The sequence below is a fragment of the Bidens hawaiensis genome, unplaced genomic scaffold, assembly GCF_021521415.1.
Source record: "Bidens hawaiensis isolate Kalapana, Puna unplaced genomic scaffold, B.hawaiensis_p1.1 tig00026914_1, whole genome shotgun sequence".
Classification (NCBI taxonomy): Eukaryota; Viridiplantae; Streptophyta; class Magnoliopsida; order Asterales; family Asteraceae; genus Bidens; species Bidens hawaiensis.
In genome coordinates, this window is record NW_027494348.1 from 1,910 (window position 1) to 290,267 (window position 288,358).

General features: G+C 37.4%; 2 protein-coding genes across 2 annotated transcripts; one reads left to right on the forward strand and one right to left on the reverse strand.

Annotated features, from left to right (window-relative positions):
* Positions 1–111,916: 111,916 nt before the first annotated feature.
* On the reverse strand, positions 111,917–224,939 carry LOC143574441 (putative protein phosphatase 2C 44). Its single transcript, XM_077059059.1, has 6 exons — positions 224,869–224,939; positions 223,087–223,338; positions 221,656–221,932; positions 221,008–221,162; positions 220,764–220,918; positions 111,917–111,940 (listed from the first exon to the last, which is right to left on the reverse strand). Exons 1-5 carry the CDS (start codon positions 224,908–224,910, stop codon positions 220,781–220,783), a joined length of 864 nt encoding a protein of 287 aa, XP_076915174.1. The 5' UTR covers positions 224,911–224,939; the 3' UTR covers positions 111,917–111,940; positions 220,764–220,780.
* LOC143574440 (uncharacterized) lies at positions 217,793–219,953 on the forward strand. The gene has a single exon (XM_077059058.1). The coding sequence runs from the start codon at positions 217,820–217,822 to the stop codon at positions 219,929–219,931; it is 2,112 nt and encodes a 703-aa protein (XP_076915173.1). The 5' UTR covers positions 217,793–217,819; the 3' UTR covers positions 219,932–219,953.
* Positions 224,940–288,358: the final 63,419 nt, after the last annotated feature.

The following is a 288,358-nucleotide window of genomic DNA, read 5'->3' on the forward strand; positions in this document are numbered from 1 at the left end:
TGTCCAAACTTCAATCTTCAATACAAGCAACCTGCATATGCGTAGAAAATGGAGTTTGTCAACATAAAGTTGAGTGAGAATATCACCAGTTTTGACACCACAATATAAATAATGTTAATATAATAAATAATAAGAGAAATAAGCAAAATGTAATAAATGCGGTAATGAAATCAAACCATGAGCAAATAAGTTGTCGATTAAACCATTGCCAAGCGAATCGGTGCGCCCGTAAATCAACCATGAGCAAATAATAATAAAACCGTTGCCAAGCGAATCGGGCGTTGGTAAATGAGAACCCTCCACAAGGGGATATGCCAAACAAATGCACATAAACAAGTAAGTACATAACAAGTATATTTGATTAATCACACACAATTACACGTTTGCCTATTTTTGATATATGTATATATAGTATGATATACGCATATGTCCCCAAAACGTTTTAGAAAACTGAGTAGAATAGGGGAATGATAAAACTCACCTTAGATTAAAGGCAAGTGATTTATAACTAAGGATAAACGAACTAAAGATTAAGCGAGTCGTCCACTATGCGTTAAACGAGATAAATGATCATAACCTGAAACTTGGATATATGCTAATATAAGTAAAAATGAACTTAATGCCGTTGGAATTAATCCAAACGGACATCTAAAACTCCGGTTATGTTAAATTTAAAATTTAAGCGAGCTGGTACTGACCAGAATCCGACCAGTGAGTCGGAAGTCAGGTTTTGGTCACTAGTCTTAAAATTTTGTTATAAGAATAAAAGTCTTCGGGACCGAACGTTTAATCCGACTAGAAGTATGAGAAAACATTAAGTCAAACTAGTTGACTATTTTGTCCTTTAACGCGTTTTAAACAATTTGACCAATCAACACCCTTCAACCACCGAAATTGATTGAAATTTATTGACTAGGGAATATATATGAATGATTTCTATGTTTACAACTTACCCGAAAAGTGAAAGAATCAGGAGATATGACTCGTCAAAGGTCCATACGCATGCAAAGTCTAACGAGCAAGCATTGTGTCTTCAACGTATAAGCAAAAACGAAGGATTTGATGAGGATCGGAGGTAGGATGGCTGAGAAGGCTCCTCTAGGGTTTGTTTAAAGTGTTATGGCAGGAGATTAGGGGTTTTTTATATAGGAATAGCAATAACGAACCATATTTGGAAGATTTACTCGTTTAAGAAACAAAATACGATTTTAATGAGAATATCTATGAAATAAACTAGAGATTTCGTGCTTGATGATCGGTCGTCGTCGGACCGGTCAAAGATAAAGAAGAATGTGTTCCTATCACCTTAAACTAGTTAGGGTAAGAAGGGTGTCAAACCACGAAGAGTTTGTGGTCGGTGATCTAAATTTAATCAATTAATAATTATGAAGCTTTTTAAGTAGTCGTATAGACCAATATGATTTGGATTTGAAATATTTATTTTTAAATTTTAAAGAAAACAAAATAACAATTTTCAGAAATATAATGAAGTTTTAAACAATGATCATGAAACGAAATCAAACCCAGGTTTCAAGTTCTATAAACAATTCGGGCAAGACACACTATAAAATGAGTTCATGTAATCAAAATAGTTATTTAGGTTCAATACATAATTTCCCAACGAAAAGCATCAATACTCGTCTATCCTAGGTAAATGGTGCAAGAAAACCTTCACGCAAAGAATCTTGGACAAGTATATACAATATAGATTAAGAACATGAATTAACCCTAACACGTATCATGGACACTAGCAACTATCATCTTATGAGGTCAATGGTGCAAGAATTCCTTAACAACATAAGTTCATAATAATAAAAGTCACACAATTCGTGTTCACACCAAACGATTACATAAAATATTATCTCAATTCATAGATGTGAAAAAACCCTAAACTTACAAAACCCTACACCCGGGAATGATACGGGTGGATTAGCCGCTCATGGTTGTGGAGACGATCTTTAATTTCCTTTTGCCTCTTCAAGAATGGATGTCCAGTGATCTTGAACCTCTAAAACTTCCTTCCAAAATTGGTTGTTTTGTTAACTCGTAACTGGCTTTTCCCCCTGTTGTGCGTCTGCTTTCTCGTTCCAGTCTTTCCTCTTATACACTCATTATGATGGGCTTTCTAGTTTTTCTTGTGGACCCGTAAGATATCCTCCAATTTATTTTTCATGACCCAACTAACTTTAATTCTTTTAATCTTTCTTTTTCTTTGTTATTACTCCTCGTGAATCATCATTTGTTTCAAACTCTCCATAAAGTTTGGAGAGCGTTTCCCTTTCTTACACAACTTCAAAGAAAATAGATTAATTAAGTTCCATATTCCTTGCAATAGTAATAATTCAATTATTTCTTTTCACATAACTCCTAAAACAATCAAAATCATTTATGGACATTAACAATTAAGAATTGTTAATATGATTTTCAAAGTGCTAGGAATCGAGATGTATCTTTTTATTATTATTTATTATTATTATTATTTATTATTATTATTATTATTATTATTATTATTTAAACTCCGAGTCATGCGCGCATCGAATAAGATTTTCCCAAGACTCCAAAGCATGCTTGTAAATGTCTCCAATTAGTATCTTTATGCTCAATGACCTGAAATAAAAAAAAAAAGGCACGCTTGAAGCATCCTAGTTCAAACAATACATTAAATAAAAACTGTAAAATAAACTAAATACATGAAATTAAACCGACCATCACTTGATCAATAAGTTAAGAGTATGGACTTGTATTTTGGTTAGTATCCTTTTCTTGGACCTTAATTTACTCGATTTACGCCTAAAATAAGCAATTTATATGCTAAAAACGAACTAGGAAACGAATAACTTAAATGATCTGATCAGAGCCTCCATAGCGTCGCGTGGTTGGGGAGAGGCTTCCCACCACGTGGTGCTCCGGCCTCCTAAGGTGGAGTTTCATATTTTGATAGTTTTGGTCCTTGTGGTTTGAGAATTGGATAAATAATGAATCTTTTATGCATAAATTAAGAATTGAACATCTTTGAAAGTATCAAGGGCCTAAATTGAACATATGGAAACTTAATTACTCATAAACATTTGATTTTTATTAATAACAAAGATCCGAAATGTTTCCGGTCAGGTTAAACGTAAACGAATACGGATTTGGAAAATCCGAAATTTTACGATCAACACTCTTCGTCACCATCATCGCCGTCGACAACGAACTCATCAGAAAAACGCAAAACTCGTCACGGTTTTGTTTAGTTGAATTGAAATTGAAATTGAAGTCAATTGATCGGTTAATCTTTGAAATCGATTCAATTAATCATCAATTTGAAGCTTTAATCGATCAATTTTGAGTTTTGAATGATGGGTTTTGACATTGAACGTTTAAGAATTGGCTTGAACGTTTAAGATTTGGCTTAAACGTATAAAGTTTTTTTGCCTGAACGTTTTAGATTTTGGCTTGAATGTATGTCGTGTACGTAATGTACGTTAAGCGATTATTGTACGTTAACCTTCCCCTATATATATATATATATATGTATATATATAGGAGGGATATTTTGAGAACCATGTTGAGTTTTAAGAACTTAAGAACTCAATTCTTAGCCACACACTTTATTAAATGGATTGGATTGTGTGGTTGAGATTAAATCTGACTAAAAAGTCAAAGTAGGAGAGAGAATAAAGTTGTAAGTGATTACACTAATTTTTACGTCCGTTACACATGTGTAATAAGTCGACTCGGCGCGTAAAAAATTATGTAATTTTTTTACGTATATGTAACCTACATATATTACGTATGTGTAAAAAATTTCAAAAAAAAAAGTTGTTACACTGAGTTCTTTCGAGTTCTTAAAACTCAAATGGATTCTCATTTGAAATCTCCCCTATGTATATATGGGATGGATCTTGCGATAAGTGATATTATAGCGAGAAGTGCGAGAAATAATTCTGAGCCATTGATATGTTTGATCTATGGTTCATAATCATAATGGCATTCTTGTAATAAATATGGAATTCATTTATAGAATCATTTAATGATTAATACTAACATAATATTCCTATCCGAATTTAACACCAATGTTTGACTTCATTTTTTTTCTTTTGTTTCAAATAGACAAACATTGAATATACATCACGATATAATTTCAATTTGTTGTTGTTTTTTATTCATTTGTTTCAAATCATAAATAATGTGATTCATGAAATTATTTTACAAACTATTTTACACAAATAATATTATGTAAGTTCATATATGTCCTGTGTAGGTGATATTACGAACGTGTATACGAAAATTTTACAAGTGTAGGTTATTAGCATGATCTATTATTTATTATATGTAATTTAATGTAAGAAATAAAACAAAATTATTTTGTAGTGTGTAGGTTCATATTTGTACTGTGTAGGTGGTATTTCGAATTGTGTATTATAAATTATATCTTGTGTAGGTTCATATATGTACTGTGTATGTGGTATTTCGATTTGTATATACGTATATCGTGTATAGGTTCATATATATATGTACCATGTACCTAGTATTACAAATTGTGTATTTGTAAATTTTATCGTATGTAGTTATGTCATATATGTATGTGGTATTTTTAATTGTATATGTGTAAATTTTATCGTGTGTAGGTTCATATATATACACTGTGAAAGTGGCATTTCGAATTGTATGCGTAAATGTTATCGTTTGTATGATCATTTATGTACTGTGTATGTGATTTTACGAATTCAGTATAAAGTTGAAAATCTTCCTAAATTTGGTTAAGTTTGAAAAATTAAAATGAACGAACTTAATGATAAACTAAAAATAAAAATGTGACATTTGAGCCAAAACCAGGTACACCTCAGTACATATTTACCGATTAAGCAAATAAACGCGTATTACGTAACGAACGAACGATTAACCGAACGGGTCTGGTTATGACCCAGATATCCCGTGGGGCCATCTATAAGTGATATACGATTAATAGAAACTAATATATTAGAAATATGACCTTAGTTCGATAGCAAAAAAGTTATACGAAAACATGCTCGTTTAACTACCCGCTATAGATTTAAACGCGAAAGATAGTTACAAACCATGCATTGAATCATCCGTTAAGCCGAAAAAGACTTACCAGACACTTATTTGAAATGTTTTAAGTGATCCGTGAAAATATTTTCAAATTTTACAAATGTATAATATGTTTTTATAAATTTATACAAAAATGACCAAAAAAATGATTGTTTTCGCACTAATTGTCGTATCCGGTAAATTTTTCGCGCCAAAAACCGAAGTCAAAATAAACTTGGACTTGACATCTCACGTTTTGGCACGCAAATCAAGACAAGTAAAATAAAATTGAAGCCCAAGGGGGGGCCCAAGCTTGCGACCGCCAAGGGGTTTACTCCCCCCCCCCCCCCCCCCCTTAAGCTACGTTTTCTTTTTTTAAGGCCACAAGATATTTTGAAGTTATCTTAGCTAAAATTCTGGACATGCACACCTCTTTACTCGTCAGCCTTCATAAAAACCCAAGGTGATTTTCTTTTTTTTCCATTTAATTCATAGATTAATCATGTTTAATATTATATAAACATAGTTTAATTGCTAAAAATCATTACTAACCATGTAAAAATCCTAAAAATGGTTCAAAAATATGTTTTGATCATACACTTGGTAAGAAACCTGGTTTGATAGTTTTTTTTGCCATAAACACGGATTAGAGGGTTGAAACGGCATTTTTATGGTTCAAAAGTTCGTTTTAACACCCTAGCCGAAACCCTAAGTCAAGGGCTGTTATGTTGATGAAAATTTACTTGGTTTGTGATATAGGACTTATATATAGCCTGCATAGAAGCACAAGAGCTTGAAACCTTGATTAGAAAGGCGAAAACGAGCCAAACCCGCTAAGTTAATAACGAAACACTTGTTTACGGGCTGTTTAGGTTAAGGTTGTGATGTGCATATTTTTAGGACTTTAAATTTTCAGGGACATCAGGGACCATATCATTGAGTCCCTGTTCAAATTTGGTAATTTTTCGACCATCCGAGAATATTTGGCGAATTTATTACCGAATTGGGACGTTAAATTGGAAAACATAGTTAAAATACTTCAAAAATTATGAAATTTTGTGGGGAACTCAGATTTGGTGTATTTTAATCACATATGAATTTTGGAATCATTTGGAAAAGCCTAAGTGTGTTTTGTGTAATTGCGTTCGTATGAGTTTTTATAGCCGAATTTGGCCCGAAAAGAATATTGAACAAGGTTGTTACATTCTAGAATTGACACAGATAGTTTTGGGATATAATTTGAGTATCCAGGAATTTTTGGAAATCGTTTGGGATAAACGGACGATTTTCAGGCTAAATATAGCTGATAAAATGAATGTTTATAAATTAATAAATCAGTAATTAATTCCATAAATATTTTTATAAAAATCTACATATTTTACTTGATAAATGACTAAATTTTCATAATTTAATGATTAACGGTTAATTAATTATGCTAATTTGAAGATTAAACAAACTCAATTCTGATAAAAACCAGCAAGTTCGTGATTAACGAATCTGTAGGAATATCAGAACACCAGGAGTGATCAAAAAACATATTTTTGGATTAACTAAGTAAAACGAACCTTTTTGTGAGAAACCTAGATAATCTGGATAGATTGTGCGCGTTTATCCTCAAATCAAACTGAATAAACGGAAACGGGCCCCATAGCGTATCCGGAACCCCAATATGTGATCTTTCTTTATGACTTAATTATTTTATCGACCAACACATTTACCCAAGCTTATTTCCCCATAACTGTTTTCTGAACGCGTAAACAAACAACTTGGCCCGGCTGGGAAAACGGGGAAACTGAGCCAAGTTCGTTTTTAAGTACTAGACATTGAACAACAAAACAACCTAAGCCTATTGACACTTTCTGGGCGTTCCAGCTATACACAAATTAGATATACAGCCCAGTTTAGTATTGAGATTATAATAATATTAAAATATTAATATTATTATAATATTGATTATAGGAACTAGTGATAGCGAATCGAACAAACCGCGAGCTGACACGGTGCTGATTATCTACTAAACATTGAGTTTCATGACCCCACTTTTTGAACTGTTTTATGAACTTTCGGGGTGAAAAGCATGTTTGCTTATATCTATATACTTATCTGAAATGTATAATGATGTGAATTATCTAAGTGCTAATACAGGAAAGTCCCCACTAACACAGTGATTAACTTCGAGTCGGTGGCTTGTGAATAGTACTATTGGTTTGACAAACCCAGGCGGGGCCAGCACGGTTTGCTTAGACATTATCCCGTTTGTATATGTCCATATTTATGCAAACCAGCTATATAGTGTTAGACATAGCTACTTGGTGCATAATGTGGGCGGAAGGGGAGCCACAGTGGTTGATTGAGCGTGGGAAATGGAGGCACGCAGCACAAACAATCCAGGCTTCACTGTAGCTTAGCATAATTACATCACATATATAAATACATATACATATACTTACATGCGTATATACAAATTATGACTTGTGATTACGCATACCTATTTTCTTGAAACTCGTGAAACTCACCAACTTGTGTAGTTGACCCATTTTAAACATGCTTTTCAGGTGTGATACCGAAGTTGGAAAATCCGTGATTTTGTGCTATCTGTTACCAATTATGGTCGAGGCGGTGTGAATAGACGCAAGGTTATTAGTACAAGTAGAATAGCTTACGAGCATATTTTGTGGTGACACCTAGTTTGTAATCAAAGATAGATCAATGTAATATAATGTAAATTAGTTTGTAATGTTTCTTTATAAACAATGTTGTGGATACTAGAGGTGTCTGTTACATTCCCGTTTTATGCTTCCGCATTGTGCTAGTCGGGGTGTGACAGAAGTTCGTATCATAGCCATTGGTTATAAAGGATTAGGTTATCCTTTAGGGTACCTAAAATATAACCGTAGGCTCGATTAACTCTGGGAAAATAATTAAATAATAAATTAATATTATATATTGATGGATGCCAGGATAAACTTGTAGGGCAAGTGAGTTATTGTGGTCCGGAACATAATAACAGACTTGCTTATACGAGGGAATTCAGGGAAAAGTCACGGGACGTGCAGATAGGTAAAAATGGCAACATATGTGTATAAAAAGTAATACTGAGTATGTATATATATATATGTGTGTGTGTGTGTGTGTGTAAAACACATACGTGCTTATCTGAAACAACGTGTACGAATACGTGTACGTATGATGTTACCGATAACAGTAAATCTTATTATGAATATTATATTCATTTATATTCAATATTAATTCTATTATAATCAAAATTAAAATTTTAATGAAACTAATAATATAATTTAAGATAATTAATAGTAAATTTGGCTTAATCAATTAACTTTCCTTACAATAATTAACCCTAGCAATAAATATTATTCTTATAACTAACCATTGTGCAGAGGTATGGCAAGGAATAATGACTACGTACCGGAAGAAGAACCGGTAATAACTGTTAAGGAGGAGGATCCAGAGGAGGACCCAGAAGAGGATCCGGAGGAGGATGAGGAAGAGGTTGAAGAAGAAATAATTTGTAGAGAGCTACCCAGTAATGTGCCAGACCTGTCCGGCTACAGATGCGATCGTTACCCACCCAGGTCACAACGCAGAGGCCAAGACGAAGTTACCAGTCAGTACCATTCACCCGCTAGAGTAGCCAGATCACCTGTCCCCGACGACTTCAGCTACTTCCCGAGTCCGACAGACTGCTCGTATTAAGGTAACCCCGATTGACCCTACCTCAATTCCATTTAGATCTACCCACTATCGGGGAGGACCTTCACGTCCTAGGACAGATCTTTCATCTTCCCGTTCATTGAGTATACCTACCTCTCGCCCTGACCTCCCAAACGTAGGAAACAACTCTTGGATGGTTGTCCTGACCGACCGTGTGATAGATCGCTCGATAGCCATAGCTAACATTAACCAGGGAAGGAGAGACGTGACCCAGTGCTTATTGAAATTGCAACAGATAGTACTGAACTTGCAGCAGTCAGATGCCTACCACCGTTGGTGTTTGGATTTGGTGACAGTCCGACTGTGGAGCTGTTACTGGGTGATTACAGTGTTGATATTTTTGTGTTTGTGGCTAGTCCATCGTTTGTATGGATAGATATAGGATGTTACAGATCTATGTATGTGGTCTTTTGACACTCCATGTATGTATATAGTAGTATGTTATGTTGACATGGAGTATGATTTTGTATATTATTACAAGCACTAACCCATAATGGGTTAAGTCTAGCAGTCACTTAGTGATAGATTTTGATATATACAGGCAAGCACTGGCCTTTATCAGGCTAAGTCTATGTATCTTTTGTTATCAACGTACAGAGCAGTTTATAAAATATAGTGTGTCGTTTGATTTATTTATATCTTTATTGTAATTATTGTTACAATGTGTTGTATGATGGAATTAGTATTAATTGGCTTATATTTGATTATCATTATAGAAAATGGCCCCAAAGAAAGCAATCCCTATGACTGAAGCAGAAATAGCCGAGATGATTGCTCGGCAAATGCAGGCAGCGATTCCACTTATTGTAACACAGGTAACTGGCGGTGTAAATGCAAATATACAAACAAATCAACCACCAAACAATAATGTTCCCCCAAACAACACTGGAACTGTCACAAATAACATTCCCTCACCTAATAAAAACGCCCCTCCCAATGCAAATAATCCCCCACCTGATGTAAATAATGTCAACAACAATAATCCTCCACCGAACCCAAACAATAACAATAACAACCCTAATCCTCTCGGAAAGAATATTCAATTAAGAACTTCATGGCCTGTAAACCGATTGACTTCAAAGGTACCGAAGGGCCAAACGGGTTGATCAAATGGATCGAGAAGACTGAATCTGTTCTCAATATCAACAATTGTCCACCCGAAACCATTGTCAAGTATGTCACCTCTACGTTTATGGATCATGCATTGATGTGGTGGAACACCACGGTGCAAATAAAAGGTCAAGATACAGTTAATCACATGACATGGGCTGAATATAAAACATTGATGCTAGAATATTTTTGCCCAAAGAATGAAATGCAGAGGTTAGAACATGAACTCTGGAGTCTAGAGATAAAAGGAGCGGATCATCTGGGGTATACGAACCGCTTCAATGAACTGGCTCGCTTAGTACCATGGTTAGTAACTCCTGAAGACAAACGAATTGAACCTTTATACTACACAAAAATGTCATATAAAAAAATGACAGATAGTTCATATAGTAAACCCTTATGCATATATATTATAATTATAATATTCAACTTTAACGAATTTAATGCTAAACACCAAGATATTAAGAAAGTATCTATACAAAATGTTTGCAATATTAAGAAAATAGGTTTTCTTAATGTTTGCAATATTTATACAAAATGTTTGAAGAACATTAAGAAAATACCCATTTTCTTAAGTTCAAATATATATGAGAAAATTTTAAATCCAAATTTGAAACCAAACTTATATAAAAAAATTATGCAATGCTGCTTGAATCCCAATTTAAAAACAATTTGTAGTTTACTATAAAATCCAAATTCTTCGAAAATGATGCATCGTTATTTTCTTTAACTTGAAATTACCTGTGAGTTTAAAATTTTATTCTAACAGGCTTGAAATTTAAATTTTGATATTTTCTTATTACACCGTTAATGTTAATGAATGATGCATCGTAATGTACGTTAAGCGATTATTGTACGTTAACCTTCCCCTATATATATATATATAATTAGGTTCATTTTAGAAGTATTTCTTATTGCTATAAGTGCGAGAAGAGATTCTAACCAATCATATGATTTCTTTTTTATATTCTGATTATTTATATACAAGGGTATATTAGTGAAATATAAAGTGTTTTGTTTTGTAACTCATGTTCATTAATGGTTTAATGATTAATGATAAGTTACTAGTAAATGTTATGTTACCAACTATTATTATTTTATATTTCATCTAAAATTTAAACCATTAGAATCTATTTAATCTAAAATCTTTTTATTCTTAAACATGGCTAATAATAATAATAATAATAATTATTATTATTTTTTTTTGATCTCAAATGTAAAGTGTTTTTTCCTTTGATTTTAATTAACTAATGTAGTTATGTAATGTGGATATAGCTATATAATGTGGTGTAAGCACACGTTAAAACATTGTGTAGTCATAATTAATTAATTGTAGACATATTTAATGTGGTGTAGGCAAATATTTAGTGTAGTATAGACATACTTTCACATGTCGTGTAGGCATACTTTCAAAGGTTGTGTAGTCATAATTAATGTAGTGTAGTGTGGGCAAACATCAAATTGGGGATGGGCAAATTCGGTACCGGTACCGATTTGGTACTATCGGTACCAAATAGTGCCAAAGTTTTGAGTTTCAGTATCGGAACCGGTACCGGTATTTCCTGAATTTTTTACCTTTGGTACTGGTATCGAACCGAAGATTTCGTTACCGGCACCAAAAAATTGTGATTTTCGGGACTGGGACCAGTCGATACTGGTACATTACCGATCTTATCCCTACTTCAAATGTTGTGTAGTCATAACTAATATAATGTAGGAACACTTTCAAATGTTATGTAGTCATAACTAATAGTGTAGACATGTCTAATGTAGTATATACAAAACTAATGTAATGTAGACACACTTTCAAATGTTGTGTTGTCATAACTAATGTAATGTAGACACACTTTCAAATGTTGTGTGGGCAAAACTATTGTTGTGTAGTCACCTAAGAATTGGTATGTTTTTTTAAGTACCATGCGTACGTATTAAACCAATATATGAACAAATTAATTATTTTATTATTAAATATAATAGAAACAAAATTTGCCTCGAATATCATTAATTTAGCGTACAAACAAAATAGTGTGGTAAAACTTTTCCCATATTAGAAATTAAACTAAAATTAAATAGTCCTCAAATGATGAAGATCGTGGAAGTGAAAAATTAGTGATTGGAAGTTTCTAGTTAAAGAAATATTAATATAAAATTTGAAGTAAAATAGGACATGGTTATAAATAAACGTTTCATATTAAATACCTTATATTACCCATTTTATTAAAATTCTTCGAATTTATCTTTCATATTTATTACAAGCTTGTCGCTTTTATTATAAACCATTGATTAACATACTGAACAATCAAGATCTATTTCTCGCACTTATCGCTATAATATCACTTTTCGAATGAACCATCCCATATATATAGTAAGGATCATAAGAGAACTTTTTGAAATTGAGACCATTGAGAACCATTTTATGCAACAAAAAGCCCCTTAAAAATATTTAAAAAATTATAAAACAAAAAACAAAAAACAAAAATTTTAAAAAAGTAAAAAAACCCAAAATTTTTTATTTTTCATCCCGCTTTCATTAAAAAAAGGTAATTATACACATATGTATATTTTATTTAATCTCTATTAACATATTGTACACATATATACATTATCATTTATCTTAATTGTGCATGTGTATAAAAAATAACATGTATAAAATTAAAAAATAAGTATTATACATATATGTATAATTTTGCTAAACCAATATTTTTTTAAAGTTTTTTTATTAACCGGGATGGAATATAAAAATTTTTGGTTTTTTTACTTTTTTATTTTCATGTTTTTTTTTGTTTTTTATTTTTCTTAAAAAAGTTTTCTTTGGAAAAATTGGAAATAATAATTAACCAAAAACGCTAGACGAATATACGGGTATTATGGATCTAACAAAACCCAGATAGCCATTAAACGGTTTATAACATCTCATTAAAATAAAAATTTAATCTCACCAAAGATTTGATATACAAATAATATAAAATAGGGATATACTAAAAACTAATATATACTTTTTTTTAATATTATTTATAATTAAAAAACAATTTTATAGTAAAAAAAATAAGCGGGTCATGGGTCTCAAAACCGGTGTTGGTTGAAACCGGTTCGATTTGGTCAACAAAAGTCAAAAACCGGTTTATGAAAATAAGGATATACTAAAAATTATTATCCAATTATTTTTAAAAAGAGATATTATTTATTATTAAGAAACAATTTTGTAGCAAAAAAAAAATTATCCACCGTATTACGAGTGTTTTATATTTTTCGCTTATAATATTATGAACATATTTTTTTGGATTTTAATTTTATTTATTGTAACAAAGTTAATAATATACTTAGGCTTTGATGATAAAAGGATTTCACAAATAAATGAGATATTATAACTCGTTTAAAAGCTATCTGGGTTTGGTGAGACCCATGACCCGCTTATTTATTTTACTATAAAATTGTTTCTTAATTATAAATAATATTTTATTGAAATCGTATATTAAATTTTAGTATCTAACTATTTTATAAGATTTTCATATCAAATATTTGGTGAGATTAATTAATTTAATGAGATTTATAACATGTTTACGGGCTATCTCGTTTGGTAAAACCATACCCGTAAATTTGGGTCAAATGACTGAGAAACCTCCATTTACAAATGAATCAATCTGGTGGCTTGAGAGATTGTAGAGAGGAACCAGAGAATTTTTAAAATGTTACGTTTATATATATTTAAGATAGTTATTATATAAATTTATTAAATAAAAAGTTGTATAAATATAAAGCTCGTGTACACTCGTGAGCCCACTCGAGCTCGATACGTGAAGCTCAACATTAACTCGGTTCGAGTTTTTGCGAGTCAGTCTTGAATATAGTTTAGTAGCGACCCGACTCATTTACGCCCCTACCAAACACTAATTTTTAGAGTAAATGTGAGCATTATCTTTGTTGCGCCTAAAAATTCATAAAACCAAGTAAATTGCAATGCGGGATATTAACGAACAAATTAAATTAAAAACTAACAAAAATGAGTGAATGAGCCTAAACAAATTTAAAATATAATCGAATATTCACAAACATAAATGAACGAATAAAACATTTGTTCACAAAAAGTTTTATTCATAACGCTCATTTAATAAATAAACAAATTTCCCACCAAACACTTCACTTGAAGTTTCGTTCATTTATAGGCATAATGCATAAATGATATAGATATTTGTCCTGTCTTTTAAGGTGACGTTCCTCGAGTAAATGGTCAACTTGTGGTTGCTCGCGCGTTTGGAGACCAAAGCCTTAAAGCACACCTAAGTTCAGAACCCGACATACGACATGTACCTATCGATGCCACCATCGAGCTTGTAATATTAGCCAGCGACGGCCTATGGAATGTTCGTTATTTCTTGGCACGTTTTACATTAAAAAGCACGATATAAATAATAAAGAATGTGTTAGTTAAGATAATACATGATAATTGAATATGGAGTAAACATTATTTATAGCTGGTATCTAACACATCGTGGGTGTTAATAGAGTTTGGTGAGCTTAATAACGTCCACAAAAGATATTCTAGTAACAAGGTGCCTCCTCTCTATAAATGAGATGGAGTCCTTAAATCGTACAAGATGCAGATCTAATTGGTTAATAGGAGTACATTACGACTACGATCGTTCTAAAAAGCTTGCACTATAAGCAATAGTTGTAATACTATTGTATTTACTCTCAATCTTCATCTTTATTTTTAAAGATCAACAAATAAATCCCGACTATCCATGGTAACCCAGTAGCAAAAGGTGATCTCATGCGTCCATGATCGCAGACAGCACGGGGTAGCCCAAGCCCACTATCTCCCATTTTGGGGAAATATTCGTTGCTCGAAGGCCTACCATAGTAAAACCCGATTGGAATCATATTCAAAGTTGATACTGAAGAAATGTGGATCTCCTCACTGGTAGCAGATCTACTTTCCTCGGGTGTGGTTACGATTCTTCACCGATGGTTTTTCTGGATCTGGGTTCTTCCACCTACAAAATGAACAGCGCCGTTAACTTACCCCTCAGAAAGGGACAGAGGGGTCCTCTTTGGGGTAACCCTCCGGCGTGAGAATAAGTATATGTAGGAGAAGATAATAATGTGAGAGTAAGGGAATCTGGAGAGTATTGCTTAATAGCTGAATACTGTATGATTGTGTGACTGTGTTTTTGTATATCTTTCCTTGTGGAGTTGATGCTGTATTTATAGTGCTAGGGTTTCCACTGATTGAGCTGGGACCAAATTAGGGTTTTGTTGGCCTCCTCCAATCGATTTGCGCCACGTGTCCTTGGAGACACCTGGTGCTTTTTCATTGGTTATAATCACGTGGTAACCCATGAGTCATGCTGAGCTGTCCACCTTTCATTTAGCAGCTGTCAACATCAGCATATCCTTATTCCTTAAAAAGATGCATTCTGGAAGGTTGTCTGACGTGCACAATCAAGGTTGCCCTAATCCCGATTTGGATAAGGACGAGGTTGATTATGTACATGTGTGATATGCGCCCATCCTGAGGATGCGCGAGGTCTTCTCTTTATTCTCACGCGCAGATATTTCATGCGCAGATGTGATACGCACAAGCATGTAATACACGTCACGCGCGGATGCCCCACGCGCAGCTGCGCCATGCGCAACTGTGATATGGGTGGGCATGTAAGATGCGCGAGTATGTGATATGCGCCGCGCGCGGATGCGCCACGCACGATGTGATATGCATAAGCATATATGATGCGTGAGCATGTGATACGCGCGAGCATATGTGATGCATGAGCATATGTGATGCGTGAGCATATGTGATGCTTGAGCATATGTGATATGTGCAAGCATGTGATGCTTGAGCATATGCGATATGCGCTGTGCGCATAAGTTTTGGCTTTGTGCCTTGATAATATCTTTGATTTCTAATGTCTTGTATATATCTTGTGGGTTGACCCGCCCCGCTCGATGTTGAGGCGGGTACATACCTCTTCAAGCCCCCCCCAGTCTAATGTGTGTCTTATCTCGCGCTAGCGCGGTAAGATAGATATTAGACTTACTGATTTGGTCTTTGTAATGGGGTTTTGTCGTTTTCTTGGTTGTTTCCATCGTTGCGCGAAGTTCTATCCATTTGGTTGAAACGAAGGGTCCAAACACGTGGTTGGTTGGTGGTGACGTGCGCCGGAAACGTGTCAGACGTTTCGTGTGCTCGAGGTGCTACAGTTGCCTTTCATGTCCCCTCGCACAGCTGTCTGTAACACGTGTCACGCTCGCATTGGTTTGCACCTGCGAGTGGGGGCGCGTCTCTGCTCCGTGGCAGTTCCGTTACGTTTTTATGTCCCCTCAACAGTGTTAGGGACACGTGCCGCGCCCGCGTTGGCTTACACTTGCGAGTGGGGGCGCGTGAAATCCGATCAGTTGCCAATTTTCTCTCTCCTGGGCCTATAAAAGCAGGCCCTTAGGAAAATTTTTTATCTTCATCTTCATTGTTGTGTACTCCAAAGCTTCTATCTTTCCGATTTTCTGGTTATTGCTTCCAGATACCCTGTTATCTGTTGCTGTTGTTATTGTATGTCTGATAGCTCAGACTCCTCTAACCCCTCAATCACCTCTATTGCCTCTCGAAGACGCCGTGTGAAATCTGTGGTGATGTCGACATTGAAGCAAAAGGGCAAGGGGAAGAGGGTTATTGAGACCACATCGGAGGAAGTAGGGAGGACCAAGGCCACGAAAAGGTGGAATGAAATCCCCTGCAAACTGAGGCAGGCCGATCTCGACAGCCTCATCTCGTCACAGGGTTTTCTCCCTGTGTTTGGCTGCATGTTGCCTGTGGCCGGGCAAACGGCGGCGGACCCGCCTCCCGGCTATATTTCACTGTACACCCATTTTTTCACCCACTGCAACCTTCGTCTTCCGATGACAAGGTTTGTAGGCGCGGTGTTACGGTTTTTCGGGATTCATATATCCCAAGTCCATCCGTTTGGACTTGTGCGCATGACTCATTTCGAGTTCATGTGCAAATCACAGCGCGAGGAGCCCACCCCTCGGCGCTTTCAATTTTTTTACAAGCCCAAGATCCAAGATTCTTGGATCTCCTTTATTCCTCGCAGTCAGAAGGTTAAGTGCAGCACCGTGTCATTCAAGAGCCTTCATGACTGGTCTGAGAGGTTCTTCTACATCAGGGCTGGTGTAATCCCCATCCGCATGACGATGCGCGCGATCGATTCTGCGCCCGCGGATGCGGATGTTATTAAGAACCCAACCGGCGCCTGGGTTAAGAAACTGACCGCCGAACCATCCCCCGCCAAGAAAATTCGCGAGGAGGCGCTGGTGGGGGTCGGCATGAGTAAGCTGTGGGCCGACAGCGCGGCGGAGCCTGTCATCCAAGTGGACGGCTTGCGTAAGTTATCGCATTGCTTTATTTCCGCGCTAATAAAATTTGCCTTTCCTGATATTATTTGTCTTGTTTTTGCGCAGTAACCAAGGAGTTTTTCCACGCCGCATACGACGATCAAGTGGAGGGTGGCTCCGTCCCGCTGGGCGCTGGGGAGGTGGGCTTCCCAGATCGCTTCGATGACATGTTCATCCCTGTGGATCTGGAATTTGACTTTGATAGCGACGCGCCTGGTAAGCGAGCGCCTGGTAAGCCTTCGCACTTATGCTTATTCCTTTAGAATACCAAAGTTTATTAACAGTTCTGTTGCTTGTACTTGCAGATGCGCTCGAAAACTACGAGCTGGAGCTCGCGGAAGAGGAGGAGGAGGAAGAGGAGGCGCCCCTACTAAAGCGCAAAGCTAAGGGGAAATCTGGCGCAGGGGGCAGTAAGAAACAGAAGAAAGATGACACCCCTGTCGCTCATCCCCATGCTCAAACGAAGGGACCTGAGGAAACCCAGGTGTTTACCACCAAGGTTTCTTTAGCTTCCCTGCCTGTGAAAGTGGGCAGACCTCCTGTCCACTTGAGGTATGGTGGCGTGACCTCCTCCCTTCGCGCGGCTGAAGAGAGAAGCAGTGCCGCGACTGCGAAAGGTATACTTTGCTTACCCATAATGGTTCAATGAGGGCGATTCTGATTGAATTATTATTAAATCTTTTCGCATTTGAATGTTTGCAGGACCGGCGACGGTAGCAGATCAGCCGCAGGCGCAACAAGGTGCTGAGGCTGCGCCGGGGGCTGCTTCGAAGTCCCCTGTTCTACCCTCAGAAAAGGGTAGAATGAACTTTATGGCGATGTTCGCTGCGCGAACAGAATTGCGCCAAGGTATGTTTTGCGCCATTGTCTTCTGAATTTTTTGTTTTGATCAAATCATAAACCATTTTTTGTTGTTGATTTGTTCATAGGAGTTGTAGCTGGCGTACAAGCTGCTGGTGACACTCGCAACGGCGCCGCTGGTTCTGCTCCTGCTCCTGCTAGTGCTGAGTCTCCCCTTATTGGGATTACAAAGGAGCAGGAAGCCGTATTGCGCGCCGAACTGGCGGCGTCGAGACCTCCCTCGCCTCCTCCTACGCGCAGCCCTCTCCGCGAGACTGGTTTGGAGCCCTCCAGGTCGCAGGAGAAGAGGCCGATTGAAGAAGATGAGGAGGATGAGGGAGCTCAAGCTGAAGACTCCTTTGGAGTCCGTGCCAGCCCTGCGATGCCACAAGACTTCGCAGCGCAGACTTCTGGTGAGGCTGGCGCTGACTTTTCTGCTTCATCCCCGCAGGTATTTTTTAATTTGTTGCTCCGCTGCGCGTACTTCCATATAAGTATGTTTTTATGACTTAGAACATTTCTTGTGTTTTGCAGGAAGGTGACCACGTTTACCGCCCGAGATGGAATATTAACGAAGACAGTTCCTTCCAATCCATGGGTGTATGCGAGGACTTCTGGGCTCATGCCGTGCCTCCTACTGAAAGGAGGTATCAGGAGGGGCGCACCCGCGCTGACTTGCTCAACGATCACATTTTCGCTGGGTCGGCTTTCTTTGCTGCCTCCCAAGAGCTTCATCGTGATTATATTAAAGTACGCGATGCTCTTGTGGAAGCCCAGCAAGAGGCTAAGGTGGCTGCCTGGAACCTTTCTGATGCTCGCGCACGAGCTGAGAAACTCCAGGCGGAGCTCAGCGAAAACCGAGCAAGTGCCAACACCGCCTTTATTAAGCGCGGGCATGAGCTCCAAGCTGCGCGGGAGAAGCAGCAGGTGGCGGAGGCCGAAGTTGCCAAGTACGCGTGGAGAGTGCGTGACTTGGAACTGGAGGCGGAGGCGCGTGACCAAGCTATCGTCCAGAGTATCTCTGAGAAATCATCACTGGAGAGTGAGGTTGCGCGCCTGAAGAAGGAGTTGGCGGCCGCGCAGGCCGATAGAGATGAGGCCTTGGCGACGGCAGCGTCTAGCCAGGAAGCACTTGATGCTGCGCAGGCGGAGAAAGAAAAAATTTTGGCGGCAGTAGCGTCTGATAAAGAGGAGCTAAAAAAGACCAAGGAAACTGTTGAGTTATTAAACTCCCAGGTTCCTGCCCTCGAGACGTCTGTTGCTGGCCTCGCGCAGGATCGCCAATGGCTGGTGTCACAGGGCATGACTCGTTGCGCTTTGGCGATGAAATATTCTGCCGAGTTTCAGGCCCTTGTGATGGACTGCAATGCTGCCGCGCGCTTGGTGGGTCGAGCTGAAGGGTTTACGGATGGCTATGAATATGGCATGTTGAAGAAGAACCCATCCGAGTACCCTTACAAGAGCGACGCGGCCTGCGCGGACATGGCCGCGGTGGGGGAGAAGTATATGAATACTCCCATCCCCATCCTTGTGCAGGTACCTTGACCTTAATGAGTTTTTCTTGATTAATTTTCCAAGTGTTTTGTACTCAATACTTTTCTAATGATTTGCAGATAGCTGCGCTTGCTGACCAGCCCGACCTCGGCGCGCTAAAGAAGTTGCTCGATGAATGCGAGGGGGCTGGTGGCGATGATGGTGGCGCGGGGGATGTTGCCCCTGCCAGCGGCTCTGGCGCGGCGAAAGAATCTGCTCCTGACACCGTCGTGATAGAAGACTCCATTGAGGAGGAAGAACTTGACTATGGTCAGTTTGGAGATGAGGAGCGGGCCGCGCCAGATGCTGCGGGAGATGATGAGGGTGATGAAGTGGCTGACGTCGACGTGGAGACTTGAGAAGCCCTTCATCTTTCTAATTTTTTTTTTGTTTTTTGTTATACTTGTAATTTGTAACTCATCACACTTGTAAATTTCAATGCTATGGAATGAAATTTGTTTTCCCTTTTTCACATCTTGCGCATTTCCATTCATCTCTTCATGTTTGCTTGTATAGATATAAGATATGCTTGCACGTTAAAATAAGAACAAGGTAGTAAGGAAATTATTTACTTAACCATTGTCCTATTTTGTAAGTGGTTTCGCAGTATCTTGTTTACGCTGACACGCGCGATGACTTTTCACTATTCCTTTTTTGCGCGTCGTTGTCGCGCGTTTTTTGTATGGAATTATGAGTTTTAGCCATTACATGTCAGCATGTGTTACTCAGATATCCACTATGATTCCGCGCGCGACCTCGACCTGAGACCTTAACAACTATGATTTGGCATGTACTTTGCCTTAGTTGTGTTTAGGGATTTTTATGATCAGGCTGCGCGGGATGTAAGATGGATGTTTGTGAGTGTTTTGAGCTAAGGCTCTTTGTTTTGGGCTAAGGCCCTGACGTTTTTAGAGTTAAGACTCGTTAACGTGTTTGAGCTAAGGCTCGTAGGTTTGGGCTAAGGCCCTGACGTTTTAGAGTTAAGACTTGTTAACGCGTTTGAGCTAAGGCTCGCGCATGTATGTTTTACTTCGTTTTATTTTGTTTTGAAGTCAATATAGTGTTGTCATATTGCTCCAAATTAATAAAGGAAGTGTGAAACATGTATGCAAGGTAATAGAACAAATATTGAAAGATAGCGCGAATCATCATTCATGATGGCTTAAAAGCCTTGATTACATATTTGAATTTTTACATGAAGCATTTTCTAAGCTGTGCTGCGTTCCACACGCGCGGTATCTTTTTTCCATTCAAATCTTTTAAAGTGTACGCGCCTTTCCCCAATTCTTCTGAGATTTGATAAGGTCCTTCCCAATTGGGGGACATTTTTCCTGGGGGTATTGCGCGGCTAGCTTCATTGTTTCGAAGGACAAAATCATTTTTCTTGAAGTGGCATTCTTTAACGTGCTGATTATAATATTTTTCCAGCTTTTTCTTGTATTTGGCTTCATTGATGATAGCCGCTTCTCTGCGCCCTTCAATCAAGTTGAGGTCCAATCTTCTTTCGCGCTCGTTATCAGTCTTGCTCATCATGAGTACCCTATGGGATGGGCATCCAATTTCTGCTGGGATCATAGCCTCTGTCCCATAGGTTAGGCTGAACGGGGATTCGCCATTGCTAGTTTTGCTTAATGTCCTGTGCGCCCACAGGACATTAGGTAACTCTTCGACCCAAGAATGGGATTCTCCCTCCAACCTTTTCTTCAGCCCATTTAACAAACTTTGATTCGCGCGCTCCACTTGGCCATTCCCCTGAGGGTGGTAGACCGAAGTGAAGATTTGGTTGATGTGCAATTCTTTGAGCCAGCTGGATATCTTCCTGTCAGTGAATTGTTTGCCATTGTCGCTCACAATTTCCATAGGAAGGCCAAAACGGCAAATGATGTGGCTCCAGATAAATTGCTTCATCGCCTCAGCTGTGATTTTTGCTAGTGGCTTGGCCTCAACCCATTTTGTGAAATAGTCTACCGCCACTACCAAAAATTTCACTCGCCCTTGCGCTTGCGGCAGGGGCCCCACAATATCAATGGCCCATTTGTGGAAAGGCCATGCGGAGGTCACTGGAATCAAGTTGTTCTTTGGCCGCATGGTGTTTGGCGCGTAGCTCTGACATGCCTTGCATTTTTGGATTTCTTTTAGCGCATCCAAGTACATGCCTGGCCAATAGTAGCCTGAGCTCATTGCCTTGGCAACCACCATGCGCGGGCCAGCGTGTATTCCGCAGATTCCTTCGTGAATCTCCCTAATCACATAGCTTGCTTCTTCAGCATCCAGGCATTTCATGAGTGGTCCAAGATAAGAGCGTCGATATAACGTACCATCAAGTAGTTCATAGTTCTGCGCCTTGTGTCTTATCTTTCTCGCCTGTGCGCGATCGTCCGGTAACTTCCCCTCCTTCAGGAATTCCATTATTGGAGTTATCCAGGATGAAGGGGTTGTATGAATTACAAGGACAGATTGCGTTTGCACTGACGGGTTGCTCATCACTTCCACCCTGACATCTTTGCCAAAGTGATCAAAATTAGTTGATGCCATCTTACTCAACGCGTCAGCAGACTTATTTTCGCTGCGCGAGATGTGTATGATTCTGAAGAAGTCAAACTGCTCAACGAGCTTTTTTGCCTGCTCTAGATATAGAGGCATTGTGTTCTCCTTGGCGTCATAAAGGCCGTTGACCTGAGCAACTACCAAGTAAGAATCAACATGGGCCTCTAGCCTTTTAACTCCAAACTTGCGCGCAATGCGCAGACCAGCCAGCAGGGCTTCATACTCAGCCTCATTGTTGGTACTCTTGAAGTCCAACCTAATAGCATAAGTATATTCATGATTATCAGGGTCCACCAGTTTGAGGCCTGCGCCGGACCCTTCGCTGTTGGAGGCTCCATCAGTGAATAGCCTCCAAACATCTTCTTCATCATTTGCTCGCGGAGGGTCTACCTCGCGCTGAGCTTCTTCAATCTTTCCCTCTGGGATTTCCGTGATGAAATCCGCTAAAACTTGACCCTTTATTGCTGGACGGGGCTTATAGGTGATCGTGTGTTCACCTAATTCCAGCGCCCACTTTGTCAGCCTTCCGGAGAGCGCGGGGCGTCGCAAGACTTGCTGGATGTTGTAACCAGTCAGAACTTCAATAGGATGACCATTGAAGTATCTATGAAGCTTGCGCGACGCGTGTGTTAGTGACAAAACTAACTTTTCCATGATGGAATAGCGCGTCTCAGGGTCTGTCAGCACCCGACTCACATAGTATATTGGCGTTTGGATCCCCTTGCGATCCACCAATAATACTGCGCCGATGGCGCGGTCTCCAGCTGACAAGTACAATGTAAGGGTTTCGCCAGGAAGTGGAGCTGTGAGCGCGGGCAGCTTTATGAGACATTCTTTTATCTCACTGAAAGCTTGCTCAGCCTCAGGCGTCCACTTGAATTGGCTCTTCTTCAAGCAGTTCCTCAAAGTGTTAACGAATGGAGTAGATTTGCTGGCGTGGTTCGCTAGGAACCTGTTGATTGACACCAATCTACCATTCAGCTTCTGAACCTCTTTCATGGTGGATGGTGAAGGCATGTCAAGGATGGCTTCCACCTTTTCAGGGTTCACCTTGAAACCATCCTTAGTGACCATTACACCAAGAAATTTCCACTCTTCCGCGCCGAAAGTACATTTGCTCGGGTTGAGCTTCATGTTGACTTCCGTTAAGCGCTGAAGAGTTTCCTCGATGTCTTTGAGCATTTGTCTCTCCTCCCTGCTCTTGATCACCAAATCATCAACGTAGACTTCTAGATTTCTTCCGATTTGTTCACTGAAAACCGAATCCATAAGTCTCTGATAAGTGGCGCCCGCATTCTTTAAACCAAAGGGCATTTTTGTGTAACAAAAAACACCCTTGTCGGTTCTGAAGGCAGTCTTGTCTTCGTCTTGTGGTGCCATTTGAATTTGGTGATAGCCTTTGTAGGCATCCAGGAAACATTTGAGCTTGAATGGCGCCACGGAGTCCACCTTTGCGTCGATGTTTGGGAGGGGGTAACAGTCTTTCGGACATGCTTTGTTGAGGTCCTTGAAGTCAATACACATCCTCCATGACCCGTTGCTTTTCTTTACCATCACAGGATTGGCTACCCACGTCTGGTATCGGATCGGGCGGATGATGTTTGCGCGCAACAGGTGCTCAACTTGCTCATTCATGGCCTTCGCCTTTTCATCCCCCATGATTCTCTTTTTCTGAGCAATTGGCTCCACCGACTTGAACGTGTTAAGAGAATGTTGCGCCAAGTCTCGCGGGACCCCAGTCATATCGGAGTGTTGCCACGCGAAGACCGACGTGTATTTTGTGAGCAACCTTTTCATTCTCAATCTCGTTTCGTCTTAAATGGTAGCGCCAATTGTGACCGTTTGCTCTGGGAATTTTGGGTTTAAAATCCACTTCTCTGGCGCATTGTCCGCCATTGGAAGTTTCATTCTCCCTTCCCGCGGCGTACTTGTCACTGCGCACAAATGATCGCGGTAAACAAATGTTACGCCTGTTGGTGTAGGGAACCCCAATGCGCCGTGCGCTGGCGACGGTATAGCATTAAATTGGGCAATCGTTCCCCTACCCAGGATCATATTGTGGCATGACGTGGTGGGCAAGACCAAGAAGTTGACAACTTCGGCTCGCTTGTGCTCATCATCCCCCATAGTTAGTTCAAACTGAATTTGACATAGGGGATGGATGATTTCATTTGAAACACCACAGATTGGTGCGTTCACCATCTCGAGCCGCGCTTGGTCTGCCGGGTCTAACTTTCTGAAACATTGCTCATACATAATGTCAGATTCGCTTCCAGTGTCCACCAGGACCTTTGACACTTCGTAATGAGCAATGTGTGTGGTGATGACGAGAGGGCTGCTGATTGAAGGGTCTCCCCTGATTCTTGGGAAGATAACTTGATGCTCGCGCCAATCTCCGTGGATTTGCGCGCTTCTCTTTTTTGACGTCTGCCCTTGTCGTCCCCCCTCAGCCACACAGATTCTTTTGTATTTCTTGCTAGCAGAGGCTCCTTCCGGTTGCTCATCTTCTATTCTTGGGTTTTTCACCAAGTGAGCCAGCCTGCCTGATTTTACATCCTTCTCGATCGCATCCTTTAAATGATGGTATGCGTCGGTGTTGTGGCCCGGGGACCTGTGAAATTCACAATATTTGCCACTGTTTTGCGGTCCCTTGTAGTGTAGTTGCTTGGGGGGCTTGAATTGGACATTCTCAGTACTTAACACCTGTGAAGGTGTTTTAGTGAGGGGAGTCCATATTCTTGGCAGAGGTCTGCTAGGATCTCTGCCGCCCTCCCTCTTGTCACCCTCCCCGCGATTACGAACATCTTTTTGGGGCTGGGGTGAGCTTGGTTGCGTTTGCTTTTCTGCGGAAGAAAAACTTGTTGGTTGCAACCTGGACCATACAGAGTTCTGTTTGGCCCTCTTCTCTTTGCTGCGCGGTGATTCAGCCTGATGCGCTCTTTCTCTTGCCCTATCTTGGGCAATCTGTTTTTCATTTCTCGCGAAGACTCGCGATGCTTCCATTAGTTTTGCCCAAGTGGTGGGCATACCATCTCTGCTTACGAGAGCTCGGCGGAGTTGATCACTGCGCGCGCCTTGTATAAAAGCCACGCGCAGGAGTTGCTCAGTTATACCCCCGATTGCCAGAGACTCCTGATTGAAACGAGTGATGTAGTCCTCAATCGTTTCATCATTCCTGCGCACGCAGTGCATGATGTCATCAGGATCGCGCGTGTGTCTGCGCTGCTGTACGAAGTGGGCTTGGAACTTTTCCAATAGTTCCTCGAACCCATCAATTTGCCCAGTCGGCAAGCTCTCGAACCAGACACGCGCCGCGCCCGTAAGGCAGCGGGCAAACATGTGACACCATGTTGGCATCGTCCAGCTCTCTAGGTTTCCCGTGTTATAGAAACCTTGCAAAAAGTCATCTGGATCTGTTGTGCCATCATATTTGCCCAGACCACTTGGCATCTTGGTCTTGTGCTGGATGGGGGCCTTAGCGATGCGCTCAGTAAATTTTGAGTGCTTCACTAAGATGGCCGGCCTGTACGGCGTGGTTACGTCCACTTGCCCCCTCACTTGCGGGCTGTACGGCATGTGCAGATCCAGATCTGCTCTGGCTCCAGGCGCCATGTTCACAGGCGCGCGGAGTTGTGAGCCTCCTGCATGAGTATCTCGCGTCTTCCTCATGCTATGCACTTCTTCATCACTGAACTCAGTGTGTGCAGTGTGAACAGAATGTCCGTCTTCCGGCGCGCGCGGCCTTTTTGTAGTCTGCTTATCAAACGCTTGCCTTTGTGTTTGGTCGGCTAGCTTTTTCTGTTTGACCATTTCATTGTACTTTTCCATTAGACGCCGCTGCTCGTTTATGAGCCATTCATTCGGATCATTTGTTTCTTCTTCTGGACCCATTGGTCCTTTCAGTTTCGCGCCGGCAAGATTTTGTAACGTGAGATCGTCTGGAGGAGTTTCAGTCTGGCCGTGAGGGGTTGTGATGAAGGGACGGTTACTGGTGGTGCGCGTAGAATCACGCGGCACCCTCAGAAACTGCTGTCCCTCATTGACACCCTCACGTTCAATATCCTCCAGAGCTTGATCAGCGTTACGAACGCCAGAAACCATGGTGATTGATTATTTTTATGTAGATCTGATGAGATCTGATTGCCGTTTGTAACAGTGGATGGCGCCAATGAAGAAACGTGGATCTACTCACTCGTAGCAGATCTACTTTCCTCGGGTGTGGTTACGATTCTTCACCGATGGTTTTTCTGGATCTGGGTTCTTCCACCTACAAAATGAACAGCGCCGTTAACTTACCCCTCAGAAAGGGACAGAGGGGTCCTCTTTGGGGTAACCCTCCGGCGTGAGAATAAGTATATGTAGGAGAAGATAATAATGTGAGAGTAAGGGAATCTGGAGAGTATTGCTTAATAGCTGAATACTGTATGATTATGTGACTGTGTTTTTGTATATCTTTCCTTGTGGAGTTGATGCTGTATTTATAGTGCTAGGGTTTCCATTGATTGAGCTGGGACCAAATTAGGGTTTTGTTGGCCTCCTCCAATCGATTTGCGCCACGTGTCCTTGGAGACACCTGGTGCTTTTTCATTGGTTATAATCACGTGGTAACCCATGAGTCATGCTGAGCTGTCCACCTTTCATTTAGCAGCTGTCAACATCAGCATATCCTTATTCCTTAAAAAGATGCCTTCTGGAAGGTTGTCTGACGTGCACAATCTAGGTTGCCCTAATCCCGATTTGGATAAGGACGAGGTTGATTATGTGCATGTGTGATATGCGCCCATCCTGAGGATGCGCGAGGTCTTCTCTTTATTCTCACGCGCAGATATTTCATGCGCAGATGTGATACGCACAAGCATGTAATACACGTCACGCGCGGATGCCCCACGCGCAGCTGCGCCATGCGCAACTGTGATATGGGTGGGCATGTATGATGCGCGAGTATGTGATATGCGCCGCGCGCGGATGCGCCACGCACGATGTGATATGCATAAGCATATATGATGCGTGAGCATGTGATACGCGCGAGCATATGTGATGCATGAGCATATGTGATGCGTGAGCATATGTGATGCTTGAGCATATGTGATATGTGCAAGCATGTGATGCTTGAGCATATGCGATATGCGCTGTGCGCATAAGTTTTGGCTTTGTGCCTTGATAATATCTTTGATTTCTAATGTCTTGTATATATCTTGTGGGTTGACCCGCCCCGCTCGATGTTAAGGCGGGTACATACCTCTTCAGATACCTTAAGTCTCAAGTCCAAATTTAGACTCCCTTTTCAGTGTCAGTTGAGCTAAAAGCTTATTGGCTCTCCAACGTCGTTTAATTTAATAGATAGCTAACTCTAGTTACACAAGTAACTAGGCTAAGATAAATAGTATTTTTGCCAATTACACTTTCTTCTACACTAGGAACGTAGTCGCGGTTGTCCCTTCGCTTCCATTGACACCAGCCATCGAGATCAAACCTGGATTGCGCGAGATCTTTAAACGAGGGCATTCAATGATAGAGCAAGCGTAAGCCAAAGAAAAAAACAGCTCTTCCAAATCGAATAAAGGGGTCCGAGAGGGGCGATTCTACGTGCATGGTGTGGGTTGGCTAACGAGAACCCACTGAGTTTTAGATTTAATATGTAACGCCTTTATAAAATATAACTGAACCCACATATAAATTATGAGTGAACCCATACACAAAGTGAAACTATTCTTGAGTGGCAAACATTTGTCCTTTAAAGTGTAAGAACCTAGGTTTGATTCCCCTTTATTGCTTTTATATATATATTTTTTTAACTGATTAATTGGGTATTCCTCCTTACTGCTTTTGCTTTTTTTAAACGGATTACTTTCTATAACTTCTATTGTTATTTGATACATAGGTTAAAATGAATTAGTGTCAAATAAACACCGTGCCACCTTTATGTACCTACAATTGGTTACCCTATTTTTACACATATATGTATATTACAAGCAATGTGTGTATTAACTTGGAATTCTTTCACCATCACGTATAAATTGACGTTGTACTGTTACTCATCTCTTACAAGTTATTACTATATATATTGAAAGAGAAATAGATGCTTTTGTTGTTAGGCTGAGGGGTGTGGGGCGCTAACCGGGGCGCTAGAGCCCCTCGGCTCGCGCCTCGGGGCGCTAACCCCACACCACCGGGGCGCGAGCGCGGAAATCCAGGCAGGCGTGAGCCTGGTCGCGGGAGAAGAGAGAGAAAATGGACGTTGGGAATGGAGAAATAGCCGTTGGGACCCGGTTAAATTAAAAAAAAAATATTTTTTACCTAAATAATACCCCATTTCATCTATAAAATACCCCATTTCACCCATATCAATCACCACAACTTCAAAATAAAACCCAAAATCAACCCATCTTCCCAACTTTTTTTTTTAAAAATAATGTCGTCGTACTCGTCCGATTCCGACTCCTCCGAAGAGGATGATTTGCTTCTTCATGTAGGGGGAGTTTTGACCGCAACCGTGGGCGAGGCGACATTTGTGGGCGAGGCGACCCGATGATCTTGTATTAGATTAGTGTTATTATTAAGTATTATTGTTTGTTTAATTTTTAGTATGTTTTTTTTTGTAATTTGAATTTTAAAAAAAATGTGTGTTTTTTTAATAATTTATAGGTTTTTTTAATAATACGTTGTTTGAATATATTTATAAAAAAATAAAAAAAAAATTCGCTAGAGCCCCTGCTGGAGCCCCTCCACACTAGAGCCAGGGGCTCCAACGGGGGCTCCAACACACCCCTTATCCAGTTTCTCTCTCTGCCACACGTCATAATATTATTGGCTCGAGCCCCCACTGGAGCCCCCATTAGAGCCCCCCCACACCCCTTAGCCTTACATAATTATTACAGCATTTGCGTGTATAATTGGAGTACTACAATTATTAATAAATAGATGTGTTAGTTATCCTACTAAAAATCCACCGTATAAACCATTGGGGTGTTAGCCAATTACAATCACAATATACCAATCTCGCTACTTTAAAGTAAAACAAAAGAGTGAACTCTATAACTTTACACAAACACTAAGTGAAACCTTAACTAAAAACAAACTTTCAAAAGCTAAGTGATATTCATTAGACAACGGACAAAATATGTGTGAATTATACGCATCTATCTTCCATTGATCTATATAAGTGCAAGAATTCTCTTAATGATTCTTGTACTACAGAAAAAAGAAAATACTTTTTATCGACTAAGTTGCTATTGAAATTCCTCAACCACCAACGCAACCCCCCTTTGCCACCGATGCAACCATCAATATGGTTAATGCTTTTAGCTTACGTGGTGATGCAGACGCGTCGCAACTGTTAGAAAATTCTTCACACCCACCTCCAAAGATATCCAATTACGATCAACCTGATAATACCAAAACATAGTCTCGCATTCCAGCCAAACAAGGCTACTGCCACCCCTCGACTAATATCCTGGTGCATATCCAGGTCCCCAAACCCCAAACAGGATAAGAAGAACTTGTTTGGGTTCCTTTTTGCATCGATGTGGGCGATTGACGAGACAAGGGACACCCTTGTCTCGTCAATCGCCCACATCGATGCAAAAAGGAACCCTTGTCTCGTCAATCGCCCACATCAATGCAAAAAGGCACCCAAACAAGTTCTTCTTATCCTGTTTGGGGACCTGGATATGCACCAAGATATTAGTCGAGGGGTGGCAGTAGCCTGGTTTGACTGGAATGCGAGACTCTATTTCAGAATTGTCAGGTTGATCATAATTGGATATATTGGAGGTTGGTGTGAAGAATTTTCAGACAGAACCGACGCGTCTGCATCACCACGTAAGCAAAAAAGCATTAAGAATATTGATGGTTGCGTTGGTGGCGAAGGGGGTTTCGTTGGTGGCTGAGGAATTTCAATAGTAACTTGGTGCATCTGGCCGATGATAAAGAGTATTTTCTTTCTTCTGTAGTACAAGAATCATTAAGAGAATTCTTGCACTTATATAAATCAGGATGGGTGACCTCCTACAAAGTCTTCATGTGGGCAATCAAAAGCAAATCCATCAGACGATGGTTGTACGTCCCGACCAAAGCGGACAATATTATGGTGTGGTGGTAGTTGGGCTGTTAAAGATAGTATTAGAGCTAGGGCCGGACCGTGGTGTCAGGTCCCGCGAGGACGCTGGACCTCTAAGGGGGTGGATTGTGACATCCTATATCGGTTAGGGAGGAGAACGAAGTCTTCTTTATAAGGGGATAGTACCGTCCCATCATAACACGTTTTGGGCGTTTAATGGTAATGGATGAGAGAACTCCACAGTTAAACGTGCTCAAGTGGGAGTAGTATCAGGATGGGTGACCCCCTAGGAAGTATTCACCTGGGCAACTAAAAGCAAATCCGTGAGACGATGGTGGTACGTCCTAGCCAAAACGGACAATATTATGGTGCGGCTATAGCTGGGCTGTTACACATAGTTTGAAAGGCAACGAGTTAAACGAGCAAAAATACCAACAAAACAAAGTAACGAGGTACAACTAAGTCATCTATACCTTGGATATAGGACGTAACCATTTAATACTGTATGATACAGCAAAGTACCTCCATGCTTATATTTTGTAAGATTTGTTGTGTTTAGTTTGGTTAAATTTTAAGTTGCTGTCAACAAAGCATAGTTACAGGTCGAGGGCTATTTCGGGTACTAAAAAGTATCGTTTTATACGAAATTTAGTTTCAACATTCCCGTAACAAATGTACAGGTCCTACAAAAAGTTTCAAGTCAAATGGATCTAATATGAAGTCAAAACAAGTTTGTAAAACCGAATTATAAATGTTGTATGAGCCAGGTCAGCCTCCTTGTGGGTGTCGTTTCGAGGCTTTAATCATTTTATTTTTGCATGATTTTTTGACAGAGGCTACACAACACTAGGGATGAGCGTTTTCGGTACGGGTACCGATTGGTACCTAAAGAGGTAGGTCCCAGCAGAGCCCAGTTGGTCCCGCAAGACTCACCTTGAACAGGGACGTCTGCGCAAAGACCATCTGCTCCCGCAGGACCCACCATGCTCATAGAACCTTACGCGCAGTACGCAAGCTGTACACGCAGGGAAAGCCTCCCAATGGTGAAGTACCCCGCCTGTTCCCGCAGTTGCGGATACAAGCCATCAGGGAAGGCTACCCGCAGACAGCAGGGCTACACGCACAAGACAATAGATACTTCAGTAGTCACATGAAGGAATGAGCAAGGCGGGAACAATCCCGCCTAAATGAGCCAGTCTGTATGATTCTGAAAGATCTTTTGTACTATACCTAACAAGGTATGGATAGGACAGACGATCTGACCAGAACAACCCATGAGCCAATCACAGGGTGACAGCTCACCGACAACAGTGCGAGGAGGAGCACCCTCTAGTACTGTTTGTCACTATTAGCCGCTGCCTACTCACCAACCCTTACTGTAGGGCGTGCGCAGCCTACAGTTGGTGAAATAGTGTTACTGTTGGCCGTAACCTATTCACCAACCAGCATGGCCTGCGTATAATCCACAGTAGGTAGGACGTGCATAATCTACAGTTGGAGGAATAGTGCAGCCGACATAGTTACTGTTGGCCGTAATCTATCCACCAACCAGTATGGCCTGTGCATAGTCCACTGTTGGTAGAACAGGAATACTATTCAGCCGGCTGTACCTTCTAGGAAACCTACCTTCGGCTATAAATACTCCAACATCTTGGAATGGTAAGATCATCTGCTATCCAGTTATCTAGCAATCTCTTAATATACACTTATATTCAGAGCAACCTAGTCTGATTCTCACGCCGGAGGGTGGTCACAAGGAAGAACCCCCCCTTCTCAGTGACGAGCTTACGGTGTTTGTTTTGCAGGTCTCCTGAAGAACAGCCTTCTCAGCTAGACCTCATCCGTGGGAAACATTACTTAACCCCCAGATTATCTATAATCTGTACCGGGTCACTTAGTGTTTCTTCATTGGCGCCATCCGTGCATAAAAGCTAGAACTATTTTAGTTTTTTCACAATTTCTGAAGAAATGGTTAACGTTACTCCGGTTCAAAGGCCAGTAACCGACCAAGAAACCCCGGTAACAACCCCAGCAACTGGGGGGAACACCGGCGGTTATACAATCCTTACGAACACTACCCCGACTACCCAAGCCGGGGCAAGTGGAGTAAATATTCCATTGGGGTTCTCCGATACCCAACTGGCAAAACGAACGAAGGTCCCTCGCCAAACACTAGATCAAGTGAAGGCGTGGGCCGAAGCACGGCAAAGAGAATTCCAAGCCGAATTGGACGAACGCTTGCGTTCAGTTCAACAGGCTGACGAATTCGCCAGTACTCGCCAACGCCTCAATATGAGCAGTGACTGCGAGTACTCAGACGACGAGTTGGAGTCCGACACCGACGCGAACCCTCGCCATAAGGCGAAAGGGAAGCGTAAGGAAACGGACGTCCAACCAAAAAGGAATTTTGGAGAAGCCTTTAAACCAATCGTGGAGAGAAACCCGCGTGACTTTTCCAAAACCTTTAGACCAACTGCTACAAATGCAGGAAAGTCAAAGTTCGCAAGGGACATTGCGGAAGCAATCGCCCCGAGAAGTGCCAAACAAATGTCCAACATTGGCACTTATGATGGTCTATCCGACCCAGACGACCATTTGAACAGGTTCATTGCGGGGGCTACCGTCAGCAACTGGACGGAACCCACGTGGTGCTACATGTTCCAGATGACTCTGGTCGGAGCGGCCAGGGCATGGTTCGATCGTTTACCGATCCACCACATATATGACCGGGCGGACTTTCAGAACAAGTTCAGCCAGCATTTCAGCCAACAGAGGAAGTACACTGAAGAGCAGTGGACGATCCTCAACTGCGTGAGAGAGGAGGATGAATCTTTACTAGACTTCATCACTCGCTTCAACTCCAAAAAGCTTAGTCTCGGCAACATAAGTGAGGATCTGGTTCGCGCCGCCTTCATCCAAGGCGCCGAATACCCAGAACTTATCCGCACATTGACGGGTAAGGATGGCATGCCATCAACTTGGGATGCCATCATGACGGCGGCAAAGCGCTTTGCCGAGACGGAAAAGCAACTGGGAAGGGATCTTCCCCAGAGTACACACCTCTACACGCAGAGGACCAGAGAGAACAATGTCCGGATCGCCCGGCAGAACAAAAAGAGGAGGCTAGGTATTTGGCAGTCAAGGGTAAACTTTGACACCTCATCCAGCTCTCGCCCTCTTGTTGGCGGAAGGGACAACACACACCCTTCAAACCGAAAACACCGGTGGACGCCACTCACGAAGAGCGTCACGGAGATATTTGCCACGGAAAAATTGCCATGGCCTAAAGCCCCATTGATCCGGCAGAAACCTAATGCGGATCAAAGCAAATACTGTGATTTCCACGGGACAAAGGGTCATGGTACTGAAGAGTGCACATCCTTGAAGGATATTATTGAGACATTTGTCAAGGATGGAAGACTAGCACATCTTGTGGCATCGATCAGGAAGGGAGGAAGGAATGACAACCGGTACAGAGGTAACGGACGAAAGCCCGTCGATATCAGCATCAACATGGTTCATGGCAAGGTCAGAGGAAGAAAAAGACGGGTGGCAGAACCATGCGCGTGGAAGGAAGCTGAGGTGCGCTTCCCGCGAGTGCCAGGAGGCCCCAGCAAAGAAGGCCCCATCGTCATCAGAAGCCAGCTGGGGCACTACATCACTTCACGCACTCTTGCTGACAACGGCGCTTCGTCGACAGTGATGTACAGGCAGTTCTTTGATAAGCTGGATGATGAAGACAAAGAACGCTTGGAAACGGTATACGCTTCAATGGAAGGGTTTGACGGAAGTACAGAAACACCCCTGGGTATCCTATCTTTCCCCGTTACTCTTACTGATGGGAATCATTCACGCACAGAAGACGTGGATTTTGTCGTGATGAAAAAGCCACATCACACGTACGACATCCTATTCGGAAGAGACGGGATGGCAAGATTCAACGCCGTGGTATCTTCAGTCCACGGCATGATGGGATGGCCAACAGCTGAGGGTGTAGCGATGATCTCTGGCATTCCCCAGGTATGCATTGCATCTGTTTCATCTAAACCCAAACCGAAAAAGGCTAAACCAACCATCACTGAACCAGAAAAATGGGCCTTCAATGGCAAATACCCCGACCAGGCCGTTACCATTGGACCAACAATCGTTGATCCCACCCGCACCTTACTCAAACGCCTACTGCAGAAAAACGCCGACATCTTTGCGTGGACACCAGCTGACATGACTGGTGTACCCCGAGGTAAGGCGGAACATAAGCTCAAGTGCGATTCGGCTGTTACGCCAGTCGTACAAAAGCGCAGAGTAATGGGGCCTGAACAAACTAACGCGTGTAGAACCCAAGTCAAGGAACTCCTTGACGCAGGCATCATACGCGTTAGTAAATATCAAACATGGGTTGCAAATCCCGTAATGGTACCGAAGAATGACAAACAATGGCGCATGTGCATAGATTTCAAAGATTTGAACAAAGCATGCCCCAAAGATTGTTATCCGTTACCAGAAATTGATCTTAAGGTGGATTCGTTGGCACCATTTCGCCTTAAATGCTTCTTGGATGCGTATAAGGGTACCATCAAATCCACATGGCCGTAGATGACCAGGAAAAAACCGCGTTTCGGACGCCCGATGGTACATTTTGTTATAAAATGATGCCCTTCGGACTTAAGAATGCAGGGTCCACGTACCAACGCCTGATGGACAAAGAGTTTCATGCCCAAATCGGGAGAAACTTGGAAGTCTATATGGATGATTTGGTCATCAAAAGCCCCGAGCCAGAAGCGATGTTGAAAGACATTGAAGAAACTTTCAACACGCTCAGAAAGATAAACATGAAGCTCAACCCGAGCAAGTGTTCATTTGGGATGGAAGAAGGGAAGTTCTTGGGAGTCATTGTTACTAAAGATGGCTTCAGAGCGAACCCTGAAAAGGTCGAAGCCATTGTTAAAATGGAATCACCGACCACCATCAAACAGGCTCAGACACTAAATGGACGACTAGTCGCACTTAATCGCTTTTTGGCAAACCATGCAGATAAGTCGTTTCCTTTCGTGTCAACATTAAGAAACTGCTTGAAGAAAACGCACTTCCGCTGGACACCAGAAGCGGAAGCAGCTTTTCAGGAGATTCGGTCACGCCTAATCGAACTCCCAACACTTACAGCACCACAAGCGGGAGAGGAGTTAATCCTATACCTTTCCGCAACAGATAGAGCAACTGGGGCAGTACTGCTAACAGAACGGAAAGGCATCCAGATGCCAATCTATTACGTTAGCCGTGTACTAACAGACGTAGAAACCCGGTACTCTACCCTCGAAAAATTAGTCTTAGCACTTATACACGCTTCACGCAGGTTAAGACGATATTTCCAGGGTCACCCAATTACCATTCTCACCAACTTCAAACTCTCAAACGTTCTAGGCAAACCCGAATTATCGGGACGTCTAGCCAAATGGGCAATTGAATTGGGAGAATATGCAATTAAATACAAGCCAAGACCAGCCATAAAAGGCCAGGTCCTGGCCGATTTTATTGCAGAAGTCCCCGCTTCGCGGGAGAAAGAGTGCCAGGAGGAGGCTCAACCCTCCCCAGCACAGGACATCAACGATGTCTGGCGACTCTACACTGATGGAGCCGCCAGTAACGAGGGTTCAGGCGCAGGGTTAAAATTAACCAACCCAGCAGGCCAAGAATATACTTACGCTATTCGGTTGGATTTTCCAAGTACGAATAACGAAGCCGAATACGAAGCGTTCTTGGCCGGTTTGAGAATTGCGCGTAAGATGGGAGTGAAAAACTTGGAAGCCCATGTGGATTCCATGCTGGTAGCCAACCAAATAAATGGGACGTACACGGCTGTGAACGATACAATGGCCCTGTACCTCGCCCAGGCAAAAACCCTCATGCGTGATTTTAATGATTGTAAAGTCATACACGTCAAGCGCAGCGAAAACAAATCTGCGGATGCGTTAAGCAAGCTTGCGTCACTAGCCTTCACCCATTTGGGAAAGGACATCCGCATTGAACTCCTCGAAGCACCATCAGTCCCGCACAAGGAAATTTGTGTCATCCAAACCGGTACAGAAACATGGATGACACCGATAATAAATTACCTTGCAGCAGGAACACTACCAGAGTCAAAAACACAGGCAAGAAAACTACGCTGTAAAGCACTAAATTATCAACTCATCAATGACAACCTTTACAGACGTAACTTTCTTGGCCCACTTTTAAGATGCGTGAACAACCAAGATGCTGACTACCTCTTAAGGGAAGTACACGAAGGCATCTGTGGAGTTCACGCAGGTCCCCGCGCTGTTGTGGCTAAACTGAACAATGCGGGATACTTTTGGCCGGGGATGCATATGGATGCACTGGCATACATTAGAAAATGCAGGTCTTGTCAGCTTTACGCACCCAACACGCATCGCCCGAAGAACGAACTTGTTCCGGTCACTTCTTCGTGGCCATTTCAGAAGTGGGCCATCGATGTGACAGGCCCATTTCCCACAGCAGCAGGAAATGTTCAGTTCCTAGTGGTAGCCATCGATTACTTCACCAAGTGGATAGAAGCAAAACCTTTAGCCCAAACAACCGCAAAACATATCAAAAAATTTATTTGGGAATTTATTATCTGTCGTTTTGGACTTCCACAGAATCTGGTGAGCGATAACGGCACCAACTTTGCTGACAAGAAGCTACAGCAGTGGCTGAAAGAACTTCAAATCACCCACACCTTTACCTCAGTGGCACACCCGCAAGGTAATGGTGAGGTGGAAAGAGCAAACAAGAGCATCGTCGATGGCATAAAGAAAAGACTCTTGAGACACAGATCCGGCTGGGTGGATGAGCTCCCGCACGTCCTTTGGGCAAACAGAACGCTGAAAAAGGCCAGTACGGGGAAACCCCGTTCAGTCTTACTTATGGCACTGAAGCCATGGTCCCAGTCGAAATTGGTTTACCCTCACCAAGGGTCTTGATTCAGCCAGAAGACAATGATGCGGAAAGACGGTTAGACCTTATGCTAACCGAGGAACGCAGAGACTTAGCCGCAGTGCGTGAAGAAAATTACAAACGACAAATGCAAAAGTACTACAACACGCGGGTAAAACTCTGCAACTTCAATGAAGGAGACTACATACTGCGTAACAACGAGGCTTCAAACCAAGAGCGCTCAGGAAAGCTGGCCCCGATCTGGGAAGGGCCATACATTATCAAAGAAGTCCTGGGAAAAGGCGCATACCGGCTTGAAAGGCTCGATGGCACTCCTATCCCAAGAACATGGAATGGAGCTCAATTACGCAAATGTTATATGTAGATCAATTCCAAACTTGTAAAGAAAAGGCCTAGAGCCACTTCTAATGGAAATGATTCTCCTTACACAATGTGTTGATAGCCTTGCCTTTAACTTATGAACTTCCCATGTGCCGGTATTCACCGCACCAATGCGTGAAGAAGTAAGTAGTTGCGTGTGGAAGGCGGCAAAACCCGCATACACACAACGCTAAAAATGTTAAAAAAATAATAAGGAAAACCTACACGCAGGTCAGATGTAAGTAAAGTTTAGCCATCCTTGTAAGTGCAAGTGACGGTCTTACCCGCACAATCACGAACAAGGAAGCAAAACTTCAACCTATCATCTACCACGTTCAAAGGTTAACTTATACTAAAAAATAATAAGGAAAAGCTACACGCAGGTCAGATGTAAGTCAAGTTTAGTCATCCTTGTAAGTGCAAGTGACGGTCTTACCCGCACAATCACAAACAAGGAAGCAAAACTTCAACCTATCATCTACCACGTTCAAGGGTTAACTTATTCTGAACACTTAGAAAATTTCAAGGAAAAGATAAGGAAAACTTCCACGCAGGATAAATGTAAGTTTAGCCATCCTACTAAGTGCAAGTGACGGTCTTACCCGCACAATCATGAAAGAGGAAGAAAAAATAAACTTATAATTTACCATGTCAAAAAGTTAACTTATCTAAGTACTAAAGAAATTGCCAAATGTAAACATGCGTTAAATAAAGAAAAGGACAAACACATTCTTTATTTCATCAACTTGAATATTACAAACATTGCTGGGTATATACCCGCATGCAAAAGAAGTAAGAGCAAATATCTACGCTAATGGTGGAAAGGGATCTTTTGGATCATGCTTCAGGACCACTCCCACTTGGACCCGCACCATCAGCAGAGTGTGACGGTTCAAGGAAAGCTCTAAGGACAGCAAGCCCATCATCAGCAGCAGCAATTTCATTTACCTTCTCCACCACCGGATGCGGGAAGGCAGCATAATGGTTCACTGCTTGGTCATAAATAGTTTCGGTATCCGCATTATACAGAGGGAAGTTGGAAGGCGGGACGCCTTTCTCAGCAAACCCTAGACCAAGCAAGAAGCCGGTCCGTTCCCCATCCTCATGAGAAGCGTTGAGGGCTGCGCTCATAGCATCGTCGTAAGATGTCTCTGAAAAGACCCGATGCACAACCTACAAAAAATGTACAAGTATAAGAACTTCTATTCTACAAAGGAAAGCGTGACGACATAAAGCTAAAATACCTGAGGCAACGCTTCTCGAAGAAGCCATTCCTTGGCAGCCAGAGCTTGGGTGCAGGCGCGTTCAGCTTCGTTCTTATTAAGATTGGCGAGAAGCACATCCTTTGCAGCGGCCTCTTCAACGCCCTTAAGCTTCCGCTCGGTCTGCGCAAGCACACCCCTCTGGTCCAGGATCTCTTGAAGCTTCTTCGCATCCTCCATAGCCAAGGCATCATGAGCCTGTTGAAGAGCCTCTAACTTAGCTTTAAGTTCTTCATTCTCCAGGCGGAGAGGCTCAGCAACAGCTTCAGCCTTGGTGGCCCTCTCGGTCGCGTTCCTCGCAGTCTCCTTAGCTAGCCGAAGCTGTTCGTTAACAGCTTGGGCAGCCTTGGAGCGGGCCTCGAGTCGCGCTTGAACCTCAACCTCGAGGGCCTTGAAGGCCTTCTCCTTCTCCGCAGATACTGCGGTCAGTTTTTGGTTCTCCTCCCGGAGAGCACGCGCCTGAGATATTTCTTTAACACGAGCTGCTTTCAACTTGTCGTTTTCACGACAAAGCAGCTCGACGCGTGGCTGCATCCGGGCCAGGAGAACCCGAAGCTCGTTGGTTAGCCTACCCTCCTGGTAGCTAACCATGGCTTCCCCCAACGCACCATGGGGAGCAGCGTGGCGAGCCCAGTCCACGCACTCCACAGGTGTACGAAGGGTTGTTCCTCGGCGTATGTTCCATCTTGGAACATACACTTCATTGGAATCCGACACTGCAAAAGAAACAAAGCAGTTAGGAAAAGATGATAAAAATTACATAAAGGACAAAAGAACCCTACGCACCTGTAGGGTCGATCACAGGCCGATAGCCACCGAACCCATCACCTGAACCTAAGGGAAATCCATCCAAAAGGTCAGGCAGATGGGAAGGTAACAAAGATCGGCGAGAAGCCCCGCGCGTACCTGAAGGTCCAGCCGTCGAGGCCGATGGCGGAGGCGGCATGGTTTCCGCCGCAGTCGATGGCGGAGGCATGGTGTCCGTCGCGGACGCCGCCGAAGAGTCAGCAGCAACAGTAACCGCCGGCTCGGTGAACGATGCTGTAAAAATTGCACTCACCGCCGGCGGTGACGTCATCTCGGCTGGAACAGTCGGCTCAGAATGAGCAACTGAACCAGCGGAAGCAGGCGCAGGCGCCTGGGTCGACGCCTCAGGTAGGCTGACCAAGCCTACCGTCATTGGCGGAGAGGTTGTACTCGGCCCCTCACCCTGGAATGCGCCAACATCCACACCTGCGTAAAGAAGAAAAGTGTTAAAAAGACTTGAAGATTAAACTATGAAGATAAAAGCTAAGAGAGTTGTACTTACAGGGTTTCTTCCGCTTGAACGTACGGACGGGCGGGGACGAACCCGATGGAGCCGGTCTCTTGATGCCGGTCACCGTGGTTGTCATTGGTTCTCCAGAGGTAACAGTCGTAGCCTCCGGAACAGTGGTCTTCTCACCACCGGGCTTCCCCCCCGCCTCTTCACTATCTGACTCAGTGTCAGATAGGAGCACTGGATCGGCTGTGGAGGCCGCCTTCTCCTTCCCTTTCCCGCCGGCAGCCCGCTTCTTCCGCACTAACGAAGGACCATCTGCGGATTCCTCAGAAGAAGACAGGGTGTAAGGAATTCCAGCAGCGGGTACAGCACTGAGGGGTGGAGGGGAGAATAACGCCTTACCTGGCCGCCGGTGGCTCAGGATCTCGTGGCCCAGCGGATAAACCTCCACAAACCGATCCGCTGTTTGCTCCAGGATGGGCAACTCGTTCTCATCAAGAGCACGAGTACCCATCAGCACAGGATCGTCAGCTTCCCGCGGGTACAGGAGCGACTCCAAATTGTTCCCCTCTAAGAGAAAAGAAACAGTTAGAAGACAAACTCATATCAGCAAGAAAGACAAAACATACCATAAGGAGTAGAGTTCAAACCGTATTCGAGAAGGATGGGAACCTGAGACGCCTCCTTCCACACCCGGCTCATCCCCAGCATCACCATCCCGGACTCCGCAAACCGGTAAACCGGAGATTGGACCAGGGATATCTTCGAGAACCATTCCGCCTCCTGGTAGTTGGGGGCGTGAAGGCTCGGAATTGCTTGGCCATTTTTAAACTTCATGGCAAGGGGGACGGCGCGGGCGGATATGTAGAAGAACTCCCGCTTCCACGATCGGAGACTGCGCTCGGTCGCACAAATCTTCAAACCCTTAATACGGGTTGTCAGGGTGTACCACCCTTGGATGCACCTCCAAGTATAGAAGGTCATCAGGCGGTCCACATGGGGCTCGATGCCCAAAATCCGGCACACCCACTCAAAATGGCGAATCTTGGCAATCGCCATGGGGTGCAGCTCGGTCAAATGAACACCGTGCCTCTCAAGGACACGGTAAACAAATTTTGTCAATGGGAATCTAAGATTCCCATAGACAAAAAATGCAGCATAAACCCCGATCTTGCCTCTGGGGGCATCGTACACGGTCTGGTGGGATCCAGGAAACTCAGGCTCGAGGGGATCGAGCATGAACTTCCTAACTACATACCGGTACTGATCGCCGGGCAGAGCACACTGGCACTCGCCAGCAGTACTCCTGTCGTCGGCCACAGCTTCAGCATCACGTGAAGACATCTTGCAGAGGAAGAAGAAAACGATTTCAGGGGAATGCTCGACTAATTAGAGTATTCACCGGAAATCGCTGTAAAGATGAAGAGAAAATGTGAAAGTATGAATCGGAAAGGATCCTCCACCCCCTTTATATACTAATCGCAATTAATGCGGTGAATTTAATGCGGAGGAGAGAGAAATTGAAGGTGCAATGAAACTGTGACGCGTGGCAAAAAGCAACCTGGCAACAGCTGTCAAAAGGACGCATGCCAGTAATTTCGCGGCCACGCGCCCGAAAAATCGCGCCCACGCGCCTGAAAAAGCGTCTGGAATGACCATGTACTGTCACGTCACCATAACTTCCTGCACGTCCTGACACAGTCAGAAGAAACCGTCGCACGACGTTTCAGATGTCTGGACTGTTCTTATCCTTACCAACCTTTCGAATTTCAAAATTCAAAATTCAAAAAGATTCAAAAGTAAGCGGGAAAATACCCCTTACCTTGGCAACCAAGTAACCATAAGACGGATGCGGGTACAGTGTTAAGGCAAAACCCTTCACATACCTAGCACCCGCAGGGAATTGAAGCCAAGAAAACCCCGGCAACAAAGTAACTATAAGGCGGGTGCGGGTACAGTGTTAGGGGAAAACCCTTCACATACCTAGCACCCGCAGGGAATTGACGCCAGGGGTACCTTGAAAGTAAAGTAACTGTAAGACGAGCGCGGGTACAGTGTCAAGGCAAAACCCTTCACATACCTAGCGCTCCGCAGGGAATTGAAACCAAGAAGGATCTTTTGGGCAATGCTTGTGGAAACGGAAATAACATCCCCGCATAGCGGGAACTTCGAGAAATACATTGTTTTGAGGCTCCAGGATGGAATTGGTGGTTTAAACATAATTGATCACTATGTTCAAAACCACTAAAACCTCAAGGAGAATCCACACAAGTGAGACTCAACGCTCCTGACTTGCGAGAAGGTTACATACCTACCCGCATCATACCCAAAGATCAAGCAAAAAAATCGAGAATTTTTGCAAGTGACATTAGGAAATCCGCGGGAAGAATCCCCACGGAGAACCTTAAAACTAAACCTTTTCAAAACCCCTTGCTTAAAGTCCAAAAGTTCACCTCACTTTATTGAACATTCATGAGAAGAACATTGGACTGGGGGGACTTGAAGAGGTAGGTCCCAGCAGAGCCCAGTTGGTCCCGCAAGACTCACCTTGAACAGGGACGTCTGCGCAAAGACCATCTGCTCCCGCAGGACCCACCATGCTCATAGAACCTTACGCGCAGTACGCAAGCTGTACACGCAGGGAAAGCCTCCCAATGGTGAAGTACCCCGCCTGTTCCCGCAGTTGCGGATACAAGCCATCAGGGAAGGCTACCCGCAGACAGCAGGGCTACACGCACAAGACAATAGATACTTCAGTAGTCACATGAAGGAATGAGCAAGGCGGGAACAATCCCGCCTAAATGAGCCAGTCTGTATGATTCTGAAAGATCTTTTGTACTATACCTACCAAGGTATGGATAGGACAGACGATCTGACCAGAACAACCCATGAGCCAATCACAGGGTGACAGCTTACCGACAACAGTGCGAGGAGGAGCACCCTCTAGTACTGTTTGTCACTATTAGCCGCTGCCTACTCACCAACCCTTACTGTAGGGCGTGCGCAGCCTACAGTTGGTGAAATAGTGTTACTGTTGGCCGTAACCTATTCACCAACCAGCATGGCCTGCGTATAATCCACAGTAGGTAGGACGTGCATAATCTACAGTTGGAGGAATAGTGCAGCCGACATAGTTACTGTTGGCCGTAATCTATCCACCAACCAGTATGGCCTGTGCATAGTCCACTGTTGGTAGAACAGGAATACTATTCAGCCGGCTGTACCTTCTAGGAAACCTACCTTCGGCTATAAATACTCCAACATCTTGGAATGGTAAGATCATCTGCTATTCAGTTATCTAGCAATCTCTTAATATACACTTATATTCAGAGCAACCTAGTCTGATTCTCACGCCGGAGGGTGGTCACAAGGAGGAACCCCCCCCTTCTCAGTGACGAGCTTACGGTGTTTGTTTTGCAGGTCTCCTGAAGAACAGCCTTCTCAGCTAGACCTCATCCGTGGGAAACATTACTTAACCCCCAGATTATCTATAATCTGTACCGGGTCACTTAGTGTTTCTTCAGTACCGGTACCGAATTCGGTACCGAATCGGTACCAATTTTTGAGTTTTCGGTATCGGTACAGTACTGGTACCGGTACGGTTCGGTACGGTACCGGTATTTCCTGAATTTTTCACGAAATACCGTACCGTACAAGTACCGAATCAATACCGGTACCGAACCGAACATTTCGGTACGGGTACCGGTACCAACTATTTCCGAATTTCGGGATCAAGATTTTCGGGATCGGTACCGGTACCATCCTAAGCTCATCCCTACACAACACCATAAATGAGTTTATGTGATTTTTATAGATTTTTTTGAAATCGTTTGATGTGGTTTTGTGAATTATTTCTAAATAAAATAACGACTTTCGGCAACCAGGTCAGTCTATTATAGATGTTGTTTTAAGCCCTTAAACATTTTGTTTTGACATAATTTTTGGTAAGATGTTACTTAACATCATAATTTATTTTCTATAATTTTTGTAGGATTTTCATAAACTGTTTGATGAGGTTTTGTAAATCATTTTGAATAAAATAGTGATTTCAGCAACATGCGTAATAATCAAATAAAGGGTCAAGAGTGTATTGGTGGATAGCCAAATGACAATGGGTCAAAGGGGTGGATATACAATCTTTTTAGTATTAGTTAGCATGGTATGTTGTATATTGTGATGATTAATTTGTTGAGCATGACCAATTAATTTGTTGTTATTTAATAGTATATATAATTTGGATTTTTGACCCGCCAGTAGATGTTTATATAAATAGTATTGAAAAGGGTGATGATCTTGAATCTATTATGCGTTCGATCAAGAAGGATTGAACTTTTAAATGTATGAATTTGAAGACATGAACTAAACATTCAGTGACACAATTGAACGGACATGGCCTTTGTTCATGTGTGTTCATTTAGCTAATCGAACAAAATTACTTGTTCATGTTCTTTCATTTATTTAACAAACGAGCATCTGCAAGCTTTTTTGCCAAATAGGTCTACAGCCCTAGATTTCATTGATTAAACCTAGGGGTGTCAATCGTGTCGGCTTAGCGAGTTGGCGGGTTGAAATGTGCAGCCCGAGCCCAACCCATATTATCATTCGTGTCAAAAGATTTTGATCATAACCCGCACACACATAAATTCAGGTCGACCCCAACACAATCCATTTAACCCATTTATTAAATTTAAAAACCATGTACTAATGCGAGTAACATGAATAAAGTTTTTTTGAAAATTACAAGTGTATGTTCTAAAATATGGATAACGGATTAAACATAAATAAAACATAATTATAAATGTCTTTTTTAATACTTAAACTCATTAACGGGACAACCTGTTTTTATATGGTCAACCTGAACCCTACCCGTTTATTAAACGGGTCATGTGAGTCGACCCGAACCCGACCCTTTTTTTAAACAGGTTGACCCAAGACCTGTTTTTTCGTGTCGGGTTCAGGTTGCGTTTTGGGTGACTCATGCCAACAACTGCTATGGGTACCTTGCCGATTCACTGCCGTCTTCCACCCTTCCCCGCCGTAAACTGTCTCCAACTCCGGCCTGCTGGGAGAATTAGGGTTGTTTTGACAAATGAAAATAATAAGTTTATAAAGGGGTATATATAAAAGTTTACTAAGTGAGTATCGTGTATACGAACTTGGTTTCGTATAGAAAATAAGAGCTACGCAATATTGTCGTCGATGCTTAATAATATCGCAAGAGGAGCCCGCATATTTGAACTAGCTTGTTAGGTATACACTTTTTCTATTGAAGTGTTTAGAAGCATTCATTACATTCTTGCCCATCCACTATAATGCATTTACACTTTTTCTATCTTATATTTATAACTAAAGATCCCTTATCTTAATATGCAAACTTACACGATATATATATATATATATATATATATAGGGGATGGATATTTTGAGAACCATGATGAGTTTTAAGAACTTAAGAACTCAATTCTAGGTCACACATTTAATTAATTGGATTGAAATATGTTGTTGAGATTAAATCTGGCAAAAAAATCAAAGTATGAGAGAGAATAAAGATGTAAGTGGTTACACTAACTTTTACGTCCGTTACACATGTGTAAAAAGTCGACCAGGTGCATAAAAAATTATGTAATTTTTTTACGTGTATGTAACCTACACATATTACGCATTTACACTTTTTCTATCTTATATTTATAACTAAAGATCCCTTATCTTAATATGCAAACTTACACGATATATATATATATATATATATATATATATATATATATATGTATGGGATGGATATTTTGAGAACCATTGTGAGTTTTAAGAACTTAAGAACTCAATTCTAGGTCACACATTTAATTAATTGGATTGAAATATGTTGTTGAGATTAAATCTGGCAAAAAAGTCAAAGTATGAGAGTGAATAAAGATGTAAGTGGTTACACTAACTTTTACGTCCGTTATACATGTGTAAAAAGTCGACTAGGTGCATAAAAAATTATGTAATTTTTTTACGTGTATGTAACCTACACATATTACGCATGTGTAAAAAAATTTCGAAAAAAAGATCGTTACACTGAGTTCTTTCGAGTTCTTAAAACTCAAAGGGGTTCTCATTTGAAATCTCACCTATATATATATATATATATATATATATATATATATCTACCTATTCTAATAAAGTAAAATAAATGTGGACACTTGTCATGTTTTGGTTAATTCTCATAATTTTTTCCCTCCAAAACTAATGTATCCTAATATATGTAATAAATCAATAATTATTCATTTTTCTTTTACACTATATTTATATAATATCTATATATTTTTATAAATATAATTATTAACATATTATTTTACTATATACTTGATGAATTCCAAAAATCAACAACAAATCATGTTTCTCAAATGAAAATTGTTTCGGGTTTTTTTGTGAAACTTAAATTTGTTTTTATGGGTCAAAAGTTGGTAAATAGATTATTTGGTACAAGTTAATTACATTTTGGTAAAAATTTGTTAGGGTCTAAAATGAAAATTTTGAGTATTTTTAAAAGTTTGAGAATGCAAAATAGATTTATCGTCAGATTTGTTATGGATTCAAAGTGTTGACTTTAAATGTCAAAAGTATATAAGTTAAAATTTTTAACATGATTCAGGTTTTAAATTTATTTTTAAGGGCATTTTTTGAAATAATCAAAAGATTCGGGATTTGGCAAACTGATTATTTTCCCCTCAACTATTAAAATTTAAGAAAACATTACGAACACTTTCGACATGCTATCCCCATGCCTATCAATGCTTAACTTTTATCAAATTTGAAATATTTATGTCAACATTAATTTTTCTTTCAATGGTGATCAGAACATCGTATGGGAAGCATGACATGCTAAACTATGCTCATATGAAACAATATATTCACAAAATTGAATGGGTTAACATGTTTTTTATGTTGTCATTATGACAAAGTCGAGAAGTCCTTTGAAACTTATCAAAATATTTTTCATGGTGTAGCTCAGAAAAACATAGTTCTTGAAGAACATCCATTGTTACAATTTAATATTCTACTTTCCTTTGATGGGTGGTAAATTGATACATATATCAATAAAGGTAACACTCCTTTTGTATTTAGGCTGAATGGTTAGAACTACTATGTATGGGAAGTCTTATTTTCGAAATTAGTTCATAACCAAAATTGTTTCATACATATATGACACCGAGAATGAATTTTTCAATAGAAAGAAGCATTCTCGAGTACGTTTTTGCACGGACATTTTTTTATTAAATTCATTTAAAATAATTATTTTGTGATATAAATAAAATCAATTTATGTACACATTGTATAGATACAAGTATAGATGTAATACATTTTTTTTTCATATACGCTATGTAATTATTTATTTTACTTATAATTTTATAATTTGAATTATTCCGTGTGTAACACGGGCTCTAAAACTAGAATATATATATATATATATATATACCTACATAACATGGTATCCACCAACCTATCTCATTCGTGGTGAGAAAAGGGTTACAGATACGCAATGCATATTATCTTGTACTACTAGAAAGGAAACAAATAATTACTTGTAACTAAATGTGTTTTAAATTTGGAAAAAGAGATAATATATGGGGGTCCTAGTTGTTCAATTACTTTTCACGGTCACTATGGTAGTGAATAAGACTTCATAAACTTATTAATGATTATTTTTTAGATCGATTTTTTAAATAGTTCTAATCATATGTTGTAGCAACAAATAGTTCTAATTATAATACAAATTTCGTCACCACTCACCACAATTGAATATTGAGACTGTTATAATTCAATTAACACGAATGAAATAGGCAAAATTTTGTTGTATAATGTAATAGCTATAATTCAATTAACAAGAATGAAATAGGCAAATTCTTTACGTGATTTTGTGAACACACGTTAACTAGGACCATCAGAGAGAGATTTCATGAGCGTCAGAGGGAGCTTTGAAAGATTAAACGTTCTTTACGCGAAAGCTAGGTACAAGTTACCGCTCCTACTTTAGAGATGGGTGATGCAAACCCCCTAGGCACACTGTTAATTCTAGGGCCAATGAGGGAGTTACAGGAAGAAGATCTGCTATCATGTGCCCTACGATACCTTATGCGACCGGAAGATTCCGTCGAACGTAATGAACTCCATTACCAACTCTTCCCAATTCCATGGACTTGAAGACGAGGATGCTCCAGGACATTTGAATAAATTCACTCGCATCTGCTACACTTTTTCATATCTCCAACGTCACTCCTACTTCAATCTATCTTCATCCCTTTCCATTATCTCTGTTTAGTCTAGCCTTGTTGTGGCTGGAAAATTTTCACCGTGGTTCTATCATCACTTGGGATGATCTACAAGCCAAATTCCTCAAGAAGTATTTTCCACCATCCAAAACTTCACGTCCTCGTGATTAAATCTATTCCTTTCTAATGGACCATGGAGAACCCTATTCTTTGGCCTGGGAGAGGTTCCACAATCTACTTAGTAAATGCCCTCAATATGGTTTGTCCAATTGGGTCGTAGTCGAATTCTATAACGGGTTGACTTTCAAAATGAAGCATAGATTTTTAATACTGTTGCTGGTGGAAATATGCTGCAGAAGTAGGATATCGATGAATGTGAAGAGATGTTTGATGTTCTAAATATGGTCTATAAAAACGTAACCTAACATAAACACTTTAGTTTAAATTTATAAACTTGGATTCTCCCAATGCTAGACCACTAGATGGATACGTGTGTCTATCGATTGTAGTAACACCTAATAAAGTCCAGATATCGACCCCAATGGATAGTAGCGACATCTAAACCAGGCTATGACTAAAATTGTAGTAAAACCTAATGAAGTCCGGAAAAATGTAAACCCCCCCCCCCCCCTCTTCAATTAATTCCCATGCGTCCTATTTAAATCCACCATTATTAGCCGACTTCCTTTCGACCTACATGAACATTTTCCAATATAGCGGAAAGTCTATTACATTTTACGGTCCAATGGCAAGTATAATTTGATAAATGTTACACATTAACTGATTCATTAACAATAACTGATATTTTTTGTTTATGTGAAAATTAAGTTGCCGAAAGAAAAAAGCATATTATTTTAATTCGATTTCATGATTTACGTAGAGTTGTTCATATGATTCTTATACATTGCGTGCACGTTAGCCTCTTTAAAATGCACAAAAAAAGGTTCTTAAATTGTGCACTTTAGTTGTTAATTCTAATTTTAGATAAAAATTAAAATGTCCAACAAAGTGTACACCGGAAAGGTTTTATACCAAAATTTAGTAAGTGATATCGTGTTATCCTTTTAAATTTTAATTACTGAAGCCACTCTTTCATGTATAAGAGAATATCGGTTTTGAAAATCCCCAATTAGAAGAAAAAAAACATGCTTTTACAGTTTTACCTCACTTTTCACCTTTAATAACATTTTGTTAAAAGAAAAGTTAATATTTTCCTTCAAATTAAGGGCTTAAATTCAAATTCTGTATAAAGAAAGTTCCTTTCTTTGTCCTTTTCTTTCTTTTTTTTTCTTTAATTTACTTTTGATTTTCATCTAACATAAAAACTATGTAAATCTCACTAATTTCGTAAAAATGATCTAGGCAGAGATGCCATGAGGTTCGAACATTAATTGTTAACATATTTAAATCTTCTTTTTCCTAATATGAGATAGTTTTAACTTATTATCTCTTGACACCTTTAAAATTCAAATATGAATCAATTAGGAGTACTTTTCAATAAAAACCAACTCAAAAATAATTCAAAAATGTAAAAAATAATTATATTATTTATATATAATTTAGCTCGTATCAAATATTCTCATACTTAAACATTTTTCGTCCTTGAAAAAACTATTTATAAGGGAATCATAATAAGAAAATTGATCTTTAAAACATGTATGTTATATTATATTAATGCACAAATAAGCGTAAAATCTCCGATTGCCGGTATATTTATCCAACTAAACCCAGCCACCAACCTATCGACCCCCAATTATTTAGAATTTTGATGGATGAATGGTCAAATGAAGGTCTTACGAGCATGTCTTAGGTATTATTGGACTTTATCCTCAGTATTCCCTAAAAAAATATTAATTGACTAAACCTAGGCCCCAATAGCGTACCTTCAGAGTCATCATTCCTGAGGTAACGTCTAGGCTTTCGACTTATCTAGCATATGCCATTTGGCCTCTTTTTCTATTTTTAATAATGTTTCTTTAACATTTTTCACAATACATAACTTTCTCTTAATTTTATTTTTTGGACCAACTATAACTGCTACTAAACAATGTGTAAGTGGTTATATGGATTGGAGCAGTTTACCTGAAGATGATGGCCATGCTTTGATGATAAATACCATAAAGAGGTTCCTATATATTGACTATAGTGTTGTTTGTTTTTCAGAGATAAAATGTCTGTATTTTGCTAATCACATCTGCAGACATCTACAGAAGAAGAGTTGGACTAAACCTCTGCAGTCTATAAGAAGAAGACTGTGTGTTCATTAACGGATATAGATTGTTAAAATAAACTAGTAGTCGTGTACAAAATGTGGTAGTGGGTGATGGTGCTGCTGGATGGTGATAGTGGTAGTGGTGGTGGCGGACGGTGGGTGGTGGTGGTAGATAACGATGGTGGTTGGTGGTGGTGGTGGGTGGTGGACATTGGTGATGGTGGACGATGGTGGTGGCGGGTGGTTGACGTTGGTGGTGGCGGACGGTGGGGGTGGTGGCGGATGGTGGGTGGTGGTGGTGGTGGACAGTGGGCATTGGTAGGGTATGGTGTTTTAACCACCTGCACACCTTAGAAGATCTCAGACGTGGATAGACCAAGTCCGCACCAAGAAGAGCTTGCACAAACGTTTTTTAATGAAACGTTTTCAAGAAAATAAACAATCTGCAGATAACAATGTCTGCGCGTGGTTTGCGCGACGCAAACAAAAAAGCTTGCGCAAACCTTTTTCAGAAAAACAAACAACATCTATATCACTCACCTATTGAAACCTTTGTGCTCAAATGAGTGCATTAAATATTTTGTCTTTATTTAAATTGCAAATTAAGAGTTATGCGACAAATATGATGAATGTCTTGCAAAATAGCTGAATTTGAGAAGAAATACAAATAATTTGTGCTAGAAGTTTCAAAATTAAAATATGATGCTACTATTCTTGAAACTCAACTTAATGTTTAATTTGTTTAAAAACTGTATAAAGTTTATGAAGAATTTGAGTGAGTTAAAAATCTTAGTTAAAAAATGAGCATGGCCATTGAATCAAATTCACAACAATTTCGAATTTGATACCGGATATACTAGTGCACCACAATTAGAGTACTATTCTTCTTTTTAACTCTTATATAAAAATATAGTTAAGTTTCAAGCTATTTTAAACGTAACATTAGTGAATTGTTATTCGTTTTGGATGGATTAAACAAAAGGCGTTAAATAAGTGATTTAAGCTTATAGGAAAAGCATGTGTATAAGAGTATTTGCCATTTCGTGTAGGAATTAATATCACATATAGAAAGGCATACTACATATTCTCAAAGTTCCATTAGACATACAATGAAATGTGATTAACGATTTTTAAGATGTGACAATTTCCACGGAAGATTAAAAATCAGTAATTTGTCTTATGGTATAGATACTTAGATAATCATGAATGATCAACTCCACCATCATTGGTTACACAATATCTAATATTGTACAAATATTAGTGTTGGTTCATATATAAAACTCATTTTGTAATCACCCAGAGAAAACTCAAACATCCCGTGTATTAGGATAACTAATCTATAATATATATAAATGAAAACCCTAAAATCCTATGTGTCGTGATGTGGTCGCTCCCCCTTTTTTATGGAAGCCACCAGATTGCTTGATTTTTAAATAGAGGCCTTTCATTGATTTAACCAAAATTCATGGGTATAGGTCTTACCAAAATCATATAGCTCTTAAACGGGTTATAACATCTCATTAAATTAAAAATTAATCTTACCAATTATTTAATATGAAATTCCTATAAAATAGGGATATACTAGAATTTAATATCCAATTTCAAAAGAAAAAGATATTATTTATAATTAATAAACAAGTTTATAGTAAAAAACATAAGCGGGTTATGGGTCACCAAATCTAGATAGCTTTTAAACGGGTTATAACATATCATTTATTTATGAAACTCTTTCATCATCAAACCCTAAGTATAGTATTAAATTTCTTACAATAAAGAAAATTAAAATCTAAAAAATAAATATTAGAAAACGAAAAATGTAAAACAACCATTCTCTCAATCCATTAGATTGCTTTATTTGTAAATGAAGGTTTATCACGCATTTGACACGAATTCACGGGTAAAGGTCTCACCAAACTCAAATAGCTCTTAAATGGGTTATAACATCTCATTATATTAAAAATTAATCTCATCAAATATTTAATATGAAAATCCTATAAAATAGGGATATACTAAAAATTAATATCCTATTTTATTTTAAAAAACAAGATATTATTTATAATTAAGAAACAATTTTATAATAAAGAAAATAAACGGGTAATGGGTATCACCAAACCCAGATAACTTTTAAACCGGATTATAACATATCATTTATTTGTAAAACCATTTTATCATCAAACCTCAAGTATATTAATCATTAACTTTCTTACAATAAATAAAATTAAAATCCAAATACATATATATATATATATATATATATATATATATTAAAAACGAATAATTTAAACAACCCTCGTAATACGGGAGGACAAAATCTAGTCTATCTATAATATATATAAACGAAACCCCTAAAATCCTACGTGTCGCGATGTGGTCGCTTTCCCCCTTTTATGAAAGCCACCAGATTGCTTGATTTTTAAATAGAGACCTCTCATTGATTTAACCCAAATTCATGGGTATGGGTCTTACCAAAACCAGATAGCTCTTAAACGAGTTATAACATCTCATTAAATTAAAAATTAATCTTACCAAATTATTTGATATCAAAATCCTACAAAATAGGAATATACTAAAATTTAATATCCAATATAAAAAGAAAAAGATATTATTTATAATTAATAAATAATTTTATAGTAAAAAACATAAGCGGGTCACGGGTCACCAAATCCAGATAGCTTTTAAACGGGTTATGACATATCATTTATTTATGAAACTCTTTCATCATCAAACCATAAGTATATTATTAACTTTCTTATAATAAAGAAAATTAAAATAAAAAAAATAAATATTAAAAAAAGGAAAAATGTAAAACAACAATTCTCTCAAGCCAACAGATTACTTTATTTGTAAATGAAGGTTTCTCACGCATTTGACCCAAATTCACGGGTAAAGGTCTCACCAAACCCAGATAGCTCTTAAACGGGTTATAACATCTTATTATATTAAAAAATAATCTCATCAAATATTTGATATGAAAATCCGATAAAATAGGAATATACTAAAAATTAATATCCTATTTTATTTAAAAAAAGATATTGTTTATAATTAAGAAACAATTTTATAATAAAGAAAATAAACGGGTAATGGGTATCACCAAACCCAGATAGCTTTTAAACCGAATTATAGCATATCATTTATTTGTGAAACCATTTCATCATCAAACCTCAAGTATATTAATTATTAACTTTCTTAAAATAAATAAAATTAAAATCCAAATATACATATATAAATATTAAAAACGAATAATGTAAAACAACCCCCGTAATACGGGGGATAAAATCTAGTAATATATATAAACGAAACTCCTAAAATCCTACATGTCGCGATGTGGTCGCTCCCCCCTTTTATGGAAACCACCAGATTGCTTGATTTTTAAATGGATGCATCTCATTGATTTAACCCAAATTCTTGAGTACGAGTCTTACCAAAACCAGATAGCTCTTAAACGGGTTATAACATCTCATTAAATTAAAAATCAATCTTAACAATTATTTAATATGAAAATCCTACAAAATAGGGATATACTAAAATTTAATATCCAATTTAAAAAAAAGATATTATTTATAATTAATAAACAATTTTATAGTAAAAAACATAAGCGGGTCATGGGTCACCAAATCCAGATAGCTTTTAAATGGGTTATAACATTATCATTTATTTATGAAAATCTTTCATCATTAAACCCTAAGTATATTATTAATTTTCTTATAATAAAGAAAATTAAAATCCAAAAAAATAAATATTAGAAAACAAAAAATGTAAAACAACCATTCTCTAAAGCCATCAGATTGCTTTATTTGTAAATGAAGGTTTCTCACGCTTTGACTTGAATTCATGGATAAAGGTCTCACCAAACTACTCAGATAGCTCTTAAACGGGTTATAACATCTCGTTATATTAAAAATTAATCTTATAAAATATTTGATATGAAAATCCTATAAAATAGGGATATACTAAAAATTAATATCCTATTTTATTAAAAAAAGATATTATTTATAATTAAAAAACAATTTTATAATAAAAAAATAAACGTCTAATGTCACCTTTTGTGACTTAAAGAACGGTTTCTAGATGATATGGAGGTGCTATTTGTTTGTTAAAGGTAATTGATTTTTCACTCCATCTAATAGTTTTCAATCATTAATTAATGTCACCTTTTGCCTTCTTTATAATCTTCTTCTATGTACTTCAACCTTTAATTTAGATCTTACTTTTTGAAGCTACTGCTTCATTTGCCCAATTATAGTCTTGTAATGTCACCAGATGGAGCCCGGTCACTAGAGGTGGCAATATGAGTGAGTTGGGTTGGATATGGGTGATGGGTTAGAATGAGTTTGGGTCAGAATGGGTATAGGTCAGGATAGATTTTTAAAATAGAGGGTTAGGATGGGTATGGGTCACGATGGGTAAAGTTAACCCATCTTGACCCAAGTAAAGGTTAAAATGCAAAGGGTTTCAAAACCCTCCAAAAAATTTAATAAAAAATTAATAACTCAAAATATAAATCAAAAACGTAAAAACTAAAATAACTAAAATGTCTCCCCCGTCGTCCTCGTTCATAAAAAAAAAAACACTCGGTTGCGTCTCGGTTCAAGTTCGGTTTTTTTTGGGTTCATTTTTGCTTTTTTTTTTCGTTTCGGTATCTATTCGGTTTCAATGTTTTCAGTTTTTGTTCGGTTTCGATTTCTCAGTTTAGCATGGGTATAGGTCAAGATGGGTAAAGTTAACCCATCTTGAACTAAGTAAAGGTTAAAATATAAAGGGTTTCAAAAACCCCTTAAAAAAATATTCAAAAAAATTAATAAAAAATAATAACTCAAATATAAATCGAAAACGCAAAAGTAAAATAACTAAAATGTTTCCCCGGTCTTCCTCGTTTATTAAAAAAAAAAAACTCGGTTTTGTCTCGGTTTAGGTTCGGTTTTTTTCAGTTTTTTTTCGTTTCGGTTTTGCTTTTATTTCATTTCGGTCGGTTTCGGTATATGTTCGGTTTCAATTTCTCGGTTTCTATTCGGTTCCGTGGGTTTTGTTTAAAATAAAATTGGATAAAGCTTGTTTTAGTCCATTCTAACCCATAAACAAACCCATTGTAACCTATAACCAAAAGTCACTAGTATTTTCTCAACCCATCTTGACCTTCTTGCAAAATTCTTTTGATCCATCCTGACCCATCTCAATTTTAAAAGTTATCCAAATTAAGCCAAAACAACTCATTTGGGTTTGTTTTGCCACCCTTACCGGTCACCATCAGAAACTGCGATCAATTGACCCGAATTTAACCGTTGGACGTCTAAATGATGGGACCGAGCACCATTCCATGCGTTTTTACCTTTTGTCTGTTTTACAAATCCTAAATCGACTTCGGTTTCTATGTAACTATGAGGGGGGGTAAGAACTTCAATTTTGAACACACGAACACGTTTCACCATCGTCTTGACCTAACTGGTACATGTGCCCATTTTAGAAAAAGGGTCGGCCTCCGGTTTGTTTATCAGTGTTGTAAACTGGGTTTTTCTTGTGTTGTTTATATGAACCGAAGGGCGTGTTGTTGTACCAGGTTTCTAGCTCTCCGTTGTTTTTGGTACTGATTCTGCTGTGATACGAACCGAAAAGCCAGTATTTTGATTTCACTTTTGAAATATGAAATCATGTAAAGTATGTATTATATTCATCTAAGTAAATCAACCAAACAGAACCGTTTAGATATCTTTTACTCATTTCCGGAAAAAAATTGAAATCGAATTACTTGTTTTTGCAGACGGAAAGGGAGGCGGTGATCCTGGAGAATGGAAGAGATCAATGGCAAAATCAATGCACCAGATTGCAATAACCGTCTAATTTGGAGAATTATTACACAATAAAAGGAAGATGATGTTGAATGATATTATATCCAAGCTGGTAAGTTTTGTGCATGCCATTTACGGTTCAACCCATATATGTTGAATATATTCATTATTAGGACAAAAATAAAAAAAGAATTAATTGTGTTTATGTGTGTTTGTTACAGGTCTTCCCATTGCTAGAAGAAAGACATGTAATTAAATTCGGTTCGGTTTTCAACCCAATAACTTTTTTACTTTCTTAAATAAATGTATTTGTTTATATTTGTCATAATAGTTTTGTTGCGCGCATTATATCATGTTGCGTGCATGGTGTTAACCAGGACCTGTTTTAGTTACACATTTTGAGATTCTTTACCTTTGTCACATACCCGAAACCATTACCAAATGACTGGTACACGGTTATTTATTTAAAATGCACGCATGAAATACGTGTATTTGCCTATCAATTTGCTTACAATTTTGATTTTTGTATACGTCTATTTATTTAAAGTGCCACTCAGAGCTATGCGTATTTAAGTTCTTCCAGAGGTCTACAGAATAACTGGTACACGCTTATTTATTTAAAATAAAATGTGTATATTTCCTATCAATTTGCTTACAATTTTGATTTGTTGTTATTGAAGGTACAAACCACGACACACGCGTCATATGACAACTCAAGCTATTTAAATTGAAAGCCTTTAACACATCACCAACCCCGCCGCAAAAATTAAAACCTTTATCCTAAATGTTGCAATATTGTTGCGTCTGCTAACGGGCCGAAACTGGTTGGGTCAGCTAACGTACCAAAATTGGTTGGCTCTGATAACGGGTCAAATGTGGCTGGGTTGGATAACAGGTTGGTTGGCTAACGGGTTATCAGATGTTGGATTGACCATCGGATGAAAACAGTTGGCATGATTAGTAATAAATTAATGTTCAAATAGCATGATTAACTGTTTAATTAATTCAATCTTTTTGTCACAATGGTGAAAATATAAACAAAGAATAGAAGTAACTTTAAAGCCTTTATGCCGGTTTATACTGAAATAGTGAGCATGAGTCTTTGTTTTCAAATCATGTTACACGGGGTAGCTTTGCTATCAGATGATTCCTACATGTGTTTCATTCTAAAACCAGATGATTACACACCCTCTATATAATTATATAATTGAGTACTTTTGTTTCAATATTGGAAATATGGCTAGGTGTTTTAGATGGAAAATGAACTCAAACCTGCATGTTGCGGATCAGCAAAACAAATGAAGCAAATGTCTCCCTGTAGACTCATAGGGTGTGCTTGTTTTAAGGCCTTCGTCAAAAGGAGTGTATCCAAAGAGAATTTTTTTTGGACAACATTTTTTTTTGTGTCTATATCGCCTACAATTGTTGTATCTTTTTATTTATTTATTTTTGTGGTATTTTGTTTTTGTTTTTTTGTTCCACTTTATTTTAGGTTGATGAGAGCAAATTCGAAAAGGGATCAGTAGATGAGATACACGAATTAAGTTGAAAATTTGAAAGAAAAATGTCAGATTGTCGCCGCCGTGGAAGAAAAAAATTGAAGGACTAGGAAGTTGATAGAAGAGAAAGTTAGATGGTTTATGTAATTCTTAGGCGAAGTGTCAAGGTGATTAATTTTTCAGTTTGGGTAGGATTGCTTAGTGTAAAACGTGAGTCTATTAACAATATGTGATAATTTTATTATGTATTGTATTTCGTTTAATTAATATTAACAATATATGATAATTTTACAACATTATTTTACATTTATTGGCAATGTTTGGGAAGAAATTGTGCATGGTTATAATAAGGACCATATCTGCCGCTCAACTTATAGTCCAAAAGCTCATGCACTCAACAACAGTTTGCGGAGCTGGAAAGAAAACATGTTAGTTCGTTTAAAATGTAAACACGTTCATGTTTGTTCATTTAAAATCTAAACGAATAATTAACGATTATAATTGAACAAAGGTAAACGAACATAAATGAACAAATGTAAATGAACACAAACATAAATGAATATGAATTAATACAAACAAGCACATATAAAGCATTAAGTAGATAGTCATTAATTCATGTTTCATTTAAAAATGAACATAAACAAACATAAATGAAATATATCAAAATCGATCCAAGTATATAAATTCTGAATAAATATAACAAACTTTCTTATAATAAATTAAATTGTAACAATAATTGTAATTAATTATAAAAATATAATTGCAAAATAATTAAAAACAAAAACCTATAGAAACCAATCCATTAAACTCAATTTTCATGCACCGCATGACTGAACAAACCTAACAACACTAGACGAATGTAAAAAAATAAAAAAAAAGCTAAACTTAAACTACAAACATAACGTACTTCATACAGTCATATAGCCTTTGATTACAAGAAAATTATATACTCACAATTATATAAACAAAATCTAAAGTAACCCGCGTAACATGAGGGCTAAAAGCTAGTCTACCTATATATTAAAGCAACACAATCCTTCTACATGTCATTCAACTAGACTCTCCACATAGACTGTCAAGAAGTTTCTATTTTTACAATTTCCACTTTATAAAAGATAAAATGAAAAATTTGTTGTTGGCAGGAATCGAACTCATCACCTTGGTTTTAAAATGTTTGTGGTTTACCAACTCAACTAAAATAATTTGATGGCAACCTTATCTTTTTCTTAATTGTTAAAGATTCACAACATTCCATTTTTATTTTCTAATACAAATACAAATAATTCTTACTAGTCTATGTATTTTAGAAAATTATTTATATCTTATGAATTCATGAGGTATGTTATTATACATATTATTCAATTTAACTTTTTTGTTGTATTTTTTAACCACCCGTGTATTACATGGGCTATATCCTAGTATTGTACTAAACAAGATTAAATTTCTATAACAGTTTGTGTCATCTATGCATGCCTAGCGCCGATCGAGTCCACCATGTGTACCGCATAAGCGTTGAGATGTCAGCGCCAGGTAGCTTGTGCCTTAGTTGGCATGCTCCATGCATGGGGTAAAAATATAAATGAGTTTCCTTTAGGTTGTCCACTTGTGTCTCCCACACTAAAAATATAAATATGAGTTTCCTTTAGCTTTTGTCATCCCACCAATTTAGGACAAGACGACAAAACCTTAACACATTTCTTCCAAACTTTCTCATCTTTTATTGTTTCAACAACATATTTTCGAGCATTGAAACTCATATATTATAGCTCCATTGTGGACATGATTTGGTTTGTTTGTGATGTTTTCGCTAAGTAGAACATAAACCCGAAATAACTATTTATGTAAGTCATATATCAATCAATCAATATGTAGAAGCACAGATTTAAACCGGTTAGTCCGAATCTATATTTCCACAGGTACTAGATCCGATGAGGTCAGGTTCAGCTGAATTCCTGCAAAACAGACACCGTAAGTCTCGTCACGGGAATGACATTGTCACACCCTAACCTAAGGCGAAAATGCCGGGGCGTGAGCTGATTGCTCATAGCTCGAAGGTACTATCATAAAATAAAGAGTAAACTGCGGTTTTCGTCCATACGGTTTGTCTAAATCTGCGGTTTTAGTCCAATAGTTTCAAATTTGTGATTTTCGTCCTTGTTGTTTCACTTCACTTGCAATTTAACCTGAATTTATTAACCCCATTAAGTCTGGTTGTTAAACCGATCAGGGTGCCCCTCATGTGAGGGGCAATTTTGTCTTTTTTCTCCCAAATAAATTCCAGTCCTAATTAGCAAGCCCCCTCACGTGAGGGGCTGGGGTGTATTTGGGGGATAAAAGGACAAAACTGCCTTTCACGTGAATGGCATGCTGATGGGTTTAACGACCAGACTTAACGGGATTAGTGAATTCGGGTTTAATTGCAAGTGAAATGAAACCACAAGGATAAAAATCGCAAATTTGAAACTATTGGACTAAAATCGCAGATTTAGACCAAACTATAGGGACGAAAACCGCATTTCACTCTAAAATAAATGACAATATATATCAAGTTAATTATTTCATTAAAAGGTGCACACAATATTCAAACATGAAAAATAATCCAAAATAAGAAAATATAATCCAAACAAAAATTAAATATAAATTGTCTTCGTTTATTTCCCTAAAGTCTGTTCTAGATAACCTGCGTATGCATAGAAAATTAATAGAGTTTGTCAACACACGGTTTGAGTGAGATTATCATCAGTTTTGCATTGATATAATAATAATAATAATAAATAAGCAAAACGTAATAAATGAGGTAATAAAATCAAACCATGAGCAAATAATGAGTCATTAGACCATTGCCATGCGAGCGGGCTTTGGTCATTTTGACAGTCGTATGATCATACTATAAATAAGAATATGATGGGCCTCTCCGAATGTGGTAAATAAACATGTAAGCATGTAACAAGTATATTTGATCAATCACACACAATTACACGTTTGCTAGTTTGAGAGATATATAATACGAAATACGGATTAGTACGCATACATCGCCAAAACTTTTGAAAATTCAGTAAAATAGGGGAATGACAAAACTCACCTTAAATCGTAAGCAAGCGAACAAAAATAATAATAAACGAGTAAGAATGAAATAGATATTCCTCTAACGCGTCGAACGAAATAAACCAACTGAACCTGGAACTTTGAGATAAGAAAATATGAGTAAAACATAACCTGTTTCCGCTGGAATCATTCCAAACGGAAATATAGAACTCCGGTTATGTTTAAACGTTTAAGCGAGCTGGTCATGACAAGAATCCGAACAGCGATTCCGAAGTCGGGTTTTGGTCAGTAGCCTTAAATTATCGTTACAAGAATAAAAGACTTCTGGACCGAACATCGGTCCTGACAAGAAGCATGAGAAAACGAGTAGTCAAACTTGTTGACTATTATGCCCTTTAACGGATTTAAACGAATTGGCCAGTCAACACCCTTCAATCTCAGAAAATGATTGAAGGTTATTGACTAGGGAATATGTAGAAATGATTTTACAGTTCACAACTTACCCAGAAAGTGTATAAATCAACCGAAAGATGAAGTCAAAGGTCAAAACAATAGCAAAGTCAACCTCCAAAGCTTGTTTATTCGAGTATTATGGCTAAAACGAAGAAGATAATGAAGGACAAAAGCATGTGATGGAAAGGAATGCTTAATTAGGGTTTAGGAAAATTTGTGGCAGATGATATAAGTGTTGTTTATATAATATATGCAAAAACGAACCAATTTTGGCTATTTTACTTGTTTAAGAAACCGAATAAGCTTTTAATGATCAAATCAATATTATATACAGTAAAACTCGTTCTTGAGCAAGGGGTAATGAATATGGACATGTACTTAAGCTATATTACTTTTCTTGGAGCTTAATTCACTAAATATAGTCCAAAAATAAATGATTTTATGCTAAAAACAAACTAGGAAAGCATAACAAACAAACAAACTGCGCAGACTACCCACGGCGGCACGCGACGGCCTAGGGTCCTTGTGGCCGCGTGGCGCTCCGGGTGGGGGAGGTAAACTTTGGCTTTTTGTCATTTCTGGTCCTTGGACTTCCTAAAATTGCTAAATCTTGATTATCTTAAAGTTAAAACAAGGAATAAAAAACTTGGAAAGTATAAAGGGTATAAAATGAAAATACAAATCTTTAATACTTATAAATGCTTCATATTATTATTGTTAAAGATCCAAATAACGTTCGCAAATCGATAAAACGAATACAAATACGAATAAGGTAAAACCCGAAATGTTACAATATCCCCTACTTTTGGGAATTTCGTCCCGAAATTAGAGAATTAATTGTAGAGAACAAATGAGGATATTTCACTTTCATCTAATCTTCAAGTTCCCAAGTAAACTCGGCTCCTTGCTTCGATTCCCAACGAACTTTAACTAATGGTATACGACTACATTTAGTGACTTTATCTATGTGATCCATGATCTCAACGGGTCTTTCAACGAAATGCATGGTCTCATCAATACGAACTTCATCAAGAGGTATTTGAAAATTACCCTCGGCAAAACACTTCTTCAAATTCGATACGTGAAACACTGGGTGAACATTTGAGAGTTTAGAAGGAAGTTTAAGCTTATAAGCAACAAGACCAATTCGATCAAGGATTTCAAAAGGACCAACGAAACGAGGAGATAACTTTCCTTTCTTCCCAAATCTAACCACTCCTTTCCACGTAGATTCCTTCAGAAGAACACGATCGCCAACATTGAATTCTAAAGGTTTCCTTCGCTTATCCGCATAACTCTTTTGACGACTACGAGCAACGAGTAAATTCTGACGGATTTGAGCAATACGACCAGTCATTTCTTGAACCAATTCAGGACCAGTAATTTGAGATTCTCCAACTTCATTCCAACAAATCGGAGAACGACCTTTACGACCATAAAGGGCTTCGAAAGGTGCCATACCAACGCTAGAGTGAAAACTGTTGTTATACGAACACTCGATGAGCGATTAATGAATATCCCAATTGCCCCCAAAATCGAGGACACATGAGCGAAGCATATCTTCTAGAGTTTGAATCGTGCACTCAGACTGACCATCAGATTACAGATGATAAGCAGTACTGAGATTCTAACGAGTTCCCAAGGCTGATTGCAGTGACTTCCAAAAACGAGAATTAAAACGACCATCTCTATCAGAGATAATGGTTAAAAGAGTCCCATGATGACAAACAATCTTCTCAACATAAATGCGTGCCAATTGATCCATAGAATAAGTTTCCTTGATGGGAATGAAATGAGCGGACTTCGTCAAATGATCAATCATTACTCAAATACTATCATGCTGCTTACGGGTAGAAGTAAGCTTAGTAATAAAGTCCATAGCGATATCTTCCCACTTCCATACGGGAACGGGAGGTGGCTCGAGCAAACCAAAAGGTCGATGATGCTCGGCTTTGACTTTAGAACACATGTGACATTTTGAACATAGAGATCAATGTCTTTCTTCATTCCGGGCCACCAAAAGATGGAATGAAGATCGGCATACTTTATCCGCACCAGGATGAATAGAATATCGTGATTTATAAGCTTCATCCGTAATAAATGTGCGAAGATTATCACGATCGGGAATCTACAAGCAATTAAGAAAATAAAGAAAACCATTGGGCTTAGATTCCAATTGAGATTCCGCACCACATGACATCTCGTCTTACATATTGCCTTCGGTGACAGATTCACGTTGGGCATTAAGAATATGCTCTTCAAGATCATTTTGAACAAGAACACAAGTAAGCAGCACGGTTTACCTTGTCTCATACGGCTGAGAGCGTCGGCCACAACATTCGCTTTACCGAGATGGTAGCGAATTTCGCAATCATAGTCGATAATCAACTCGGCCCAACGACGTTGTCTCATATTGAGTTCCTTTTGATCAAATATGTGTTGGAGACTCTTATGATTGGTAAACACTACGCATTTGGTACCATAGAGATAGTGCTTCCAAATATTCAAAGCGAATACAACATCACCAAGCTCAAGATCATGTGATGTATAATTCTTTTCGTGAACCTTGAGTTGTCTCGAAGCGTATGCGATAACCTTACCTCATTGCATGAGAAGACAACCTAGGCCTTGGTTAGAAGCATCACAGAAAACGATGAAATCTTCACTACCTTCGGGAAGAGCAAGAATTGGAGCATTGCAAAGCATGTCCTTTAGGGTTTGAAAAAGATTCTTCTTGCGTTGACCCCCACTCATAAGGTTTACCCTTATGTGTTAGAGCGGTGAGGGGCAACACAATCTTTGAGAAATTACGAATGAAACGATGGTAATATCCCGCCAACCCAAGTAAAGAACGAACTTCGGTGGGAGAAGTCGGTGTTTTCCAATTCTTGACGACTTCAATCTTTGCGGGATCAACATGGATACCTTTGTCGTTGACAATATGGCCCAAAAATTGAACTTCTTTAAGCCAAAACTCACACTTCGAAAACTTGGCATACAACTGTTCCTTTCGTAGGAGGTCAAGGATAGCATGTAAGTGCTCTTTGTGATCGTTTTAAAATTTGGAGTAGATCAAAATGTCGTCGATGAAAACAATTACGAATTTGTCCAAGGTAAACACGTTAAACTTTTATTGTCTGAACTGATTTTACTCTTGTAATAGACAGGCTGTTTATTGCAAAGAGTCCGATAAATTTTTGCATGAGATTATATGTCTCTAAAATCGTTACAATACAAAATAGATAATAAAAAGCAACTCAGACCGAATACTAATGTGTCTGGATCCAAACATGGTCAGTCATAACCAGTTCTCTAACATGGTCACATAGCCTAGGGGAAGGTTGTCTCTGAACATGGGCTATGTACTCGGGGAACCTTTGAATTGGCATACAAAACCAAGTCAGTCATAACCAGTTCTCTAACATGGTCACATAGCCTAGGGGAAGGTTGTCTCTGAACAGGGGCTATGTACTCGGGGAACCTTTGAATTGTGTGTAGGGCAGTGGTACAAATCCTGGGAATGACAGGCATTCCTGCTGAGATTGTGAACAGAAAACTATGATTGTATTTAACGACTGTTATAAACTGTTTTATTAAGTCAATGTTTCACCAACATATAGCTGATGTGTTTTACCCACCCATGCAGGTAACTAAGGGCTGATATTTATATACAAGGATTTGGAGTCACAATGTTAGAAGATCGCTCGAGATGGCTCTACTTTTGAATATATGAATCCTTGTAATAATAATATAACACTGTTTTGTAAACTGAAACTTGGGTATTTAATTCCCAAGTATTTTGCAATGTAAATTAACATTTTAATATATATAAGACTTCCGCTGAAATGAACCCACTACTTTGATATATTTACAAAACATGTACCAACCGGGACATCGCACCCAAGCCCTGGACTGGGGTGTGACATGCTTGGTTTGAAAAAACGCGCCTGAGACGAGACGAGGCGACCTAAGGCGAGGGCCTCTTCGCTTTAGGCTAGTCAAGGCGAGCAATGTTTAAAAGGCGAGCCTGAGGTGGGATTTTTCAAAAAAAAAAGCGACATAAGGCGAAGTTGAGGCGCACGCCTTTTGTACACAAGTGGTTTTTAAGCTTCTAAATGTTGAACGGTATGCCTTTTAGGTTGTATGTATAGGTAGTTTATATATTAAGTCATATTTAATGGTTAAATATAACAACATTATGGGCCGGGATGCTAAAAACCCATGATATATACATTGTTAGGGCATGGATTTTTAGTATCCTCAGCAAAGATTATATTCAGAACGAATCCAGGATGCGGTATCCTCAAAGGTAACTGGTATCCTAATAACATTATATAACTAACACGAAATTTGCTACTTTCCATGTATACCATGTCAAAGACCATTGCTTGATCACCCGAAGACTCGCACTTTCAGTTGATAGATCGTGGCATAAAAGGAAACGTGTTGATTGAGAGATTAACGGCTAATTAGATTTAGTCTAATAGTTTCCTAAATTATAGGCATTAGTTGTTAGACTTTGTTTATTATAAATAGAGCTCTAAACAAATGATCAAACACACACTCTACCACTTGAGAACTTACTAGTACTCGCATTCTCTATAATTACGATCAAGTTTGAGCTCTACAATTGTAATCACCTTTATTTTTAATAAACCGGTGGTAATAGTTTTCACTGCCCGGGGTTTTTTTCTAGTTATCCCAAGGATAACGGGTTTTTTCCTCGCAACAAATCCTCGTGTTCAAGCACTTTTACGTTCATTTCATACAAGCACCAAGTCCCGATTACTAATTTGGTTACGAAATCGTTGTTGTTAATTTTTGACCAAAACAATTTGGCGGCCATCGTGGGGATAGCGGTGCTTTAATCCATTAAATCCGTTTATTTTATTCACCTTCATTCTCTTTACAATGGCCTCACAACCAAAAACCAATTCAGTCTTTGCTCAGGTGGTCACTACTGCTTCAAGTATCAACCCAGAACCTCCACCACTGCTGAAGAAAAATACTCAGCCCAGAGGAGAACTTCCACCATTCGCGGGATCCTCTACACGGGTAGACCCGGTTATATCTAATAATGATATTTTTGCTTTGATGAAACAGGTCAAAACGCACATGGAGCAGCAAGAGAAAACCAACTCAAGGCTATTCAAGGAGATTTAAGGGATCAAAAAGAAACCAGGGCAGGAGGCCACCCCAATCATGCCTAGGGTCCTTGACTTTGATTCTCAAGGATCTTCTATCTTTTAGAACCCTGGATCCTTGGGGACACAATCAGCAAGGGTTCCATCGCAGCAGCAATTAGGATACTGGGGATCTTTTCCTTCGATATCCTCGCAGTTACCCAAACCAACAAGGCGAGAATCTTTCAACATGCAGCCTCGCTCAACCCTGCCAGCCGGCATATTCTCATCAGGGTCCCCTATGGTGTCCTCGGAAGTGCATGTTGGAGATGACATCCCTATGCAAGCACCGCCTTATCCTGGGGATACCATCAATGGAGGAATTAACCACCCAAGCTCAGGATACCAGAAACCTAACCAAGATCCTGGTAACAGTTTACTTAATTCTAATTTATACACTAACCATGGATCTGTGCAGGATAAGGGGATATCCCCTAATATAACCAGGGAATTGCAAAAAATGAAGGATATGATTTCCAGTATCCCGGGGATAGTCCGTACCATAGCTGAAGTTCCGGTGGGCAGTCACAAACTTTCCAGGTTCACTTGGCCCATATGCGACGTGGGGATCCCTAAGAAATTCCAGACGCCCAACATGAAACTTTATGACGGCACTATGGATCCTGAGGAGCATGTAGCTCAATACAGAGAAAGGATGGAGGTCAAACCTATCCCCGCAGAAATCAAAGAAGTCTGTCTATGTAAGGGGGTTTGGTTCAACACTAACGGGGCCGGCCCTCAAATGGTTATTAAGTATTCCTTCCAATAGTATCACTTCCTTTGCTCATTTAATTAACTAGTTTAATAATCAATTTTCTTGTAGTAGATATTTTGAGAAAATGACAGGTGATTTATATAGAATTGTTCAGCATAACAATGAATCCCTAAGGGATTACATAATCAGATTTAGCAGGGAAGCTTTGGAAATCCCCAACCTTGATATGGCAGCTGCTGTTGAAGCCTTCAAGATGGGACTTAGGAAGGATTCTCCTTTCTATGACGACCTCGTCATGACTCAATGCAGGAATCTTGATAAAGTCAGAAACAGGGCATTAAGATACATCCGGCTTGGAATGCTATCCACCTCAAGGCGTATTTTTGTTAGTATACTTAACTGGTATATTGGTATCCTCAAGATGAAGGTATGTCTCCTAATCTATTCTTACATTTTTTAATCCTTACTTTATTAACTCTAAATCAAATTTACTGACTTAAGCATCGGAGGGGTGTTAGCCAGGCTAACACCCACCCCTCATCATGAGCTTAGTGTTTTGCAGTTATCCTAAGGACACATTATCTCAACAACAGTCAGAGGCTATTCACCTCCCACACGAATATGATATCCCTGATATCCCCCAAGGTTTAAAGGTCTGCACCTGCCAACGAATGCCAGGAGCGCATGAATATGATATCCCGGATATCTCAAAAAGTTTAAAGGTTTTCACCTTTCTAACGACGCCTGGAGCGCACGATGATTCGGGTATAGTTGGAGGTAGGCTGACCAGACCAGCTGACAATCCGTCTGTTGTTGGCTATATACCGAATCCTTAAGATAAGTGGCAGACGTGTCACACATATGATTTATAACATTTTCATGTTATCTAAGGTTTATAACACGTCCGTGTTATCTAAAGTCTTGGCATAATCATGCCCATGCCTTTGGGACCTTCCCCAGTTTTATCTCAAGTTTAGACATTTTCATGTCTTTAAAGTAAAGGCCTAGTCGCCAGTAAAAAGGCTTTATCGCCAGTTAATGGGCTTTGTTTCCAGAATTATCTAGCTTTGTTTCGACAGATCACTAATTCTAAGAAGGTTACTAAGTTGTTTTTAACTTAGGAAAATCCCAGGAGCTTGATACTTAGAAAGAAACGGTTGGGGACATCACATGTAAGCCCATTAGAAATATAAATGATCTCCACAAAGGTACTCTTTACACTTAGTTTTATCACTCGATTTATACTTCAAAGTATAATCTTTTGGTTTGATTGTGATAATTCACGCAAGACATAAGGATATGTTATCCTGAAGTTATTTCATATCAATTCCTAATAAGTCTTTTTAATTGTGTTTTATAAAAACATAAGAATATTTTATGTTCAGGATATATGGTCCTCAAGACAGTTCAATAAAATATCTTAACAAATACCTTTTCTGAAATTATATTTCTCTAAATATTCGAGAAGCTGGCTATTAGGATACGTTATCCTTGAAGTAACTTATTTTAGAAAATTAAAACGACATTCCAACTAAAATTTACAAGTTACTAAACACGATACTTAAAGCCAAAAGATTATGTTATTACTAATCATAAGTGCAGGAAATTAGAAAGGCAACACCCGGGTTTCGTCTTGAAAAGCCAAGATCCCTCCACCCGTATATTGCCAGATGTCCAAAAGTCAAGATAACATGGGCTTCGTCTTGGAAAGTCAAGATCCCTCCACCCATGTATCCTAATATCCTAAGCATATTATTGTTCAAGACAGAAAAATGTAAATTGTTCAACAGACCACTACAACCCAACATCACAAACCACAAACACATAAAAATTGGGCTCAAGCCTTTTCTTTACCACTATCATCGCCCAATTGCACCTCGCCACCAACCGCCTTCGCCGCTCCCTTGGTCGCCACATCCACTACCTTCTTCCGCAACCTTCTCCGTCCCGCTTGGACCATCTTCCTCCACCGTCTCCCCGTCAACCTCAGCCAGTATCTTCTCTCAACCAGCTTCATCCCAGGAGGGAGTATCCAGACCAGCATCCTTCGCCTATTTAGCCATCTTGAGCCGGGATTGAAATACGGAAACAACAGCAGACTTTTTCGCCCCCTCCATAGCCTCGTAAACCTTTACCTAGCATTCAGCCTGTTGATGGACCAACTCCTTCTTGGCCAGTGACAGCTCCAGTTTCGCGTCTTCCAGCTCTTTGGTCTTCTTATCAAGAAGACTGGTCTTTATAACTCTTATCTTCATCAGTTCGGAGATGCGAGTGTTGGCTTCATGGAGTTCAAGGCTCATGGAAGCAAACCGGGAGGAAAGATACTCGAGGCTCTACAAGGATAAAGGATCCTCAATATAAACTATCCTAAAGATATATGAGATCATGACAGACTGAAAAAAATACCTGCTGAGTCATGGCATCATGGAAATCAACGTCATGCATAGGAATGGATTCACTGGTCTCTTGGCCTGCTTCTTAGAGCCCTTTGCGCGGCTGCCTTCAGGTCGGGGGATAGAGTTGGGGAGATGTTCCTTCTTAATGGTGCTTTGGGTGGATACCATGCTGTCAATATCTTCAAGAGCAAAAGTAGAAACAGACTTGCCTACAAATACACAGGTTAGTATCTTTGATCCTTAAAAATCATACTAATATCTCGAATGTTTCTTACCAGATATAACGGAACTCAAGGACGGAGATGGTTCTTGAAAGCTTGACTGGAAATGAAACGTCCTTTCTTCCTCATCAATGAGAAAGAAAGAGGCAAGCTTATCCTCGGTTTCTCCGGTGGGAGGGGCAATCTCGAAGAACTTCAAAGCTACAGAAAACAGAAATATCAGTCACAAAGATGTCAATGTATATCTTCAAGATAAAGTATCCTACTTTTTGAAACCCAGAGATAAGGAAGATTATCAGACCGAGGGAGAGAATCTCTCCTAACAAAAAATAGAATTGTCTCTTCCACTGGTCATTGTTCTGGGTGTTTTTCAGAACAAGCGGGGTTCGGCCAGATTTGGTTTTAAAAAGATATCTTGAAGATCCATGGCTGCGAAGATCGTACACGGACGCAAGCTCAGAAAGGGTAAAGTCAAGAGCATGATCAGCAATCAATCTCTCCAGAACGAACAAGGTCCTCCAAACCATTGGCATGGTTTGGGAGAAACTAAGACCCGTTCTAGAAGTGAACTCTGTGGTAAAAGCAGGAAATGGGTACAAAAACCCGATTTTAAACGGCAAAATCGGAAAACAGATCCAGGTTTTTGAAGCATGGTCAGAAGAGAGGGCGACATCGAAAGGTCTAAAAACTGTTCGCGAGGAAAACATCTTCGAGACCGCAAATTAGTGATATCGGCATCACCAAAAATGCATATCTCACTAGCTGGACAGCAAGGAGATTTTGCGATACAAAATCCTAAATACCGGAAGGACGAAGCTTCAGACTAATGATTTGAGAAAAGAGAATAGAGAAAAGTTACCTGGATAATGGAAGAAGATGGATGGAAATATTATTTATCCGAGTAATTATAAAGCCGACCTAGGGTTTACCCAAAGAACGAAAAAGTGACACGTGCATCATCGATCTACCACACATGCCAAAATTTGAAATTCAAATTTCAAAAATTTTACAGCTGTAAACCATATCTACAACTGTCAAATTTGGGGACAATTGTTAGGGCATGGATTTTCAGTATCCTCAACAAAGATTATATTCAGAACGAATCCAGGATGCGGTATCCTTAAGGTAACTGGTATCCTAATTACATTATATAACTAACACGAAATTTGCTACTTTCCATGTATACCAGGTCAAAGACCGTTGCTTGATCACTCGAAGACTCGCACTTTCAGTTGATAGATCGTGGCATAAAAGGAAACGTGTTGATTGAGAGATTAACGGCTAATTAGATTTAGTCTAATAGTTTCCTAAATTATAGGGCATTAGTTGTTAGACTTTGTTTATTATAAATAGAGCTCTAAACAAATGATCAAACACACACTCTAGCACTTGAGAACTTACTAGTACTCGCATTCTCTATAATTACGATTAAGTTTGAGCTCCACAATTGTAATCACCTTTATTGTTAATGTTAGGGCACGGATTTTCAGTATCCTCAGCAAAGATTATTTAGAACTACTCCAGGATGTGGTATCCTCAGAGGTAACCGGAATCCTAATTACATTATATATATAACACGATTTTTGCTTCTTTCTATGTTTACCAGGTCAAAGATCGTTATTGTGATCTCCCAAAGACTCGCACTTTCAGTTAATAAAGCGTGAGAGAAAGGAAATGTGCTGATTGAAGGGCTAACGGCTAATTGGAATAATTCCGCATGCCATATTGTTAGATTTTTATTTTTGTATAAATAGAGCTCAAAACCGGTTCATAACACACACTCTAGACACACGAGACTTATTAGTACTCACATTCTCTGTAATCACGATCAAGTTTGAGCTCCACCATTGTAATCACCTTTGTTATTAATAAACCGATGGTGATAGGTTTCACCGCCAGGGGTTTTTTGCTTGTTATCCTGTGGATAACGGGTTTTTTCCTCGCAACAAATCATCGTGTCCAAGCACATTTACTTTCATTTTTTACAAGCACCTAGTCCCGATTACTAATTTGGTTACGAAACATTGTTGTCAATTTTTGGCCAAAACAATTTGGCGCCCACCGTGGGGCTACGGTGCTTTAATCCATTAAATCCGTTTATTTCATTCACCTTCATTCTCTTTACAATGGCCTCACAACCAAAAACCAGCTCTGTCTTCACTCCGGCGGTCACCTCTGCTTCAAATGTCAACCCAGGACCACCACCGGTGCCAAAGAAGAATGCTCAACCCAAAGGAGAACTTCCACCATACGCGGGATCCTCTACACGGGTAGACCCGGTTATTTCCAACAATGATATTTTTGCTTTGATGAAACAGGTCAAAACACACATGGAGCAGCAAGAGAAGACCAACTCAAAGCTATTCAAGGAGATTAAAGGAATCAAGAAGAAACCAGGGCATGAGGCCACTCCTATCATGCCCAGGGTCCTTGATTTTGATTCTCCATAATCTTCTATCCTTCAGAATCCCAGATCCTTGGGGACACAATCGGCAAGGATTCCATCACAGCAGCAATCAGGATACTGGGGAGCATTTCCTTCGGTATCCTCGGAGTTACCCGGACCAACGAGGCCAGGGTCCGTTAACATGCAGCCTCGCTCAACCATTCCAGCCGGCATATTTTCATCAGGATCCCCTATGATGTCCTCAGAAGTGCATGTTGGAGATGACATCCCTATGCAGGCACCGCCTTATCCTGGGGATACCATCGATGGAGGAATTAACCACCCAAGCTAAGGATACCAGAGACCTAACCAAGATCCTGGTAACAGTTTACTTAATTCTAATTTATACACTAACCGTGGATCTGTGCAGGACAAGGGGATATCCCCCGATATAGCCAGGGAATTACAGAAAATGAAGGACATGATCTCCAGTATCCCCGGGATAATCCGTCCCATAGCTGAAGTCCCGGAGGGCTGTCACAAACTTTCCAGGTTCACTTGGCCCATATGCGACGTGGAGATCCCTAGGAAATTCCAGACGCCCAACATGAAACTTTATGACGGCATTATGGATCCCAAGGAGCATGTGGCTCAATACAGGGAAAGGATGGAGGACAACCCTGTCCCCGCTGAAATCAAAGAAGCCTATCTATGTAAAGGGTTTGGTTCAACACTAACAGGGCCGGCCCTCAAATGGTTATTAAGTATTCCTTCCAATACTATCACTTCCTTTGCTCATTTAATTAACTTGTTTAATAATCAGTTATCGTGTAGTAGATCTTTTGAGAAAATGACAGGTGATCTATATAGAATTGTTCAGCATAACAATGAATCCCTAAGGGATTACATAATCAGATTTAGCTGGGAAGCTTTGGAAATCCCCAACCTTGACATGGCAGCTGCTGTTGAAGCCTTCAAGATGGGACTTAGGAAGGATTCTCCTTTCTATGACGACCTAGTCATGACTCCATGCAGGAATCTTGATGAAGTCAGAAACAGGGCATTGAGATACATCCGGCTGGAAGATGATAAGACGGCTCATGAAGGTTTGGTGGTCCCAAAGTATGAGTCTACCGACAGGAAATCAGACTCCCCTCAAAAGTTCTTTAGGCCAAAGCCTTATTCCAAGCAGGATAATCCCAAGATCAATGCTGTGGAAGAAGACGAAGATGACGAAGAATATCCTAAAATTTCTGAATACTGCTTTAACTTAGATATTGGTGGTATAATTTATGCCAAACAGGATCTAGGTGACAAGGCTAGATGGCCTAAGAAGAATGAGAAGCCCGGATCCAACAAAGACAAGTCAAAATGGTGTGCATTCCATGAAGACTTTAGCCATCGGACAGACGATTGTATAGCACTCCCGAAAGAGATAGGATACCTTCTCAGTAAAGGACACCTGAAGGAACTATTTGGAAGAAATAAGAACAAGAATCAGGATCCTATCAATATACCTGAAAGGGCACCTTCTCCACCACCCGGAGCTAAGGTGGTATCCTTTATCTCGGGAGGATCTGACATCTGCGGGACCTCGTATTCAGCAGCGAAGAAACGTTCTAGAGAGACGAAGATGGACAACGGGGAGAGACCTCTCCGTACTTTCACATTAACAACTCAAAGAATCATATCTTTCGATGAAGAGGATAGATGTGACCTTGTGGATCCCAACCACGACGGTTTGGTAATCACTTTATGTATTGCTAACTGTTTTGTGCGCATGATACTCGTTGATGGAGGGAGCTCTGTAAATATTATCCAGATGGATGCCTTGAAGAAAATGGATATCCCGGAAATGGAAATTATCCCGAAATCCTCGGTCCTTGTTGGATTCAGTGGCAAAACCAAGAACACTTTGGGAGAAATCAAACTTCCAATATATATTGAGGGAACTAACTCCCTACAAAAGTTTTGTGTTATTGACTCTCTGTCTTGTTGTAATGTGATTTTAGGTAGGCCTTGGATCCACAGCATGAAGGCAGTACCCTTAACCTACCATCAGTGTGTGAAAATCCCAAGTCCTTGGGGAGTCATCAAGATTGAAAGTGATCAACAAGATGCCAAGGAATGTTATGCTTCGTCAATGAAGTGGACTACAAAACCCACTTAAGCATAGCAATTAGAGAAACAACTAGGGAGGGTCCTACAAGCAAGAGAGCAGGATGTGAAGGAAGTATCTTTGGATCCTAAGGATACTGAGATCAAAGTGTTATTAGGATCAAGCATTCCTGAGGATATCGGGATGGAATTGATATCGTTCCTAAAGAAACAAGCTTCTACATTCGCCTGGAAACATGAAGATATGACAGGTATCTAAAAATCAATAATAAATCATAAACTTGGTATAGATAAATCTTTCAGGCCAGTACATCAGAAACGAAGTAAGTCTGCTCCTGAGAGAAAGGCTATCATACAAGAAGAAGTGCAGAAACTGCTCATGACCAAAATGATAAGGGAGGTCCATTATCCTAGATGGTTGGCCAATCTAGTTGTGGTCCAGAAGAAGAATGGAAAGTGGAGAGTATGCGTAGACTTCACAGACCTAAATAAGGCCTGCCCAAAAGATCCATTTCCACTCCCACACATCGACTCAATGGTGGATGCAACTGCTGGCGATGAACTGCTAACATTCATGGACGCATCCTCAGGATTTCAACAGATTCAAATGGAGCCTTCAGACCAAGAAGACACAGCCTTCATGACTTCCACAGGTATATACTGTTATACTGCAATGCCTTTTGGACTTAAAAATGCAGGTGAAACATACCAAAGGCTCGTCAACATGATGTTCAAAGACCAACTGGGGGACACGATGGAAGTCTACATAGATGACATGGTTGTGAAGTCAAAAAAGGCCGAGGATCATCTCAAAGACTTGGAGACAGCATTCGATATCCTGGATGAATACAACATGAAGTTGAATCCAGCCAAGTGTCACTTCAGGGTCAAAGCAAGAAAATTCCTGGGATACATGGTCACCAAGAGAGGAATAGAAGCAAACCCAGAGCAGATCAAGGCTATCCTGGATATCAAATCACCAAAGATTGTCAAAGATGTTCAAAGGTTGACCGGAAGAATAACTGCTCTTAACAGATTCATCTCAAGATCTTCAGAGAAGTGTAAAGACTTCTACGATATCCTAAGGAAGAATCAAAAGTTCTAATGGGGAGAAAAACAAGAAAGGACACTGGTATCCCTGAAGGAGTACTTATCCTCAGCACCACTTCTAATGAAGCCAGTCGATGGTGAGCCTTTATCCCTATACTTAGCCATTTCTGGGAGTGCTTTTTCGCCGTCTTGGTCAAGGATCACTAAGGTCAACAGCATCCAATATATTATGTAAGTAAAAGTCTACTAGATGCTGAATCCAGGTATTCTTATCTTGAAAAGTTAATTTTAGCACTTATAATGGCTTCCACTAAACTTAGACATTACTTTGAAACTCATGCTATACATGTAAAGACTAACTATCCTATTAAAACTGTTTTGAGAAAACCAGAAATGTCAGGTAGGATGGCAAAATGGGTTGTGAAACTTAGTGCATACGATATCTTGTATGAACCAAGGACAGCCATAAAATCTCAGGCACTTGTCGACTTTGTGGCTGATTTTAGCTAGGATATACTTGAGGAAGTAGAGATGGAGGTCAACAATTGGAGATCAAGGAAAGTTGGACTCTGCATACCGATGGGGCCTCCAACATAAGAGGAACAGGTCTAGGTATCCTGCTAAAATCGCCACAGGGGGACATAATACCTCTATCCATATCTTGTGAATTTCAGGCTACTAATAATGAGGCTGAATATGAAGCCTTAATAGCTGGTTTGCAATTAGCTAAGGATATGAAGTTCATGTATCTTCAAGTTTACGTTGATTCTTTGTTATTAGCTAACCATTTTAATGGCTCTTATGCAGCGAATGCAGAAAACTTAGCGAAATATTTAGAAATAGTTAAGCAATTAGCTATGTATTTCGAGACATTTGACATAGTGCAGGTACCAAGAGAAGCGAACAATGAAGCAGATGCCTTAGCAAACTTGGCATCAGCTCTCAAGATACCAGGAGATGTCAAGATACCTATCGTGCATATCTTGACTCCAGCAACAAAGGAGAACCTCGAAATCTTAGAAACTTCAAATTCTAAGGATAAACCAGCATCTTGGACTAATCCCATAATACGGTATCTTCAAGATAACGAGATCCCAAAAGGAGAAAATCCCAGAGCATTCCAAATGAAGGTAACCCAATACATTGTCTTAAATTATTTTTTATATAGAAAATCACTTGCAGGTCCATATCTGAGATGCTTGGAATATCAAGAAGCATAAGAAGTTCTCAAAGACATACATGAAGGCGATTGTGGAAAACACACTAGGGGCAGAGCCTTAGCATCCAAGATACTAAGGACAAGCTACTTCTGGCCAACAATGAAGAGAGATGCAATGGATTTCTCCAAGAGGTGTGATGCGTGCCAAAGACATAGCAACATATTACATCAACCAGCTGAACCATTATATCCTATCATCTCCCCATGGCCATTTATGAAGTGGGGAATGGATATTGTGGGAAAGCTGCCCAAGGCTCCTGGTGGAAAAGTCTTTATGCTAGCCATGACGTATTACTTCTCCAAGTGGATCGAAGCAGAGGCATTTGTTCAAATCAAATAAAAGGATGTGATCTCATTCATCAAACGCAACATCTTAACAAGATTCGGTATCCTAGCAGAGATTGTTTGTGACAATGGATCACAATTCATCGGAAAAAGAACAACCAACTTCTGTGAAAGTTGGGGAATCAAGATGATGACCTCAACTCCAGTACATCCTCAAGCTAATGGTCAAGCAGAATCCAGTAACAAAATCATTATCAACAATCTGAAGAAGAAATTGGGGTCCAAGAAGGGTAAATGGGCTGAGGAACTACCATTTGTTCTTTGGGCCGACAGGACCGCTTCAAAAAACGCAACGGGCCAGACACCTTTCTCCTTGGTGTTTGGGGCCGAAGCTGTTATCCTTACCGAGATGGTGATCCCTACAGCAAGAACCAGCATCCAGGATACTGAGTCTAACAACCAAAGTCTTACCGAAGACTTGGATACCATCGATGAACTCAGAATGGCAGCATACCAACAAAGAATAGCCAAGCCTTACAACAAGAATATCAGGGTTCGGAGGTACCAAGTAGGAGATATGGTATTAAGAAAGGTACTAACCCAGCAGATGGAAAGCTAGCTCCAAAGTGGGAAGGCCTTTACTTAATCGATTCAGAAGCAGGTAAAGGGGCCTACAGGTTAATCACTATGGATGATGTTCCTATACCAAGAGCCTGGAACGCTATCCACCTCAAGGCGTATTTCGGTTAGTATACTTAACTGGTATGTTGGTATCCTCAAGAGGAAGGTATGTTTCCTTATCTATTCTTACATTTTTTAACTATATTATTTCTAAATCAAGTTTACTGACTTAAGCATCGGAGGGGTGTTAGCCAGGCTAACACCCACCCCTCATTCAGAGCTTACTGTTTTGCAGTTATCCTAAGGATATGTTATCTTGACAACAGTCAGAGGCTGATCACCTCCCAAACGAATATGATATCCCTTAAGGTTTAAAGGTCTTCACCTTTCCAACGAACGCCAGGGGCGCACGAATATGATATCTTGGAAATCTCAAATGGTTTAAAGGTCTTCACCTTTCTAACGACGCCTGGAGCGCACGATGATTCGGGTATATGTAAGGCCCCGAACCCCGGGTACCCCGCAGTTGGTAATCATACAAAACACTTGTGAAAATAATTAAACTTAAAAACAATTCTTTGCATTAAAATAGCATTACAGAGTATGAATCGGCGAAAAACGTAAATAGATGAAGGAGTTCCCAAAGTCAAAATTAAGTATAACTTTTAAAAGTCTTTTGAAATAAAATGTCCATAAGTAATTCTTCATTCCAGTATGCCCTTCACCGTTCAAGTAGCTCCGTGCACGTCCAAGCGATAAGGGATCCTCTTCCTAACTTGAAACTCACACTAACATGCACACAAAGTCAGCTTAAGCTGAGTGAGTTCAAGTTTTAAATAAGTAGCAACGGTTTTAATAATCATTCCGACGGTTTTAAAATAGCAAACGGAAGTACATCGGTAAGGTCACCACATTCAATAAATAGTCATTCTTACGTATGAGCATCTCTATGCATGCATTCATATATATACATCAATATATATATATATATATATATATGTAACATTCAATAATAACATTCAGGGCCGAGAAAACGTACAACCCAAACACGTAACATTCAGCGCATGCAAACACAAAGTAGGCATACGCAACATTCAGTAGTCGAGACGACTACAAACATTCAGGGTCGAGCAAACGTACAACCCAAACACGTAACATTCGGCGCATGCAAACACAAGGTAGGCATACGCAACATTCAGTAGTCGAGACGACTACAACATTCGCCATTATAAATATATATAAATATATGTATACATACACATTCTATAACATTCCAAGGCCTACCAATACTAGCAAGCCTATGTAAAATCATTCAAAACATTTCATCAAGTCAGAAAAACACTTAGGTGTGCATGCTAGCCCAAAACTTAAAAAGAGTTAAACGGGGCATCAAGAACTCACCTGAAATCAATCGAACACCTGCAACGAGCTAGGAAAATCCCTAAGTGCACAATCACAAGTAAGGGCCTGTAAATTATACACAACACGTTACTAAACTAGACCATAGGAACACTCTTTCCTAATGGGCCGTTCAAGCCCAACACTATGGCCCAAGGCCCGACACTTGGCCCAAGGCCCAACACTTGGCCCATGGCCAAACAACTTGGCCCATGGCCCAACACTTGGCCCAAGGCCCAACAACTTGGCCCAAGGCCCGAGGGTAATCAAATCGGGTCGAATGCGCGTGTAATAAACCTTAAAACCATTTGTTAAACGAATCAGCACCAAATTGGCCAAATTCCATTTTAAATCTTTTCATTCATCAAGATTATGTCACCCGAGTTGATAGGGTTGACGGTTGCTTTTTACAACTCTTACTTTAACATTTAAATGAAAATTCGCGCATCGCCAACTCGATTTACGAAGCACTAACCACAACAGCCCCGAGCATCAAAAAAATAATTTTTCCACAGCCCTTAAATCCCCCTAGGGCTGTACAAACTGATTCGGTCGGTCACCCGATCAATTAACGCATCAAACTCAACAATTTGCAAATCTACACCCGATAAACCCTAGTTTTCGAACTAAAATCGATTGACCGACCTACACACCTCCAATGACCACAAAATTTTAATATGATGTAAATGCCATACCTGGGGATCTTTCTATACCGGAAACTCTAATTTTTATCCACGGGAAGTGGGTCAATTACACCTTGGTCGAAAATCTGTCCAACGAAAAGTTTCGGCAAAATTGAGCATCAAAACGATTAGGGGTGAACAAAAAGAGTGATGGGGATTGTAGTACATACCTTGAACTACTTCTAGGAGCTTGGAATCGATTAAAAAGTCAAAGCAAGGAAGGGAGGGGGTGGCTGGAACCTGCCGATCGCAATACAGCAGCTAGGGTTCCATCTTTTTTTTTGTTTAATGATATATCACAAATATGTTTCATCCAAGTCCCTCGAATTTGCAAGATTTGGCGACTTGTAAGGAAGGTTAAGTGTTTTAACGTAGCGGGGTTTACATAAAGGTTCTCGAGAAACGTCGGTTAAGTTCCGAGAGTTATACATATTTTACATGCGCTAAATCATTGAACCGGGAGTTTGACGGGCGTTACAAGTCCACCCCTTTTACAATGGGATTCGTCCCCGAATCCCGAGGCGATAGAAACAACTGCGGATACAGCCTCATCATCTCATCTTCGGATTCCCAAGTAGCTTCGGAACCCCTACGGTGCCTCCACTGCACCTTCACTTGCTTAAACAACTTGTTCTGCAACCGCCTTTCCTGACGGTCAAGTATAGCAATAGGCTCCTCCACATAGTTCAGCTTACTGTCAAGCTCAATATCCTCAAGAGGCACATGGGCCTCCTCATCCCCTAAACACTTCCTCAAGTGGGACACATGGAAAGTAGGATGAATCTCCGCGAGCTCCGCGGGCAAATCCAGCCTATATGCACCTCACCGACTCGGGCCAATATACGGAACAGGCCGATAAACCTCAGACTGAGCTTCCCCCTCTTACGAAAACGAATTATGCCCTTCCAGGGAGAAACTTTTAACATAACCCGATCCCCAGCCTCAAACACAATAGGCCTTCGCCTTTTATTTGCATAAGACTTCTGACGATCCTGCGCGGCCTTCATAAATGCTTTAATCTTGTCGAGCTTCTCAGTCGCAGCCTCGACCACCTCTAAACTACCCAACTGCTTTTGACCAATGGAACCCCAACAGACTGGAGTCCTACACCTCCTACCATACAACATTTCAAACGGTGGCATCCCAATCGTGGCGTGATAACTGCTATTATATGAGAACTCTACCAACAGTAAATGACGGTCCCAACTACCACCAAAGTCGATAACGCAAGCCCGCAACATATCCTCGATAGTCTGAATGGTCCTCTCGGACTGACCATCCGTCTGCGGGTGATAAGCAGTACTGATGAGGAGTTTGGTGCCCATCTCCTCGTGAAACCTTTTCCAAAACCTGGAGGTGAAACGCGTATCCCTATCCGAAACAATAGATACTGGCACCCCGTGCCTAGAGACGATCTCACGAATAAACACATCGGCCAGCTGCTCAGAATTAAAAGTCTCTCGAATCGGCAAGAAATGAGCGCTCTTTGTCAATCTATCCACGATTACCCAAATAGTGTCATAATTACCCTAGGAGTACGAGGCAATTTAGTCACGAAATCCATAGTAAGATGCTCCCATTTCCACTCAGGTATTTCCAACGGCTGAAGTTTCCCAAATGGCTTCTGATGCTCGGCCTTAACTTGTAGACACGTCAAACACTTACTCACGTACTGAGCCACCTCAAACTTCATCACAGGCCACCAATAATTCTTTTTCAAGTCTTGGTACATCTTGGTCGCGCCCGGATGAATGGAATAGCGCGACTTGTGCGCCTCATCCAAAATTTTACCCCTGAAACCTCCATACCTCGGTACCCATAAACGCACATCCTTATACTTCACCCCATCACCGACGTCTTCCAACAACCTTTCCTGACCCCAAATACGCTCTGACATAATCCATTCCACCTGCAACGCTTCATTCTGGACGTTGGCTATCTGTTTCAAAATGTCGGGTTTGAGAATAAGCTGGTAGGATTTCACACGAATAGGTTTTGGCCTCTCCTTCCGGCTTAACGCGTCGGCCACCACGTTAGCCTTACCCGGATGGTACATGATCTCCAGGTCGTAGTCCTTAATCAATTCCAACCATCGACGCTGTCGCATATTCAGTTCCTTTTGCTCGAAGAAATACTTTAAGCTCTTATGGTCGGTATAAATAACGCAAGGAACACCGTACAAATAATGTCTCCACAACTTAAGCGCAAACACCACCGCCGCCAGCTCCAAATCATGGGTAGGATAATTCACCTCGTGAGGCTTCAACTGCCGTGATGCATAAGCGATGACTCAACCTCGCTGCATCAAAACACACCCAAGCCCCTGATAAGAGGCATCAGAATACACCACCAAATCATCGGTGCCATCAGGTAAAGCTAAGATCGGGGCATGCGTCAATCTGTTCTTCAACTCGAGAAAAGCCTCATCCTGTTCCGTACCCCAAACGAACTTAACACTCTTCTTAGTCAGCTTGGTCAGTGAAGAAGCAATTTTCGAAAAATAGGGAATAAAGCCGCGGTAATACCCCGCCAAACCCAGGAAACTACGGATTTCAGTTGGAGACTTAGCAGCCTCCCATTCATTCACGGCTTCCACCTTCGCAGGGTCAACCAGAATACCACTTGGGTTAATAACATGGCCCAAGAATTGAACCTCACGTAACCAGAAGGAACACTTAGAAAATTTCGCATACAATTTGTTCTTCCGCAGAACCTCCAACACTTCCCTGAGATGACCGGCGTGATCGGATTCACTTTTAGAGTACACAAGAATGTCGTCGATGAACGCAATAACCGAACGATCGAGCATCGGTCTACACACCCGGTTCATAAGATCCATGAACGCAGCCGGTGCGTTGCTTCAAACCGAAAGAAATCACCAGAAATTCGTAATGTCCATAACGTGTGCGGAATGCAGTCTTAAGAATATCTTCCTCCCGAATCTTCAGCTGATGATACCCAGACCTAAGGTCGATCTTCGAGAACCAACTAGCCCCTTGGAGCTGATCAAATAAGTCGTCGATCCTCGGGAGCGGGTACCGATTTTTAACAGTGAGCTTATTTAACTCAAGGTAGTCAATGCACATTCGCATGCTACCGTCCTTCTTCTTTACGAACAAGACCGGGGCACCCCAAGGCGAGATGCTCGGTCGAATAAAGCCCTTATCGAGCAAGTCTTCCAACTGAGCCATAAGTTCCTTCATTTCATTCGGCGCTAGGCGGTAGGGAGCTCGGGCAACGGGTTTGGCGCCCAGTACCAGGTCTATCTGGAACTCGACCTCGCGATCCGGCGGCACATCTGACAAATCATACGGAAATACATCCGGTAATCCCGAACAATAGGAACATCACCGACGGTAGCCACCTCGGTATTCACATTCATAGCATACGCCAGATACGCCCCGCACCCCCGCTGCATCAATTTTCCCGCCTTAAGCGTGGATATAATATGTGGCGTCGCAACATTCTGATCACCGAAGACCGTAATTCGAGTCCCATCTGGGGCCCTTAGACGAACGAGTTTCTGACCACAAATGATCTGAGCATCAACATTCGCGAGCCAATCCATCCCGAGCACCACATCGAAACAACCAAGCAGCATCAAATACAATCGCACCGGAAATCTATAACCAGACAACTCGATGGAACAACCCTGAATAGCCCTAGACACGGACACGGATTTGCCTACGGCGACCTCAACCTCAAACTCATCGACTACGCGCTCGGGTGATTTCTTCAACAAGGAACAGAAAGCGGTAGACACAAAACTCCTACTGGCGCCCGAATAAAATAAAACTGAAGCCTGTAACTCATCAAGTAGGAAAGTACCTAGGACGATATTATACTACTGCTTAGCTACACGGTCAACACATACGATTTCAAAGGAACAAGAAATTATAATGGTAGAATGAAAGCTAAACAAGGAAAAGTACCTGAAACGACATCCGCATCCTCTTTCGCTTCCTTCTTGGAGATGTTGAAGGCCTTCGCCCTGGCCTTCGGCTTCTCATCCATCTTCTCTCTTGAGGAAGTCCCTTGACCAGACCCCCCCACCTTACTGGTAGGACAGTTTGATGACAAGTGACCAGAACTCCTACAACGGAAACAAGTCAGAGTCGGGCACTCGAAATGGGGGTGCCCAACCTTATCACAACGAAAAAAGGTGCCGGACCCACTCTTACACTCCCCCTTGTGTAGTTTGCCGCACTTCTTGATATTACCGAACGCCGCATCCCTCCTAAACTCAGAAGTTTCAGTCTTTGCCCTCTTGCTAGACGAACTAAAATTGTTTCCCCCAGGCCGCTTACCATACGAATTAGTGTTCCAAGTCTTCCTAGCCTCGTTCTACGGTAACTTCTCCCTCTGATCATACAATGTACCTGCCAAGGTAACCACCGAGTGAAAGGAGTTCATGTCAGTGGTCACCATACCCCTACGAATATCCACCGGGAGCCCCTTCACGTACTTTTTAATCTTCTTGGTTTCAGGAGTAACCAAATCGGGACATAAACGAGCCATCTTGTTAAACTTGGTGGTATACTCCCGATGCGACATAGTACCAGCCTTCAAGGTCAAGAATTCCTGTTCTATCTTATCCAATTCATGTGGAGGACAAAACTGATCGAGAACCAATTTCTTCAACTCATCCCACGTCATCCTCCTAATCGAACGATCACCCATAGCCTGCGCCAAGTTATCCCACCAACATAATGCCTCGGAACGAAACGAGGCGGTAGCATAAATGACCATGTCATCCCCCTTGCACTTACTAACCCTCAGAACGGCCTCCATCTCTCTCACCCACTGATGTGCTGCCAATGCATCTTTAGTACCATCGAAAGAAGGGGGGTCGCACTTCTTAAAGTCACCATACGAGCAACCCCAGGTCGATACACTAATTGTCCGTACCTCATCTTCATCCCCACTCGGCACATACACTTCCTCTTCCTCCTCGACCTGTACCTCCGTACTTTTCCTTCTCCTATCCGAACCCTTACCAACCAGTGACTCCTCCATGGCCCTGACGGCCTCAGCAATGATCTCAGGAATGGCGCAATGGAGCACCTGGTAAACCTCATCCGCGAGAGTCGTGCGCATAGCAGGATCTAAGGTGGGGTTATCCCCCACATCATGACTCGGGGTGTCCTGCTGGGAAGTAGGAATCTCATTCTCGGCTTCGGCACGTGGCTTACGACCACGACCACGAACACTAGAACCACCTCTCTTAGCTGCTCGAGTATTAACCATGACTTATCCCTACAAAGACAGAATTTTAACACGGTCAAGTACAAGTGGTAATTAGAACATGTAAGGTAAGGGTAAACTACTAATGATGTTGATCAAGTGTAATTAGTCGTTTACTTTACCTGCCCATCCTAACCACCCCCTACCCCTAACCTCGTTAGCCTTCCATCTAACACTTAAACAGTTAATCACATGATGGGAACTTTTAAACTTAAAGGAATGACTAAATAATTAAAAGTTACCTCTTGGCATGCAGCTACTCGCGGTGGGCATACCGGTCTCTTTTCTTACAGTTCGAGTCCAAGCATTCGAGGATGTTCGGATCCCTTGAACCAAGGCTCTGATTCCAACTTGTAAGGCCCCGAACCCCGAGAACCCCACAGTTGGTAATCATACAAAACACTTGTGAAAATAATTAAACTTAAAAAATATTCTTTGCATTAAAATAGCATTACAGAGTATAAATCGTCGGAAAACGTAAATAGATGAACGAATTCCCAAAATCAAAATTAAGTATAACTCTTAAAAGTCTTTTGAAATAAAATTTTCATAAGTAATTCTTCATTCCAGTATGCCCTTCACCGTTCAAGTAGCTCCGTGCACGTCCAAGCGATAAGGCATCCTCTTCCTAACCCGAAACTCACACTAACATGCACACAAAGTCAGCTTAAGCTAAGTGACTTCAAGTTTTAAATAAGTAGCAACGGTTTTAATAATCATTCCGACGGTTTTAAAATAGCAAACGGAAGTACATCGGCAAGGTCACCACATTCAATAAATAGTCATTCTTACGTATGAGCATCTCTATGCGTGCATTCCTAATCAATATATATATATATATATATATATATATATATATATATATATATATATATATATGTAACATTCAATAATAACATTCAGGGCCGAGAAAACGTATAACCCAAACACGTAACATTCAGCGCATGCAAACACAAAGTAGGCATACGCAACATTCAGTAGTCGAGACGACTACAAACATTTAGGGTCGAGCAAACGTACAACCCAAACACGTAACATTCGGCGCATGCAAACACAAGGTAGGCATACGCAACATTCAGTAGTGGAGACGACTACAACATTCGCCATTCTAAATATATATAAATATATGTATACATACACATTCTATAACATTCCAAGGCCTACCAATACTAGCAAGCCTATGTAAAATCATTCAAAACATTTCATCAAGTCAGAAAAACACTTAGGTGTGCATGCTAGCCCAAAAATTAAAAAGAGTTAAACGGGGCATCAAGAACTCACCTGAAATCAATCGAACACTTGCAACGAGCTAGGAAAATCCCTAAGTGCACAATCACAAGCAAGGGTCTGTAAATTATACACAACACGTTACTAAACTAGACCATAGGAACACTCTTGCCTAATGGGCTGTTCAAGCCCAACACTATGGCCTAAGGCCCGACACTTGGCCCAAGGCCCGACACTTGGCCAAAGGCCCAAGGGTAATCAAATCGGGTCGAATGCGCGTGTAATAAACCTTAAAACCATTTGTTAAACGAATCAGCACCAAATGGGCCAAATTCCATTTTAAATATTTTCATTCATCAAGATTATGTCACCCGAGTTGATAGGGTTGACGGTTCCTTTTTACAACTCTTACTTTAACATTTAAACGAAAATTCGCGCACCGCCGACTTGATCGACGAAGCACTAACCACAACAGCCCCTAGCATCAAAAAAATAATTTTTCCACAGCCCTTAAACCCCCCTAGGGCTGTACAAACTGATTCGGTCGGTCACCCGATCAATTAACGTATCAAACTCAACAATTTGCAAATCTACACCCGATAAACCCTAGTTTTCGAACTAAAATCGATTGACCGACCTAAAAACCTCCAATGACCACGAAATTTTAATATGATGTAAATGCCATACCTTGGGATCTTTCTACACCGAAAACTCTAATTTTTATCCGCGTCAAGTGGGTCAATTACACCTTGGTCGAAAATCTGTCCAACGAAAAGGTTCGGAAAAATTGAACATCAAAATGATTAGGGGTGAACAAAAAGAGTGTTGGGGATTGTAGTACATACATTGAACTACTTCTAGGAGCTTGGAATCGATCAAAAATTCGAAGCAAGGAAGGGAGGGGGTGGCTGGAACCTGCCGATCACAATACAGCAGCTAGGGTTCCATCTTTTTTTTTTGTTTAATGATATATCACAAATATGTTTCATCCAAGTCCCTCGAATTTGCAAGATTTGGCGACTTGTAAGGAAGGTTAAGTGTTTTAACGTAGCAGGGGTTACATAAAGGTTCTCGAGAAACGTCGGTTAAGTCCCGAGAGTTATACATATTTTACACGCGCTAAATCATTGAACCGGGAGTTTGACGGGCGTTACAGTATAGTTCGAGGCAAGCTGACCAGACCAGCTGACAATGCGTCTGTTGTTGGCTATATACCGAATCCTTAAGATAATTGGCAGATGTGTCACACAAACGGTTTATAACATTTTCATGTTATCTAAGGTTTATAACACATTCGTGTTATCTAAAGTTTTGGCATAATCATGCCCATGCGTTTGGGATCATCCCCAGTATTATCTCAAGATTGGACATTTTCATGTCTCTATAGTAAAGGCCAAGTTGCCAGTTAAAAGGCTTTATCGCCAGTTAATGGGCTTTATCGCCAGAATTATCTAACTTTGTTTTGACAGATCACCGAATCTAAGAAGGATACTAAGTCGTTTTTAACTTAACAAAACCCTAGAAGCTTGATACTTAAAAAGATCAAAGATTGGGGACATCACATGTAAGCCCATTAGATTTATTAATGATCTCCACAAAGGTACTCTTTACATTTAGTTTTATCACTCGATTTATACTTCAAAATATAATCTTTTGGTTTGATTGTGATAATTCACACAAGGCGTAAGAATACATTATCCTTAAGATATTTTTTTATCGATTCCTGATAATCCTTTTGATTATGTTTTCTAAAGACTTACAATCAGTAAAACATTTTACATTCAGGATTCATTATTCTCAAAATGGTAAAAATATTTTAGAACCATGTTTTCAGGATATATTATCATCAAAATAACTTATTTCAGAAAATTAAAGACATATAATCTTCCAACTAAAATTACAAGTTATTGAACACAATACTTAAAGCCAAAAGATTATATCATTACTAATCATAAAGTGCAGGAAACTAGAAAAGCAATACCCGGGTTTCGTCTTGAAGAACCAAGATCCCACCACCCAAATACTGCCAGATGTTCGAAAGTAAAGATTACATGGGTTTCGTCTTGGAAAGTCAAGATCCCTCCACAAATGTATCCTAATATCCGAAGCATACTATTGTTCAAGACAAGAGAAAGTAAATTGTTCATCAACCATCACAACCCAACATTGAACCACAAACACAAACATAAAAATTGGGCTCAGACTTTTTCTTTACCGCCATCATCGCCCAATTGCACCTTGCCACCAACCTCCTTCGCCTCTCCCTTGGCTGCCACGTACACTACCTCTTCCACAACCTTTTCTACGCCGCTCGGACCAGCTTCCTCCACCCTCCCCGCCAAGCTCAGCAAGTATTTTCTCCCAACTAGCTACATCCCAGAAAGGAGTGTCCATACCAGCATCCTTCGCCTCTTTAGCCATCTTAAGCCGGGATTGGAATAAAGAAACATTAACAGACTTCTTCGCCCCCTCCATAGCATCATAAAACTTTATCAAGCATTCCGCCTCTTGATGAGCCAACTCCTTCTTGACCAGTGACAACTCCAGTTTCAGGTCATCTAGATCTTTGGTCTTCTTATCAAGAAGACTGGCCTTTGTCACCCCCACCTTCATCAGTTCAGAGATACGAGTATGGGCTTCATGGAGTTCAAGGCTCATGGCAGCAAACCGGGAGGAAAGATACTCGAGGCCCTACAAGGATAAAGAATCCTCAATATAAGTTATTCTCAGGATATGAGAAATCATGACAAATGAAGAAGATACATGCTGAGTCTTATTCATGGCATCATGGAAATCAACATCGTGCACGGGAACGGATTCGCTGGTCTCCTGGTTCTTCCATTTCTTAGAGCCTTTCGCTCGGCTGCCTTCTGGATGTGGGATAGAGTTGGATATGGGTTCTTTCTTGATAGCGCTTCGAGTGGATACCATGCTTTCTATATCTTCAAGGGCAAAAGCAGAAGCAGACTTGCCTACAAATACACAGGTTAGTATCCCTAATCCTTAAAATGTTGATACTAACATCTCAAATGTTTCTTACCAGACATAACGGAACTCGAGGATGGAGATGGCTCTTGAAAGCTTGACTGAAGATGAAACGTCCTTTCCTCCTCGTCAATAAGAAAGAAGGATGCAAGCCTGTCCTCAGTTTCTCCGGTGGGAGGAGCGATCTCAAAGAACTTCAAAGCTGCAAAAATAAAGAAAAACACATCAGTCACAAAAGATATCAGTATATATTCAAGATACAGTATCCTATTTTTGGAAACCAAAAGATAAGGAAGAGTATTGGGCTGTGGAAGAGAATCTCTCCTAACAAAGAAAAATTGTCTCTTCCACTGGTCATTCTTCTGGGTGTTTTTCAAGACCAATGGAGATTGACCAGATTTGATCTTGAGGAGATATCTTGAAGACCCATGGCTACGTAGGTCGTATACAGAAGCAAGCTCCGAGAGAGTAAAGTCAAGAGCATGGTTGGCGATTAGTCTCTCCAAAACAAGCAAATTCCTCCAAACCATGGGCATGGTTTGGGCATAGCTGAGACCAGTTCTTGAAAAGAACTCGGTGGTAAAGGCAGGAAGTGGATAAGAAAAACCAATTTTGAATGGCAAAAAAGGAAAACAGATCCAGGTTTTTGAAACATGGTCAGAAGATAGGATGGCGTCAAAAGGCCTAAAACTGTTCGCGGAGGAAAACATCCTCGAGACCTCAAGTTAGCAATGTCTGCATCACCAAAAATGCATATTTCGCTTGCAGGACTAGCAAGGAGATTCTGTGATACAAAATCCTCAATACAGGAAGGGCGAAGCATCAGACTCATGATTTGAGAAGAGGGAATAAAGGAAAGTTACCTGGACAATGGAAGAAGATGGATGGAGATATAATTTATCCGGGTAATTATAAAGCCGACCTAGGGTTTACCCAAAGAACGGATGAGTGACACGTGTAACAGCAATCCGCCGCACATGTAGAAATTTGAAATTCAAAATTTAAAAATTTTACAGCTGTAATGCATATCCACAGTTGTTAAAATTTGGGGACAATTGTTAGGGCACGGATTTTCAGTATCCTTAGCAAAGATTATTCAGAACTACTCTAGGATGTGGTATCCTCAGAGGTAACCGGTATCCTAATTACATTATATATATAACACGAGTTTTGCTTCTTTCTATGTTTACCAGGTCAAAGATCGTTATTGTGATCTCCCAAAGACTCGCACTTTCAGTTAATAAAGCGTGATAAGAAAGGAAACGTGCTGATTGAAGGGCTAACGGCTAATTGGAATAATTCTGCAGTTTCCTTAAATATAGGCCATATTGTTAGCTTTTTATTTTTGTTTAAATAGAGCTCAAAACCGGATCATAACACAGACTCTAGACACACGAGACTTACTAGTACTCGCATTCTCTGTAATCACGATCAAGTTTGAGCTCCACCATTGCAATCACCTTTGTTATTAATAAACCGGTGGTGATAGTTTTCACCGCCCGGGGTTTTTTGCTTGTTATCCTAAGGATAACGGGTTTTTTCCTTGCAACAAATCATCGTGTCCAAGCACATTTGCTTTCATTTTTTACAAGCACCTAGTCCCGATTACTAATTTGGTTACGAAATCACTGTTGTCAATTTTTGACCAAAACAATTAATAAACCGGCAGTGATAGTTCCCGCCCGAGGTTTTTTGCTTGTTATCCCAAGGATAACGGGTTTTTTCCTCGCAACAAACCCTCGTGTTCAAGCACTTTTACGTTCATTTCATACAAGCACCAAGTCCCGATTACTAATTTGGTTACGAAACCATTGTTGTTAATTTTTGACCAAAACATACATATATAAAATTTATATAAGTATGCTCGCCTCGTGTACAAATAGCTCTCGCTTTTACGCGTTGCGCTTCACGCTTTTGCTTTAAACCTCGTTGCTTTTCTTCGCCTATCGCTTTTTAAAACCAAGATTGAGTGTGGGCGTGTGGCTGGCCAGAAAAAGAGACGGCCAGCGGGCAGCGGCAGTGGGCGGAGATCAGGCCAGGCCGGCCGGCAGCGGCGATGGACGGAGACAGCGGCTGTGTGTGTGCGTGAGTCTTGAGAGGCAGCGGCTGTTGTGACATGTGGTAAAACTTAAAACCCTAAATTGATATAACATGTAAGGCTTAATTAAAAAAAGTTCAAAAATAATGGATCATGACCGGATCGAACCCGCGACCTCCCCCTTACAAAACCAAGTTTTTACCAACAGGCCAGCGCTCATGGTTGGGATTAGGGTGGTTCCTTCCTAATTTATAAGGTGGTTCATATAATATTTTCTACATAAAAGTACACTGTTATTTCGAAACCCGGGTGGTTCTGGGGAACCCCCCCTTTCTATATAAATCCGCCACTGGTTACGGTACTGGAACTAAAAAAACAAAAATAAAAACAAAATTGATATTCGGTCAGTTTTCGTTATTATATCGATATTAAAACAAAATACGATGCAGTTTCATTTAACAATACAACTATCCGGTCCACACCAAAGTTATGTTGAAAGACAAATCATTATAAGATACACAAAACATAAATAAAACACTTGAAAACTGAAACAATTCTAAATTCTAACAAACACAAAAACATAATACACAACTATTTGGTCCACACCTTATGTTGAAAGACAAGACATTTTAAGATACACAAAAACATAAATAACACACTTAAAAAACTTAAACAATTCTAAATTCTAACAAACACAAAACATAACACGCTTAAAAAATTGAAACAAAACACATCCCCAGCATTTGAGATTCGAACCCAGGTTCCAAACCAGTACATACACTAAACCTTACCAAAAAAATCATCCAACCAACACCAATCTATATGCCAAGTATCATAACCATTGATACATATACAAAAACAAAAATAACAACTTTTGTGATACCAAAGTTCTCAATTATACTAATTAGATAATTGTAGTAATCTAATTATACACGCAAATGGTGTAATATTTATGTAACAACGAAAGCATCTATTTCTCTTTTAGTATATATAGTAATAACTTTTTATGTAAGAGATGAGTAACATTGCATCATCAATTTATACGTGATGGTGAAAGAATTCCAAGTTAATACACATATTGCTTGTAATATACATATATGTGTAAAAATAGTGTAACCAATTGTAGGTACGTAATGGTGGCACCTGTTTTGGTTATAGTGTTTACTAGAATAGAACCCGTGTGATACATGGGTGGTTAAAAAATAATAAAAAAAAAGTTAAATTTAGTAATATATATAACAAAATACGTTATATATTCATAAGATATTAATAATGATAAACAAAAATTTTCAATTCATAAATCTCTAAAAATCTCTTTGAATACAACATTGGATGTTAACTTAATTGCTTAATGATTTTCTAGTATTAATTATAAGTGAATTAGCAATATATCATTAATTTATAAGTCAATAAATTCAACACAATAACTATTTAAGTGGAGTTGGTAAACATCTTTAGTTTGAAACATGAGGTCTTGGGTTCGAGAATTGTATCAGACAATAATTTATTTTTTCAAAATTTTACAAAATGTTATCTTCATACGCAGATGATTGTATTTGAAGAGAAACCGGGTCATGAGTTATAACATAACTAAATGGGTTCATGCTCCATACTGTGTTTGGAAGAAGAGGTGATAAAATAGGAAACTGCTCACATGGCATCTATGTGGCATCCAATGTGGAACCCCTAGAATGATGCCATGTGAAGAAATCATGTTGCCTTAATATATAGTTAGATTAGATTATATTAGATATTAGGATAGAGCCCGTGTGATGCACGGATGGTTTAAAAAATACAACAAACATGTTGAATTTAATAATATAATAATAACATACCTTATGAATTAATAAGATATAAATAATGATAAACAAAATTTTACAATTCATGAATCTCTAAAATCTCTTTAAATATAAGACATTGGATAGTGACTCGTGTGATTAAGAGAAATGTTAATATCATTATATGTAAACGTAATCAAATGTTAACTTATAACATACTAATAGGATATTTCAAGGAAATTTATTAATGAATCTATAATATTTTTATAAGTTATTTGTTGAGATTCCCAAATATGACATAAGTGACTGACTTGATAAAATAGGAAACCGCTCACATGGCATTTACGTGCCATCCTATGCGAAGACCATAGAATGATGTAATGTGAAAAATCATCTTGATTTAATAGTATAGTTAGATATATAAATTTGAAAAAATATTAAATAAAAAAATTGTTCATAAAACCTTTAAATATCTCATTGTACACAGCATAACTATTCAATGATATGAAATGATAACTTTAAGGTTTTAAAATGATAAAATAAATCAAGAGTCAAGCCAAGTTTAACTAAATTTTCACATAAGGTAAATTCTGGGTATTTAGATATACATATGCTCGAAAAGAATCTTTTAATAGTTTAGGCATATGTTAGCTGTTTTACGCAAATCAAAAGGATCTTTATAATAATAATATTTTGAAATAAAGTATTTAAAAAAATAGTTTAAAAGACGTAGTAAATAAATAAACATTAAACGTTTTTTTTATATTTATGAAAATCACATTAAATGAGAGTTAATGAATATTTAATTTAGGAATTAAAAAAAATATAAATGTAACAAATTAATTTAATAGATTTAAATATGGTTTAATTTTAGAAATAGTTTATATGTCATTTTATGTGGACCTTTTAGAAAAATGGCATGTGTCCATATTATTTTGATTTAATATAGTAGTAAGATTTGACATCAATTCCTTTTAACCTATGTATCAAACAACAATAGAAGTTATATAGTCAAGTAATCCGTTTAGAAAAAGCAAAAGCAATAAGGGGGAATACCCGACTAATCAGTTAAAAAAGAAAAAAAATATAAAAGCAATAAAGGGGAATCGAACCTAGGTTCTTACAATTTAAAGGATAAATGTTTACCACTCAAGATTTGTTTCACTTTGTGCATGGGTTCACTCATAATTTATATATGGGCTTAGTTATATTTTATAAAGGCATTACATATTAAATCCAAAACTCACCGGTTCCTGTTAACAAACCCACACCCATGCACGTAGAATCGCCCCTCTCGAACCCCTTTATTCGATTTGGAAGAACTGCTTTTTTTTTCTTTGGCTCACGCTTGCTCTATCATTGAATTTCCTCGTTTAAAGATCTCGCGCAATCTAGGTTTGATCTCGATGGCTGGGGTCAATGGAAGCGAAGGGACAACCGTGACTATGGTTTTGTTTGTTCCTGCTTAAAGGTCTGCAAGGGGCTTACATCTGCAGGCGCGCGGACGTAAGCTTCTGAAGACTGTTTTTTTTAGAAAAAAAAAATCTGAAAACTGCTTTTATGGTCTTAAAATATAAGCTTTTGTTCAACTTTTTCATACATCTTCACACTTCTTAACATCCTACCAACACCCAATGTCCAACACTACCACCACCACCACCACCACCCACTGTCCGCCGCCACCACCACCCACCACCACCATCGTCCATCACCACCACCACCCACCATCCGCCGCCGCCACCACCCACCACCACCACTGTCCGCCACCACCACCACCCACCACCACCATCGTCCATCACCACCACCACCCACCGTCTGCCGCCACCACCACCCACCACCACCATCTGCCACCACCACCGTCCACCACCCACCACCACTATGTCTGCCACCACCACCACCCCACCGTTCGCCACAACCACCGTCCACTACCACCACCACCACTGTCTGCCACCACCTATCATCCGCCACCACCACCGTTCATCACCACCACCACCCACTGTCGGCCACAACCATCATCCACTACCACCACCCACCACCACCACCACCCACTGTCAGCCACCACCACCGTCCACACCCACCACAACCGTCTATCACCACCACCCCACCGTCCACCACCACCGTTCAGCTTATACAGACGATATCCAGTTTATAGGTAACTAATTTTCAGCTTATGCAGACGATATCTTGTTTGTAAAACAAACAGTATTATATTTTCAGATTGTAGACCTTCAGACCACATCTTCAGTTGCAGACATGAAATCAGATGAAATAAGATTGTAGACAGTTTTTTTCTTAAAAAACAAACAGCACCTACGTTTCTAGTGTAGAAGAAAGTATAATTGGCAAAGAAAATACTATTTATCTAAGCCTAGTTACTTGTATAACTAGAGTTAGCTATCTATTAAATTAAACGACGATGGAGAGCCAATAAGCTTTTAGCTCAACTGGCACCGAAAAGGGAGTGTAAATTTGGACTCGAGACTTAAGGTATCAACTTTGAATATGATCCCAACCGAGTTTTACTATGGTAGGCCATCTAGCGATGGATTTCTCCACGGAACACGAGATGTTGAGCTTGGGATACCCAGTGCTGTGACTACTGTTTGCTATCATAGGCACATGAGATCACCTTTTGCTATTGGGTTACCACGGGTAGCTGAGCTTTACAACTATGGCTTATAGTGCAAGCTTTTTAGAACGATCGTAGTTGGTAGTCGTAATGCACTCCTATTAATCAATTAGATCTGCATCTTGTACGATTTAAGGCCTCCATCTCATGTATAGAGAGGAGGCACCTTGTTACTAGAATATCTTTTGCAGAAGTTATTAAGCGCACCATACTCTATAACACCCACGATGTGTTGGCTAAATTGGGTAAGTAGGGTGAGGATGAAATTAAATAATGTTTAATCCATAGGGTTGAGTTACTCTACAAAGGTTAACAAAAATGAGAAGTGTGAGAAGCCATAGTTGATTGACATGTGTCAAGTGGGGACCAAAGGTAAAAGAGTATAAAAGTGATACTACATATTTTCTCTCTCTCCACATGCAAATCACATGTCAATTCCTCCATCATTTTAAAACTCCCATAACTTTTTCATGCAATATTTTTTTTTAAAAAAAATTTCACCATAATAACAAGCGTTTATTTATCTTTAATATGAGTACGACTTTATTATATAAAATTTTTTAAAAAAATTACGTCATTGTGTCTTTTCGTCGTTGTGTCTTTCTGTTTGTTATTGTGTTTTTTTCGTCATTGTGTCTTTCAAATCATCATTGTGTTTTTTTAATGCTAATAATATGGTTGTGTAAAAATAATACATAAATATAATGATAAAATAACAACAAATTATCTAATACATAAAACACAATGATGAATACATATTACACAATTACATGAAACGTAATACACAATGATGAATACATATAACACAATGACCTGAAACGTAAACACAATGGTGAATACATATAACACAATGACCTGAAACGTAAAACACAATGAAAACTACATATTACACAATGACATGAACGTAATACACAATGACTAAAACACAATGATAAGTAGTAAGACAAAAATGAGTACAAAGATACAATGACAAACAAAAGACACAATGACGTAATCTTTGTTTTAATTGCTATCTTTATTATGAGTATCAATTGATAACACAATGACCAAAATCTATAACACAATGCATAGAAAAACCCAATTAAAAATCATAATGAACAACTGTGACATTCGTCTTTTTTTTTTTAATATTTGTATTTCTTTTATTATCCGTTTGTAATCGGATTTTCATAATTAATACGAATGGTCGAATTTATTTTTATTGTTTTGTCTTTCACCCGTATTGTCATTTGATGCCTTCAAAGTATTAGTTATATGCAAATTTTAGCCCCTACCTTTGTTTTACAACTTTTGATCACCAACCAAACACAAAGGACCAAATTGCAAAATAACAAAACCTTTTTCCTTCCCTTTCTCCCTTCCCCCGTCACCACCGACGACTCCCCACCCCCACCTTCCTGTTTCGCTTCCATTGACCCATGAAATCCGGAATTTGATTGATTCTTAATCACCACGCTTCATCTTGTTATAGTATGTTTGTTAATTGACAGACAAGACGAATCAATTTGAATCAAATTCATTAACTAGAGCCGCGGACTAACAATGACCTTGTTAGCCTATAAATATTCAACCAAAACGCAACTAACTTATCCCTCACAGTCTCTAGCACTCTGCGAACCTAAGCTCTAAGTTAATTGCAGCCAAGAAACATTTCCGGAACTCATTTGATATCGCGTCGTTATCCAAAACCCTAGCTCGTTGTTCTCCTTCAATTCTGACTTGTATCAGGTGACTAGTACATATATTGTGGTTGGATTTCGATGATTATTAAAACCCCTCTGTCAATTTTAATCGACAGAGGGTATAAGACCTTCAATTGGGATTTGTTTGATTAGGGTTTATATGAATTGGGGCTTTTGTTTGAACTAATGGATATATATTTTTGTTTCTGCTTCTGTAAACAAGTTAAGGTACTGGTTCAGTGGCCAGTGCACATGAAGCCAACATTAAACCCGGCCAGGGGCGCAGGTTCGAACCTCCCTGGTCCGGTTTTTATGCTTTTTATTTATTTTGTTTTATTTTTCTTATTTTATTAAACCATACTAAGTAGACTTATATTGGTTAAAAACTTATATATTACGCTCGTTTAAACGAACCGAAACCTAATAAATTCCTAAAATAAATTTTCATATACATAAATCTACATATATATATTTGTATACATATATAACAAAACCTTTTTCCTTCCCTTTCTCCCTTCCCCCGTCACCACCGACGACTCCCCACCCCCACCTTCTTGTTTCGCTTCCATTGACCCATGAAATCCGGAATTTGATTGATTCTTAATCACCACGCTTCATCTTGTTATAGTATGTTTGTTAATTGAAAGCCAAGACGAATCAATTTGAATCAAATTCATTAACTAGAGCCGCGGACTAACCATGACCTTGTTAGTCTATAAATACTCAACCGAAACGCAACTAACTTATCCCTCACAGTCTCTAGCACTCTGCGAACCTAAGCCCTAAGTTAATTGCAGCCAAGAAACATTTCCGGAACTCGTTTGATATCGCGTCGTCATCCAAAACCCTAGCTCGTTGTTCTCCTTCAATTCTGACTTGTATCAGGTGACTAGTACATATATTGTGGTCGGATTTCGATGATTATTAAAACCCCTTTGTCAATTTTAATCGACAGAGGGTATAAGACCTTCAATTGGGATTTGTTTGATAAGGGTTTATATGAATTGGGGCTTTTGTTTGAACTAATGGATATATATTTTTGTTTCTGCTTCTGTAAACAAGTTAAGGTACTGGTTCAGTGGCCAGTGCACATGAAGCCAACATTAAACCCGGCCAGGGGCGCAGGTTCAAACCTCCCCTGGTCCGGTTTTTATGCTTTTTATTTATTTTGTTTTATTTTTCTTATCTTATTAAACCATACTAAGTAGACTTATATTGGTGTTAAAAACTTATATATTACGCTCGTTTAAACGAAACGAAACCTAATAAATTTCTAAAATAATTTTTCAATAAATATAAATCTACATATATATATTTGTATACATATATAAAAATATTTAATCATTTATATATCTATACTTTTTATACCAAATAATAATAATAATAATAATAATAATAATAATAATAATAATGTGTTATTTATCTTTCTAAATGAAACCTCGTTAAACTATCACCTAAAATGTTTTCATAGAAAAGTCGGTATTCATATTTTTAAATGTTTTCTTTAATAAACAAATATAACTTTTCAATTATTTTTTTCTCATGATTAAAATTAATAAAAAAATTGAATTACACCTTTACCAATATTATATGAACTACAACTAATGCATAAACCCCAAGACCATTGTAAACCCATCTATTTGTGTCTTGTTCATTTAGTTCGTTCAAGTATTTATTTCGTTTACGCTTTAATAGTTAGGACAAATTGTCGGGAATTCTCCCGAGACCAATTAGCTTACTCTAATATTTACCGCCTTCTCAATACCGTATACCTCATTCCAAGTGAGTTCTTCATAACCCCATTTTAACGTTTTATAATATTTTGGGGGTAGCACGTCACAAGTTTTTCTTTCGTTAGTTATGTGATTGTTTACAAACCGATTCACTTATATCGTATATGTTAATATTATTCGTGCATATTGTTTATGATTATATGTGAACTTTCTTGCAATGTGTTTATTGTTTTTATGGTGGAAGTTACGCAAACGCAAACGCATACACATAGTGGGAGGGTCCGACGGGACGTACCCGCGCCGTCTAACGTTACGACCTCGGTTGTTTACGTAAGGTGGTTCTCATTTCCCCGAATTTAATGGCTTCGGCTAAACGAACTTGTGACATTCGAGCCAAAACAAGGTACACCTCAGTACGTATTTACCGATTAAGCAAATAAACGCCTTTTACGTAACAAACGAACGATTAACCGAACGGGTCGGGTTATGACCCAGATATCTCGGGGGGCCATCTATAAGTGATATACGATCTATACAAGCTAAAATATTAGAAATATGGTCTTAGTTTGATAGCAAACAAGTTAAACGAAAACATGCTCGTTTAACCACCCGCTATAGATTTAAACGCAAAAGATAGTTACAAACCAAGCATTGTATCATCCGTTAAGCCGAAAAAGACTTACCAAACACTTATTTGAAATTTTTTAAGCGATCCGTGAAAATATTTTTGATTTTTACAAACGTATAGTATGTTTTTATAATTTTACACAAAACTAGCCGAAAAACACTCGTTTTCGCGCTGTTTAACGCACCCGATAAGTTTTTCGTGCCACAAACCGAACCTGAACTAAATTTGGACCGGGCTTTTTGTGTTTGGGCTTGAGAAATCAGAAACTTGGGCCAAAATGGGCCCAAAGTGGGCCCATGATGGTCCGATCGCAGCAGCAGCCCCCCCTTTTATTCTTTCACATTTAAACTAGATACAAGATATTTTCAACATTATTTCTTGAAAATTCTGGACATAAACTTCTTCTCCAGCCAAAAACTCAAGAAACCCTAAGGTAAACAACTTAAATAAGTTACTTTTACACTTGTTTAATACCATAAAAACATGTCTTGGTTACTAAAAATCATTCCTAACCGTGTAAAAATCCTAAAAATGGTCCATAAACATGTTTTGATCATACACATGGTAAGGAACCTGTTTTGATAGTTTTTTTTTGCCATAAACAAGGGTTGAAACGACGTTTTTACGGTTTAAAAGTTCGTTTTTGTGCACTAGCCGAAACCCTAACTTAAGGGCTGTTATGTTGATGAAATATTGCTTGGTTTGTGATATAGGACTTGTACCAAGCTTTCTTAGAAGCACAAGAACCTGAAAACTTGATTAAAAGGTCGGAAACGAGCCAAACCCGCTAAGGTAATGCCGAAACACTCGCTTACGGGCTCTTTAGGTTAAGGTTGTGATGTGCATATTATTAGAACTTGAAATTTTTCAGGGACATCAGGGACCATGTCAATGAGTCCCAGTTCAAATTTGGTAATTTTTCGAAAATCCGAGAATATTTGGCGAATTTATTACCGAATTGGGACATTTATTTGGGAAAAACAGCTAAAATACTTCAAAAATTATGATATTTTTCTGGGAACTCAGATTTGATGTATTTTGATAACATATGAATTTTGGGATTATTTGGAGAAGTTTAAAGATGTTTTGTTTATTTGCGTTCGTGTGAATTTTTACAGCCGAATTTGGGCCGAAAATAATATTGCACGAGCTTTTTACCTTCTGGAATTGATACAAGTTGTTTTTGGACATTATTTGAGTATTCAGGATTTTTTGTGGAATTTTTGGAAATTGTTTGGGGTAAACGGACGATTTTCAGGCGAAATATAGCTGATAAAATGAATTTTTATAAATTAATAAATCAGTAAATAAATTTCAGAAATATTTTTATTAAAATCTACATATTTTAATTGATAAGTGATTAAATTTTCATAATTTAATGATTAACGGTTAATTAATTATGCTAATCTGAATATTAAACAAATTCAGATTTTATAAAAACCGGCAAGTTCGCGACTAGTGAACCTGCGGGAAAATCAAAACACCAAGAGTGATCAAAAATCATATTTTTGGACTAATTAAGTAAAAATGAACTTTTCTATGAGAAACTTGGACAATCCGGGTGGATTGTGCGCGTTTCTTCTCAAATCAAACAGAATAAACGGAAACGGGCCCCGTGGCTAATCCGGGACCCCAGTATGTGATCTTTCTTTATAACTTAATCATTTTATTAACCAATACATTTACCCAAGCTTATTTTCCCATAACTACTTTCTGAACGCGTAAACGAGCAACTTGGCCCAGCTGGGAAAACGGGAGTCTGAGCCAAGTTCGGTTTTAAGTATTAGACATTGAACAACATCACAACTAAGCCTATTGCCATTTTCTGGGCGTTCCAGCTACACCCAGGTTAATTATACAGCCCAATTTAGTATTGAGATTATAATAATATTAAAATATTAATATTATTATAATATTGATTATAGGGACTACTGATAGCAGACCAAACGAACCACGAGCTGATACAAACTGATTATCTACTGAACCGCGAGTTTCATGACCCCACTTTTAAACTGTTTTACGAACTTTTGGGGTGAAAAGCATGTTTGCTTATATCTATGTACTTATCTGAAACATGTGATGATGTGAATTATCTAAGTGCTAACACACGAAAGTCCCCACGATCATAGTGATTAACTTCGAGCCGGTGGCTTGTGAATAGTACTATTGGTTTGACAAACCCAAACGGAGCCGGCACGGTTTTCCGAGACACCAAAACCGTTTGCACATGACCATAATTTTTACGAACCAGCTATGTAGTGTTAGACATAGCTACCGGGGCATGTTGTGGGCGGAAAGGGGCCACAGTGGTTGATTGAGCGTGGGAAATGGAGGCACGCAGCACGAACAGTCCAGGCTTCACTGTAGCTTAGCATAATTACATCATTTACATACATACATACTTATTTTATGATTACAAGTGTTGACTTGTGAATACTCATTACTGTTTTCTTGAAACTCGTGAAACTCACCAACTCTAGTAGTTGACCCGTTTTAAACTGCTTTTCAGGTGTACCTAAATCGGAGTAATTTGGTGACCTGTTACTTGCCTGAAGTGTGTGGTTGATGCTACGTGAATAGAAGCAAGGGCGATAGTAGTAAGAATGTATAGTTAACGAACTAGTTTTGTTTGTATCGCCTAGACTGTAAAACAATGATAGAACGAAGAAATGTAATATATTGTAAATTAGTTTGTAATGTTTCGTTATAAACAATGTATTGATATTAGAGGTGTCTGTTACATTCCCGTTTTACGCTTCCGCATTGTGCTAGTCGGGGTGTGACAGAAGTTGGTATCAGAGCCATTGGTTATAAAGGATTAGGTTATCCCTAAGGGTACCTAAAATATAACCGTAGGCTCGATTAACTCTGGGAAATAATTAAATAATAAATTAATATTATATACTGATGGATGTCGGGATGAACTTGTAGGGCAAGTGAGTTATTGTGGTCCGGAACATAATAACAGACTTGCTTGTACGAGTGAATTCTGGGAGAAATCGCGGAACGTGTGGTTAGGTAAAAGTGGCAACATATGTGTATAAAAGGTAATGTGTAAGTATATATATATGTAACGCTCATACGTGCTTATGTGGAACAAGGTGTATGAATACGTGTACGTACGATACTGTTGATGACGGTATATTTTACTATGAATATTATATTAATTTATATTCAATATTGATTTAAATCATAATAATAAATAAAAATTTTAATAAAACTAATATTATATTCTGATATAATTAATATTAAAATTTGGTTTAATTAATTAATCTCCTCGACAATAGTTAGCGATAGCAATAGTTATTATTCTTATAACTAACCTTTGTGCAGAGTCATGTCAAGGAATAACGACTACGTACCGGAAGAAGAACCGGTAATATCTGTAGAGGAGGATCCCGAAGAAGAATCAGAGGAGGATCTAGAAGAGGAGGATCCAGAAGAGGAACTGGAGGAGGAAGAGGAAGAGGTGGAAGAAGAAGTTATCTGTAGAGAGCTACCCAGGAAGGTGCCTGATCTATCCGGCTACAGATGCGATAGTTATCCACCCAGGTCACCACGCAGGGATCAAGACTAAGTTAACAGTCAGTATCGTTCACCTGCTAGAGTAGCCAGATTACCCACTCCACCTATACACCTGTCGCCAACGACTTCAGCTACTGCGCGAATCCGGCAGGCTGCTCGTATTCGGGTAACCCCGATTGACCCTACCTCGATTCCATTCAGATCTACCCACGACCGGGGAGGACCTTCACGCCCTAGGGTAAATACTTCATCTTCTCGTTCATTGAGTATACCTACCCCTCGCCCTGACCTCCCAAATGCAGGAAACAACTCTTGGATGGCTGTCCTGACTGACCTTGTGATAGACCACTCGATAGCCATAGCTAACATTAACCAGGAGAGGAGGGACGTGACCCAGTACTTATCGACGTTACATCAGATAGTACTGAACTTGCAGCAGTCAGATGCCTACCACCACATTTGTTTGGATAGGGTGACAGTTCGGCTGTGGAACTGTTACTAGGTGATTACGGTGCTGTTATTTTTATGTTTGTGGTTAGCCTATCGTCTGTATGGATAGATGCGGAATATTACAATTATGTGTACATGATATTTTGATACCCCATGTATGTATATAGTAGTATGTTATGTTAATATGGGGCACAACTTTGTACATTATTACAAGCACTGACCCTTATAGGGTTAAGTCTAACAGTCACTTAGTGACAGATTTTGATATATACATGCAAGCACTGGCCTTTATCAGGCTAAGTCTATGTACCTTTTACTATCAATGTACAGAACAATTTGTGAAATGTTAGTATGTTATCTGGTTTACCTGTACAACATTTATTGTGATTACTATTACATAGTGCCATAGACTGGAATTAGTACTAATTGGCTTATATTTGTTTATCATTATAGAATGGCCCCAAAGAAAACAAACCCTATGACTGAGGCAGAAATAGTCGAGATGATTGCTCGGCAAATGCAGGCAGCAATTCCGCTTATTGTAACACAAGTAACTGCCGGTGTAAACGCAAATATGCAAACAAACCAACAACAAAACAATAATGCTCCCCCAACCAACAATGAAACAGTTACAAATAACAATCCCCCACCTAATACAAATGCCCCTACCAATGCAAATAGTCTCCCACCGAACCCAAGCAATAACAATAATTACCCTAATCCCCCTCGAAGGGAATATTCGATCAAAAACTTTATGGCCTGTAAACCGATTGATTTCAAGGGCACCGAAGGGCCAAACGGGCTGATTAAATGGATTGAAAAGACTGAATCTGTCCTCAATATCAACAATTGTCCACCCGAAAACATTGTCAAGTATGTTGCTTCTACTTTTACGGATCATGCTTTGATGTGGTGGAACACTACGGTACAGATAAAAGGTCAAGATATGGTGAATCACATGACATGGGCTGAACTCAAAACACTGATGTTGGAACATGTCTGCCCAAAGAACGAAATACAAAAGTTAGAACACGAACTTTGGAGTTTGGATATGAGAGGAGCGGATAATTTGGGATACACGAACCGCTTCAATGAATTGGCTCGCTTAGTACCATGGTTAGTAACTCCTGAAAATAAACGAGTTGAACGTTATATATGGGGTTTAGCCCCGGAAGTGAGGAGTTTGGTGAACTCCGTGGGGCACACATCATTTGTGAATGCTGTGACCCAAGCCGGAATTGTGACTTTTGATTTGGTAAGAAGCGGAGTATTGAGAATGACTGGAGAATCAATGGGTATGAAACGAACTGACTATGGGACGAAAGCACAAGGAGGACAATCAAGCAAACGTGCACGTCCGACAATCAGAAATTATGCTATAACTGGTTCCGATATGAAGCCAGACAGGTACAAAGGACCCTTGCCAAAGTGTGACAGATGTAATTACCATCACGTGGGAGAGTGCAGATTGCCGGTATGCCAGAAATGTGGTCGAACTGGGCATTATGCCCCTACTTGCAGAGCAGGTGCAGAAATTGTGAGCCGACCAGCCCAGACAACCCAATCCCGTCATCCCCAACTACCGAGACCACAACTAATTCGTCAGCATCCAGCTCAGCAAAACTCAATTGTAGTGAATCGCCGTGCTTGTTTTGAATGTGGGAGCACGGAGCACCTTAGAAGAGACTGCCCCAAACTGAATCGAGGAGCAGTCACCGGTCAAAACCAAGCATCGACTTCAAGTGCGTTTCGGGGACGCGCGTTTGTTATTGGGTCAGGAGAAGCACGACAAGACCCGAAAGTAGTAACAGGTACATTTGTTGTTTCTGATAATATGCTTCTGTATTATTTGATACTGGTGCCGATAGAAGCTTTGTTTCCACTAGTTTTATGTCCCTGGGTAACATGCCAGTTAGTGAACTAACAAATCCCTATACTATAGAGCTCGCTAACGGTAACTCTATAATTGTCAACCAAATAATCCAAAATTGTTCCATTATTCTTAATGACCACCCATTCCTTATTGACCTACTCCCGGTAGAGTTAGGAAGTTTTGATGTTATTGTCGGCATGGACTGGTTAACCAAGTATAAGGCGGATATTGTGTGTAACGAAAAGACAGTTAAAATTCTCATTTCGAATGGTGAGCTGATTGTAGTACAAGGAGAGAAGTCTGGTTCGATATTACCTCTCGTGTCTCATCTCAAAGTGTTGAAATGTTTACGCCAAGGTTGTATGGCATTCTTGGCAAACGTGACTATAAAGAATCCTGATGAGAAACGCATAGAAGAAATTCCCATTGTACGTGAATACCCCGATGTCTTTCCTGACGATTTACCCGGATTACCACCGAACCGACAGGTTGAATTCCGCATAGACTTAATTCCAGGATCAGCCCCTATTGCTAAGGCACCTTGTCGATTGGCACCCTCTGATATGCAAGAATTATCCAACCAGTTACAGGAGTTGTTAGATAAGGGTTTCATTCGTCCCAGTTATTCTCCTTGGGGAGCACCAGTATTATTTGTAAAGAAGAAAGATGGAAGTTTTAGAATGTGCATCGATTACCGGGAATTAAACAAAGTTACCATCAAGAACCGATACCCTCTTCCACGAATAGATGATTTGTTTGACCAACTCCAAGGGGCAAACTATTTCTCAAAAATTGACCTTCGATCCGGTTACCATCAAGTTAAAATCCAAGAGGAAGACGTGTCTAAAACGGCGTTCCGAACTCGTTATGGCCACTACGAATTCTTAGTTATGCCGTTCGGACTGACTAATGCTCCCGCAGTTTTCATGGACCTTATGAATCGAGTTTGTAAACCGTACCTCGACAAATTCGTTATCGTGTTTATTGATGACATTTTGATATATTCGAAAACCAAGGAGGAACACGAGCAGCATTTACGAACTATCTTGGAGCTGTTGAGAAAGGAAAAGTTGTATGCCAAGCTATCAAAGTGTGAATTTTGGCTACAAGAAGTAAAATTTCTAGGACACGTTGTTAAGCGACACGGTATCCATGTAAACCCGAGTAAGATTGAAGCCATCAAAAATTGGCAAGCCCCAAAGTCACCGAAAGAGATCCGCCAATTTTTGGGTTTAGCTGGGTATTACCGACGCTTTATTGCTAATTTTTCCAGCATAGCCCAACCTCTAACTCTTTTGACTCAAAAGGATCGCGCTTATGTGTGGGGAGAAGATCAAGAAGCGGCTTTTCAATTGCTGAAACAGAAATTATGCCAAGCCCCGATACTGAGTCTTCCAGAGGGAACTGATGATCTGGTAGTTTATTGTGACGCGTCCCGGAAAGGGTTGGGATGCGTACTAATGCAAAGAAACAAAGTCATAGAATACGCTTCTCGACAATTAAAGGTGCACGAGAAGAATTATACCATCCATGATTTGGAACTAGGCGCGGTTATTTTTGCACTCAAGATCTGGAGGCACTATTTGTATGGTACCAAATGTACAGTATACACCGACCACAAGAGCCTACAGCATATTTTCGACCAGAAAGAGCTAAACATGAGACAAAGGAGATGGGTAGAACTGTTGAACGATTATGACTGTGAGATTCGATATCATCCGGGCAAGGCTAATATAGTGGCTGATGCTTTGAGTAGAAAAGACAGGATCAAACCACTACGGGTCCGAGCACTTGAAATGATCGTCCAAACCAGTCTCACCGAACAAATTCGTGTTGCTCAAAACGAGGCTCTGAAAGGAGATCACTTGGAAGATGAAAACTTGCATGGGACTGAACAACATTTTGAAGAAAGAACTGACGAAATTCTATACTACAAAAATCGAGTTTGGATTCCCACTTCCAGCAATCTACGAGACTTGATCATGGACGAAGCCCATAAGTCCAAATACTCCATTCACCCTGGAACAGATAAGATGTACAAGGACTTGAAGGAGTATTATTGGTGGCCCGGTATGAAAAAGGATATAGCCACGTACGTCAGTAAATGTTTAACGTGTGCGAGAGTTAAGGCTGAATATCAAAAACATTCGGGAATGTTACACCAACCGGAAATACCATAATGGAAATGGGAACAAATTACCATGGATTTTGTAACACATCTCCCAAAAACTTCCTGAGGAAACGATGCAATATGGGTGATAGTTGACCGACTAACCAAATCCGCACACTTCCTTCCAATCCGAACCACGTTCACAACCGAAAAACTTGCTCACATCTACATCAATGAAATCGTATCCCGACACGGCGTACCCGTTTCAATTATTTCTGATCGCGATAGCCATTTCACCTCTCGTTTCTGGCAAGCAGTACAAGAAGCTTTGGGAACCCGAATTGACCTAAGTACCGCCTATCATCCCCAAACCGACGGTCAATCTGAGCGAACCATTCAAACCTTAGAAGATTTACTTCGCGCTTGTGTACTAGACTTCGGTGGAAACTGGGATCAACATCTTCCACTGGTCGAATTTTCGTACAACAATAGCTATCACAGTAGCATTCAAGCGGCACCGTATGAAGCACTGTACGGACGGAAATGTAGATCACCCTTGTGTTGGACTGAGGTTGGAGATACCCAAATTACACGATCTGACTTGATTCAAGAAACCACCGACAAAATCCATAAAATCACAAGCAAATTGAAAATCGCCCGAGATCGACAGAAAAGCTACGCTGATGTTCGTAGAAAGTCGTTAACCTTTGAAATAAGTGACAAAGTTTTTCTGAAAGTATCCCCGTGGAAAGGCGTCATTCGATTCGGAAAAACCGGTAAACTAGCTCCGCGATACATTGGGCCATATGAAGTCATTTCTAAGATAGGTCGGTAGCTTACCGACTGAAACTTCCTGTGGAGTTGAGTTCTATTCACGATGTCTTTCATGTTTTGAACCTGAAAAAGTGTCTTACTGACAAAACTGAAATCGTGCCATTAAAAGACTTAAACATAAACGAAAAACTGAATTTCGTTGAAGAACCGGTGGAAATATTAGAGGGAAAAATAAAACAACTAAGACACAACAAAATCTCTCTAGTAAAAGTTCGGTGGAATTCAAAAAAAGGGACCCGAATTCACGTGGGAGCGGAAATCCGAATTCAAAAAGAAATACCCGTACCTGTTTCCAAACAAAGACAAAGTTGAATAATCAAATTTCGGGTACGAAATTTTCTAACGGGGGGAGAATGTGACGTTCGAGCCAAAACAAGGTACACCTCAGTACGTATTTACCGATTAAGCAAATAAACTCCTTTTGCGTAACAAACGAACGATTAACCGAACGGGTCGGGTTATGACCCAGATATCTCGGGGGCCATCTATAAGTGATATAAGATCTATACAAGCTAAAATATTAGAAATATGGTCTTAGTTTGATAGCAAACAAGTTAAACGAAAACATGCTCGTTTAACCACCCGCTATAGATTTAAACGCAAAAGATAGTTACAAACCAAGCATTGTATCATCCGTTAAGCCGAAAAAGACTTACCAAACACTTATTTGAAATGTTTTAAGTGATCCATGAAAATATTTTTGATTTTTACAAACGTATAGTATGTTTTTATAATTTTACACAAAACTAGCCGAAAAACACTCGTTTTCGCGCTGTTTAACGCACCCGATAAGTTTTTCGTGCCACAAACCGAACCCGAACTAAATTTGGACCAGGCTTTTCGTGTTTGGGCTTGAGAAATCAGAAACTTGGGCCAAAATGGGCCCAAAGTGGGCCCATGATGGTCCGATCGCAGCAGTAGCCCCCCCCCCCCTTTTATTCTTTCACATTTAAACTAGATACAAGATATTTTCAACATTATTTCTTGAAAATTCTGGACATAAACTTCTTCTCCAGCCAAAAACTCAAGAAACCCTAAGGTAAACAACTTAAATAAGCTACTTTTACACTTGTTTAATACCATAAAAACATGTCTTGGTTACTAAAAATCATTCCTAACCGTGTAAAAATCCTAAAAATGGTCCATAAACATGTTTTGATCATACACATGGTAAGGAACCTGTTTTGATAGTTTTTTTGGCCATAAACACGGATTAAAGGGTTGAAACGATGTTTTTACGGTTCAAAAGTTCGTTTTTGTGCACTAGCCGAAACCCTAACTTAAGGGCTGTTATGTTGATGAAATATTGCTTGGTTTGTGATATAGGACTTGTACCTAGCTTGCTTAGAAGCACAAGAACCTGAACAATCCGGGTGGATTGTGCGCGTTTCTTCTCAAATCAAACTAAATAAACGGAAACGGGCCCCGTGGCTAATCCGGGACCCCGGTATGTGATCTTTCTTTATAACTTAATCATTTTATTAACCAATACATTTACCCAAGCTTATTTTCCCATAACTACTTTCTGAACGCGTAAACGAGCAACTTGGCCCAGCTGGGAAAACGGGAGTCTGAGCCTATTGAACATTAAACAACATCACAACCTAAGCCTATTGCCACTTTCTGAACGCGTAAACGAGCAACTTGGCCCAGTTCGGTTTTAAGTATTAGACATTGAACAACATCACAACCTAAGCCTATTGCCACTTTCTGGGCGTTCCAGCTACACCCAGATTAATTATACAGCCCAATTTAGTATTGAGATTATAATAATATTAAAATATTAATATTATTATAATATTGATTATAGGGACTACTGATAGCAGACCAAACGAACCACGAGCTGATACAGTTTGATTATCTACTGAACCGCGAGTTTCATGACCCCATTTTTAAACTGTTTTACGAACTTTTGGGGTGAAAAGCATGTTTGCTTATATCTATGTACTTATCTGAAACATGTGATGATGTGAATTATCTAAGTGCTAACACACGAAAGTCCCCACGATCATAGTGATTAACTTCGAGCCGGTGGCTTGTGAATAGTACTATTGGTTTGACAAACCCAAACGGAGCCGGCACGGTTTTCCGAGACACCAAAACCGTTTGCACATGACCATAATTTTTACGAACCAGCTATGTAGTGTTAGACATAGCTACCGGGGCATGTTGTGGGCGGAAAGGGGCCACAGTGGTTGATTGAGCGTGGGAAATGGAGGCACGCAGCACGAACAGTCCAGGCTTCACTGTAGCTTAGCATAATTACATCATTTACATACATACATACTTATTTCATGATTACAAGTGTTGACTTGTGAATACTCATTACTGTTTTCTTGAAACTCGTGAAACTCACCAACTCTAGTAGTTGACCCGTTTTAAACTGCTTTTCAGGTGTACCTAAATCGGAGTAATTTGGTGACCTGTTACTTGCCTGAAGTGTGTGGTTGATGCTACGTGAATAGAAGCAAGGGCGATAGTAGTAAGAATGTATAGTTAACGAACTAGTTTTGTTTGTATCGCCTAGACTGTAAAACAATGATAGAACGAAGAAATGTAATATATTGTAAATTAGTTTGTAATGTTTCTTTATAAACAATGTATTGATATCAGAGGTGTCTGTTACATTCCCGTTTTACGCTTCCGCATTGTGCTAGTCGGGGTGTGACAGAACGGGAGGACGACACTATTTGATTTCATTTACTTTACGCTTGAATACTTATTGCATTACGATTGTTGAATCGTGAGTTTTATATATATATGTATACACAAAAACTTATTAAAACTCACCAACTTAATTGTTGACAAAATGTATTATTTTCAACGTGTTACAGGTTGAACCGATGGTGTGCTAAGGACGAAGATCATTAGTTTGTCTTAGGATATTTGAAATAAAGAACTTGTTTACTTTTTGATGAAGTGTTATCGTTTTCTTTTTATTTATGAACAATGTGTGTATTTTTGATGATATTAAATGAATTAATTATAATTAATGTCGCTTTAATAGCATTACGAGCTTATGAATGATTTGTACGTTACACCCGGTCGTATTCCACTTAAAGCCGGAGTGTTACAACAATCAACAACACAATATAAAAACCCACTAATTTTTTTTTATATAACAATATGGTACTCATATTAAAGATAAAAAAAACGTTTATTATTATGGTGAAATTTTAAAAAAAAAATAATGTTGCATGAAAAAGTCATGGACGTTTTAAAATGGTGGGGGAATTGACATGTGCCTTGCATGTGGAAAGAAAAAGTCAACAAAAGTCGGTTATTACCCTTATGCACTTTTTATTAATTTATTTTCTTAAATTAATCTCCACCATTCAAATCTAAAATCAATGGATTAGATTTCTTCTCACCCTTCTCATTTTAACTTTACCCTACTCCATATTCAATTATCATGTATTATCTTAACAAAAACATTCTTTATTTATTTATCGTGCTTTTTCATGTAAAACGTGCCAAGAAATAAAAGCCTTATGATTATCTCACATCATTCACCCTAACTAAACTATACATCAATCCCTTTGAATGTCATAAAGAATAATTAAATTGTATATGTTTCTTACTTCTTCTATACAATACTTCGATTTACCTCGAAGACATGGTGGTTTGTGATGGTCATCCGAATCAAATAACGATGCATGATTTGTCATCTTTGCTTTCCATTGCTAACGCCTCGGTGGTCAAACACCTGGCGGCCGCTAGCGGGTCTTTGATGGATTTCACCATTTCAACCGCTTCGTGGTTGCCCATCACCTACATTTGCATAAAGTTATGTAAATGTACAAAAGTAATATTCCTTCGTGACAAAAGATAAATAAAGTTAATAAAAACGTGAACAAAATAATAACGAACCTTCCATAGGCTGTCGCTGGCTAATATTAAAAGCTTGATGGTGGCGTCGATATAGATACATGTGTGTAAGACTCCGAACCCCGTGAATCCTACAGTTGGTATTCATTCATCATACTTAAAAAAAAGATAATATACTTAAAACTTGAAAACAGTTCATTCCATTAAAATAAACATCTCAGAGTATAATTCAGCGGAAAAACCATAATTAATAAAACAAGTTCCCGAAACCCGGGAATTATGCCAAAACCAATTTAAATGTATTTAAATAAATGTTGAAACGGAAATGTTTATTATTATTGAAACATCCGACTAAGCATGCCCTCCACCGTCCAAGTAGCTTCGTGCACGTCCAAGCGGCAATGCATCCATCTCCTAACCTGAAACTCACACTAACATGCACACAAAGTCAGCTTGAGCTGAGTGAGTTCAAGTTTTAAATAAATAACATCAATAGTTAATAATTATGATAGTCATTCTAAGAATTTTAAAATAAACAGGATACAACGGTTAGGTCATCATCAGTAAATAATCATACTTACATATATATATATATATATATATATATATATATATATATCATCCAAGTAATAACATCAGGGTCGAGCAAACGTACAACCCAAACACGTAACATTTCATCAACGTATGCAAACACAAATTAGGCATACGTAACATCCGTAGTCGATAACGACAACTAACATCGCCAAATATTGGCCATACAATAATACATACATACATACTATAACATCCCAAGGCCTACCATATACAAGCAAGCCTATATAAAATAGTTTAAACGTATCATGAAGCAAAATCGCTTAGGTGTGCATGCTAGCCCAAAAACTTAAAAAGAGTTAAAAAGGGGCATAATGAACTCACATGACACACGACACGTATTCACCCGAGCTAGGTAATCCCTAAGTGATCCCAAAACTCAAACACCTGTCGGTTTACATACAAACATTACAATCGACCTCGAAAGGACTCGTTTATCCTACGAGACGTTCTAACATGGTTCGAGTTACCTAAAGCCTCGACCTCATCAAACTAAATTACAACAGCCCTGAGGCCTTACATTCACCAAAACGACCCTTAGGTACTCTCGGGACTAAAGAATTCCCAAATTACCCCGGGAGCATTAGGTGACACCAATACGCGCGTTTAAGAGTCGTTTAGGTCGTTAACATCCAACTCAGCCCTGTGTGGACCCAATATGATAAAATCACAGCCAACAAGTCCACACGACGCTACACGAGTCAAATGGGTCGGTAACTTGCAAGTACAACGCACCAACTATTCAATAAACGAAATTGCGCGTTGCACCGACCCGTATGAGTAACCGACAACCAATTCAGCCCCATAACTTATAAAAATGATTTTTCAACAGCCCGTACATCAAACCATGTGTCCCCGAGCTGAATTGGTCGTTAATCACTTCAACCCTCGCGTTAAACGCATCAAACTACAATTCTAGTCAACCGAACACAATCTTTCAAACGATAACTAGTTGACCAATCTAACGAACACCAATGAACATGGTTTTTAAGTATGATATACTAGACATACCTAGGAGGATTTTGGTGCAAAAACCTCACTCAAAACAGTCCCGGAAATGCTCAATTGGACAGCCACCCGGTTAACCTAAAACAAGTTGTTTATTGATCAATACGCGTGATATAAAGATCAATTAAGGTGTAAAAGACTTGGGGAATCGTAGTACTAACCTTCAATTGATGTTTTACGCTCACAACTTGGCTGGAAAGAAGAAAATCGCAAGTGGGGGGGGGGGTTGCTAGCTGCCGATCGGCATAAAGGAGTGAGGGGGGAGTTAGGGTTTTATGACTTGTGTTATAATATAAAAATAATTCAATCTAGCCCCTCTAAATTGAATAATAAGGCATCTTGGAAGAAAAGTTAAATGAATTAACGTACCGGGATGACGAGAAGGTTTCCGAGAAATGTCGGTTAAATCTACAAGCTTTAAATCATGAGCCGAAATTAACGGGTGTTACAATGTCATATGTCAGATTCTGAACTTAGGTGTGCTTTAAGGCTTTGGTCTCCAAACGCACAAGCAACCACAAGTTGACCATTTACTCGAGGAACGTCACCTTAAAAGACATGAAAAATATCTATATCATTTATGCCTATAAATGAACCAAACTTCAAGTGAAGTGTTTGGTGGGAAATTTGTTTATTTATTAAATGAGCGAATATGAATAAAACTTTTTATGAACAACGTCTTATTTGTTCATTTATGTTTGTGAATATTCGATTACATTTTAAATTTGTTTAGGCTCATTCACTCATTTTTGTTAGTTTTTAATTTAATTTGTTCGTTAATATCCCGTATTGCAATTTCCTTGGTTTTATGAATTTTTAGGCGCAACAAAGATAATGCTCACGTTTACTATAAATTAGTGTTTGGTAGGCTGTAAATGAGCTGGGTCGCTAATAAACTATATTCAAGATCGAGTCGAAAAACACGAACCGAGTCAAGGTTGAGCTTCACGTATTGAGCTTCACGTATCAAGCTCGAGTAGGCTTGTGAGCATACACGAGCTTTATATTTATACAACTTTTATTTAATAGATTTATATAATAACTATTTTAAATATATATAAACGTAACATTTAAAAATTCTCTGGTTGCTCTCTACATTCTCTCAAACCACCAAATTGCTTTATTTGTAAATGGAGGCTTCTTATTCATTTTGCCCGAATTTACGGGTATGGTCTTACCAAACCAAATAGCCCTTAAATAGGTTATAAATCTCATTAAATTAAATTAATCTAGCCAAATATTTGATATGAAAATCTTATAAAATAGTTATATACTAAAATTTAATATCCGATTTAAAAAATTATTATTTATAATTAAGAAACAATTTTATAGTAAAATAAATAAGCGGGTCATGGGTATCACCAAACCCAGATAACTTTTAAACGGGTTATAATATCTCATTTATTTGTGATATTCTTTTATAACCCTAAGTATATTAATAACTTTCTTACAATAAATAAAATTAAAATCCAAAAAAATATATTCACAATATTATAAACGAAAAATATAAAACAACACTCGTAATACGGGGGATAACTTTTTTTTTTTGCTATAAAATTGTTTCTTAATAATAAATAATATAACTTTTTTAAAAAAATAGGATAATAATTTTTAGTATATCCTTATTTTCATAAACCGGTTTTGACTTTTGTTGACCAAACCGAACGGGTTTTGAGTTTTAAACCGGTTTGTTCACCTCTATTAAGACCCATGACTCGCTTAGTTTTTTACTATAAAATTATTTTTTAATTATAAATAATATTACCTTTTTTAAAAAAGTAGATATTCGTTTTTTGTATATCTCTATTTTATAGCATTTGTATATCAAATCTTTGGTGAAATTAAATTTTTATTTTAAGGAGATGTTATAACCCGTTTAATGCCTATCTGGGTTTTGTTACACCATAATACCCGTATATTCGTCTCGGGTTTTTGGTTAATTATTTCCAATTTGCCCAAAAAAATCTTTTTATAACAAAACTAAAATATATATATAAAACAAAAAAAAATGTGAAAATAAAAAAAAGTAAAAAAACCAACAATTTTTATATTCTGTCCCGGTTAATAAAAAAATATAAAAAAAATTAGAAAAAAAATCGGTTTAGCAAAATTATACATATATGTATAATACTTATTTTTTAATTTTGTAAATGTTATTTTTTATAAACATATACACAATTAAGATTAATGATAACGTACATATGTGTACAATATGTTAATGGAGATTAAATAAAAATACACATATGTGTATAATTACGTTTTTTAATGTAACCGGGATGAAAATTAAAATTTTTTGGGTTTTTTACCTTTTTAAAATTTTCGTTTTATAATTTTTTTAAATATTTTTATGGGGTTCTGTCACACCCTCAAAATCCACTAACGGAGTTTTACCGTCAGAGGGTTTGAACTGGCAGGATCGGAATCATTAGTTATAATCAAACCAAAGAAAAACGTTTAAATGTAAATAAGTGCGGAAGCGTAAAACCTTAATTCAAAAGTTGCGTCACGCAGGACGACTTAAAACCAAATGTAACTGTTAAAATTAAGTTTGCAGAATATAAGTATTTTCGTTTAATGCATGCTCCTAAACCGCGCGCCCGCCTCGGCTACCTGAGAATAACATACTAAAAGTGTCAACACAAGGTTGGTGAGTTCACAAGTTATATAAGATAAATCGTTTAGCGTTTTGCGTAACCTCGTTACGGCGTTTCAGTGTTGCGTAACCACGTTACGGCGTTTAAGTGTTGCGTAACCACGTTACGGCGTTTAAGTGTTGCGTAACCACGTTACGGCGTTTAAGTGTTGCGTAACCACGTTACGGCGTTTAAGTGTTTTGCATTACCAGATAGTGTTATGTCAAATTATATATCGATAGGTAGCTAATCTATACAACAAGTATCGCTAAGTGGTTCGAGACCGAAGCTGACTGTTTATCAAGTGCCCGTCACCAGGTCAACCCAGACCATGGTAAGTGTTAGCCAAAATTACACCCACTCAACTTCCAGTTGAGCTTAGCGTCGGGTGGGGTTTGTCAAACCCAGTAGTACTACTCAACAGTGACTCGCTATTCCAAATATTAACCGGTTCGATGTGTGGGACTTCAAATGTTACGTTTGCCGCTTAGCCTTTACAAGTGATATATAATTTATAACAAAATCTTAAATATGCGTTTATCTCAGAAAATGCGTTTATCGGAGTATGTTATCTCCCCCAAGTGAAAAACGTTTGAAAACAGTTCAAAGAGCGGGGTAAGTGAAACTCACTGTTTGCGAAGAATATCCCGATATAGATCACCAAGTGATGCGCGTCGTAGAAACTCACTAGCGTTCTAAATAACAAAGAGATTTTCTAAGTATCGGTACGTTTAACGAGTCTCTAGACTCGGCACATAATACCTATGCACATAACATGTGTCGTGTTTCGTTTTGTGGATCGTGTGTGACTTAAACAAGTACAATTGTGATACGATACATGAGTGAGCAATTACTTTCGTGTCTCGTACTAATAACATACTTTACTAGCAATTATCCCCGTAAGGGCATTTTGGTCAACAAACAAAGATTAACTAACCATTATTCCCCATAAGGGAAATTTGGTCAATTCATGGCAATCAATTAACAACTATTCCCCGCAAGGGTATTTTGGTCAAAACACAACAATTATATAAAAACTATCATATTTCATGCATTTTTTTACACAACTCAGCAGCTAGTTTCGTTATGACAGAATTTCTACTTGAAAGATTTCACTAGTTCACCGATCATAACGTCTCAATTAATTCACCAAAAATTACCACAGAAGCATACATATCTTAGGTTTCCAGAACATATTTTATCTTATTTTTATTCCACATATTTTCCTTATAATGACCAAAACATTACAGCAAACTCATATCAGTCAGATTCATGCGCAACAGAATGTTATTTGCAATTCCCGTTAAACGAAAAATCCAATAAATACAAGACCACTTGGGTTTGGTTCCTAACTCAATGAGTCAACTTCCAGAAGTGGAACCAACCCAATTGGTCTCGTAGTTCATGAGATATAACATTTACAACATAACCCAACAGCAGGTCTAACAGCTCAGCTTTGCACCACGTTTTTGTAAAATCATAAAAGTTAACTTTCACACGTCCAAAAATTATAAATTTATATTCTTTAGAAACTAGACTCAACCTAGTTTACTGTAATAACAATTATCTCAATCAAATTACACTTTAACATCCCGTTACAGTCATTCAAACATCAACAACACAATCTGTCCAGAAACTGTTTGCATCCAAACTCAACAATTTAACAATCTATGAACTATCATGCATTCACATAACACTCTAGACTCCATAAACAATATCCATGCATATCAATTACACCCAATAAAACTAACAATTAAACATAGAGGATGCATAGAATAGTTGTTTATACCTTCCTAGCACCTTAATCTTCAATCAAACTTGAAAGATCTTGAGTGTGTGTGTGTGTATATTGATCGATCACAAGGAGAGGGGAGAGGGGATGGCTGGCCAATTTGGGGTTAGGGAAAAGGGATGGGAGTTAGGGTTTATGTTTATCATGTATTTATAGACTAATATGTTACACCTTGGCCCCTCAACTCCTAAGTATTACTTTTTCTAGAACATTCTATCATAACTTGCACCTTAAGTTAACATTAAGTATTTCCTTTTTCTAGAACATTCTATCATAACTTGCACATTAAATTAACATGACAATAATATTATCACATAACACATAATCCTAACACATAATTATCACATCATTAGTGTTTTAGTGTGTTTCATTTATTCATCAATCGTTTGCGTTTCGGTGCAAATCCCGAAAGACTACTACACATGTAGTAAGTGTTAAGCGTCATTTAAACCCTAGTTTAAATGTAATGAAGTTTGCGTTATAGATTCAATAAATCTAAAGTTTGAATTGAAGGAGTTGCGTTAACGGAGTTAACCTGAAATTGACGATTGTCACATCATTCCCATGTTAAAGAATTTTCGTCCCGAAAATTTGAGTCAAGTCGTGATGAGTGTCTGAAAAAGTAAGAAAAATTTTCAGTTTGTCATATCATCCCCTAGTAGAAAGAAATTTCGTCCCGAAATTTAATTCATACTTCCGGTGATTTCTGACGGTTTGCCGGGTTTCGCGGTTTTCTGTGTTTGGTCAGCCCTTCAAAAAGGTGAGGATACTTTTTCATCATTTGATTCTCGCGTTCCCACGTGAACTCCGGTCCACGTCTCGAGTTCCAATGAACTTTAACAATTGGAATTTTGCTGTGCTTGAGCGTTTTGGTTTCCCAATCCAAAACCTCAACTGGTTCTTCAATGAAGCGTAACTGTTCATCAACTTGCAGTTCCTTCAAAGGGACTACTTGAGTTTCGTCGGATAGGCATTTCTTTAAATTCGATACGTGAAAAACGTTGTGTACACCGCTGAGTTCTGCTGGTAAGTCTAGTCGGTACGCCACTGGACCAATGCGTTCCGTTATCCGATAAGGACCAACATATCGTGGGTTGAGTTTGTTTCGCTTTCCAAAGCGAACCACACCTTTCCAAGGTGAGACTTTGAGTAACACTCGATCGTTCACTTGAAATTCGAGAGGTTTTCGGCGCTTGTCAGCGTAACTCTTTTGGCGATCTCGTGCTGCTGCCATGCGATTTCGGATTTGAACAATCTTTTCCGAAGTTTCGAGTACCAGTTCTGGACCAGTGATTTGGTTGTCACCCACCTCTGCCCAGCAGAGTGGTGATCGACACTTCCATCCGTACAGTGCTTCAAACGGCGCTGCTTTAATACTTGCGTGGTAGCTGTTATTATACGAAAACTCTACCAAAGGTAAGTGGGGTTCCCAACTTTTTACGAAATCCAACACGCATGCATGCAACATGTCCTCTAAGGTCTGAATAGTTCGTTCACTTTGCCCATCCGTCTGAGGATGGTAGGCTGTGCTCATATCAAGGCGTGTGCTTAGGGCGCTTTGTAGTGACTTCCAAAAGTGCGAAGTGAAACGAGAATCTCGATCAGAAATGATTGAGACAGGCACTCCGTGTCTAGACACTACTTCTTTCATGTAAACGCGAGTCAGTCTTTCCATTTTGTCCGATTCCTTAATCGCTAGGAAGTGCGCGGACTTTGTCAACCGGTCAACGATCACCCAGATGGTATCGCATCCCATTGGTGTCTTAGGTAATCCCGTGATAAAAATCCATTGAAATTTGTTCCCATTTCCACATGGGAAGTTCTGGTTGTTGCAGCAAACCAGATGGTTTCTGATATTCTATCTTGACTCGGGCGCAAGTCAAGCATTTGCTCACGTAGGTGGCGATGTCGGCTTTCATGTTCGGCCACCAGTAAAGTGCCTTTATGTCGTGGTACATTTTATCTGAGCCAGGGTGGATAGAATGTCGAGACTTGTGTGCTTCGTCCATCACTAGAGTTCTCAACTCTCCGTATTGTGGAACCCAAATCCGGTTCTCAAAATATTGGACCCCGTCCGATTTGGTTTCAAGTTGTTTGTCCATGCCCCGCATGAGTTCTGATGGAAGATTATCATCTTTCAAAGCTTCAAGTTGTGCATCGCGAATCTGGTCGGGTAAGCTAGCATGAATTGCGAGTTGCTATGCTCGTACTCGTCCGGGTTTATCGGTTTCTTTTCTACTGAGGGCGTCGGCCACTACATTGGCCTTGCCAGGGTGGTACTTGATGGCACAATCATAATCCTTAAGCAACTCGACCCAACGACGCTGTCGCATGTTCAGCTCCCTTTGATCGAAGATATGCTGGAGACTCTTGTGGTCGGTGTATATGGTAAACTTGGTACCGTACAAGTAATGCCTCCATATCTTAAGGGCAAACACTACAGCTCCGAGTTCCAAATCGTGGGTCGTGTAGTTCTTCTCGTGAACCCGTAGTTGTCGAGAGGCGTAGGCTATAACCTTCTCGAGTTGCATCAGCACACAACCGAGACCTTGTATAGATGCGTCACAGTGTACCTCAAAATTTTCCGTTCCCTCGGGGAGAGCTAAAATAGGGGCGCTACAAAGCTTGGTTTTCAATAGTTGAAAAGCGGATTCTTGCGCGTCACCCCAATTGTACTTAGTGCCTTTTGTGAGTCAAAGCAGCGAGGGGTTGAGCAATCTTTGAAAATCCCTCGATGAAAAGCCGGTAGTAGCCGGCCAGTCCTAGGAATTGCCGCACCTCGGTCGGAGTCTTAGGTGCTTCCCAGTTTTTGATGGCCTCTACCTTCCCGGGATCGACATGGATACCATTCTCGTTGATCACATGTCCTAAAAAGTGAACCTCGCGAAGCCAAAATTCACATTTCGAGAGTTTAGCATACAGTTGTTCCTTCTTCAATAGTTCCAAAATTACCCTTAAGTGATCTTCGTGGTCAGTCTCGTTCTTGGAGTAGACGAGAATATCATCGATGAAAAAAAATCACAAACTTGTCGAGGTACGCCTTGCATACTCGATTCATGAGATCCATAAATACGGCTGGTGCGTTGGTTAGGCCAAAAGGCATAACCGAAAACTCGTAGTGACCATACCGTGTTCTGAAAGCCGTCTTAGAGATATCTTCTTCGTGCACTCTTAGCTGATGGTAACCAGATCGTAGATCGATCTTCGAGTAGTAACTCGATCCTTGAAGCTGGTCAAAACAAATCATCGATTCGGGGTAAAGGATAACGGTTCTTGACCGTCACCTTGTTCAACTCCTGGTAGTCGATACACATTCGGAAAGTCCCGTCCTTCTTTCGGACAAACAAGACAGGGGCTCCCCATGGCGATGAGCTAGGTCGGATAAAACCCTTATCCAACAAATCTTGCAACTGCGTGGACAGTTCCTAAAGCTCCGCCGATGCGAGCCGATACGGGGCTCAGGCTATGGGTGCTGCACCGGGTGTCAACTCGATTTGAAATTTGACTTGACGAATAGGAGGGAGTCCAGGCGAATCCTCCAGAAAATCTCGCACAACCGGTATATCTTCGATTCGCTTCTCATCCGCGGGTTTCTCAGTAATATGCGCCAAAATTGCCGTATGACCCTTTCATAGATACTTTTGCGCCTTCATAAGGGTAATGACGCTGGTGGTCATGCCGCTTCTCTCGCCTCGGACCGAAATGTTCTCACCGGAAGGGGTGGTAATATGGACTATCTTATCGTGGCATATAATCTCTGCTCGGTTCTCGGATAACCAGTCCATGCCGACGACGACATCGAAACTACTAAGCGTAAAAGGAATAAGGTCGATGGCAAAGACATGACCTGACAGTTTTAACTTACATCCCGCAAGTACATGAGTTGTTTCTATAGTTTTACCGTTAGCTAGTTCAACAGGAAACTTAGCGTCTAACGGGGTTGGAGTTAGGTCTAAGAGTTGGCTAAAGGCTTTCGACACAAAACTCTTATTAGCTCTAGTATCAAACCACACAGAAGCAAAACAATCGTTTACAGGGAACTTAACAGGTTCCTTACCGTGTAAGGAATGATTTTTATTAACCAAGACATGTTTTTATGGTATTAAACAAGTTTAAACAAGTTCAAAAGCTACTTATTGCGGGCTTGACCTGACCCAATCACAAAAGCTCTTCCTTCCCCATTGTTTCCACCACCACTGCCATTTCCATTACCTCCATTGTTGTTATTATGTTTCAGCTTAGGGCAGTCTTTCTTAAAATGTCCCTCTTGACCACATTCATAACATCCCTTAATCGTCGCAGGTGGTTTAGGAGCATCCTTTGCCGCAAGGTCTCCTCTACATTCCTTCGCTTGGTGACCTATCTTTCCGCATCTTTGACACTTGACACGGTCACACTGGCCAACATGATGAAAGTTGCACCTGTTGCACTTTGGATATTTCCCAGTATATCCGCTCGAAACCTGCCCGCTACCGTTGTTGTTGTTGTTATGATTCTGAGTGTTGAAGCTCCGAGTAAATTCGGGCTTACGGTAGTGGTGTTGCGGTGGGAGGTTCGAGGATGAAGATCTGGTGTTGTCAAACTTTCTCTTCCTGCTGTTCGGGTTGCTGTTGTTGTTATTGTCGTTACTCTGGTTGTCACGGGCTTTAACGGTCGAACCCCTCGGTGGTAACGCACCTTGGGTCACAGCCTGATCCGTCAGTTTGTGAGCTAAACGGATCGCTTGTTGGATCGTGGCTGGTCTGGAAGACGTCACCATGCCCTGAATTTGCGGTGCTAATCCATCGATGTACATTTCTATCCTCTTACTCGGCGGATCTACCATCCGCGGACACATCACAGCCAACTCGTGCGAACGAGTAGTGTAGGCTTCAATTTCCGAACCCACCATCTTCAACGACCAAAACTCTGACTCCAACTTCGACATCTCCTCTCTCGGACAGTACTCCTCTCGCATCATGTTCATGAACTCCTCCCAGTTCATCGCGTTAGCCAGTTCCAATCCAAGAATTAGCACATCTGCACATCGTCTGGGGACACCTCTGAGTGTGCCTCTGGCTCAGCCGGTTCTTCCTCCGGTTCCTCTTCGGGTTCCTCCTCGGGATCTTCCTCAGGTTCCTCCTCAGGCTCCTCTTCGGGATCTGCCTCAGGCTCGGCCTCAGGCTCTGCCTCAGGTTCGGCTGCGTTCTGAGCAATTTGCATTTGTAAGACATCGCAACGCTCTCGAGCTATCTCGGTTCGGGTCCTTGCTTCTTGGAGTTGCTCTTGCAAGTCTATCATCTCGGCTTGCATCTTCATCATAACCTTCGTTTGCTGATCACTAGCCTCTCGCATTTCCTTCATTGCCACTGCCATGCGGGAAATCTCCTCCTTAGTCTCGGTTTCGTCTTTTAACATTCTGGAAACGTTCTCCCTCGTATAGCGCATGTAACCCACGTCACGCTCCAAGTATGAGACAACAGCTGCGAGAACTCTCTCTACAGGTTCGGTTATGGGTGGTAGGGTGTTTGGATAAGCAGGGTGGTTCGGGTGAGGTAACGGGGGAACTTGTTCGCGATAGACCATACATCTGATCATGTTAGGGTACCAATCCCAGCTAACGTCGTTTTCGTAAATGCCTCCGGATAGGCGGTACCTCTTTGGTGCGGGTGTTTCGAGTTCCGGGAGTACTCGGGGTGGCAATGCGGTAGGTAATTGCGGTTCCTTCCCGTGAGCATGAGTCATCGGATCGGACGATGATGAGGATGGCGTCGACATCTCTACAGGTATGCCGTGTATGCGCGCGTATGAGTGAAAGAGGTAAAGAGATAAGACAATAAAGACTACACAAACCTATGCAGTGCGTATCATTATAACTAATGGGTCGTCGCGGTTATAGTCTAGTATGCATGCAGCTTCTAGTTCGCTATAACCAATGGCTCTGATACCAATCTGTCACACCCTCAAAATCCACTAACGGAGTTTTACCGTCAGAGGGTTTGAACTGGCAGGATCGGAATCATTAGTTATAATCAAACCAAAGAAAAACGTTTAAATGTAAATAAGTGCGGAAGCGTAAAACCTTAATTCAAAAGTTGCGTCACGCAGGACGACTTAAAACCAAATGTAACTGTTAAAATTAAGTTTGCAGAATATAAGTATTTTCGTTTAATGCATGCTCCTAAACCGCGCGCCCGCCTCGGCTACCTGAGAATAACATACTAAAAGTGTCAACACAAGGTTGGTGAGTTCACAAGTTATATAAGATAAATCGTTTAGCGTTTTGCGTAACCTCGTTACGGCGTTTCAGTGTTGCGTAACCACGTTACGGCGTTTAAGTGTTGCGTAACCACGTTACGGCGTTTAAGTGTTGCGTAACCACGTTACGGCGTTTAAGTGTTGCGTAACCACGTTACGGCGTTTAAGTGTTTTGCATTACCAGATAGTGTTATGTCAAATTATATATCGATAGGTAGCTAATCTATACAACAAGTATCGCTAAGTGGTTCGAGACCGAAGCTGACTGTTTATCAAGTGCCCGTCACCAGGTCAACCCAGACCATGGTAAGTGTTAGCCAAAATTACACCCACTCAACTTCCAGTTGAGCTTAGCGTCGGGTGGGGTTTGTCAAACCCAGTAGTACTACTCAACAGTGACTCGCTATTCCAAATATTAACCGGTTCGATGTGTGGGACTTCAAATGTTACGTTTGCCGCTTAGCCTTTACAAGTGATATATAATTTATAACAAAATCTTAAATATGCGTTTATCTCAGAAAATGCGTTTATCGGAGTATGTTATCTCCCCCAAGTGAAAAACGTTTGAAAACAGTTCAAAGAGCGGGGTAAGTGAAACTCACTGTTTGCGAAGAATATCCCGATATAGATCACCAAGTGATGCGCGTCGTAGAAACTCACTAGCGTTCTAAATAACAAAGAGATTTTCTAAGTATCGGTACGTTTAACGAGTCTCTAGACTCGGCACATAATACCTATGCACATAACATGTGTCGTGTTTCGTTTTGTGGATCGTGTGTGACTTAAACAAGTACAATTGTGATACGATACATGAGTGAGCAATTACTTTCGTGTCTCGTACTAATAACATACTTTACTAGCAATTATCCCCGTAAGGGCATTTTGGTCAACAAACAAAGATTAACTAACCATTATTCCCCATAAGGGAAATTTGGTCAATTCATGGCAATCAATTAACAACTATTCCCCGCAAGGGTATTTTGGTCAAAACACAACAATTATATAAAAACTATCATATTTCATGCATTTTTTTACACAACTCAGCAGCTAGTTTCGTTATGACAGAATTTCTACTTGAAAGATTTCACTAGTTCACCGATCATAACGTCTCAATTAATTCACCAAAAATTACCACAGAAGCATACATATCTTAGGTTTCCAGAACATATTTTATCTTATTTTTATTCCACATATTTTCCTTATAATGACCAAAACATTACAGCAAACTCATATCAGTCAGATTCATGCGCAACAGAATGTTATTTGCAATTCCCGTTAAACGAAAAATCCAATAAATACAAGACCACTTGGGTTTGGTTCCTAACTCAATGAGTCAACTTCCAGAAGTGGAACCAACCCAATTGGTCTCGTAGTTCATGAGATATAACATTTACAACATAACCCAACAGCAGGTCTAACAGCTCAGCTTTGCACCACGTTTTTGTAAAATCATAAAAGTTAACTTTCACACGTCCAAAAATTATAAATTTATATTCTTTAGAAACTAGACTCAACCTAGTTTACTGTAATAACAATTATCTCAATCAAATTACACTTTAACATCCCGTTACAGTCATTCAAACATCAACAACACAATCTGTCCAGAAACTGTTTGCATCCAAACTCAACAATTTAACAATCTATGAACTATCATGCATTCACATAACACTCTAGACTCCATAAACAATATCCATGCATATCAATTACACCCAATAAAACTAACAATTAAACATAGAGGATGCATAGAATAGTTGTTTATACCTTCCTAGCACCTTAATCTTCAATCAAACTTGAAAGATCTTGAGTGTGTGTGTGTGTATATTGATCGATCACAAGGAGAGGGGAGAGGGGATGGCTGGCCAATTTGGGGTTAGGGAAAAGGGATGGGAGTTAGGGTTTATGTTTATCATGTATTTATAGACTAATATGTTACACCTTGGCCCCTCAACTCCTAAGTATTACTTTTTCTAGAACATTCTATCATAACTTGCACCTTAAGTTAACATTAAGTATTTCCTTTTTCTAGAACATTCTATCATAACTTGCACATTAAATTAACATGACAATAATATTATCACATAACACATAATCCTAACACATAATTATCACATCATTAGTGTTTTAGTGTGTTTCATTTATTCATCAATCGTTTGCGTTTCGGTGCAAATCCCGAAAGACTACTACACATGTAGTAAGTGTTAAGCGTCATTTAAACCCTAGTTTAAATGTAATGAAGTTTGCGTTATAGATTCAATAAATCTAAAGTTTGAATTGAAGGAGTTGCGTTAACGGAGTTAACCTGAAATTGACGATTGTCACAGGTTCTTTGTTGCGCAATGGTTCTCAACGGTCTCAATTTCAAAACGTTCTCTTAGGATTTTCACCATATATAGGGGATGGTTCATGTGAGAAATGATATTATAGCAAGAAGTGTGAGAAATAGATCTTGACCGTTCAATATGTTAATCAATGGTTTATAATAAAAGCAGCAAACTTGTGATAAATATGAAAGATAAATTCAAAGAATTATATATATAAAAAATTAAAACCTCTTAACGCATTGGCTGTTGTACTGTATTGTTAGTCTGTTGTACATGCTTTCTCTGGCTTACATCGTACAATTTGTGAAGCTGGATGTGCATGTTAATAAAGAAGAGGATCCTCACCTTTTTAAACGTTGTGTTCCACTTTACAGGTGTTGTCCTTGTTAGGTTCTAGAGCACACACGAAAGCAATAAAAGACACGAGATTTATGTCGTTCGGTTACGGTGTGTAACCTACGTCCACGGGGGAAACTAGGGTTTATATTTTATTGAGTGATAATATGTTTACAAGTACAAGAGATTATATATATGCTAGCTAATTATGATTTAACCCTTTGCTAATCTTGCTAAACAAGAAAACTAAACAAACTGGTCTTGGGATATTAGGGCTGGCCAGGCCTGTTTCTGCCTTTTCTCTTATTTTGGCTATCTCATTAATGGGCTGGGCTGAATACAACATATCTCCAACAATCTCCCACTTGGTGACTTTGGACCTCGAACTGCACCATCTCTTCTGTACTTCTGTAAAATGTAAAAATCCCCCTAATTTTCAAATCTCCCCTAGTTACCCCACCTTCTCATCGTTATTCCTGAAGGCCAGCAGAAGCTATGCCAAAACTTTGGTGAACATATCTGCTGGATTCGTAGGACCTGAGATGTTCTTCAAGCTGATTGTTCCATCACCGATCAACCCTTTCATGAAGTGATACCTCATCCCAATGTGCTTCGTTTTCCCTTGATAGACTGGATTCTTGGCAAGTTTCACCGCACTCTCATTGTCATAATACAATGAGTAATCAGATTGTTGTTTACCTAACTCTTCAAGAAAAGTCTTCAACCATACTAACTCTTTACTTGCTTCAGCAACAGCCATGTACTCGGTTTCTGTTATTGATAAAGCTACACTTTTCTGAAGTCTGGACATCCAGCTCACTGCTGTTCCTCCAACTGTAAAAACATATCCAGTAGTGCTCTTAAATATCCCTTTACATCCACCAAAATCAGCATCTTTATAACCTTTTAGAATAGCATCCTTTCCTCCGAAACATAACCCCATTTTCTATGTATGTCACACCCCGGTCCAAGGCCTGGGTGTGACGTCTCTGTTGGTACCTGTTTTGTAATTATATCAGAGTAGCGGGTTCATTTCAGTAGAAGTCTTATATATATTAAAATATTAATTTACATTGCAAAATAATTGGGAATTAAATACCCAAGTTTCAGTTTACAAAACAGTGTTATATTATTATTACAAGGATTCATATATTCAAAAGTAGAGCCATCTTGAGCGATCTTCTAACATTGTGACTCCAAATCCTTGTATATTAATACCAGCCCTTAGTTACCTGCATGGGTGGGTAAAACACGTCAGCTATATGCCGGTGAAACGTTGACTCAATAAAACAGTTTATAATAGTCGTGCAATACAATCATAGTTTTCTGTTCACAATCTCAGTAGGAATGCCTGTCATTCCCGGGATTTGTACCACTGCTCTACACACACAATTCAAAGGTTCCCCGAGTACATAGCCCCTCTTCGGAGACAACATTCCCTTCGGCTTTGTGACCCTGTTGGAGAACTGGTTATGATTGACTTGGTTTTGTATGCCAATTATCAATTATGTTTGGATCCAGACACATGTGTATTCGGTCTGAGTTGCTTTTTATTATCTATTTTGTATCATAACGATTTTAGAGACACATAATCTCATGCAAACATTTATCAGACTCTTTGCAATAAATAACATGTCTATAATAAAAGTAAAATCAGTTCAGACAATAAAAGTTTAACGTGTTCACCTTGTATTGTCAGTTCGGTGATATCAAAATCCTTTTCCTTCGGTATGCTGTTAACCTTTAATTGTAATAGCTATATAACAGCACCTTGATGGTGTTTCTTGATTAATCAGCAGACTTTAACTCTGATCAGTTCAGCAGACTCTTGGTCTGATCAGCAGACTTGAAGTCTGATTCAGTTCAGTAGACTCGTAGGTCTGACCTAACCTTAGTAGATTTATAGTCGTTTATGAAAATATACTTTGTATTTACGTATAACGTTTGTGATGGCATGCTTTGGCTTAATAGAGTCTATCACATTGGCAAACTTCTCCAGGTAATTAAACGGGTCCCGCGGTTGATGGGGATTTGTACGAATTACTTACCTTAGGCAAGAAGAGTCTACTAATGATATCACGCTACAGTTACTACATGCCCGTCAAAATATAATTTTGATAACATTACTTCTTGTGGAAGCAACGTCTTTACTTAGTAAAACATTATTTGGAAAACATTTACAGTTTAACGACTAAAATCATAATTAGGTTCTAAATAACTATGCAATAAATAACTTAAACATAATCCTACCTTAGTCGGCTACTGGGGAATAAGAACTAAGAGAATCGGCAGCGTCTCAGCTCGTGCTTCGCTTAATAGATCAACGGATCATTTAACAGCGTCTCAACACCTCGTTTCTTCGCGGAATCAAGCCCTCAAAACCTCGGAACACCTGGCACGTTTTCCTAGGTTAACTATGTGAAAGTGTAGGTGAAATGGGATGGTTTGGGCTTGAACCCGTAGCTGCCTATTTATAGGTGAGTTTTGAGCATCTTTGCGTCACGCGAACTGCTATAGCGCCGCAATCTTCTACATGTCAATCCCGTGATGCCACGTGTCAACATGATGTTTTGTAAAACACACGTATTTTCCGCATGTTTTATCTACGTATTATATTATATTTTATATGTTTTAACTCGTTTTAGATAGGTTTTACATACATTTATTAATCTTGTAGGTTTTGGGTAAAAGAAAGGAAGAAACCGGGACTTTTCGAGCATTTTTCGAGCCTTTTACGCATACAAGTTCAAGACAAAGCTCAAGGCCCGGCCCGTATGCATCATGGAGGCCCAAATCTTACATTATAATATAAGATATAAAAAATAAAAAAACCCTAAGGGCTGGACAGTAGGCCGATCGCAGCAGCAGCAGGGGAGAAGGAAAGAAAAAAAGTTTTTTTGGTTAGGGTTTGAAGCTTGTAGCGGTTAGGGAAGGAAGAAGACACAAGAACCGAGCCTTGGGATTGAATCCCCATCGTTTTTTACAGCAAGAGCAGCCCTGGAATCATTCATATCCTTACATCTTTTTCATTGTTCTTATGCTTTGATTTACTTGTTCAATTGTTGAATTGTTTTGCAATTACTTGAGAGATTGAATTGTTAGTGGTTATTGTTGATCGTTGAATGATTATTAAGGTTATTGGTATGATTTATATGATGATTTTATTGAGCATTAGCTGCTGTCCAAAAAATATGCTCGGCTAATCTTGTTAGTTCTACCTAGGGATGATGATTATTGTTAATGTTTGATAGGTTTTATGGATTGTTTGATTAATAGACCTTAATTGTTATTGTAAAGTTTGATTTAGACATGAAATAGGTTGTGTTTAGTGGCTGGAAATTATATCAATTTATTGCATAACCCCCATGTGTTGATTGATTAGTTTTGTGTTGATTGATCGGTGCATTGTTTGATTCTAGACTTGGTGTTTAGGGTTTGTTTGCGGTAGGAACAACCGTAGGGTTTTGTTGCATGATTATTTGGTTAAAGTACAGCGGTTAGGCACCTTCTTTGAGACCGAGAGGTGATAAGAAGTTAGGGTTGTCTCATTGCCTTTGCATGCTAGAATAAGGATTGCGCGAGAGCGAGTTCGTTTCTTGTCAGGTTTAGGTGTTTGAGCGACTAGTTGATCTATTTTGGTTTAAGTTGAATTGTTCCTCTATCCTTGGTTGTGTAGTATTCATTGCCATTAGGGTCGAGTGTTTGTGAGACCGAGAGGTGATCCTTCATTAGAACACGTTAGCAATTGTTTCCCGGTTTGGTCGTTTTAGGCGATTTTGAGTAGTTTAGGCTTGTTGAGTGAGACCGAGAGGTGATCTAGTGAGCCCGAGTGATCCTTAGTCGTGTCATCTTTAGGGACCGGTGTATTGAAGTCATTCAATCCATTAGCTTGTTAAGCCTACAATTTGATTCAGACCTGGGTAGACGTTTTTCTCCATCCTATGTTAACACAGTTAGTTTGTCGTTAAGTTTTCTATTTTTGGTAAGTTTTGTTAGTTAGTCCAGTTAGTTCAGTTAAGTTAAAAGAAATCAAAAATCAATATAATATTATTCTAAGGTAGGTCTTGTCTAGGGTCAGTAATCGTTAGCGTCTTACGTGTCCACGTGTTCGATACTCGGACTTCGTAGGTCTATACTACTTGCGATCGGTACACTTGCCGGTTTTGTGTGGTTTTAGGATTTTCGTTTTAATATTAAAGCTTAGTTGTGAGGGTCATTATTATAGGGTTATTAGACACACATCACAACACGTGGTAGGACATGTGGATTCGATTATTTAATCAAGTTTCGCGTCGTGCGAAAATGTACTTCGCATCGCGCGAAGATTCAACATTCTTGAGTTGTGTGCCAGAAACTTCGCGTAGCGCGGAGTTGTTCAGTCCCATCTTCGCTTTGCGTGAAGATGCATGAAATCCAGAATTTTCATTTTCAGTTCTTTAACCTTCAAATTTGGCATTGTTAGCCCAAAATAAATCGGGGTATTTTTATGGTGTTACATCCTCCCCACCATTAGAAAAATCTCGTCCTCGAGATTATGTGAAGAGATGTGGGTACTTTTTTTTCATCTCAGATTCAAGTTCCCATGTGAATTCCGAACCGCATCGGGAATTCCATCTAACTTTCACCAACTTCAGTCTTTTACATTTAAGGAACTTGGTTTGACTATCCTTGATTTGTATCGGTTCTTCTACAAACTTAAGTTTCTCATTTACTTGCACGTCTTTCAAAGGCATTGTGAGTGTTTCATCAACTAAACATTTGCGTAGGTTCGATACGTGAAACACATCATGAATTCCTTGCATTTCCTATAGTATCTCTAAACGATACGCTACAGGACCGATTCTTTCAACAATATTAAATGGTCCGACAAAACGTGGACTTAATTTCCCTTTCTTAACGAAACGAACAACACCTTTCCACAGTGATACCTTAAGCAACAATTTATCTCCTTCTTTAAATTCTAACAGCTTTCGGCGTATATTAGCATAGCTCTTTTGTCTATCTCGAGCTGCTTTCAGTCGTTCTCGGATTTGAATAACTTGATCAGCCGTTCTTTGGAAATTTTCAGGACCTGACAATTGATTATCTCCAATCTCAGACCAACATACGGGTGTTCTACACTTTTGTCCGTATAATGCTTCATATGGTGTCATTTGAATACTTGTGTGATAACTGTTATTATATGAAAATTCCATTAGAGATAGGTGAGTATCCTAACTACCACCCAAATCTATAACACAAGCACGAAGAATATCTTCCAGTGTTTGAATTATCCTTTCACTTTGTCCATCAGTTTGTGGTGATAAGCAGTGCTCAAATTCAAGCGCGTACCCATTGCTTTTTGAAAACTTCTCCAAAAGTTGGAGGTGAAACGACTATCTCTATCAGAAATGATGGATAGTGGCACACCGTGAAATGATACAATATTTTCTACACATAATTGAGCTAACTTATCCATGCTAAACGTTTCTTGAATTGGAATGAAATGGGCATATTTGGTCAGTCTATCTACAATAACCCAGATTGCATCATTTAGACGAAGTCTTTGGTAACTTCATGATGAAACCCATAGTTATCATATCCCATTTCCATATAGGAATTTCAGGTTGTTGCAATAAACCTAACGGTTTTTGATGCACAGCCTTGACTTTTGAACATGTTAGACACTTAGCTACATACAAGGCAATTTCTTTCTTCATCCCGAATTTTCACCAATAATCATCCTTAAGATTATGATACATCTTGTCACTTCCAAGATGCATCATATACTTAGATTTGTGTGCTTCTTCTAGAATTTTCTCTCGCAAATTTCCTACCATTGGTACCCAGATTCTCTTTCCTAACCTAATTATGTCATCATCACCTTTAACCAATTGATCTATTGTACCATTTTCTTTTTCAGCCTTTATATTTTCTTGTTCTAGTGCTAACTTCTGGGCTTCTTTTATTTCGGTTAACAGATCAATCTTAAGTTCTAATCTCAATGCTCGAACTCTTTTCGGTTTGTCATGTTCTTTTCTGCTCAAAGCATCAGCCACAACATTGGTTTTTCCTTCGTGGTAAACGATTTCACAATCATAATCATTAAGTGTTTCCATCCATCATCTTTGTCTCATGTTCAGCTCCTTTTGATCAAATATGTGCTTCAAACTCTTGTGATCAGTATAAACAGTAAACTTTACACCATATGAATAGCGTTGCCATTCTTCAGTGCGAATATTATAGCTCCCAATTCAAGATCATGCGTGGTGTAATTCTTTTCGTGAATTTTTAATTGCCTAGAAGCATAAGCAATCACTTTCTTGTCTTGCATTAAAACGCACCCCATACCTGTGTGTGAAGCATAATAGTATATAGTAAAGTTATCTTGACCTTCATGTAAGGCTAAGATAGGTGCATTTGTCAATTTTTGCTTTAGGGTTTCAAAAGCTTCTTTTTGTTTCGGTCCCCATTCAAACTTAACAGATTTTCGAGTCAGTGAAGTCAATGGGAATGCTATTCTTGAAAAATTCTGAATGAATCTTCTATAGTAACCAGCTAACCCAAGAAAACTCCTAACTTGTGTCGAGGTCTTGGGCTTCTCCCATTTAATTGATTCAATCTTTGCCGGATCTACTTGGATTCCTTTCTCATTTACAATGTGTCCAAGGAATTGCACTTCAGACAGCCAGAACTAACACTTCGAGAATTTTGCATAAAGTTTCTCCTTCCTCAACGTTTCCAATATGATTCTAAGATAGGCTTGATGATCTTCGTTCGACTTGGAGTAGATAAGTATGAAATCAATGAATACAATAACAAACGTATCCAATTAGGGTTTGCAAATTCGGTTCATCATGTCCATAAACGTTGTTGGAGCATTAGTGAGTCCAAATGGTATAATAGTGAACTCATAATGTCCGTATCGGGTTTAGAATCCTGTCTTTGATATATCATCTTCTTGTACCTTCAGTTGATGATATTCGGACCTCAAATCAATCTTTGAAAAACAACTCGCTCCTTGGATCTGATCGAATAGATCATCTATCCTCGGGAGTGGATACCGGTTTTTGATTGTAACTTTATTCAACTCATGATAAACGATGCACATTCTCATCAATCCATTCTTCTTCTTAACAAACAAAATTGGAGCTCCCCACAGTGAAGAACTCGGTCGGATAAATCCTTTCTCCAATAACTCATCTAATTGCTTCTTTAGTTCCTTCATTTCGGTCGGTGCTAGTCTGTAGGGAGACTTAGCGATCGGAGCTGTTCCCGGAATTAAATCTATTCTGAACTCAACTTCACGATCAGGTGGAATTCCAGGTAATTCATCAGGAAATACATCTTTAAATTCAGAAACAATTGGAACTTCTTCCATCTTCTTAGGCTCGGGTTCCTTAGTTACGTATTCCATGAATGCAAGGAAACCTTTTCCTAAGCAATGACTTGCTTTAATCTTGGAAATGATTCCAATTCTACCACCCTCTTTATCACCAGTGATTCGGATAATTTTCTTATTTAGAGTTAGTATATCTATTGCTTTTTCATTACATATAATTCGGGCTTGATTAGCAGACAGCCAGTCCATCCCTAATATTACATCAAATCCTGCTAACTCCATAGGTAATAATTGTACTGGCAACTCATATCCAGCTAAGGAAATATAACTTCTTAAAACTTCGGATATGCGAATTAAATTTCCGTTAGCTGTTTCTACTTCATAATGATTATTTAGTTTAGCTAGAGGTTCATTCAATAGACTACTAAACTTATCATCTATGAAACTCTGATTGGCTCCCGAATCAAATAAGACTCTAGCATAAACATTATTAATAGGAAACGTACCAGTAATCACATCTGGCAATTCTCTCGCCTTTTGTGTATTTAGCATAAACGCGCGGGCGTTTCCCTTCTTCCCATCATTCTTGGCACCGCTTCCACTGGCGCTTCTTGCCACTGGTTTCCTTTTAGTGCACTCTGCACTGAAATGACCTCTTTCCCCACAATCAAAACAGACAATCAATTTCTTCCTACAATCATCCTCCTTATGTCCCAGTCTTTTACAGAAATTGCAAGTTGAAAACGGGTCAAACTTGCGAACATCAACTTTTGGTGTAGGCTTCAAACATCTACCCTCGTGCCTCCTTCCACAGTTCATACACAGCGGTCGATTAAACACAGCCGAGCTTTCCTTTCCCCTTTCAAACTTCTTCTTTTCATCACCCTCACGCTTTCTTTCACTTACATTCTTTTTCTCTTCCTTATCATGCTCTCCATAAGATACCCGACCAACTTAATTGTAGATTCGGTTGTCGTGGGCATATGTGATCGTACATGATCATGAATTTCTTTAGGCAACCCATAAATGTATCTGGTCACCTTATTGTATTCAGGAGTGACCAAATGTGGTACCAGCCTGCAATATTCAAGGAACTTGGTGATATATTCCTTGAGGTTTGTGCCAATTACTTTGTGATTCCAGAGTTTCGTCTAGATCTAATCAATTTATGAACTGGTCAAAACTTTTGCTTGATCAATTCTTTAAAAGTCCTCCACTCGAGATTATACAAGTTTTCTCTTCCTTTCACCTCTATCAACGTATTCCACCATTCCAAAGCTTCCCCTTTGAACAACTGGGAAGTATACTTAATGCTTTCTTCTTCGGCACACTTTACTGATGATAACGATTGACTCCATTTCTTCAAACCAACGGAGTGTAACTATTTCTCTTTTGTCGCCATAGAATTCCTTTGGTTTGTACACTTGAAATTCTTTAAATGTATAAATCGTGCTGACCTTTCTTTTCTTTATCTTGCTTGGCACATGATCAGCAGTGGAGCTCTCGTAGCTCTCATCCTTCTTTTCTTTATCATCTTTAGTCATTTTTGATTCTTTTCCTTTGGAATGAACAGATATGATATGACTCGGTTGTTTCATTGACCTTGACTTTGCCATACTTTTAGATTTCTTAGTATGGTCTTGAACCATTTTGATTAAAGGAGTTACAGCTTCTTTTATTAATGGCGTAACCGCTTCTTTTATCATCTCGTGGATACCCCCAACATATTCTTCCGGTATTGTTTTATTATTATTATTTTCAGGAGTCTTTTCTTTATTAGCTTGAATCCCCTAGTTCTCAAGATTTCTTTGTTCAGACATTCTGAAATTCAGTAAAATACACAGATTCAAAACACAGTACACGCGTAGTTTTATTTATGTCACATACATAAGTATTACAGAGGAATAAAACACACATGCTTTTAAACAACATAGATATTTCTATTCCCTAGACCATTTCTTGACAAGATTCTTCATCTTATCGCATTTCTTTATAATCTTGTCGCCTATCTTTTTCTTCTTGATCCTTTCGTTTCTTAACTCATCCATTACCGCGTTGGGTTGATTTGGATACCCTACCGGTGCGGATGCATATGGAAAAAGATAAGCAGTTTCCTTCGGGTATAAGTGAGGATTTACTACGTAGGCTTGCATCTCCTCATCGGGGATGTTTGTAGTATAAAATTCCTCAAGCAGACGAGCTTCCTCCCGTATTTCATTTTCCTGTTCAGCTATTGTCGGTACAGGACCTAGGTATGGTGCAAAGTTAGGAACTTCAGAATAGTGAATTGGTTCTTGACTTGGTCCTGCTATAGTATATATGGATTTTGATAACCCGGTGATGGCGACCCAAAGAGCCACATACTCTGATTAGAATGACAGTTCATCCAACTGGGTGGTCTGTACTAGTTTCATGTTTAATTCTACTTTGAACCTCCACCTCGTCACACGGATGGTAGGTCGGTATGTCAGACGGATAATATTGTGGGATGCTGTAACATTCGCCAAATTTCAAACCCGAAAACACGGTCTGCTAAAACTTTTCCATTACCAATTTATTTATTAATCAAACTATTTATATAATAATGATGATGAATTATTATTATAATCATTACTTTTAAATTTGATCCGGCCATTATTCGTACGTGAATTCAGTTAGTTATTAAACGAATTATAACTATTGTGAGTGTACAAAATCTATCACTAACTTATGTTTAGTCATAATTTAAATATCCAGCCTAAGACTAGGGATCAATAGGTAAAATATACATATAATATATTTTTTTTCTTTTCTTTGTTTCTTCTTTCCTTCCTTACCCGACGCAAGAACAACCCCCCCCCCCTCGTGTTTTTGGCAGCAAATCAAGGACAACATTCATGGGATTTGATTCGTTTATTCGTTTATTGTCCATCACGAGATCAAACTACATGGAATGTATGTTCATTGACAGCTAATATGAACAATTAAGAACCGCGGCTTAACCGACTCTTAAAACACTATATAAACGCATCCATAATTCAATTAATCGTGCACACACAATCCTCATCATATTCCGACACTAAACCCTAAATCAATTGTAACCTGCAAGCCGTCCAGACCCTAAACCAATTCGATTTTGAGCCGCAAGTCTATTCCGTCATTCAGCAGCAATTCGTTAGTGTTTCTGGTATTCATTTGTGTTGCCTTTCATCAATTAATATTAACCCTAAATCAATTTAAGCAAACGATTAACAATTAACATGATTAGGGTTAGGTTTGGATTTGGGGAAGAACATTAATTGGTTTTAGCATATTTAATTTATAAAACTCTCCACTTAATCAAAATTGGGGTGCTGGTCTGGTGGCTAGTGTATGCCTGATTAACTCTGAACCGGCCTGGGGGCGCAGGCTCTAACCTCCCCAGGCCCGGTTTTTAAAGATTTTATTTATTTATTTTCTTTTTTTCATTTTATTGATTATAATACTTATGGAACGCCATTTTAATGAAACCAAACCTCAAACATACGTTTTTCCTTGTCATGAACCCTCATTCTTAAAGCATCTATGATATATATACATTTATATATTTTTGTATATAAATTCTCCATACATCTTTAATAATAATAAATATGTTATCTATTTTCACACACTTATTAAACCGATTTAGCTTGAAGGTTTAAATAATTTTTCTATCAAACTATACACATACATGTAACAATGTCTATCTATAAATGAACATTCACGTTTATTTTCATCGAAGCACATATAATTTATTGGTGTTTATTAATCATACTCATTACTATATCTTTAATATTATTAAATGGTTACTTATTTTACAAATCAATAATAATAATAATAATAATAATATTTTTTAATGCTCTCTCTCTGATACCACTTGAGAGAGCATGACGTGGATCTAGATCTTGTGATTACAACGATGCATTCGTTATGTATGAATACGATTATGCAGTGTTACTTTAGGTGTGTGTTGAGAGGATATTTTGGCAAAGTAACGAGAGGGAAATCGGATAATAAGAACTGTTACATTAATGAATACATTACAGGGTATATATAGGGGATGACTACATTCGTTAAGTTAACACTTAACGAATGTGACATTCGTTACATTAACATATACGAATGAACATTTCATTCGTTAATACACTTTAAACATAACGAATAGCCCTCATTCGTTATCTCATTCGTTAAACAAGGTTAGCCACGTAACCTCCTTGAATCTCTTTAACATTGGTCAGAAGGTCCAGGTTGCCGGTTATATGCCGAGAACATCCACTATCCAATATCTACTTGTGACTTGACACGGATCTAGATGAACTCTGCACAACAAGGTAAAGAGATTAGTTCAAAAAGGCATCCCAAGCCTCAGTCTTGGGCTCTCCTTTTGATACCTTAAGAGAATCAGTTTAATTAATACTGACATTCGGGACTTGAGAATAAGAGAAAGGTTTCTTGGTTTTCTTCTTTAAGTACCCATCACGTATTCTACCTGAATCAGTGTTTTGACAAATATGTTGAGCACGGTCAACGAATTTGTTTGATACGTTATCATAATCAACCCGAACAACTTTCTTTGGATTAATATTTGAATACATAATGACACACTTATCAACTTGTTTTTCTTTTAATTTTTTAAACAAATCAATCTTTCGAGTTGATGAGGGTTTGACATCATCTAACTTCGCTTTACATTTCTTTGAGATATGACCAGGTTCACCACATTTAAAACATAAACGAGAGTCCAAAGATTTTAATGGTGAAGTACAGGTCTTATTTGGTAGCAAAGATTGATGAGTATCAACCTTGGGTTTCTCAAATGTTACCGACTTAGGAACTTCATGTTTTAAACCCTTTTTGGTCTTATCGAATTCAAGATTTGTTGAATTCAAAGAATTCTCTAAACCTGATGATTTTAAAAATTTGATAGGTTTAACACATCATTTCTTGGTTTTTCTTGAACATTAATAGATTTTGATTGATAGAATTTTTGTTCAAGTTTGGTAACCTTTGAAGTATCATCCAGATATACACTTTCAATCATTTCGGGTTTAAGAAGGTTCAAAGGAACTTCCATGTCCGAAAAAACTTTGGATAAACCCTTTAACTTAAAAACTTTCCCATTTGAAGAAAGAAATTGAGGATTGACGAATTTCATCAACTCCTTATCAGTTACAGTCGGTTTATCTGATTTCTTCGAGTTAGAAATTACATTAGTCTTTTTCGCTGAACTACCTGTCACAGCCCCGACCCCTGTACCCCGGGAGGGGAGCCGTGAACGTTGAGTGGTGGTATCGATATTTATTAAAATAATTTACAGCCGAATATTTCATCAGAACCGTAGTTAAGAAAATTAATCAGAGTTATAAAAACACCATAATTCTTATTTCATAAACTTGGATAAAAACCCATTTTTATACAAACATAAGTTTTATAGGGATAAACCCTAATTTACAAAACATGTTTCTTTATTCTGGTGACAAGCCACTTATTTAAGCTGGAAGCCCGCAGGCATCATTCCTTTGTCTCTAACAGGTCACCTGAAACATGTTTAAAAATATTTGATCATCAGGAAATACTGTTGAGTACATTCATTTATAAAAGACACATTTTATAGTTACAGCATTAAGATGTTTTTACATCTGCCTGCTTACAAATTACCGAAAGGTACTTGTCACTCGACCGTATTTGTGACTGTGGTCATATTACTTGTTGGCTAACACTTGTCCAATAACTAACGTGTAATAGCCCAGTAGGCAAACCTTGTATACAAAACCCCACAATACCAGTAGTAACCATCCCGTAAGTCTACAAAGACTTAATCACTGTAATGTATTTAAAATCGTTTGAAAATATTTGGACTATCTGTCATGAGTTTAATGGATTTAGAGAAGCATCATGACAGCATTGAAAAATCAGTTGTCTCACGCAAATGTGAGTTGTGCAAAAACTCGAATGTCTCACCTTGCAAGTTTATATTTAACAAGCCTTCTGATGTTAAGCACCTAGATTAAGCACTGTGTAGTATATCTGTATTAGTATAAACCCATAATTATAACGATAATCACGAGACATGAAACTTTACACGATGGCACATTGTCTTACCTTGGTTAGGTAGAGCTTTTGGATTCATGTTATAAAAGTTCCTTTCGATCGGAGAGGTACCGTTACAACTACTCTTGTATAATACCAGTTTTTAAGAAGAGAAAATTTTTGAACGAGTTGTGAAGTCCAGATTTCTGCCCTATTTATACTTGAATTTGAGCATCTTCGCGTATCGCGAAGTTGTAGTAGGGTTGTCGAGTCAGCCCTAGCTATGCCACGTGGCACGACACGTGTCAGGTGACGTGTCAATGCTGCGTAACTTTTACGTCACATCTTCGCGTATCGCGAAGAAGCTTATGCATACTCCTTCGCGTATCGCTAAGGTGCAAAAATACTAAGGCGGCCCTTAAGCGGCGATGCGAGCGTGCGAAGTGCAAAGTGCGCCATCAAAGCGCCACATTGCGCCCATCGCACTTCGCCCTAGCCCGTGCGTGTGCGTGTCAGGTGCTTCACACCCTTCGCTAGGACTACTGGGTGTGATTTGGCACATAAGAATATTATCATGTGAACTCTCTTCCTTGTAAAGAGCTTACAAGTATTGTAATCTAGCGATGTGGGACAAGAGTTAGAAATCCTATTTATACAATGGTGAAAGCCTTCCATTTTCTATCCTCCACCAATGTGGGATGGAATTTTCCTTTATATTTTCCATTCTTCCTTTTACTTCTTCTCTTTTCTTTCTCATTTCTTCATTTCTTTCTTTGATTATTTTATTCTTTATTATGGTTTGTTATAGTCTCCCCTCCTTATTTTAAATCTCGTCCTCGGGATCTATTGAAATTGGTGTGGGTACTTCCGCTTCATTTCTGATTCTAATTCCCAAGTATATTCTGGTCCACATTTTGAATCCCATTTTACTTTGACCAGAACTATTCTCAACGAATTTCAATTTTTCGTTTACCTTTATATCTTGAAGGGGTACTTTTAACGATTCTTCAGCTATACATTTCCTTAGGTTGCTTACATGAAATACATCATGTATACCGGCCATTTCTTCTGGTAATTCCAGCTGATAGGCTACTGGTCCAATTCTGTTAATAATTTGGAATGATCCAACAAACCTTGGACTTAACTTTCCTTTCTTACCAAATCAGACTACTCCTTTCCATGGAGATACCTTTAGTAGCATTTTATCTCCAACTTGAAATTCTAATGGTTTGCGTCGATGATCTGCATAACTCTTCTGACGATCTCGTGCGGTCTTTAATCTTTCCTTGACTTGAATTATCTTGTCAGTAGTTTCTTGTATGATTTCAAGACCTGATAATTGTTTTCCTCCTATTTCTGCCAAACACACTGGTGTTCTGCACTTTCGTCCATAAAGTGCTTCAAATGGGGCAGCATTAATACTTGTATGATAACTGTTGTGGTAAGAGAATTCCATCAGTGGTAAATGGTCGTCCCAATTTCCACCAAAATCTATCACACAAGCTCTTAGCATGTCCTCTAATGTTTGTATGGTCCTTTCACTTTGACCGTCAGTCTGTGGATGGTATGCTGTGCTCAAGTTTAACCTTGTTCCCATGGCTATTTGGAAACTCTTCAAAAAATGGGAAGTAAAACGACTATCCCGATCAGATACGATGGATACTGGAACTCCATGTAATGAGACAACTTTGTCTACATGCAGTTTAGCTAATTGTTCCATTTTAAAAGTTCCCTTCATTGGTATGAAATGAGCTGACTTTGTTAATCTATCCACAATCACCCAGATTGTGTCATTACCTCTTCTCGTTGTAGGTAATTTAGTAACAAAATCCATTGTTATTAATTCCCATTTCCATTCTGGCATTTCTAATTGTTGAAGTAATCCTGATGGTTTTTGATGTTCAGCTTTAACTTGTGAACAAGTTATACATTTCAAAACATAATTAGCTACGTCCTTTTTCATCCCTATCCACCAATAGGTTCTTTAAATCTTGATACGTTTTATCTTTTCCGGGATGCATCGTATACTTGGATTTATGAGCTTCTTCGAGAATCCTTTTTCATAAATTTCCAATGACTGGTATCCAAATTCTATTCCCCATTCGGAGGATCTCATCATTTCCTTTTGTTATGGTCAATTGTACCATTTCGTTTTTCATCAGCAATGTTATTTCCTTCCATTTCTTGTTTTTGAGCATTTTTCACTTCATCAATTAAATTGATTTGAAGTTCTAATCTTAGAACTCATACTCTTTTAGGTTTCTCGTGCTCTTTTCTGCTTAATGCATCGACTAATACATTCGCCTTTCCTTCACGATATTGGATTTCACAATCATAGTCGCTAAGAATTTCCATCCAACGTCTTTGCCTCATGTTAAGCTCCTTTTGCCTATATATATACTTTAAACTTTTATGATCTGTGAATACAGTAAACTTACTGCCATACAAATAATGTCTCCAGATTTTTAGGGCAAAAATTATTGCTTCCAATTTTAAATCATGTGTTGTGTAATTCTCTTCATGCTTCTTCAATTGCCTGGATGCATAAGCAATAACTTTTTCACGTTGCAATAATACACATCCCAATCCTGACTTGGAAGCATCACAACAAACGGTAAAATCTTCAGTTCTTTCTGGAAATGCAAGTATTGGGGCATTTGTTAACTTTTGTTTCAAAGTTACAAAAAGCTTCTTCTTGCTTATCTCCCCATTCAAATTTACATTTTTACATGTTAACTTTGTTAACGGAACTGCTATTCGGGAAAAGTTTTGAATGAAGCGTCTATAATATCTTGCTAATCCTAAGAAACTTCGAATTTCTGTAGGATTTTCAGGAATTTCCCATTTAATGATCGCTTCTATTTTGGCAAAGCAACATGAATACCTTCCTAGTTAATCAAGTGACCTAGAAATTGCACTTTTTGTAACCAAAACTCACACTTTGAGAATTTAGCATAAAGCTTCACTTTTCTCAATAGTGTTAAAAGTGTATGAAGATTTTTGACATGATCATCACTAGTTTTGGAATAAATAAGTATATCATCAATAAAAACGATCACAAATTTATCCAAATACGGTTTACATATCCAATTTATCATATCCATGAATGCAGCTGGTGCATTGATTAAACCAAACGGCATAAATGTAAACTCGTTGTGACCATATATGGTTCTAAAAGCATTTTTAGGAATGTCTTCTTCCTGTACCTTTAATTGATGGTATCCTGAGCGTAAATCGATCTTTGAAAAATATCGAGCTCCTTGAAGTTGATCAAATAGATCATCAATTCTTGGTAAGGGATACCGATTCTTAATTGTGACCTTGTTTAATTCTCTATAATCGATACACATTGTTGGTGCATAATGTCAGTAGTTCATAGTCTAGTGTCTGTAATCGAGTCTGTAATGTTTAATTATGTTTTGTATGTTTAAGCGAAGTTACTGACAAGTTCGCTTAACAGGCGAACTTGTTAGTCAAGCGAAGTTATGGACAACTTCGCCTGAACATGCCAGGCGAAGTTGTCGTGTATAAATAGTCCTAGGTTACGGCTTGGTTGAGTTAGTTGTTTAAGTTCGTGTCAGTTGTTCAAGTTCATTGTAACGTGAGGACGAGAGTCTGTAACAGTGATATTACATCACGTGTTTGAGTTATAATATATAACGTGTGTTCGTTTCGTGTGTTCGTGTGATTCGTGTTCTATACTCGTAACGATCTACGCAGGGATTCCGCACCTGAGTAGACCGAGATATCTCGTGCGATCCGTCCAGGGAACCTACAATTGGTATCAGAGCTTTTGCTCGATTGTGTGGTTCGGGATATTCACGCGGGTGTAGAAATCGTCCCGTTTCGACTATTTGCGGGACGTGTTTTCTGTGTTTTTGAGTCAATCTTACCTCCTACTATCGTATTCAAGCCTTTGCACCGTCAAAAACCTCGTAAAATCCAGATTTCAGATCTGCAAAAACGTCCGTGTTCATCAGGCGAAGTTGCCGTCACTGTTCGTAGGGTTTCAGCGAAGATATAAGGTTAAGCGAAGTTATCCACAACTTCGCCTACCTTCTCAAGTTCGCCTAACTCAGCGAAGTTCTCTACAACTCCGCCTACCTCCTAAGTTCGCTTACCTTAAGCGAAGTTAATCATCAGCGAAGTTCTTCTGCGAAGTTAAGACTAAAGCGAAGTTATCCGTAACTTCGCCTACAGTGCTTTAAAAAAAAATTAATTTTTCGGGTTTCTTACTTTTCGAGAAAGATGTCGTCGATTAACATCTCTGAGTTAGTGAAGATGGAAGTTGAAGCAGGGTCAGCTACTAAGGCCCCAAGATTGCTGAAGGGAACCGATTTCGTTGCATGGAAGGATCGGTTCATACAATACGTCAAATACCAGGATGCGAAGATGTGGGTATGCATCCAGGATGGTTATATTCCACCAATTATGGAGTATGAAGGTCGTGATCAAATCAAAAAGTATAGCAAAATGGAAGAAAAAGAGAAAAAGATGTATGAGGCCGAGAGCAAGGCTCATGCTGCTATTACTATGGCTCTTCCACAAGAGATCCTTCATACGTTTAGAAAGTATACGTCAGCAAGAGAGCTTTGGGAAGCTCTTGAGAACAGATTTGAAGGGAATGTAGGAATCCGTGCTTCCAAGATAAAATTGCTCAAAACCCAGTTCTCAGTCTTCAAGTATTTGAAGAATGAATCCTTAGATGATATTATCACTCGATATTACCATCTGATGACTGAACTGAGCAACTATTCTATTTCCTACCGAGAAGAAGAAATAGTTGAGAAGCTTCTAGATGCTCTCCCACCAAAATGGGAGATGTACACTGTGCTGATGAGGGAAGACAAAGACTTTCCCACATATGATCTAGAAACGGCAGTCAACAAGCTCAGAACCTTTGAGCTTAACATGGTCAGAAAAGAGACACCTACGGATCAGGTTCAAGATCCAGGTATGTATGGAGCTAAAGTCAACATTATCTCAGGATCGAAGACTGAATCTGCTGCCTACTACTCGAAGGGAGAGTCGGGCGCAAACTCATCACATGAGGGTCATGTGTCAGTCAACACAAATGGTGATGTTTGCTATGTAGCAGGTGGATCGAGTGGTTCTCAACCCCAGGTAAGCAAGAGTATTTGCTCTCCAAGTATTCCCAGCAACAACTACTCCAAGATGCCTATGAGTGTCAAGTCTGCTGAAGAGCAGTTTGGTATCTATGCTTCTTTCATTGCTTCCTATGAGAACTATATTCAGGGGAAGATTGTTGATCCAGCTATGTTGGATGAAGACTATGACCAGATTGATGCTGATGATATGGAAGAAATGGATCTACAATGGCAGATGGCCATGATCGTAAGAAGAGTGAAAAGGTTTATGAATAAGACCGGAAGAAAGTTTATCGGTGGAAGGCCAGGGTTCGACAAGACGAAGGTAAGATGCTACAATTGTCAGCAAAACGGTCACTTTTCAAAGGAATGCAGGAATGAGCGTGTGGAACGAAGTCAGGGAAGGTCTACACAGCATAATGAGGGTAGAAAAGATTATAGTGCCATGATGTCCAGAGAAGCTGGTGAATACAACTGGAACCTGCAGTCTAAAGAAACTTTTGAGCAGGCAAATTTGGCGAAGGTTGAAACTGAAGAAAGTGAGAAGGTTACCGGAGAAGAAAAAGCTTTCAAGGCAGATGTTAAAGACCAGCTCTCAGAGGTATGTTCTAAACCTACATGTTCTAAATGTGAAAACTTGTCTGAGCAATTAGCAACTATAACCGATCAGTATGTTAGGTTGGATGCTGAATTTAAAACCCTAAAAGAAGATCATCATTTTACAAAAGCAAGAGAAAATAGCTATAAAGTCAAAATAAAAGCTTGTGAAAAAGATGTTAAAAGTCTAAAAACAAAACTTGCTGAAAAAATTGAAGTGATTGATTTAAGCTATGAAGTTTTGGAAGAAAAAACCAAACTAATTGCTGATAGAGAAAAACAGATTGCTGATCACCAGGTAAAAGTGGTGGAACTGAATAGAAAACTAGAGCAGTTTAGAAATTCCTCTGCTATTCTTGATCACCTTGTTAGTGATCAAGGTTCCTCTGTTAAGAGAGGAGGAATTGGTTATCATGAGGTTCCACCACCGTATAATCACAATTACACTTTTAACCCTAGTGTTCAGAAATCTGTTGACTTTGAGGTTGCTCAGACAGTACCAGTTAAAGTAACTTGTAAAGAACCAAATGGTAGTAGAAGCGAAACTAGTTCGCCTGTTTCAAGTGTTAAAATTTCTGATCCAAGTCCAGTCTCATCGGATTCGGATAAGTCATCCGAGTCTGGTAAGGCAAAAGAGGAGGTGGTATTACCCAATGGTGGAGAGAAAGATAAGACGAATAAAAAGAGTACTCCACTAAACCCGTACGTTCCACCATATGTGAGACAAACGGGAGGTAATAAAGCCTCGACATCTAAAACACCGGTTGATAAAAAGGTTGAGCATAGGTGTTATTTTAGGTGTAATCAATTAGGACATCTTGTTGCAGATTGCCCTTTGAAGCAGCGATTCAGAGGTGTGAGACCTACTAAAACTGAGAATACGCCTAATAGTAATTATCATACTGCTAAAAATGAAAACCATTCAAAATTAAAAAATGTGACTAATTCAGGTTTTCATAGAAACAAATCTCAGTTATACACTGCTAATAACCAAACCACAAACTATAATTCTTTCAATTCATTAAGGTTTGGAAGGCCTCACAATCAATCTACAAGGAGGTATCCTAGTATGACTTACAGGAATTATCAAGGAACTAACTTTGAAAAACCAAAGTTCGGGATGTATAGATCCAAGACCAATTGGTCTTGGGTCCCTAAATTCTAATCTTTTGCTTTATTGTGCAGGAACATTTGAACAGGGCTGCCAACAATCTTTGGGTTGTGGATAGCGGCTGTTCCCGGCACATGACGGGTAACAAATACTTGTTACACGATTTGAAACCTGTCCAAGGAGGGAGAGTGAGCTTTGCTGGTGAAAGTGGAGGCAAGATTACAGGAATGGGAACGGTGTCGAACGGAAAGATGACATTGGAGAAAGTTAACTTTGTGGAAGAATTGAAGCACAATCTGCTGAGTGTGTCGCAGATCTATGATAAGGAGTACACCGTTCACTTTACAAAGAATGAGGCGATTGTGTTGCAACCTGGTTTTCAGATACCAGAGGAGTGGATTGTGATGAAGGCTCCACGTGATAGGAATACGTACATTATGGATATGAGGTCGACTGAAATGGCCACGGAAGAATCATACCTTATGACAAAAGCGAGCGAATCGGAGTCCGAATTGTGGCATAGGAGAATGGGGCACATTCATCTTCGGAAGATGAACAACATTGTCAAGAATGGACTTGTGCTGGGCGTTCCCTTGAAGAATTTCAATTTTGAAGATAAATGTATAGCGTGCAAGAAGGGAAAGCAGCACAAGAAATCCCATCACACCAAGAAGGTCAATTCTATTGTCAGTACTCTAGAGTTGCTTCACATGGATCTCTTCGGTCCCGTGAATGCAAAAAGTCTATGAGGTACTTCTTATTTCTTGGTGATCACTGATGACTACTCACGATATTCGTGGGTATATTTCCTGAAATCAAAAGACGAAACGGCTCAGATGGTGAAGAATTTGATTACCAAAGTTGAGAACGTTATGGATAAAAGGGTTAAGTTCATCAGGAGTGACAATGGAACGGAGTTCAAGAATTTTGAGATGGAGATCTTCTGCCTTCAGAAAGGGATTGAACACCAATACAGCGCTCCGTATACACCGCAACAGAATGGAGTGGCTGAAAGGAAGAACATAACGTTAATTGAAGGAGCCAGAACAATGCCGGCTGATTCGAAGCTTCCTGTGGTGTTTTGGGCTGAAGCTGTTGCTACAGCCTGTTATGTTCTGAATAGAGTCTTAACTGTTAAAAGACTTGGTAAAACGTGTTATGAGCTTATGCATGGGAGAAAGCCCAACTTGAGTGGTCTTGAACCATTCGGGTCCCCTTGTTCGATTTTAAAGACAAATTCTAAATTTGGTGAAGTAGCCGATGAGGGAATCTTAGTCGGTTATGTTGTTGGGACTCCCAACAGACGTGTCTTTAATACATCGACCAGCAAGGTTGAGGTGGTGTGTAACACCGATATCACAAGTTACCAACCGCCAAAACCAAGCAACGGACCTGCTGAGTTTTTCGACTATGTTAAACTTTTTAAGTCTTTTAACATACCGTATTTGGATATTGCTGAAGAAGAAGAGAGATTTGCTACGAAGATGATCCTTGATGAGGAAGAAAATCTATTGCAAAGACAGCTAATCGATAAATGTCAACCTTCCTCATCAAATGCTGTCGATACCCCTGCTGCCTCGACTGAAGAAGAATTTTTCAATCCATTTCACTCTCAGCATGAAACAACCATTGACGAGCTCTCTTCTAACTTGGAGGACAATTTGCATGTCGGTTCTGTTCCGACCACGAGAATTCATAAAGATCACCCTTTGGAGAATGTGATTGGTGATGTGTCCTCCGGTGTACAAACAAGACGTAGCTTAAATGAGCACACCTGTGTTTACACAAGCATCAAGGAGACAGGCATAATCAACGAATGCTTGTACACCTGCTTTATCAGCCAGATTGAACCGAAGAATTATCAAATGGCTCTCAAGGACAGCTCGTGGGTCGAAGCTATGCAAGAAGAGTTGGCTCAATTCAAGAAAATGGAAGTTTGGACTTTGGTTGAAAAACCGAAGCATGTGCATGCGATAGGCACAAAATGGGTGTTTAAGTGCAAGAGAGATGAGAAAGGGATTATCATAAGAAACAAGGCGAGGCTAGTCGTTAAAGTTTTTAATCAACAAGAGGGGATTGATTATAATGAAGTGTTCGCTCCTGTCGCAAGGTTGGAAGCCATTAGATTGTTTTTGGCGTTCGCTGCTTATAAGAAGATGAAGGTATTTCAGTTGGATGTGAAGAGTGCGTTTCTGAATGGGAAAGTTGATGAGGTAGTGTATGTTGAGCAACCTCCGGGTTTTCCTGACCTAGACTTACCTGATCACGTGTACAAGTTAAGCAAGGCATTGTATGGACTACATCAGTCACCTCATGCCTGGTATTCAACTTTATCAGATTACTTGCTTGAAAATGGGTTTGAAAGAGGGAAGATAGATAGCACGTTGTTCTTCAAGAGAGATGGAAGCGACTTCCTGCTGGTGCAAGTCTACGTGGATGATATTATCTTTGCTGCATCAAAAGTCTCCATGTGTCAAGATTTTGTGGCCGTTATGAAAAAGAGGTTTGAAATGAGTGCTATGGGTGAACTAACTTTCTTTTTAGGATTGCAGGTTGATCAGAAGAAGGATGGGATGTTCATTCATCAGACCAAGTATGTCCATGATGTGCTCAAACGCTTCAAGATGGAGGACAGCACTCCATTCGACACTCCAATCTGCGTCAATCACAAATTGGGTGCTGAGTCAGACGGTGATGCAGATGTGGACCCAACTCAATATCGGGCTATTATAGGTTCTTTAATGTACTTAACTGCTTCTAGGCCTGATATAATGTTTGCTGTTTGTCTTTGTGCACGCTTTCAGGCAAACCCAAAAGAATCTCATCTGAAGGGTGTGAAGAGGATACAGAGGTATCTCAAGGGAAAGCCGAAGCTGGGGTTGTGGTACCCGAGAGGAGGAGACTTGGAGCTAGTCGCTTACACAGATTCTGATTATGGAGGGTGCAATCAGAGTCGAAAGTCAACAACTGGTGGATGTCAGTTTCTTGGTGGCAGATTGGTGTCGTGGCAATGCAAGAAGCAGACTTCAGTCGCAATTTCAACATGTGAGGCAGAATACATGGCAGCATCCAACTGCTGCTCCCAGGTTCTGTGGATTCAACAACAGTTACGCGACTATGGTCTGAATTTCTTACTTACTCCTATTTGCATTGATAACACAGCTGCTATCTCAGTAACTAACAATCCCGTGAAGCACAGTAAAATTAAACATATTGACATACGTCATCATTTTATACGGGATTGTGCTGAGAAGAAACTGATTGTGCTTGAAAAGGTGGATACGCTTGATAATTTCGCTGATCTTTATACTAAAGCGTTTGACAAAACAAGATTTCAAAACCTTATTGAGTTGAATGGGATGATCAATCCCGAGTAACCATGCTTTTTATGTTAAAAAAAAAAGGGTCACTATCGCTTAGAATTATGTCGGTTGCCTCAGTTTGAAGGACATGTCTTCGGATATGTTTGGTCCTCATTTTCTACTTGTAGAATTTGAGGATAGCCATTAACCAAAGGACTGAAAGTGACCGGGGCGGTTTATGATGAGTTTTCATTCTTTCGCTTAAAATTAGTCGATCATACTTAGTTAGAAGGACACATACTTGTATGTGGTCGGTCCAGCTGATCCATTGGATCTTCGGGATAGCCGTTTACCTGAAGACTTTGTTTTGGTCGGGGCGATTAATGTTAAAAAAAATTTTTAAAGGGAAATGAAATTATTTTCCAAGTCTACTACTTCGTAAGAAGTTCGTTTGCTATGTTTAACAGAAAATTGATCCAACCTTGGAAAATGATAGATATACTGATTCTGTGTGCTTAACTAGTGAAGTTATTAGGCTTAAAAGGCTTTAGGACAGTCATTGTATGGCATGGTAGCTTTTTATGGTGCGTAAAAGTAGATGTGATACAAACTAAATCTACTCGATTTTACGTGGAAACTCCTTAAGAGTTCTGCATTTCTTCATATATATCTTTCCGAATGATAGGCAGAAAAGCGATTACCCAGTCATACACGAGCCTGTTAGTGTTCTAATTTTCGTAAAGATAGTGTGTGAAGAAACTGCAGTGATCCAGATTCGGGACTTGCAGTTGTTTACAACTCTGAAGTCTATGTAAATGTTTATTCAAAAAAAAATAAAATAAAAATAAAATAAAATAAAAAAAAATAAAAAAAATTATGAGTTATTGAAACATTTTAGAGCTAACAATGTCAAGATTTCTCAATCATGAAGTACGAAAGAGAGCGGGAAGCAGATGAAGAGTACTTACAAACTTAATCAGACACTACGGGTCGAAGTCAATTCGGGGTGACTTGGGGAAAGCCAAATACACTTTGAGAATAGATAGGAGGCATCATTATCTCTGAGTTGTATCCCACTTAAATTTTGAGCTTAATTGAACTTAACTCGTATCACAGAAACGATGAAAACCATCTTAAGTTATTTACCTGCCTACAACCTGTTTCTTTATGTCATACTACAGCTAAACACGGATCTATGTGACAGTCACGTAGCTAGTATGATTCCTGTTCGGATCTTTTCTAAAACATAGTATTCCCTATCGAGACTGAAATTTGATCCCTTGTACTTTAAAATTTTAAAAGTTTGTCGTAATTAGGTAGTTTATGATTTTATAACTGGTTACTTGGACTTGATCGTGTTATTTAATTCTTAAAGGGAAGTTTTTAAAAGTTAGTTGCAAAATGTTCAAATTATAAGGGTTGATTTTGTAAATATCGGCGAAGTTGTTAAACAGGCGAACTTGTGAATAACTTCGCCTAGGCGAAGTTAACCGTAACTTCGCTTGTATAATCTCTGACCCTATATAAAGAATTTTTAAGGTCAAACTGTTCATAACTTTCAAATTCGGCGAACTTATACTCTCTGATTTATAAGCGAACTTATCGAGAATATCGTTCGATTCATCTGTTCATCAATTTCTTTGATTTCAAACCGATTTAAAGGTTTGTTGGGTCATTATATCGTATAATCCATGTTCATTAATGTTAATCTGAGGTCGTTTCGACCTGTTTCGTGACCTCGGTCGATCGACCCTTATTACCGGATTTCCAAAACTTGTTTTTTACGTGTTCATACCCTAACTGGTCGTCTAGTTATCCTTAAAATCTTGTGTTTAAGAGTCCTAAATCTTCACATTAACCAGAAACATCAAGTTTTCGGAAGTTTGAAACGATCTTACTGTCGTCGTTTCAGATTCAGGCGAACTTAAGGATTAGGCGAAGTTATCCGCAACTTCGCCTGAGGTTTAACTTCGCCTGAGGTGATGTTGTGGTGAGGCGAAGTTATCACTAACTTCGCCTGGACCTTTTAATTTTTTAATTATTAGACGAACTTAAAGATGAAGCGAAGTTGTTCCCAACTTCGCCCCAACTTTAACTTCGCCTGTACAGATTTTATCACAACTTCACACATGGTAACAAGCTAACTTGTGGTACTCCTTAACGTTTATCTAACTTGGTTCATTTGTTGCAGATATGGCTGCAGTAGCAGGTGCTGGAGGTGCTGGAGAGGTGACGATGGAGATAATCAGAGGCAATTCTTCCCGGGTCATAACATGTATATCACCTTAGACCCGGAAGCGAGCGGTGTTGAGGATTACCGCGAGATAATCACATTCCTCATTCGCTCGAGGATATTCCACGCTATCACTACGACTCTGCCAATTTCCTTACCCAATATCGAGGATTTCTGGCAGACTGTGGAATACGATTGCCGCGTTGAGCCCCCGGTTATGCGAGCAACCGTCAACAATCAAGAGGTTCAGTTCTCATCTGAACAAATACGGGTGGCTTTACGGTTCGGTGAGGAGACTAGGGATGACCCTACAGAGTTTGTGGCTCCGTTCCATGATGGAGCGTTTCTCCGAATGGGCTATTCTGGTCCATTAGGTGATACTCAGAGGAGGAAGGGTTTCCTACTCGATCAGTGGCGCTTCCTCATGCACGTAATGATTGTCTGCATGTCTGGGAGGAAGGCGGGCACTGATGTTATGGGTGCGACCATGCAGTCAGCAATGACTGCTCTGACTTATAACAAACGTTATAGCTTTAGTCTGATGGTCTTTTACGAGATCGATAGACAGAGAAGAGCGATGGCTCGTGAGAGGTTCATCATGTATCCAAGATTCATTCAGATGATCTTGAATCATGTTGCTCCCACGTTGCCTCAACGACGTCCAATACGATACGTGGAGAGTGTGAGCAAACGTATCTTCGCTCAATGCCGCACATCCAGTGCGAGGAGCAAGCCTGAACTGCGTCCAAGGCATACTCCACTCTTTGGGTACTTAATAAACCCGGGGTATGTGCCAGCTCGTGGGGATGAGTTCAGAGACCCTCAACCACGACAGGTAGGAGCACCTCGAGATGTACCTGCTGTGCCTGTTGTGTCGGCTGAGGAGGATGTAGACCTTGATGCTGCATTTGGCGGCCAAGGATTCTTCGACATGGACCGGTTTGATCCGCAAGAAGAGGAGCAGGTCTCTGCTGCACAGGTTCGGGAAGTGAATGTTACTAGAGCAGCTACGACGGTGGCTGACTCAGATCTTGATGATGTTATGGATGAGGCGAGAAGGATGTTGGTGACTCGAGAGAGGACGTTAGGGAAGAGAAAGAGGACAGTTGATGATAGTGAGTCAGAAGAAGAAGAAGAAGATATTCACAAACTGATTAGACGTTCAAGACGGGAAAGGACAGGTGCAGGTATGGGAGCTGGAGAGACTTCAAGAGTTGTACGGTTCGCTCCATCCGCACTGTCAGGTATGTCGATTGTTCCCACATCTGTACAGGTTACAAGTTTAAGCGCCGCGGATGTTCCCGTGGTGGCTACATCAGCTTTCGGCATCCCATCGATCACACTACAGATGACGACTCCGGAGATTGTGTCTTTACCACCTCCAACGCTTACTCCTTCAGAGGTGGTGGCACAATTTGTAGAGTCGACAGTCGTTGCAACTGCAGGGTTGTCGGTCACGATACCACCTGCGGTTACGTCCACAACTGCTTCTGATGTCCCGGTTACATTCGAGATCCCTGCTGAGTATACTCAAGACACATCTAACATGAGGTTTGATTTCGATGCAACCCTCTCAGACTCGGAGAGAATAGCTGCACTTGAACGGGTCGTGGCTGAACAATCAAGGGTGAATCTTGTCCAGACCCAGGCTATTCAGCGCCTTGTAGCAGAGAATCAACTACAGTCGTCCCTCCTGGTTGAACATGGGCGAGAATAGCTGCACTTGACAAGCTGTAGAGGCGACGAGTTAAGGACAAAGAAGAGAAATGATAGAGACGATGATCCCAATGCATCGAAAGGTGCATGTGGTGAGTTGCAAAGAACTACTCAAGCTCTTGGGACTTCCACAGCTCAGGGGGAGTCTGCAGGTGCAGTTGGTGGTGATGAGGTGGTGATGGTTGATGATGTGATTGATGCTTTGAAAGAATTAGATGATGATATGCTAGATGATGATGTGATGTTTGATGATGATGTGCTGCCTATTGAGGAGATTTGAGAAGATTGGCGCACGGATTGTGATTGAAGAAGATGCTGAAGAAGGTGAAATAGTAGAAGAAAATGTTGAACACGAGATCCCAGATATTGAGAAAACAGATATGGGTAATGAGACAGTAATCGATGAGACTGAATGGGAAGAGCAACCTAGGCGGAAGGAAGGCCATGCTCATTGGTTTATCAAAACTAAGAAGCCTGCTGTTCCAACCATGTTCAAGAAGAGTTATAATATCAAAGGTTACGCTGAGTCGAAGAAAGGAATTATTTGTTGGATGTATGATGAACAGCTAAAAGTGTTCGTGGTGAAAAGATATGATGGGATCCAATACTTTAAGAGGACGTTGAGATCTCTCAATACATTGCCTGAATGTGAGGTGAAGGATTTGGCTAGATTGGGGTTGATTAATAGAAGTGACGACAACATGGCCAGAGTTATTGGGAAGATTGTGTGGAAAGAAAGTATTAAAGAAAAGAAGTTTGAGTTATTAAAGCCACAGAAGGGAAAGCTAGTGGAAGATAAAGAAAGGGGAATGAGAGCAGATGGCAAGCCATGGATGGTAATGAAGTACAAACCGATCCGATGCATTAAGGAGGTTCCAATGAAGACTATGCCTCAAGATGTGTTGAAGAATCTTAAATGGTGGTATGTTGATTGCTAGACTGCTGAAGCGGTGATGGAAGACGAGGATGAACAGAGCTCCTAAGAGTTTACGATCCGATGCATTTGGTAAACTTATCGCAAGCTGATCTGAAGGTGCTTAATGAGAAGAAAATCTTTTATATTCCTGCTTGGAAGGATGAAGCGAGGAAGTATCAAAGAGTTGTGTCAGTTTGTGTTAGAGAAGGAGTGCATGCGTGAAGATACAAGATTGAAGATTACAAGACAAGCGCTTAAAGATCAAGATATGAAGCTACTGCCAAGGGGGAGTCTGTTGGTGCATAATGTCAGTAGTTCATAGTCTAGTGTCTGTAATCGAGTCTGTAATGTTTAATTATGTTTTGTATGTTTAAGCGAAGTTACTGACAAGTTCGCTTAACAGGCGAACTTGTTAGTCTAGCGAAGTTATGGACAACTTCGCCTGAACATGCCAGGCGAAGTTGTCGTGTATAAATAGTCCTAGGTTACGGCTTGGTTGAGTTAGTTGTTTAAGTTCGTGTCAGTTGTTCAAGTTCATTGTAACGTGAGGACGAGAGTCTGTATCAGTGATATTACATCACGTGTTTGAGTTATAATATATAACGTGTGTTCGTTTCGTGTGTTCGTGTGATTCGTGTTCTATACTCGTAACGATCTACGCAGGGATTCCGCACCTGAGTAGACCGAGATATCTCGTGCGATCCGTCCAGGGAACCTACACACATACGCAACGATCCATCTTTCTTTTTAACAAACAGCACTGGTGCTCCCCAGGGTGATGAGCTTGGTTGTATAAAACCTTTTTCTAGCAAATCGTCTAATTGCTTTTTTAATTCTAACATTTCTATTGGCGCTAAGCGATACAGTGCTTTAGCAATTGGTGATGTTCCTAGGATCACATGAATTCTGAATTCTACTTCACGATCAAGCGGTTGTCCCGGTAAATCTTCTGGAAAGACATCAGAATATTCTGATACTACCGGAATTTCTTTTAGCTCCCTTCCTTTGGCGCTAATGATTACAGAAATCATATATACTATACCCTGCTTTCTTATGAAATTTGCCGCTTTCATTATCGATATAAACTTCGTAAGTCTAAGAACTTTGTCTCCTTGAATTGTAATAATCTCTCCTGTTAGCGTACGAATCTCAACAGAATTCTTATTACATAGGATTCGAGCATGATTGGCTGCTAACCAGTCCATTCCTAATATAACATCGAATCCGATAAAATTCATTGGAAGCAAATTTGCTTTAAACTTATGACCTAATAAGTCTATATTTTCTCCTTGAAGTACTTCATGAATATAAGTGGAATTTCCATCGGCTGTTTCTACTATGCAAACTTGTTTAAGGTTGGTTAATGGTTGGTTTAGGACTTGACAAAAATTCTTGTTTATGAAACTTTGATTTGCTCCGGAATCAAACAGTACTTTAGCGTAAACGTCATTAATAAGAAACGTACCGGCAATGACGTCCGGAATCATTGCTGCCTCTTGTGCAGTAAGCTGAAAAGCTCGTGCGTTCCTCTTAGGTCCATCTGTATTCTTAGCTTTGCTGTCAGGCACCTTTATCAACTTGGGACATTCTAGACGGATGTGGCCAGGTTCTCCGCAATTATAGCAAACACGGGTTTCTTTTCTTCTACACTCTTCATCTGTATGACCAGCCATCTTGCAGTAGTTGCAAAATTTAGCTTTTTTAAAAGCACATCTTCCTGAATGCCTCTTTCTGCATACCTTACAGAAAGGCTGAGCATAGGATTGCCCTGCCCCTTTCTTTCGGAATTCTTGAGAAATCTTCTAGGCTAATTCCTTCTTTTTGTTTTCTTCCTGTGTTCCGATTAATCCGTCTGTCATGGTATTGGCTAGTTGTAATATTTGAGCCAAAACAAGGTACACCTCAGTACGTATTTACCGATTAAGCAAATAAACGCCTTTTGCGTAACAAATGAACGATTAACCGAACGGGTCAGGTTATGACCCAGATATCTCGGGGGACCATCTATAAGTGATATACGATCTATACAAGCTAAAACATTAGAAATATGGCCTTAGTTTGATAGCAAACAAGTTAAACGAAAACATGCTCGTTTAACTACCCGCTATAGATTTAAACGCGAAAGATAGTTACAAACCAAGCATTGTATCATCCGTTAAGCCGAAAAAGACTTAACAAACACTTATTTGAAATGTTTTAAGCGATCCGTGAAAATATTTTTGATTTTTACAAACATATAGTATGTTTTTATAATTTTACACAAAACTAGCCGAAAAACACTGTTTAACGCACCCGATAAGTTTTTCGCGCCAAAAACTGAACCTAACTAAATTTGGACTGGGCTTTTCGTATTTGGGCTTGAGAAATCAGAAACTTGGGCCAAAATGGGCCCATGGACTTCCGGCCGCAGCCGCCACCCCACCCCCTTTTTTTTCCTTTCACATATAAACTAGATTTGAGATATTTTTACACGTATTTTCAAACACAACTTCTGGAACTCTTCTTCTACAGCCAAAACCAGCAAGAAAACTAGGTAAAAACCTTATGATTAATCGATTTTTGATTCGTTTAAACTCGTTTAACAACATATAAACATGTCTTGATTGTTAAAAATCATAGTTAACCATGTAAAACTCTCAAAAATCATTCAAAAACATACCTTGATGTTAAACCTAGTTTCAAATCAGAATCATGATCTTTTTTGGCCATAAACATGGGTTAAAGGGTTGAAACGGCGTTTTTACGGTTCAAAAGTTCGTTTTTGTGCACAAGCTGAAACCCTAAGTTAAAGGGTTGTTCTATTGATTAAACCTGCTTTTTTTGTGATATAGGACTTGTATCTAGCTTTCATAGAAGCACAGGAACCTGAAAACTTGGTTAGAAAGTCGGAAACGAGCCAAACCCTCTAAGGTAATGCCGAAACACTCGCTTACGGGCTGTTTAGGTTAAGGTTGTGATGTGCATATTTTTAGGCCTTGAAATTTTGAAGGGAAATCAGGGACCATGTCAATGAGTCCCTGTTTAAATTTGGTAATTTTTCGACCATCCGAGAATATTTGGCGAATTTATTACCGAATTGGGATGTTTATTTGGGAAATATAGCTAAAATACTTCAAAAATTATGAAATTTTTCTGGGAACTCAGATATGATGTATTTTGATCACATATGAATTTTGGAATAATTTGGAGAAAACTAAAGGTGTTTTGTGTATATGCGTTCATGTGAATTTTTATAGCCGAATTTGTGTCGAAAAGAATATCGCACGAGCTTTTTACATTCTGGAATTGATACAGGTATATTTGGGACATGATTGGAGTATTCAAGAATTTTTGTAGAATTTTTGAAAATTTTTTGGGGTAAACAGACGATTTTCAGACGAAATATAGCTGATAAAATGAATTTTTATAAATTAATAATCAGTAAATAATTCCAGAAATATTTTTATAAAAATCTACATATTTTAATTGATAAGTGGTTAAATTTTCATAATTTAATGATTAACGGTTAATTAATTATGCTAATTTGAATATTAAACAAATTCAGTTTTTTATAAAAACCGGCAAGTTTGCGACTAACGAACCTGCGGCAATATCAAAACAACAAGAGTGATCAAAAATCATATTTTTGGACTAATTAAGTAAAAACGAACTTTTCTATGAAAAACCTAGACAATCCGGATGGATTGTGCGCGTTTCTTCTTAAATCAAACTGAATAAATGGAAACTGGCCCCGTGGCTAATCCAGGACCCCAGTATGTGATCCTTCTTTATAACTTAATCATTTTATTAACCAATACATTTACCCAAGCTTATTTTCCCATAACTGTTTTCTGAACGCGTAAACGAACAACTTGGCCCAGCTCGGAAAAACGGGAATCTGAGCCAAGTTCATTTTTAAGTATTAGACATTGAATAACATCACAACCTAAGCCTATTGCCACTTTCTGGGCATTCCAGCTACACCCAGCCACTTTCTGGGCGTTCCAGCTACACCCAGATTAGTTATACAGCCCAGTTTAGTATTGAGATTATAATAATATTAAAATATTAATATTATTATAATATTGATTATAGGAACTACTGATAGCGGACCGAACAAACCACGAGCTGATACAGTACTGATTATCTACTAAACCGTGAGTTTCATAACCCCACTCTTTAAACAGTTTTACGAACTTTTGGGGTGAAAAGCATGTTTGATTACATATACATACCTGAAACATGTATTGATGTGAATTATCTAAGTGCTAACACACGAAAGTCCCCACTAACACAGTGATTAACTTCGAGCCGGTGGCTTGTGAATAGTACTATTGGTTTGACAAACCCAAACGGAGCCGGCATGTATTGTTGAGACTTTACCCCGTTTGCACATGACCATAACTATACAATACGCTATGTAGTGTTAGACATAGCTACTTGGGGCATGTTGTGGGCGCAAAGGGGCCACATTGGTTGATTGAGCTTGGGAAATGGATGCACGCAGTACCATACAGTCAAGGCTTCACTGTATCTTAGCATAATTACATAATTTACATACATACATACTTATTTCATGATTACAAGTGTTGACTTGTGAATACTCATTACTGTTTTCTTGAAACTCGTGAAACTCACCAACTCTAGTAGTTGACCCGTTTTAAACTGCTTTTCAGGTGTACCTAAATCGGAATGATTTGGTGATCTCTTACTTGCCCAAGGTGTGTGGTTGATGCTATGTGAATAGAAGCAAGGATACTAGTAGTAAGATCGTATAGTTAGCGAACTAGTTTTGTTTGAATCACCTAGACTGTAAAACAATGATAGAACAATGAAATGTAATAAATTGTAAATTAGTTTGTAATGTTTCTTTATAAACAATGTGTTGATCCCAAAGGTGTCTGTTACATTCCCGTTTTACGCTTCCACATTGTGTTAGTCGGGGTGTGACACTAGTTCAACCGCTTCCTCAATAGTCTGAGGTCTAGCCGATTTTACCAGATCACGGATTTCACTTACTAATCCCCAAATATAATGAGAAATTAGTACTGTTTCTAGCGAAGCCAAAGCCGGTACAATTCTTGCATATTCAAAGAATTTTGTCGTATACTCACGACATTTCACACCTTCCATCTTGTGGTTCAAGAACATAGTAGCAATCTTTTCTCTTTCATATGGAGGACAAAATTTTCTTTCTACTATTTCTTTGAATTCACCCCAGGTCATAATGTAAACTATGTTGCTTCCTTTTGCATGGAGGATTGTATTCCACCATTCTAATGTTTCATTAATAAAGAGATTAGAAGCATATAATATCTTATCTTCTTCAGCACATTTAATAATTCTTATAACAGCTTCTGTCTTTTCTAACCAGTGTAGTGCTGAAATAGCTCCTTCATTTCCAGAAATTTCGGTTGGCTTACAAGCCAAGAAATCTTTGTAAGTACAACCATTAGTTTTTAACTTTTTAGGTTGTTTACTTTTATTTCCTCCATTCACACTATTACTAGCTTCAGTGTCAGATTTCCGTTTATTGGTCTCGGTTTTATCTCTAATGACAGTTATTGGTGGTCTAATAGCTGCAGCAATTTGTGGGATTGCTTCAGCAATTCTTTGGGCTATCATATCGTCAATAGCATTTATATTCAGAGCATTTTCTTGATTGGAATTTTCATGATTATTTTCACGGTTGTTAATAGAAACTTGATTTGACATCTGAATTTCAAACAAGAAGGAATATTAATATCATAATTAAATAATAAAATAAGCAAGGTATTATCCACACATAAGCACAAAACATGTTAACACATAGGCACAGAATATGTCAAAATCGTCGAGCTTTGCGACATTTACTCTTTATATATGTATATATATATACATATACATATGCGTCACTATATTCTATATCTAATCTATATATATGCATCACTATAATTTTTACTTACACACCATTTTTTTATACAAAGAGGAAATTACGGTAATAAACATATATATATATATATATATATATATATATATATATTAGTTATATTATATATAGGGTTCTCTATCGTAAAATCGCCAGATCATGCTATCCCCGATGTTTCTCAGTCGGTTGGCGGTTTCATTAAGTTCTTCCCCGTAATGACAGAGTTGTGTGGTCAGCTCCGGTGTCATCGTGGGGTAGTTGGCAGTTTCCGGCTGGAATGGTGCGTACAGGTTTGTGGTCATTGTATGGAATTACCAATCGTTTGTCCACCATTCCTCAAACTGAGATTGGTTTATGAGGTCATCAGGGGGAAGTGGGTTTTCTTGGTTGTGGTTCGGGTTGGCCGAGGTTCCTGCTTCCATGTTGTTAACAATTGGTTGGAAGAACTCACATTGATCTAGGCATTGGCCTAGCCTTTCTTCCATGGGAAGTTCAGCGATGGGTTGTGTTGGAGGGGGTTGTGGTTCAGTTGGTGGTTGAATTTGTGGTTGTGGTTTTGGTTTTGGTACTGGAATCATAACTTTTCTTTTTAGTTTTCTCATTCCTTTTCTCCAGTCTATATATCGTTTTCTTCTTTTTGGTTGATTTGGGGTTGAAGTCGAGGACTGGGCAGTGAATACCATTGGTTTATTTGGTTTTTTCTTCAGTTGTTGGGTTTACTGTCTCCATTTCTTCCGTACTGACCGATATGTTCTCAAAAGCCTCTATAAGCTCACTCATGTTGTTTAATCAAAAACAATAAAACAACGACCTCCAAAAGAAAATCATATTATTTATATTTATTTGTAGTTAAAATTTCATCCATAAAGTTAACACATAAGTTAACAAATAGGTTAATACATTTATTTCCTAACACTTAATTAGGTATTGTTAAAATACCTATATTGCTTAAACCAGTGGCTTTGATACCACTTCACCTGTCACAGCCCCGACTCCTATACACCGGGAGGGGAGCCGTGAACGTTAAGTGGTGGTATCGATGTTTATTAAAATAATTTGCAGCGGAATATTTCATCAGAACCGTAGTTAGGAAAATTATTCAATGTTATAAAAACACCATAATTCTTATTTCATAAACTGGGATAAAAACCCATTTTTATACAAACATAAGTTTTATATGGATAAACCCTAATTTACAAAACACGTTTCTTTATTCTGGTGACAAGCCACTTATTTATGCTGGAAGCTCGCAGGCATCATTCCTTTGTCTCTAACAAATCAGCTAAAACATGTTTAAAAATATTTGATCAGCAAGAAATACTGGTGAGTACATTCATTTATAAAAGACACATTTTACAGTTACAGCATTAAGATGTTTTTACATCTGCCTGCTTACAAATTACCGAAAGGTACTTGTCACTCGACCGTATCTGTGACTGTGGTCATATTACTTATTGGCTAACACTTGTCCAATAAGTAACGTGTAATAACCCAGTAGGCAAGCCTTGTACACAAAACCCCACAATACCAGTAGTAACCATCCCGTAAGTCTACAGAGACTTAATCACTGTAATGTATTTAAAATCGTTTGAAAATATTTGGACTATTTGTCATGAGTATAATGGATTTATAGAAGCATCATGACAGCATTGAAAAATCAGTTGTCTCACACAAATATGAGTTGTGCAAAAACTCGAATGTCTCACCTTGCAAGTTTATATTTAACAAGCCTTTTGATGTTAAGCACCTAGATTAAGCACAATGTAGTATATTTATATTAGTATAAACCCATAATTATAACGATAATCATGAGACATGAAACTTTACACGATGGCACAATGTCTTACCTTGGTTAGGTAGAGCTTTTGGATTCGTGTTATAAAAGTTCCTTTCGATCGGAGAGGTACCGTTACAACTACTCTGGTATAATACCAGTTTTTAAGAAGAGAAAAATTTTGAACGAGTTGTGAAGTCCAGATTTCTGCCCTATTTATACTTGAATTTGAGCATCTTCACATATCGCGAAGTTGTAGTAGGGTTGTCGAGTCAGCCCTAGCTATGCCACGTGGCGCGACACGTGTCAGGTGACATGTCAATGCTGCGTAACTTTTACGTCACATCTTCGCGTATCGCGAAGAAGTTTATGCATACTCCTTCGCGTATCACGAAGGTGCAAAAATACTAAGGCGGCCCTTAAGCGGTGATGCGAGCGTGCGAAGTGCAAAATGCGCCATTAAAGCGCCACATTGCGCCCATCGCACTTCGCCCGTGCCCGAGCCCGTGCGTGTCAGGTGCTTCGCACCCTACGCTAGGACTACTGGGTGTTATTTGGCACATAAGAATATTATCATGTGAACTCTCTTCCTTGTAAAGAGCTTACAAGTATTGTAATCTAGCGATGTGGGACAAGAGTTAGAAATCCTATTTATACCATGGTGAAAGCCTTCCATTTTCTTTCCTCCACCGATGTGGGATGGAATTTTCCTTTATATTTTCCATTCTTCCTTTTACTTCTTCTCTTTTCTTTCTCATTTCTTCATTTCTTTCTTTGATTATTTTATTCTTTATTATGGTTTGTTATACTACCCGAAGACTTTGAGCCATTAACAGCTTTCTCAAACTCTTCAGGTTCACACAGAATGTGATTGTCAACAGGTATATTCTTGTTTTTAACAATCTCATCTTGTTCAATCAACTCCTCGATAGAACCATCCGATTCATTTTTGGTAAAGACATCTTTACTTTTGATATGAATCGGTTCTCGAGTAGTTTTGGTTGAATCAACATCCTCAGATTTAACAGTAGGCATATCTGAGCATTTTTCCACATCGGGAATGCTACTGTAATCTTCCTTAAAACGAGGAGGAATCTCGACATATCCTAACCCTGCTTTTCCATTTTTCTTATGAGCATGGTTTACTTCAATGATTTCATTTAAAAGAAACGAGGAATCTCGAAATTTTCCAAGTTTGTTTTTAAGTTCCATTATTTCATTTTCAAGTTTTGAAATCCAGGATCGGAGTCGAAGAATCTCTTGAAAAATGTTGATCAACAACGATAATCTTACATTGAATCTCAGCTTTAAGATCATGATTGCTTTCAGACGGATTTTGAATTTTAAGTGTTGATTGCTCTAGTAATTTTGATTTCTGTCTATAGCATTCATTGATCATAAAATGATCTTTTGTGAGAATAGTGTTCTGATTTAAAGCTATTTCAAGTTTGACTTTGAGTACAGCACATTCAGCACAGTCAATCACTTCCGTTGAGGATTCAGATACATTAATTTGAGGTTTAGAACATACCTCATCAATCTTAGCCATACAAGCATAAGATTCAACTTGAGCAGGAATTGATTCAGTCTGAGATGATGAACTTTGATCAGTATCAGTTTCAGAGTCAGATGAATCACTTTCGTCAGATACATTATCACTGCTTGCATCTTTGAACTTCTCAACTGGTTCAACAATAGCCACATTTGCTTGATTACCCAACAAACGTTGAGACCAGTCAACGACTTCATTTACCACAGAGCTTGAGTAGCTGGAGACTTATCCTGTTCACCACCAGCTGAAGTCGTCTTACTCTTATCCCACTGGATGAATTCTTTCCTGAAGATCTATCTGAATTGTGTGGCCGAGAATATTCTTTTCTTGGTTTATCGCATTCTTTGGCAAAATGGCCAAAGTCCCCGAAATTATAACATTTCACCTTCAGTTTATCAAATCCAACCCTCTTATTCAAAGTAGGAAGATCTTTCCCAATTCCCTGCATGAATCTCTTGACTTTCCTGACAATCATAGCCATGTTCCACTTGAGATCCATTAACTCAAGATCATCAGGGTCGATTTGATCATAGTCTTCATCTGTTAATTCACTCGTGGCAATTTTGCTTCCAACAAGCTGTTCATACGAAGTCATGAAAGCGCATAAAAATGCAAACTGTTGTTCAGCCTCTTGAATATTTACTTTAGGCAAGCTTGAAACTGTATCATTTGTTCTTGCATTGGCTCCATTAGCCATAAAGCATACGTTAGGCAGACTGTTTATATTAGGAGTTTCTTCTTGACGCATTAATTGGAACAGAACTTGAAGAATGATTAGCTGGCATTGCTCCTCCATAAATTTAAGGATTTTGACTTGAAGAATGCTGATTTTGATTTTCCTTCAACGAATTTTGACATTTGATATCAAATTCCCTTTGCTCAATCTTATTGATAAATTGTACAGCAGTAAGCTCGGTGTTTCGAAAGAAACCATTTTCCTTCAATACAAACAGGAAAGTCGAATATAAAGGGGGCAAGGCATTCTTCAGCATATCAATCTTATCTATTTCAGTTGGCTCAAGATTAACACTTGACATCTCCACAATCAGATGACTAAATCGGTTAATCATCTCTTCAACCGTCTCATTTTTCATCAAAATAATATTTCTAAATTGAAATTTTACGAGAGACTTCTTACTCTCTAGAGTATTCCCCAAACTTCTTGTTTTCAAAGTTGTAAACAATGAGGCACAGATTTTAGTGGTACTGTATTGATGAAAGATTTGTTCAGGTAAAGCCATCGTGAGAGTCGAGTAAGCTTTTGTCTCACTTTCATAATCTTTCAGTTCTTGTGCTTCATAGTGTTTGAATTCCTTCGGCGTCCACCCCATGTTGTCACTACCTACCAGAGGTGCCGCATACACGTCATCGAGAAAACGTACGCTACTAGGATGTACAGATCCCAAGTGAGCACGAAATCTCGGTTCCCACCCAGCAAAGTTTGATAGTTTTAGCCGTTTAGGACATTTGATTGCCAATTTCATTGTCCATAGTTAGCATCTGTTGCATTAAAGCATTCTGAGATGCTAATGCATAGTAAGAAACGTTTTGTGACGCCATGAGTAGACAACAGTTAAACTTCAAGGACCAAACTTGTCAATGTTTAAAACTTATGGTTACTGTTCACACGAATGTCAGAACAATAGAGAATGTGAATTGCAAAGATTAACGAATGAATGATATTCGTTAATGATTTATACGAATGAGCTGATTAACGAATGGATCGATATTCGTTATGAAGTGAAATGAAAGTGGATAACGAATGAGTATAGACGAATGAGTTTAGCGAATGAGGAACGAATGTGATTTGAATAGCGAATGGTAAAGATTTTAACAAATAAGAAGTTAAGTTCAAACGAATGATCAGTTAAAACATAACGAATGGACAGTTAAGACTTAACGAATGGGCAGTTAAGACTTAACAATTCAGTCTTCATTGTAACGAATGAGTATTCAAATCTTCATCAGGTCTGAAATTCAAACCAAACTTCAAATCCGTCCAAATCTAACTTATTCACCTTAAAACCTATATCAATATGTTCGCAATTCGATTCCGAACCTCACTATGTTCGTCTTAAATCACTAACTCTTCAAACAAGACCTAAATTGATCAATAAATCAATCGCCATTAACCACATAATTCAAAACTCAATTAACTCGATATACTTATCCAATTCAACTCAATTCTGACCTCAAATGTCCATAACCATCCACAATTACTTTATACATAATCCGAATTACACTTATATTCGTTCAATTACGGTTAAAAAACCGATGCTCTGTTTCACCAGAACTCAATCGAACTACAATACTTGATGAATTCATGATGAAATTACTTCACTAATTGATGAATCGATACTGTTAAACAACGAATACAATCGAGGATCAGATCCGAGGCTCTAATACCACTTGAGAGAGCATGACGTGGATCTAGATCTTATGATTACAGCGATGCATTCGTTATGTATGAATACGATTATGCAGTGTTACTTTAGGTGTGTGAGGTGTGTGTGTTGAGAGGATATTTTGGCAGAGTAACGAGAGGGAAATCGGATAATAAGAACTGTTACATTAATGAATACATTACATGGTATATATAGGGGATGACTACATTCGTTAAGTTAACAACTTAAAGAATGTGTCATTCGTTACATTAACATATACGAATGAACATTTCATTTGTTAATACACTTTAAACATAACGAATAGCCCTCATTCGTTAAAAAAGGTTAGCGAATGAACATACATTTAATACAAATGTGTTACATTCGTTACGAGGGTAACAAATGTAACTTACAATAGAGCGAATAGCATTTTACATTATATCCCCTATAATACTGAACTATTACATTAATGCCCTGATAAAGACCGAGACGTACAAAACATGTATCAACAATCATACTCATTACTATATCTTTAACATTAATAAATGGTTACTTATTTTACAAATCAATAATAATAATAACAATAATAATAATAATAATAATAATAATAATAATAAACCGAGTAGATTGTAGTTCCAAATATTTATTCCGTTAATAAATAAATATGCACGTATATAGCATTTTTTGGTTAATTAATATTGATTATTTATAATGTTTACTTATTTATAAATGCATGCTTATGAGTAAATATTAAGGCAAAACGCTAATATTAATACTAATGATAATAATAATAAAAATAATACAAATCATCAATATGTATAATAATCTCCAAATTTATTTTAACAATTAAACTCATATATTTTAATCGCAAAACACCATCAAATCGCAAATCTGTTATAAACCGTGTTAATTGTTCGTTTATTAACTCATTTTGTTGTTAACAATTAGGGCGTTTTTATTGACGTGTCTCGAGAAGCGCAACCGTTGCCACCTTAACTTTTTATCATCAACACTCTTTTCAACCGTAAAGTAAGTAATTCACATCCCCCTTTTTACCGTTTTATATTTTGGGGTTCGTTATGTGTTCACAACTCAAACACTTTATTTCACACTACAATTCCATTATTTGCGTTATATGATATTGCTCAATTAGTTATACATGCAAATGTGACTATGTGTTTATTTTATGTTTTGGTGGTTGGTATCTCATCCTCATCCTCATCCTCATCCTCATCCTCATTAGTATGATCATACGCTGTCAGAGTAGCTTGCTATCTATGTGATTCGAGTGAAAAGACAATTTTTATATTTATTGTTATGCTAATTGTTGCAATTCATATTTATCGCAAGGAATTGTCATTTTAATATTATATATATTCAAAAACCGTGATTACTTGCTCAACTTTATGTTGAAAAACTATGTATTTTCATGCATGGAGCAGGTAGCTATATTGGATGAAGAAAACGAGTTAAAGAATAGTTGGACTTTAGATTGCATGATGGATAAAGACATTTAGATGAAATTAATTATTTTTCAATTGTAATGTTTATTTCTTTTGAGACAATGTTGTGCTTTGCGTACTTGATATATGAAATGAATAATTTAAATATTGACACGTGCATTATACTTTAGTGTCTTTTGAGCTATGATACAATTATGTCGCGCCCCTACATATTCCGCCTTAAGTTGGGGTGTGACAGATTGGTATCAGAGCCGAAGCTATAAGATAGGTGGTTGGACGTAATGACCTAGTAGCATGCTTAGGGTCCCTATACGTGTTACTATACTTGTGCACCCTATTTGTTTTAATTTTTGTACATAGCTTAATTTATTTAAATTGTTTATCATATTCAATTATGCACGAAAGCACATGCTTATTCCGAGGCTATGCCTCAAAATCATTTTTCAAAACTTTAGGATAATTTTTAAAATTTGGAATTTCCTTAAGAAGTCTCACCTTTTACCTACCCCCTCCTTGAGGATGATTCGTGTAACGGATACGTAGTAACTGTAAGAGGGACACTCCTGTACACCGATCCCTTGACACCAAGGCTTGCGAGCCTAAGGAAGTGCAATCCGCATAAATCTCAATCAGCCGTGAGACATGGTTGCCTTCCTAGAGGGTGAGGTGTGAGTGTGAAACTTGTTAAGCCAAAGTGTATCACACCAAACGTTCACGAATCTACTGTCCTCATTGTATCAATCATGGTCATGTGACGATCACATCCTTAATTTATATCCGAATTCACGGTGATACGTGGCTAAACTCGGTTTTCCGTATTGTGTTTTAGTTGAAGAGTTGGGTGAAGTACACAAATACGGGGTGGTTCCCAAAGTACTTCAACCACCTATCTCAACACCCCCTCACAACTCAATTTTCAACGATTTTGTGAAATTAATACATAAATATTTCAACAACTTTCATTTGGTTTTCAATATTTTCATTTCGTTGGAAGGAACCATGGTGGTTCATGAAATCCTAACCAACAAATGAAACTTTATATTTCAATTTTAAGTTATGTATATTTATTTATTCCTCATAAACGTCAACACTTGTAAAATCAAGCCTCATAAATGACATCATTCTCAACCTCAACCTCAACCTCAACCACAAACTCAAATTGTTAAATAGAATTCACAAGCATCAATTTACACAAACTTATAAATTTACAATATCTACCCAAGTCTCATAAAAATTTACACATTTTATCCTTTTCGTATGTCTTCAAACCTCATTAACCGTAAACTCTAGCCGTCGCATGTCGTCTCGAATTACGAAAGGAATCGTGGAAGCCCTCCCAATAGTCATCTCTCAACTCCAAGCCTTGAATGCCGCTAATGTTCTCGCGAACCCTAATGTTTTCTCTATCAAGCAATTCACCAACGCTAACCCAACCGATTACTTGGGGACTGAGGGTGCTACAACCCTTCTTTAATGGTTCGAGCACATGGAAAGCGTGTTTCTCCACTGTGCATGTCCGGATAACAAGAAGACCACGTATGCATCAAGTGTTTTCAAATCTAGTGCCCTTACTTGGTGGAATAGCAAAAAGAGAGACCTTGGGGCTGAGGTTGCAATGGCCTTGCCATGGGATGACCTCAAAAAGCTCATGCTAGACTGACCAGTTCTGCTCGAAGTATGTACTCCGGAAATTGGAAGAAGAGTTCTGGAATTTGAAGCAAGAGGGAGGTGATAATACCGCTTACAACGATCGGTTTCACGAATTGAGCATCCTCATCCCGCACAGGGTTACTACTTTGGAGCGTGCCATTGATAAGTACATCACGGGTTTGCCTATGCTAATCCAAGATTCTGTCCTTAGTCGTGACCCAAAGGAACTTCATGATGCCATTACCATAGCCGGTACCCTCACTGAAAACCACATTAAGGCCGGGACCTTGACGCGGAAGAGTTCCAAGAAGCCCAATGATAAGCCTGCATCCGAGCCCGCTAAAGAGTCCAAGCCCGAATTCTCAAAGCCCGAATCCTCCAAACACAACCACAACCACAACCACAACTCATCTCATTACTGTAATAACAAACTAAAGCCCAATTCACAAAACTATGCCATAGCCCAATCACATGTAACAACTCCGGTTATCCACGTATGAATTTATATCTGTTATCCGACCTATTTTACGTTCGGGAAATTTATCACTAGAAAGTATCACTTTTATCGAGGAATTACTATAAAATTTATATTTATTTAATATATATAAAACTTTAAAAAATATTCATTTTTAACCCAAAAGTATAATTAAATCCTTATTGTGTCCATCTCAATTCTCCAGGGACTAAAAGGCAAAATTTTTACATATTTTTTTTATAACCCGTTAACCCTGAACCCGTATCCGTTAACCCATAACCCATATACCCCAATCTGCAACCCGTTTAATTTTCTTGAGCCACAATTGTCGTCCTAAACTAGAAATTTAATCATGTTTTTTATTCTTCTTGCCATTATCGGCCTAGCTGTCTTAGTTAATTAGGAAACAAGATCAAGATTTACGGATAATCAAAATATTATGAACCGCCTTAAACCTAAAAATCAATTATATATCCTAGGGTTGATCATAATTCAATTCATTCCGTCTGCACACCCCTCATACCAGCGCCTACTGAAGCCCTATGATTAATTGGATTATCATCATCTCCTTATGTCTGGTTCGTCGTCATCTGTGGCTAGCACTGTGGTGATTCAATTAAGCCGTGTTTAATCACCAATCGAGGTAACTAATTTATGCACCAAATTCGTATAACAGCAATATACAATAACCCTAACATTAATTAAACGAATGACGAACAGATTAGTCAATTTCAAAATCTAGGGTTCTTAACCAATTTGGGTTTAATTAATTACTGTGTGTGTGTGTGTGTATAGCCGTTTACAAACAATACTCAACTAACACACCAGCGCGCATGGCTGGTGTGTATGTGTTAAGTCTTTGAGCCGTCCCACTGGCGCGGGTTCGAGTCCCGACCAGCCTATATTTTTTTGGGTATTTTATTTTTATTGTTTTAATTGGTTTTAATATTAAATATTAAATAATCAATATTTTATTTAAACCGAGATCATAAAATACTCGTTTCGTGTCAATTAGTTTCGTTACAAGTTTTTCGTGTGTGTGTGTGTGTGTGTATTAATAATAAACCAATATTATTTTATTAAAATCTAACTCCAATATTGATGTTTCTCGTCGTTGACACGTTTTCATAAATTAATTATTCACATTAATATATATATATGAGTATAACAAACGTATTAAACGTCTTATCTATATATATATCATTAGATCTTCGTTAAAAGTTACAAGAATATAAATTTCATGATAAATATATAATTAAACGTTTATCATTATAAAATATCTTAAATCATATTTATTTTAACTAATTTATTCGTAAATCCGATTTTATGACAAAAAATGATTTTTATAATTAAAGAATAACAAAAATACGTAGAGATCAATCGTTCAATCCATAACGTATCGATAATAATTGTAACTCAATTCGCATCGAACTCCTAAATTCATCATAAGTGTTACATCATTATAATTCGTTCACAATATTATATTATTTAATTAGGATTCTTGTCGATAATTCTCGAAGAGTGAGATTCCACTTTCTTGACATATTCATTCCCGTTTGGCTTGTTTAATCAGGTGAGTTTTATTATTCTCATATTTTACTCAGTTTTCACAATGTTTTGGGGACATATGCGTATATCATACTATATATATATATATATATATATATATATATATATATATATATATAAAACAGCAAACGTGTAATTGTGTGTGATTAATCAAATTTACTTGTTACGTGCTTACCTGTCTTTGTATGCAATCGTTTGACATATTCCCTTGGAGAGGGTTCTCATATTATGACCACCGCCCGATTCGCTTGGCAACGCTCTTATTATTATTTGCTCATGGTTGATTACCGGCGATCGATTCGCTTGGCAATGGTTTAATCGACAACTTATTTGCTCATGGTTTGATTTCATTACCGCATTTATTACGTTTTGCTCATTTATCATATTATATCATATTTACTATATTAACCTTATTTTATTGCAAAACTGGTGATAAACTCACTCAACATGTGTTGTTGACAAACTTTGTTTTCTACGCATATGCAGGTTGCTTGAGTTGAAGTTTGGACACTTAGAAAGACCTTAGGGTTTTATTGAAGACAAACACGAATTTAAATTGTGTATATATTTATTTGAATTGTTTTGTTGTATTTGAATTTGTATGCATATTTGAAATAAAATAATTAAATAGATATTGTCACATTTATATTATGATAGAATCTTCGAGCTATGAGCAATCGGATCACGCCCCGGCATTTCCGACTTAGGTTGGGGTGTGATAGATTGGTATCAGAACCGAAGGTTATAAGATAGGTCGTTAGAAATTGTCCTAGACATATGTTAGGAACCCTATACGTGCTTATCTAAACTGCCTTATGTGCTATTTAATAAATTGTTTACAGCTTGCTTAGACTAATTATTTTATTGTATTGTATTTTATTTATTTATTGCACACACACACACGAATTCCGAGGTTACGCCTCAGTTTCAAAATATTTTTAAATCCTCTTAATTTTAGTAGATTACCTTTAATTATGGGAAATTCCTTAAGAATTCCCGTGTTTTGTTTTTGCTCTTTCACCTTGAAGCATGAGGGTATGACAAATTTCATACAATCATAACTTTAAGTGGTACCCGTAATCAGCTAAGTGGTTGCGTGGTAAACATAACTTGCTAAACGGTTATACTTCCAAATTGTGTTTTTAAATTATTTTAAATGCTTAATTGGGTGAAAATCCATGGAAATCCATGGGCGCTCCAACTATCCATTTCTCAAACCATTTTCAATTTGATTTTTGGGTTGGAAAGTATTCGTCCGGGGTGGTTCCCGAGATACACCAACTACTTATATTTGATGCATTGGTTCGATGCTTAGTTGGGTCGGTTAAAAGCCATGTAACGCTCATGGTTCGAACAACTCCATTGATTCGATAATTCGTTAGTTAGTTGGGTCAGTTAAATGCCATGTACACGCGCATGGGCTGAACAACTCATTTGTTTATTACTCGTTATTTGAATTGGGCCAACAAATTGCCATGGAACGCTCATGGGAGGCCAGTTCACAAACTTTATGTTGCTTTATCAAGTTGGGCCATTCAAATTGCCATGGAAAGCTCATGGGAGATCAACTCGTTTAATATGTTTGGTTATTTTATTCTTGGAAAAATTTTATAAACATTGTTCATCTACTTAAATGCTTCAAACTCATATACATTATTTTAAATCCTGACTCGTCCTCGAGTCTTCACTAGTACTAATTCATATACATACGCATCCCCATTATTTCATATAAACTCATTCCTACAACTCACCTGTAATGTTATACGTTTTCATTGTTGGTCCTCATAGAATGCCTTTCCTAAAAATCAAACATCATAATCAACGTCGTTCATTTGCTTCTCGTGATTGCCGTTCAACTACTAGAATCGACGAGGATTTTACAGATGTATTCCGTTAACCAAAACGACCACCAATCTCGACAAAACTAAAATACACCGAACAAGAAATGTTATACTAACTCATATCTATTAAAATATTATCTTTTCTCATTTATTTCCATATTCTTAAACTATAAATTATCAAGTATACTTCAATCGTTACCCTCAATTTTAAACTATAAATATTTTATTAACTCATGTTTTCCTCATGTTACCTTTCACGTCTTACTTTTCATTTTATAAATCTTTATTATTAAAATTCAATTATGGTAAATTTTATTATTATCTTCTAAATTTAATTTTCATTTTAACTTAAAAATCATCCATTAATTAATTTAACTTTATCACTAATTGACTTTTTGATTAAATCTCCATAGAAATCCATTTAGTGATTAAGTTTCGTTATTTAGATGAAATTAAACGATGGTTCATAAATACTTCAACTCCCTACTTTGACATCTGATACATTTTGAAAAATTTTAAAACGTTTAATGAAAAATTCGTAGTGTTAGAATAGCCATGGTGGTTCATGCATTTTTACCTCTTGGCGTGCAGCTACTCACGGTTGGCATTTCTAGTCCCTTCTTTTACGGTTCGAATCCAAGCATTCGGGAATGCTCGGATCCCTCGAACCATGGCTCTGATACCAACTTGTAAAACCCCAAATCCCGGGAATCCTACAGTTGGTCATCATATCCAAAAATTCTAAAAAATTTAAAGCCAAACAAATTCATCTTATTAAAATCGTTTCAGAGTAATAAACAGCGGAATAAGGAATATCAAAATTTCCAAAACCGAGAAAATGTGATTTTAAACCTAAAGCAATTCATTTTATTTTAAAACCTGTTCAGAGTATATAATCAGCGGAAAATACCAAGTACTAAAACAAGTTTCCCCAAAGCCGGGAATGATGCCCAAAACAAACTTTAGAATATCTAGTCATAGTTAAAAAGAAATAGTGTTCATTATTGAAATCCCCGACTAGATATGCCTTCAACCGTCCAAGTAGTCTCGAGCACGTCCAAGCGGTAAGCATCCTCCTCTAAACCTGAAACTCACACTAACATACACACAAAGTCAGCTTGAGCTGAGTGAGTTCAAGTTTTAATAATTGACATTTAAATAAATCATTCCAAGAGTTTAAATATAAAAACGAGATCTGGACAGTTAGGCCATAATAAACAATAAGTAGTCATACTTATATATCTATATAATTATACCCCTATGCTTAACATCCAAGTAATAACATTAGGGTCGAGCACACGTACAACCCAAACACGTAACATTCCATCCGATGGTGATCATGCCACACGAACCTCCCCCCTTACGGGCTTTCCAGGGCCCGCCATAGGATTTTAGAACCTGAGTAGTATAGTTTGGCCCGGCTAAGATCACCATCCATCCGTATGCAAACACAAAGTAGGCATACGCAAACATCCTTAGTCGATAACGGCTAATTAACATCGCCAATTATTGGCCATAAACTAATGCATGTATAAACATACGTCTGTGTGTGTGTGTGTGTGTGTGTGTGTGTATCATAATGAAAGTAAGCCTATGGTCATAAAGTAACACATGCGTATACATACATAAATATCATCTCAATGCATGTTGTAATACAAGTAAGCATATATCCTTGAGCCTAAGCCATAAGTAATACATATAATGTGACATTTGAGCCAAAACAAGGTACACCTCAGTATGTATTTACCGATTAAGCAAATAAACGCTTTTTGTGTAACAAATGAACGATTAACCGGACGGGTCGGGTTATAACCCAGATATCTCGGGGGGGGGGGGGGCCATCTATAGGTGATATACGTTTAATATAAGCTAAAATATTAGTAATATGGCCTTAGTTTAATAGCAAACAAGTTAAACGAAAACATGCTCGTTTAACTACCCGCTATAGATTTAAACGCGAAAGATAGTTACAAACCAAGCATTGTATCATCCGTTAAGCCGAAAAAGACTTACCAAACACTTCTTTGAAATGTTTTAAGCTATCCGTGAAAATATTTTCGCTTTTTACAAACATAGAGTATGTTTTAATGAATTTACACAAAACTAGCCGAAAAACACTCGTTTTCGCACTATTTGACGCACCCGATAAGTTTTTCGCCACAAAAACCGAACCCGAACTAAAATTTGGATTGTTCTTTCGTACTTGGGCCTGCAAAATCAGTTAATGGGCCAAAAATAAGCCCAATGGGGGGCCTTTGGGCTTCCGGTCGCAATCAAGAAACCCCCCCCCCCCAAGGGTTTCTTTTTTTTATATAACCAAGGTGTTAGATATTTTACACATCAAAACTTGTGTAAACTGATCTCCATAAAATTCTCCAGCCAAAATCTCAAGAATCCCTAAGGTAAATAACTTAAATAAGCTACTTTTATACTTGTTTAACCTTGATTAATACCATATAAACATGTTTTAATTACCAAAAATCATACCTAACCATGTAAAAACCCAAAAAATGGTCCATAAACATGTTTTGATCATACACATGGTAGGAAACCTGGATTTATAGTTTTTTTGGCCATAAAAACGGATTAAAGGGTTGAAACGGTATTTTTACCGTTCAAAAGTTCGTTTTTGTGCACTAGCCGAAACCCTAACTCAAGGGCTGTTATGTTGATGAAAAATTGCTTGGTTTGTGATATAGGACTTGTATCTAGCCTACATAGGAGCACAAGAGCTTGAAAAGTTGATTAGAAAGGCGGAAACGAACCAAAACCGCTAAGGTAATGCCGAAACGCTCGCTTACGAGCTGTTTAGGTTAAGGTTGTTATGTGCATATTATTAGGCCTTGTAATTTTTCAGAGACATCAGAAACAATGTCATTGAGTCCCTGTTCAAATTTGGTAATTTTTCGACCATCCGAGAATATTTGGCGAATTTATTACCGAATTGGCACGTTTAATGGGGAAAATAGTTAAAATGCTTCAAAAATTATGAAATTTTTCAGGGAACTCATATTTAATGTATTTTGATCACATATGAATTTTGGGATCATTTAGAGAAGTTTAAAGGTGTTTTGTGCATATGCGTTCGTGTGAATTTTTATAGCCGAATTTGGGCCGAAAATAATATTGCAGGAGCTTTTTACATTCTGGAATTGATACAGGTTGTTTTGGGACATAAATTGAGTATTAAGGAAATTTTGTGGAATTTTTGGAAATTATTTGGAATAAACGGACGATTTTCAAACGAAATATAGCTGATAAAATGAATTTTTATAAATTAATAAATCAGTAAATAATTCCAGAAATATTTTTATAAAAATTTAAATATTTTAATTGATAAGTGGCTAAATTTTCATAATTTAATGATTAACGGTTAATTAATTATGCTAATTTGAAAATTAAACAAATTCAGTTTTTATAAAAACCGGCAAGTTCGCGATTAACGAACCTGCGGGAATATCAAAATACCAAGAGTGATCAAAAATCATATTTTTGGATTAATTAAGTAAAAACGAACTTTTCTATGAGAAACCTAGACAATCTGGATAGATTGTGCGCGTTTCTTGTTAAATCAAATTGAATAAACGGAAACGAGCACCGTGGCTAATCCGGTACCCTAGTATGTGATCCTTCTTTATAACTTAATCATTTTATTAACCAATACATTTACCCAAGCTTATTTTCCCATAACTGTTTTCTGAACGCGTAAACGAACAACTTGGCCCAGCTGGGAAAACAGGAATCTGAGCCAAGTTCGGTTTTAAGTATTAGACATTGAACAACATCACAACCTAAGCCTATTGCCAATTTCTGGACGTTCCAGCTATACCCAGATTAGTTATACAGCCCAGTTTAGTATTGAGATTATAATAATATTAAAATATTAATATTATTATAATATTGATTATAAGAAACCGTGATTGCAAGTTATACAAACCTTGAACCGACGTGCTACTGATTATCTACTAAACAGTGAGTTTCATGACCCCACTTTCTGAACTGTTTTACGAACTTTTGGGGTGGAAAGCATGTTTGGTTATATCTATATACTTATCTGAAACATGTGATGATGTGAATTATCTAAGTGCTAACACATGAAAGTCCCCACTAACACAGTGATTAACTTCGAGCCGGTGGCTTGTGAATAGTACTATTGGTTTGACAAACCCAGGCGGGGCTAGCACGGTTTGCTGAGACATTATCCCATTTGCACATGTCCATATTTTTACGAACCAGCTATGTAGTGTTAGACATAGCTACTTGGGGCATAATGTGGGCGGAAGGGGAGCCAAAGTGGTTGATTGAGCGTAGGAAATGGAGGCACGCAGTACGAACAGTCCAGGCTTCACTGTAGCTTAGCATAATTACATCATTTACATACATACATATTATTTCATGATTACAAGTGTTAACTTGTGAATACTCATAATTGTTTTCTTGAAACTCGTGAATCTCACCAACTCTAGTAGTTGACCCATTTTAAAAGTGCTTTTCAGGTGTGATACCGAAGTTGGAAAACCCGTGAATTTTTGCTATCTGTTACCAAACGTGATCGATGCGGTGTGAATAGACGCAAACTTACTAGTACGAATAGAATAAAACTTACAAGTATATTTTGTTGTAACACCTAGTTTGTAATCAAAGATAGATCACTGTAATATAATGTAAATTAGTTGTAATGTTTCTTTATAAACAATGATGTTGATACCAGAGGTGTCTGTTACATTCCCGTTTTACGCTTCCGCATTGTGCTAGTCGGGGTGTGACATATAACCTTAAGGAATATATGAACATAAACGAGTCTCACATTTCCTAAGGCATAGAATATAATTCACACATATTTTCATGAACCCACAAACACAAGCAAGGCCATGTAATACCATCCAATTAGTTTAAATGAGTAAAATCGGGTAAAGTTGTAATATGGTGTGTATCCTAGCCCAAAACATAAAAAAAACTATAAGAAGGGGCATCATGAACTCACCTGACACGAGGCACACAATCACAACGGGCTAGAGGACCCTTAGGTACTCCCACAACTCAAAAGCCTGTCGGATTACGGACAATAATTACTAACGGTGCCGAATCGACTTGTTTATCCTACGAGGCGTTCTAACATGGTTTGATCTACCTAACGCCTCTACCTCGCCAAATTCATTTAAAACAACCCTCGGGGCCTTAAATTAACCAAAACCACCCTTAGGAAAACCTGAGAGTAAAGAATTCCCAACGAAATGCTAGGTGAGGCGATTATGCGCGTTTAAGAGTTGTTAAGGCACTTAACATCCAACTCAGCCCCGTGTGGACCAAATTTAATAAAATCACAGCCAACAAGTCCACACGACACTACACGAATTGGATGGGTCGCTAACTCGCAAACACAACGCAACAACAATCAAATAAAAACGCGAATTCGTGTTGTACAGACCCGTTTGAGTAACAAACAACCAATTCAGCCCCAATACTTAGAAAAATAATTTTCCAACAGCCCGTATATCAAACCAAAGCTACCCGAACTGAATTGGTTGTTAATTCATTCAACCTCGCGTTAAACGCAACAATTCACTATTCTAGATAACCGAATACTAACTTTCAATCTACCACTAGTTTACCAATCAAACGAAAACCAAAGTGCACGATACTAAAGTATATTATATTAGACATACCTAGGAAGATTATGGAGCAAAAACCTCAATCAAAACAGTCCTGAAACTGCTCAAATGGACAGCCACCCGATAAGCCTAAAACAAGCGATTTTCGACGAATAAACGAGCCATAAGGATGAATAAAGGTGAAAAAGAGTTATAGAAATTTAGTACCGACCTGGAATTGAACTTTCGGAGGCTAGACGGTGGCTGATTGCACGCAAAACGAGGAGGGGGAGGGGTGATGGAGGCGCTGATCGGACCATGGGGGGCTAGGGTTTTGATTTTGATTATAATATAAAATGATACATTCTGGTCCTTCTAGGTTGAAAGTTGTGACACTTGGATGAAAGTTAAGTAATTCAACTTATGGGAACGACTAGGAGGTCCCCGAAGATGTCAGGACGAGTTCCGGTAGAAAATAGAATCATACAAGGCATAAGCATCTTTTTTTTTCTCAACGAAATTTTACGGGCGTTACAAATACGTACAATTATGTGTCATGATTTGGAACCTAAGGTAGCTAGAGTAACAGTACGAATGATGAAATGATAAGGACATGGTGGATACGCCGCTGGTACATCCTATATATAAGTGCCCTTATCGGATTGTCATTTGAAGCGTTGCTTCGGTTATTAGAAGTTCCATGTTATGATATTTTTGTTAAAAGCATAATTGTTTTCAAAACGATAATGTTGTGGTTTTCCTTAATTTAGGGACGAAATTATCTAAAGTAGAGGAGACTGTAACAACTCGGATTTTCCACGTACGAATTTATATCTGTTACCCGACCCATTTTACGTTCGGGAAATTTATCACTAGAAAGTATCACGTTTATCGAGGAATTACTATACAATTAATATTTTTTTATTATATTTATTAATATTAATAAAACTTTAAAAATTCTTCATTTTTAACCCAAAAGTATAATTAAATCCTTATTGTGCCCATCTCAATTCTCCAGGCCCTAAAAGGCAAAATTTTTACATATTTTTTTTAATAACCCGTTAACCCTGAACCCGTATCCGTTAACCCATGACCCGTATATCCCAATCCGCAACCCGTTTAATTTCCTTGAAACACAATTGTCGTCCTAAACTAGGAATTTAATCGTGTTTTTGATTCTTCTTGCCATTATCGGCCTAGCCGTCTTAGTTAATTAGGAAACAAGATCAAGAATTACGTATAATCAATATATTATGACCTGCCTTAAACCTAAAAATCAATTATATATCCTAGGGTTGATCATAATTCAATTCATTCCGTCTGCACACCCCTCATACCAGCGCCTACTGAAGCCCTATGATTAATTGGATTATCATCGTCTCCTTATGTCTAGTTCGTCATCATCTGTGGCCAGCACTGTGGTGATTCAATTAAGCCGTGTTTAATCATCAATCGAGGTAATTAATTTATGCACCAAATTCGTATAACAGCTATATACAATAACCCTAACATTAATTAAACGAACAACGAACGGATTAGTCAATTTCAAAATCTAGGGTTCTTAATCAAATTGGGTTTAATTAATTACTGTATGTATGTATATATGTATATATATAACCGTTTACAAACAATACTCAACTAACACACCAACGCGCATGGCTGGTGTGTGTGTTAAGTCTTTGAGCCGTCCACGGGCGAGGGTTCGAATCCCGGCCAGCCTATAATTTTTTGGGTATTTTATTTTTATTGTTTTAATTGGTTTTAATATTTAATATATTAATATTAAATATTAAATAATCAATATTTTATTTAAACCGAGATCATAAAATAAGCGTTTCGTGTCAATTAGTTTCGTTGCAAGTTTTTCGTGTGTGTGTGTGTGTGTGTATTATTAATAATAATAAACCAATATTATTTTATTAAAATCTAACGCCAATATTAATGTTTCTCGTCGTTGACACGTTTTCATAAATTTAATTATTTACATTAATATATATATATACACACAAATATATGAGTATAACAAACGTATTAAATGTGTTATCTATATTTATATCATTAGATCTTCGTTAAAATTTACAAGAATATAAATTTCATGATAAATATATAATTAAACGTTTATCATTATAAAATATCTTAAATCATATTTATTTTTAACTAATTATTCGTATATCCGATTTTATGACAAACAATGATTTTTATAACTAAAGGATAACAAAAATACGTAGAGATCAATCGTTCAATCCATAACGTACCGATAATAATTGTAACTCAATCCGCATCGAACTCCTAAATTCATCATAAGTGTTACATCATTTATAATTCGTTTATAATATTATATTATTTAATTAGGATTCTTGTCGATAATTCTCGAAGAGTGAGATTCCACTTTCTTGACATATTCATTCCCGTTTGGCTTGTTTAATCAGGTGAGTTTTATCATTCCCATATTTTACTCAGTTTTCACAACGTTTTGGGACATATGCGTATATCATACTATATATATATATATATATATATAATGGATGATCTTTATCAAAACAGCAAACGTGTAATTGTGTGTGATTAATCAAATATACTTGTTATGTGCTTACCTGTCTTTGTATGCAATCGTTTGACATATCCTCTTGGAGGGGGTTCTCATATTATGACCACCGCACGATTCGCTTGGCAACGCTCTTATTATTATTTGCTCATCGTTGATTACCGGCGCCCGATTCACTTGGCAATGGTTTAATCAACAACGTATTTGCTCATGGTTTGATTTCATTACCGCATTTATTACATTTTGCTCATTTATCATACTATATCATATTTACTATATTAACCTTATTTTATTGCAAAACTGGTGATAAACTCACTCAACATGTGTTGTTGACAAACTCTGTTTTCGACGCATATGCAGGTTGCTTGAATTGAAGTTTGGTCACTTAGAAAGACCTTAGGGTTTTATTGAAGACAAACATGAATTTAAATTGTGTATATACTTATTTGAATTGTTTTGTTGTATTTGAATTTGTGTGCATATTTGAAATAAAATAATTAAATAGATATTGTCACATTTATATTATGATAGAATCTTCGAGCTGTGAGCAATCGGATCACGCCTCGGCATTTCTGCCTTAGGTTGGGGTGTGACATCACAAGCTCAACAAGCCCCTCCAACCAAGAAACCATACACCGACCTACACCCATATTGCAACACTTGCCAACATCACCATCCGGCCCAATCCACTTGCCGAGTTTGCACCAATTGCCACCGATTCGGCCACCTCACCCAGTATTGCCGAGAGCCTATGAAAACGCAACTCAACTCCCCCATTCCCCAACCCGTTATTCAACCATATCACCAATCATATGTCCCGCTTTATGCGCCCACTATAAGAGCCTGCTATCATTGCGGTAGCCAAAACCATCTTCGCAACACGTGCCCAAAACTCGTTTACCAAATTCAAACCTACCCAAGCCCAACCAACCAACTCCAAATATATCAAGCCCAAGTTTTCCAACCACAAGCCGACCAAGCCCAACTAATGCAAGCCCAACCCATCCAAGCTATTAAACCTCAACCAAACCAAACCGAACAAACTCAAATGAATTAAGCTAATGAATTTCAACTTAGAAATCATGGCACCACTTCACACTAATCTTTATGCCCAAAGACCTACTTACCCCGAGAAGACAAACACTGCAAGCAACATTTTTATTCATCATTTTCGCATTTATTACTTTCGTTTTTGTTCTTTTATTTTGAATAATGTCTCATTGTACTCAAATTTTTAATATTATTAATGAATCCGTGTTTACATTTAATATATCCATCTTCACTTACTCTCCTAACAAAGCATGACACACATTGCTTGTATTTATCTTTAAAATTATAATGGCTTGCTTATGATCAACTCAATTTAACGGCCTATGACCGGTGACGTCAAACGTAGTCGTTAGTGGAAACAAGGACCATGTGCATGGCTATGTACCTGGTTATCTAATAGGAACCGAAATCAGGGCTGCCTATGACCGGTCACTTTTGGACTGGGGCTGTGTACTTAGTTAAGACATAGCTATCTAATAGGAGCCTTATGCATGCATTTTATTTTATTGATCTTATATTCACATTTACGATTTATCATTATCACAATATGAGCGCCACAAACCTACACCGTTCCCATAAAGGCTAAAATTCATCGGGAATATCGTGACTAACAACTTTGCGTCATTATTTCTCTAATTTTGTTAGTTGCTTATGAATATCATATGTTTACACAATTTTTTTAGCCTCTCATGACCCCCAATGTTTCGTATATTCAACTTAACTATTGTGATGATTATTTTATTATAACAAGAGCTTTTTTTTATTTTTGGTTTAGTACCCGACAACTTGTTACGTCTTTCAAACGTTCTATCTCGATATTCATTAACTCTAAGAATTTGATATTTAAGCTTGTTCAATCGTTTTGGCGCTGCACTAGTTATCTTGATATTTGACTTCAAGGGTTTTCTTTATTTTTCAATGGTCATTAACTTTTGTTTCGCCTTTATTCTGAATTTTATCTTGATTTTCAAAAAAAAAAGGAAAAGAAAAAAAAATCTTAAACGTGTATGTATGATTTTTAACTGTCACACCCCGTGGAGCGATTTACGGAAGGGTAAAACGAAAATGTAACAAACACCTCTGGTATCAACCACATTGTTTATAAAGAACAATACAAACTAGTTTACAATATTTTACATCAATCTAACTTTGCTACAACTAGGTGATACAAACTAAATTCAGCCCGTTAAGCGGCTTTACATCTTACTAGCACACTTGCTTCAATCCACCTAGCATTGATCGCAAGTCAAACACGTAGCACATTGACTTTCTAATCCAATCCAGTACCTGAAAAACATGTTAAAACGGGTCAACTACAAATAGTTGGTGAGTTTCACGGTTTTCAAGAAATCAGTTGCTCGTACAACAATCACAGATTGTAAATACGCAAATATGTATGTATGTACGTTCACAAGTACGTTTGTTTGTATGTTTATGATGTAATTATGCTAAGCTAGAGTGAAGCCTTGACTGTCTGTGTTGCGTGCATCCATTTCCCACGCTCAATCAACCACTGTGGCTCCCCTTCCGCCCACAACATGCCCCGGTAGCTATGTCTAGCCCTACATAGCCTGTTTGTATAAATATGGTCATGTGCAAACGGCGCTATGTGACACGGAAACCAGGCCGATTCCGTTTGGGTTTGTCAAACCAATAGTACTAGTTACAAGCCATCGGCTCGAAGTTAATCACTGTGTTAGTGGGGACTTTTGTGTGTTAGCACTTAGATAATTCCCTTCATCAAACAGTTTAGGGTATATATAGATATGTATCAACATGTTTTTCACCCCAAAAGTTCGTAAAAGCAGTTTAAAAGTGGGGTCATGAAACTCACGGTTTAGTAGATAATCAGCACCGAGTCAGCTCGTGGTTTGTTTAATTCGCCATCACTAGTTCCTATAATCAATAATAATATTATTATTTTAATATTATTATAATCTCAATACTAAACTGGGCTGTATATCTAATCCGGGTATAGCTGGAACGCCCAGAAAGTGTAAATAGGCTTAGATTGTGATGTTGTTTAATGTCTACTACTCAAAACCGAACTTGGCTCAGTTTCCCCGTTTTCTCAGCTGGGCCAAGTTACTCGTTTACGCGTTCAGAAAACAGTTGTGGGGAAGTAAGTTTTGGTAAATGTGTTGGTCGATAAAATGATTAAGTTATAAAGAAAGATCACACATTGGGGTTCCAGATTCGCTACGGGGCCCATTTCCGTTTATTCAGTTTGATTTGATGAGAAACAAGCATAATCTATCCAGTTTGTCCAGGTTTCTCATAAAAAGGTTCGTTTTTACTTAATTAATCCAAAAATATGATTTTTGATCACTCTTGGTGTTCTGATATTCCCGCAGGTTCGTTAATCACGAACTTGCCGGTTTTTATCAGAATTGAATTTGTTTAATTTTCAAATTAGCATAATTAATTAACCGTTAATCATTAAATTATGAAAATTTAGCCACTTATCAAATAAAATATGTAGATTTTTATAAAAATATTTTTGGAATTATTTACTAGTTTATTAATTTATAAAAATTCATTTTACCTGCTATATTTAGCATGAAAATCGCCTGTTTATCCCAAACGATTTCCAAAAATTCCACAAAAATTCATGGATGCTCAAATTATATCCCAAAACCATATGTATCAATTCCAGAAGGTAAAAACCTTGTTCAATATTCTTTTTGGGCCAAATTCGGCTATAAAAACTCATACGAACGCATATACACAAAACACACTTAGACCTTTCCAAATGATTCCAAATTTCATATGTGATCAACATATACCAAATCTGAGTTCCCCACAAAATTTAATAATTTTTCAAGAATTTTAACTATTTTTCCCAAATAAGCATCCCAATTTGGTAATAAATTCGCCAAATATTCTCGGATGGTCGAAAAATTACCAAATTTGAACAGGGACTCAATGATATAGTCCCTGATGTCCCTGAAAAATTTCAAGACCTAAAAATATAAAAATCACAATCTAATCCTAAACGGCCCGTAATCGAGTGTTTCGGTATTACCTTAGCGGTTTCGGTTCGTTTTCGCCTTTCTAATCATGTTTTTGGGTTCTTGTGCTCCTAGAAAGCTAGATACAGGTCCTATATCACAAACCAAGCAATTTACATCAACATAACAGCCACTTAATTTAGGGTTTCGGCTAGGGTGTAAAAACGAACTTTTGAACCGTAAAAATGCCATTTAAACCCTATAATCCGTGTTTATGGCCAAAAAAACTATCAAATCAGGTTCCTAACCATGTGTACGATCAAAACATGTTTTTGGATCATTTTTAGGGTTTTTACATTGTTAGAAGTAATTTTTGACAATTAAACTATGCTTTTATATAATTAAACATGATTAAACATGTTTAAATCAAGCTTTAGATCAATAAAATTGACATTCACCTTTGGGTTCTTGCTGGAACGTTTGAAGATCAGAGAAAGCAGGTGCATAAAGTTGAGTTTTGTGTGAAAATGACTTATCTTGAAGCTTGTAAGAAAAGATATATCAAGGGTGGGACTTTTTCAATATTGACGGACGGAATTTTGGGGGGTTCCCTTGGGCCCCTCAAGTGGCTATTTTTCCTCATTTTCCATTCCATACTTGAAATCCCGAGTCCCAATTTATTTTGGGTTCAATTTTTGGAAAGAAAAATATATCGGGTACGACAAACAGCGCGAAAACGAGTGTTTTTCGGCTACTTTTGTATAAATTTATAAAAATATACCATTTGTTTGTAAAAAACAAAAATATTTTCACGGATCGCTTAAAACATTTCAAATAAGTGTTGTGTAAGTCTTTTTCGGCTTAACGGATGATACAATGCTTGTTTCGTAACTATCTTTCGCATTTAAATCTATACCGGGTAGTTAAACGAGCATGTTTTCGTTTAACTTGTTTACTATCGAACTAAGGCCATCATTTTAATATATTGGCTTATATTAATCGTATATCACTTATAGATGCCCCCCCGGGATATCTGGGTCACAACCAGACCCGTTTGGTTATCCGTTCGTTCGTTATGAAATAAGCGGTTAAACGCTTATTCGATTTGTGAAAACTGAGGTGTATCCGGTTTTGCCACGAATGTCACATTAACCCAACCAACGGAACGAAACATGCGGACCATGCGACGAAATAAGTAATTATGAGTGCACGCATAATTACCGAAACCCTCGCATGGAAGTCATGGTTGGTACGTTGGTGTGCGAACAACTTAGAAACGAGGGACTATAGGAAAACGGTACAAATGATATATAATACGACAAGGTCATGGTGGATACGCCGCTGGTACATCCTATATATAAGTGGACTTGGCATATTACCCATTTGTATCGTTTTCCACGTCACTCGAGGATCGTGTTGTTTCGTTTATTACGGAAATGATTTAGTAGTTTGGTTTATTCTTATTTTAATTTTTCTTGTATTCTAATTTCGAGACGAATTTTCAAAAAGTTGTGAATAATATAACATTCGCCAAATTTCAAACCCGAAAACACGACCCATTAAAAATTTTACATTACCAGTTTATTTATTAATCAAACTATTTATTTAATAATGATGATGAATTAGTATTATAATCATTACTTTTAAATTTGATTTGGTCATTATTCGTACGCGAATTCAGTTAGTTATTAAACGAATTATAACTATTGTGAGTATACAAAATCTATCCCTAACTTATGTTTAGTCCCAATTTAAATATCCAGCCTAAGATTAGGGATCAATAGGTAAAATATACAAATAATATATTTTTTTTCTTTTCTTTGTTTCTTCTTTCCTTCCTTACCCAACGCAAGAACAACCCCCTCCCCCCTTCGTGTTTTTGGCAGCAAATCAAGGACGACATTCATGGGATTTGATTCGTTTATTCGTTTCTTGTCCATCACGAGATCAAAGTACATGGAATGTATGTTCATTGACAGCTAATATGACCAATTAAGAACCGCGGCTTAACCGACTCTTAAAACACTATATAAACGCATCCATAATTCAATTAATCGTGCACACACAATCCTCATCATATTCCGACACTAAACCCTAAACCAATTGTAACCTGCAAAGCCGTCTAGACTCTAAACCAATTCGAGTTTGAGCCACAAGTCTATTCCGTCATTCAGCAGCAATTCGTTAGTGTTTCTGGTAATTAATACATTCATTTGTGTCGCCTTTCATCAATTAACAGTAACCCTGAATCAATTTAAGAAAACGATTAACAATTAACATGATTAGGGTTAGGTTTGGATTTGGGGAAGAACATTAATTGGTTTTAGCATATTTAATTCATAAAACTCACCACTTAATCAAAACTGGGGTGCTGGTCTGGTGGCTAGTGTATGCCTGATTAACTCCGAAATGGCCTGGGGGCGCGGGCTCGAACTTCCCCAGGCCCGGTTTTTAAAGATTTTATTTATTTATTTTCTTTTTTTTCATTTTATTAATTATAATACTTATGGAACGTCATTTTAACGAAACCGAACCTCAAACATATGTTTTTCCTTGTCATGAACCCTCATTCTTGAAGCATCTATGATATATATACATTTATATATTTTTGTATATAAATTCTCCATACATCTTTAATAATAATAAATATGTTATCTATTTTCACACACTTATTAAACCGATTTAGCTTGAAGGTTTAAATAATTTTTCTATCAAAATATATACATACATGTAACAATGTCTATCGATAAATGAACATTCACGTTTATTTTCATCGAAGCACATATAAATTATTTTTGTTTATTAATCATATTCATTACTATATCTTTAATATTAATAAATGGTTACTTATTTTACAAATCAATAATAATAATAATAAACCGAGCTAGATTATAGTTCCAAATAATTTATTTCGTTAATAAATAAATATGCATGTGTATAGCAATTTTTTGGTTAATTAATATTGATTATTTATAATGTTTACTTATTTATAAATGCATGCTTATGAGTAAATATTAAGGCAAAACGCTAATATTAATACTAATGATTAGGGGTGCAAACGAGCCGAGCCGAGCCCGAGCTATGCACTACTCGAGCTCGGCTCGTTAAGATATTCAGAAGCTCGAGCTCGGCTCGAGTCGAGTCTATGTTCACAGGATCGAGCTGGGCTCATATTTACATCTTAGAGCTCGAGATCGGCTCGATTGGCTCAAAATACTCTTTAAACAAGCCAGGCTCAGATTAAGCTCGCCAAAGCTCGACTTGATAATTTCGATTTAGCATTAACTATTGCAACGATAAATAAAGAGAAATTAGATTTGAAACTTGAAAGTCTCATATAAAAGTTAACATAAAAAGTCTAACCAAAATAACCATACAAACCACCAAAATAAGTCAAATAACCATACGAACTTACAAAACCAACGAAAATAAGCATATGAAGTAGCGAGAACAAGTTAGTGTTTCTTCAAAAAAAATAACAAAACAACCATCCAAATTTATCGTCTTTTCCAATTTTCATAGCCAATATTCAACAAAAGTCCCGAGCCACTATCATATAAAACCTGAAACAACAAATCAACAAAATATTCAATACAAGTCTACAACAAAACGCATGTGCAAATGTGCAATTTAGTTTTCTTTAGTCAATATATAGGTTTTAGCTAAAGAATTTATTCAAAATGTGTACCTTTACTTTAGTTCTGTTTCCCACTTGGTAGTAAAACCTCACACGGTGTGTCATCCTTCTATAAAAACAAAGACACAAAGTCAGCACTTTAAAATATAAAATAAAAAAACATATATCTTTTAAGGTTTTTAAATTCACCTTTAGCTTCTTCTTTATTCCATACATTTGTCTAATCCAATCGCCTCCACAAATTAGCATTTCTACAGTAGAAGGCGATAATGTAGATCGATATGGATCAATAACTCTTCCTCCCGCGCTAAATGTTGACTCAGAAGCAACAGTTGAAACTGGAACTGCAAGTATATCCGATGCCATCTTTGACAAAACAGAATATTTCAGCTTGTGAGTGTTCCACCAGTCTAACACGTTGAAGTTCATTTGTTCACGTCCTTTAATAACACCTTCTTCTAAATACATTTTAAGTTCAGATTTGTTTGGCCTCTCTACTTCAACATCTCTAAGAAACTCCCCAAATCCGTCCCATCCTGAACTTGTTGCATTTTCATTAGGCGTTGAAGTAGTGTTCCCTCCAGAAGATCCACTTTTACTTGAAGCATCTTTGATTGATTCCTCATACATCTTCAAACATTCTTCATACATGTTACTTAATGCATTTAACACGTCTTCAAAATTTTTCTTGGCTTCATCTTTTGGATATATTTGTGGCTAACAAAATTCAACATACCACTTTTTTAACCTAGGATCTAGCACCGCAGCTATGGCCATCAATAAGTGACACTCTCCCCAGTACTTGTCAAACTTTTCCTTCATTTTTTCAGTCATGGTACGAATAAAATTACTCTCGGATAATACACTTTTGTCTAATGTTACTTTGACTTTGTAAACCTCCATAAGATATAAATTTGAAGTGGAATAATCACTACCAAATATGACATTTGTGCAATCCTAAAAAACCTTCAAAACTTCACACACATCTTTCACATTTTCCCAATCTTCCTTAGTGGGCAAGTGTTTAAAATGTGGTTCGTATTCTGCATATCTAGAAAATAACATAAACTTAAGAAAATAATTACTCACTTATGGAATATAAAATACATTGACATTTATAAACATACCTTGGAAAAACATCTTTAAACTTCATAGCAAGAGATAACATATCATATGTTGAATTCCATCTCGTTGGAACATCAATCAGTAACTTTCTATCACGCACTTGAAGTTGATGTGCAACAGTCAAAAATGTCTGACGCCTTGCCTCCGAATGATTTATATATTTCACAACTTCACGAACCTCTTCAATGACGAAATCAATCTTTGAAAGACCATCTTTAACGAGCAAATTTAGGATATGCGCGCAACACCGGAAATGAAATAACCTTCCACCATAAGGAAGTTTCTTAACTCTATCAAAGTTGGTCTTTAAAGTATTCACTGCCCTGTCATTATATGAAGCATTATCCACAGAAATAGAGAAGATATTTTTCTCAATTCCCCACTCCTTTAAACATTTATAGATTCCATCTGCAATAACAAGACCGGTGCGAGGAGGAGGTACATGCACAAAACTTAACACACATTTCTCCAATCTATGATGTATAATTTCTAAATTTAGAATTAATAAAATAAATAAATGAAAGAATATGTACATAGAACATTATAAAAGAAAAAAAAAGGTATACAGGTGCTCATCATACCTCCAGTTCTGATCAATGAAGTGCCCGGTGATGACCATGTACTCAATTTTTTGGTGAGACGACTTCCAACAATCAGTTGTCAAACTAACATTTGAAGCTTCTTTCACAAAAGCTTTCATTTTTTTCTTTTCGTGCTCGTATACCTTAAAACAGTCTGCCGTTATTGTAGTCCGACATACCTTCTCAAACATTGGATTTGACGTATTCATCATGTATACGAACATGTCATCTTCAATAATGCTAAATGGTTGCTCGATTGCCATTATCCAGTGTGCTATAATTCCCTCATTTTGTTAGAATCATACTTTTCATTAGGTGCAATAAAAGGAAACGACTTATTTAAACCCGGATCTGCATCAATTGGCTGAAAGTTTAGCAACTGTTGAGTTCTTAAAAATTGCTTTCGTTTCATGCAACTCTCCATGTGTCTTGCCCATGTATATGTAGGCTTGTCTGTGCTTACAGACAAAAATATTTTGAAATGAATGCATTTGACTTTTTCCATCCCATCGGGAAGAGTCACTTCTTCAATATCCTCCATACTTTTGCTTTCCTTGTACGTTTACACTTTAAGTGAGACATCATCTTTGTCATCGGGTTCTGCACTTGCGGCCTCATTAACATTTTGATTATGAGGTGCACTAAGGTTCTCATCCCTATCAAGATTAATGTAATCTTGTGCAGATTGAGAAGATTGATTTTGACCATCTTGTTGTTTTGAATTTGATGTGGAGCCTTGCATTGTACTAAGTCTTTTTTTAGCTCCTTGTTTCATTAATATAAAGATCTGACAATATCAAAAGAAAAACAAATGTCATAACTCATGAATTTAAAAGGCCATCATCATTCATCAACATACCTTAACAGAAAAAATACGTTAAATTAAATTAAAGTAGGTGCATGTAACATATTGAATACATGAGTTGTATATAAATATATTATAATATATAATACTAACTTTTCAATTTTCATGCAACACAACCACATAATATATAAATACATTTTGATTATCAAGTTTCATGCAATACAACAGTGACAAAAAAAATATTTCTAACACATGCATCTCTAGACAATTTCATATATAAAACAATAAAAAAATAAAACGAGGGCATCAATTTAACAAAAGTGAATGTTTATATAACAGTACACGGTGAAGAAAATCAAACAATTGAAGAATATTGGTTGCAAAACAAACCTGGAACAGCAGCGGCGCAGCCAAGCAATCGCCGATTAGTCCTACCGCAACGGGTTTATCGTCCAGAGGAGAGGAGTGTGGCCGTGGAAAGTATGAAACAGAAACGTCGTTCTGGTCCTGGAGTAGTTGAATTCCTTATTTCCTTATTCCGTGATTCCGTCGATTCAATATCTAGGGCGTGGGCGGAAAAAGGGTTTTGGATATTATAATCATAATATGAATCATAAATGGACTGTAATAATAATTAATATTAAGTGGGTTAGGAGGTAATATTATAGTGGGCTTAATCATATTAAGTGGGCTGAATATTGTGAAAGAAGTAATATTAAGACAAGCTCGATAAGGCTCGTCGAGCTCAACGAGCTTCACATGCTGGGCTCGGGCTCGGGCTCGACAAATAAATGAGCCTTTTTCGTGGACTCGGGCTCGATAAGGCTCGGCTCGTTCGAGCTTTTTAACGAGCCGATCCCGAGTAACTCATGAGCAGCTCGGCTCGTTTGCACCCCTACTAATGATAATAATAAAAATAATACAAATCATCAGTATGTATAATAATCTCCAAAATTATTTTAACAATTAAACTCATATATTTTAATTGCAAAACACCATCAAATCGCAAATCCGTTATAAACCGTGTTAATTGTTCGTTTATTAACTCATTTTGTCGTTAACAATTAGGGCGTTTTTATTGACGTGTCTCGAGAAGCGCAACCATTGCCACCTTAACTTTTTATCATCAACACTCTTTCCAACCGTAAAGTAAGTAATTCACATCCCCCTTTTTACCGTTTTATATTTTCGGGTTCGTTATGCGTTCACAACTCAAACACTTTATTTCACACTACAATTCCATTATTTACGTTATATGATATTGCTCAATTAGTTATACGTGCAAATATGACTATGTGTTTATTTTATGTTTTGGTGGTTGATATCTCATCCTCATCCTCATCCTCATCCTCATTAGTATGATCATACGCTGTCGGAGTAGCTCGATATCTATGTGATTTGAGTGAAAAGACAATTTTTATATTTATTGTTATGCTAATTGTTGGAATTCATATTTATCGCAAGAAATTGTCATTTTAATATTATATATATTCAAAAACCGTGATTACTTGCTCAACTTTATATTGACAAACTATGTATTTTCACGTATGGCGCAGGTAGCTATATTGGATGAAGAAAACGAGTTAAAGAATAGTTGGACTTTAGGTTGCATGACGGATAAAGACATTTAGATGAAATTAATTATTTTTTCAATTGCAATGTTTATTTCTTTTGAGACAATGTTGTGCTTTGCGTACTTGATATATGAAATGAATAATTTAGATATTGACACGTGTATTATACTTTAGTGTCATTTGAGCTATGATACAATTATGTCACGCCCCTACATATTCCGCCTTAGTTTGGGGTGTGATAGATGCTTTCAGAGGTGTCACTTGATATTTCTATAGGCATCTATGGACTAGCAGGAGCATACACCAGTTGGCTTCCGTAAGCCAAATCAATCGGGTTTGGATTCGTCGGAATTGTCGGATTATTCAGATTCATCGGATTATTCAGTTTGTTCAGATCAGCCGGATTTGAATTCACCAGATCAGTCGGATATACCAAATCAATTGGTTGCTTGTGACCAAAATTTGTACTAGCCCAATCAGATGGCTCAAAGTCAGGTGCAGGGTTTGATCGTCTCGCTACCCGGCGTTTTTGCCCATAATAGTTTGTATACGACATATGCACAAACTATAACTTAGGGATAGGTAGACTACCAATCATAGCTTATCCCTACTTATCAAAATAAATGGTTAAAACTTAGTACTAATTATATCAATACCTAATTCGCTGAAACTGATGGCTCTGATACCAACCTGTCAGCACTCAACACAGCTCCTGCCTTCAGCCTTCTACTTTTCCTCAAAGCTCGAATCCTCCCACTTTAAAGGTATGTTCACATTCATTTGTTAAATGCTAATTACTTGTTCTTGTTCATTGTTTTTTATGTTGTTAGTTGTTAAGTTATTTGTTAAATTTAGTATTAATTTGTTAGTTTGTTAGTTTCTTAGTTTTTATGAACATCACGAGATATTTCCAAAGAGAACCATCGAACCTTCGATCATCATCTTCAAGTAATGAACCGTCAAAAATAAATTTGGATGATCTTTCATGGGATTCTTCCAAAAGGCAACCAATTTCATCTTATCACCCAAGTCAAAAAGATGAAATTTGACGGACATATCTACTTAGAGGTCTTTTATTATTTTATCGTATTTTTATTGTGTAATGAACTTTGCCATCAAACCGACCCGAACCTCAAACCGAACCGAAACTTTTTTATACCCGATTCTATGAAATTGAAGCATCTATAAGTAGTGCGCCACCCGAAAAAAATTCCTGGATCCGCCACTGACCGTAACGGACATGGCGGAGACAGACAAAATCTCATTACCCCATCACCCGAGATCAACAATGCTCGGGTTCTACCAATGCCCGAGTTTTAAATAGTTTTTGTTTTATTTTTTATTTTTGTTCCGATACCATAACACACATAACCAAAACTGACTGAAGTTTTGTTCATTTACCGTCTCAAAGCCGGGACAACAATGCTTGGGTTTTATCAATGGCTGAGTTATACCAACCTGTAATATAAAACACTAGTTTAAATATAAAATAAAATTGGAAAAGAAAACTTGGACATAAAGCAATCCACGGTCTTCGAGACACTGTAATAAATATAAACCCACCCTAATTCTAATTCTAATTCTAATTCCAAAATTGGGCGTTTTCTTTCTTTCTTTCTTTCGTAAAACTAATTACAATTGGGGGTTTAGGGTTTTCAATCGATCGATGTCGACAATCACCCACCAAGTTTATTATCTATTTTTCTTTCTTTGTCTTTCAATTTCACATAGATTATGTATAAATACATGTTAGCTGCGAATTGAAGTTCATCATCAATCGTTGAATCCGATTATCCGTCATATCATTGATCTGAAGCCGGTATATTTCCTCAATCTCATTTTCTAAATCATATGCATCCGGTATCTGCTACTTAGATCCAACATTATTACTAGGGCACTTATTGCTTATGTTATGATGATCATCTCGTGATGCAGTGTTGGTGTTTGTTAGTTTGATTGTTTAGGTTTAGATCTTAATTAGGCACTTTTATAAAATCTGAATGTAGTTAAATTGAGTAATTATTTCAATTTTCAAAGAGGTTTACGGTTTACCTATGGGCAGTAGTTGATAAGATGCCATCGATAAGATTATCGGTTGTCTGAAGATTCGGCTATAATGTTAGACATGTCTTGTTAGACTAGCCATGGGCGCCTTCAAGGGGGAGAAATGGCGCCGTTAGAGGGGGAACACCGCTGGGGGGCGCGGTGGAGGCCGGTGCAAAGGGTGTTGGCGCCGAGGCGCCTTCTCTCTCTCTATTTTCCTCTCATCCACACACATACATATATATTTATATATATAATTGGGCACCCAATGGTCTTTAAACCATACCGAGGCGTTATAGAGAAGGGCTTCGAAGCCCCCGGTGCCCACGTGGCACTGTGGAGGGGATTCGATGCCCCTCACCATAGCATACACCCTTACTAATAAACAGATGTGTTAGTTATCCTACTAAAAATCCACCGTACGGACCATTAGGGTGTTAGCCGATTACAATCACAATATACCAGTCTCACTACTTAAAAGTGGAAAGAAAGAGTGAACTCTATACCGTTACGTAAACACTAAGTGAAACCTCGAGTAAGAACAAACTTTCGAAAGCAAAGTGATATTCACTAGACAACACCAAAGATGTGTGAGTTATACGCATCTATCTTCCAATGATCTATATAAGTGCAAGAATTCTCTTAATGATTCTTGTACTACAGAAAAAAGAAAATACTCTTTATCAGCGACCAAATGGACCAAGTTGCTATTGAAATTTCTCAGCCACCAACGCAACCATCAATATTCTTAATGCTTTTGGCTTACGTGGTGATGTAGACGCGTCGGTTCTGTTAGAAAATTCTTCACACCCACCTCCAAAGATATCCAGTTACGATCAACCCGATAATCCTGAAACAGAGTCTCGCATTCCAGTCAAACCAGGCTACTGCCACCCCTCGACTAATATCCTGGTGCATATCCAGGTCCCCAAACAGGATAAGAACAACTTGTTTGGGTGCCTTTTTGCATCGATGTGGACGATTGACGAGACAAGGGTTACGTCCCTCCACATGATGCAAAAAGGCACCCAAACAAGTTGTTCTTATCCTGTTTGGGGACCTGGATATGCACCAGGATATTAGTCGAGGGGTGGCAGTAGCCTGGTTTGACTGGAATGCGAGACTCTGTTTCAGGATTATCGGGTTGATCGTAACTGGATATCTTTGGAGGTGGGTGTGAAGAATTTTCTAACAGAACCGACGCGTCTGCATCACCACGTAAGCCAAAAGCATTAAGAATATTGATGGTTGCGTTGGTGGCTGAGAAATTTCAATAGCAACTTGGTCCATTTGGTTGCTGATAAAGAGTATTTTCTTTTTTCTGTAGTACAAGAATCATTAAGAGAATTCTTGCACTTATATAGATCATTGGAAGATAGATGCGTATAATTCACACATCTTTGGTGTGTTGTCTAGTGAATATCACTTTGCTTTCGAAAGTTTGTTTTTACTCAAGGTTACACTTAGTGTTTGCGTAACGATATAGAGTTCACTCTTTCTTTCCACTTTAAAGTAGTGAGATTGGTATATTGTGATTGTAATCGGCTAACACCCCAATGGTCTATATGGTGGATTTTTAGTAGGATAACTAACACATCTTTTTATTGGGATGGGACGTGACGGAAATGTGCGATTTTGCGTTTAGAGAGTATTTGTGAGATTGAGAGGTTGTGTAATCAAGCCTAAACTTCCAACTTCTATTTATACTAACTTCGAAGGGTTAAAATGGTCAATAACCAGTTTCTAATGGCCATATGTTAGAAAAGGATTATGTTTGAAATCTAAAGTTAACGTTCGCAACCGATTACTAACCTATTAAAGTTAACCAGTCATGGCTAAATGGTTTGTAATCATTTCTACTTCAAATATGCATACTTGTTTCTAGCCATCGGTGTCGATGGGTTACTAACCGGTTTCTAGTATACCGGTTAATAAGCTGTTCCATTCAGTTCGGGTTCTGGTTCTGGTTTTAGTTTAGGTAACCCATTTAATATGCGGGAGTGGTATAAAAAGTTTGTTTTTTCTTCTATGGTTGATTCGTCCAGATTCTGACCTTATATTTTTGGTTTGAAACCGACGGCGGGTTTACTTTTTTCGCACATAACATGGGTTTCCTATGTTTTAGAGTGGAGTGTGGGAGGCTAGCTAAGGAAATAGATTTAGTTAGTTTGGGGTTACAATGGTCGTTTAGTGTTAGTCCATAGGTAGGTTTTGTATTTTGAGGGTTTGCTTTCGGGTATCTCAAATACCTTTGGATTCGTTTAGGGGCGTGTAAGGTTCAGTTCAGCTCAGTTAACGGCAAGAACAGAAATCATGACCAAACACTCCAGTTATTTATAAACAATAACCAAAATACCGATGTACTGTTTAAAATATTGGGTTTTGCTATTCAAAAAGGGCTTGCGGCACAGCTTCTTCCCAGTTTGCCCTCTGTCTTGATGTAAACGCTTTCATATTTAGATGAATAACTAAATATGTGCTTAAGAATAATAACAATGTAAACGCTTTCATATTTAGATGAATAACTAAATATGTGCTTAAGAATAATAACAGTTTGGTTTCGGTTTATTGGTTATTGGCGGTAAATTCAGTTATGTTAATTAACCAGTCCTAAACCATAGCATCCGCTAAAGTATTTTGATGTTTGTTATGAATTTTGCCATAATCAAACTCAAAATGAATATTATAAACAACTAGTTTTTCTACCTGGCGCGTTACACCGGGCAGCTGACAAAACCCCAATATTGAACCATGTGTCTTGGTAAAACCCAAGCGTTACGCCGATAAGTTGACACGAATTCGATCAGTACCAATTTAAGGTACCGGAATAAAAACAAAAGGGTTGGTAAAACTCGGGCATTGCGGCGTGAGCCGATAAAACCTTAACGTTGTTGGTCTCGGGATACGTGGCGCTAAGTCGACACAAAATTTAATTTGTTTCAATTACGCTCGTTACGATACCGAAACTACGAAACAGAATAAAAAATACAAAAAAAAAACTTTGTCCAATGTTGGACCGCCACTTGGACGAATAAGATGCTAGCGGCACCAAACTTTTAATTAATATATATTAGATAATAGATAATTTTGTTATACACCTTAGTTTCGAAATATACATTAAGAAGATGAAGAACTAACTGCTAAAGCCAATGTCATAAGATAATACATGCAACTTAAAAGTCAGTGTCATTCTAAATGAATTAATATATGTTACTAATGAAATGAAATATCCAAGATCAAGAATATAATGGTCAAAAAAAGTTGGATAAATATTATTTTGAAGTATTGGAACATCATCATCATCATCGTACTCAGTATATCCCACCAATAGCAAAGCTATGGTAGGGTCTGAGGAGGGTAAGATGTAGACAGCCTTACCTCTACCCTATAAGGATAGAGAGGCTGTTTTCGGTGAGACCCCCGGCTCGATAGTAGTTTTGCATCAAGCCTTGGACATAAGGCACATAGCACTCAATCATCGGGAAACCGGCTGATCGGTGCATGTACCCTTGTCTTTCGGCTATCAACGCCACTACATGATGCCTGATTAACCGTCCGTCACTTTTAACGTTATTTTCACGAGATTAGTAAAATAACGTCAAAATTAGTGCAATTTCACTTTTGCCCACCCGAGGGTTCACACATATATACATCATATGTACGCACCACAAGCAGGGCTAATTTTGAAGTATTGGAACATGATATTATTAAAAGAAGGTGATTGATACGGATAAAAGCTTCATATCGTTATAACCTTTACGTACAATCGGTTCGGTGCGATTAATTTTGGTTAACCGAGGGTAGAAAAAACAATTGAGAACCATTCTTCGGTTAATTCAGTTTTCGGTTCCGTTTCGTCGGTTTTCGGTTTAGTTATTGTTCACCCTACTTTTTATACTAGTAAACTAAGTTATCAGTTTTCCTTAAAATAAATAAATAAAATTATAAAAAAAGGGAGGAAGAAGAAGACAATCTTAATTATGACAAATTTAGTTCCTTCAGCAAAAATTGTGATTATCATACATCGACACTTAGAATTTATAACATTTTTGTTGTAATTGTAATGCCCGATCTCTCGTATATTATCCTACCTCTCGTATCATCAATATTATCTACTTTGCTCGCTTGAAGCTCCCAGATTTGTTTTTATTCCAAAGAGATTAATCATCTTTGTACTACTCTCACCCCAATCACGTTTAACCATGGGATCATCTTCTTATTCATAGCCATTACGTCGAAAACACATTAGTGATATTTGAGATAGAACATTCCTAGCTTATGAGTCAACAATCTCTCATTTTCACAATTGATATAAGATTTATCTACACCTTTCAGTGATAATGAGAAAATAACCTTAGAAATTGTCACCACCAAATGAAATAAATTGCATAGGGAGTCAAAGGTAAAAGAGGACATATATTGTAACATATTTTTAAATTTTCATCCAGTTACAATATGCAAATATATTATACAAATTTACATATTGGGGTTTTTGTGGGCCCTCCTCCATCCCAACGGTATTATTACCATTTCAAAGTTAAAAAAAAAATAAAATAACCTATTTTATTTAAACAATTTTCTATAAATTCTTAAACCAAATCTCAAACAAACACCATTATTTTACTCAAACGAATCTCTCTACACCATCATTTTACTCAACAACTCTCTCAACTTTCTACAACCATGAATCCGAGGTCATGCCCAAACCCGAACCCAGGCTCGAGCTCAAACCCGAACCCGTGGGATTCGGCTCAATTGTGGTGGTCTAGTTTGCTCGCAAATAACAATGACCCTAATAACCCTTTCTTTGCCAACCAACAAGGTCATCGACCCGTAATGCCTCCACCTATTTAACCATTCACCGATATGTTCTTTCGACCGCCAATGCTGTATATGTCTTCGCAAGTACCCGAAACCCAAACACACGAAACCCGAATACCCCAAACCCAAGTATCCGAACGGCATCTTCCAACGTGAGCTCACGCTTTGACAACTACTTAAACTATCCGAGATTCCCAAGGTTAAAAAAGACTCAAAAGATGAAATCACAAGAATGCATGAAGAAAATTGATGCATGCAGAATATAAAGTCATGCATGATGAAAGAAAAAAAGTTCAATCGGAGTGGCAACGAGACAAGGATTTCAAGTTCCTCGCAAAGGATCTATCACATCTAGATCCGGCCACGCGGGCTTTTTTGGAGAAAGAAAAGCAAAGATAATAGCCAAATATGCAAACGATGACGAAGACGAGGACAACGACGAAGAGAACGGCGGCGAAAATTATTTATATGTTTGTTAATTTAAGTTTTTATGTCATTGTTTTTTTATGTTTTTTATTTGTATGTTTTTTATTTTTATTTTTTTTATTTGCATGTTTTTTATCTTTATTTAAATTTTAGTATTATTAGATTATTATTTAGTTTAATTCTCTGTGTTTGTTTAAAAAAATAAATAAATAAATAAAAGGTTTAAAACCCCTCAGGATGTTAAATTATAGAGGGGCATTATAGTTTGAGGCTTTAAAGACCCCAGTGCTTACGTAATGATGTGATACTGTGAAGGGCTTTAAAGCCCCCATCATATTGAATAGCCTAAGAGTGAAAAGGGAAACACTTGAGCGACACATAAGCAACTTTCAGTCTGTCGCTGAATCACGTAGACGTGTATCAACAAATAATCGCTGGGTCCCATCTTTAAGCCGTGTGGGCTCCTCGTTATCTCGTGCATCTTGGGTCCCTTGTTACTTTATGAACAAGTACTTTTGGTTTTCTACTATTGTCATGTGATTAATAAAAGTTAAAACTCTTTGTCAACTAATATAAGTTTAGAGCTAAAGACTTAATAACAAATAATGAGTGACAAATGATCATGAGCTGGTGCCTAGTGGTGTTGCAAACTAGATATATTCAAGAACTGTTATTGGAAAACTCATGTAACCCTGCTAGTTTTCGTGATAACCAATAAAATTAGTGTATCACATGTTATGTCACGTAAACCGCTAACATTACTTATTTTTTATTTTATTTTATTTTATTGTTTTCCACTTATAACTTTTAGGATACGCCTTTTTCTAACGTTGCGAGTATGCAGTTAGGACATTCTTATCTTTATCTACGTAACGATATGTTTGGTTCAAAGCGAAGATGTTAATGCTATCATACAAGTTATCGAATCACAAACATACATGTCATCTAATTTACTTTTTTTCTTTTGTAAAATGATGTCATTTGCTTTAACCATCATTCTAATTAATAATGTTTCAACGTGAATATTTTGATTTATATGTATTTGATGTCAATTTTTTCTTTAGCTTTCCATGCATATTAAAAACTTTTCTAAATAGTGTACGGCTAACAAAATACGTAAACGCGTCGCATCACGAGCAAGCACAAATATTTATTATTATTGTTACTGAAATTTTTAGCTAATAAAAGTGAAGAAAACATACCGAATTAAAGTCATTGAAAATGTATTCAATATAGTCTCCTTGTCTATTTATAAAAATCGAATTACCATTTTAGTAGGGATGATTATAGTTAGTTATATTACATAATATTTGAACTATAACAGAACAGATAAAATGTTGTTGAGCTGAATTCATTCTATGAATATCATACTTCATGATTTATTAAACCAGCCATGTTACCGGTTATCATGAAATTGAAACAGTTAATAATTAGCTTTTTTATGCTTACGCAATGTACGTGGAGCTACCTAATATATACAGCTTAAAATGCCATTGAATCAAACTTACAAATGTGTGTTGTGTTCCCTACTATTTGACTCGGTTGATAATTACAAGACACAACTATGTTCCAACATCTTGACATAGTGAGGTGACCCATTAGAATGCATAGCTATATATGTTTCCTACTTTAATTTACATTTTAATGAATAAACGTACCATTATCCAAAAAAAAAACAAAAAAAAAATTTGCATTTTAATGAATAAACGTACTATTACTGTATTACATATACTATGTACTATCTAATCAGCCTGATTTCTTGATTCAAATGCCATGATTCTATATAGATGGCAAATGAGTGACGTGTAGACTATTGTATCCGCATAGATATGATATATCCAGTTTAAAACTTTAAATACGGGGTTGAACAAATATGTAATGTGAAAATATCCTTTTACCTCAGTAAATATATTGATGTTACCGTTATTTTAACCATAATGCTATAGAATGTGTTATTTGATGATGTTGATTCGTTTCCATGTATTCCATGGGAATTAAGATATGAAACTTGGTTTTGAAGATTGGAATAAGTAGAATCATGTGGAGTGCATTGGCGGGAGAATGATCACCTAGATAGAATGTGAATATCTCATAAAAGGGAATGAGTGACTTGACTATTATCGAGCTCCTAATCGTCATGATCGGATCACGACATTTTGGATAGTGGTCATGGTTGTTTATCGGTTTGCAACGAGATAAACAAATGATAACCAAGAACATAGCTATAAACGTCATGATATACTACAGATATAGTCTGTCTAAAAGTGTAAGTTTCGTCACTGCTCTCAAGACCTTCAACAATAGACACTTGTCATGTGTAAAAGGTTTTTTATACTCACGTCGCAATTAGACTTCATTCTCGACACAATAAAATACTCTTAGTGACTAAAGGAACTACTACTCTCCTATAAATCGTTTTATCATGGGTACTCTGAACATGGTTAAATAAATTCTTATGTATGACATGTTACTATCACTAGTTCACTATCATGGGTACTCTGAACATATTGGTGACACCAATGACAATCAATAGCATTAGTTTCATTAAGAGCGGATGCTCCAATAATGTGACCGGGAAAAGATCACCGTTCAAAGAATTTGATGAAATTCAAAAGGTTCAAGCGGAAGGCAAAGGTAAGATAAAGCTATTATTGTCATTAATAAACTGTTAAGTGAAGATGGTGGAGAAGCAACTGATGCATATAAATTTTGATGCATGGTAGGTGGCCTTATATACCTGTCTCAAATTTGCCCACAAATTATGCTATTAATGGGGAGAACATGTTGTGCTAACTGGATACGTAGACAGCAACTGAGCCCTTTTAGTTAAGATTCCAAAGAGCACTTCTACAAATGTCTAATCTATAGGGTCAGCACTAGTTTCATGGAGCTCGAAAAAATAAGATGTAGAGGCTCAATCCATGACGGAAGCGTTATTCATAGCTGCAAGTACAACGGCCCGTCACACTACATGTATAAGGAAGATGCGACGAGATTTGTTTCATGAACAAACTGAGGCAACATCAGGACACTTTGAAATACACTTGGAGGTGTTGGTTATAACTTATAACTCAAAAGTGTTTTCTTAGTTGCCATATTTTATTAGAACCAAACAATTTCAGCCCCACTCCTGCTATTGATCATTAAATTTGCAATACACAGAATCAATGACTACATTCACAACATAATTATGACAAACAAAACATTACTTGTTGCTTCTTCAAAGTATCAAAATCATTGAATTATTTATTTGTTTTATATGACGAATATGTTTATTCCCACACTAAAATATAAAAAAATGCCACTTAGAATTTGGATCATCCCTCTCACTCTCATTTTCAAAATGGGAAGGTGATTTCTATATATCGTCAAATCTATTATTTATTTATTTATTATTATTATTATTATTACTATAATAATAATAATAATAATAATAGTTGGTGGTGTTAGGGCATATACTAATTTTGCATAAATTGGATGGGGCTTAATGGTAGATCACTCATTTTACTAGTGAGAGGTAAGGGGTTCAAACCTTACTACCACCAATTTATATGGGAGATATGAGGGATGGCTCTGGCTTGCCAGGGTTCGAGTGCTGATCTCACCCGGTTTTATCGGCTCCTCGCTGTCGTGCCGTTTGACGGGCGTGGGGGTCGGGTTTTATCCGGGGAATCCCTCAATAGGTGGACCGCTAGGGCTCCGTCCATCCGGACTCGTGGCCGGCTCGGGCTACCTTTAGCCAATGGGGGCTGCGTACAGAGTACCCGGCGTTACTTAGTTGGTCGTTCCAAAAAAAATATATATATATACTAATTTTGCATTTATTGGATTTACGCTAAGAAAATATCATTTGAGACAGATTAAAAATAGAAACTGAACAATATGTTGGTGGAGTGATTGAGTTCCTTACATATCGAAATTGAGTGGGTAGGTTTAAATTCTGCTTGCGACGTTTAATTTTCCCCCCTCACTCCCTTGATGGGTCAGGTATATATCATGTATTATTATATTAACTAGTTTTAGACCCCGTATAACACACGCGAATTATTAATATTTTAATTTATAAAATGAATTATTTGAAACAAAACAAAAAAAAATAAAGGTAAAAGATAAAAACATAAATATATAGAAAAATGCATTACAAATATACTCAATAATAGTAATAACAATATGGTTATCATAATAAACATTATAATGCCTCCTCACTATTTTATTTTATAGACTTATGAGTTATGACTTATACAAGTTTTAAATAAATTTTGTGTGTTACACATGATGAAACATAAACAATATATATATATATATATATATATATATATATATATATTATAAGTTATGAAATATGAAATAATGAGAATAGTAAAGCGCAAATCAGTTAAATCATAAGTTGGCAAGGTGTTATCTATTTACATTCTCAAGTATATCGACAAACAATTATATGACTAAAAGACATATGGCTAAAAGAAATTGATTGCCACCCTTTCCATAACAAAATTGGTCATCCAACACCAACTAATTAATAATAAAAGTGGTCTTGACTACTGAACTTATCAAAGTAAAGAAATAAATTAAAAGTAAGTTACACAAGAGTCTTAATAACCTACTCCTACAATTAACATGGACATAAAAAGTTATTTGGTCATATAGTATATAAACATTACAACAATAAACACGAAATTGCTCCTCTCCACCAATCCTCAATGCTTGCATCGTTCTGCCGTGGCTACAAAGTTCCAGTTTCAACGACTGAGATGAAAAGACGGGTAAACCACATGCTGGCATAGTCACTAATCTACAACAAAAAAAATCCATATTTAAATCTTATCACAATTTAACAGGTTTATCCTCAAAAGTTATAGGAGTCTGATTCTATTCTTATGAATCAAACTATAGGAGATGCTGCAACACATAAGAAACATGGTATCCACCATGAAAGGCTAACTTTAAAATGTCAAAGCTATCACTCTCATTTTTGAAGTTAATTAACAATAAGTAATTAACTGTTAAAACTTTACTGGAAAATCTACATGCGAATAATAAATTTGAAAGTTTAAAAACAAATGTGTTTGACCTCAAATATCAATAGGGAGTGTGATAAATAGTGCAGATATCACATTAATTAGACTGATTAATTAAAAATATTGTATACGTGAAAGCAACTTCAAGAACGTTGCTCTCAAAAAGCTTTGTTGTTTTACTGCACAATAGACACATTATTAGTCCACAAAAACAGTTCGCTTCAAAGTTTATCATTAGTAGAACACAATTTTTGAATATAAATCTATGGAACCTGCTTTAAGATCCAACATCTGCACTTCACAAGCCCTATTTAGACAAACCAAACCATAAGGTAGAATAATGTTATTGTACTAATGACCTATAACCTTCTGGTTTCATCTTCAATTTTTATAGGAGTTAAGGCCATTGTAGAGCCCAAAGCATCTGCATCACTGAAGTCCCTCCCTCGCTATTAACACCTGCAGCATTTCCCACCTAATTTGCAATATACAACATCATATCACTTTTGAAATCATAAAAATTGCATAAAATTGAGAAAAAGCAAGCTAACTTCATACATTAGGTATAGAGGAGGCAGAATGAACGAATTGGCTCACGCGCCAAAAAGTATATAAGCATCCCAAACACCTCTATTGGAATACACAAAATAAAATATTAAGATGATTGCAGTTATAACAAAACTAATTTTTTAGTAAAAATGCTCCTTTCAAAGGAGGCACATGTTTTCATCTCTTTAATAAATTTGTCCAGAATTTGAAATAAATGAAAGTTTTATCAAAACCTGAACATGATCTTTCTAGCCTAATTTCAGTTAAGAAATAACATAACACCATATGAATTAGTCTTTGTCATAAATGATATTATTTTATAAGATCTTGAAAATTTACTCTTTCTAGCCTAACTGGAGGAGATAAGAAGGTACATAGAAACATGAGATCATATGAAATGGTCTAGTATTTTATACCATTCAAAAAATAAGGTATAATTCAAAATTTTAGGCCTCTTTTTACCAATATTTCCTAATCCAAAAGTCAAAATCACGCCTTAGTCTTTATTGTATGTGAACGCATGATGAATATTAGATATGAAGATTAAAAAGATGTACATGAGAACAGGAGCAGCAGTAGTATCATCAATCGAACCAGAGAACCACCAATATACAAAAAGTTTTCAGCAATAAAAATTCACGATCTGGTAAATTCACCAAATATAATGATTCTCGACGATTAGTATGAGCATGCATCAATAAAATCAACAAATCAAAATTTTTTCCTAATATCCAAGTTGAAAGGCGGCGTCCTCTATCCATGTTAAAATCAGAAGTAAATGAATTATGATTTAAGCGAAGAATGAAGAATGTGATGAAGATCAAATTGGCCACGAGTGATGGAGTGCTGAATTACAAATCTATCAGCAGGGAAAATTATAGAGATGTGAAACTGCAATAAATCAATATATAAACTTGATGATGCCGATCAATTAATATTAGTAATCATTAGGAATCGAATCGTTACCTGATTGCTTTGGTCAATCACAGCGCATCTTCTTTCTGATTATCCCATCTTCTTCAGGCCTGTCCAGATTTCAAAATTGAAAACAAAAATCAGTGGAACAACTGATCAGATTATCATTGAAATAAATAACTAAATGAATTAAATCGAATTCAATTACTAACATCAATACCCAAGATAAACATGGCATACCTAGTCGAATTGAAGTTGCAGATGGGTTATTTTTTGAGAGAGATGCGAGACAGACTTGAAAAGCAATAGAGATAAAATCAAATTGAGGAGTAATAGGCAGAGAAAATCAAAGGAAAAAACAACCCATACCTGTTTAAACCAGATTTGATAGAAATTGGATCTTGATGATCAATACGCAAAGCGGCAGAGGCGAGAGACTGATGTTCGATATGTAAGGCTAGGGTTTCAATGAAAAACGAACTTTTAGGAGATAACACAATCCGGGTATGGGTCAACAGGATCCGGCTGTTGTAAATTTTGGGTTAATTGAATAAGCGGGAAAAGAGAGCTGAGAATGAATGACAGATAGCCATGTGTCTAAATCATTTTCTTTTATTATTACAATATATATATATATAGGTAGATTGTGTAGTTTTTATTCGCCTTTATTGTACAAACGGTGGTACTTCATATGTGCTTATTTGTTACAGGTTATTGGACAGTAATGGTGTTTATTATGGATTTGTACGAGCACGGGATGATCGGCATGCAAAACGGAGTAGAATAGCTTAATAAAATAAGTTTTGTTGTTGTTGATGGTCTTTGAGCTATGCGAAGAGTGAAGAGTAGGTCCTTTGCGATCTGCAAAGGACCCAAATGAAGACCTACATAGCACGAAGGACGAATGAAGACGTCTTCATGATACACGAAGGACTTAAAAAACGTGAAAAAAAGTTAGGCCGGTGAATATAATGAGTTTAACGAACCCTAATTTATTAACACATCTTCCAGCTGTTTCCAGGAGATTGTAGACGATTTCCAGAGCTTCCAATCACTAAGTAGCATATTATACCACATGGTCTTCTACATCATAATCGAATATTTAACGAGGAGGATGAGCAGCTAATCTCCTTCTAGTCATTCCCGAGGTGTAGACCATTTTATGAATTCAGTTTTTCTTATGTTTAATACTGAACTTATTGTAATTGTTGAGTGATGATCCATGCTATTTGATGTTTGGTATTATTGAACAAGCATTCGGTTTTGGTTTATTTTTATATGAACGTTTAGTTTGTCAATTGTTGTGATACTTTTTGCATAAGGTTTGCTAATTATTTTTAGTCTAATAACGCATACAATTGCCCTTGATTAAGTCATGTTGGCAAGGAACCTTTGGTTACCAGTGTCGTATGTTACCGATTGTTGATGCCTACGATTAAGAGTTATTCAGTTAAACCAAACTTTTGCCAGTTGATAGTTGATTTTAATAAGTGACATGAGATTTCTAATTGATTACATGCAAACCCTACATGAGATTTCTAATTGATTACATGCAAACCCTGGGTATGGCTTACTTGTCATAATTGTTTACAAAATTTTCTAAGTACTCGCTTATTCTCATATTATTGCCAGTGTGATCAGCACTCCAAACTGCTACTTCATAATTGATAATCTTCATAATGCTTAGAATTAGTTACACTACACACTGGCCACTTATTCCTCTTGGTTCGACACCCTTTTTGCCCTAACTAGATTAAGGTAATTAGAAACACATTTTAATATTATTTTTGACCAGCCCTTCGACACCGATCATCCCTCGCTCTTCCTCTCTTTTTTTTTCTTTCGCTTTTCTCCTATTTTTTTTTATTTATTTTAGATTTGTTTAATTCTTTTTTAATTTAAAAAAAAGTTAATATTAATTAGAAACATTTTGCACAGTCCTATATTATTATTATTATTATTATTATTTTAAATTATGACTTAAGGCTCTTTTTTTTAATTTTTTGTTACGTTTCCATGTGAAAAAAGAAGCCGAAGCCATTATTATTATTATTATTATTATTATTATTATTATTATTATTTCCGACATTTGAGATACTTGAGATACCTTGCTCTAAATTAGCCACCAACGAACCTTAGCATGTGCTATTTGGTTATAAAACACTTGTGGCATACCCTTTAAAATAACAAATTATTTTATATATATAGTTTACACAAGTCACAGCAGATCCGAACATTTTCATCTTACAAATCTGTTGCATTACATTTTCAGATATAACAAATTATTTAAACAACTTATATACTAATATAGGTTTTTCTGTTAACAAATGAGACTTTAAACGTAAGTGCATTTGCAAGTGTAAGATTTTTTTTTTTTAAACCAACATACCAACTATGTAACGATGCTCATTCACATAAGAGAATTACCATGCATTAACGATGTAACTTCATACATAAAAGTGGACTTTCAAGCACAAATTTGTCGTCTTTAATTAATAGAGCATTAATTCCAACATCTACATCAAGACACCTTGGACTTTGAATTGGAATTTTATTAGAAACCAAACCTTAACGAAATTTTCGAGTGAAAACCGACAGACACCCGTCTCTGCACCGACAATAACTGATAACAATATGTGAAATCTTATTGGAAATCAATCATATATCAATGAAAGACTTTTTTTAATTTTTTTTGGATTTCCATCAGGAAATACCGATGGAATTAGCTTGTAGGTAACAAGCCGTCAGTGATACTTATTTGCTTAATAATGTTTTTTAACGTTTACACCCATATATTGATTGCATAAATTGCTTTAGTACTATTGATTCGAGTTAAATCCAACCATTAAGCCTTTAATTTTAGGGGAAACAAGGCCTAATTATATGTAAATCTGTATGACAATTTTGTGCCAAATAAATTACAGTAAAGTTAAAATTAAACAAATAAACATAAAGGTGATAATTTTTCACATTATATTCATACAAAAATGTAATATCGAAGCTAGAGAAAGCATTAGTTCTTTAACCTTGTAAAGAGGAAACCAGATGCTAGCAAACAACTGCAAGGATCCAATAATATAAAGTAAAAAGGGAAAATGTGAAAAGACAGCACGATGCCAGATTAAAAGGAAAAGAAAAGATGTGATATTCGTATACCTTTTAGTTATCCACACACCCTACATACGATCGTATAGAAGTTATACGATCGTATGGAACCTCACGTTAAAAGGTGTGTGGATAGGTCAAATGTGTGTGAATAACCATAGCCGAAAAGAATTTCAATAACTAATTTTAATAATAAAAAAAATTAACGTCTAACAAGCATAGAATACCTAGGTACTTCGTATAGGGTGACCCACTGGCAAGAGGCCACCGCTAGCTGGTCCAACACAGCCATACGGAGCCCTTAAGCGCCTCCAAGTTATCTCCAGTTCCGGAAAAAAGCACCCGCCCAAAGGTCCATTGGTGGTAAAACCCAAACAAACTAGAGATCACAAAATCTCAATCTTCCTTCATTGAGCCACCCATGTTTCAAAGCGTTAAGAAGACCCGTGTTAAACCCACATGATAGGTGAGGTGGTGATGCCTTTTCAGGTATCCTTGTTATGCAGCATTAAACATCGTGCTAGAACAACATTTTAAGGGGGCCTTATTGTTATTGGGTTAACGACGGAGGGTGTTGATAGAATCATAGAGGCGACGACGCGACTTTATGATGGACCGCTGATGTGGTGGGGATATAACGTGGCCCGTGTTATCCCACGAAGTAACTTTTAAATAAAATTTTGTGTTACTACCGCTTACTAAAAACAAAAAAGAATCACATGTTGATTGTTAGATTTTAATAAAGTTGATAATTTAATAAAGAACATAAATTCTTTTGTGTTTTAAATTTCCCATCTTTTTCCAAAAACGTGTACGATTTTAGCCAACATCCTTTTGTTATTTCTGTTAGGGAGAGCATATAGATAGGAGAGAGTAGGGGTATTCTTTGAATGAACTCTCTAGGTTTTAGATTTTTCGAATAGGATTATCTAGACTTTGAAATTTAAAACCATAACTTAAATCCAACCGGAATCTTTATCAGGTTTGGGTTATTTGGGTCGGGTTAATAGGTCAAAATGTAAAATTTAGGTTGAGAAAACGAGTATTTTTTTGAAAAGGTACAAATGCTAAAAATCTTACTATATTATTAAAACAATACAAGGTTTTCACATGGCATTCAATTAGCATGTCCATATAGGCTTCCAACTCATCAATTTTTCATTTATATTATTTTCACATGTTAATTTGAACATTAATTTTAAACATTAACTCCTAAGTTGAATAAAGTTTCAAAATATATTATTATAATCATCATGTATTGAGTAATAAAGACACTTAATTGTTTTCATTGTTATTTTTAAAGTTTTGAGACTTTGTTATTTATTTATTTTTTTTTTTTGGATTTTGGGAAATTATTTATGAATATTTAGACTAGATGTTTGGATTGAAATGGTGGTTTAATTCACGAGTTTTGGATTATATTGTTACTTTATTAAACGCGCGGTTTAATAAAAAAATTATAATTATATCTCATTGTTATATTCATATTTTTAGTATTTTTTATGTTATGTACTTAAATGTTTTGTAATTTCAATAAAAATAGTTTTTATAACACACAACTTATGTTACAACATCTACATGTTTACGCTTCATAATTACAACATATAAATTCAGTAGATGATGAAGTTTTAATTAATATGTTTTTTTTTGTTTCATGGTATAAGTTAGAAATATGTGGCATAACTTAGAATTATGTTTTAAATTGTTAGTTTTCTATATTTTTCTTTGTATGTTGAGTTCTTTTAATTAAAATAACAATGTGATGCTTTATAATAATAATAACGCTAGATTACCAGATGTTTACAATTCGTTAAAATGTATATAACGCACACGCGTGTGCGCACGTACACACGCACACACATATATATATATGTATGTATATGTATATGAAGTTTTATATATTTTTGTCCGTGTGTAACACGGGATGTAACCTAGTAAAGCAATATAGTCAGTTTCACTCATTTGGGTTATACCTAATTTCATCATGTTTTTCCAAGAGGCATTCCACCTTTGGAGGCATCCTTTCATGGGACAAGATTCTTGGATCATACAAACAAATAACTGAAGATCAAACCATGGAGATGAGATGTTAAATCCACCTGTGATGATCCCCTGTTGTAGGGTTTGTGTTTAGGAACATTGTTTAACTTTATTGTTACGTGTTTTGGACGAGAATGCTTAGTTAATTGTTACTTGTGATTGTTGTCTTAATGATTGTTGTTCATATAATCATGTACTAGTGGTTGTTTCACAAATCTCATATTTCTAATTTGATTTTCATAAAGACAAACTTCTAACACGTGTGCCTTATTTGGTCATGGATCATTAGGTCAAAACGATTGGATTCCCTCTTCTTGTGATTATCCTTTTTACAAGTTTTATCAAATTATATTTATGGAGTTTCTAATTGCAATTCTTGTTAGTTAAATGTGTTTTTTACAACCGGAATCTCAATGTTTGGTCATTTACTCATTCATTTAATTATTGGCTTCAATCAACTAATTTCTTTTTTTTCTAATTACAAACGTGTTCACCAAACTAAAACCGAAGATCATTGCAAACTTCATAATATTATTGCAAAGAGTTAATGGTCATTTTCGTCCCTGTGGTTTGCTACTTTCGCCACTTCAGTTCAAAATTTGAAATTTTGTCAATTAATAGTCCTTATAGTTTTAAACATTAGCCAATTATGTCCCCCCCGGTCTAACGACATCCAACTATGCCGTTAGTTTAAGGGGTATTTTTGTCTTTCTCCTGTTTATCTTTAGTTAATGGCCAGTTTCGTCTCTGTGGTTTAATACTTTTGCTACTTCAGTCCAAAATTTGAAATTTTGTCAATTTTATGTTTAATTTATTCAGTTTTTCTTTTTTTTTTCTTTTTTTTGCTACTTCAGCCCATAATGGAATTCATTGGTAAAGTGGTCAGGGTAATTCTCTAAAATCGAACTATACTGAAAAAGCTAAAATCGTTTCTCTGATTAAGGCATAATAGTTAGGGTTTAGAGATTAGCATATCGTTGCAAACATCTGGGTCAAAATCAACATCAGGAGGTCGAATATACCGCATTTCCATGTTTGCTCAAGAGATCGATGCACTAAATCATGTGTTCTTCAAATCGTGGTAATGTTCTTGAATTCGTCGAATTCAACCCTATAATTGTAGTTGATATGAAGAATTCAAGAACAACACCACGATTTGAAGAACACACATGCGATCTAGTGTATCGATTTCTTGAGCAAACATGGAAATGCGGGATATTCGACCTCCTGATGTTGATTTCGACCAAGTTGTTTGCTACGATATGTTAATCTCTAAACCGTAACTATTATGCATTAACCAAAGAAACGATTTTAGTTTTATCGGTATAGTATGGTTTTAGGGAATTACCTTAACCACTTTACCAATGAATTCCACCATGGGGAAGAGTTTAGAAAATGTCTAGAAACTAAATACGAGGGGGTTATGATTATTGTTGTTGACAGAGTAAATGTAAATTTGTTTTGGTTGATGCTCGATGGTTTTGGGCTTGGATTATGCTCTTAAGGGCTATAGACAAAAAAAATGAATAAATTAAACATAAAAAATTGACAAAATTACAAACTTTGGACTGAAGTAGCAAAAGTATCAAACCACAGGGATGAAACTGACTGTTAACTAAAAATAAACAGGAGAAAGACAAAAATACCCCTTAAACTAACGGCATAGTTGGATGCCGTTAGACGAGGGGACGCAATTGGCTAATGTTTAAAACTATAAGAACTAAATTGACAAAATTTCAAACTTTGGACTGAAGTGACGAAAGTAGCAAACCACAGGGACGAAAATGACCATTAACTCCATTGCAAACTTTATTATACTTTTTAGAATAGTTTTATTAAACAAACGAAATGTATAATATTAATTACATGCTTCTCATTGATACGATGTATGACTTACCCTAGCTATCTAAATGGATTTTGCTAAAAGAGAGAATATGTAGAAATGTAGAATAAAATAATAGACCGTGAAAAATTATAGGACATTTGCTAATGATCGTGGTAGTTTCCATAAAATGCGAACCCCTTGAATTAATATCATAAACTTCGTTACACAAAGTTACAATTAAGTATTTTCAATGTGTCATTCTAGCTTTTGGCTGGGTGATAAAGATCATTGTCTTTGGAAGCTTCAGCACCTAGCATAGGCGTAGGTTTTCTTGAAGTAGTTTAAGAATAGGAGTAAGAGTAGATGGGTGTGTGTGTTTGTGGCTGTTTAAAAAAAGTGCTTTCAATGTTGAACAAGATCAATAATTTGGGAGTTCTTTTATAAGGTTGTCTGGGTGGAGCTTAGATTCACCTCCGGTACCTTGAACCCCCTAGAATCCGGTATACACCCCAAACAATTCAGGAAAGTATTTTGAGTATCAAATTCGGTTTGGTGAAGCCGAAAACAAGAGAGAGAAAGAGACGGCTTGACCAATAATTAATTATTTTTTTTACTTTTAAATTTTATGTCTTCTTCATAAATCTTCATACGCACCTAATAAATTCTCAAAAACTACTACTTATGATATAACATTGTCTTATTAATCTATTTCTCTACATAATTCTTCAGTATTCTCTATACACTCTAATACCGTCACACGTAAAGGGAAATATACAAATTTATACGATTCTTAACAAATTTTGGAAACGAGTTGTCCATATAATGTATAGAAATTATAGAGATGCTTTATTTTACTATTTTTTTAACGGCAATTTTCATAAAAAAGACTAGTGGGAAACTAGCGAAAATCCCAAATTAAACAACCAACAAAACCAAAAGGCAGAAAGAAAAACACCAAATAAACTACAAAAACCGAAAGTACACAAAGTACACAAGATCAACGTAGGCTTTAAACCCTTCTTCTATACTCTTGCAAACAAGATCTTCCATGCCCTATAAATTCATCCCCAAATCACGAGCCAACCTAATCATAGCATCAACCTCATTTGTATTGTCACAAGTTGTATGACAATCCTTAACAGCATCTGTAAATCATCAAGCCCTTCCTCGCATAGTACATCAACCCAGAGATGATCTTCGAGCATACGATAATCAACAATCTCCTCCACCGCCATAGAACCCGGCTAGTTAATGTTGACATTTTCGGCCACCATCTTATTATGTTTAACACTAGCACTAAAGTCCATTACCCAAAAAGACGGCCTTGGTCTCTTAACAACCTGATTACTTGCATAAAAATGATCAAATAGCACTTCAAATATATTGTTTTGGCCAATTGGCCCCTGAACAACTCGATAATAATTAAACCTCATCTTACTCTTGTTAGCACCACCTGTTTTACCACTTGTACTCGAATTTTTATCCTTACTTGGAACCGGTTTCTCATTATCACTTTTCCTCAACAATCTATTGCCTATAGTACGACGACGGAAATCAGGACCAACGCTTTTTGATGCCGGGACATGCTTAGGTGGCCCGTTAGTGGTACCATTTCCTTTGCGGGTTTTCTAAAGACGGGTAAAATCAACCAATTTATCACCAGGTGAAGATTCAACAATAATAGGAGTTTTTATTGAAAGCTCTATGGTAGCCTTCTCTGCAATTTCTTCCTTAGTACAAGGCCTTTTTTTACAAAAAATAAACGAGTGGCTAAAGACATAACAATGGGAACATGCAACGGGTTTCCATTGGTAGGAAGCCTTCAAAACACCAATACGAGCATTACAATTTGGACCAGCCTAGGATTCCACCTCAAGTTAGAGGCAACCTTTGTTTCAACCAATATACGGGCATACCCTATTTTACCAGTTTTACCTACTACACGAGCTTGAGTAATTTTATCCAACAACCAAGAAACAGCAATGCCACTAAAGAGTCTGCTCATATCCTTTATAGTATAATTCCATAGGAATGCTATGCACTATAAACCATAAATGTATAGCCGATGGTTCAAACATTCTCAAGGCATAAGCTTAGTTCCTATTTACTGAGAAAAATGTTCTGATGTTTAAAATGAAAATGGTATGTGTTGATTTTGGCATTATTCATATACTAAAATGTGAAATATTGATGTCCATGTTTCTCGACATTTAATTCGATAAATTATTTTAATAATAAACTTTAGGTGATTGAAAAGACAGCAGCTGAAAGTACAGTGAAATGCTACTTTTTTAAGCAAGTTTTTTCCCGAGTTTTACATTAACATGTTCAAAAGTTTTTGTGAATATAAAGTTTTAAAAAGATTATTGAAAACCATTAAATAAATTTTAATACTCATTACAAAAATAAACACAAAAACTCCTTAGAAGGCTTCCACCACATAAATAACAAACGAGCTAAGTAACGTTAATAGCCACCAAGTAACACTACTCTAGCGGTGTCCAGGTGACACTTTTTAAAAAAGGTTGTCAGTTCGAGTCTCAATTTTAACTAAATATTACGCACAACCACATATTTTATCATAATGGGCCTTCTGATGGTGGTTTTTTTAAAAATTAATGACAGGTCAGGTCACACCATCTCTAATTATCCTATCTGCAATCACGGATGTGAATGGCCTTACCTTTTGCCAATAAATATTCCCGAGTAGCCAGTCTATGACTGTGCAAAAAGCTTGTTACTCGTAGCTTGCTCAATAAAAACTTGAATAAAATTAGCTAAAAAAACTATATTTGAAACGACTTGAAGCGAGCCGAGCTCGAACGACCTCATTTAGTTTCAAGCTCGAGCTCAACCCACTCAAATCTACTCGAGCTTGACTCGTGAACAGTCCTAACCAGTCTTTGTTGATAGTTAAAAAAAATAAGCATAAAATAATATCCTTATTATTTTTTTTTTCAAAAAGTTGTACTTTTTTTGACATATTAAAAAAATCTTAGTATCAATATCACCGTCAACATTTTAAAAAGTAAATTATTGTTGAATTTAAAAACATAAAATAGTACCCATAATAATTCAGAAATGAATAAACAAAAGAGCTTTAAATTCTGACATTGGGGGGAAAGAAATTATACATACAGATATCCCACGTTACTCCATTTATTCAATTCACACACCCCTTCACTCTCTCTCTCTCTCTCTCCCACCACCACAATGCCGCCGCCGCAGCCGTCACATTCCGTCATCCTCACCCTCCTCATCACCACCATCACCGCCCTTGTCACCTGCCAACCCACCAACCTTGTCTTTGAAAACCCAAGGCTCCAACAAGCCTACACTGCCCTCCAAACTTGGAAACATACTATTTTATCCGACCCATTTAACTTCACTGCTAACTGGGCCGGATCAAATGTATGTTCCTACAACGGGGTGTACTGCGCCCCGTTGCCGAGCAACCCCTCTATTCGGACGGTTGCGGGTATAGACCTCAACCATCTCGATATTGCGGGTTACCTCCCGGACGAGCTCGGCCTCCTTACTGATCTCGCATTGTTTCATCTTAACTCGAATCGGTTTTGTGGGACGGTCCCCGAGAGTTTTAGCAACTTGACGTTGCTTTACGAGTTCGATTTGAGTAATAACCGGTTCGTTGGGGTTTTCCCCAATGTCGTCTTGTCGTTGCCGTCGTTGAAGTTTTTGGACCTTCGGTTTAATGAATTCGAAGGTGCGGTGCCGACGGGGTTGTTTGATAAGGATTTGGATGCGGTGTTTTTGAATGATAACAGGTTTCGATTTGGGATACCGACGAATTTGGGGAATTCACCGGTATCAGTGTTGGTTTTGGCGAATAATAACCTCGGCGGGTGTATCCCGTCGAGTATTGGGAAAATGGGGCCCACGTTGAATGAGATTATTCTAATGAATGACAATCTGACTGGGTGTTTACCCGGTCAGATTGGAATGCTGAAAGAAGTTACCGTTTTTGACGTCAGCTTTAATAATTTACAAGGGCCGTTGCCCGGGGCGGTGTCCGGGTTGAGGAGTGTGGAACAGTTGAATGTGGCGCATAACCGGCTGACCGGGGTGGTGCCGGATAGCGTGTGTAGGTTGCCGAGGTTGGAGAACTTTACGTACTCGTTTAATTATTTTACGGGTGAGGCGCCGTCGTGTTCGGCTGGTGGTGGGAAGGTGTTTGATGATGGGAAGAATTGTATTACGGGCAGGGCAAATCAGCGGTCGGTACGCGAATGTTCTTTGGGTGATGCTCGTCCGGTTGATTGTAGGAAGTTGCAATGTGGTGGTTCTACTTCTACTCCTACTCCGACAACGCCTTCGGTTCCAGGGCCGTCTCAACCTCCTAGCACTATGCCTACACCGGTGCCGCCTACTAAACAACCGTCACCGTCACCGCCTGGTTCATCGACTTCACCGGGTACAAAAACACACCCTCCACCACCACCAACCACCTCTCATCCGCCGTCTACTTCTCCCATTAGGCCTCCACCACCTACAGATGGAAGTTCTCCAACAACACATAACCGGCCTCCACCGCCACCGGTACATGGGGTTTCACCACCAACTGGCCAACCTGTTCCATCTCCACCACAAGGAAGCCACCAATCTCCACCAGGAAGCCACCAATCTACACCCCCAGGAAGCCACCAATCTCCACCACAAGGAAGCCACCAATCACCACCGCCTGGAAGCCACCAATCTCCACCGGGAAGTCATCAATCACCGCCACCAGGAAGCCACCAATCTCCACCAGGAGGCCACCAATTGCCGCCACCTGAAAGCCACCCATCGCCGCCACATGGAAGCCACCAATCTCCACCCCCAGGAGGCCACCAATCCCCGCCGCACGGAAGCCACCAATCTCCACCAGGAAGCCACCCATCCCCACCACATGGAAGCCACCAATCACCGCCAAAGGGGCCTTCTGGTGCTCCGGCTCCATCACCCGAAGCATATTCTCCACCACACGGAAACCACCCATCGCCACCACACGAAACCCCTCCACAAGCCCCATCCCATTCACTCCCTCCATCACCATCTCATTCAATTCCGCCACCATCGCCATCACACTCACTTCCGCCACCGCCTCCATCAACCGGTTGCACTCTACCAACACAACCCCCACCCCCGCCCTCTGACCACCATCATTCATCACCACCACCACCAACTACCCACCACCATTCATCACCACCACCAATAAGCCACCATCGTTCACCACCACCACCACCCTCGTCCGCAAACACCCCTCTTCCACCAGTAATCGGTGTTTCCTACGCCTCCCCACCGCCACCCGTAATCCCCTACTATTAATCAAATCCGTATCCTTAAGTCCTTAATCACTAATTCCGCGGGTGAATTTCTCTTAAAATTCGAGGATCATAGAGCATAGAAAAATATCAACCTTTTAATCTGCATCCTTTTGGGGCCTAAGATCATCCTTTCATGCAGATTTGTTTGTGTGCTATTTACATTTCATGATCATATCATCTATTCATTATGTATACAATATATTTATTATCAATGTAATGTAATAAACTTGTTCTTCAACTTTCATAAGTTTCAACAATCAATTTCAAACACAAACACTTCCTCAGACAACATATTCATTACTCATTACTTTTAAAATGAAGGTGGGACATTAATTAACAAATAAAACATTAGATCCAAAGTGTGTTGTGTTTTATAATATTGGAATCAATCAACGTATCTTGTAAGTAAATATCATCTGATAAATTGCAACGGTTAGATTGCATGTGAGAATAAAAGATGAATAATTGTAGTACACCCATACATATTTGTCCTTCTGTCCATGGTTTAATAACAAGTCACGTGACTTTATCACATGGCTCTTGTAGCAATACAGTACTACACCGGTCAGTCAGCCAGCCACCAGCTATAAATAATATTTACTCCATATTCAATTATCATTTATTATCTTAACTAACACATTCTATTTATTTATTTCTTTATTATAGTACTTTTTTCATATAAAATGTGGCCAAGAAATAAAAAACAATCTGATTATTACACATCATTCATCAAAACTAAACTATACATCAGTCCCTTACAATGTCTTAAAGAATAATTAAATTGCATATGTTTCTTACTTCTTCTATACAATACTTGGATATACCTCGGTGACATGGTGGTTTGTGACGGTCATCCAAATCGAATAACGATGCATGATATGTCGTCTTTGCTTTTCCTCGCTAGTGCCTCGGTGGTCAAACGCTTGGCGGCTGCTAGCGGATCTTTGATGGATTTCACCATCTCAACAGCCTCATGGTTGCTCATCACCTACATTGTCATAAACTTATGTAAATATATAAAAACAATATTGTTTTTGTAACATATAAGATAAATAAAGTTATAAAATAATAGCGGACCTTCCATAAGCCGTCGCTGGCTAATATTACAAGCTCGATGGTGGCGTCGATAGGTACATGCCGTATGTCAGGTTCTGAGCTTAGATGTGCTTTAAGGCTTTGGTCTCCAAACGCACGAGCAACCGCAAGTTGACCGTTGACTCGAGGAACATCACCTTAAAAGATATAATAGCATATTATTTTACAATATTTTACAACTTGCTAAAAATCTGACGTCACAAATATCTATATTGCCTATAAACGCACCAAATGTTCAGTAAACCATCCGGTTGAAAGTTTGTTTATTTACTAAATGAACGAACATGAACATAACTTTATGTTTATTTAGGTGAATAAACGAACATGAACACATATCGCATTCTTTCATGCACGTTCGATTCATTTAAATCCGTTTAAGTTCATTCATTCATGTTTGTTAGTTTATGTTTGTTTAAGTTCATTCATATATTCATTTAATATCTTTTAGACCCATTAATTTAGTTTAGTTTTATGAAATTAATATACCACTCATATTACTTAATTTAATAATTTTTTTAGGCGCAACAGATTGATGCCCATGTTTACCATCAGTTGGTGTTTTCATTTAGGCTCGCGAACCGTTCTTTATATTATTAATGCACAAACATAGGCGAACACGACCCAATTTACCTGGAAGAGTGGTCACGAAACCGCCTTGTTTTTCAATTCTACTTCTTTCAACATGTGGTTCATGGTCAACTGTGAGCTGATTGGCTGAACCCCTTTCACATAAAACAGCTCTAGAATCCCCTATATTTGCAACCCACAAATCTCTGCCATCGATGACAATGGCGGTAACTGCTGTTGACCCGCCAGGTCCGAGCTGACCCACATTTTCAAGGATGAATTTATCAGTTGAACGGTATGCGTTTTCTATTGCCTTAGCGGGATCTTTCCAAAAAATTGGCTGGAGAATGTTGAGTAAATACATAAGTTAAAGCACAAGCGTCAAAATTAAATTTATAAGATTATGTTATAAGTTGTTAATACAATGATATATGCATTTCATACATTTTTACTGATATACATAAATTCGGGTCAAACAGAACACGGACAGTCTTACCACGTTCTAAACTTTTCATACAAACCCAAGATAAATTACTCTAATCATTTTTCATATTAAATGATTTCATTTCATTTTTATCAAAGAAAAATGAATTAAAACTACATGACATATTATCTTATTTAATTTTTAGATTTTCTATTTTAGCCAAAAATATTTGAAAATAAAGAAAAAAAAACTTCAATGACAAATCAACTGAAGATTGTAAAAAGGAAAAATAAAAAGTTTTGGTCATAAACCAACTCGTTTATGGTAAACCAAAAAATTATCGGTGTTGCTTATAGAAATACACATTAAAGAAAAAACTAAACTTGGAAACCTAAGCGGGTTAACGGGACAACCAGCTTTTAAAGGTGTTACACTTGTCAACCCGAAACCTGATTATTTTCGTGTCGTGTCAGGATTTTTCACTCCTAGGCACAGTAATAAGCGTCTAGTAGGGGCTTTCATCGGTTATTTGTTTGCCCTAACCAAAAACCGAACTGACCCGAATTAGAAATGTGTAACCAAACCAAAATCAACCGATTACGCAGACTTATTCAGTTAATTCGATTCGGTTGTCCGGTTAAACCGGTTATTATTTGGTCAATTTTCGATTGAATTCGATTCAGTTATCCATATAAGCAAGTTTTGTGGAACTGAAACCGAATTCTGATACGTCTAGAAACCGAACAGAAAACTGCATTCACATTTCAGTTTGGTTTTTTCCAGCTACTGTCACGCTTCGGTTTTCTAGCTTTTTCTATTTTTTTTTTCATACTCCTAGTGTCTAATTCCCCTATAGGCCTCTAGCAAAGGTCACAGGTCGGAACCAAGCCTCCAATGGCCCCACTGGTTGGCAAGTTATTGGTGGGACCCATGAGTTTTCCCAAACAGGTTCTCTTGGTCACCAAAAAAACATACTTTAGATCACTAAACATGTATGTTAATTGATCTTACTACATCAATGGTTGGTTTTGAAGGTAATAAGAACACGAGCAAGAGTTAGTGAAACATACCTCGCCGAGTATGTTGTTAAAAAGATTATCTTTCAAATAACTTGGTACACGATCACCCAAATGGCCATCAAATATAGCAAAGAGTCCAAGAACATGGCCATTTATGGTTCTATATTCAGCAACATGGTAGTCTTCCATATCATGTCCAGATTTCCCTTCTACCAAGTGAAATCCATGAAACACTTTGCTATCAGCTGACTTGCTTTTTCCTTTTCCAGTATCAGATGGTGATGCGTCAAGACAAGCAACTTTCTGTGATTCAATCATAATAAAAAAACAATGATTAGACAAAAGAAATTTCATATCAAACTATAATGTTTGGTTAATATGCATATAAGTTTTTGATTAATAAAAGAAAAAAAATGGTTATGTAGTCATGAAAATGCACCATATCAGTTAATATGCACATTTTTCTGAAATTTAGCACAAACATGTATTTTGAATTAAAAATCCATTACATGTTTGAAGAGGTACTGACGAGTTATCAAGAAACAACGGTTATGTATGAAGTATGAACAACGGAGTCTGATCAATAACAACAGTTCTTTTTGAAAATTTACACAACATGTATTTTGATTTAAACATTCACTACATGTTGGAAGTGAAGACCAAAAGTGTAAGATCTCTAATTTCCTTAAATTCATCTTTAATGGGGTCTTGAGAATGCATTGGCTTGTATTTCAATGAAATTCAAGTAAGTAAATAACTTTATATTACAAGTAAATAACTTTATATTACCTTTGGCATTGATTCCAGAAAAAGTTTTTATTTTAGAGTTTTGCCGTGTCATTTTTCGAACTTCATCGCAGATGACTTTGAATACGATAATTTAACAGAAATTCTATAGTGAGGATCACGAAAATGACCACCTTAACCGCCTCTTTTACTATTTTACAAATTTTTTTAAAATTAAACCATTTGACCACTTAGAATGATTACATGAAATTATAACTCAAATCAAAACACGCCATGGAGCTTACAAATAGCACCATTTTGGTACTAACAAAAATAATATTACACAGCCAAGCAACCAATCAGATGATGATACGTCAGCCCGAAACAAACAACAACACATGTTGACACACAAAAAAAATATAAAAAACTACACAGCTAAACAACCAATCAGGTGATGACACACAAGCCCGTAACACAAATAACACAATTATGTTCAAAAGAACCATAAATAACACCCTAATCTTGTTTAACCAATGAGATTTTCACACCTAAACCCAAGTCAAAATCCTATTCATGTCGTTTGGTAGCCTCTTAACAGCATTAAGAAGGTACCTCTTAAAGGTTCATAACCTCTTAATGGTTAAGAAGTAGCCTCTTAACCATTCGGACTTTGATAGCCTTTTAAAAGTCATTAAAAGGTTACGCCTTAATGGTTCATAGCCTCTTAATGGTTATCTCTTAACCATTCAGACTTAAGGCTGCCTCCTGACCATTAAGAGGCTATGAACCATTAAGAGGTAGCCTCTTAATGACCATGACCATGAATGAGGTTACCAAACAGCCACTATCTATAAAGCTTGAGTGAGTCAAAACCTAAAACTTGTACGTGTAGGAAACAGATAGCTCAAGTCATCACCTATGGATCACAAGATCTCAACCACTCATTCCAAAAATATCATCACATATTCACAATCCATCAATCAAACACATACATACTACTCATCACACAAAACCTAATCGATCACAACACCAAACAAAATTATTCACAATCAACCGATAAAACCTCAAAATAAAAAAAAATAAAAAATAACACGAGAATTGATTCACCTTGATTTTATGCAGAAGTCCAGCCGGATTTCGTTTCTCCATCGCTACCGCATAAAAGTCCTAACAATAACAATAAGCGTTTCCCGCGGGGTCTTATAAATAACTGATCAACCAACGAGAGCTATTTGACTTGGTCAAAATCGGTACACGGATGGATGGATCTCTATCTGAATCCAATCGACTAATAATAATATTATTATGGGTATGTATGTATATATGTATGCAAGTGTGTGTGTGTGTTTGAAGTCAGAGATGAAACGCTCTCAACTCTCAAGTCTTTGAAAAAGAATACAGACAGGGTCGTTTACTTTCTGGCGGTTTTATCATATGTTCTTATGTCCTTTTATTTTTAGGTATGTACACGTTTGGTCCCTTATTTTATTGTTTATGACGGTAAATATCATGAAGTCAGCGGCTGCCTTTTTGAATTGGGAAATCACAATAAAATAGCAATTAAGTTTCAAGTTTATTTCAATGAATTCACTCATATTTTGTTTTGTTTCAATTAGAACTCTCAACCTTTAGTTTGTCTCAATTATATCACTTAACTTTCAATTTATGTTCTAAAACGAGAGGGGCGACTACTATATTATCGTAAGTGATATATTAATAGATATAAAAAGAAATGGTTTTAATGATGTTTTAGTTATTTATGAACATATAATATAAAGATAAAAAAGATAGTATAAGAACATTTATTGAAATTTTATTGACTTAATTGAGCTAAAATTGTAAGCTGAGTGACTTAATTAGGGCACATTAAAAGTTGAGTTATAAAATTGAAAGTTGGGTGATCTAATTGAAACAAAATAAAATATGAATGACTTAAGAATAAATTTGAAACTTGGCTACTATTTTACGAAGTTATCCCTTTTGAATCTGATGAGAGTCTCAAATTAGTGAGTTTATATCAATATGAAATCTACTAAATTAACCTTGTGGTTTTTCATATATTTGTCTATAAGAAGTTAAGTAAAGATGTAATATTGAGATATGAACACAATATAGTTGTTAAAATGTTGTTTAACCAAATTGATTTTGGTTTATCCTATGGTGTGATTAATTACCAGTACATAGGCCTATCTGGGATAAAGACGAAACTTTCTTCACTGCTCTTAGAATAAAACTAGATCGGTCGGGCGGATGGGAAATCCTCTACAAAATTAGTTAATTATACTCTTGAATCATCTTAATTTTGATTGGCCGATTATAGTGGTGAGCTGGTTCGATGGTTGGAACAAATCATAAAAATTCATTCCAAATCTCATTTAATGATTTTTTTTTATTTACTTATTCGGTCTACCTATTTTGTTTACTTCAGACTCCGTAATTTGCTAACGTTACAAACACACATCATGACATGGTTTAGTTTTTTAAACTGGCCTTAATAGTGCATGGATAAAACAATCGATTACATAACATGCATTGTTATAAAGCATTTTCTTTCTTATACATTCTATAGTTAAAATGTTATTCACTTATTTGTACGCGTGCATTTGTTTAAACACACATTAGTGAAATTCATGATGTGTATATTGTAATTTTCTAAGACTGAAAATAAATTTGTATTACAAGTTTTATTCATGGTCTCTCTCACACACACAAGGTATATGGTTTAGTTTATGGAGACGGGTTCCTCAAGTATCTCCAGGACCACGTCCTCCTCGCCAGTCATCAGCCTCTCTCTTTCACATCTATTCGATGATATTCACGAATGTCCTCGTCGGAGATGATTAGAATGTCCTCATTAGAGATGGTCAATTAGAAAAGTATAAATAAATGGTTATACTAATTAACATATTGTTCTTAATTAGACTAGTGCAATTCAATTACGTGTCCATGGAATCTAAACAAAGAAAGACAAAGAACATGATTTAGTAGTGAAATTCTAAATGCATGTGTATTGTAAATGCCGCGTTTTCGGTTAGGCATGAACAAAGTGTATACGAATTTACATAATAACCCCAAAATTTTTAACAAAATTACGTTTTGGTAATAATAAAAATGGATAAAATGTAAAGTAAATGTTATGACTTTTCTTTTTCTTTTTTAAATTTGCATGATTATAACTTATCACTAAAAATAAATCTTTGGTTGTAAGATATTGAATGTCAAACAAGTTTGAGTTTAAATGAGTGTTTACTTAATAAACAATTTTGAGTTTAAATGAGTGTTTACTTAATAAACAATTTTGAGTCTTAACTTCATATATCAAACTTGAATATGCTCACCGATTCAAATAAGTCTATTATTTATCAAAATATATTAAATTTTATTTTATACAACAGATATGCAATTGCTTAATGAATTACTATACATAAAAATATGTTAAAAACTAACTAAACAATGTATATTTTGTGAGAGATGCACAATACATACATATATATATATTATATATATATATAATATATATATGATTGTATGTATATAGCATTTAAATCAACGACTCAAGCCTGGGTCAAGCTCGAGGTTGAAATTTATTAATAATTGAGTTCGAGCTTAGGCATATAGCTTAAAACAAGCAAAACTGAGCTCGAGAGTACACAAACTTGACTTCGACTTGGCTCATTTATGATCCTAATTTAAACCTATGAAAACTAATAAAAAACATACATTTTTCAGATAAATGATACCAGTTATGTTATTATATAGTCAGTTTTTGTAAACAAAAAAAAAAAAAAAAAAGGAAGCAACCTTCAACATGATGGAGTAATCATATGTCTGAGATTGTCTCAATTTGGGTGTGCATTCCTGGGGTTCATGCTATTCATGTTTGGTTGTTTCAAACCACCAGAATATAAAACCTAACTTTAGGTCATCATAACCGATTTAGTTCATGCTATTCATTTTTGGTTGTTTCAAACCACCAGTATATAAAACCTAACTTTAGGTCATCATAACCGATTTACCCTGAATAAATATAGACTTAATTGCAAGAGCGTATTATGTAGGGATACCATTCATAAACATAATTACAATATCAATAGAAGAAAAACAAATGCAACCAGAATGAACTTATATTACACTAGTTTTTATCCCGCGTATTACGGGGGTTATTTTATATTATTCGTTTATAATATTTATATATATTTTTTTGGATTTTAATTTTATTTATTGTAAGGAAGTTAATAACATATTTAGGATTTAATGATAAAAAGGGTTTCATAAATAAATGAGATGTTATAACTCGGTTTAAAAGCTATCTGGGGTTGGTGAGTCCCATGACCCGTTTATTTTTTTTACTATAAAATTATTTCTTAATTATAATAATATATATTTAATATGAAAATCCTATAAAATAGGGATGCACTAAAAATTAATATCCGATTTTTTTAAAAATTAATATTCATATTTTTTTGGATTTTAATTTTATTTATTGTAAGGAAGTTAATAACATACTTAAGATTTAATGATGAAAAAGTTTCACAAATAAATGAGATGCTATAACCCGGTTTAAAAGCTATCTGGGTTTGGTGAGACCTATGACCCGCTTATATTTTTTACTATAAATTTCTTTCTTAATTATAAATAATATAATTTAAAAAAAATGAATATTAATTTTTAGTTATCCCTATTTTATATGATTTTCATATCAAATATTTGGTGAGATTAATTTTTAATTTAATGAGATGTTATAACCCGTTTAAAGGCTATCTGGGTTTGGTGAGACCCATACCTGTGAATTCGGGTCAAATGCATGAGAAACCTCAATTTACAAATAAAGCAATCTAGTGGCTTGGGAGAATGTCGAAAGCAACCATAGAGCTTTTAAAAGTTTCGTTTACGTATATTTAAGATTTTGGAAATGAAATACATAGATGCAAAGATTGGGCATACACTGAGTTATTGAGGACACATGTTTTATACGTCCTTTTAAAATTAATTTTGCACCTCCTTTGATCGAGAGCACATACGTCTTCCAGGGCTACAACTGCAAGACTAGTCATTAAATTGTTATTCAGCTTGAGATTCACCGGAAACTTGCATGCCTTTGTTACTAAAAACGTGTTGTATGTTTTGTGTGTATTCAAGGTGTTTGAATATTTTTAGAGCATACAATGTCTTAAGTTCTAGTGGTTCTAAGGTGGCATCTCACTTTTATACTCGCAACAAAAAGCAACTTACTAGGCATTAAATTGAATTAAACACGAAAGCTAAACTGTATTTTTTTTAAAATTAAATTTGTTTCAGCAGTTGTCCATTAGAAGTAACTTATGTTGCTGATCTTGGCAACGGGCAACAAGAACTTTATGTAACTGAATAGCAACAACAATGCACTCGGTGATAACATATGCCATCATTAGGAAATGAGCAAAAGCAAATGGTGTTAGAATCAAATACAAACAAATCTTAACATGAAAAACATATAAATAACTAGAGTAATTATCATTACTTTATAGTTTTTTTTTAACTAGAGTAATTATTCTTACTCAACTCTATTTTTCGTAGTGTAATTATTTAATTTAGCTCAAAACATTAAAATAATAATAATAATAATAATAATTAGTTTAGCTATTTAAATGCATACCAGGTTAATTTCATTTATCTCGAATCTCACTTCAATATAATTTACCTCAACCTATGCTTCTACAATTATAGTTTACATAATTACATATATCAGAGCAATGTCAATCAATTTTGACACCAAGAATAAGCAAGTATTATGAAATGTTTAACTTGGTAATTACTAAAGCATAAAAAGGAGAAAAGTAGTAACAAAGTATTATATTTATTAAAAAATAGTATTTATTCAAAGTGGATCATGAGAAAGGAAGCCTTGAACCAATCTCCTCTTCCTAATCCATTTGCTGCATGTTGCTAAAAGTCCGACGTCATTTGCCTTGTCCGGATGGCTTTATTTGGTTGGTCAGATGTCGATGGTCCCATTAACTATTAATAAAACCAAGTCAAACACTTCATTCACGATAAATTAATTTTTTTTAAAGGCCACTATTATTAAAATAGCAAAAATAAAGTATAACATTTAAACATAATAACTTACAAAAAGCAAGAAGCTAAGAAGCTCCAAAGCATACAAGAAAACACAAAATACAAGCTCCTAAAACACAATCTAAATTATAAATTTGTAATGAAAAATTTATGAAATTAAACTTACACCACTTCTTACAATCCAAACTTAAACATTTAGTTCTATGCTTCAACTATAAAAAAAAAGGCTGATTTTATGTCATTCATCAAAAGAGGAACATTCTAAAACATTCTAAAAAATAATATCATTCATTGATTTCCAAATCATTCAACATGTGAAAGTCGATATAGATTGAATAGCTAGGCATTCCTACTTACCGTTTTTGTGTTTACTTGGAATTCAGGATATCTTTCACCGAATCAAAATAATTTTGGTAGCTTAACCCAAATCGTGAATAATCGGTCATACCCATTTGACAACTATTTCTCATCTTAAGGTTTTCACTAATAAGGACGAGAGTGAACCATCCGATCCTTCCATAATCAACAACCGGATTAGTAGAGATTGATATATTTGAATTCAAGTTTAAACAACATACAAATTAGTTCCTTTGTTGCATCGCAGTTGGACTTCTTTTTCATCTCCTGACCCACCTTATATCCATTATGTATTCGATCATAACAATCAACTATCCAAAAAAGAGTTTTGTCTCTCTACATCTCGAATTTAAGCTTTAGTCTATCCATATTCACATATCATTGCGTGCCTCTTGACCCAACACACTAATTTTCTTCCATGGGCCATCTAATGATGTTTTAACTGAAATCGACTCCAATTTATAAGCACCTTTGTGCACGACAATTATGGCTTTCACCCAAACAGAAGAATTATCATTTTTTACGGGGATAACCGTTTAGATAGCAAGGCCGTATTGTTTTAATATGTTTGTAACACCATAATCTACCTATTTTAATAAAGTAAAATAACTTTAGACACTTGTCATATTTTGTTTAATTCTCACAATTTTCCCTTCCAAAACTAAGATACCCTAATATATGTAATATTTCAATAATTATTCACTTTCATTTTACACTCTATTTATATTATATCTATATATTTTTATAAATATAAATATTAACATATTATTTTACTATATATTTCAAAATACTTGGTGAATTTCAAAAATTAACAACAAATTATGTTTCTCAAAGATTGAAAAGAATATAATTTCAAATGTTATCAGTAACATATTGTACTATATATATTGTAGAAATTTGTAAAGAGAAAAACAAAACTCGAATATGCTTTCATTTTACAAAGTAATTTTTTAATCATTAAATTATAAATATATGCTTAAAAGTCGATCAATTTTTTTAAAATCAATCCATTTATCTATCTATCTATCTATCTATCTATCTATCTATATTATTATTATTATTATTATTGTAAATTGTCATATAAATTTATACATTATAAACATATGCTTTAAATCTATCTATTTATTTTTTTGGTTAATTTAGTAAACTATATACCTGTTAAAATATAAGGATAGTATATACGAATCACTTTTAAACATAACAAAGTTTATCATGCTTAATTTTATAGTTTTTTTTTATCAATGATTGTTTCGGGTTTTTGTGGAACTTAAATTTGATTTTATGGGTCAAAAGTTGGTAAATAGATTGTTTGGTACATGTTAACTATATTTAGTTCAAAATTTGTTACGGGTCAAAAATGAAAAATTGGAGTATTTTTAAAAGTTTGAAAATACAAATAGATATATCATCAAATTTGTTATGGGTTCAAATTGTTGACTTGAAAATGCCAAAAATATGAAAGTTAGAATTTTAAATATGATTCGGGTTTCAAATTTATTCTTAAGGGCATTTTTGGAAATAATCAAAAGGTTCGGGATTTGGGAAATTAATTATTTTTCACTCAACTATTAAAATTTAAAAAAATATTGCGAACAGTTTTGACATGCCACCCGGCCTATCAATGCTTCCAACTTTTATCAAATTTGAAATATCTATGTCAGCATTAACTTTTCATTCAATGGTGATCAAAACGTTGTATGGGAAGCATGTCATGCAAAACGATGTTCAAATGAAACAAAATATTCACAAAATTGAATGAGTTAACATGTTATTTTTTATGTTGTAATTATGACAAAGTCGAGAAGTACTCTGAAATTTATCAAAATCTTTTTCATGGTGTAGCTCAGAAAAACATAATTCTTGAAGAACATCCGTCGTTACAATTTAATGTTTTCCTTTCCTTTGATGGGTGGTAAATTGATAAATATCAATAAAGATAACGCTCCTTTTATATTTAGGCTGAGTGGTTAGAACTACTATCGTATGAGAAGTCTTATTTTCGAAATTGGTTCATAACCAAAATTCTTTCAATTATACATATATGACACTGAAAATGAAATTTTCAATAGAAAGAAGCATTCTCGTGTACGTTTTTGCACAATCATTTTTTTATTAAGTTCATTTAAAAAAATCATTTTGTGATATAAATAAAATCAATTTATATACACATAGTATAGATACATGCATAGATATAATACATTTTTTCATATACGCTATGTAGTTATTTGCTTTACTTGTAATTTTATAATTTGAATAATCTTGTGTGCGACACGGGCTCTAAAACTAGTAAAACTATATAATGGTAAAATCTTTATACATTATCACTAAGTCCATATTTAACTAGCCATGCATAACTAGCTAATTTAATAATAACGAGTATTTAGACCCGTCGCGTTGCGGGTGGGGTGTAAAGTTGGGAAAAAAATAATACAATTTTACGTTACAGAAACACAAAGAGCGAACTCTCCGGGACTTTTAGCTCTATTTAAAGTGTCCAATGTGTACCCATCTTTCCTAACGATTCTTTAAAGAGACTAGTAATAACTGTCACATGAAACAATATCAACATAAGGCACCAAAACACATCAGACCAGTGATTTATATGCTTGTTATGATAACAACCAAATAATTTGAAGTTTTAGTTGAACATACCTGAAAGGGAAGCATGAAGCACCTTGTTCTAAATAACGAAGCGTCATAGCCTAAACAGGACAAAAGAAGAAAAAATGTACATGTTTCGAGTTAACAACCGATTGTAAAGTCGCACTGACCGCTGCTACCATACCACCTACAGCAACAATAGCTCAACATTAGTAAAGAAACCCATACCATTGCTAATAAAAACATATAAGAATCTAAACTTAAAAAAACTACCCATTTTGGGATGGTGTTGGTGGGAAATTGTAGTGTAATTTTGCAACATCTAATGAGTTTGGTAATACAAAGAAAGAATTGATATGCATCTAATAAGCGTACTGATTCACTTATATTGAAAGTTTACATGAAAATCAATGAAGTATTTAAATAATTACAATCATGTAAACTAAATTTTTGAGAAGACAATGATTGTCATGTAGTTGTGTACAAAATCATATTTGAATATGTTACGATATTGAATATGTTGAATATAAATCGACCTCATGCAGAACTTCTAAGTTAGTTGAATGCTTGAAAGGTTAATTGAAACATAACAATGATGTATATATATATATATATATATATTAAGGAGGAGTGATAAACGGAACAGTAAATTTACAATTAGAGGGCGAGGATAGAAACGTAATTTCATAATTGGGCAGAAAAAGTAATTTGTCATTATCTCATTTCGTTCTTCAAGCGTATCATACAAGTTTATGAAGCGTCATATTTTGTGTATTTACTCTTATTTCTTTTAGTTTATGGTGTCATCAATTCATGATAATTAATGTCTCATATAATAATATTTATTATTATTACGATTCCTAAAATGAAAAGGATTTCTTACGGTTTATAACTGCCGCTCATCTTATTTCCCACCGGTCTTCCAGCTTTGCTCCCCGTTCCCTCCTCAATTGTTAGCGCCATTACACACATGAATATTGAGGAATTGAAGACTCCAATCATGCCGGCAGGCTGTTACAAGGAGTAAAAATTGACATGGGCAATCAAACCCTCCAATTAATCGGCAATTGAATGTTATTTAGTGCCCAAACTTAATCAATTAACATGACGAGCCGCTACCACACCTCAGCTATAAGTATGGCCTAACAGATGTTTGTAGTGGTACGTTACATCCCCTCAAACCATAGCATCACGAAAGCAGGTTCTGTAATTTTTAACTTACACCCTAATGTTCTGCTTGAATGTACTAGAATTGAGGAATCTGTGGCTCATTTGTTGCTATGATCTACTTCAGTAGTTACCGTATAACCCGAAAGTTGTGCTTATGTGATTTGTTAATTGGTGAAAAAATCATTTGTTTATGTTTTATAATATGGTGTAAACATTCTGTAATGTTAGTGAATTCATGTTTGGATTGAATGTGAATGTGTAATGTTGGATACAAATATACAATTATCATATACAGTGGCTACTTGGGCCACTAAAATTAGCTACAATTATGCAAGTGATAATGGTTTCATATGGTTTGGTGATGTAGGTGGCATGATAATCATAAAGGATAAATCTCTGAAACTGATGCTTATCCAGGGTGATTGAAATACCCTAGCGACTCAATTCCCCTGCAATATTAATTGTCCACTTTAACCTGGCCATTGAATGTCACATCTGCTCGGCGATCTTAATTGCGCGTGGTGGCAGAGGAAGTGTAGCATCATGAAAATTCCGATTTAAGTTTTTGCTAAAAATGCCAATATTCAAAGTTCGATGACTTAAAATGAAAATTCTGATTTTTCGTTTCTTCGCTTGACGCGAAGTATTAGTTAAGTTCCCTTCGCGTGACGCGAAGTTATTAAGCACAAAACCCAAGATAAGGCTGGTTCACGTTATGCGAAGTAGTACTTTGCACTACGCCAAACCTCATTAAGTAATCGGGTACCCGTATCCAACCATGTGTCGACACGTGGCACCATTGTACAAGCCACGTGTAAAATTGCGGCTGAAAAACGGTTCGCGCGACGCGAAGAAACAAAGATTTTGTCCTTCGCGCTATGCGAAGGAGCTAAATTTCAGCTATAAAAGGGGAGTGACGGGTTTGAACCAATCCACTCAAATTCTCACCTTCATTCTCAGACATTTAGCATAGGAAAGCGTGTCCGATCGCTGTGACATTCCGAGATCCTGTTTTCTCGAGATTCGTACAAGTATTGAAGTCCCGACGCCTTGTTGACCAGTTAAGCAAGTTAAAAATGATACTCTGCCAATCAAGCAATCACTCTTAGCTCATCATTAGCATTCCCGAGTATTCGCTAAGGTAGGATCTAAGTTTAAGTTATTCCAAGTATATTATGAATAGCTTAGACACAGTCAAGAATTTGGCCTTTTAATCTTGAATAGATTTTCAAAGCAATCACAAAAAGGTTTTCAAATAAACATTAAGATGTAATGTTATACAAAATTATATTTTGACGGGCATGTAGTAGCAGGAAGGGGGATATCATTAGTAGATGTTTCTTGCCTAAGGTAAGTAATTTTTACAAATCCCAATCAACCGCGGGACCCCTTACTTACATGGAGAAACTTGACAACGTGATAGAACCTATTAGGCCAAAGCATGCTATATCAAACTTCACACAAATACAGATATAATTTCAAAATACAAACATTCATAAACCTAATCAAGGTTAAAACCAGACTTAAGGTTTGCAGTCTAATCAAGAAACACTATCAAGGTAATCATTCAAACCTATTTATTTATAGGTTAACATCATTCACATTCAAGAAGGTTTACCAAACATACACACCGACGGTACAGGTGAATACTTTAAACCTTTACAAATAGTCAAAATAAATTTATACTCCATAAGATAAACATGTTGTTTATCTTAGAGAGTCAGTCAAACGTTTGCATGAGATTACATGATCTATAAAACGTTATAATACAAATTAGAATAAAAGCAACTCAGACCAATTACACATGTGTATAGATCCCGACATAATTGTTTAACCTAACATTCGAAGGCTACGTGGCCACAGGATAAACTGTCATAACTAGTTCTCCGGTATGAGCTACGTGGCTCGGAGAAACTTGTGTATGTGTAGGGCAGTGTTAGAAATACCGGAAATAGAAATATTTTCGATGAGCTTGTCAATAAAACTATATTTGTATTATGATTGTTGTTTAAATACTTTTTAATAGTCAACGTTTCACCAACACATAGCTGACGTATTTTATTCCCCATTGCAGGTAACTAAGTTTGATAATATATGCAAAGATTAGAGTCGTTAAGGAGATAGAAGCTAGCAGTATAAGATGGCTCAATTTTGATTATAAAATCTTGTAATATAAACAATATTTTGTAAACATCAACTTGGGTATTTAATTCCCAAGTAAATTTTCAATGTAAATTAATATTATAATAACCTAAAAGTCTTCCGCTAATTAACCCATAAACTCTGATATATTTACAAAACAGGTATCAACTAGTGGTCACACTCCTAGACCCAGTAACATTTCGGTTTTTCCGTATTCGTATTAGTATTTGTTTACCCTATTCGGGAATGCATTCGGATCTTTCTTATTAATGAAATCTTGCAATTTTTAGTAAAATAACTTTGTTTATCTTAGTTTATAATTCCTTAACTTTCATTTGTGCCAAATAGCGATTAGAAACTCTTAAAATCGCTTAAAGTGGCATAAAAATGCATTTCTGGAACTTCGGGAACTAAAAAGGCCAAAAATGAAAGTCTGGTAAGAACCCTCCCTTCGTGCGACGTGAAGGAGGGAGCTCCTGAACTTCATGCGGCGCGAAGATTTACCAGATCAGCCATTTTCGTTCTTGATCTTCGTTTAATGCTAAATCTTTCCTAATCAACCCTAAATCATGAAAATTGAGCAACAAGTTATTGTATTTAGTATGTAATAGTGTCTAGGTTCATAATCAGTAATTTGGTCAAAATATCAATGATTATATGACCCGATTTCATCATAAATGTGTGATTCATTTACCAAAACCGACATGTTTCTTGTCCAACAAGTCGATTTAACACCTATATAAACATATTATAACTCCAAACCCTAGAGTTTACTGAACTCAAGCATTCCCAACCATCACCTACCCTAACCCGACGTTTTTCCCACTCGTTTTGGCTCGTTTAATCAAAGATTGAAAGCTTTAGTTAACTTTGACGCTTAATTGACCTTTGACCTTGATTTCTCGCTAATACAAGCATAATCCGGGTAAGTTGTTAGCTGATCAGTTGTTCTATAATACTCACTTGTCAATAACCCTCAGTCAATTTCTGAGGTTGAGGGGTATTGTTGGGTCAATTTGAGTCGAACCCGTTTAAGGGCAAAATAGTCAATAACTTTGACTATTCGTTTTCTCATGCTTCTGCTCAGAACCAACGTTCGGTCTAGAAGACTTTTATTCTCGTAACGAAATTTTAAGGCTACGGACCAAAACCCGACTTCTGACTCGCTGTTCGGATTGTGGTCAGTACCGATGGTTTGAAAGGATGGAGAACATTTTCATCCACTGCGAATGTCCGGACGACAAACGAACTAGGTTCACCTCGAGCGTTTTCGAGGAACGAGCTGTCACATGGTGGAAATATTTTTAGGCCCTCCAAGGTGTTGAGGTTGCTACGACCTTTCCTTGGGAGGAGCTCAAGAAAGCAATGAAGAAGGAGTTTTATCCCGAGCATGAACTGCAAAGGCTCGAGACGGAGTTTTGGGAACTTAAATAAATCGGTGGTGAAAATTCAGCTTACTCGAACCAATTCAAGGAACTAAGGCTATTGGTACCCCATCTTGTGACTCCGATGTCTCGCGGTATCCGTAAGTATATTCGGGGATTGCCCACGATTTTTTGTGATGCTGTGGTCAGTCGAAATCCTCTCTCGATTGAGGAAGCCATAGCCATGTTGATACACGTTTTGTACGTCTCAGTCTTTATTAGGGCATTAATGTATTTAGTATAAAGTATAGGGGTCTTAATGTAAATATGGCTAAATGAGCCATTCGCTCTAATGTAATGTTACATTCGTTACCCTGTAACGAATGTAACACATTCGTCTAATTGTAAGCTCATTCGTTAACCCAGATTAACGAATGAGATAACGAATGAGGGCTATTCGTTATAGGTTAAAGTATTAACTAATGAGGAGTTCATTCGTATGATTAATGTAACGAATGACACATTCGTTAACTGTTAAGTTAACGAATGTGGTCATCCCCTATATATATGCTGTAACTTATTAAAGAAATAATAAGTTTTCAGTTCAGTGATCATTCTCTCTCGTTACTCTGTCAAATTGTCCTCTCCATAACGTATTCCAGCTTAATGGTATATCAATAAACATGTGTATCGTTGTTATCAAGATCTAGATCCGTATCCAGGTTCTTTCAAGTGGTATCAGAGCCATTGGATCAGATCTACGATACATAATCGTATTCAATTGATCAATTTTGAACATGAATTGATTAATTTTGTGAGTTAATTGAAGTTCAATATCAGAGATAGGTGAAGTGTTAAATTGAACCTGAGTAAAGAAGGTTTGTGACTTCGGACATGGCTAGATAGGTTCGGATTTGGTTTTGGATTGTTTTGATATAATTTTTAAGTAGTTTCAGTAAGATTCGGACGAGTTGGAAGTTGAAATTGGAAGTTTGAATCGTTGAAGACTTATTCGTTAAGATGAAGTCTTATTCGTTAGGATGAAGCCTGATTTATTACACTGTTTACACTCAATTGCTAAGACCTAACCACTCATTCGCTTTAATTTCAATCTCATTCGTTCGATCTTATTCGTGAAGATCAAACCTTATTCGTTCAACCTTATTCGTTAAGCCTGATTCGTTAAGCCACATACGTTAACTGTCATTCGTTAGCAATATTTTTAACGAATATCCCATTCGTTAAAGTAATCAATTTTTAACGAATATCCCATTCGGTAAAGTAATTAATTTTTAACGAATATCCCATTCGTTAAAGTAATCAATTTTTAACAAATATTTCATTCGTTAAAGTATTAACGAATATCCTATTCATTACTGGTTCATTCGTGTGAACAGTAAACGAATAAACTTTGAAAGTTTGTCATTTTAAATCCCTAAAGTTTATCATGGCTGCTCAGAATTCATTTTATTATGCATTAACATCACAGAATGTCTTATTACAACAGATGCTGACGATGGATAACGAGATTGGCAGTCATAATAAGTGTCCTAAGCTGTTGAAACTATCGAACTTTGCCCGTTGGGAACCAAGATTCCGTGCACATCCGGGATCCGTACATCCTAGCAGTGTTCGTTTTCTTGATGATGTTTATGCTGCACCACTGATCGGTAATGACAATACAAGTTGGACTCCGAAACCTTTTAAGGATTATGAGACACATGAGTTGAAGGACTTTGAAAGTGAAACGAAAGCATATTCTACACTCACTATGGTTTTACCGGAACATATTTTTCATCAATATAGTACGATCAAAGTCTGTGCTTCACTGTTTACTACCTTGAAAACGAGAAGTTTGGGAAATACTCTCGAAAGCAAGAAGACTTTGGTGAAATTTCAATTCAGAAATTTTATCCTGATGAAAAATGAAACTGTAGAAGAAATGATCAACCGTTTCAGCCATTTGATTGTTGAAATGTCATCTGTTGATCTTGAGCCAACTGAACAAGATAAGATTGATACTTTAAAGAATGATTTACCTACAGATTATTGAACTTTCTTGTTCGTGCTTAAAGAGAACGGTTTATTTCAGAAACCTGAACTGACTGCTGTACATTTCATTAACAAGATCGAAGAAAGGGAATTTGATCTTAAATGTCAATCTACCTTGAAAGAAAATCAAAATCAACAGTCATCAACTCAGAATCCGTTACTTTATGGTGGTGCATTACCGGCAAACAATGCGACAAGCTCAGTGCCTATTAATGCATTCTTTGCTCAATCTCAAGAGGGTCCTAACGTAAACAATTCTCCTAATGTATGTTTCATGGCGAGTGGTGCAACTGGAAACTCAAATGCTCATACTTCAAGCCTACCCAAGGTTAATTTAAAAGAAGCTGAACAACAGTTTGCTTTTGTATGTGCGTTCATGACTTCATATGAACAACTGGTGGGAAGTAAGATTGCTACGAGTGATCTCACAGATGAGGACTATGATCAAATCGACCCAGATGATCTTGAGCTTATGGATTTGAAGTGGAACATGGCCATGATTGTTCGAAAGGTTAAAAGATTCATGCAACGAACGGGAAAAGATCTTCCCACGTTGAACAAAAGGGTTGGATTTGATAAGTTAAAAGTCAAATGTTATAATTGCAGTGAATTTGGCCATTTTGCCAAAGAGTGTGACAAGCCGAAGAAAGATTTTTCTGGCTCACGCAATTCTGACCGTTCTTCTACAAAGTCTTCATCTGGAGGAGATAAAAGTAACACTACTGGCTTTGGTGATCAAGAAAAATCTCCAGTTACTCAAGCTTTATTGGTAAATGATGGAGTTGATTGGTCTCAGCGTTTATTGGGAAACCAGGCAAACGTTGCTATCGTTGAGCCTGTGGAGAATTTTGAGGATGCAAGTAGCGATAATGTATTAGAAGGTAGTGATTCTTCTGACTCGGAAACTGACAGTGATCAATCTCTGTCATCTTCACAAGAATCATCTCCTGAAGAAACTGCATCTTATGCCTGCATGACTAAGATTGATGAGGTATGTCTTACACCTCAAAGTAAGGTAAATGAATCTGCATCAATAATGGTGGATTGTTCTGAGTGTGCTGTGTTAAAAGCCAAACTTGAAACAACATTAACTCCAAACAATACATTTACTAATGATTACTTTACGATCAAGGAATGCTATAAGCAGAAAACAAAATTGCTTGAACAAGCTAATCTGAAAATTCTGAAATTATCAGATAATAATCATGATCTTAAAGCAAAGGTTCATTGTAAAATTATTGAAGTGGATCAACATTTAAAGGAGATTCTTCGTCTTCGAACTTGCATTTCCAAACTCGAACAAGAAAAAATGGAATTAAATCATAAACTCAGTAAATTCAGAGATTCTTCTTTTCTGTTGAATGAGATAATTGAGGTTAATCATTCACACAAAAAGAACGGAAAAGCAGGTTTGGGATACGTCGAAATTCCTCCTCCATTTAATCAGGATTACAGTAGCATTCCTAAGGCAGAAAATTCTTTAAATATGCCTACTGTTAAACCTGAAAATGTTGAGTCATGTGAACCGACTCGTGAACCAGTTATTATTGAAAGCAAAAAGGTGTTTACCAAAAATGAAATGGACGGTTCAATTGAGGAGTTGACTGAAACAGATGTGATTGTTAAAAAAAAGGACATTCCAATTGATAATCACATTCTGTGTGAACCAGAAGATTTTGAAAAAGTTGTTTATGATGCAAAATCTTCAAATGTTTCTTTAAACAATTCAAGTGTTCCTAACGAGCTTCCTAAAGTAATTCCAAAGGAACATGTTAGTGTAACTTCCACAGACAAGCTTTCAGTATCTGATGAGGAATTAATGCAATTTATTAATCCTCCACTGAACACTTCAACTGGAAAAGTATTTAAATTAAAAGGTCTCTCAAAAGTGTTCTCAGACAAAGAAGTTCCATTGAATCTTCTTAAACCAGAATTGATTGAAAGTGTATTTCAAGATGAAACTATTCAAATGACTGAACTTGAGATGAAATTTCTTCAATCAAAAACTAGTAATGTTCAAAAACAAAAAACAAATGTTTTTAAACCTATAAAATTCATCAAATCGTCAGGTTTGGAAAATTCATCGAATTTGACAAATCTTGAATTTTACAAAACGAAGAAGGGTTTAAAACATGAGTCATCAAAGAAGGTCACTTTTGAGACACCTAAATCTGATAATATGAAAACTTTGTTATCACAATCGACCGGTACATCGTCACAACGAAGTTTAGACTCTCGACTATGTTTCAAGTGTGGTGAACCGGGTCACGTTTCAAGACGATGCATAGCAAAGATTGATAATATAAAAAATTATTCAACTTGCAAAACGAATGATTTTTCTAACATAAAAGAAAATCAAGTTGATGATTCTTTGATAATTTATTCAAACATCAATCCGAGGAAAGTTATTCGGGTTGATGCACTTAATGTATTGAACACATGTGTTGACCGTGCTCAACCCATTTGTTCAAACACAGATTCGGGAAGAATCCGTGATGGTTATCTTAAGAAGTAATCTAAGAAAACTGCCACTTATTCTCAAGTACCGAATACGTGTGTTAATTTATTAAGTTCTCCAAAGGTTTCAAAGGGAGAGCCCAAGACTGAGGCTTGGGCTGCCTTTTGAACTAATTATTTTACTTGATTATGCAGGGTACATCTAGGTCCCTATCAACTCAAAAATGGATATTGGACAGCGGATGTTCTCGGCATATAACCGGTAACATTGACCTTCTGCACAACATTAAAGATATTCAAGGGGGTTATGTGGCATTTGCTGGTAATCAAGGAGGGATGATTACAAAAGAAGGAGAAGTTTCAAACGGTAGAATTACGTTTGAAAAGGTTAATTATTGTGAAAAGGTGGATCACAATCTGTTGAGTGTTTCACAGATTTGCGATAAGAAGTTTACCACCATTTTTACCGACAAGGAATGTGTTATTCTTCAACCAGGATTCACAATCCCAGAAGACATGGTTGTCATGCGATCACCTCGATCAAATGATATTTATGTACTTGACATGAGTTACGATATCAAAGTTTCGCCCTCATCTACTTGCTTCGTGTCTAAAGCAACGGAAAAAGATTCTATTCTTTGGCATAGACGCATGGGACATATTCACTTAAGAAAAATGAACTTTTTGATGATAAATGATTTAGTGAATGGTGTATCCCTCAAGAACTTCAAATTTAATGATCATTGCATTGCATGCAAGAAGGGGAAACAAAAGAAGAAATCACATCCAACCAAATCACTAAACGATATCGTTACTCCTCTGGAACGACTTCATATGGATCTCTTTGGTCCAGTGAACCGTGCTAGCATTGCTGGAGATTTTTATTGTTTAGTTGTGACAGATGATTTCTCTCGTTATTCGTGGGTGTTATTTATGGGATCGAAAGATCAAACTCCTGTGCTGATTCAAAACCTTATTACAAAGATCGAATCACTTTACAACCTGAAAGTTAGACGAATTCGTAGTGACAATGGAACTGAGTTCAGGAATAATGTATTGGATTCCTTCTGTATACAGAAAGGAATTCATCGGGAATTCAGTGCACCTTATGTTCCTCAACAGAATGGTGTGTCTGAGCGAAAGAATCGTACGTTGATTGAAGCTGCACGTACAATGCTGGCTGATTCAAAGCTACCGGTTCAATTCTGGAACGAAGCTGTGAATACTGCTTGCTACACATTGAATCGCGTACTAACGGTAAAGAAGCTCAAGAAGACTAGTTACGAGCTTCTACATAATTGTAAACCGAACTTAAAGTATTTGGAACCATTTGGGTGTCCATGTACTGTGTTGAAGAAAGATGTTGGAAAGTTCGATGAGAAAACTTTTGAAGGTTATTTCTTGGGTTATAAATCTCCGAAGAAACGAATTTTCAATCTTTCTTCTGGTTGCGTAGAGGAATAGTATCACATTGATTGTCAAAGTTATACTACTCCACCAACTGGTATAGGACCCGATTGGATGTTCGATTATGATCGATTATATTCATTTACATCAACAGTTACTGATATACCTGAAGATCTCGTTAGATCGTATTTGGAGGATCAATGTCTTCCAAATCCAAGGTTTTCCTCGGTTGATGCAAGTGACTCTCCTAATGTATTTGAAATGTCAAACGATGCTTCTGAATTTTCCGATGATGCTGATTTTGTTGATTCATCGTCTGTAATGGTAGATGACGCTCAAGAACCTACCGAGCCTATTCTAATCAGTGATGATTCATTATCTGTCTCTTTAGACACTGCGGAGGAGAATATTACTAATTTGGGTAATAATGTTTCTGTTCCTGCGAATCCTATTTTACGGATTCATTCGCAACATCCACAGGATCAGATAATTGGTGATGTGAACGACGGGGTTCGCACAAGGCACCAATTGGCTAACATATGTGACGATCAATCTGATTATAATGTATCTCCTACCGAGGATTCGATTGTTTGTGCTTATGCGGATTTTCACTCTTCGGATATCCTTAGTATCGCACAATACACCTGCTTTTTATCACAGATAGAACCAACAAGTGTCGCAATGGCACTCAAGGAACCATCATGGGTTGAAGCTATGCAGGAGGAGCTGCAACAGTTTGTTAGACTGGGTGTATGGGACTTAATCGACAAACCCGATCGAGTTAAAAAGGCGATTCCTACAAAATGGGTTTTTAAGTGCAAGAAGGACGATCGTGGGGTTATCGTGCGAAATAAGGCGCGTTTGGTCGTTCTTGGTTACAATCAACAGGAAGGCATAGATTATACAGAAGTGTATGCTCCGGTGGCACGACTGAAGGCTATACGAATATTTCTTGCCTATGCAGCCTACAAAAACTTCAAAATTTATCAAATGGATGTAAAATCGGCATTCTTGAACGGAGCAATTCATGAAGAAGTTTACGTGAAACAGCCTCCTGGATTCGAGGATCCAGACTTTCCTAAGTGTGTTTATCGTTTAAACAAAGCTCTGTATGGTTTGCATCAGGCCCCGAGAGCCTGGTACAGCACGTTGCCTGACCATCTGATTGAAAGTGGATTCAAGAGGGGAACTGTGGATTGTACGTTATTTTACAAGAATATGGGTGATGATCTGCTCCTCGTCCAAATTTACGTGGACGATATTATTTTTGGTTCGAAAAACGATAGTTTATGCAAAGACTTCGAGAAAAAAATGCAGACAAAATTCGAGATGAGTTCGATGGGAGAAATGAGTTTCTTTCTGGGTTTGCAAGTTCGCCAGTCTGACGCCGGGATCTTTATCCATCAGACAAAATATGTGAACGATGTCTTGAGACGATTCAAGATATCCGATGGCATAATTCCCTCTACTCGTCTTCCCGTGGGTCACAATTTATCACCGGATGAATTGGAGGATACTGTAGATCCGACCCTATATCGAGCTATGATTGGATCACTCATGTATTTGACTGCTTCTCGACCGGACATTATGTTTGCTGTCTGTTTATGTGCTAGGTATCAATCGAGTCCCCAAGTGACTCACCTGGCAGCAGTAAGGCGTATCTTACATTATTTGCGGGGAACTCCAGACATCGGGTTATGGTACCCCAAAAACGGCAACTTTGATCTCACCGCCTTTACTGACTCGGACTACGGAGGTTGCAAGATCAATTTCAAATCGACAACGGCGGAATGTCAATTCTTAGGAAACCGGCTTGTTTCCTGGCAGTGTAAGAAGCAGACAACGGTCTCAACTTCTACAGCCGAAGCGGAGTATGTGGCGGCCTCGAGTTGCTGTTCACAAGTTCTCTGGATCCAGCAATATTTGTGGGATTACGGTTTGAAGTTTCTTACTACTCCTATTTTTATTGATAATTCTGCTGCAATTTCTATCACCAAAAATCCGGTTCAACATTCAAAAACATAACATATTGAAATCCGTTATCACTTTATTCGTGATTGTTATGAAAAGAAGTTAATATCAATTGATAAAATTCATACGGATTTTCAAAAGGCTGACCTTTATACTAAAGCTTTTGACAAAACGCGTTTTCAATACTTGCTTGGTATAAATGGTTTAAAATATTTCACAGAAATTCAAAAGCTTGGTTAGATCATTTTTTTGTTTTGTTTGTTATTTCACTTTTTACTGTTTTTAGGGGGAGAAAATAGAAAAATACAAAAATAGTGTGGTTTCGTTTGTACAGAAAAATTCTATAAAATCCAAAAACATTCAAATATTGAAAAATCCAAAAACATTGAAAAATGCTCCTCAAAATTGAGTTTTGAAGCAGAAAAGGAAGATGATAGTACATTGACTTAGCGGTCCTAACACATGAATAAAGTAGACTAAAAAGTGTTGTAAGATCAATTGCATGATGTGTATGATAGGCTTAACAGATCGCATAAGTGCTGAAAAGATATAAACCTAAATGCTTGCCAAATCTAGTGGCGTTACATCTTGATGCATAGTTAATATCTGTATTAAGTATCAAAAGATTTTAAGATTGCTGTGTGTGCATGCGTTCATTTTTGAAGAATATTCTGCTTTATTTTATTTTTAATTTTGCAAAGAAATTCAACTTTATTTTTTCTTTATTTTTATTGAATTCTTGGATTCTCTCCTGCGCGATAAGATTATCCGACCTGAGGGTTAAGATTTGGATATTCTGCTTTATTTTCTTGGTGTTTCGTACAAGCTTTGGATCTCCTATGCGTATACTATAAGCACAAATGTGTGAAAGTCATGTATCGAACTGGAGGTTAAGGCCTGTACAACTTCAACTTATTTTTATCTTTTTATTTTGTTAAAATGGAACCTTATCTTCGTGTAGTAATACCGATCTTAAGGGAAAATTTTAATTTTCTGCTTTATTTTCTGTTTATTATTTTTGTATGAGTCACAGCAAATCAATTCAAAGAAAACTGAAAAACGTACATGTGAAATTAACTGTATAAGAGATATGAAACTATGTTTGACAGGTGGGGTACACATAAGATTTGTGCTTAATTGAACTTTAAAATGTATCGTAAAGTTACGGATGGATCTGTCTAAAGTTTAAAGTGGACAATTATATCTGCAATCATCCTTGGGTTACGTGCATAATAATGTCAAAATTGAAGTGTAGTCTAGGACGTTATTAGTCAATATGATTCCCTACTCAACTCACAAAATATGTACTGCTATTTGAAAATTTTCAAAATATACAAAAAGATTTTATATTCTTTTTATATATTTTTTTTCTTCTTCTTTAGTTTCGATTTGCCAAGCTAGCGAATTAATCATTGAGAAAAGGAAAAAGAGTTAAACCCCGGAACAAAATTTGAAGTTAAATCGTGCTTAACGTATTTTCAATTGGTAACAATTGATGTTTTTAACGTAAAAATCCGTTTAAATTAATTAGTACCGATGTTTGTTGATCGGGAAGTTTAATGTATCCAATTAAAACCTAATTTGGATTTAATTGATTAATTTAATTCATTTGAAAAACCTAATTTGGTTTTAATGATTATTTAATTTTGTTAAAGAGTATTGGTGATTTGTTAACATGTTTAACGAATGTAAGGCCATTCGTTATTTAAATGTAACGAATGAGTTATCTCATTCGCTATATAGACATTCGCTTCCGTTGTGCATAACGAATGGAAGACATTCGTTTAAAAATTTAACGAATGTGAATGGTTAACGTATTATTCGTTAAAGGTTAACGAATGACTTAGTTAATCGTTAAAAACTTAACGAATGAGAGAAGATTAATTAAAAATTTTAATGATTGAGATCTTACCGTTAACGAATGAGTTCATTTGTTAGTTCAAATTTTGAACGAATGACCTCGATTCATGTGAAATTATGTATATAATCCCTAGGTTAGACGAATGACGGTTCATTCGTCTATTTCCTATTTCGTCGTCTTCTCTAAATGAAACTCTACCAAAATTTCACCAGAATTCTTTGTTTGCACATTAGCCTTATTGATTGATATCTTTGGCTTCAGCAGGTAATGGTGATCCTAACCATATTATTTTCATGGAATTTCATCTGTGTTTTGAGTGTAAATTGCCTTAGTAAAGCGATGACTATTCATCGATAAATTGATTGTTACTGAAATGCTTAATTGAATCATCATTGGCCTAAAAAATCATTGGTTTACATACATGCATCTGATTTCCGAACATGTTTAGTCTGATTATTTGTTAAAATGTTTGGAATGTTTGGAATATCAGAAGTTTAATCGATGCATATCGTCGGATTTGACTTTGATTAGTCAAAATTGATTATGATTTGACTCCTGGGTTAGTCAAATAGTCTGATTCGTTATCTTTATAACGAATGTAACATGATTCGTTAATGGATTAACGAATAACTATCTGATTCGTTAATGTAACGAATGGATAGTTAAATTTCATAACGAATCAGATTTGATTCGTTAAATGATTGTAATGAATCTGAGTTATTCGTTAAACTTGATTCGTTACTTGTAACGAATAGGTTAATGATTAACGAATGTCTCTTTTAATGTATAACGAATGTCACATTCGTTTAAAGTTTTTAACGACTGTGATAGTCATTCGTTAATATGTTGATTATTTTGGAATATTTTATTTATATATTGTTTTCTACAGATATGGCACTGTCTTGGAACAAGGGCCACAACATATGTGCATTTGTAGAGCCGAACTTTGAAGATAATCCTATCTTTGGTGGTATGATTCGTTTTCTCATCCGCTCGAGAATCTACAAGGCCATCTCTACCCGAACAGTTGTATATCAGAAGATTATTAGGGAATTCTGGAATACTGCCAGCTTTAATGAAGCAGAAAATCAGATTGAAGCAGTTGTTCAGAATAAGCGGGTTGTGATAGATGTTGGAGTTATTCGAGACTCACTGGGTTTTCATGATACTATTGATGATAGGTGTGAGTTCGATCGAGTGTTGATAAGAGGATTATTCGGCCGAGTAAAGTATAATGGAGATTTAGGTAAATCAATGTACAACAAAGCGAACTTGTGTGAACAATACAAGTATCTGCTTCATGTTCTTATACATTGCCTGTGTGGTCGGAAAGAAGGTTTCGACGAGTGTAGGGTGATGTTACAATCTGCTTTCGTGGCCCTAGTGCTGAATAAACCATTCAATTTCTCTGAATTGGTTTACTATCATCTGAAGGAGAATATCACCAGCAGACACAAATTCTTAATGTATCCTCGTTTTCTGCAAATGATGATCAACGACTTGGTGCCAGACTTGAAGAAAGATCAAGCTGATATTATGAAGCTTGAACACATGAACGAAGAAACTATGAGACGGTTGAGATCTTATAGAGGTCAGAGTTTGGAAGATCGACTAAGGTATAAACGTTTGATTGGTCATTTAGCAGATGTTGATTATGTCGCGCCATCTAATGATCGTTGGATTCATGAAGATTCCGATTCGGAACGTGAAGATGGTGATGGTAATGACGGTGGAGATGATGGTGGTCCAGGACCACAAGCTGAGTTAAATTATGACCAGAAGCGTAAGCGTAAAGGTAAAGAACCAATGACAGAAGAAGGGGAGAAAGTCAAGAAACAAAGAGTTAGAAGGGGTTCGGGTATTGAGATACCAAGCCAGCCTTTTGTACCTTCTACTGCTGTTTCTACTCCTATTATTTCTTCTACTGCTTCTCCAGTTCCAGGTGCACAGATTCCACGATCTCCTACTCCTAATCTTATACCAGATTTTCCTCGTTCTCCAACACCTGTGCAAATGCCTACGTCTCCAATGCCTCCAACTCTTACTACTATGAGGCCTGATATTCAGTTTGGAGATATATTACATAATGTATTGGCACAGATGCCTACACCGCAGCCAACTACACCTGTTACTTCTGTTACACCGATACCGTTGCCAAGGACTAAGCATTCCTTTATGACATTCAGTCGTCCTCAGGGTCCTATGCAACCAATACATCCTAATTTTATCTTATGGCTCCTCACGCTCAATGGTTTCATATGATGAATCTGTTGCATTTACAACATACACAAATGCAAGCAGATCGAGCTGCAAATGAGCTAGTGCAACGAAACTTACTGAGACATCTTCTTACAGCTCAGCGTGATAATAAAGAACCTCGAGCCCTTGTTACTGCTCAGGGGGAGAGGTTAAACAAACAAGAGAAGATTATTCTTCAACTGACATGCAAAGAAGATGAATTAAAGAAGTTGAAAAATAATGAAGATGACCAGGATGGTGCAGGGGGTGGAGTAGATCAGCAACTGGGCGGAAGTTCTACACCGTCGGCGGGTAATAAGACTGATGCTGGTGTTGGTGGTGGATCAGAAGCGAGTAATCTACAGATTGTTCCATATAAAGATTACACGAGAGCCAAGCCAATAGATGTTATTCCGGCTAATATGCTTTTGTTTGTAGGAATGGATGGGATTGTTTACAGTATGGTGAATGCTGATGAGATCGAAGAAGGTGAATTTGTTGATCATTTGTTAACAAAAGAACAAATTGCCTTACTTCTGGATCTAAATGATGATGAGATTGAGGAATTGGGTAAAAATGTGGATGTGGAGATGGAAGATCGTACTGATACAGGTATTCCTCATGGGAATGTACCTGATTTTGAAGACGTGGAAGTGGAAGATGTTACTACTGAAGAATATCCGGAGTTTTACACAGATAATAACAATGATTCGGGTATTCCATTCTTTACAACTGAGCATTTCAAAGCAGCAGAATGTCGATTACAGGAGGATAAAGTTAAGTAAAAAGCTGCTGAATTGAGCTATGTGTCCACTACAGAGAAGAAGAGGAAACGTGCTTTTGATGGTATGTTTGAGTATAACGTTGAAAAGATGAATAAGATGATTGAGACTTTCAGATATTATGACCGAGAAGATGTGAAAGTTGAGAAAGCTCGAGAATCTGCATACCAGATGAAGAAGTATAAGCCTGCTAAAGACGTTAAAGGTGATATGGTGGCATGGCAGTATGATTCAGATCTTAAGGTATATATCGTTAAGTGGGAGCATGGTATTTATTATTTCAAACGCCCACACGATATTTTATCTATGCCTCGGTGGTATCTACGAACCTTAGCTAATCGTCCGTTTGTTAATCGTGGAGATGATAAATGGGCTAGCTGGTTCTACAGGCAGTTATCGCATGAAACCCGTTTTGGTTTCAAATTCTTCCAGCCTCAGGTGCCGACTCATAAATATATTGATGAGATAGATACACACACGGGATGTAGGAAGTTAATTATAAAAGTGAAGCCGCCGAAGACTATGAAGAGGGTTCCGATGAAGATATTCCATCAGAGTTTCTTCACCTCATTTAATTATTGCTATTATGATAATCGTACAGGTGAAGCGGTTATTGTTTATGGCCAGGGGTCACACACGAAGACGTTACGTGTAATTGATCCAATGTGGCTGGTCAATCTATCTGAGTCAGACAACGACGCGTTGTTCACAAGTCAGATTAGATTTGCTAATGTAAAGGATTATGATCTTGCTATGCAGTTTCAGAGAGTGGTTCGTGTCTGCTACGCTTACAAGATTCATAGCTGCGTTGATTGGAAGACAAAGATGTTTCAATGCTAAAGTATGATAAAAAGCTAGAGACGAGGGGGAGTTTGTTGATACACGTTTTGTACGTCTCAGTCTTTATTAGGGCATTAATGTATTTAGTATAAAGTATAGGGGTCTTAATGTAAATATGGCTAAATGAGCCATTCGCTCTAATGTAATGTTACATTCGTTACCCTGTAACGAATGTAACCCATTCGTCTAATTGTAAGCTCATTCGTTAACCCAGATTAACGAATGAGATAACGAATGAGGGCTATTCGTTATAGGCTAAAGTATTAACGAATGAGGAGTTCATTCGTATGATTAATATAACGAATGACACACTTGTTAACTGTTAAGTTAACGAATGTGGTCATCCCCTATATATATGCTGTAACTTATTAAAGAAATAATAAGTTTTCAGTTCAGTGATCATTCTCTTTCGTTACTCTGTCAAATTGTCCTCTCCATAACATATTCCAGCTTAATCGTATATCAATCAACATGTGCATCGTTGTTATCAAGATCTAGATCCGTATCCAGGTTCTTTCAAGCCATTTCTGTTTCGTTGACCGATGATCATGTCCGAGATGGAACCTTATCCCGAAAGGATTCCAAACCTGCTACCGACAAGACCAAGGCCGAGTCCTCCACTGATGCCAAAGCCGAACCCAAGCCTGCCCAAAACAACAACTCTAACCGCTACCAGAAGAACAACAACAACAATAACCACAAACGAAAGACCCATCATCAAAACTATGCTGTTAACCAAGCTAATAACCAACACCAAAACCAAAATGCTCCCAGCAAGAAACGTTATGGCGGACCATACCCGTTATGTTCCCTATGTATCCTCCATCATCCGGCGTCATCCCCTTACCATCTTTGCACTCTATGTAACCGCTACGGGCACCTTGCCAACACTTGTCGTGTACCGCACAAGCCGTTCCACAACGGCCTGCACCTGGACCTGTTAATACCCCTCATGCTTAACCCGATGTTCCTAATACCCGTGATTGCTATAATTGTGGAGATCCTAGTCATCTTCGCAATATGTACCCTCTTCTAGCCCATGCCCATCAAGCCCAAGTTTTGCCTGCACCCGATTATGCTCACCAACCTCAAGTCGTGCCTGCACCTTACTATACTAGCCAAGCTTATCAAGTTCAAACTTACCAACCCCCTATCCCTCAAAGTTTTGCACCTCACACCTATACTTCTCAAGTTCCTCAACTCATGGCACCTCCGCATACAACTGCACAAGCCCCTGTTATCCAAGCCCCTCCAACCATCCAAGCTGCTCAAACCCCTCAAGGTTCAAATGGTCGTGCCTTCATGATGAATGTGAATCAAGCTCAGAGTTCTAGCGATATGGTGAATGGTACATTCTTTATTAATAATCATTCTACTTCGGTGTTGTTTGATACTGGTGCCGATAAGAGTTTAATCTCTTTGGATTGCGCGTATATTATTGATAAGCCTTTTACTGTAGAAGTAGCAAATGGGAATTCTATTACTATTGACTTTGTTATTCGGGATTGTGTCTTAACTCTTAATAAGGTCAGGATCCGTATCGATCTTATTCCTATGCACACGGGTAGTTTCGATGTTATAGTTGGGATGGATTGGCTAACCCTTAACCATGTCGAAGTTGTTTGTTTGGAGAAATTCCTTCGTATAACTCTCAAAGATGGTCGCGTTTATAAGGTGTTCGGTAGTATGCTTGCTTCTAAGCTAAATCTCATGTCAGTTTTCAAGCTCAATGTTATTTACGGAAGAAGTACTTTGCTTTCCTAGCACTTGTGATGGAGAAGGAGAAAGACAAGAAGAAGATTCAAGATATCCCGATTGTGCGTGATTTTCTCGAAGTCTTTCCTGATGACGTTGTTGGACTTGCTCCTATTTGTCATGTAGAGTTTCGTATTGACCTCGTACCTGGAGCGAATCCCGTTGCTAAAGCACCCTATCATCTTGCACTCTCCGAAATGCAAGAGCTTTCGAGCCAATTGCAAGAACTCTCCGATAAGGGTTTCATTCGCCCGAGTTCTTCTCCTTGGGGCGCACTTGTTTTGTTTGTGAAGAAGAATGATGGTTCGTTTCGCATGTGTATCGATTATCACAAACTCAACAAACTCACCATCAAGAATCGTTACCCGCTCCCTCGCATCGATGATCTTTTCGATCAACTTCAAGGAGCCGCATGCTTCTCGAAGATTGATCTCAGTTCCGTTTATCATCAGTTTCACGTTAATGAAGATGACATTCCCAAGACCACATTTCATACTCGTTATGGGCATTACGAGTTTTGTGTTATGCCTTTTGGGCTAACCAATGCACCCGCGGTTTTCATGGATCTTATGAACCGTGTGTGTAAACCCTACTTGGACAAATTCGTAATTGTTTTCATCGATGACATTTTAATCACCAAATCCGAAAACGATCACAATGAGCACTTACATGCTATCCTTGACCTCTTACGGAAGGAACAGTTGTATGCCAATTTTTCAAAATGTGAGTTTTGGCTTAAAGAAGTTCAATTTTTGAGCCATATTGTCAACGACAAAGGTATCCATGTCGATCCCGCAAAGATTGGAGCTGTCAGGAATTGGAAAACACCGACTTCTCCCGCCGAAGTTCGTTCTTTTCTTGGTTTGGCGGGATATTACCGTCGTTTCATTCGTAATTTCTCGAAGATTGCGTTGCCCCTCACCGCTCTAGCACATAAGGGTAAACCTTATGAGTGGGGGTCAAAGCAAGAAGAAGCTTTTCAAACACTTAAGGACATGCTTTGAAATGCTCCTATTCTTGCTCTTCCCGAAGGTAGTGAATATTTCATCATTTTCGGTGATGCTTCTAACCAAGGTCTCGGTTGTGTTCTCATAAAACGAGGTAAGGCTATCGCGTATGCTTCGAGATAACTAAAGGTTTATGATAAGAATTATACGACACATGATCTCGGGCTTGGTGCTGTTGTATTCGCCTTGAAGATTTGAGGCATTATCTCTATGGTACCAAATGCGTAGTATTTACCGACCATAAGAGTCTCCAACACATCTTTGATCAAAAAGAACTCAATATGAGAAAACGCCGTCGGGTCGAGTTGCTTAGCAACTATGATTGCGAGATTCGCTACCATCCCGGTAAAGCGAATGTCGTGGCCGACGCTCTCATCCGCAATCTAATGGTCAGTATGAGCACACGATTCAAACTCAAGAAGATATGCTTTGTTCATGTGTCCTAGATTTTGGGGGCAATTGGGATATTCATTTACTGCTCATTGAGTTCTCATATAACAATAGCTTTCACTCTAGCATTGGTATGACACCTTTCGATGCCCTTTATGGTCGCAAATGTCGTTCTCCGATTTGTTGGAACGAGGTTAGAGAATCTCAAATTACTGGTCCTGAGTTAGTTCAAGAAATGACTGATCATATCGCTCAAACCCATCAGAATTTACTCGCTGCTCGTAGTCGTCAAAAGAGTTATGCGGATAAACGAAGGAAACCCCTATAGTTTGATCTTGGTGATCGTGTTCTTTTGAAAGTATCTCCGTGGAAAGGAGTGGTTAGATTTGGGAAGAAAGGAAAGTTATCTCCTCGTTTCGTTGGTCCTTATGGAATCCTTGATCGTATTGGTCCCCTTGCTTATAAGCTTAAACTTCCTTCTGAACTCTCAAATGTTCACCCGATGTTTCACGTATCGAAATTGAAGAAGTGCCTTGCCGAGGGTAATTTTCAAGTAATTCTCGATGAAGTTCATATTGATGAGACCATGCATTTCTTTGAAAGACCCGTTGAGATCATGGACCACAATGATAAAGTCATTAAACGAAGCCATATACCGTTGGTTAAAATTCGTTGGGAATCGAAGAAAGGTGCAAAGTTTACTTTGGAGTGTTAAGATCAAATGGTAGCGAAATATCCTCATCTATTTTCTACAGTAGATTCTCTAATTTCGGGACGAAATTACCAAAAGTAGGGGATACTATAACATTTCGGTTTTTCCGTATTCGTATTTGTTTACCTGATTCGGGAATATATTTGGATCTTTCTTATTAATGAAATCATGCAATTTTTAGTAAATTAACTTTGTTTATCTTAGTCTATAATTCCTTAACTTTCATTTGCGCCAAATAGCCCTTAGAAACTATTAAAATCGCTTAAAGTGACTTAAAAATGCATTTCTGAAACTTCAAGGACTAAAAAGGCCAAAAATGAAAGTCTGGTAGGAACCCTCCCTTCGCGCGACGCGAAGGAGGGAGCTCCTGAACTTCGCACGGCGCGAAGATTTACCAGATCAGCCAATTTCGTTCTTGATCTTCGTTTAATGCTAAATCCTTCCTTAATCAACCCTAAAACACAAAAATTGAGCAACAAGTTATTGTATTTAGTATGTAATGGTGTCTACTGTCTAGGTTCTTATTCAGTAATTTGGTCAAAATATCAATGATATATATGACCCGATTTCATCATTAATGTGTGATTCGTTTACCAAAACCGACACGTTTCTTGTCCAACAAGTTGATTTAACACCTATATAAACATATCATAACTCCAAACCCTAGAGTTTAAGAATTCCCAGCCGTCACCTACCCTAACCCGACGTTTTTCCCACTCGTTTTTGCTCAGTTAATCGAAGATTGAAAGCTGCAGTTGACTTTGACACTTAATTGACCTTTGACCTTGATTTCTCGCTAACACAAGCATAATCCGGGTAAGTTGTTAAATGATCAATTGTTCTATAATACTCACTTGTCAATAACCCTCAGTCAATTTCTGAGATTGAGGGGTATTGACGGGTCAATTTGAGTCGAACCCGTTTAAGGGCACAATAGTCAATAACTTTGACTATACGTTTTCTCGTAACGAAATTTTAAGGCTACTGACTAAAACATGATTTCCGACTCGCTGTTCGGATTCTGGTCAGTACCGACTCGTTTAAATGTTTAATTTAACATAACTGGAGTTCTAGACGTCTGTTTGGAAACGATTCCAACGGAAACGAGTTCGGTTTTATTAATATTTTCTTATCTCAAAGTTTTAGGTTCAGGTGGTTTATTCATTCGACGCATTAGAAGACGATCCATTTAATTTTTAACTCGTTTATCATTATTATTATTCACTTGCCTTCGATTTAAGATGAGTTTTGTCATTCCCCTATTTTACTGAATTTTTACAAGTTTTGGGGACATATGCGTATTATCTGTATTTCATATTATCTATATATCTTAAACTAGCAAACGTTTAATTGTGTGTGATTGATCAATTATATTTGCTACATGTCTATTTGGTTATCTTATCGCATTCGGAGAGGTACAACATATTCTCATTTATAGTGTAATCAGACGACTGTCACGTTAACCAGCGCCTGATTTACTTGGCAATGGTCAACTGACACCTTTAATTGCTCATGGTTTGGTTGTATTTACCATTATTTATTACGTTTTGCTTATTTATTATATTATTATATATTATTGCAAAACTGGTGATAATCTCACTCAACTTTATGTTGAAGAACTCTATTGTATTTTCTACGCATATGCAGGTTATCGATTGACTTGAAGATTGAAGTTTTGGACACCTAGAAAAGACCTTAGGGTTTAACGAAGACCATCTATATTTAAGTTTTTGTTTGGGATTATTTCTATTGTTTGGAATATTTTGTTATGTTTGGATATTGTGTGCACTTTTTATGAAATAATTAACTTAATAGATATTGTCATTTAATTTTATGATAGCACATTTGAGCTGTGAACAATCAGCTCATGCCTCGGCGTTTCCACCTTAGGTTGGGGTGTGATAGGCCCTAAGTTGGGGTGTGACACGAAGATGATGAACAGGAGAGGCAAGCTGTGACAACAATTGCAGTTCATTCACGAATTACAAAATCGATTCTTATATTAACAAGCAAATTTTGTTATCTACCTTCATATAAATCCTAATCGATATTCAACTCATGTTAACGTATCGCCGCATGTGTTAGACCAAGAGAATTTGCCTTCATTCGATATGCAAAAAAGGAGGATTTTGAAAAGCCCATTGAGGTTATGCGAGGAAAGGTTAGCTTTTAGCTTTATATGTAAGATAAAAGTAAGCCCATATACATTTTTACTTTGAATCTATCACTATCATTTAGTGGTGTACTTTGGGTAACTTTCCCATGTTTTTGGTTATTCTGGGTCGGATTAATCGCGTTGGGGGTCTCTAAAAATTGATAAAAAGATCAACAAGTTTAATCATGGGTTGTTAAGTGTTTCATGTGAAACAGGCTAGATTTTATTCGGGTTTGGATTCAGGTTAATTTGGGTCTGATAGCATGGTTTCGTGTTTTTTTTATTTTCTTTAATTACTGTTTTAAGTCAACTTAGAGGTGTTTCTCAATTTGCCAACATAGACATTCTCATCTGTTATAAATTGAATAAATACATATAGAACTAAGACATGTCAACACATGTTTTCAATGAACGAATTCTGATTACCCTAAGAAGTTGTATGGAAATGAAATGAATGCTCTGGCCGCCTAAAAAAATCAGTTATGGAATAAATTTGAGTATGCGAAAGGAAAATTTGGGGTTCGTATATATATTTAGTATGTTTTCGGGTTATTTGGGCGAGCCTGATGTTGGTTAACAAATGTTTTGGTTTATTAAGTTGCTTTATATTATGCAATTGATTAACGGGGATATGCAATTTGATCAAGCAGTGATTGTGATGTTTCACGTGTACAATCCTGGAGATGACAGGCTTCTGTATGTTTAAAAGTTGGTTGCAACAACACTATATTGTGGGGATAGATATTCGTAAATTAAACTGCACATTCTATCCTTGTTGATTATGCAACTGCATCTCTCATGAAACCTTTTGCACTTAAAGCAAAGGTATTAACATTTCAATGGAGTTATCTTTAACATGTTCTCTAATATTAAATTGACAAAGTGAACAAACGAAATATTAGGTACTTCACAATGAAAAATGGAATGAGGAAGTAGCTGCCATTCTTGTTCCAGGTGATATATACAGTACCAATCTTGGGTTGTGTTCGCAAGCGGGCATGTCCAATCTGACACAAACACAACGTGAACCTGAAAAATGTGACAGCAATATGTTCTCAAACACGACACGAACTGGCGGGCTGACATGATCAAGATGTGTTTAACCGGAATAATTAGTATGTTTTTGCATATTGATACTTTTTAATTACAAATGTATATAACATAATTCCATTATAGTAATAAAATTTTATGTCAATTTTCTTAGAAGGTTTGGTTTTATGTTATTTGAAATGGGTAGTTATATATAGTTCAATTTTTTTTACCAGCAACTTTAATTAAAAAACACTCTTACCGGTTAGAAAAGTCTAACCGGAAGGAAAAAAAACCAAGGTCACATACCAAGTAATGGGTTTCTTAACCACACTACCCAATTCAAATTAAAATTACAATTATGAGAAGAAAGCTATAAATAAGAAACCGAAACAACAGAATCGAAAAGAAAGTTTTTCTTATCAAGTTTCATACCAAAAATCGTCTCGTTTAGAGTATTCCAAATAAGCCACCTAGCAGTGAAAATAATCACCTCAGCCGCATACCTTTTCTTCTTCACCCATCAAGACGAATCCAACCAATTAATAATGTCTTTCGGCCCAAAACTGGTAGGAAAATCTAATTCCAACCAACGACCTATCGCTTTCCACAGCCCGGACGCACCCGCCAAAAACATGATCCAAAACCTCCACCGAGTTTTAACAAACAGGACAAAGAATGAAAGGAATATCCACACCTTTAATCGAAAGGTTATATCTAGTTGGTAATCAATCCATTAACAACCGCCAGCTAAATGTTAACCTTTTTAAACAATTTTATTCCATCTTATACAGCAGGACACATCTTGTTCAAGTGCATAACACATCCTTTAAACCCCTAATAATTAAAGTCGCAACTAACATTTCATTTCCTGCTTTCTCCCTCCTTTGGACACCGTAACCGCCCCCCTCAATTCGTTCAATTAAATGCTTTAAATCAATGAGAGGTTTCAGTTATGATTTCATCATCAATTGTTATTCAATTGACGTTCTCCGTTAAACCTGTATTACAACGTTGCCACCGGCCTCTAACCATTCGCTTTTGTTCAGATTTTGCCATTCAATTTAGGTAACTATCATCACTACCATCTGGGTTCTGTTATATTGAGTTTCATCGTGACAGGTTAGTACCCACAAACCTGTTATTAACATCGTTTATGTTCAATTATCGAGCTCTAAACCATCACCCTTATATAAATTAGTTCTTTCTTGCGATTGGAGCCCTAAAACAGGTCATTATCATACCTACTATCTGTGTGCTCCCTAAAATAGGTCTTTCTATGCCCCTAGAGTTGAAATGGAAAGATGCCTTATGGAATTTGAAGAACTTGTAGCTATGTTTGTTCCTAGAAGAATTAAGGCAAACTCTCACCAGAAAAGAGCACTAGGTTTATGTTTCAAACACATGATTCTTTATTTTTTTTTGTTAAGGTTATAATTTTTGCTTAGAACTGTATTAATATCATCGATCTGTAGTTTTAAAATTATATTATTCTTATAATATGTTTTTTAGTTAAATAATTTAGGAATGATCTTTTTGTTATGAAACACGAAGGCCAGGAATTAAGCTGTACCGGTTGTAAAATGGATGGTTGATGGAACGTTGTTCATTTCATTGAAGGATGTTGAAACTTGAGAGGAAACATGAAAAAAAGGAAATGGTTGAACTTGATGGTGAGTTTCTTGAACTTATTTTGTTCTTTTAATATAAGCATTTGCTTTTTTATCTTTTACTATTCATCTCTTTTTGCTGTTTTAGACTAAGTTTTGCCTCATCCTACCCTCCCAGACCCTATTTGCTATGAGTGTGATTTTGTAGGGTACATTTGTTTGTTTGGTTAGAAGTAACTGGTTTAGAATTTGCATGATGATTTGAGTTGTGGATGGATATTCAGGATCTTGTAGACAGCAGCATTTATGCTTGATTTTCCCCAATTTAGGTAGTGTGAATGCTGTTTATTTCATATTATTTTGATTCTAGGTAACTACAAGATTGAAATTTTTTATTTGATATAACTTTCTTGATTGGTGGTATTAATAGTGTGAAAAACATGAACTAAAAAGCTGTTGAATCTTTATCTGTAGGAGAAGATAATGAGAGTTCCTTGTGGTCCAAACCACGAATTCTTCAAACATTTGGTATTTCTTGTTTTCTGTAACCGCATTACCTCCTCAGTCGTATCTGCAGTTTTTTTATTGGTACATTGTTATTCATTTCTTGGTTAATATTGATTTCACCATTATTTTTGATCAAATCAGAATTAGATAACTAACCATGGTAAAACACAAAACATATAAGTTGTTTTGGGTGTTTGAAAAATCCCGATTATTTAAGAAATTAATACATATACTTATCAAAAAGATATTGTTGTGAGAAAAAGAGACACGCCTTGTTTGATTGGAAAAAAAGCATTCAAAGTAAAATTAATAGAAAGGGTAATTAGGTTATTAGTGATGTCTTTTTGACGTTTGATAATAGGTTTTGTCGCAGCCACTGCCTACTATAAAGCTTGATGACTTGACTCTTAGTAGTTAGATAATTAGAAGCAAAATTTGTTATCGAATCATAAGTTGCAACATATGTGAAAATTTTGAATGCCTTTTTGTTTTGTTTTATTTTGTTTTTTTTAATTGATTATGCTTTATTGTTATTGCGAACGAGTAAAAAAGCATTGGATCTTGTCGCTCCTGTTTACAAATATGGTGTTGTATAAATATCTAACATACTAACTACAGCATGTCAATATGAGGTTAATACCCTTTACACCCTTCTATTTAATTCTGGTATATATCATATTTGTTCGTATTTGTTGTGTTAAATTGGACTGTTTGGGACTGCTTATTGGCATTCTTATATTATTATATTCTCAGGCTCTCATGTTGATACACGACTTGGGCGTCTCGGTCTTTATTATATTATTATTATATTACTAGATAATGTAAGGGGTATTTTGGTAATATCCCCATTCGCTCTAATGTAAGGCTATTCGTTACCCCGTAACGAATAAGCCACATTCGTTATCAATGTAAGCCACATTCGTTAATCCTGCTTAACGAATGGGACAACGATTGAAGGGCATTCGTTAAGACTAATGTAAACACGAATGAGTCTGTTCATTCGTTAGATCTAATGTAATGAATGACACATTCGGTTAAGGTTTAAGTTAACGAATGTGTCATCATCTATATATACTTGTAAACATTATCAATAATTATCAGATTTATTATTATTGAACTTTTGCCTCGTTACTCTGCCGAAATCGTCTCTGAAACACACACAAACACACACTAACAATATTCATCATAACCATATTGATCTAACAATGATTATCACGATGTCATCATCGATCTAGGTCCGTATAAGCTCTCTCAAGTGGTATCAGATCCACTAGATCGGATCTTCGTGATTATCCATTGATATATTGTATAGATTCATTGTTGATTTGATTTATTTCATCATGAGTTGATATGAATCATCGAGTAAAAGGTTTCGGTGAAACAGAGGTTTCATGTTAATGGTAATTGGATTGATATAACAGTAATTGGTTTCAACATTAAGGTAATTGAATTGTTAAATGGCGGATTGAGTTCTAATTGATTGTTAATTAGACTGGTTGATGTGTTGAGAACGTTAATGGCGGTTAACGTAAGTTTGAATAGGTTAAATTGATTTTTAGATTTGGACGAGTTGTAAGAACGGACTGTGAGTGTGAGGTTCGGATTTGGATTCCAAGTGTTTTGATATAGGTTTTGTTGAATTCGGACTAATTTGGACATTTCTGGACTTAGGATTGATTTTCAATATGGTTTGAATATTTGAAGGCTGATTTGTTATCAGTTGAAGACTGATTCGTTAGTCTAATACCTGATTCGTTAGTCTGATTCATTAGTGTTTGAAGAGTGATTCGTTACGAATTGAAGACAGTTTCGTTAAACTGTGTAACTGATCATTCGTTACAGCTTCATTCTATTGAACAGTGTTAATCATTCGTTTAGTCCTTATTCGTTAGTCAAATATTCGTTCAACTCATTCGTTACCCAATTACATTCGCTAATCTCACTCATTACCCTTCCAACATTCACATTCTTTACACATTCGTTAGACGTAATAATCCACATTCATTACACATTCGTATTGTCTCATAAAATAGTGTTCATTCGTGAACAGTGAGCTTAAGATTTATCATTTGATAAGTTTAGTCCTTTGACTATTAAATCTTGTGAAATCGTGGCTTCTCAAAATCAAGCCACGTATTATGCTTTAGCCTCGTAAAACGCTTTAATGCAGCAGATGTTATCTATGGACAACGAAATAGGGTCACACAATAAATGTCCCAAACTTATGAAATTATCTGATTTTGCTCGTTGGGAATCGAGGTTTCGTGCTCATCTTGGTTTAGTGCATCCGAGTAGTGTGCGATTTCTGGAGGTTGTGTATAAGGCACCTTCACTGGGAAGTGAAACACTTGGTTGGACTTAGAATGATAGTGAGCATTATGAAGCTCAGGAGATTAAGGATGCTGAAAGTGAGACCAAAGTTTACTCTACTCTCACTATGGCATTACCTGAGTACATTTTTCATTAATACAGCAATATCAAGACTTGTGCTTCTCTATTTGCTACTTTGAAGACTCGAAGTCTAGGGAACACACTCGAGAGCAAGAAGACTCTAGTGAAATTTCAATTTTGAAATTTTACTTTATTGAAAAATGAGATTGTGAAAGAGATGATCAGTCAGTTTTGTCATCTTGTTGCAGAAATGACTACTGTTAAACTAGAACCGACTGAGGTGGATAATATTGGCACTTTGAAGAATGCATTACCACCTTTGTATTCAACTTTCTTACTTGTGCTGAAAGAGAATGGTTGTTTTCGCAACGATCAACTCACTTCTGAGCAAATTATCAACAAGCTAGAAGAAAGAGAATATGACTTGAAATGCCAAAACTCATTGAAGGATAATTAGAATCAGAATCCTTCTCTCTATGGTGGTTCGTTACCAGCAAGTAATGCTTCAAGTTCAGTCCCGATCACCGCTTTCTTCACATAGCCATCACAAGAAGAGTTTTCAAATGGTAATAGCTCGCCTAATGTATGTTTCATGGCTTTGGGTGTCAATTCAGGATCAAGTGCAAGTTCCTCAAGCTCTCCAACAAATGTTAATCTGAAAGAAGCGGAGCAGCAGTTTGCTTTTTTAAGTGCGTTTATGTCATCTTATGAACAACTTGTTGGGAGTAAGATTGCAACTAGTGAACTAACTGATGAGGATTATGATCAGATCGACCCTGATGATCTAGAGTTAATGGATCTAAAGTAGAATATGGCTATGATAGTCAGGAAAGTGAAACGATTCATGCAACGAACGGGAAAGGATCTACCGACTCAAAACAAGAGAGTTGGATTCGACAAATTGAAAGTCAAATGCTACAATTGTGGATATTTTGGTGATTTCGGCAAAGAATGTGATAACCCGAGGAAAGAATACACAGGTCCTCGTAATGCTGAGAGATCTTCAGGAAAAAGTTCGTCTGGAACTGATAAGAAGAAATCATTAGAAGGGGATCAAAATAAGCCGGCTAACTCACAATCTCTCGTTACCAATGAAGGATTGGATTGGTCTCAACAGCTACTGGTAAATCAAGAAAACTTCGCTATAGTAGAACCAGTCGAACAGTTTGAAGATGCGAGCGGTGATAATCTATCAGATGGAAGTGACATGTCTGATTCAGAGACTGATTCTGATCATACGTCACCTGAGCACACCAAATATTTTGCGTGTATGGCAAAGATTGAAGAGGTATATACTAAATCTTCTCTTAATGTATCTTTGAATGAATCACAGGAGATAGTAACTTCACAAGATGTTACTAATTGTACTGATTGTGTTGAACTTATAGTCAAACTTGAGTCAGCTTTACAACATAACAATACACTCATGAATGAACTTTTCATGGTCAATGAATGCTTCAGACAAAAATCCAAATTGTTGAAGCAATTGACACTTAAAATTAAAGATTTGTCTGTTCGCAATCATGACCTAAAAGCTGAAGTTAACTGTAAAATTATGGTAGTTGAGCAACATTTTCAAGAGATTCTCAAACTTCGAACCTGCATTACCAAGTTAGAGAATGAAATCTTGGAGTTAAAAAATAAACTTGGAAAATTTCAGGACTCCTCATTTCTCATAAACGAAATTATCGTAATCAATAATAATCATAAGAAAAATGGTAAAGCAGGATTGGGTTCTGTTGAGATTCCTCCTCCATTCAAAGGAGATTACAGTAGCATTCCTGTTGTAGAGCAATCTACAAATCCAGAAATGCCTGTTGTTGATTTAGTCAAATCTGAAAATGTTGAAATAACTAAATCAAAAATTCATGAACCGATTCAGATTAAAAGTAATTCAGTTTTTACTGAAAATGAATTGGACAGTTCAATTGAGGAATTAACTGAACCGGAAGTGATTGTCAAAAATGATAACATACCTTTTGACAATCATATTCTGTGTGAATCTGAGGAATTTGAACAAGCTGTGTATGGTTCGAAGCCCTAGGGTGAATCCTTGAAAAAGCCGAAAGTATCTGTTAGTATAAAGAATTCAGACAAGCCTACTGTGTCTGATAAGGATTTGATGAAATTCATCAATCCACAAAAAGAGTCAACAAAAGGAAAGATGTCTAAGATAAAGGGCTTGTCAAAAATGTTCTCGGACAAAGAAGTTCCCTTGAATCTTCTTAGGCCAGAAATGATTAAAAGCGTTTTTCAAGATGATACTTCTAAGGTTTCCGACCTTGAACAAAGATTTATTAAATCTAAATCTAAAAATGTTCAAACGAAACCTGTTGTGAATGTTTTTCAACCTATAAAGTTTGTGAAATCATCGGGATTGGAGAATTCTTTGAAAACAACCAATCTTGAATTCTACAAACATAAAAAGGGATTAACTCATGAGGTTTCAAAGTTGGTAGCTGTTGAGAAACCAAACCTTAATATTCCTCAATCTTCACACGAGAACAAGACAAGTGTTCCATCACAGAAAAGTTTAGACACTCGGTTATGCATTAAATGTGGTGAATCTCGTCATGTGGCTAAGAAATGCAAAGCTAAGGTTGATAATATCAAGTTGTCATCTAAACAATCTATTACAATACTTGAAATTAATCATAATTCAAAGGAATCTCAAGTTGATGAATCTTTCATAATGTATTGAAACGTCAACACGAGGAAAGTGGTTCGGGTTGAAGTACCTAATGTAATAAACAAATTCGTTGATCGTGCTCAACCTATTTATAAAAACACGGACTTGGGAATAATTCATGATGGCTACCTAAAGAAGAAAACCAAGAAACCCGTCACATATTCTCAAGTACCAAATGCAAGTGTTAAATTAAACTTATCTCCAAAAATTTCAAAATGAGAGCCCAAGACTGAGGCTTGAGCTGCCTTTTTGAACTAATTATTTTATGTTTTGTGCAGAGTTCATCCAAGTCTGTATCAGGTTACAAGTGGATATTAGGCAGTGGATGCTCTTGACATATTACCGGCAACCTTTATCTTCTTAATAATGTCAAAGATATTCAGGGAGGTTATGTTGCATTCGCTGGTAATAATGGTGGAATGATTACCAAAGAGGGAGAGGTCCCAAATGGAATGATTACATTTGAGAGAGTTAATTATTGTGAGAAAGTAGATCTCAATCTGTTAATGTTGGACTTGGTATGCCAAGACACATATTATAATTGATGTGGCTAGTACGTTATGATCCAAGTCGGGTCATACCCAATAATAAGCTAGACAAATGCCAATAATATTTGTTTATATATGATATGATCATGACAAATAAATATTAACACTTGAGTTATTTGGAAATGGTTTCTAAATACAATGTACTTGTGTAATAAATAAATCATATGGATGATTTATATTTTATGAGAGAACATTACATAATGTTATTTAAGTTGGTTAAATAACAATATATAAACCTAATTAACCTTGCATGTTTCTTAAGTTGTGTAAATTTTAAATATTGAAAGTTAACATAACTATTTATAACAAGTTTTATGTTATAAAATAATTTTTTTGAATTTGGACAAGGTGGAGAGAGGGTGGCCACCCCCCCCCCCCCCTTCTCTTTCTCCTTCCTGTTATTTTATTATTATAAACTTGTTAGTGGAGACATGCAAATGATTTTATTGGTTCCATGGGTGGTGCCATATTTGAAAGACTATTTGTTTGTTTCTTTCATTTTTTCTCTCAACATAACACAAATATACAACATAATAACACTAGAGGAAAAATCCTCTGAGCACTCTCCCTCTCTTTTCTCTCTTAGACGGCCAAGAACAAGAACAAGGAAGAGTTGTCAAGTGTTACCAAATCCTATCTACAGGTGGTGTTTATTGGAAAGCTTGGGGTATGCTAGCTTGAGGAGTTTCATATTCAAGTTCTTGCCTTCATCATCATCATCTCCTTCCTCTTCCTTGGATTTGAAAGGTAGCTTTAACATGCATGGACTTATAGTGACATGCATGTGTTTGATAGTATGTATTTCGTATATGGATCCGGGCTTGGGTTTTGAATGTGTAAAATAGGTTTTATACATATGAAATTAACAAGATTTAAAACCAATTTCCACTGCGTTTTTTCATAAAATTTGGATTTTATGACTTTGATAATCTTGTTAAAACCCAACAGTTAAGTGTCTCACAGATTTATGATAAGAAATATACTACTATTTTCACAGATAAGGAATGTGTTATCCTTTAACCGGGATACACAATTCCTGAAGAAATGGTTGTCATGCGATCACCTCGATCAAATGATATTTATGTCCTCGATATGAGTATTAATGTAAACGTTTCACCCTCTTAAACGTGTTTTGTCTCCAAAGCTACGGAGAAAGACTCAATTATGTGGAATCGACGAACGGGGCACATCCATGTTCGCAAAATGAATCATCTTGTTACCAATGATTTGGTAGATGGAGTGACCCTCAAGAACTTCAAGTTGAATGATCATTGTGTAGCGTGCAAGAAGGGGAAATAGAAGAAGAAGTCACACCCGTGCAAATCGATTAACTCGATAATCACGCCACTGAAACGACTTCACTTGGATTTATTTGGTCTAGTGAACTGTGCTGTCACACCCTAACCTAAGGCGGAAATGCTGGGGCGTGAGCATGATTGCTCATAGCTCGAGGTAACTATCATGCAATAATTGTGACAATATCTTGTAATAAATTTTATTCCAATTAAAACAAACATCCATAAATAACCAAATAATCCATGTCAATATCTCATAACAAAAATGAAAACAATTCAATAACTTAAATTAAATAGTTCTCGACACATCCTATGGTCTCATCTAGCAATCCAATACTTCCAAACTTCAAATCAAACGATAACCTGCATATACGTAGAAAATACAATAGGTTTTGTCAACAAATATGTTGAGTGAGCAAGTCATTAATTTTGCAATAATATATAATATGAAAAGATAGCAAAACGTAAATAAAGTGGTAAAAAAACCAAACCAATGAGCAAATAAAGTGTCAAGTGAATCATTGCCAAGAAAATCGGGCGCCGGTTAAAACTAGACGGTCGTATGATCATACTATAATGAGAATATGGTGGACCTCTCCGAATGCGCAAATTAAACAAGTAATCAATTAGCATTTAAGTCTAGCAATTCACACACAATATAACGTTTGCTAATGATTGAGATATGTATATATGAAATACTATAAGTACCTATATGCCCCCAAAATCTTTGAAAATATGTGAAAACGAGGGAATGACAAAACTCGCCTTAATAATAAGCGAGTTAGTTAAAATATTAAGAATTAAATAGAAGTCTTCCGATTAACGCGCTAAACGAGAATATCCAACAGAACCTGAAACTTAGCAGTATGAAAGTATAAGTAAAAAGGAAACTATTTCCGCTGGAATCAATCCAAACGGATAAGTATAACTCGAGTTATGTCGATTTTAATGTTTAAACAAGTCGAGTCTGACCAGAATCCGAACATCGATTCGGGAGTCGGGTTTTGGTCAGAACCCTTAAAATTTAATTACGAGAAGAAAAGTCTTCTGGACCGAACATTGAATCCGACCAGAAGTATGAGAAAACGAGAAGTCAAAGATGTTGACTGTTTTACCCTTTATCGGGTTTTAAAGCAATTGACCTGTCAATACCCTTCAATCTCAGAAATTGATTGAAGGTTATCGACTAGAGGAAGTTTATGAATAAAAACTCAGTTTACAACTTACCCGAAAAGTGCATGAATGATGAGATATAACGAGTTAAAGGTCATAACTCTTGCAAAGTCAACCGAATAATAACGAATCTTCAACGAAACTCCAAAAACCGAAGACGATTGAGAGAGACAGAGAGGGTGACGGCTGAGATACGTTAGCTAGGGTTTAGGTAAATTTTAATGGAAGGGGTTTATTGTTTGTTTATATAATAAAAGCTAAAACGAACTAATTATGGTCTTTTGGCCCGTTTAAGCAAGTAATCATGTATTTTGTGAAAGAAACACTGAATTTATCATAAAGATTGGGTCTTGATGGCTAAGAAACGATCTAGGACATATATTTCAGTTATAAAACAATTCCTTGGTCCTTCTCTCGATTCATGCCCAAAATAACCGATTTTTATGTCAAAATGAGTCTAGGAACAAGATTTCGCGAATAAACTGTCCAGAGCACCCACGACACTACGTGGCCAGAAGGGCCACCGCCACCGCGCGGCGCTTCGTTGTCCAGGTGGGTAGGTTTCAACAATGTACAAGTTAGATCCTTGTATTTTAGGTTTTGATCATATGTTGCACCATTTAAGTTATAATCAAGAAATAAATATTAGTTAGAACATTGAGGGCTTAGATGAATAGAATGAAACTTAATAATTCATAAATGCAAAGTATTAATAGAGTTTAGGATCCGAATAACATTCAAAAAATGATAAACGAATACGATAAAAACCTGAAATGTTACAGTATCCCCTACTTTTAGGAATTTCGTCCCGAAATTAGAGAATAACTGTAGCGAACAGATGAGGATACTTCTCCTTCATTTGATCTTCACGTTCCCAAGTAAACTCAGCTCCTTGCTTCGATTCCCAACGCACCTTGACTAACGGTATATAACTACGCTTAGTAACTTTATCTTTATGGTCCATGATCTCAACGGGTTTTTCAACGAAATGCATGGTCTTTTCAATACAAAATTCGCCGAGAGGTATTTGGAAATTACCCTCGGCAAGACACTTCTTCAAATTCGAAACATGAAATATCGGATGAATATTTGAGAGTTCAGATGGAAGATAAAGTCTATAAGCAACAGGACCAATACGCTCAATGATTTCAAAAGGACCAACGAAACGAGGAGATAACTTCCCTTTCTTTCCAAATCTCACAACACCTTTCCATGGAGATACTTTAAGTAGAACACGATCACCAACAGTAAACTCGAGAGGCTTCCACGCTTATCCGCATAACTCTTTTGTCGACTACGTGTAGCGAGTAGATTTTGGCGGATTTGAGCAATACGATCAGTCGTTTCTTAAACTAACTTGGGACCAGTAATTTGAGATTCTCCAACTTCATTCCAACAAATAGGAGAATGACATTTGCGTCCATAAAGAGCTTCGAAAGGTGCCATACCAATGCTAGAGTGAAAGCTATTGTTATACGAAAACTCAATGAGCGGTAGATGAGTATTCCAATTGCCCCCAAAATCGAGGACACATGAGCGAAGAATATCTTCTAGGGTTTGAATTGTACACTCAGATTGACCATCAGATTGCGGATGATAAGCAGTACTAAGATCCAAACGAGTTCTCAAAGCGGATTGGAGAGATTTCCAAAAACGAGAAGTGAAACGACCATCTCTATCGGAGATAATGGTTAATGGAATTCCATGATGACAAACAATCCTTTCAACGTAAATATGCGCCAATCGATCAACAGAATACGTTTCCTTGATGGGAATGAAATGAGCAGACTTCGTCAAAAGATCGATGATTACCCACATACTATCATGTTGCTTTCGGGTAGAAGGAAGCTTAGTGATAAAGTCCATAGCAATATCTTCCCACTTCCATACGGGAACGGGAGGTTGCTCGAGCAAACCATAAGGTCGATGGTGCTCGGCCTTGACTTTAGAACAAGTGAGACATTTTGCCACATAGAGAGCAATGTCTTTCTTCATTCCGGGCCACCAAATGATGGAACGAAGATCGACGTACATTTTATCAGCACCGGGATGTACGGAATATCGTGACTTGTGAGCCTCGTCCATTATGAATGTGCGAAGGTCATCACGATCGAGAATCCTTAAGTGATTAAGGAAATAAAGCAAACCATTGGGCTTGGTTTCCAATTGAGATTCTGCACCACACGACATCTCGTCATACATATTGCCTTTGGTGACGGATTCGTGTTGCACGTTAAGAACACGCTCTTCGAGACCATTTTGAACGAGAACACAAGTAAGCAACACGGATTTGACTTGTTTCTTCGGGCTAAGTGCGTCGGCCACGACATTCGCTTTACGGGTGTCACACCTCCAAATTTTGACTAACGGAGTTATACCGCGAGGCGTGTGACATACCAGGATCTAGCTCATTCGTTATACCAAACAACCAAATTAAAGTATTCATAACATTTATTTAAGTCTCATTAGAACTTCAGAAAACAAAATCCAAACTGACAATTTAAAACTATTGCGGAAGCGTTAAAGTAAGTGTTTTAAGATAAACAATAAACCATGTGTTTGAACACGCGCAACCCATCATGTATAAACAATGTGAAATAAAAGTTCATGCGATGAATGTGACTCCTGACATATGCAATGCAACCCGCTCCTTAGCACACCTAGCAACCTGGGTAAGTATAAATACTCAAGGGTCAACACGAGGTTGGTGAGTTCATAAGTTGTAGTAAAAGGTAATATATATAGTATAGATAGTATACGTAGCATCAGTTGTATATGTAGATTTAGCCTTCTTACCAGGTCTATCACAAAACACTGGAGATGTATGTTAGGACAATTTACACCCGTCCGACCTCCAGTCGAGTTATAGCAGGTGGGGTTTGTCAAACCCAGTAGTATTACTCAAATTTCCCCGCATCCCATCCTAATTGTTCAAGGTATGTAAGGACTTTAAGTGATATGAGGGCATCTAGTATACACTTGTGATATATAAGAAACTACATAAATCCAAAGCAAGTCGTTGTGTTTTCATCCAGAAAACCAGTATGTAAGTACGTCCATGTTTTCAATCCAGAAAACAAGTAAGAAAATAGTTTTGTTGTTTTCGATCCAGAAAACAAGTATACGAAAATAGTTTTGTTGTTTTCTATCCAGAAAACAAGTATACGAAAATAGTTTCGTTGTTTTCAATCCAGAAAACAACTAGGGAAAAAGCATGAACTCACCTGGTGACGTGTAATGGACTTTTCTCAAACCAAATGCATGCACTTGACTCGTTAACTTTTACCTAGTACAAGTGTTTAAGCTATGAGAGTGTGTTCAATAACACATGACTCTAAAACTCACATATGGACCCACACACAAACACAAACTTGACACGATGACTCATTGGTGATAATGAGTAATGTCAAATATACCAAAAAGTCCTAACATGTATCCACACATTATATCATGGCAAAGCAACCAAGTATTCATCTTATAACTTAACTTATAATTATTCAGTTCACGAGACAGAGTTTAGCATGTACAAACTAATTTTATTAACTATGCAAAACTCAAAGATAAATTCTACAAAATTTATCACACTAGAATAAATGGATTAGGTTTCTCAAAAAATTTTATTATATTTTTATCATGTATAAAAAGCTCACAATAATTCAATCATTGCAGATAGGTACAAACAGTTTAACAGATTGCGCAACAAAAAGTATTTTCATGGTTCTATCAATTAATTTATCTAAATTATGCAAGTCCAATTGGGTTGTCTCCTACCTTCATAATTCTCAGTTCCAGAAGTGGAACTAACCCATTTGGCTTTGTCAATCTCAAGTTATGATGTAGGGAAGTTAGACCAGAAAACATCTTCCAAATCAGATTAGACATGCAATCTTGTAAAATCATAAAACCTATCTTCTGTATATTCAAAAATTACAATTCATAACTTTCTGAAAACTAGAATCGATGAACTATATCCTAGAATCAAGAATATATTAAAAAACATCGTTTTTCATCAAGTTACAGTCAAAACAATAAGCGAGTACAAAGCTGTCAGCATTCTGATTTCAACAAAGATCGATCAATAATCATGTATATGACAACCCAAATGTTCTACCACACCAATAAGCGAACCAACATCATTACAACTATCATAAAACCTCCATATTACAGAAATATTTCATATCTTATTAGGGTTTTTCAACACGAACACTAGACAAGCACGTAAACGAGTTATTATCGATGAAACACTTACAATTAACGATCATACAATGATGTTGATGACTCATAATCTTCCTAATCACCCACAAGCTCTCAAAGTGACCCAACCTAAGGCGGAAATGCCAGGGCGTGAGCATGATTGCTCAAAGCTCAAGGTAACTATCATCCAATAATTGTGACAATATCTATTAATAAATTATATTCCAATTAAATCAAACATCCATAAATAACCAAATAATCCATGTCAATATCTCATAACAAAAATGAAAACAATTCAATAACTTAAATTAAATAGTTCTCGATACATCCTATGGTCTCATCTAGCAATCCAATACTTCGAATCTTTAAATCAAACGATAACCTGCATATACGTAGAAAATACAATAGGTTTTGTCAACAAATATGTTGAGTGAGCAAGTCATTAATTTTGCAATAATATATAATATGAAAAGATAACAAAACGTAAATAAAGTTGTAAATAAACCAAACCAATGAGCAAATAAAATGTCAAGCGAACCATTGCCAAGCGAATCGGGCACCGGTTAAAACTAGACGGTCGTATGATCATACTATAATGAGAATATGGTGGACCTCTCCGAATGCGCAAATTAAACAAGTAATCAATTAGCATTTAAGTCTAGCAATTCACACACAATATAACGTTTGCTAATGATTGAGATATGTATAATATGAAATACTATAAGTACGTATACGCCCCCAAAAAGTTTGAAAATATGTGAAAATGGGGGGAATGACAAAACTCACCTTAATAATAAGCGAGTTAGTTAAAATATTAAGGATTAAATAGAAGTCTTCCGATTAACGCGCCGAACAAGAATATCCAACAGAACCTGAAACTTAGCAGTATGAAAGTATAAGTATAAAAGGAAACTATTGTCGTTGGAATCAATCCAAGCGGATAATTATAACTCGAGTTATGTCGATTTTAATGTTTAAACGAATCGAGTCTGACCAGAATCCGAACTTTGAGTCGGGAGTCGGGTTTTGGTTAGAACCCTTAAAATTTAATTACGAGAAGAAAAGTCGTCTGGACCGAACATTGAATTCGAACAGAAGTATGAGAAAACGAGAAGTCAAAGATGTTGACTATTTTACCCTTTATCGGGTTTTAAAGCAATTGACCACTCAATACCCTTCAATCTCAGAAATTTATTGAAGGTTATCGAATAGAGGAAATTTATGAATAAAACCTCAGTTTACAACTTACCCGGAAAGTGCACGACTGATGAGATATAACGAGTCAAAAGTCCTAACTCTTGCAAAGTAAACCGAATAATAACGAATCTTCAACGAAACACCAAAAACCGAAGATGATTGAGAGAGGCAGAGAGGGTGATGGCTGAGATATGTTAGCTAGGGTTTAGGTAAAGTTTTGTGGCAGGGGTTTATGGTTTGTTTCTATAATAAAAGCTAAAACGAACTAATTATGTTCTTTTGGCCAGTTTAAGCAAGTAATCATGTATTTTGTGAAAGAATCACTGAATTTATCATAAAGATTGGGTCTTGATGGTTAAGAACGATCTAGGACATATATTTCAGTTATAAAACAATTCCTTGATCCTTACTTCTCTCGATTCATGCCCAAAATAACCGATTGTTATGCCAAAACGAGTCTAGGAACAAGATTTCGCGAATAAACTATCCAGAGCACCCGCGGCGCTGGGCGGCCAGAAGGGCCACCGCCACCGCGCAGCGCTCCAGCGTCCAGGTGGGCAGGTTTCAGCAATGTACAAGTTGGGTCCTTGTATTTTGGGTTTTGATAATATGTTGTACCATTTAAGTTATAATCAAGAAATAAATATTTGTTAGAACATTGAGGGCTTAAGATGAATATAATGAAACTTAATAATTCATAAATGCAAAGTATTAATAGAGTTTAGGATCCGAATAACGTTCAAACAATGATAAACGAATACGATAAAAACCCGAAATGTTACACGTGCCAGTATTGCGGGTGATTCGTATTGTTTGGTAGTAACTGATAACTTCTCGAGGTATTCATGGGTTCTAAAGATCAGAAACCTATTTTAATTCAGAACCTTATTACTAAGATTGAATCACTGTATAAATTGAAAGTGAGGCGTATTCGAAGTGATAATGGAAGTTAGTTTAAAAACAACGTTTTGAATTTCTTCTGTATTCAAAAAGGAATACATCGGGAATTCAATGCGCTGTATGTTCCTCAATAGAATGGTGTGTCTAAACGGAAGAATCGGACGTTGATAGAAGCTGCTAATACAATGCTTGCTGATTCTAAGCTTCCCGTTCAATTTTGTAATGAAGCTGTGAATACTGCATGTTATACATTAATCGTGTCCTAACTGTAAAGAAGTTGAAGAAAACAAGTTATGAACTTCTGAATAACCGTAAGCCTAATCTAAAGTATTTGGAACCTTTCGGGTGTCCATGTATGTTGTTGAAGAGAGATGCCGGGAAATTTGATGAAAAGGCATTTGAGGGTTACTTTTTGGGGTTATAATTCTCCTAAGAAGCGTATCTTCAATCTTTCTTTGGGATGTGTAGAAGATTGGTATCACGTAGATTGTCAAAGCTACATTACACCTCCAGCCGGTACAGGTCCTGATTGGATGTTCGACTATGATGTTTTATTTAACTCGTTTACACCAACGGTTGAAGAGATACCTGAAGACTTAGTCCGATCGTATTTAGAAGAACGATGTCTTCCTATTCCTAGTTCTTCTTCTGTTAATATGAACGTTTCACCTAATGTATCAGAAACATCCAATGATGGTTCTGAATCTTCCGATGATGCTGATTTTGTTGATTCGTCTTCAATTCCATTGGATGAAGCTCAAGAGACAAACGAGCTAATTCTAGTTGAAGACTTATCATCATCTGTCTCTTTAGACACAACAGAGGAAAATATCACCAATCTTGGTGATAATGTATCTGTACCTGCGAATCCTTCTTTAAGGATTCACACTAATCATCCGTAGGAACAGATAATTGGGGATGTGAATGACGGTGTTCGAACGAGACACCAGTTGGCTAATATATGCGAGGATGTGGTTGATTATAACATATCTCCTTCAGATGATTCGATTTTATGTGCTTATGCGGATTTGCACTCAACGGGGATTCTGAACATTGCACAATACACTTGCTTTTTCTCTCAGATTGAACCAACAAGTGTCACTATGGCACTTAAGGAACTGTCTTGGGTTGAAGCTATGCAGGAGGAGCTGCAGCAGTTTGTCAGACTAGGTGTATGGGATCTTATTGATAAACCCGATCGAGTAAAAAGGTCTATACCGACAAAATGGATTTATAAGTGCAAGAAAGACGACCGTGGGGTTATCGTGAGAAACAAGGCTCGATTGGTCGTGTTAGGATATAATCAACAAGAAGGCATTGACTACACTGAAGTATATGCTCCAGACTCCAGTGGCACGCCTGGAAGCGATACGCATATTTTTAGCCTATGCAGCCTACAAGAACTTTAAAGTTTATCAGATGGATGTTAAATCGGCATTCTTGAATGGAGAGATTCATGAAGAAGTGTATGTGAAGTAGCCTCCCGGCTTTGAAGATCCAGACTATCCAGAGCGTGTTTATCGTTTGAACAAGGCTCTATATGGTTTACACCAGGCCCCGAGAGCCTGATACAGCACGTTGGTTGACCATTTGATTGATAGTGGGTTCAAGAGGGGAACTGTGGATTGTACCTTATTTTACAAGAATGTTGGTGACGACTTGCTCCTCGTCCAAATTTATGTAGACGATATTATTTTTGGTTTGACGAACGACAGCTTGTGCAAAGACTTCGAGACGACGACGCAAACCAAATTCGAGATGAGTTCGATGGGGGAGATGAGCTTCTTCTTGAGATTGCAAGTTCACCAATCTGATTCCGGGACCTTTATCCATCAGACAAAATACGTGAATGATGTCTTGAGCCGATTTAAGATATCTGCCCGAAAAATCTCTTCGACACCTCTTCCCGTGGGTCACAATTTATCACCGTATGAATTGGTTGTTGATCCAGTCCTGTATCGAGCCATGATTGGTTCTCTTATGTATTGACTGCATCACGTCCTGATATAATGTTTGCTGTTTGTTTATGTGCAAGGTACCAATCGAGTCCCCGAGTGACTCATCTGGCGACAGCTAAGCGTATCTTACATTATCTGAGGGGAAATCCCGACATCGGGTTGTGGTACCCCAAGGAAGATAAGTTTGATCTCACGGCTTATACTGATTCGAACTACGGAGGATGCAAGATCAATTTCAAGTCTACAACAACGGGTTATCAATTCTTAGGAAACCGGCTTGTTTCCTGGCGGTGTAAGAAGCAGACAACGGTCTCAACTTCTATTGCCGAAGCGGAGTATGTGGCGGCCTTGAGTTGCTGTTCACAGGTTATCTGAATCCAACAGCATCTGCGGGATTACGGTTTGAAGTTTCTTACTACTCCCATTTACATTGACAATTCGGCCGCTATATCAATAACCAAAAATCCGGTTCAACATTCAAAAACTAAACATATTGAAATCCGTTATCACTTCATACGTGATTGTTTTGAAAAGAAACTTATTGATATTGAAAAAATTCAATACTGATTTTCAAAAGGCTGACCTTTATACCAAGGCTTTCGATAAAACGCGTTTTCAATACTTACTTGGTATTCAATACTAATTTGGTATAAACGGTTTAAGAAGATTAACTGATATTCAATAGCTCAGTTGAATCATTTTTTCATTTTTCTTGTTTTTGTGCTATTTGTTGATTTTAGGGGGAGAAAAATATAAAAATACAAAAATATTATGGTTTTTGTTTGTACAGAAAAATTAAAAACTCCAAAAACATTCAAATATTGAAAAATTCAAAAACATTGAAAAATGCTCCTCAAAATGAGTTTTTTTAGCAAAAAGGGAAAATGATAGTAAATTGACGAGTTTGATCTGGTACATGAATAAATTAGATTAAAAAATACGTAAGGCCAGTAATATGATATGCAATGATAGGCCTGACAGACTATATAGGAACTGATAAGATATAAATATAACAAATGCCAAATTAAGTGGTACAACACCTTGAAGTGTGATATTATATCTGGTTTAATAAAAGTCAAAAAGTCAAAAAGATTACTGTGTGTGCATGCGTTCATTTTTGAAGAAAATTCTGCTTTTTTTTATCTTTAATTTTGCAAAGAAATTCAAATTTATTTTTCTTTATTTTTATTCAAATATTGGATCCTCTCCTGCGCGATAAGGTTATCCAACCTGAGGGTTAATATTTGAGCATTCTGCTTTATTTTTCTTGGTATTTCGTATGAAATCTTGGACTTTCTCCGCGCGATAATACGGGATTATCCGAATTGAGAGTTAAGATTTTATACAACTTCAGCTTATTTTTATCTTTTTATTTTGTTAAAATGGAACCTTATCTGCGTGTAGTAATACCAATCTTAAGGAAAAATTTTAATGTTCTGGTTTATTTTCATTTTATTATTTTTGTATGAGTCACAGTGTATTGAAAATTTACAATGTCAAAATAAAAACATACATGTGAATATTCACTTTATAAGAGATAGATATGTTATATCATATAGGTGTGGTCCACATGAAATTCGTGCCTAATTGAACCTAAATAATATCGTAAAGTTTCTGAAAAGTCTGGTTATGGTTTAAGAGCATAACTATATCAGCAATCATCTCTGGGTTACGTGTATAATAATATCGAAATTGAAGTGTTACTTATAGATTTCTTCGTCAATATGATTCTCTGCTCGAACTCACAAAAATATGTATTGCTTTGATAGATATGAGTTATTTACTACTTTACATTTATTGCATTTTATTTTGTTTTAAAAAAAGTTTAAATCCAAAAAGATTTTATTTTTTCTGCTTTATTTTCGATTTACCGAGCTAGCGAATATTTCAGAACAAAAAGAAAAGGTTGTTACCCCAAATTTTAAGTTAATCATGCTTAATGTATTTACAACTGGTATTAAAGTAAAAATCCATTTAAGTTAAACATTACCGATCCATGTTTGATCGGGTTTTTTAAAGTATTCAATTGAAAACCCCAATTGGTTTTTCAATTGATTATTTAATTCATTTTCAAAACCATAATTGGTTTTTAAATGAGTATTTAAATCATGAATGAGATACTTTCTCATTCGTTAAGGTTATTGATGATTCGTTAACTTGGTATTAACGAATGTCTTGCCATTCGTCGTTGTTTCATCATGAATGACCACATTCATTATGAAAGACACATTCGCTTCCGCTAAGCTATCGAATGAAAGACATTCATATACTATTTTAACATATGTAATGCTAAAATATCATTCATTGATTTTTTAACGAATGTAGATTTAATTCGTTTAATTATTGGACGAATAAGGTTTTCAATTAACAAATGAGACCATTCATTATTTCAAATTTAACGAATGACCCCGATTCGCGTGAAATTATTGCAAAGTTATAATCCCAAGGCAGACGAATGGACCTTTCATTCGTCTGTTCACTATTTCATCTAAAACTAACAGAAACTCTTGCAAAATTTTAGTAAAAATCCATACTTACATTACAGATCAATTGATAAACTTGGTGTTATTCTACAGGTAACGGCGATCATTATGATATCAATTTCATGGAATGTTATCCGTGTTTTAGGGATTTATTAATGTTTGTATAAACTGATATGAACTGAACATTTAACTAATCAAATGCTATCAGTGTTGATGATTTGGATCATTGGTTAATGTATGAAATGGATTTCCGAGTCTATATATTGAGTTTAATCGGGAAATTGATATGAAAACAACTGATTTATTGATGACGTTCATCGTCTTTGACTTACTGGAGTCAAAATTCTTGGTATTTTGACCTTTGGTAGTCAAATTTTAAGTTACAACTGATTTGTTGCAGGTTAACGAATGATCATCTCATTCATTAAAGTTTGCGAATGAGATTATTCGGGAATTCTTGTAACTAATAAGACACATGATTCGTTAACCATAATGAATGGTAGTTAATGTAATAATTGCTTAACGAATAAGATGATTCATTATAACTAACTAATGTATCCAATTCGTTATATATAACTTTAGAAGAATGTCGCATTCGTTTAAGAATTTATTAACGAATGATTAGCTCATTCGTTAGTTAGTAGAATATTTTTGAATATTTTACTAATATTTGATTCTGATTAAATAGAATGGCTGACGAGATCGTTCAAAATCCAATTCCTTAGCAACAAGCAGATGTTATTCCAGAACAACAACCGGAGGTCTAGTCTCCAGAAGAAGAGGCTGAACCTGAAGAAGCTCCTATATTGTTATCGTGGAATAAAGTCACAATATATGTGCCTTTTTACACGATAATTTAGAAGATTCACCAATCTTTGGCGGGATTATCAACTTTCTATTACGGTCCAGAATCTACAAGGCGATTTCTACTCAAACTTTGGTTTACCAAAGTATTATTCATACTTTTTGGGATACTGCTAGCTTCAACGAGACAGAAAATCAGATTGAGGCTACCATTTAAGAGAAGCGGGTGGTAATTGATGTGGGTGTGATACATGATGTGTTGGGATTCACGGATACTGTAGATGATCGTTATGAATTCGACAAGGGTTTGATTCGTGGTTTATTCAGAAGAGTTAGATACAAGGGGGATTTGGATTGGTCGATGTACAATAAGGCGAACTTGTGCGAACAGTACAAGTATTTGTTGCATGTGTTGATACATTGTCTCGGCCTTAGAAAAGGTGGATTTGATGAATGCCGAGTGATGCTTCAACCTGATTTCATTGCTTTAGTGCTCAACAAACCTTTCAATTTCTCTGAACTGGTTTACTATCACTTAAAGGAGAATCTCACAAGCCGAAACAAGTTTTTAATGTATCCGAGATTTTTGCAGCTGATGATTGATGATCTCCAACCTACTTTAGTTAAATATCCAGCTGATCTAATGAAGCTGGAACATATGAATGCTGAGACGATGAGACGATTACGATCTTACCGTGGTCAAAGTATTCAAGATCGGTCGAGGTACAAACGTTTGATTGGCCATCTTGACAATATTGATTATGAAGCGCCATCTAACGATCATTGGGCTCATGATAATTCTGATTCTGATGTTGGTGATGGTGGTGATGATGGTGGTCAAGGGCCAAGCGCTGAGTTAACGTATGCACAAAAGCGCAAACGTAAAGGTAAAGAGTCGATGGTGGAAAAGGGGGAGAAACCTAAGAAGCAAAGGGTGAGACGAGGTTCGGGTATGGAGATACCAAACCAACCATTTGAAAGACCGTGTCCACCAGTATCTATTCCAATTTCTATTCCTACTTCTCCTACTCCTCAGATGATTCCAAGATCTGCTGTTGTTACTCGATCTCCTACTCCAGTTCACATGCCAGTTTCTCCAGTACCTCCGACTATGACGTTGATGACTACAGCTAGATCGGATCCGTACTTTGGAGATGTCTTGCAGACTGTGTTGGCACGCATGCCTAGTCCTCAACCGATTACTCCGGCTACAACAATCACTCCAACTTCGTTGTCAAGACCTGAGCATTCTTTTATGGCTTTCAATCGTCCATAGGGTCATATGCAACCTGTACATCCGAATTTTTATGGTATGTCTTCTCAAGCTCAGTGGTTTCATATGCTGAATCTGTTGCATCTACAACAAATTCTGATGCAAGCAGATCGAGCAGCTCATGAGGTAGCGCAGCGGAATATGTTTCGGCATATTCAGTTCATTTAGAGAGAAAATAGGGAATTAAAAGCCCTGGTTGCTACTCAGGGGGAGAGATTAGACAAGCAAGACGAGATAATCCTCCAACTTACATGCAAATATGATGAGCTAAAAAAGTTGAGGAATGATGATGAAGATACGGATGAAGGGGGTGTTGGTGACCAGCAACCGGGCGGTAGTAATACACCATCAGCAGGTAATCAGGCTGGGACGAGTACTGGTGGTGGTAATGAAGGTAGTAATTTGAAGATTGTGCCATATAAGGACTATACACGAGCTAATTCGATTGATGTCATACCGGCAAATATGATTTTATTTGTGGGTATGAACGGGATTGTTTATAGCATAGTCAATGCTGATGAGATCGAAGAGGGTGAGTTTGTTGACCATTTACTGACCAAAGAACAAATTGCCCTGCTTCTAGATTTGAATGAAGACGAGGTCGAAGAACTGGGAAAGACAGTAGAGGTGGAGATTTAGTTTGCAGATAGTACAAATCCAGGCATTCCACGTAGGAATGTGCCTGAGTATGAAGAAATGGGGGTGGAAGACGTGACTGCTGAGGAATACCCTGATCCTTATACTGACAACAACAATGATTCAGGTATTCCATTTTTCACTACTGAACATTTTGAGGCAGCAGAACAGTGTCTACGTGAAGAACGACATAGGTGGAATAAAGAAGCTGAAACCAGTCACTTATCAACTAAAGAGAAGAAACGGAAACGTGCTTTGGATGGTATGTTTGGGCAAGACATGAAGCGTATGAACAAGATGATCGAGACTTTCTAATACCACGAACAGGAGGAAGTCAGACTAGCGAAGGTCCGAGCATCTGCTTACCAAATGAAGAAGTACAAAAGTGTTAAAGACGTAAAAGGTGACTTGGTTGCTTGGCAGTATGATGCGGAGCTTAAAGTATATATCGTCAAGTGAGAACACGGTATTTATTACTTTAAACGTCCACACGATATTTTGATTATGCCAAGATGGGATGTGAGAACCTTAGCCAACTGACCGTTTGCTAATCGGGGAAAAGGTCAGTGGGCTGAGTGGTTCTATGATCATCTACAACATGAGACCAGATTTGGGTTTAAATTCTTCAAGCCGCAGGTGCCGATGCACAAATACATTGATGAGATTGATACTCGCACCAGCTGGAGAAAAATGGTCTTTTAAGTCAAACACCGAAGACGATGAAGAGGGCACCGATGAAGATCTTTCCTCAGAGTTTGTTCACCACGTTCAACAGATGGTATATGATAATCGAATGGGTGAAGCGGTAATTGTATTAGGCACTGGATCCAACGCGAGTGTTATACGTGTGAACGATCCTTTGTGGCTCGTTAACTTATCGGAGTCTGATAACGACGCGTTATTTCGAAATCAGATCCGAATTGCTAACGTAAGCGATTATGATCTTGCAATGCAGTTTCAGCGGGTTGTGCGTGTCTGTTATGCATTCAAGATACATAGCTGCAATGACTGGAAGACGAATATGTTCCAGAAATGAAGTATAAAGAGCTCGAGATGAGGGGAGTTTGTTGATACACTAATTGGGCATCTCGGTCTTTATTATATTACTAGATAATGTGAGGGGTATTTTGGTAATATCCCCATTCTCTCTAATGTAAGGATATTCGTTACCTTGTAACGAATAAGCCACATTCGTTATCAATGTAAGCCACATTCGTTAACCCTGCTTAACGAACGTGACAACGAATTTAGGGCATTCGTTAAGACTAATGTAAACACGAATGAGTCTGTTCATTCTTTAGATCTAATGTAATGAATGATACATTTGTTAAGGTTCAAGTTAACGAATGTGTCATCGTCTATATATACTTGTAAACATTATCAGTACTTATCAGATCTATTATTATTGAACTTTTGCCTCGTTACTCTGCCGAAATCCTCTCTGAAACACACACAAACACACACTAACAGTATTCATCATAATCGTATTGATCTAACAATGATTATCACGATGTCATTATCGATCTATATCCGTATAAGCTCTCTCATCTTATATATGTTAGCTTTCCCATTCAAACTTTAGCTAAGTGTGCCAAAATGATTCCAGTAATGGTAATTTCTTTAAAGTACTAATTATTACTTATTGCTTTAACCAAAATGATCTAATAATGATTATATATATACTTTTTGGTGGATTTGGGGAACCTTAATAATGCAAAAGAAGTACAGAGGGCCAGATTATATTTTGGCAATGTTGGTTCCTTACTTCGGGGAATTTTGATTGTTGCAATGCCAACTGTTTTATCAGGTTTGTGATAATTAAGTGCTTTTGTTTAATTGTAAGATGGGTCATAATAGTAATGTTTCTGCACCACTACAGGGCCCTATCACAAAAATAATGACAACAAAACTGGCAAGCATGGGTGTTCTTAAGAATGACAACCGAACTAGCAGGAATGGGTGTTCTTTGTAGTGACAAAATCAGACTTTCACACTGAACAAGCTTTCATATATTAATCTTCTCCAATAACACAAAAACTAGCAGATCAACCAAAGAAATTCAAAGCAAGAAAGCCCCTAAAAAGCAAAAGAAAAAAAAAGGACTAAGAGGTTTTGATTAATGTCAGGCAACAAACACCTCTAGTGCTATGTCAAATTACTGCCATCGGTTACAATCATTCAATACATAATCAATGGACAGTTTAGCAGGGCCTTTTAAACCCTCCCAGTTTCCACCTGCAAACCCCATGTATCGTTGCTGAAATCGAACTTGTTTAGCTCTTCAGAGTCACGGTTGTTATTATTTTTGATAAGGTTTCGTATCGTGAATCCAATTTCATTAAAATTTTCATTTAGATCACGATGTTGATATGAAGCTTTTAAATTCAAATTAAACTAATTAGTTATCCTATGGTTGACGTGTCATTAGATAACTTGTGCACTTGCCTTACATTATAGTGATTGAACTGTGTTTTGAGTGTTTTGAGATCAATTGTTGCAACTGATTTGTGTTAATTTTGTATTTATTGTTAGCTGTTAAGTGATGGCTGTAGAATGACTGAAACAAATGGCGATTTATTGAAATTTGAAGCACTTCTGTTAAGAATTTACTTGATAGACTGTGATTGTAGACTTGATTGTTTGAATTAGGGCTTTATTAAGCATGACTTGTGTTTTGAGGTCAACAATTTAACTGTGTTTTGAGGTCAGATTTCACTTGACTAATTTAATTAACCCTGCCAGCCATTAATCAGAATTCCATCTTGTACACTTCCTTAGTTCAGGAACATACATCATGCCATTTGTGTACATACTCTTTACAAGAAACACGTTTTAATAAGTTTTACAATTTGATGTTATGGATTTAAGAATACCTTAACATCTTGTCTTTGGTTTTGCCCACAAGCTGCTCCATCTTGTGCTTTATTGTTTTTCCTTGTTTGCTATTGCTATAGTATAGATAAACTTGCTGACATATTTGGACCCTTTCTTATGTTACAACTTGGCTTCTTTTAAACAATAATAAATCGTTATCTTGTTATTATTGCATCTTAATCGCGACACGTATGTCGATACCTGGGCAGGTATATCCCCTTGCTTCCTTGAACCCATATAAGGGAAACTGGACCATTAAAGCCCACCTAACATCAAAAGGGCCCATGCGTCACTATAAGAACGCAAGAGATGAAGGTTGTGTTTTTAATGTGGAACTAATTGACGTGTTTTAATTCATTAAGTTGTTGTATTATATGTTAATAAATGTTATATATGAATGTATGGCAAATCAAATCAAATTATTAAATGGGTAACATGTTGCAAATTTATACACTTTGCCCAAGAAGTCGCGCTTCATTTAGGGTTTGACAAAATATTTTTTGAATCATAAACTATATTGAATATAATTTTAGCCATTGCAAATAACTGTACCATATCGACTCGCTACCGATCGAATTCCTGTACGTCCCCACCACCGGGCTCTTTGCTAGTTGTTATATAACAGATTTTTTTCAATTATAGGATAAGTAAACAGGAAAAAAAATATATTTTTATCTTCATAGACATGAACACTTAAAATTTACTAAACAAAATCATGACGAAAGAGTGCAGGTTGCGTTTTTTGGTCCAAGTGTATATGAGAGGAACCTTAATTTGATTGATATAACACTGCACATACATTATATACACAATGGAATTTTTAGTTGTTTTTAAACAATTAAATGCAGTTATATTGGTTTTTGTAACTTAAAAAAACATAATTATGATTAAATATTTTTTTTGTTTTTTGTCATGAATTATACTGACTAGATATGTTTTCTATAACAAATGTTGATATCATAAATAACTGAATCTATACCGACCAAAAATGCATTCCTCCCTATCATATTTGAACTTATGTTAATGGAACACCAGATCAGCTCAGATTTGCAGCATCTGGTTGTGTTTTAGCTATGGTTTAAAAAACAATGGACTCACAACCCAAGCTAAACTCACTCTTTTACCAAAGCCTTTAAATGAGTCAGGTGATAATCATTAAAATGTGAAAGCGAGTCGAAGGGTAAATTATCCATTAGAGACGTGGAACTTTTTAAATCGAAGCTTGTGCCTCTTTATTGAAAGAATTTTGCAGGTATTGAAACATGAGTTTATTTATTATTTTAATACGAATGATGTGTTGGATTTCTCTTTTTGGAGCAACAAGTATGGATTATGCAGTACGATTCAGAACTGGAATTTTCTTATTTAAGTTGTATAATGTTCGAATGTGATACGTTGTGATGAATTGGGCTGAAATCTTGATCGCAATGCCATCGCTAATTTCATCGGTAAATTGAACTAGAAAAGCATTTGCTCATTTCATCGGTGAATTCCTCATTGCATCGCAAGTTTCCATTATTTTGCGTTTCACCGTTTGCTTGACTCGTAAAACACTTTTTTTTAACTTGATTTGGCTCGTTTGACCAGCTTTCTTGACTTGTAAAACAATTTTTTTTACATATTTGATGCGTCATGTTTGACCAGTTACTTGACTCATAAAAGTATAAAACGCTTTCATTTTGTTTTAAGTATACATATCGCTTACGTCTACGAGCAAAAAAGATCTACCAAAACCCATCCCGTACCTGACTCATTATCATCTTGATTATAAGTTGATACATATAGTGCACTCAATATCAACCCCAAAAAAATGTGCAAAACCATAACTACATTTTCAATATAGCAAACTATAAACCGTTGATTTTCTAAACAAACCATGGCTCTTAACTGAGAGGTCCAGGTTTATTGATTTTTTGATAAACCAAGTGAGCAGCGCGAGAGACTGGGAATGGGTCGAGTAAAGTCCCCTGGGGCCGGAAAAATCACTTTGCTTCCCCCCTGTAGTCGTAATACCCGGCTCATCAGTCTTCTTTAATAGGTTCATAGTCCAAAGTGCGAGTAGTCGAACAAATGAGAGGTTGTCAACGAAGGGGTCAAAGGTTGCGCTTGCGACAATCCGAGATACCAGGCCGAGAAAGCCGGGCAACCACCTCGGTCTTCATTCAGTGAAAGGTAGTTTGCTAGGCCTGTATTTTGCTCATTCCGTTTTGTTTCCAATCCCAGTCTTTCGCGAAACCACCAGCCACCCTGACCTAATTCATGGTCAAATTTCTTAATGTTATAATGTTGGAGTAATCGGTTCATTTATGGGTAATGGGTGTAACATTTCGGTTTTTCGTTTATCTTACATTTGTAAACGTTACCCAACCCGGTTCGTATTCGGGTGAATTTATCAATAAAATGTTTCTTTTTTTTAATTATTTCTTTTATATAATTATTAAATTATCAAGAAAATGCAAATTAACCCCTAAGCTTACTTCTAACCTACTTAGCATCCACAAGCAAAATTCAAGGACAAAGTTGCAAAAATTATTCAAATCCTTTCTCCTTTCCCCTCTCTTCCCGTCGCCAATACCCCCCCCCCCCTCCATTGCTTGATCCTTAATTCTTAGACATAATCAAAAATTAATCTCACCAAATCTTTTGTTAACCAAAACCTATCACACCGACACTTTATTCATGGAAAACGAATCAAAATCAAGCTAATTGTGATCAATGCAATCCGCGGCTGACCTAGGTTCTAAACTACTATATAAACACAATGATAATTCAATTGTACATGCACACACTTTCCCCTCAATCTTGCGAACCAAAACCCTAATTCAATTACATTATACTTAGCCGTCAATACCTTTAACGAAGTCAAGTACAGCAACGATCCATCTGTTGATCTTTATCCCTCAATCCGCAACGATAAACGGTAATTAATACATGGTTTATACTCGTTTTTAATCAGCAATCAAAAACCCTAAACCAATTTTAGCAAACAATGACCGAATCAACGAATTTATGATCTAGTTGTAGTATTTCATATTACCGCAAGGAATTGTCATTTTTAATATTATATGTATTCAAAAACCGTGATTACTTGCTCAACTTTATGTTGACAAACTATGTATTTTCACGCATGGCGCAGGTAGCTTTTTGGGATGAAAAAGCAAGCTAAGGAATAGTTGACCTTAGGTTGCATGATGAATTAAAGACTTATTTATTTCCTTTTATTTAATTGTAATGTTTATTTCCATGAGACAATGTTTGTGCTTTTGCGTACTTGAATAATATGAAATGAATAATTTAGATATTGACACGTGTATTTACTTTTGTCTTTTGAGATATGATACAATTATGTCGCGTCCCGACATATTCCGCCGTAGGTTGGGGTGTGACAGATTGGTATAAGAGCCGAAGGCTATAAGATTGGTGGTTAGACGTAACGACCTAGTAGCATGTTTAGGTTCCCTATACGTATTCCTATACGTGCACCCTATTTGTTTAAATTTTTGTACATAGCTTAATTTATTTAAATTGTTTATCATATACAATTGTACACGAAAGCACACACTTATTCCGAGGCTATGCCTCAAAATCATTTTTCAAAATATTAGGATGATTTTTAATCGGGAAATTCCTTAAGAATTCTCACCTTTTACCTCCCCTCTCCTTGAGGATGATTCGTGTAATGGATACGTAGTAACCGTAAGGGGGACACACTTGTACA

What these genes read in the sequence shown, in the direction of transcription:
- LOC143574440 (XM_077059058.1), top strand. Translation starts at nt 217,820, where the DNA reads ATGCCGCCGCCGCAGCCGTCACATTCCGTCATCCTCACCCTCCTCATC.
- LOC143574441 (XM_077059059.1), bottom strand. Translation starts at nt 224,910, where the DNA reads ATGGAGAAACGAAATCCGGCTGGACTTCTGCATAAAATCAAG. An exon ending in GACTTCTGCATAAAATCAAG is followed by an intron (nt 223,339 to 224,868) that starts GTGAATCAATTC and finishes ATTGAATCACAG; the next exon opens with AAAGTTGCTTGTCTTGACGC. An exon ending in CCAGCGACGGCTTATGGAAG is followed by an intron (nt 220,919 to 221,007) that starts GTCCGCTATTAT and finishes ATGACAATGTAG; the next exon opens with GTGATGAGCAACCATGAGGC.